The sequence below is a fragment of the Carcharhinus amblyrhynchos genome, chromosome 21 (genome assembly GCF_965287045.1).
Source record: "Carcharhinus amblyrhynchos chromosome 21, sCarAmb.v2.hapA, whole genome shotgun sequence".
NCBI lineage: Eukaryota > Metazoa > Chordata > Chondrichthyes > Carcharhiniformes > Carcharhinidae > Carcharhinus > Carcharhinus amblyrhynchos.
In genome coordinates, this window is record NC_137344.1 from 33820990 (window position 1) to 34109347 (window position 288358).

The 288358-nt window shown below is 41.6% G+C and overlaps 2 protein-coding genes and 1 long non-coding RNA gene across 10 annotated transcripts; 2 read left to right on the plus strand and 1 right to left on the minus strand.

The window, feature by feature from the left end:
* The first annotated feature begins 14913 nt into the window (after positions 1-14913).
* Positions 14914-16373, plus strand: LOC145356417 (uncharacterized). The gene is made up of 3 exons (XR_013889134.1): positions 14914-14999; positions 15129-15178; positions 16201-16373. It is a non-coding gene; the product is annotated as an uncharacterized LOC145356417 (long non-coding RNA).
* A 13060-nt stretch (positions 16374-29433) lies between these two features.
* Positions 29434-193683, plus strand: LOC145356351 (myosin-10). Of its 6 annotated transcripts, XM_080208998.1 has the most exons (44): positions 29434-29510; positions 29612-29670; positions 50425-50795; positions 59332-59488; positions 97480-97507; positions 105351-105453; positions 106774-106806; positions 108917-108937; positions 113307-113399; positions 123962-124025; positions 125603-125701; positions 127324-127467; positions 131107-131202; positions 132501-132619; positions 132703-132855; positions 133650-133823; positions 134891-135064; positions 139008-139122; positions 140554-140747; positions 142048-142169; positions 144138-144207; positions 144519-144679; positions 148943-149051; positions 149368-149499; positions 150155-150361; positions 151013-151150; positions 154555-154678; positions 161977-162148; positions 165193-165405; positions 167106-167250; positions 167739-167945; positions 168960-169064; positions 169748-169900; positions 171296-171544; positions 171999-172211; positions 175308-175520; positions 176890-177051; positions 178049-178177; positions 180504-180592; positions 184490-184613; positions 186216-186424; positions 188185-188293; positions 190088-190260; positions 191728-193683. In XM_080208998.1, exons 3-44 carry the CDS (start codon positions 50451-50453, stop codon positions 191873-191875), a joined length of 5988 nt encoding a protein of 1995 aa, XP_080065124.1. In that variant the 5' UTR covers positions 29434-29510; positions 29612-29670; positions 50425-50450; the 3' UTR covers positions 191876-193683. The 6 variants fall into 6 exon arrangements, with proteins under 6 accessions (XP_080065124.1, XP_080065125.1, XP_080065126.1 ...); XM_080208999.1 differs by lacking the exon at positions 29434-29510 and having other exon boundaries at positions 29524-29670; positions 106777-106806; XM_080209000.1 differs by lacking the exons at positions 29434-29510; positions 108917-108937 and having other exon boundaries at positions 29524-29670.
* An 11779-nt stretch (positions 193684-205462) lies between these two features.
* On the minus strand, positions 205463-256019 carry LOC145356353 (nuclear distribution protein nudE-like 1). 3 transcript variants are annotated; one of them, XM_080209007.1, is made up of 10 exons: positions 255891-256019; positions 239600-239697; positions 228019-228172; positions 223757-223905; positions 222515-222651; positions 220102-220272; positions 217485-217576; positions 212082-212233; positions 208475-208509; positions 206301-206412 (listed from the first exon to the last, which is right to left on the minus strand). In XM_080209007.1, exons 2-10 carry the CDS (start codon positions 239683-239685, stop codon positions 206408-206410), a joined length of 981 nt encoding a protein of 326 aa, XP_080065133.1. In that variant the 5' UTR covers positions 239686-239697; positions 255891-256019; the 3' UTR covers positions 206301-206407. The 3 variants fall into 3 exon arrangements, with proteins under 3 accessions (XP_080065132.1, XP_080065130.1, XP_080065133.1); XM_080209006.1 differs by lacking the exon at positions 208475-208509 and having other exon boundaries at positions 205463-206412; positions 255895-256019; XM_080209004.1 differs by lacking the exon at positions 208475-208509 and having other exon boundaries at positions 205463-206412.
* Between the last annotated feature and the right edge of the window lie 32339 nt (positions 256020-288358).

Here is a 288358-nt window from a genome sequence, read left to right on the forward strand (position 1 = left end):
GAGAAACATCCATTCTTGACATAGATTCTGTGTAATGGTGTCAGGGGAAATATATTATCTTGTAAAATGAAGTGACATTGTTTTAGGTACTTTTAACTCCCAAGGTTTGTATTTGTTTCTCTACTGAAGTTTTCTTTCTTGTTAACAACAGCTAAGGTTCACCTAAAAATCACGGAATAATCAGTATTCCGGCTGATATTTTGCAGGCTTGATCCGTGTAGGTATAATCACTCAACACACTGCAGCAGCATGACGCAGATCCATGGAGAATGAATAAAGCTGAGAAAATGTCTTGTCCCAGGGGATTCGGTGACTCATTGACATCCTGCGTCATTCATTCTTTTATTGAATGAGCTGCTCCATTGCCAACCGCACAGTGACAGGCTGAAATGTTGTAATGCCTTTGGACTGCTTGCTGGACAAAGTTAATGTGGAGCTATTGATGAAATAGCAGGGTACCATGTTCGCACTCCTTGTTGCTCATTTTGGTCAATTTAATTTGATACGAAAATTTTTTTTGTCAGCGTGAAGGTTTGGGAAAACATCTGTGAAAGCACGAGGTTTTCAGTTATGCATGGGTAGCAATCGACAATTAAGCTGGCAGAATTTCCACAAACATAAATGTGTCCGGATGATCTTTTGTAAAACACTGCCACCATCCGAGACAAATGGCTAGTGTGGGCAGGACAGATATTCTGGGCCTTTTTGGAAAGGGTGTAGAAACTGGAAAGGCTGGCAAATTTTGAGGGAAGGCTGCCCGGAGGGAGCCATATTGTCAGCAATGGGGAAGATGATGGATCTGACACCGTCCCCCTCCCCAGCCGCCTGCCCCCTTCCACCCCACCTCCCCCCACTACCTCCGCCACACAACCCCCAATCCCCAAGAGGTCAAGTGAATCACTTAAGTGGCTAATTAAGAACTCACCCAGACCATTTTAAGAGGCCACCGCTGTGTGGGAAGATGCAACAGGCTCCTCCAGTTCAAAGGGCTCACTCCCCAGGTGGTCATTCAGAGGCAATGGCTGCACTCTTGACAACAAAGGCCCTGGTGTTTCACCTCCTCAAGTGCCATGGTCTGACTTCTTTCCCCAAAACCTATCTTAACTCTCTTTGAGGGCGTCCCAGTCATTGAGACACTCTTTCCCTGGAACCATAGCCTCAGCAGTGTCCACAACAGACAGTAGTGCTGTGGAGTTGCTAACTCTCTGATCGGGCCAGCAGCTCTTGAGGGTGGGTCATTGGAATTAATTGATGTTCTTCCACCTCCTGGGTCACTCCCTGCTTTCAGGCCTGGCAGCAGAACTTGGTGGCAATCAACAAAATTCATTTCTTTAAAGTATTTGAATTGGTCTCTACTTTCTCAGAAAGCTATGGAAATTTGGCATGTCCACTAATTTTTACAGATGCACCATAGAAAGCATGCTTTCTGAATGTATCACAGCTTGGTATCACTTCTGCCCTGACCAAGACCGCAAGCCCAGTCCATCACACAAACCAGCCTCGCAAACTTTGATTCCATCAACAATTCCCACTGCTTTGGAGAAGCAGCCAGCATAATCAAAGACCACATGCATTCCAGACATCCTCTCTTCCACCTTCTTCCCTTGGGAAAAAGATACAAAAGTCTGAGGTCACATACCAATTGACTCAAGAACAGCTTCTTTCCTGCTGCCATCAGACTTTTGAATGGACCTACGTTATATTACATTAATCTTTCTCTACACACTAGCTGTGACTATAACATTATATTCTGCATCCTCTCCTTTCCTTATCCCCTATGTACTCTATTGTACAGTATGTTTTGTCCATATAGCATGCAAGAAACAATGCTTTTCACTGTATTCCAATACATGCGACAATAATAAATCAATCCAATTCAATGGGTCAAATTTTACTGTCCCACACGCTATGGGAATCGGAGCGGGCAAGAAGTGGACCATGGAAAGGCTGTTGATTTCAAGTGGGATTTTCAAGTTTCGGAGCAAGCAAGGCCAGAAAATCCCAACAAATATTTCAATTAGCTTAAAATAATAGTTGGTGATAAGTTATAGCTGTTATTCTATCACTTTCAGGCTGTCATAAGCCAAGCTTCTTCTTGACTAATCACTTTTGCTGCCCTTTCTTTCAATCTTTATGTTGTCCTGTACCATCAACCTTGGTTTCTCAAGGAAAATAAATTCCCTTGTTCTTGCATTGTCCTGTTTTTGGAATATTTTGTACAATGCTTGTGTTTGGAAGGGTTCCATACCTACGTGACACAGATACTAGAAACAACAGTACACTTAGCAATTTTTTTATTCATTCAGGGCATGTGGGCATCTCTGGCTGGGTCAGTATTTATTGGCCATCCCTAATTGCCCTTGAACTGAGTGGCTTGTTCAGTTATTTCAGAAGGCAATTAAGAGTCAACAGCATTTCTGTGTGTTTGGAGTCACATGTAGGCCAGACCATATAAGGATGGCAGATTTCCTTCCCTAAACGGCATTAGTGAACCAGATGGTTTCTGATGAAAGTCGTTTAATGGTCATCATTGGTCTCTTAATTCCAGATTTTTATTGAATTCAATTTTCACTATCTGATGGGGTGGGATTCAAACCTGGGTCCCCAGGACAGCACCCAGGGACTCTGCATTACTAGACAATACCACTTCATCACCAACTTCCCTTAATCATATCGTATAATCAACTGGCCCATCAGGAAGCTCTGTACAGATGTTTACAATTGTTAGCCTTATCCTTATTGACATGGCAATACCTCATTTCTCTGCTATCGGCAAACCAGTAAACAGAGAAAATGTACGAAATGGAGCCTTAAAGCTTGACTTTCAAGTTGTCAACCAAATATCATTTGACCTAAAAAGCTGAAAAGGTCACCTTTTCCAATCTTCTGAAGAGACAAGAAACTTTTCTTCTCAGTAAAAACAGAACAAAAAATCTAATTCCATTAGTGAAAGGCAATCATACTCTCAACAATGAACAGGGTAAGAAGGAATGTGAAACAGGGCCTGGTTAACATACTTAAAACATGTGATTAAACTTTTGTCTTTAGCTCTAAATCCTCATCTAATGTTTGTAGTCAGGGTGGTTCCTTCTGTGAGCAAATCCTTGACAAATCAACCTTGATTGTGATCAACCCCATATCAAAATGGATTGCTGCAAATGAACTGCCAGAGGTGAGAAAGAATGATTCTGATGAGCATGAAGGTCAAAGGATAAGGATACCTAAGAAAAAATGAAAACGATCAAAGGAATTAAAATCAAAAGAAGTAATCATTTAATAGAATAGAATTCCTATAATACACAAGGTCACCATTCAGTCCTCGAGCCTGCACCAACAACAATCCCACCCAGCCCTATCCCCATTACCCCAGACATTTACCCTGACAATCTCTCTGATACTGATGGGCAATTTAACATGGCCAATCAACCTAACCTGTACATCTTTGGACTGTGGTGGAAACGCGAACACCCAGAGGAAACCCATTGCATCAATGAAAAAGACAAATACTAAATAGGATGGATGGAACAAGAAGCAAGGCTGTGGACTAATAACAATCCATATTACATAGCCTACAGTTTATTGTCAAAGGGATTATAAACTGCAGTGTGCCTCTTGGAATTAACCGCTGGCATCCATATTGTTCTACGTAGCTGTGCAGAATGTGTTAGTGTCAACAAGCATTTACAAATTCTTGGCAAGGCTTGCTCTTGGCAGCTTTACATTGTGAAAACAGAGAGCAGGAAAAGCTGACAGCTCAATCCAAGTGAAACTCATCGCCAGCCGGATAATCAGTGAGCGATATTAACGATTGTGTTGATAATAAGCTGAATGGTCCAATTGTCAAAAATCTGCAGGGCGTGAAAGATGGGGAACAATATGCATTTAAAAAAATTCACTTCTTGAAATGACAATGCCCCTCCCCATTGCTTTGGTGCCACCCTCTCAACTCATATTTAGGGTGTAATGCTGTGCTGACACTGGGCCTGATTTCAACTGTGTGACCGAATGGGTTTTTGAGTGGGTTAAAATCACCAAGTCTGTCATCAAGACTTCCTTCCTATGCGTTTATCTCTCCACTCACATTCTCTGTACCTTTAAGACTTGATTACCTGTAAAGACTCGCATTTCAACCATTATTTTGCAAATAGAGTTTGTGTCTTTATATGCCCCGTTTGTGAACAGAACTCCCACTTACCTGACGAAGGGGCAGTGCTCCAAAATCTCGTGGCTTTTGCTACCAAATAAACCTGTTGGACTTTAGCCTGGTGTTGTGAGACTTCTTACTGTGTTTACCCCAGTCCAACGTCAGCATCTCCACATCATGACCAAGGCTTCCTGCCATGGAATCATAGAATCTCTACAGAGCAGGAAGAGGCCATTCAGCCCATCGAACCTGTACTGACAACAATCCCACCCAGTCCCTATCCCCATAACCCGATGCATTTACCCTGCTAGTCCCCCAGACACTAATTTAGCATGGCCAATCCATCTAACTCACACATCTTTGGAGAGAAACGAGAGAAAACCCACAGAGACATAGGAAGAACATGCAAAGTCCACACAGCTGGTGAACCTGGGTCCCTGGCACTGTAAGGCAGCCGCGCTAACCACTGTGCCACTGTGCCATCCCAGGAAGCCCTTTGTTGAAACCTGGCTTTGTCTGAGATTGAGTACATGCCATCTGACTTAATTCACTGCCTTCAAGTGCAAAACTCCTTTTATCATAAAGCTGGATCAGATGTAGAATGAGTATCACAGGCATTTGGGCAGCACGGTGGCACAGTGGTTAGCACTGCTGTCTCGCATTGCCAGGGACTTGGGTTCAATTCTGGCCTCGGGTCCCTATCTAAGTGAAGCTTGCACATTCTCTCCGTGTCTGTGTGGGTTTCCTCCAGATGCTCCGGTTTCCTCCCACAATCTAAAGGTGTGCAGGTTAGGCCGATTGGGCATGCTAAGTTGATCTTAGAGTCAGGGGAACTGGCAGAGTAAATACATGGGGTTACGGGGATAGAGCCTGGGTGGGATTGTGGCCGATACAGACTTGATGAGCCAAATGCCCTCCCTCTGTACTGTAAGAATTCTATGATTATTCTATTCTATGACATGTTGGTAAGGAGTTACTCTAAATGAGTTGCGCCTGATCTATACAACATTAAAGCTCTTCAGGCTTGAGGCAGTTTTTCTATTTACTCTCCTGGATTTGTGAGGATCTTACCTTGAGAGACGGCAAAGGAAAGAAAACAAGATGGAAAATGAAAATACTAACTAGATAAAAAAAAGCCTTTCAATGGTCAGCTCTTTTGCCCTCTCCTTTCATATGTTGAAATCTGAGTGAAAGATATTTTATCTGATATCTGGAGTCTGTTAATCCTTGCAACCAGAGTTTATAATATTTTAAGCAGATAAATGAATTTAGCACTGCAGCATTTTGCAGACACTGTGTGGGATGTTAAAAAAGTCAAACGACTTAAGGACTATGACTCATACTTGTCTTGTGGGATTTGTATTACAAAGTCTGAATGCATAGTTAGCTATGTTCATAGATCAAACATTTCATTTTTTTTTTGCTTTGAATTGATTCTTGAGGAAAGAAAGAAAAAGTTCAACTATTACAATTTTATATGGATTGAAATATTTCCCGTGCCATACCGTTTAGTTAACTCGCGAATGAAAATATTGAAGGAAATTGTAAAAGATTCTGCATGACCAGTTCTGGAAGATCTATTTTTGTCTCAATTTAATGGAGTGAGCATGCTGATTTTAATTTGAATTTACCAGCTTCATTATCTATTCCTCTGCAGTGTGGCTATAAATAATCGGTTAGCATTTGATCCAGTGTTGGACAAGTTCCACCAACACTTGTCACTATCAGGTAACAGCACTAATAAACCTCTCACTGGGGCGAGTTTTCCCAACAAATTCCAAAGCATCCTGATGGTGCGATAAATAGGATGATCCTTCCGGTCTCTCAGGTTCATCCTGCGGCACAATCTTCCGACACTCAGTCTCTTTTTGCGCATTGGTACTGGAGGCTGGGGGTGTGGGGGATCCTGGCCTCTTTTAAGGTCAAACCAAATAGTGGGGAGGGCTGGGGCTGGGTGGAGGAGTGCTAACCACACTGAAAACAGGCTGCAGAGAGCTTGGGTGCTATTTCACAAAGGCGCCCTGATCTCTCAGAGCACTGTAGAGACCTTTACAGATATCGGGGCCCTCGCCCCTTCATTGGCAGCATTCTCCTCACAACCCCCCCACCCCCCCGACACAATTCACCCGCATTGAGGCATCAGGGCACTTGCTTGACCCCCGACATGCTCCCCAACACGGTCCCCCTCCGCAATCCAACTCTGTACGACCCCCCCTCACAAAGCCCCCCTCCCCTCCCACTATCATGGCCTCCACCCAGCCCTAACCTCCCAGCACAGCCCTGGGGCACTGGTGGTGCCCAACTGAAGCTGCCAGGGTGCTTGGTGTCCATTGCCAGGGTGCTTGATGCCCATTGCCAGGGTGCTTGATGCCCATTGCCAGGGGTGTCTGATGACCACTGTTGGAGTGTCTGTTGGGCACTGTCAAGTAGGCACTGCCTGGTCATGCCCCCAACCACCTTCATTGGCCTCCAAGCCTCCCCCCACGGTGTGTGTGCTTGTGGAGACCAGCATAGATTCTCGCCATTATGGTGCTGCGCCCAAAGGCCGGAAGATTCCAAGCACTGCTAGCTGAATAGGCGACGCATATTTGAATGCTACCCTAAATATGCTAATCAGCTTTTAGTTGTGAAGCTGTTCAGAGAGGGGATGGGAACGCTGCAAACCATTTGGCGCCGGGCGGTAATCGGATTTTTAGCATCACGTGCTAGTTTCCAGGCTCGCTGCGCTGTTCACCAGTCGCAGTGAGGTGGTGAAATCACATCCAGAGCGCCAGTCTCTGGCTGAAAACCGACATATATGTCCCCAGACGGACAGCTGAGTTTTCAGATCTTGAGCCAGTCTGACAAAAAAACTGGTGGTATGGCTAATGCATTAGATCTGGCTGGGCCTATTAGACCCAGCAGCCACCACCCTCCACCCACCCACTCCTCTCTCGTCACAAGGGTATTGGGGGAGCTCACAAATCCCCACCCCCATCATTGGAGGCTTCCCCCACTTTCCCTCAAAGCCCACTCTCCCATGACCGCAAACTCCCCCCTCAATGCACGCTGCCCTTTCACTGCTAACTTCCCTTCCCCGCCTCAAAGGCCTCGATGCTCCCCCACCTCATAACCAGAACCACCCCCGCCTATTGAAATCCCAAGGGAGCCCACCCCAGCACTGGCCCCTGGCACAGGTTGGCAGGGTGGGGAAGTTGGAAATCTGAAAGATGGTAGGAGATAGATGGTAGGAGGTTGAATTGCAGGGGAAATTCATGGGCCTCCTCTTGGGGGGGGGAGCTGTGTGGGGGAGACAGCAGGCCCAGCGGGTAATCATGGGCCTGAAGGAGGAAACTAGAAGCAGTGAGATGGTATGAAGAATTTCAGGCTTCGTGATGAGGGAGTAGCAGCCTGATGGTGAATGAAGAGATTGGAGATCTCGTGGTGGATTTAGAGTGTTAAGGGAGGTGGGGGGCAGGTGAGAGGTGAAGGAAGGTCATGGAGGCACCTCAGGCAAGCACCTGGAACTAGGAGATGGCTCAAAGACACTCACCTTTTGTATCCATCAAGTCCTTGCCCTGGGGGTAAAAACTAATAAAGCTAACAGACGTCCTGACCAATCACAGTTAAGGTGAAATCCTGAATAGCAATGAGATCACTTCCATAATTAAAGTACTAACTCACCCCCTTGGAGTGGATTTGTCACCCTCCAGTCTCTGTCAGAGTTGGAAATAGAGATGAAGTAGAGGGAAGCTGATTTCTAAACTCTCACCCAAACCAACCTTGGGGATTTTTCTAGGTTAAAATCCCCCCCAGCCCCTCCACCCCATTGTCCAGATGCATTTTCCACTTTGCAAGCTTAAGATCAGCAGTTAAACGGTGTTAAGAAAATGGTGGGAAAGATATGGGAAATATGATCAAGGTGTACTGTTAATATAGTGTTACTGAGTATAATTTCATATCAAAGTCAATCTCAGCTCTAAGAAAATATAGAAAAGATTAGAAAAAGTTAGGAAGTTTATATATTAGTCGTAAGTAGGCTTACGCTAACACAGCAATAGAGTTACTGTGAAAATCCCCTAGTTGCCACACTCCAGCACCTGTTTGGAAACATTGAGGGAGAATTTAACATGGCCAATGCACCTTACCAGCACACCTTTTGGACCATCGGAGAAAACTGGAGCACCCGGAAGAAACCCATGCAGACATGGGGAGAATGTGCAGGCTCTGCACTGACAGTGACCCAAGCCAGGAATCAAACCCGGGTCCATGGTACTGTGAGGCAGCAGTGCTAGCCACTGTGCCACCATGATTATGTAAATTAGATACTGTTGAACCATTATTGCTTGTGCAAGTTTCCCCCTGAACTGTTGGTAAGATTATTAAAGTGTCCTTATCATCAGAAAATGAATACTGCCACCTCCTGCCTATGATGTGAAACTGGTGAACACAATTGGTAAAGTTGTGTTGAGGTTATGATGTTGATTTTCTGTTAGTGTGAATGCTGACCAAATACAGTTTGGGGCAGAACCACCTGAAAAAGAGGGATTTTTGCTATCCCCGATGAGTTTAACAGACCCGTTTTATTAAACCTTCAGTGCTAGTTTGTTACCAAAAGAGAAAATTCTGGTAAATCTCAGCAGATCTGGCAGCATCCGTAAGGAGAGAAAAGAGCTGACATTTTGAGTCTAGATAACCCTTTGTCAACGCACTTTGACAAGGGGTCATCTGCACTCAAAGCATCAGCTGTTTTCTCTCCTTACAAATGCTGCCAAAGCTGCTGAACTTTTCCAGCATTTTCTCTCTTGGTTTCAGATTCCAACATCCACAATAATTTGCTTTTATCCAGTGCTAGTTTGTCCTTGAGTTTTTAAAAAGTTTTAATTCTAATGAAAAGAGGGAGGGAATCTGTTAATGTCTTATTAATTACATTGTTAAGATTTAATGACAATTACATGGTTAAATAGGTGATGGGTATTTGTACACCTATGAATGGGGATAGCTGGAACGCTGGCGGATTGGAGCGGTGCTGTCTGTGAACTAAGTCAACATCTAGAATTGTGTCATTCCACTTTGCAAACATTGATTTATAATGATCGAAGAAGTGTGAAGGATCCACTCTCATCAATCTCATCAAAAAAGTGGACTTGACTTGTAGATTTTACAATACAGCAAGTCCTTAAAGGGTACACCAGATGATAAAGTTTGCTAAGTTAGCTCCTTTAGTTTCTATCTATCCTTGATGTGGAAATTCTGGTGTTGGACTGGGGTGGGCACATTAAGAAGTCTCACAACACCAGGTTAAAGCCCAACAGGTTTACTTGGAATCAAGAGTTTTCAGAGCCTTGCTCCTTCGTCAGGTGAGTCTACATTTCATGATATTGATCCAGGAGAGTAGGAGTGCTTCTCCTGGCCCCACACCTAAACTGTGTGTAGTTACTGACCAGTGCATGCCTCCATTCACTTCCCTCCGCCAACCCCTAACCTCCAACATGCACACACCAACTCACACTCCTGCCCACCATGTTTGCCTCACTCTCCCTTATTGGATTTACCTATATCTCAGCCAGTCAGCATTAGAAAGGCCTGGAGCTGTGAAGAGCCTTTATTATTTGATGACTGAGTTGATGTTCTCCTTTGGCTGCAGGGATCCTATATTGTTCCAAACTAGCTAAAACCCATTTCTATTCAAGTGAATTTTAACAAAACCAGCAATTTGTTGTTTAACCACATTTAACTTATTTTTAACAATAACTAATTTAATTTAAAAATTATGAACACTCAACAGCAGCTGCTTTTTGAACTTGAGATATCAAGAGATCCAGCAGAGGTCTCTATTGAACTATTGTGTTATATTTAACTGTTTCTTTTTTAGAAAGCTCTTACTTTTCATCCTGCTACCCTTCTTGCCTTTGTTAACCGTTGCGAGGCATTCATAGACATGTCCTCTCTCTCTCTCCAGAAATATCTAAATATTCAATGTAGATGTGTTGACCCTTTAACTAAAGGCAGCAAAGGTAAATGGGAAATCTTGTTTGTTTAAACTCTGGCAAATCCTGGTGTAGCCATGTGAATAGTCATGTGACCATCAAGACTGTCCAATTTGTTGCAATCCCAATAGAGGACAATAACTTAAAAAAAGATAAAAATTTCCAACGACCAACAGGAAGAATTGTATAACAAAATCTCACAAAAAACACAAATCAGTATTAATTAAATATTACATAGTAGACTGCTAATGCACTAAAACACAGAAATGGTACTTTCCCTATTAACCAATTAACACAACCAAAAATCTTACACCCTGTTTATACATTGTGCTATACTCTCAGCAGGCATGTAGCCTTGGACAAACCACCCAGAGTATTTATAAAAGTTCCTTCACACAACCTCTTGAGTGTGATCAAACTGACTTACAGCACCAAGGCAACCTCTGCCAACTCCATTCATGGGATGAAGAGTGAATCATGGAGTTCAAAATTGCTATCGTAGTCAAGATAACAATTCCTATTGTAAGTCTAAGTAAGTAAATGTACCGCTGATTCTGCTGTCTCAAAAGTGTTATCATCTATTCATTGCAATTGGACTTTTGCCTTCCCTCTCTCATTTCGAGTTAGGTAGAAAATGTCTAATGTTAAAACATATCTGTATTTTACTTATTTGCTGATTTGTATCTTGGGCAGTGAAATTGCTTGATTCTTGACTTGAAAGTTGGTACTGGATTTTTACATGCCCCTGTTTTCAGTGGGGGTGGGGAGCATGTCAAGTAGGGCAGGTGCCAACCCTATTAACTGGATCCATGATGGTCATGAAATTAAAACTAAGCCACAGCACCTTTCTTTATTGAAGAGAGTTTATTAATCTAGTTCATAGTCAACACCACCCCAACCAGCCAGCGTCCCAGGTATCCCCATTTAAAGATGTACAAATACCCAGTATAACAATGTAATTGCCATTAAACCGTAACAATGTAATTGATTAAACATCCCTCTTTTCTTCAGAATTAAAACTTTTGAAAACTCAAGCACGAATGTTCAAACTGATCGAAAATAAATAAAATTACGGCTGGGATTCTCTGGGCCAGCTAGTCCCAGCTGGGAATCCTGATGGTCCATTGAATCAGATGAGAGAGGAAAATCGGGATCCTGTTGGGCGTCGATCTTGTTCCCAATCTTATGGTCTGCTGCGTCATAAAAAGCAGATTCTCAGCCATTGCAGGCAGAAACCTGATGCCAGCTGATTAAGTAGAGTTACACACCATCAGTAGCTGGAAGTCCAATTTGACCCCCTCCTGTGACATTCCCCCCACCCTCCCACTCTTTGCCAAAGGAAATCCCATGGGTGTCAAGCAAACACAAAACAAAGTACAAAGAAAATTATAGGATAGGAACAGGCTGTTTGGCTCTCCAAGCCTGCATCGACAGTGCTGCCCATCTGAACTAAAACCCCCTGCCCTCCTGGGGACCATATCCCTCTATTCCCATTCTATTCATATATTTGTCCAGACGCCCCTTAAAAGTCACTATCGTATCTAAGCAGTGCAGGTCCTGACAAGAGTCGACCTCATGTTGTGGATTGTGAGCAGTGGTGGTGTCAAAAAGGTAAATAAAGCCTCGACATATGCCCTTGGGCTCCTCTGCCATTGTTAGGCCACAGAGTGGGGTGAGGAGTCCATCAAAGGGCCAGGGGAATGTGGGGTACTCAGGCTGGGAGGAAGGGCTTGACCTCGGGGGTCTCCCACGCCATGGTGGTCTTGTGGCTGGACTTCTCCTTGTTGCCCTGGAAAATGTGGTGATTGCTCTCAGGAAGGTGATTTCAGATACCATTCTAGTAAAATCTTCATTATGTTTTGTGTTCTGTAAAACCTTTGAAGTGGCCTGGTCACTTTAAAATCCATGGCCCCTGGACACCTGGGAGCCTTCAAAATCACAGCAGCACTCTATTCTACAGAAAGGATTGCTATTGGTTCTCTCAAAAGCTCCAGGTGTGACCAAATTGCTTTGAAGTACTTGATTGACAGGAGATGTCAGTTTCACTAGAGGGATTTTCTTTGTAGCTGTAATGAGCCAGAGGTGCTTCCAGACCACATTGAATACTTCAACCTTTCATGCTGGAACAGCATCCTGCACTGGAGGAAGCATTTAGCCACAGAGGAGGCTGGCACCAATCCTTCTGCCACCCTGGCAATGCCCCCAACACTCAGGCACTGTCACCCTGGCAGTTTAGTGTCACTGCCAGCATATCACAGTGACAGTGTCACTGCTAGGGTATCACTGTCACTGCCAGTGTGTCAGTGCCAGGTTGACACCGCCAAGAGGTGGGGCCTGAAGCCGGGAGGTGACTGAAGGGATTGAGACCCTATATCGAGTCTTGTGGAGGGTGATGGGAGGGTGAGACCTCTGACTAGGAAAGGTGGCTCACCATCATGCCTTTGTGGTGTGGAGCAGGAAGGGGCTGGGGGTGCTGGGTGGAGGTGACCTGTATATCTTGTGATGGGGGGTGGGGGGGATGTTGCCACTCGGTGGTAAAGGCTTGAAGGAGGGCATTTGCGGCTGGGGTGCCATTCTGTTGGGTGGGGGTAAAAGAAGGGAGCCTAGTATTGAACTCTAAAATTGGGTCGCCCTTTAAAAATGGTGCCCTAATCTCTGTGAAGCCGAGCTTGCCGGCACATTCTCCATTGGGGAATCTTTTCCCAACTAAGGGTGGTTGAATCCCCTCTGGTTCACACTGCCAGAACCAATGAGAAACACTCTGGTTTTTCTGCTGGTGGCTGTATTTTTTACATCTTCTATGCCTCACACTATATTATAACCGGCCCACATTCTTTTTACATTAAACATTTTTTTCTTCTTTACCATTTATAAATAATTACAAAACAATCAAAGAAGATATTGGTTTTCCATATTTACGTTATGACACAAGGCATACCTCATCCAGTGCATCTAATAATTTCCTGGAGCAAGCACCTCTATTTGTAAAACATTCTGACTATTGGTGATTTGCATTCACCCATTTTATTTTGGAAATCTTTCTTCTTTCTAACATCTCATTTATACTCAATCCTCAACCTTTTTTTAAGTAACATCTTTTGCCGAATGAAGATTGTCCAGAAGAGAATGGGTATGTGCATTTCTCAATTTGGCCTTGTATAGTAGTCCTTCAGTATATTGGATACATATGCTCCTATAGCTATTGCTTCCATAGTGCCAGTTTTTCAGCAGATAAAGTGCTATTAATTACTCGTTTTTTATTTTTATCTCTTCCCAGGCCAGTAGACAAAATTTGTCATTCTTTCCCACCAAGAGTATGATAAACCCTGCTGTACTAGGAGATACTGGAAAACTGGCATGTGAAGCTAAAACTAACAACTCATATCTTCTGGATCACCCAAGGCTGAAAACACAAGTGCACATTTTTCCAAATTTATTTCCTTCAATGTTTCATTTGCCCTCAGGACTCCCTCAGCTGTAACTTGTTTCATCATAATATTCAGGTCCAATAAGTCATAAATAGCATCAGGTGTAGTTTTAGTGCTCAACCAATTCAACTGTCCAATCAAACTTCTTGGAAGCAGGATCCTCCTTTTGTAAAGATCTGATTTATTGAGATGGAATTCACCTTTTCTAACTAAGTCTGTTCATTCAATTCCTGCCTCGGGTGACTGTATCTGTGGAGATTGCATGTTCTTCTCCACGTCTGCATGGATTTCCTCCAGATGCTCCGGTTGCTTCCCACAGTCCAAAGATGTACAAGTTAGGTGGATTAGCCATAGTAAATGTGCAGGGTTACAGGATATGGCAGAGGGAAGGGCTTGAGTTGAGTACTCTTTCAGAGAGTCGGTGCAGACTCAATGGGCCAGATGGCCTCTTTCTGCACTGTGAGGATTCTATAATCCTATGATGCAAAGTCACTCCCAACTTATTCTGCTTAATGTCTAATCCTACATGCCCTGAAGCCTGACTTCCAATCTTAAATTCCTTCTTTATTTTATCTATCACTGATTGCTCAAATTCTATAGAACCTCCCCAAAGAAAATTATCAAAATGCACATAAAAATGCATGCTAGTTTCTCCCTGGCTTACCAATAGAATATTGCTGGGTCTATCTTTAGCTGTGTACAACTGTTTTCAAAAGGACAGACTAAACTGGGAAGTACTGTTCACTTTATGTACCATTCAACCCATTAACACTTATTCCATTTCACAATGCCGCTTCTATATTGCCAAATTCCTTAGGCAGCTTCAAAGATTTCTCACCTTGCAAAAATGTAGCTTTTATATCAATCGATTTCCATTCCCAGGAATATGTTACTGAAAGACTTAAGGAAATCTTCAAGTTCATTTTTCCTACAATGCAGCGTCCACTCTGACATCTTGATCACCAAGACCTTCTTGGATACTCTAAGCTACTAGTCTAGCTTTAACCTTACAGGTGCCACCAGCAGGTACCTTTTCTGTACATATTAACCTATTTGATAAGACTTGCTGTCCCCTATCTGGTATTTCAGTGAGTACACGAAATTCTTTCCAACTTCACAATTCTTTTGTTTGGCATATCTTATCAATTTTGTTCATTGCTACTTCTTGATCATAAGGGCTTCTGCTTCTAGTGGCTTTCCTAACCTCCTCTATGGTCTTTCATCTTGACAAATTATGACCTATTCTTGAACAATTTTTTGCCTTTTATCCAAATTCCTTCTTTTTAAATTTGAAACCATGGCTCTTGTACCAGCTCTGCACGGCCAACTTCTCTTGTTTTTTTTTAACTCTGTATGTTTGTTTTTTAAACCTGGCCAATTTTACAGCTTTGTTTCTCTACGTCTGTCTTTCAGTATCTTGAATGCACTCGGCCTCCTGGACCACACCTAGTCTGCAAGGTGAGTAGAGGCATATTTTTGTGTTTCGCTCATCCTTCTTGTGGATTCTGACCTGGGGGTCTCGCCGTGTTCTCTCTGTTGCTCATCCATCTTGTAACTGTCCATCTTTTCTGATTCTGCATTACTCAGGGTCTGACAATATCTCAAGTGGGTCTATTCATCCAAAGCGAGGCATTCTGGTGAGTATTTTGTTCAGACTTCCATTAAAACAAGGTACTCACAGCTGTTGGTTCTGAACAGTAGCATGATAATTCATCCCTGTCACCAGAGGCAATGATGCACTTTCACAGACTTCATTAGTGACCACAAAAGCTGTTTATTGATACGAATTGTACAGCAGCTTCATGGCTATAGGTAGCTCCCAAAATGTCTGTTTGCCAGGTTTTGAGTTTATTTATTAGTGTCACAAGTAGGCTTACATCAACACTTCAATGAAGTTACTGTGAAAATCCCCTAGCTGTCACACTCTGGCATCTCTTCAGGGAGAATTTAGCATGGCTAATGCACCTAACCAGCATGTGAGAGGAAACCAAAGCACCCAGAGGAAGCTGACACAGACATGGGGAGACGTGCAGACTCCGCACAGACAGTGACCCAAGCTGGGAATTGAACCCACATCCCTGGCGCTGTGAGGCAGCAGTGCTAACCACTGTGGCCATTCCCACAATGAGGTGATTCCACGTTCTGAATCCTGATTGGTCCCTGGGGCCAGGTGACACTTAACCTGCTGTGTTCCTCTTGAAGAGACAGCTGTAACGCCTGGTCTTGTACTGACTTAGCAACTCAAGGACATTGCAGCAGGCCCAGGATTCTCACCTGTGCCTGAACAGCAGTGAGGCCTTTGCTTAGAAGGGGCTCTTTTATCTTGTCATTGCATGTTGTTCCCTGTTTTTCTCCTGCTTTTTCCAATTCAATGATAGCTTTGTGGTGAACATTCTGGCACGGCTGGGCTCAGACAAAGTGTCTATACGAGTGGAGATGTGAATGATTAACTACTCAGGGTCAACAGTGTTTGATTTATCAAGTTGTGTATTCTCTTATTTTAGATTTTGTCCTGAGCTTTAGTCTTGTGCAATCTAAAATCAAACCCATTGATTTGTCTGTTCATTATTTTGACACGTACCCATGCCTCTGAGATATACTTAGACACGGCTATTTCTAATCCTGATCTGTGCTTTTCAAATTGTGATTTACATTCCAGCTCCATCCATGGGATGAAGACAGTGCAATGTCTATTGTGGTCAAGACAACAGTTCATATTGGAGGAAATCCTATCACTGAAATAAGTGAATTATGTCACTGATTCTGCTGCCTTGGAAGGATTGTCATTTATGATGAAGGTATAGAGACCATGGGCCTGATTTTACCATTTTCATTCTAAGTACTGAATCTGGGCTCAATTCAGATCCGACTTGGAAATCAGCTTTTGGGCGCCCCCATACGCACTTAGCTTGAAAAAAAATTGCGAGTCTGAATGGTGTTGTGGGCGGGGCTTAGCACGCCTGAAACGATCAGAGCTCTGAACTACGCTTGCGCAGTGAGGAAAAAAGTTTGAAAATCGTGCCGCTGTCACATCGCTCCTGGGCCGCAAAAAGTGGATAAAGCGGCCCAGGACATAAAGCAGAAGCGATGGCTCCCACAGACATCGTCCCCAGCCCTACACTATAACTTTCCCCCTTATCCACCGCCCCCCAATAACCCAGATCGATCACGACCGTCTGCCCCCTTTCCTCCCCACCGCAGAGTGGCAGTGGATCCCCCTGGCTCCCACCAACCCCCACCCCCCCCCCCCCCCCCCCCGCCCCACTAGAGATCCATCTGGCCTCCCCCACCCCTCCCAAGCATGTTCGGGCTTCCCCCACCTCTCAGAGAATGATCAGCCCCTCCCCCACTCCCGCCAGATGATGATCGGGCCTTCCCCACACCCCCCCCTCAGCAAGAGAAAGTTCGGGCTCTCCCACCCCCACGAGACAATGACCTGGCCTCCCTCCTCCCTCACCCTCACCTCCTCCCCAACCCCCACCCACCACCAGAGATACATCTGACTCTCCCTCCGCCCCACCAGAGAATGATTGGTCCTTCCTTCTCCCATCCTACCCCCCCACCAGAGAATGATCTGGCCCACCCCACCCCGCCCCCCACCCCCCACCCCCTATCTGAGTTAGAGAGCCGCTGGAAGCTCTGAACTTACGGCTTCAGAAGCTGGAGTTCCCAAAACAGATCTGGACACGCGAATGCGATGGTAAAAGGGGAAATGCTGATAAAGTTGGGTGGGCAGTTTATTAATTCAATTTAAACGCATGCAAATGCAATTAAATCACCGTTGTGCCCGTTTCGGGCACGATTCAGATCATGGCCACTCTCGGCCCTTGGTAAAGTGAGCATCTGCTCGGACGTGGGAGCGGATCGCATTAATGGCCCAACTTTACCACATTTCAGGCACGATGCAATGGTAAAATCAGGCCCCATGTGTCCCAGTGATTGTTTTCCCTCTCTCATTTAGAGAGGGAAAAATGTCTGCTGTTAAAACAAATGTGCCTTTTACTTATTTGCTTATTTGCATCCCTTCAAATAAATATGCTTGATATTTAATTTGAAATAACTTGGTAAAATAATTTTCCAGCGCACACTATCTAAAATAATAAATAAAGAATAGTTCCTTTGGCGATGCACCACAGGGGCTAGTGGGTGGGAGTGTCAGTGCTTTCAGGAGAGATTGGAGAACAAATTTGGGGAATCTGAATAGAATCATAGAACCCCTACAGTGTAGCAGAAGGCCATTTGGCCCATTGAGTCTGCGTCAACTCTTACCTAGGCTTACCTGCAACCCCAAGTACTTACCTCGCTAATTCCTCTAACCTATATCTTGGGATGCTGTGGGCAAATTTAACATGGCCAATAAACTTAACCTGCACACCTTTGGACTGTGGGAGGAAACCGGAGCACCCAGAAGAAACCCATGCAGGCACGGGGAGAACATACAAACTCCACACAGTCAGTCACTCGCGGTCGGAATTGAACCCAGGTTCCTGGCTGTGCCGCCATGTAGCCCAATGTAAAGCATATAAAATATAATGAAGGATATTGAAATCATCTAAACTGCCACACCGCCGCCAGAATTCTAACAGCTCTCCCGTCATGGAATCGGAGCAGGCAAGGGGCGGCCAATGGAAATGTCTGTTGACTTTGGGCGGGAATTTCCAGTCTCGCTCAAGTGAGGCTGTAAAATCTCCGGATATTGGTGCTTTCTGATTCTCCTCTTAATTCTCTGCTTGTTGCTTGTGGGCTTGATCAGTCAGGCAGTGGGGGCACAGACCATTGAAATGTTCCTAATTTCACCAGAGAACAACTTCATTTCACCATAGTGGAAGTTGTACATTTATATTTTCTCCAGCTTCTGACTAATCTGCTTCTAACAAAAGGCAACTATGAAATATGTCGAGAAACAGATGGTCTCCTTTCTGATTTATTCTGGATGTAGAACATGTGATCTACATTTGTGCACACATGTGTGAATTTAGAGATTTTTAAAAATATGTGAAGCTGTTATGGAAATGAATGATTTTATGCACAGGAACCAAGGATCAGGGCTAAGGAATCAATCACCTTGCACAATAATTGAGCCATGAACCTACTTTCAGTTTGCACTACATCTGCTTTATGCCACTGTCAATTCAGAATGTATAATCCAAGCATTTAGTAACGACAAGGTCACATTTTAATTCTCTTTGGAAAGAGTCCATGTCCTGTTGCAGCCATTAGGTCAGCTTCAATCTGCCTGAAACTTCCAAGCAGAGGAATGTCTCAATGAAGAAATCCTGCTCCTCCAGCAGAAATAAAACGTCATCTGTTCTCATGATGTTTTGCCACATTACTTTTAAGGTTCCTTTTGATCATCTGTACTCCCCTAATTCTGCTGCCTTATCCATCCTCAGTTTCAATTGCTCCACCATTGACGACCATGCCTTCAGCTGCTGAGGCCCCAAGCTTTGAATTCCCACCTTAAATCTCTTGACCTCTCAACCTTGCTTTGCTTCTTTAGGAACTTATTTCTGTGAAGAAACAACATGAACTCTGGATAAAGGGGAACCGGTGGATGTACTGTACTTTGATTTTCAGGAGGATTTTAATAAGGCGCCTTATCAAAGGGTATTACAGAAAATAAAGCTCATGGTGTAGAGGATAACACATTGGCATGAAAAGTAGACTGGCCAGCTAACTGGAAACAGAGAGTAGGCTAAATTGGATCATTTTATGATTGCCAGGATGTGATGAGTGGGATCAGTGCTGGGCCTCAACTTTTTACAATTTATATAAATAATTTTGATGACAGGACTAATGATATGATTGCTAAATTTGTCACAAAGATATGTAGGAAAGTAAGTTCTGAAGAGGATATCAACCTAACCCACACATCTTTGGACTGTGGGAGGAAACTGGAGCATCTGGAAGAAACCCATGCAGACACAGGAAGAAAGTGCAAACTCCACACAGAAAATGACCCAAGCCAGAAATCAAACCCAGGTCCCTGGTGCTGTGAGGCATCACTGTTAACCACTGTGCTATCATGCTGCTCCATGTTTTGTTTCTGATTTCAATTTGTTGACATATTGCTTCAACTTCCATCTGTGCTTCAGAGATTCTTGATTGTGACTAGGTGCTTGTATTTTTTGTCTTTCAAACACTGTATTCCAAGAAACTTTGAATTTACTCCATTTCTGTTCCTTCATTGTAGGGGGAAGGTGGGAGGCCAATATGTACTCTAAGTTGATTGGGGGCGAGGGACTGGAGCAGGAGAGGACAGGGCTACACATTTGCTCAGAAGAAGGAAATAAATCAAAATGTTGTTCATTGGATGGAGGGTAAAAATCTTGTTTGGATGTGAAAAAAATAAAATTGCTTAGTGCAGGACTGGGAAGAAAGAGTTAGTAGTGGACAAAAATAACACTCAGCAAATGATGATATATGCACACTGACACTTCCACTCACTTAACGGATTTATACCAATTCCACCATTGCCATTCCCCTGGCAATTGACTTCTTTGATTATATTTTTCTTCTGCATATTACTTTCTGTGGTTTTCCACTAGGTCTCCAGCATGTTGAGCTTCCTTCTTGTTTCCATCAGATCAAATTTATATATTTCTTTTTGCGAAATATTCCTTCAAGCATTCATAATTTTATTTCCTGTGGACTTACTTTACTTTTGTTTTTAACTTAAAGAATCAGTACATTTTGATTCATCAGGTGGATTAAATGTGCAATAAGCATCATTTGACATGTTTTTGAGATGGCAGCTCCTGAGTCTTTTCTAGATTATTCTAATTGCTGTGTGATCTCTCACTCTACCCCATTTTGTCATAAACATTACACTGAGAGAAATAGCACCTGGTGCAATACCTTTGGACTCCCGAGAGCACATGCCATTTTCATCTAAGCTAAATAGGGGAGCTGTGTGGTGTGGAGGAGGGATGAAGTGAGAGACTTCTGGCAAATTGAAGACAATAGTACAGGGTAGCAACATGGGTAATGACAACTTGAGTGTGGAAGGAAAGGAGAGCACATACAAATCTAAGTGCTAGCGATAAGGCCAGAGTTTGCAAGCATAGTAAAAAGACAGAACAAATGACCCTGTATCTGAATCCTCATAGTATTCATTTAAAAAAAAAGATGAATTGCAGCTCAAATAGAAACAAATATATATGATCGGATAACCATTTCAGAGACATGATTGCAAGGTGACCAAGACTGGAACCTGAATATTCAAGGGTACATGACATGTGGGAAGGACAGGAAGCTATGAAAACTTGTAGGGTTAATTAGGGACAACATTAGCACATAAGGGAGAATTGACCTTAATTCTCAACATTAAGATGTAGAATCAGTTTGGGTAGAAATGGCAAAGCCACTTGTGGCAGGAATGTATAAGTTCCAGAACAGTAAACAGCATATACAGGAAGGGAAGAAGTAATGGAAGCTTGTAAGAAAGGTACAGCGAGATGCATGGGTGATTTTAATTTACATAATATTTCTATCAGGTTGGAAAATGGCAAATGTAACTCCTCTAGTCAATAAAAGAGGAAGACAGAAAGCAGAAAGCTACAGTCTAGTTAATTTAGTAGCTGTCATCGGGAAAATACTAGAATCTATTACATCAGGACTTAAAATCTGAATGCAATCAGGCAGAGTCAACAAGGTTTTGTGAAAGGGAAATTGTGTTTGGCTAATTTATTGAAGTTCTTGGAGAAGATCAAGCAAAATGTATAAAGGGGAACCTGTAGATGTGGCAGAATGGAGGCCAGCGATTGGGGTGGGTTCAGGGGGGACTGCATTGTGGGGGGGTGGGGGGATTAGTACTGCGTGGGGTGGCTGGAGATTGGGGCAGACTGGGGTGGGTGGAGGGGGTTGTGGTTGGCCCGGGAATGGTTAGGCGGGGCCTAGATTGGGCTGTTGGGTGTTTAGGAGGCAGCACTGTGAGGTGGGGGGGATAATCGAGTTGGTCAGAAAACGGGAAACTGACAGTTCAGGGCCACTGTCCATGTGTAGAGGTCTGCTGGTTTCAGCCTCCTGGGTGGGAATAGAATCCCCGTCCCTTGCCAACATCACAAAAAATAGATTATTTAGTCATTAGCACATTGCTGTTTCTGGAGGTTGTGTACATATTGGCTGCAATGTTTTTTACATTATAACAGTGATAACACTTCAACAAGTGGGGCAGGATGGTGGCACAGAGGTTAGCAGAGCCCCAGGGACCCAGGTTCAATTCCAGCCTCAGGTGAACGTCTCTGTGGAGTTAGCACATTCTCCCTGTGTTTCCTCCCACAGTCCAAAGATATGTGGTTAGGTTGATAAGCCATGCTAAATTAACCTTACTGTCAGGGGGATTAGCGGAGTAAATATGAGGGGTTATGGGAATAGAGGCTGGGTGGGATCATGGTCGGTGCAAACTCAGTGGGCCAAATGGCCTCCTTCTGCACTGTAGGGATTCTATGATTCTGAGTACTTCTGCGGCTATGAAGCGTTTTAATGTTTCTGGAGGCCACAGAAAGTGCTATATGAATGCAAGTGTTTTTTTGACAGTGCATTTAAACATTCATGCTGCAAACAGATTCTCAATGAATTCTCTATCAGCGTATCTTCACATCCACATTTTTTTTTACCCTTTGAGGAATTGTGGTGTATGGCTTGGGGGGGCGCGCAGGGGCAGCTGGAGTTGGGTTGAGTGGTGGAAGGATTCCCAAAGTGATTATTGGCCTGTTGAACCGAATTGAAAGCTGCTTCCATGGCCAACAAGCCCTGGTGTTGGACTCGAATCCAAAGCTTCTGGTCCAGCTGTAGAGATGCTATCACTGTAGGCCTCCTTAATCTCAGTGAATAAGAAAGGTTTACACTTTTATAGTGCCTTTCACAACTATAAGATAACTAAAAGCACTTAGCGGCTAAACATGTACTATTTGAAGTGTAGTCACTGTTGTAATGTGTAGACAAGCAGAGCTCTCACATACAGCAATGTGATGATGACCAGATAATCTATTTTTGTGATGTTGATTGAAGGGTAAGTATTGGACAGGAGACCCAGGATAATCCCCTGCTCTTCAGTGAAATTGTGACACTGAATCTTTTATATCCACCAGAAAGGGCAGATGGGTTTTGGTTCAGTGCCTGATCTGAAAGATGGCACCTCCAACACTGTAGCTTTCCCACAGCACTGTGCTAGAGTGGCTGTCTAAATTACTGAGTTCAAGTCCAGGACTGGAAGTTGAACTGCCAACCTCAGACTCAGGGGCATTTACCCGCAGCTGTACATGACAGCTTTCACAAGATAACTGAGGTCTAAAGCCAGTCATCTCCTTTCACTTCTCTAAGCCTCAAATGATGTGAGAGTTTCTATTTTCCAAACAACACTACCATTAATCTTCATGTTTCTGGAAAATTGCATATCTTAATAGAAACATTTCACATAAATCAGCAGCAACTTTTCGAGTCATTCAGAGCATGAAGCCAAGCAGTAGAAGATAAATAAATAAGTAAAGGACCTCTGTGACATTTTAGTGCAGTCTGTCATTGTTCAGTTCATGAAACATAAGGCATGGAAAGTTAAAGGGTGTTATATAAACAGTCTGTGTATTTATAAGAAAAGTGTAATATACAGATGAAGTCTGATAGTGTGAAAGGTTTATAACTGTACCATCACGGAAGAAATCTGGTAAGCAGCGGGGGCTCTGGAACTGTGTTTTTGTACAGGAGCCTGGTATAATTACATTTTTAAGACAAGAAAAGTTGCTAGAAGAACGTTGTCACAGCTAAAGAAACAAGGAGCCAAGTACTCAGCAAGATAGAAAATTGTTTGAAGAAGTAATGTCTAAACTATTTAGCAGGAAGACTAAAGCAAACGGTAAGACTTCTCACATAGAATATGCAGTCATTGCAAGCGTTCTTATGCCAAGGAGAAATATTTAACGCGGTAAAATGCTGAGACTACTCCAGAACTGTGCAAAATGAGAAGCTGTTTTCTCTCAAGGTTAGTGGCTAATTACACTGGATTATTTGGGATGGTGCCCTGATAGGTTTCAGATTTAATTCTTAGCTTCTAGTGAGCCACTGGCTTGTTACATTGATGGCGAGAGTGCTAAAATTGATGTTAGTATTTTCAGGTTAAGGAAAGGAAAAAAAAACCCATATCCTGCTGGTTGTTCAGTGTTACAAGTGGAAAACGCGTGCCTGTATGTGAGCTGGTGTTGAGTGAAGGCAGGGCTGAGTAAAGCTGTGATGTCCTCATGTTGAATAACATGCTATCTATTGTGTATGAGGGCAAGAGAGGACAGGACAGAGTCTTAGTTGTGATGTTCCATGCTGATCAACATGGTAAGACTCACAGGCTAGACTCACAAAAGAAAGAATGTTATGAATTACAGGAGACTGATTCATCTGAGGGTTATATTTTCCACCCATTAATGCACAAAGTAATCAAACTCTTTCTCATATAAATAATTAAAGTCTTTGCCTAATGATATTTACGTTGCAAGTTATTATTTAGTCATTCCTTTTTTTAAATAACAGATTCAATGCTATAAACCTTTTATGTATGGCTGCATGAATGGTTTACTGAACTCTCTCCAAAATGTTGTCATTTGAGAAATATATGGTTGGCCATAACATTGAAATATAAACAGCAGCGTTAAACAGCAAGCTCATTAAAGTGTCCTGATAAATATCTTGTGCTCTCAACATTCAGCAGCACACAGGGAGTTAGACAAAATGGTTATCCAAAGTTCAAGAGGTGTTCCATGCCAGCTTTGTTATCTCTCCAACACCATTAACTCAAGTATACTGGTTAGGATATTTAAACCACTATCATTTTCATTCGTTCAGACATTTTGTCTCGCGTTTAGAAACATCATACATTACCAACCATGCTGAATTATGACAATTATACAAGGAACGTTGTTATTTCACACCTAAAAATTTGAGTTGATTTATTATTGTTACATGTATCAGGATATAGTGAAAAGTATTAAGTGGAGTTTTTCTGTCCCGCCCACCACAAGAATCATAGTGGGCGGGACCCGGACAATGCAAAGGTACATCGACTTTGGGTGGGATTTCCCGGCTTTGGGGCGAGCGCAGCCAGAAAATCTCACCCATTGTTTTTTGTGCACTATACAGACAAAACATACCATTCATAGAGTACAAAGGGGAGAAAGAGACGGTGTAGAACGTAGTGGTGCAGTTACTGGTAGGGTGAAGAGGAAGATCAGCTTAATATATGTTGACAGCAGGCAAGAAGCCGTCCTTCAGTCGGTTGGTATGTGTTTTCAGACTTTTGTACCTTTTTCCTGACTGAAGAAGGTGGAAGAGAGTATGTCCAGGATGGATGGGACCTTGATTATGCTGGCTCCTTTTCCAAGGCAGTGGGAAGTGTAGATGGAGTCGATGGATAGGAGGCTGGTTTGCGTGATGGATTGGGCTATATTCACAAGCCTTTGTAGTTTCTTGTGGTTTTGGTCAGAGCAGGAGCCATACCAAGCTGTGATACCTCATCCATAAAAATTGGTGAGACTCATAGTGGACAGGCCAAATTTCCTTTGCCTTCTGAGAAAGTTGATGGGCTTTCATAACTATAGCATCGGCGTGGGAAATTGACCAGGTGGTGGGGAGAAAGGAATGAATGGTTGACCTTGAATTGTTGCAAAATTTACTAATTAATGTTCAAGGTAGCTGGTAAAAGAAGCATGGGAGAGGTGAGGAGGAACTTTGTCAGGCAGTTAGTGGTTAAGATCTGGAATGCAGTGTGGTGCAGGAAGCTGGTTCAATGGGTGCATTCAGGAGGGAATTGGATGATTATCTGAAAAGGAAGAATGTGCTGGGATTATAGGAAGCGGGCGGGGATTGGCATGGAAGTGAATTCCTCAATTGGAGAGAGACGTCAAGCCGAATGCCCTCCTTCTCTGTTCTGTAACAATTCTGTGAATTAAAAATTGCCACACAACTACTTCAGCGAGTTTTTTTTTGGATTCAACGATCTCTCGCAATATTTCGACTGCTGGCCTTATGTGATATGTGGCTGTGAAAATGGGCTGCGGATCCCACAAGAGGGTGATGTAATGGCGTGCGTGTGATTTGAACCATGTATCCACACACCTCATTTTGCCTTATATGGTCAAATGAATGGCCTCTCACAGTCTCCCAGCCCAAGTCAATGAAACCAGATGTGGGATGTTAATGATAAGGTAAAGGAGCGCCAGTTAAAATAGCAGGACTTTACTGGGGCATGCAGCGAAATGACTTGATGAATGAGTCGGGAAGTTCTATTTTTTGACTGAAAAGAAATATAAGAAAGCAAGCCACACACATATTAGTCAAAAAAGTGATCTTCAGATGTCTTCGGTGATATTACAAATACAGAGAATTATTCATACTGATTAGTTTAAGACAGTAAACAGTTGGAATATTTAGATACAGCCAATCACATTTTCGCAACATAAAATGTTAATTTAATCACCAATCGATGTTAAAGTTATTTAGAATATGTTGCAAGTTCTCACAGTGCAATCTTCACAGTAAGCGCCCTATTCATCGAAAAGACAGGTTTTTATTCCCTCCAATCGCAGGATTGGGTTTTCCTTGCTGCTATTTCGCAGCTTTTGGTGTGATGCCGTTGAAAGAGACAATCACAGTTCAGAGCCTGTTTGTTCTGCCGCTTTGACAGCGCTGCAAAGCCCGGGCTCTCTGCACTATCCCAACATGAGATCATCCCAAAGCTGGACATTGTTCCTCAAATCCCTTTCTCCACGATCTCGGAGACAACAGCAGCTGCTGCGGGGTTGGGAAATGGGCATTTTCCACATTGTTTGAATCAGACATGGAGAAGGTGGTGGGGGGGGGGGGGAGGGTGCACTCAATATATTCCAATATGCTGCTCCTGTGCGTCCTTGCCCATTCTCAGTCCCCACTGCCCGTCTCCGCTCCCTCTCTCTCTCTCACACACAGCCTGTCTCCCCTCCCTCTCTCTCTCACACACAGCCTGTCTCCCCTCCCTCTCTCTCTCACACACACAGCCTGTCTCCCCTCCCTCTCTCTCTCACACACACACAGCCTGTCTCCCCACCTCTCACACACACACAGCCTGTCTCCCCTCCCTCTCTCTCACACACACAGCCTGTCTCCCCTCCCTCTCTCTCACACACACAGCCTGTCTCCCCTCCCTCTCTCTCACACACACAGCCTGTCTCCCCTCCCTCTCACACACACAGCCTGTCTCCCCTCCCTCTCTCTCTCACACACACAGCCCGTCTCCCCTCCCTCTCTCTCTCACCTACACACCTGTCTCCCCTCCCTCTCTCTCTCTCACACACACACACCTGTCTCCCCTCCCTCCCTCTCTCACACACACACCTGTCTCCCCTCCCTCTCTCTCACACACACAGCCTGTCTCCCCTCCCTCTCTCTCACACACACAGCCTGTCTCCCCTCCCTCTCTCTCACACACACAGCCTGTCTCCCCTCCCTCTCTCACACACACACAGCCTGTCTCCCCTCCCTCTCTCTCACACACACACCTGTCTCCCCTCCCTCTCTCTCACACACACACTTGTCTCCCCTCCCTCTCTCTCACACACACACCTGTCTCCCCTCTCCCTCTCTCTCTCACATATACACGCGCACACAGCCTGTCTCCCCTCTCTCTCCCCCACACACAGACTGTCTCCCCTCCCTCTCTCTTCCTCACACACAGAGCCTGGTTCCTCATCTCTCCCCTCTCACAGACATACCTTGTCTCCCCTCTCTCACACACACACCTCATCTCCCTCCTTGCACACACACCTTATCTCCCCTCTCTCACACGCACACCTTGTCTCCCCTCTCTTTCTCTCTCTCACACACACACACACACACACGGCCTGTCTCCCCTCCCTCTTTCTCGTACAGTAAGAAGTCTCACAACACAAGGTTAAAGTCCAACAGGTTGATTTGGAATCACAAGCTTTTGGAGTGTGCTCCTTCATCAGGTGAGTCCTGACTCAGCTGATGAAGGAGCAGCACTCCTAAAGCTTGTGATTCCAAATAAACCTGTTGGACTTTAAGCTGGTGTTGTGAGATCTCTTACTGTGCCCACCCCAATCCAATACCAGCATCTCCATCATCTCTCTCTCACACACAGCCTGTCTTCCTCCTCCTTTCTCTTTCTTACATACAGCCTGGCTCCCCTCTTTCTCTCAGGTTCTGTGGCTTGGGTGATTTAAAGTGCCTGTTGTTAAACAGGAGACCCTGGGTTCAAATACCGAGCAGAGCCTTTCTCCCTTTCAAGTGATCTATGCAAAATAACACAAGGCGAAATATTCCTTTCTATGGCAGCATGATGGCACAGTGGTCTCGCAGCATCAGGGACCCAGGTTCGATTCCCCGCTTGGGTCACTGTCTGTGTGCAGTTTACACATTCTCCCCGTGTCTGCTTGGATTTCTTCTGGGTGCCACCAACAGTCGAAAGACGTGCTGGTTAGGTGCATTGGTTATGCTAAATTCTGTCAGTGTACCCGAACAGGTGCTGGATTGTGGCGATTAGGACATCTTCACAGTAACTTCATTGCAGTGTTAATGTAAAGCTACTTGTGACACTAATAAACTTTAAACACTGTCTCACACACACTCTCACTCACACACACAGACACACACATAGCCTAGCTCCCCCTCTCTGTCTCACACACAGCCTGGCTCCCCCCGTCTCCCTCTGACACACACACACACCTATGACCAGTCTCCCCTCCTCTCTCTCTCTCACACACACACACATACACACAACTTGTCTCCCCTCTCTCTCAGCAGCGGAAGTTTCGGGGAAAAGGCTGTGGTTAATCACGGAAACACAGTAAAAAGTCTGACAACACCAGGTTTAAGTCCAACCGATTTATTTGATAGAAAACTCACAAGCTTTCGGGGTTTGTCCCTTCGTCAGGTGAATGGAGAGTTCTGGCCTCAGGCAGAGCATATAAAGCACAGACAGTTTACAGATTACTGATTAGAATGCAAATCTTTACACCTAACCTGCTGTTCAAGTCTTAAAGTGGCCAACAATGTGAGTGGAAGGAGCACTGATCACAGGTTAAAAAGATGTGTATTGTCTCCAGACAGTAGAGTAAGTGAGGTTTTGCAAATCCAGGCAAGTCATGGGGGTTAGAGATAGTCTGTGGTATTGAAGTGCACAGTTCCATTCGGCCTCTGACCTTCGGGTAAGCATTCTCCAAGGCGGCCTTCACGACACACGACAGCGCAGAGTCGCTGAGCAGAGGCTGATAGCCAAGTTCCGCACACATGAGGACGGTCTCAACAGGATCAACAGGCAAGTCACGGGGGTCGCACTATCTGTAACCCCCGTGACTTGCCTGGGTTTGCAAAACCTCACTCACTGTACTGTCTGGAGACAATACACATCTCTTTAACCTGTGATCAGTGCTCCTTCCACTCACATTGTCGGCCACTTTAAGACTTGAACAGCAGGTTAGGTGTAAAGATTCACATTCTAATCAGTAATCTGTAAACTGTCTGTGCTTTATATGCTCTGTCTGAGGCCAGAACGCTCCATTCACCTGAAGAAGAGGGAAACCCCGAAAGCTAGTGAGTTTACTATCAAATAAATCGGTTGGACTTAAACCTGGTGTAGTCAGACTTTTTACTGTGCTTACCCCAGTCCAACGCCGGCATATCCACATCGTTAATCAGGGAACCAGCCAATCTGAATTTCAGCAGCGTCTAAAATCGCCCTGGAGATTAGATGATTGACCGCCCGGGGGGGCCAATGGGAATTGGGAGGAGGGGGCAACTCTCAGCGGAAGACCCTCCCGATCCTTGCAGATTGACAAGGAGACTGGCCAATTGGAGAGAGGACGGTGGGGAGCTCCTTATGAATGAGGCTCCAACCAGTGCAGGGAGAGGGTGGGTTCGGCAGTGGGAGAGCTTGAGGTGGCGTACGCGTCCCTCCCTTTGCATTAGGGAGTTTGTGCGTTCAAAGCGAAGGTAGGGGGTGAGAGAGAAAAAAAATCAGCTTCGAGGAGGGAAAGAAAAGGAGGGTGATTGTTTGGGACGTTGCTGAAGGTGGAATTTTTTTTCCCCCCTAGATTCCCCTGGAGGAAGCTTTCTCCCCAGCTTTGCAGAGATACTTTGTTTCCAGCCAGAGGTAAGGGATTTTTGAGTTCTCGCTCACATTGTATCCGAAGGCTGTCTCTTTTCCCAATGTCTCCTCAACTGAAACGTGTAACATTGTTCCCGTTATCTGAGGAATTCCTGAGCTTGGCTCAGCCGCTTGGGTGAGGTCATTGAATTATTGCACTCAGCTCAGCCGCTAATTTCTGACAAGAGTTTAGCTGGAACTGAGTTTCTTTGGGAAGGAGGGAAAAACGGACCTTTTTGTTTTTGTCACAATTTTTTTCTTTTTCAGGGTGCTTTTTTTTTTAGATTTTTGTGTTTTCTGGATTTTTATTTCAAACTTTTTTTTGGCTCATTTTATTTATATTTCCCCCCACTCCGGTGTAATTTTCTGAAGTTGAATTTTATTCAGTGAGGGGGGGCTCTCTCCGGGCTGGAGAGACTGCAGCAAGTAAGGCGCGTTTTTGGAGTGGCTGGGTGGGAGTTGCTCGGTATCTGTGTGGAGGAGCATTCCTGTCTCCTGTTATTCACACTGACAACATTGGGGGCTTTTTTTTTACACTTTTTTGCACTTCGATACCACAGGGCTTCAGTTCTGAAGGGTAAATAGATGGTCATTCTTCCCATTTTAAACTCTGGCAAACTTGTGATTTGTATGCGGAGAGAGGAGACCACGTTTTTTTTTGCTCAAGTCATTGTCCAATATATATGAACATGACTTAACAGCTTTACCGTTTTCCCCTCTCTCGCACCCTACCATATACAGGTATCACACCAGATAAGGTCACCGGTGACTTTGTATGTTTGAACACTTTGTGCCATTTAGTCAAAGACCTTGTTGATCACTGTCTATTTATAAACGTGGTATCAATCTGACAAACAAACTAATCTGTTCCTTGCATCAATGCTGTGGTCATCTAGCTTTTTGAGAATCGTTCAGTGAGGCTTTTCACGTCAAATCCCAATTCGTTTATGATTTTTAGGCAGCTGCAAAATTAATCTCATCTTTTCAACGAGAGTAAAATGTTGCAAACTGTCACTTTCTTCCCACCATGATCTTGCTTATTTGCCAATAGGCAGTATGAATGTTGAAGCAGATCTTTCCGTTTTTGAATGTTGAACACCATAGGAATGCTTCATAAAGGCTGTCATTGTAATAGATCCCATCCTTCTATTTATAAAGATTATGTTCAAATGTTTGCAATTTTGCATATTTTGGAGTTATTTTTAAGTGTATTGAATGGATGTGCCCACATGCTTTATGCTGTCTGGTTCATGTACTCTAACAGTCTGGGTCAGGGGAGGATAAAAATGAATCATTCAGCTGCTAATTTTTCAAGAGTTGTCCTGTGGGCTTTTTTAAAACATGGTTTAAAAACCATAGGTTTACATTTTTACAGTCTATTCTCTTTTATCTAACTTGATTAAACTAAAGGCATGTAGCCATAAAAGTGCAATTAAGCTAATTGTATTTTGTTCAACTCTATTTAAAATTATAGTTCACCAATGTGAACTAGATCAGTGCAAACATGGGAAATCATCATAACAGGAGGAAAGGGGAAAACAGAATAAGAAAGTAAGTGTTCCAAATCTATCACATTGATAGTTCACATTATCTGAACCTATAGTTCATCAATGTGATAGATTTGGAACACTTATTTTCTTATTCTGTTTTCCCCTTTCCTCCTGTTATGATTTCCCATGTTTGCTCTAATCTAAAATAACAAATAAAAAAATGTATAGTCATCCCTAGATATATCAATTCCTCAGTGACCAAATTGACATTTATTGTGACAAATAAACTAAAATCAGCTCTAATTACACATTGCTTGGACTATTACGGCAAAATGCTTAACTACAGAAAAAAGTATTCCTTATTAAGCCAACCTAAACTCACTACTTTTTTTTTTCAGTACATCACACTCAGCAGAAATGTATTTACCAACAACCTCCAATCTTGTCCATAGTTGCCATTACAGTGAACGGAGTTTTGGCTGAGTGCCAAGTTCTCCATTTTCACTGGCAGCATGGCGAGTATGGATGAAATCGGAGAATCACATCCATTTATGTTTAAAATTCCAGGCACCTTGGATCCTGTTAAAAGTTAGATTCTTCCTGCCCCATCCAAGTGAATCTTGATGTCCTTTTTCTCAAAGCCCCTGCACTCAGTTTTATGAGTAGAATTGAATAGGCTTTCACTAGGCAGGCACCCTCTGGCAACTCTTCACACTTTTCAGACTGAGAATCCATCCTCACCAATATTCTGTTTGGTTAATCCCAAAAAAATCCTTTTCTTCTGCTTGGCATTGCAGTAGCAGCTAGGAGTTGTCTTCCCAAATCTATCCCTAAATACAGGGGAGGTATTGGAGGAATTGAGAAATGCAAACACAGTCCCACAGTTAAAGATCAAAAATGCCAAACAATTTATGGTCCAGTTAGTCTTGTCATTGGGCAAATTAGTGAAATCAACCCTGTCAGGTAGAAAAGCATGGACTAATCAGGAATGGACTGTAAGAAGTCTCTCAACACCAGGTTAAAGTCCAACCAGTTTATTTGATAGTAATCTCCCAAGCTTTTGGAAACAGTGTTCCTTTGTCAGGTGCGTGGAAGGTTCTGATCAGAGAAGGGCATATAAAGTCTCACACAGTTTACAGAATACGGATTAGAATGCGAGTCTTTACAGCTAACCTGCCATTCAAATCTTAAAGGTGCCAACAATGTGAGTGGAGATAGCATTAGCATAGGTTAAAGAGATGCATATTGTCACCAGGCAGGACAGGAAGTGAGATTTTACAAGCCCAGGCAAGTCACAGGGTTTACAAATAGTGTGACATGAACCCAAGATCCCGGTTGAGACCGTGCTCATGTGCAGAACTTGGCTATCAGTCTCTGCTCAGCGACTCTGCGCTGTTGTGAAGGCCGCCTTGGACTTCACGACAGTGAACAGTGACCACAACACCACACAACCCTGCCACAGCAACTTCTGCAAGACATGCTGGATCATTGACATGGATGACATCATCTCATGTGAGAACACCAGGTACACGGTGCATACTCTTGCAACTCAGTCAACATTGTCTACCTAATACGCTGCAGGAAAGGAACTCCTGAAGCATGGGGAGACTATGCAGATGCTATGACAACAGATGAATGAACATCGCTTGACAATCACCAGACAAGACTGTTCCCTTCCTGTTGGCGAACACTTCAGTGGTCACGGGCATTCGGTCTCTGATCTTCAGGTAAGCATTCTCCGAGGCGGCCTTCACAGCACACAACAGCGCAGAGTCGCTGAGCAGAGACTGATAGCCAAGTTGTGCACGTGAGCATGGGCTCAACCGGGATCTTGGGTTAATGTCGCACTATTTGTAACCCCTGTGACTTGCCTGGGCTTGTAAAATCTCACTTGCTGTTCTGTCTGGAGACAATATACATCTCTTTAACCTATGCTAATGCTATCTTCACTCATGTTGGCTGCATCTTTAAGACCTGAGTAGCAGGTTAGCTGTAAATACTTGCATTCTAAACAGTATCCTGTAAACTGTGTGTGACTTTATATGCCTTTCTCTGATCAGAGCCTTCCATACACCTGTTGAAGGAACACCGTTTCTGAAAGCTTGAGAGATTACTATCAAATAAACTGGTTGGATTCTAACCTGGTATTGTGAGACTTCTTACCGTGTTTCCCCAGTCCAACGCAGGCATCTCTACATCATGACTAATCAGGAGTGGTTACTGTGGAGTTGTTAAAAGGAGGTTTTGCCCCTTAAATTTGATTGAAGTCCTTTGAGGAAGTGACAAGAAGAGTTGAAGGTAGTGCAGTGGATGTTGTGTACATAAGTTTTAGCAAGGCATTTGACACAGTCCCACAAGATGAAGGCATGTAAAATCACCGGCACGAACACACCTCTCCCTGATGAGCTCAATGCACTCTATGCCTGTTTTGAGCAAGGGGTCAGTCAGCGCACACCCTCCATGCTGGAAGCCTCGGGTGAACCTGTAGCCAAGGTCATCATTGCGGATGTCAGAGCAGCCTTCTCGAAGGTCAACCCATGGAAAGTGGCTATGGTACCTGGATGTGTGTTCAGATCCTGCATGGGCCAGCTGGTGGGGGTATTCACAGACATCTTCAAACTCTCTACAACAGTCTGAGGTGCCTATAAGCTTCAAGATGACCTTCATCCTGGTACCAAAGAAAAGCCAAGCAGCATGCCTTAATTACTATTGTCTGATGGCTCTGACTTCCATCATTTGTGAAGTGTTTCAAAAGGTTAGTCATGGCATGAATCATTCCAGCCTTCTAGATTGCCTGGATCCATTACAGTTCACTGACTGCATCCGGTTCACTGCAGACACCATCTCCCTGGCCTTGCGCTCAACCCTGGAACACCTATGTTAGATTCCTACTTATCAACTACAGTTCAGACTTCAACACCATTATTCCTATCAAACTCTGTGGCCTGGGGCTCAGTTTCTTCCCCTGGCAGAATCTGAACCTACTGACTACAATCAGTAAGGCAACAACACCTCCACAAGCATCCTCAACACCAGCACCTCACAAGGATGTCCTCAGCTCCTTTTATACTCATACACCTATGACTGTGTAGCCAAATTCCCCTCCCAAATCTGTTTTCAAGTTTGCTGATACCACTGTAGTGGGTTGGATCTCAGACAATGACAAGACAGTCCAAGAGAGAGAGAAAATCTGATGCAATGACAATCTCTCCCTCAATTCAACAAAATGGAGATGGTCATCAACTTCAGGGAGCATAGTGGAGGATATGCCCTTGCCCACATCAATGGGGATAAAGTAGAAATTGTCAATCGTCAAGTTTTTTTAGGTGTCCGGGTCACCAACAACCTGGACAGCTCCCTCCATGCTGACACTGTAGTTAAGAAAGCCCACCATGCCTCTCTTTAAGCTAAGAAAATTTAGCATATCTGCTCAAACTGTCCAACATTTTACAGACGCACCATAGAAAGTATCCTCTGACCAAGACCACAAGAAATTGCAAAAGATTTGAACGAAGCTCAGTCAATTACTCAGACCAGCCTCCCATCCATTGACACTAACTACACTTCCTGTTGTCTTGGGAAAAGCAGCCAGCGTAATTAAGGACCCTGCACACTCCAGACATACTCTTCCATTGAGGAAAAAGATACAAAAGTCTGAGGACGTGTATCAACCAACTCATGGACAGCTTCCTGCTGCCATCAGACTTTTGAATGGACCTACCTCATTAAGTTGATCTTTCTCTACACCTTAGCTATGACACGTTTTGCACCCTGTCCTTTTCTTCCTAGTTACAGTATGCTCTGTATATTGCACAAGAAACAATACTTTTACTGTATACTAACACATGACTTACCAAATCAATTGGTCAAAAACATAAAAGCCCAGAGGATACAGGATAATGTAGCAAACTGGATAAAAGGTTGGATAAGTAATAGGAAACAAAAGGTAATGGTCATTGGATGCCCTTGCAAATGAAAATTTTCGTTTCAAGTGGTGTTTCAGTGCTTGGTTTTGGGCTTCTTTATTGTTTGTTATATTAAATAATCTGGATGTGAACATGGTCACAATTGGGAAATTTACAGATTGGCCAAATAGTGGATAGTGTAGAGCATAGCTATAAACTCCCAAACAATATTGATGGAGTGGGCAGTAAAGTGGCAGATGGACTTTAACATAAAGGCATTACCTCTCATTCCTCTAGGGAAGTCAAACTGTTATAGAGAATGTATGATAAATGGAAATGTAGTAAGAGGGGTCAATGAAGTGAGAGATCTTGACGAACAGGTACTCCTCCTTTAAAGGCAGCAGTTCAAGTAGACATGTGGAATGCTTGCCTTTATTGGCAGAGACCCTAAACTAATTTTAAAAATACCTGGATCTGCATCTTAAGCGCTGTAAGTAATGACCCTTTTGCAGGAGGGTGGGATTAGTATAGCTACCTCTGTGTCCTTGGGCTGATGTGGAAAAGATGGGCCAAATGGCCTCTTTCTGTGCTGTATCCTCTGTGGTTCTATCTCAACGTCTGGGCACAGCAAAACCAGTTCTTTAAAGTGATTTCACAGGATGTGGCATCACTGGGTAAAAAAGCCAGCACTTACTGCCTATCCCCTGAAGCTGTCAGCTGTTAAAACTTGCACCTTGCTTTAAATTTTTTTATTTCTGCTGCTGTCTCCATAACAAGCAGATCACGTGGGCTTGTCCCCTACCAGGTTTTATTGGAGGTCACATCCCTTTGCCAAGCTACTCCTTCAATGAGAGGACAGTTTAAAACAGCCACCTAATTATAAAGTCTAACATTCATAACATGCCTCTCAATTTTGTTTCACTGATCTTGGATGCAGTGGGACTTGACTTTATGGCCTTTCTATTCAGTTGCTTTACATCTGTTCTTTGGAACTGGCTTTAGTATTTGAGTTTGTTACGTTCCCAGTGACTTCCCTGATGGCTTTGTTTTGAAGTGTTAGCTGGGTAGCACAAGTATTTGTGATAACCGAAAGCTCTTGATATTTGAACTGACTTGGTTTTTGCCATATTTTCCAAGTCCCAGTGAAAGTTTCAAACAGCCACATAACCATTCCCCAGTATACAGCTTCAGGATTGATGTTGAACTCTCTGCAACAACATCTGGGTTGCATTAATGAATGTTGTTCAAAAACATAGGCCATTCTAATTGCAATAGCAACAAAGCAAAAATGCTTTGAAATGCTAGAATTTTAACGAAAAAATACTTGAAGCTTGCATTACCATTGGACCAAGTATAAAGTTATGTAGAAGTGAATCAATAAATAGACTGGAGATGCAAAGAGAACATAATGCCAGATATTCCAATACTGTAACAATAAATGAAGTGGAAACAAGGGTCAGTTTTCTTTTATCCACAACAGGGAGGGCATAAACACTTGTGTTTAGTTATTGTGTGCACATTTTAGGACATCAACTAATAAAGCAAATGATCTAGCTAATTTATTGAGATGAGGGAAATTTGAGTACTGTAACATTTCCTTTAGGAAATGAGTGACACATGCAATATTTGATCAGTGGGTATTAGAGATCAGTCTTAGACATAAATTAGTAGCTTGATTACAGGCTGCAAGTATCTAGTTGTAGGAGAAGTTTGGCTAGCGAATTGCATTTGAAGTTGCCATGTGATTTTTTGTTTTGCTAGTAGCTGCCTTGTGCCCACAATTGATGATGATCTCCACTTGCATCTTCTCAAAACAGTGAGTGTAGATGCTCTTAACACAAAGTAGCATCCATTTTAATTTCTTGGTGTTGAGGGGAGAGTTGGGGCTCAGATGGGCAGTGTTGGTGGAGGAATGTGTCAATGGGAAAGCTGTCTATTAACTAGAGTCCTGTCATAATCAGGAGTGTGGCTGTTTTATTGGCTGTTGCAATGCTCAGTGTCATTCACAATTACTTTGACGTACAGACATGTGAATTAGGAGCAGTAGTAGGGCATTCGGTCCCTTGAATCTCTTCAGTAAGATCAGGGCTGACCTGATGTGACCTCAATGCTCCTATCTTGTCTACTTCAGCCCTTTGATTCCTTTATTAGTGAAGAATCAATCTACCTCTACCTTTAAAAGTATTCAATGACCCTGCTTTTACTATACTCTTGGAGAATGATGTTCCATACACTTGGCCCTCGGAGATTTCCTAATCCCCCTCTTAAAGTTTCCTTAGTTTAAAACTGTCCTCTTTTCTGGCCCCTCCCATGAGGGGGAATATCCTGTTAGGTCCTCTTGGAATTTTGTGTTTTTAAAAAGATCATCTCTCATCTAAAATCTGATGGATGCAAGCCCAGCTTGTCCAACCGTCTCATGAGAGAACTCCTTCATCCTGAGAATCTTATGCGGAATCTTCCTCTGAACTGCTTCTAATGTAATTGTCATTTTTAGGCAAGGAGACAAAAACTATTCTTGGTACTCCTGATGTGATAAAAGCCAAATATTGGAATCTGAAACAAACTCAATGCTGAAAAATCTCTTTGGGGGAGAGAATAGAGCCAGCGTTTACAGTCTAGATGACCCTTCAACGGAGCTCCAATGCTCAGCTAAGGCATCGACAAAGTGATTATAGGTTAAATGAGTGTACTGTATCTGCCAAAATTCTGTCTAATGTGGGAAAATGTGAACTTGTCAACTTTGGCAGGAAGAATTGAGGGATGAAGGGCCTGTTCTTGTGCTGTAATTTTCTTCTCTAGATGTGCTCTTCACTGTACTGTAAAACTGTAGCAAAATGGAGAGAGACTGCAAAACTCAGTGTTCAGAGGGATATAGGTAGCCTAATACATGAATCACAAGTTTGTGTGCAGGTACAGCAAGTGATTAGGAGGGCAAATGGAATATTGCTCATTGCAACGGCAATGGAATGTAAAACTGTAGCAAAATATTCTTTATACAATGCATTAGTGAAGAGGATGTCTAGAGAACAAAGAAAATAACAGCACAAGAACAGGCCCTTTTGCCCTCCAAGCCTACACTGACCATGCTGCCTATCTGAACTAAATAGGACCTCAGGATTTGTATCAGTGCCACGTGCTAGTCGGTAGGAACGTCAGGACGGCTAAGATGAAAATGTGGCTTGAGGGAGGGATTCAAATTCCTGCCTGCATAGTTTTAATCTCCTTGTCTAAAAAGGCACTGTATTAGAAGCATTTAAAAGAATGGGTGAGTGGACTTTCCTGTGAGGAAATGTTAGTCCTGTATCTATTGGAGTTGAAAGGTTCAAGAAGTGATTTTATAGAAACATACAAGATCCTGAGGGGGTGCAAGGTGGATGCTTAGGATGAAAGAGACTAAAACTAGGGGATGCAGTCCTAAAAAGAAAGGAGAATTGGTTTGAATTGATAACCTATTGAAATCTTGCCCTCCAGAGAGCAGTGTGGCCTGGGTCAGGTAGATGCTTTTCATGGGAGTCTAAGGATAGAGGATGTGGACAGGAAGATGGTGGCCTCAACACTGTCAGATCAACCATGATCTTATCTAATGGCAGAGCAGGTTAGAGGGGTGGAACCCCTGGGAACAAAATCACTAAAAGTTAAAGTCACAGATGGCACCAATCTGCAAAGATGAGCCTTTGCAGAGGGAACATTTGGGGATGTGCTAAAGATGGATATAGGTTAATGCAATATTAAAAATAGGAAGACATTTATCTTCTGTGTCTAACTGATCTTGCTGAAATGGACTTGAAAGAGACCCAGGGGTGTTGAATGGCTCATTGCACAACATGTGCCAATAGTGTTAAATAATAAAAAGCAGCAGGATATTGGATTATATTGCCATAACATGAAAATTCCTGGAAGTTCCCTAAAACTCCAGACAGGTTGTACCTCCATAGTGTATAGTGTTCACATTGCTGGCTGTTCCATTGGTAAGTGATATAAAAGGACCGTTGATGCTCTAGGGATAATGAGAAGGCAGTTCACTGAAAGGACTGGATTATTTCATTTGTCACGAAGTTCACAAAACAGACTTGTATTTTTTTAAACAAAAATTGCAGGTGTTTGCATGGTAAACACTTGAGCATAATTAAAATGGCATATGTTAGCTTTGTTTTGGTAGTAAATTGTACTTGATCATCCCAAGTAAAGACATCTTCAGGTGCCCTACAGAAATTTTCAACTGTTTGGAGTCGAGGCATCACTGAGACTTGAAGATGCATTAAAATCAGTTGGGACATTGCTGTTGTCACTTTATGAATAGGCTGTTAACAGGATATGACCTCTTGTTAAGCCTTTTGGTTATTAATGTGCAGACCAAAAAACAATAACAAAAGCACTTCCTAACTGAAGAACTTACCCAAGTTTAATGGTCTGGACATGGAAGTGTTAGTGAGCGTGCTACACGAATGTCAGGGTTTCCCATTTGCAGGAGTTCTGCCTCTGTACTTTGTGTAGTATTTCATAACTGCCTATATTATTAAACTCTTAATATTTTGTTTGCATGTTACAGGAACCTTGCGCTTAAAACTAATTCGACTGGGTAGTCACTTCTCAGACAACACTGACTCTAAACTACAACTTTGTTAACTGACATTTTCTCCTTTGGTTTCCTCTGAATATTTGTTTCTTAATTAGTGACATCTAGCTGCTTTTGAAATGTCCAAAGTAAACATTGAAATTCCTAGGAGATGTTTTCAAAAAGTTAAAACGTGGCATTCCTATTGTATTAATTCATTAAGGCCACTTGGGATTTGTGGATTTTCACAAGATGTGCAGAATACTGAGTGATGCCAAGTTTCATGCGGAGAATGGCTCAAGTTGAAGATTTTCAAACTTTTAGAAGTTTATTGCCTCGGAACCAGTGCATGCACGTGTATACATTCTTCTAGAGCATTTAGTCCTTATTTTATTGAAAGTTGCCTGCTAAGTCTTGCCATGCTGCAATTGCACCCTTCTACCAGTGATGCTGTGTTGACACTTTCTCGAAGATGGAAGGTGATTTTTACAGTCTGACAAAACTTTGCACGGTAAGAAGTCCAACAGATTTATTTGGTAGCAAAGCCACTAGCTTTCAGAGCGCTTGCTGCTCCTTCATCAGATGAGCGGGACTTCAGTTCACAAAGAGGGCATATAAAGACACAAACTCAAATTACAAAATAATGATTGGAATGCGAATCTTACATTTAATCAAGTCTTAAAGGTACAGACAATGAGTGGAGAAAGGGTTAAGGACAGGTGTATTGCCTCCAGTCAGGACCATTAGTGAGCTTCTGCAAGCCCAGGCAAGTCGTGGTGTTACACAGAGCGTGACATGAATCCAAGATCCTGGTTGAGGCTGTCCTCATGCGCGGAACTTGCCTATCAGTCTCTGCTCAGCGACTCTGCATTGTCATGTGTTGTGAAGGCTGCCTTGGCGAACGGTTACCTGAAGATCAGAGACTGCCTGTTACTGAAGTGTTCCCCAACAGGAAGAGAACAGTCTTGCCTGGTGATTGTCGAGCAGTGTTCATTCATCTGTTGTTGTAGCGTCTGCATGGTCTCCTAATGTACTATGCCTCAGTATCCTTTCCTGCAGCATATCAGGTAGACAACATTGGCCGAGTTGCAGGAGTATGTACCTAGTGGATGGTGTTTTCATGTGAGATGATGGCATCCTTGTTGATCTGGCACATCTAGCAGCGGTTGCTGTGGCAGGGTTGTGTGGTGCTATGGCCACTCCTCCTGAAGGCTGGGTAGTTTGCTGTGGACAATTGTCTTTTTGAGGTTGTGCAGTTTAAAGGCAAGGAGTGGGGGTGGTCTTGGTGACATGTTTGTCTTTAGCAATGATATGTTGAAGGTTCCAGAGAAGATGTTGTAGCTTCTTCATTCCAGGGAAGTACTGGACGATGAAGGGTAGTCTGTCCGCCATATCCCATGTTTTGTCTTCTGAGGAGGTTGGTGCGGGTTTTCTGCTGTGGCACGTCAGAACTGTTGATCAATGGGTCAAGCACCATATCCTGCTCTTATGAGGGACATCTGCACACATGAGGATGGCCTCAACTGGGATCTTGGGTTCACGTCTCACTATCTGTAACCCCCACAACTTGCCTGGGCTTTCAAAATCTCACTAACTGTCCAGGTGGAGACAATACGCCGTGCTTAACCCTCTCTCTCCACTCACATCTGTCTGTCCCTTTTTTTGAAAGACTTGATTAGCTGTAAAGGCTTGCATTCCAGCCATTATTTTGTAAATTGAGATTGTCTTTATATGCCCTGTTTGAATAAAATCCCACTCACCTGATGGAGCAGTGCTGTGAAAGCTTATGGCTTTTGCTACCAAATAAACCTGTTGGACTTTAACCTGGTGTTGTGAAACTTCTTTATTGTGTTTACCCCAGTCCAACAGTCGGTATCTCCACGTTATGGCTACCATAAACTTTTTGCACTGATATGGGCAAGGAAATTTGCGATGCGAAAGTTGACTGGGAGTACTTGTGGAATTGAGATTTAGTTGCTTGCCAGTTACATCCCTTGGTGACAATTGGGGAAAGATCAGATGAAAGTTGGGAAGAAGCTAATGCAGGGGTGGCAGGGCAGGTTGGGGCAGAGGGGAAGAGAGGTGGAGGTAGTTGGTAACTGGATAACCTACAGGATTTTCTGTAAGTAACTGGACAGCTAAGCTGTGGGAGCTCTGTTAATGCATCTAAATGCATGGCGGCAGTAGTTAGCACTTGTGCCTCAGGGACCCCAGTTCAATTCTATTCTTGGGTGACTGTGGAATGTGCATGTTCTCCTCATGTCTGCATGAGTTCCCTTCCTTGCAGAGATGTGCAGGTTAGGTAGATCAGCCATTCTAAACTGTCCCTTTCGTGTCCAGGGAATACATGGAGTTATGGGGATAGGGCATGGGTGGGATTGTTGCAGACTCAATGGGCAGAATGATCTTTATGGGTGGCATAGTGGTTAGCACCAGGTGTCCAGATTCACGTCCAGCCTCTGGTCCCTTTTTGTGGAGTTTGTCGTTCTCCCCATGTGTGCGTGGATTTGCACTTGCTTACTCCCATGCTTGAAAGATGCATGGGTAGGTTGATTGGCCATGGTAAATTGCTCCTTTTTTGTGTCAGGGGCTAGCAGGGTTAAAGAACTGCACTCTCTGTATTGTGTGTACCAAAACCCTTTGGGCCATCAAAATTTATGACTAAAATATTATCTTGCCATTGGATAAAATTACCTTTGAATGCTTACTCCCTCCTAGAAGGAAGTGGGGTATTTTTGAGGTAGGAATAAGTCACAGAATGTTTTGCTTAATAAGTTGATTAGTGGGAGAGCAGTTTTACAGAATTCCTGTTCCATTATCCTGTTGTTGATGTCTGTTGGATTCATTACTGTGCATGCCAGTAGACATAATCTGAAATGAGCAGAGTCATGATGCTGAGAAAGCATTGGGTGTGCTGAAGATAAATCATTTTGAGGTTAATTGAACTTTCAATTCCAGCAATTGGTTGAAACTGTTCATGAAGTAGATTTATGAAGGACAGGACTCTGGAAGTTTAGACAAAATGTAAAGAGCATTGTGGAAAATTGAGGAGGCTTCAACAACTAGCCCAGTTTTTGTCAATATTTTTCTTGACACAGAAGTTAAAGAATCTGTTCTCCGTGATGAAGGGTAAGATACAAAACCAGGATAGGAGAACATGAGCTAAGAATTTCCTAATGCAAGCGCATCATTGTATTCCAAGACTGTAATTTCAGAAGCTTTTGCTGCATTAAGATGCTGAGCTTGGAAGCGCGAATGTATTAACTGCAGTGCAAATGTGGGTTTGAGCAGTACTTTGCCTTAATGCTATTGTAGTAAAACTGTTACTGGATTTAAAAGGGAGAGATAGGCCATTCTTGCATTATGCACTTAAGAAAATCAAGGCATTAATAGTTTTCCAAATATAACCTACAGATGCATTTGATTTTTACTCAAGGGTACAAGTGTGTAATCACTTCTAACATAGGAGGCAATAAAGTGCAGAAACTGCTTTTTTTCGAGACAATCTGGAGATTTCTATGTAAAAGTGGAAAAAAAATTGTTTTAATTACTGGTATATGCATCCTGTTATACACTGGATGAAAAGCTCATTGTTCCTAATGGTCTGTTTAGGATATTGGTGTGGAGATGCTGGTGTTGGACTGGGGTAGGCATAGTGAGAAGTATCACAACACCAGGTTAAAGTCCATCAGATTTATGAAGGGCAGCACTCTGATAGCTCGTGCTACCAAATAAACCTGTTAAAATATTGGCCCATATGTTTTAACTTTAATACTAGTTCAATATTTAACTATGTAGTTAGTTGATCTTGGATACAAGTGTACTCTTGGTCAAGTGGGAAAATTCATATTGAATGCTGCAGACTTAAGTACACTCCAGGATAAAAACAAAAATCAGTTAAACAGATTCCAGTTTTGAAAGAATCATTGGATGTAAAATGTTCACTGTTTCTGTCCCTGGTAGATGCTGCCAGACCTGCTGACTTTTTTTTCATGCCTTTTCAGGTCTCCAACATTTTTGCTTTTAAATGTTGCAACTGGAATTATTTGAGTATTGTCCACTAAAAGAGCAATTTGGTCTTTTGGTTAAGATGCAGCTTGAGATGGGTGCACTGCCTTATCTTGTCAGCTCAGATCTTGAATATTTCTTGTGGGGAATGCACGGAGCTTTGGCTTTCTAACTTTAAGAATAAAGTAAAAATTAAAAGAGCAATTCCACGTTGTAGAATGTAGCATCTACCTTTTTGAGATGTGCAATTAACAACGTGGGGTGTTTGCTCATTTCATAATTGGTATGGATCATCTTAAACTTAAGTTTATTTTTGGAGCCATAAGTGTTGTCAAACTTGACCCTGATCTCTCAGCCAGAACAGTGTGTGTGTCAGCTGTTTCTGTAGTGCAGTGGTTATCACATTTGCTTCACATGCAAAAGGTTCCCTGGCTCAAACGGGCAGAGACATTCCATTATCTTTCCCACGAGTGGGGAAAATTTGTATGAATTCAACTCGTTGCTCAACGTTACCAAATCTTGATGTTACAGCCATATTATAGCTCCAGGTTTGCTAGTTTGGGCCTAATGCATCATTTTTCTGTTTTTGAAGGATATTAACAGTAATCAGGTTTTGCTATGAAACCATTTGAGAAATCTAGAGGTGCATCTACTTTCAAAAGAACCTTCTCAAATGAGATTTATGGTTGAAGTGTCAAGAGTTTTGTGAAAAACGAACTTGCGTCCTTGATACAAAGGCAAATACCAACCACTGTCCGATTCAAAGTTCTTTATTCTTTGCATATGCAAGCTGGCAAGCCTTTGCGATGTCACCTCCACTCAATGCTGGGAGTCAGGTAGCAAAGGCGTCCTGAATAATGGGACAGTCCCTTTATATAGTTTTACAATCCTTTATGGTCATATGCAGTCTGATGCAATATAGCTAATCACAAGACACCCTTTGTTCTGGTCAGATTAACCATATCTAAAGTCGTAATATGGTTAAGTGGGATTAGTTACAGGTATCTTAAGCTTGTCATTTACCCAAACTGCTGGTTTAGCAGGTTTTTGCAAAAGCTCATAGTTGCATGAGATATTAACTTAATATCTCATTCCCTCTATTGTTTCATGATAAATTAAACTTTTTTTAAGAGAGGAGTTAGAACATAAGAACATAAGAAATAGGAGCAGGAGTAGGCCATCTAGCCCTTCGAGCCTGCCCCGCCATTCAGTAAGATCACGGCTGATCTGAAGTGGCTCAGTTCCACTTTCCCGCCTTCTGCCTGTAACCCCTAATCCCCTTGCCTGTCAAAAACCTATCTACCCACGTCTTTAAATATATTTAGCGAGGCAGCCTCCACCACTTCAACAGGCAGAGAATTCCAGAGATTCACCACCCTTTGAGTGAAGAAGTTCCTCCTCAACTCCGTTCTAAACTACACCCCCCCCCCCCCCCCCCCCCACCTTATCTTGAGGCTGTGCCCTTTAGTCCTGCTGTCCTTTCTGAGCGGGAAGAGCCTCTTCACCTCTATCCTATCCATCTCATTCATCATCTTGTACGTCTCAGAGATTTTCCCCTCATCCTCAGAGTTTGGGCTCTGTTATAGGCCAGGCGTTGACAAACACATTGTAGCAAGAACAATAATAAGCAAACCACCAGAATAAGATTCCCCACGCATTATTATTCTTCCCCAGTCCCCAAAGAGGATACCAAAGGGCCACCAGCCAAGGGGATTGTCGTCCTTAAAATTCTGCCTCTCAGTTCTAATTTAGTCTGCTGTCTTTTTAATATGCCCAGCTAAATCATTGATTATTGTTGGAGTCTGGAACGTATGTACAGCACTCAGAGCCTATTAGGGCGCAGGTGCCTCCAGTAGCCACCAACAAGTCATCTAAAGCCATTCAATTCTGAGTGCCAGTGTTCATAAAGCTACGACTTCAGCTGAAATTTCAAAGATAGTGGTGCTCACATCCTCTAATCCATCTGCAGTATCATTAGCTATTATCTCAAGAGCTGATGCCATATTGATCAGCTCTTGAGCTGACTTTGCTGTCCCATTGGCAGGAAAGGCTATCATCCAAAACCGTTCCACTTTGGTGATGGCCCGTTTAGATCTTAACAGGTGTATCTTGGGGTGGAGATGCAGGACGTCATAATGTCGGACATAGGGGGCCTCATACGCTAGATAGCAAGATCCAGACCAGTCCCAGGGAAGCCAAGGATGGGCGTTATCTCCACAGACAAAATAAGTGCCATTGTATGCTACCATGTTGCTCAGTAGAACTGGATCGAGACTGAATGGAGCTCCCACAGTGCTCCAGGTTTGGTTGGCTGCCAGGCAATGGACTTTAGGCCTTAGTTTTGTCAAACTACTACGAGGACAGGTGACATTTAGTCTGCTGAATGCAGTTGCTATAGCCAGTGGATTTGGTTCTGTTTCTTATCAGGCTGATGGATCTCCTTTGTTTACAATGAAGTGGGGTGGAGAGCCTGACCTATTAGAGTTGGGCTAGTAATGTTTCTTAAAGACCAATAAAGTAACCCCTTTTCCCTCATAGTAGAGACATCACTACTGATGTCTACCTGATAACTTCCTCCCGTGGTCTGGGCTCCCTTTCTTCTGTGATCAGTTCCATTTTGATACAAAATCCATTCTATCATTTCCCAGGCTTTGAGCGGAATAGGGAACAAGGGTATTTCCCCTTTGGTATGTGTGAGCAGACCCAACATCCACTTACGTTAAACTTTACAGCAAACTCATATACAAAAAGATGTTAAAGTGAAATTGTCCATTAGTCAATCCATCTTTCAGCCTTCCTTTTCTGTTGATCTGGTTGTCCTGGTGCCTGGAAAATAGGCTGAAGATGAAGATAATCCTCACGATGTATTAGTAGATATTGATGTCCACTGTTTAGTCACTCAGATGTATCCAACGAGGTTGTCCTTGAACCTTGATTGCAGTTGGAGTCTGGAGGAGAACTTGGAAAGATCCTTTCCCCTGTGGCCCAGGTTTGGATTGATCCCAGTTCTTTAGCACGAGGTCTCCTATCTGTGGTCCAAGGAAGTAATCCTTCCCAAGGTGGGTGTCAGAGTGTAGACAGTCAAAGGCAGTGATGCATCCAGAATTCAAACTTGGCCTGCTGGAGTGACCCAGAGGCCTTTTGACCCTGAATATGAACATCCACGTGTCTTCCAAAGATAGTGCTCAGAAGCAGGGGCGCCTCCCTCTAAGCACTGAATAGTGACTATATCTGGCATGTCCAGTGTGTTTGAAGAAGGCAAGTGATTTATCACCTGCTTATTCATGAGCACTGTTTAGGCGGTTGTAGCCTTTTTGGCAGCATAGTCAGTCAGTCCTGGCATTACCGCTGGTCACTGCTGAGTCATTGGCAATGTGGGCAGCACATTTAATAATAACCAGTTGTTTAGGGAGGAGGATGGCTTGGAGAAGATTGCGAACATGAGTTTTGGATGGGAGTCCCCAAAGAGGTAAGAGAACCTCTTTTGGCCCGTAATTGGCCAAAATCGTGGGTGACCCCGAAAGCATAACGGGAGTTGATGTAAACGTTTGTGGATTTGTTTGCAGCGAGGATGCAGGCGTGGGTGAGGGCAAATAGTTCAGCCTTTTGCGTGGAGATGGAAGGTTCAAATGTAGCCGGTTGAAGTAGTGTCCACAATCATAGCCAGAAAGGGGTGTCCCCAAGGGTGAGAGGGAGGAACTGCCATCAACAAACATGGTAAGGTCAGGGGAAGAGAGGGGAAAGTCTAAGCCCGGATGAGGGGAGGTTTGTCTGGAGTGATAGGTTGCCTTCTCCAGTCCTCCTCCTGTTGTTGTTCATTGGTGTCAAACAACAATGGCACGCCAGACACACCAGGAGGTACCTCCGGTTTTTCTGTTTGGCATGTCGCTCTAGCCCTTTTTTCTCCCTTTCCAACCTGTCTTATTCTGCTCTATCAGTCTTTTGTCCTTCTCATGCTTCATCACATTCACTAATCCTCCTCCTACGTGTAGTATCCACCCAGCTCTCCAGCTTTGATTTCTTGGTTAACTCATCGACTTTCTTTCTCCAAGACGACATTAAAACTTTCCATTTGCTTCCCGTATTAGGTTTCCGAATAGCCTCTTCTGCTTTAATACACTTACCCGTATCCCAAATTCCCCCTAATTACTAATTTTCCTTTTTTTTTTGTTTAAGCACCCTGACCAAGCATCCTAAGTTGCTCCTCATCCTTTGGGTTTTCCTGACACATTTTTATATAATGGGGTCCCATCCCTTGACTTGTCCAAAATTTGACCCATTGTTAAGAGATTTTGGGCCACTTGTGCTTCACGATCCTCAGTGCCTTGTTGCCTTTATGCCCACTTCAGGACCCTGACCTTCGCGTGGGGTCTAACGTTTGAGACGGGCACTTCCTGTCCATCGACACAAGTCGTCATGTCTCCAACTTCACCTAATTCCCACTCCTTACTACGTCTTGAGAACTCAAACCTCAAATTCTACTGACCTTGGGACTCGAACCTCCCGGATTTAATATACCAAAACCCGGGGACTCTAACCTCCAGGTACACAGGGTGGGGGTGGACTCAAACCCTCCACCATTTCACTGAACAGACCTGGGGACTCTAACCATCTAATGTCTTAACAAATAAACCTGAGAACTCTCACCACCAGGGCAACTGGGAGACTCGAGCTGCCCAGTGTAGGAATAGTCGGTGTTCAAGGACATAAGCTATCTCCGGGTTCTGTCAATACAGGGACTCGGGATGAGGGATCAACTGACTATTTAGTTTCTTGAGAGAGACCAAGGACCTTGTCACCACCACCCAGATATTTGCTTATTCAGTCTACTTTCGAGGACATCTGTACATGTTGGAACCCTGCTTTACAGCGCCAGTTGTTAAGTTCATTTTTCACGAGACTCTTCGGTCCCTGATACAAAGGCAAACATCTTTATTCTTACATTGGCAAGCCTTTCCCAAGTAACTTCCACTCAGTGCTGAGAGTCAGGTAGCAAAGGCACACTGAATAATTGGGTAGTCTCCCTTTATGTAGTTTATGCACAATCTTTGTGGTCATATGTGGGCTGATGCAATATAGCTAATCGCAAGACAGCCTTTGTTCTAGTCAGGTTAACTGTAGCTAAAGTCATAACATGGTTATGTTGAAAGAAAGAGAACTGTTAATGGGTAAGTGGGATTAGTCACAGGTATTTTAAGCTTGTCATTTACCCAAACTGCTGGTTTAGCAAGCTTTTGTAAAAGCTCGTAGTTGCATGAGATGTTAACCCCTTTAATATCTGTGATGGGGAAAGTCAGAGCGGCTTGCTGTTGAATAATCTTGCGTGGCGTTGGCACAATTCTGGAGAACTGGCCATTTTGTCTATTGCTGGTACCAAATCTAAAGGAGATGGTGGAGTGGATAGTGAAAGGGCTGCTACTTTTTTATTTTAGGCACTTTAGAAATTTTTCTGCTTTTGAGAAAATAAGATTAAAAATTGTCGCTATACAGATTTCTTTCCTGCCTGATTTAAGTACCAGTTCAAAGTATTGGCAAAGCATGTTGGAGGCCTCTGGAGGTGAACAGGCCATATGACTATTCTGTGCACTTGCCTGAACAGATTGTTGTAGCCAAGATCACAGTGACTCATGTCTGCTACCACTGATCTGATGTAACTGATTCTCCTGTTGCATATCAATTTCTGTTGAGTTGTGTGTCAGTAGTCATCTAAATTATTCATCTATTAAACCATTTCCAAGTGAATGGGGGGAAATGCTGTCTTACCCCATGTTAATCACCTGAAAGTATTTGCTACTAACTATCTATTGGCTGCTCCTGTCCTGAATGTGATGACTCATGCTGGAGTTATGTTGATAGCTGTAATTCTGAGCAGTGGAGGGATGCATTTCTTGGACTTTTTTAAAAAAAAATCAGGCCTGTGACAATGCTATGATGAACTTGAACTCAGCACCATCACTGCCCCTTTTTAATTTTGATCAAGAATGACTGACTGAATCATCATTCAAAGGAACTGAGGGAATGTGTTTTTTTGCTTTTATTTACACCAGTTCCTCACCCTTGTATTGTTCCTTCCTTATTTTTAAAATCAAAATCCCAAGTTCCTTAATCACATGGTAACTGCCATTGTTTCAATGTCAGAAGGCTTTTTCCATTTTTACTTTGTGTATTTTCCAGTAATGTGATGCACGCAATAGTGAGTACAGAATATATAGAAGATTTCGTAACCAAATTGTCAGTAATGTTTTATCTTTAGACAGAGTCACAAATCCAACATTTTCTTATCCAAAGTAAAAGTTTTTACAGACATTTGAGGTGAACTTGCTCATAGAATTTTGTTTTTTCTTTATGGAATGTGGGCATCAGTGGCTGGGCTAGCATTTATTGCCCATCTGTCTCTAACTACCCTCTATTTTAGAGGACATTTGAGTCAACCACAGTGTTGTGGATCTGGCATCGCATATAGGCCAGACCAGGTAAGGATGGCAGATTCCTAAAGGACATTAATGAACTAGATGGGTTTTTAAAACAATGGTTTCATGGTTATTATTAGACTTTTAATTCCAAATTTATGAATTCAAATTTTGCCATCTGCCATGAACCCAGGTGCACAGATTTTACCTGGGTCTCTGGATTAATAGTCCAATGACTATGCCAGCCTTCCCTGATTCCACTATGAAATCAAGGCAGTTGTGGCTCCGGCCTTTATTTATTAATCTCACATCCCTCAGACCTTGGGACTATTAAAATTTAATATTGCAGAATTTATGGATGCTAACTTTAATGTGTTTTGCATTTGCTGCAGGTGAAGTTGGCCACTTTTGAATTCCGATGGCTCAGCGGAGTGGCCAAGAAGATCCGGAGAGATATCTCTTTGTGGATAGGGCTCTGGTTTACAACCCTGCTACTCAAGCTGACTGGACAGCTAAGAAACTTGTTTGGGTGCCATCAGATCGCCATGGCTTTGAGGCCGCAAGCATACGAGAGGAGAGAGGTGACGAGGTTGTGGTGGAGCTGATGGAGAATGGCAAGAAGGCTCTAGTCAACAAGGATGACATTCAGAAGATGAATCCACCCAAGTTCTCAAAGGTGGAAGACATGGCTGAGTTAACCTGCTTGAATGAGGCTTCCGTCCTGCACAATTTGAAGGATAGATACTACTCTGGTCTGATTTATGTAAGTTTCAAATGCTTAACATTTGCACAAATTAAAGTGAAAAGTTCCTTCAACTGAAAGCTTTCCTATATGGAAAAAGTTGGAAATCAGTGATCCACCTGTTCTCTCTGAGGGGAGTTGTGCTAAGCAGATAGGCAATGTTTAAGTTGCGAGAAACCAGTTTTTAATCTTCCCCTCAAAGTCCAATAGTTACTTGGAATATTGCCAGTCCCCTCTCCAGAACAGAAGTGTTTATTTGATGCATGGTTAAGAGAAATCAATTCATTCTGTTTTTGTTTGTTTGTATTCGCTAAAAATATTTTATAATTTCAGCAGAATATCCAGGTATACTTAAAGTTGAGTGTGTATTTTTCTTTGTATAATTTCTGCTAAATTAAAGTAAAATACTGCAGATGCTGGAAAGCTGAAACAAACAAAACTGCTGGAAAATCTCAGCAGATCTGGTGGCATCTGTGGAGAGAGAAACAGAGTTAATGTTGAGTCCATTTCATACATAGTCAGAATATTTAATCTTCTTTTCTCTCCACATATATCACATCAGACCTGCTGAGTTTTTCAAGCTGTCTATTTTACTTAAGAACAGAAAAGGCTGGATAAACTCAGCAAGTCTGGCGGCGTATGTGGTGATGAGGTAATTAACTCTAGATGAGCTGAAATTTTTTTATTTCTGGCCTTTATTTAACTAGAAGTTGTAAATTGTTCAGTACCCATTTATTGGTCTCTAATTTGTGTTCTTGTCAGCTTTATCAGAACTCTTAACACATCCGATCACTGCTGGTGAAGTTGCGATTCATCTGGCAATTATTAGATCTCTTAAAGCGTTACAATAGATAGGTGTTTTAAGAATTATTTTCCTGCTTCTGATCTCTGAATTTGAGTTCACTTCAGGTTTATGGAATAAAGGTCCTCAGTTGAATGTCAAGTTTCACCTGAATTTTGATGCCATCAACCCAGTTACTGATGCACGAATTGTCCATAATTTGACACAATTGTCAGTCTTCGAGCAAAAAGTTTGGAGATGGGAGAATGAGGGAAGTCACAGGGGTGTTAATAGCCTTGGTATTCTGATTGCTAGGGTTAACATATTTAGGACGGAGACTTGGAAGCACTTCTCACCAGCTGAGAAAAATAGCAATCCAATTCCAGTACCTAGCGCTGGCGTTGAGCATAAAGACCAAAATTCAGTTGTGTAGGGAGCTTCAATTGCATTGCTAGAGGTGTGTAGGGTATGTTTTCAGGTTTGCCTTTAGTGATTATTGACACATTGTGACCATTTTGAATTATTCCCTTCATTTTTATTTGCGCTGCTGCAAATAAATGTAAAAATATGGGTGGCACAGTACTTGGTACTGCTGCCTCTCAGTGCCAGAGACCAGGGTTCTGTTCCAGCCTTGGGTAACTGTAAAGTTTGCACTTTTTCCCTGTGACTGTGCAGCTTCCTCCCATTGTCCAAACATGTGCTGGTAGGTAGATTGGCTGTGCTAAATTGCCCTTTAATGTCATAAATTAGCAGGGTAAGTATGTGGGATGCAACTTGATGGGCTGAATGGACTCCTGTAGGAATTTTATTATGATCCTATTCCTTGAAATTTGAATAGTAACTTGATAAATTTGATTTAATACAACTTAAAATGGGTTTTCAGAAATTTTAAACACTTTTAATGGTGTCAGTCCATCACTGGCATGTAACTGATTTTGATGCCATCAACCCAGTTACTGATGCACAAATTGTCAGTCTTGTTCGAGCAAAAAGTTTGGAGATGGGAGAATGAATTAATATATATTTTTACTTAATCACTTCAGTATATTTTAAAGAAAATCATTCAAAGCTTTTCAAAAACTTAATCCATACTGGAGGCATGTGGGTGGGGCCTGCTGCTAGTAGGATTTGTGTCCAGTGAGCACAAAGGATTGCAGAAATATGCTGAATGCAGTCTGCTCTTGAAATTCTGATTGTGCACCACTTGCATTGAAGAAAATTATGCAAATGAGTGGAAACTCCAGGTCATTGCTGTTTCCTAAGTGGAGATGGTTAAACAATCACTTTTAAATGTCACTAATACACTTTCTTTCAGCTTCTAAGAATACGTGCTCATGCTACATGCCCAAAAACAATTTGAAAAGCACTGATGTGCAAAGTTCTTGTAATACTGCCTGCATCTCTTCAAAAGTAATGCAATCATTGTGAAATGCTTGTGAACATCCTCTGGCTGTGAAAGGTATAATATAAACACTAGTTAAATCTTGTTTATTCTAAATGACGCCAATGTTTACAAGTCATCCAAATGTTTGAAACCATTTTAGTTTGGTTGCTTTGTGTTCTGCCTCAAGTGTTTCTCAAGCGCATTAGTTGAAAGTATGAGTTGGAAATCTTTGTCCCAGGTTCAGAATTAGTAAGTGGTTTATACATTTCAAGTAGCAATAAATATGATTTTAAATTACTAAAACTCTCCTACTATTCAGTTATGATCTGTTTGGTATCAATAATTCATTTGGTACTAATGGAGTAGGAATCCCAACTGACTCTCGTGTTTTAAGTTTATTGGTGCCATGAGTAAGCTTACATTAACACTGCAATGAGGTTACTGTGAAAATCTACACTGAGGGAGAATTGAACATGGCTAATGCATCCAACCAGTTTTTCAGACAGTGGGAGGAAACCAGAGGAAAGCCACGCAGACTCCACACAGACAGTGACCCCGAGCTGGGAATCTAACCTGGGTCCCTGGCGCTGAGAGGCAGCAGTGCTAATCACTGTGCTGCAGTGTTTTATGAAGCATATCATGTGATAGCAATAAAAGCAAATTTAATGGCTTAGCTTTAAGTTTTCCAGCAGTTGGGAATTGTGGGCTGTTTGTTACTCTGCCTTGAAATTAATTCATGGGTTAGTATTGAATGAAGGACTATTGAGTATATGTAAGGTTGGCCTTTTGCCACATTTAAACTGGTGGTATACAGCAGCTGAACTAGTTGAAACACTTGCCGAATCATTCAGTACTGATTTTTGTCACTGTTCAGTATAAGGACTACAACTGATTTTATGTACTGTCTCCAACATTCTATTTTCCCTCATCTCACTAAGGTATTGCCATAACGTCAGGATAATTAACTGTTTTCACCCAATGCATGTCAAAGGAGGTCAGGAATTTTGGCTTAAAAGTCACCCCTGAAACTAATGAAGAACAACTCATTGAGCAAATGAGTGGCAATGCATTTTACTTGCCAAAGGTGATCCTCTCTTCAGTGGTAGAGAATTGGAGTTCAGCAAACAATCAGTTTATGGATTGATTATTACACTGGAAAATGGAGGATAAACATGAATCCATTTGGCAAGTTTTATTCCTCGTCATTCTCCCCTTTTATTGCAGGAACTGGAGTCTTGTACCTTTTACCCCCAAGTAGTAGTTCATATGCGTTTAGATAATGTTGCCTGAAAATTGGGTGGGGGAGGGGGCGTAACATTGCTATGTCAGATTGTATTCTTGCCATGGTCCATTGTCAGCCAGAGAACAGTAGGTATTATGAATAGGAAGCCTGACATTTCACCCACCTTCCAGCTGAGTGGTTTTAAGGTCAGTTTTAGTGCCCTTGTTGTCATGTGAATTCCCATGTGACTGATGGGAGAGCTGTAAATTATCCTGACCTTAATATTACTATTCAGGATAACAACAAAATAATTACCATGATCCTTGTTTGAGTTCCTTCATTAACTGCATTCAAAGTTCAGCCAGGGCCAGGAACAGAATTCTGTTGTGTTTCTCTCTATAATGTAAACAGTTTTCAGGGCTTTGCATTTATTTAAAATACATTGTGGGCAGCAGCCTGGCAATGCTGGCTTGTTTGCTATTGAATATCCTATTTTTAATCTTTCTATCCTTCTCTTTGCTCCTTCTCTCTTGCTTTTTTTAAAATAACCAGTCTTGAAGATTTTTCATGTTTGTCTGGATGGGTGTGGTACCATGGGCATTCACAGCTTGTTGATTCTTAACTGATGCAAGATGCCAAATATCAGGCCATTTGTATCCAGTGCAGTAGGCTTGTTTGAGTTGGCCAGTTTCGAAATCTTCAGTGCAGGCCAGGAATCATACCTGATCACTCTCTCTGGCTCCTTCTGATGAAATGTTGATGGTGCTGTCATTGCTTTTTACAAAACCAAGTATAAGTTTATTTATCAGTCACAAGTAGGCTTACGTTCACACTGCAATGAAGTTACTGAAAATTCCCTCGTCACCACACTTCTCTTCACTAAGGGAGAATTTAGCATGGTCAATGCGTCTAACCATCCTGTCTTTTGAAACCAAGCAGAATTAGCTTAAAAACGATACTTGTGTTTCGCTCTTGCGGGATAAATATTAAACTGATATCTTGAAGAAGTGAGCTTGTATACCACCCTCACTCAGTGGTCAATGATTGTTTAATGGGACTGGAAGGAAAGGATGTAGATTGTCAAAAGAATGTGTCCTTCCTTCCTTCAGATACTTAGACACTAGTTAATAAATCCAGTAAAGAAGCTTATTCAGGGAGATGTTGAATATGGGACTCTACCACATGAAGTGATGGAAGCCAATAGTACAGATGCATTGGAAGGGGAGAGCCAGATGAATATAGAAGGATGTGCCCTAGGCTGTGGTGGAATAAGGTGGGTAAAGGCTGATGTGATTTCCATAAATAGCAGCCTAGACTTATTGAACTGAAAGGCTTGTTTGTTTACCAACCTTAAGGTACAATGTGTCACTTGAAGCATTTTACTTTAATTGTTTTGAATTTCTGGTGCTGAGGGACATGTGATAAGATAATGCTGCCTGTAGAACTAGTCACTTATCACCAATATTTCTAGCAGTTTCCCATGGAACTAGTTCAACTATAATTGTTGCAGATTTGAGACTTCCCTGCAATATGAGAACATTCTGTGCAATTTAATGTAAAATAACTTGTGGTTTTCACTAAGTTTAGGCCTTGGGAGGTCCAAGGTCAGCCAGCATACCTGTAGCTATGCTCAGTCACAATTGGAAGATGTTTTTTAAATAAAAAATTACCTGCACTTGGCTCCTAGTTGGAGGTTGGGACAGAAGCCTGATTGACTGCAGAAAGGTTTCTGCACTTGCAAATGTTAATGTTTCATGGATGGTCCCAAAGGTTATAAAGAGTAACTTGCCTCCTGATTCCTAAAAGCCTGTTTGGTCACAAGTCAGGTATGTGATGTGTGCACCACTTATTTGGATGAGTGAGCTCCAATAACACTCAAGCTTGACACCATCCAGGTCAAAACAACCCTTATGATCTGACATCCAGTCAGTAGACAAACAAGTCTTTCAGCCCAATAAGTCTCTAGGCTGCTATTTGTGGAAACCACATCAGCCTTATCGTAGCACAGCCTAGGGCACATGCTTCTATATTCCTCTGGCTTCCCCCTTCCAATGCATCTGTACTAAACTTAGACATTCACTGTGTAGGTGCACCAGTCACTCACCAAAACACTTTTGATATGTTCTAAACCCACAACCTCTAACACGGAGAGGAACCAGGGCAGCAGGTAAATGGAAGCACCACATACAAGTTCTCATCCTGATCGTACGCAATTCTGACTTGGTTGGGTTAAAGTCCTGGAACTCTTTCCGTAACAGCACCTTGGATGTACCTATGTTGCATTTGCTGCAGCAGTTCAGAAAGGCAGCTTGCCACCAACTTGAGGGCAATTGGGGATAGGTGATGAATGCTGGTCTAGCTGGTGATGTGTGCTTCTATGGATACAAACCTATATGGAAATCCTATGCAAAATGGGCATCAAAAAAGATGAGATGTTTCTTCTGTCAATGAAAACAAATTATCCTAATCCCATTATTGGGGGAAGTCACCTTTTTAAAAATCTTGCTCTCGGTGCTCCTTTCCACTTAACCCATTTAAAAACCAATTGTTAATTGTGGTCCTTCTCGTAGTGGGTGGGTTAACTCTCAACTAGCTGCTTTTGTAAGTGATTTATATTTTAAAATATTAAGTGGATAGGCAACTTCTACAGAATTGATCCATTGTGGAAATAGGTTTCCTTTTTTAATTGAATTAATGAGTGGAGTTAGTTTTTGAATTCCTGTTAATGAAGATAAATGCACTCTACACTAGCATTGCTGATTAGCCAGATAAACACCACCTTATAAAGAGCAAAATTTATAACTGTCATGGAAACGAGAAGCAGGAGGAAGCCATTCGGCCCTTCAAGCTGGTGTTTTAGTTCACAAAATATAAATTAAACAAGATAACTATCTGCAAAATCTGCTTTCTAAAAAAAAATGCAAACGCAAGCACTTTCCTCCAGTACACTGCTGCTTGGCTGGTGTTAGCACAGATTACAGGGCAGCAGTTGGCAATTATTTTATATTTGACACCAGAATCCCCCCTTGGCGGTTTTAGGAGTCTGGGTATCTGAGTTTAGTTTCAAGGTCCCTAAATTTAATCTTTCACTGATACTTCAGTTGCTGTCTTTTTGTTCTGATTTTGTTTGGCCCCGAAGTTCCACTGTGACAGTAATGTGCTCCAGAATTTCTTTGTTTGCTGATTCTAGGTTTTGAATTACAGCATACAGCTGATGCTACCTTCTCTATCTCGGCTTCCTCATTTCTTCTCACTGAGCTATTTAGCTAGATGTGGTACAAGGGATTTCCTTCGAAGGCAACAGGTTCAATTCTGGGTATGAATGGAGATCAGTGAAGTGAGAAAGCAATGTATTTAAATCTAGACTCACGACCTGGAAGTTTTAATTCATACTTGATGCATTCCACGCAACTGTTGTCATCCATGGTGAATGAGTCATTGCTGAAAAGATTGAATCAATGATTGCAGGTCTTTGTTAAATCATTATTCTCTTCATGCGCTGACCCAAATAAAGGCCATAACTGGGTCTAGCAAAGCAGTGGTCAGGTACTGGTAACAATTACTGAAGCTGCTTAATAAAAGATCGGTTGAATGCTTATGCAATGCTGCCATATGTGCTTGTGTTGAAATAAACTCCTTAGTGCTGTATTAATGGTTTTGATAGTAAGGTAGTTGTGCCACACTCTTTTATAAACAGCATTATCGTTGTTTAGTTTAACTTGGGTAATTAATCTCAATAGAATTGAAGTTCCAAGTCTCTGGAGATGGTGTTTAATCTGAGCATCCAGATTGGCTGCAAACCAGAAACTGGCTGCATGTTGAGTGAGCGAGTAGCGTATTTAAAACCTATTCACATCTTTTCAGTATAGCAGTACACTGGTGTTTTATTTTTTCCCCTCGACCTAACTTTTGGATGTCAGTTCCCTCCGTCCAAGGTATAGGGTATAACACTATTCACAAATTAAGTATATTTTTAAGTGATGCTGCAGTGTAAACTCACTTGGCCATGGTTGATACACACAGGCTTTTCCCACCAAGTTCCAGCAATGTTTTTTTCCTTTCAAATGCCCAGCAAAAAAAAAAGTGACAATACCTAACCAAACAGTGAAATCTGTTATTGTCCAGTGGTATGAATTTGGTGTGGATGTAACATTTTATGGTCCAGCACCAAGGTGACCAGCTGACCCACCATTTAACAGACAATCCCAGGCTATATAATGCCAGATGCTGTTTGTTCTGTATTTTCCAATCAGTTTGTTGGGGACCCACTTCCTGCTTTCTGGACTTTAATTTGCTTATGTGTGAAGTATGCACCTGTATTGTCATGGTAACCATCCCCCATACCCTGCACATCATCCACACCTGCCCCTCCATACCCTGCGCACATCATCTTTCCCCTGCCCCCACACAGCACAGCATCATCCTCTCTCTGTCATTTTTAATTTCCAGCAATGGATTCACATCAGTCGAGTGGAAATAAAGTTGGCTTGTGATGCTTCAGCCTATTTATCTTCAATCAGATGGTGATTTTTTTTTAAATGGAAGATAGTAGACAAGGTTGGACAAATGCATAACCTAGGCCTGCCAAAGAACTTTCCTTTTTCTGGTTAGTGTAACCAACTCATTGACCGACGCAGTTAGAAGGATCACAAGAATTAAAACTCGGGCTGGGAATAAGCAACAAATAACTTGTGTCCCAGCTGGCTGGCTTTTAGAATGGTGGATCGGGCAGGACTACAAGTTCAATAAAGTCGTTGCAAGGAAGGATGGAGCGAATGGCCCAAGTCCATATTCCAACTGTTCCTAAAAATCTCTACCCAGTCCCCAATTACAGCATGTACCAGGATATTCAAAGACATGCAATCACTAATAGTTCCTGGTAGTTACTTGGGTTGTGTGTAATTATCCCTTCTGTATAGGAATGTTTGGCTTCCAGGAATTGCAAGTAATTGAGTACAGAGGGTTCCAAAATGCAGAGTAGTATTCAGTGAGGTTTTCTAGTCTGCTGTTGTCACTGAACAACCAGAGGTTGAAGTAGGGAAGACTTTATGCAGTCTTTAATATAAAAACCTGTTAAATATTTGTTTGGGATTCTGGCTTTGCCCACAACACCAAAAATACCAATTGTTTCTCTCCAAGCTCTTAATGGTGTCTGTTTCTCTTGTTTCAGACCTATTCTGGACTCTTCTGTGTCGTCATAAATCCGTACAAGAATCTGCCCATTTATGCAGAACAAATTATTGAAATGTACAGGGGGAAAAAGCGTCACGAGATGCCGCCACATATCTATGCCATCTCTGAAAGTGCCTACAGGAGCATGTTGCAAGGTAAGATGCAAATCTGTTGCTCAGGTGGGAAGGAAGTTGAGTAACCTGCAATTTTCAATTTTTATCTTTCAGCACGTGGGGACTTTCCCTCAAAGTAAGCAGCGTGTGACCCTTGAATTTGTTTTGACGCACGTAGCAAACACTTGGCATTGACGATATGGTCTGTGTTCATGTGTTGTGGTTTCAAGTATGGAGATCAGTTAATTTGAAATTGAAACAGGGAAGTGGAATCTTCAGATGAGAACCAGTTTTTTTTGATTGCTAGCAGCTGGCTATGCCTCATTTGGCTTTTCATTGAGGGAGGGAGGGGGTTGCTCAGTGCCAGTGGAGAAAATGAAATATCTGCTGCGAGTCCTGACCTGATTTGGTGGTGGTTTTGAGATCAATTTTGCAGTTTGGGCTGCATTAACAACCAGTTAAGTGCCAGGTTGTCAGTAGTTCATGCAATCACCTCGAATGAGATGTAATTTTGAGTATGCATTTCATTAGTGTTAAATCCTGCTGGATGAGGGAGAAGACTATCTGTGTTGGAAAACGTGCTTATAAAAGAGCATCTGACTGGGCTGGGGGCAATTTTTTTAAATCACTGTGATGGGACTTAAATGCAAGCAGAGATATTGGCTACGAATGTTAGCGTGAGAATGGTTATGATTCTGTTACTTCCATTTATACCTGCCACTGAAGCTGCTGATTTGGGTCTAGCACACTGTGCTGTGGAACTCCATCCAGTTGAGATGATTGGCCTGCACCCCCCCCCCCCCCCCCCAAACATGTGATCTCCACTTTCCCAACCCTCCATCCCATCCACTTATCATAGACAGTTACCTTCTCACTGGCCTGTTGGTTTTTTCAATGGGACATTTAAATTTGCTTTATGGCAGCTAGTGGCATAAGAAAGGGGGAGTATTCTCATTCTGTTTCGCTACCTGAATCCCGTCTGCCTGAGTTGAGAGGGTCAGGCAAGATGGGCACTTTAGAATTTTAGTGTGGGTAAGTCTGTACAGAGTGGCAGTCTGACACTGCCACTCCTGAGGAAATGAAGGCCTGATGGAGTTGCTTTAAAAAAAAGCTTCAGTAGGAACAAGAACAGGAAAGTTAAAACCCTTACAAAGGAAAGATTGAAAAACTCTTACTAAATTTGATTGAAGGGTAAATGTGTGAATGCAAATTGCCCTAGAATTTTTCAAAAGCAAAGGTAGTTGAGTATTAGGAAGGTTCAAAGATTTTCTCTTTTTTAGACGCTAATTTTATTTAGTTTCTAGCTAGTGTTAGATTTAAATTTTTATGTCGTCTTTGTCTGATCCCAAAGATTCCATAAGCCTGGCTATTCGGTATCAAATTCCCATTCTTTTTGTGTAAAGTCATGTCTGAAATCCACTTGGTGCAGGAAAAAGAGGCAGACGTGTAAATCATTTTGAAATTTCAAGACTGACATTGGAAGATTTTTGATGGGTAAGGATATCTGGAATGAGGACGATAAATGGGGTTGACATACAGACAAAAAATGTACAGCAGAGGAACGGGCCCTTCGGCTTTCCAGGCCTGTACCGATCATGATGCCCTAACTAAATGGAAAAACAAAACCTTTTGTCCTTATCAGATAGTATCCCCCTTTTTCTCTTCCTAATTCATGTACCCATCCAGATGCCTCTTAAGTGCCTGCTTCCACCATCACCTCTGACAACACATTCCAGGCAGTCACCATAGACTGGGCTGGTGGGGCACAATCAGCCATGATCTAATTAAATGGATCAATCAGGCCCAAGGATTGGTCTGCACCAGTACCCCCCCACTATCTACTGAAAAATGGTACAGCAACAGGGCTCGAACCTAAAAACTTTGTGCACATCTTCAAGAGAAACGGATGAAATTGGATTTGGGAGCAGGAGGTATGGCTGGCTGAGCCCAACCAGCTGGGTCTGAAGTGGAATTCTTTATCTGCTGGCTTGGGAATGACTGACCAACAAGATCCCAGGCAACACGCTTCACTCCGATATTAGTAATAATGCTTTTCTTCCACATTTGGTCTTTGATTTTTGATCTAAATGCAAATGATGCAACAGGTAAATATCAGTTAATGAGTGAAGCGCCCATTCAGAGTGATTAAAACCATCCTTAAAATAGGACAAGCAAGCTGTCAGGTTTGAACATTTTATACGTTGCAGCTGCAATGCATCATATTGGGCCATCTTGGACTGGTTCCATATTAATGGCTGTTCGTGTAAGTTTGAATTGAACTATATAATGGTTGTTTTGTTTGGAGGTTATATCGGAGTGAGTGAGAGCTGACGTGATTACTGGAGTTCCTTTGTTCCCATATGTTTCTAGACACATTGTGCAGAGATAAGCCAGGTGGTCTGGTCAGTTACACTGGCATGAGCTCGGCAAATGGACTTTTAACAGACAGCTACATAGTGGTTGCATTGTTCTGGTTTTATTGCAGGAGGCTAGCTGTTAAGTTTTTAGTTTGATCCGTTTTGTGCAGTTGGGTGACTTTTTTTTTGCTGTCCTTGTTTTTATTTGGTATGCAGCTGTGTAAGTTATCTGTGTCAATATGAGTAGTTGGTATGCAGCTGAATTACTGAGCAGTGAGGGCTCTTGTCCTCGTGCTCCCATTAAGGCCAGGGTTTGAGCACAAGGCTGTTTATCTTTGGCACCTTCCAGAGATTTGGGCGATGAGGGGATGGAGGAGGGGACAAAGCATCACTTCAGTTAAAAAGCTTCCTGTTTACCACTTCATTTACGTAACCTCACCGCTTCTAAGTAGATGCGGTGCAGCAATACATGTTTTAATTTATTCTCTTTTAGAATCTACAGTGCGGGAGGAGGCCATTTGGCCTATCAAGCCTGCACTGATGACAATCCCACCGAGGTACTATCCCCATATATTTACCCTGCTAATTCTTTGACACTAAAGGTTGATTTTAGCATGGCCAATCAACCTAACCAGCATGTTTTTGGACTTGGAGGAAACCCTTGCAGACATGGGGAGAATGTGCAAACTCCACAGTCTGTTCAGTGTGTTTTTGTTAACGAAACCTCTCCCATTTTGAGGCGTCCCACAAATTAAGACCATGAAGCAGGAACTGGAGATTACAAGAACAGGTTAGAGGCTGGGAATCCTGTGGTATGTAGCTCACCATCTCACTCCCCAAAGTCTGTCCACTATCTACAAGGCACAAGTAAGGAGTTCAACGGAGTACACTCCACTGGGCTAGATGAGTGCAGCTTCAATAACATCCAGAACAAAGCAACCTACTTGTTGGTACTCCTTCCCACAGACAATCCATCCCTCCACCACTGACAAATGGTGGCTATAGTCTATGGGATGTACTGCAGGAATTCAGTAAGGCTCCTTCAGCAGCATCTTCCATTCACATGACTGACTGCTGTCATCTAGAAGGACAAGAGCAGCAGGTACATGAGAACGCCACCACTTGGAAGTTCCCCTCCAAGTCACTCACCACCTTGACTTGGAAATATATTCCTTCACTCTCGCTGGTTCAAAATCCTGCAACTCGCTCTCTAACAGCACTGTGGGTCATGATTTGGAGATGCCAGTGTTAGATTGGGATGGGTACAATAAGAAGTCTTAATATCAGGTTAAAGTCCAACAGGCTTATTTGGAATCACAAGCTTGGAGAGTGCAACTGCAACACCTGATGATGGTGCAGTGCTCTGAAAACTCCTTTAACCTGGTGTTGAGACTTCTTCAGACTGCAGCAGCTCAAGAAGCCAGTTTACCATCACCACCTTGAGCAACTAGGAATGGGCAATAAATGTTGACCTTGCCAGTGGCACCCATATCATGTAAATGAATTAAAAATAAATCCCCCATATTAATGCTATGACTGACCTTCTGTCTTGGCTCTGTTTGCTCACTGTACTCCCATCTCTCATTGCCTTTTTTATGTATTCTAGACGTGGTAGTACAGTTTGAGCTCTGAGCATCATTGCCATTTTGGGAGGTCAGAATTGTTATGCTTGATGAAAGACAGCTTCTACAGTATGAGTTGTCCATTTTTTAGGTGCATTAGCTATTTGAAATGATGTAAAAATGAGTTGTTTCTTTGGATGGCAGGGGAAAGTGATCATGATTAAAAATAATTGTTTCCTTGCTATTTTTTCCCTTGAGACACAATAACATTGACAAATTTTAGATGCTGCTGATTTCCTATTGCTTAACACTGAAGTTGAGAAAGTAGAACCATTGTTAACTTGAGGGCATGTTCTAAATAAAATAAATATAATTTCTCCAGATTGCAGTGTGTGCCAGAAAATTGGCATTATTGTGTTGTCAGTAAGTGATGATAAATTAGATGCTTGTCACCAAAAACACAGGGTACGACCAGTTCTATAAAAGAATGCAGGGTGTGTGCTTTACAGTCTGATATGTCTCTCATCCCATTAGTGAATTAAAGAAACTTTTTATATTGCATGTTTGTTTGTGTTAATGGGGGAGTGTGGGGATGCACGGTGTTCAATTGTGGTCAAGCTGCAGGCTGTTTAGTGCCTTTTCAGCCATGAGACAATGTTCAGCAGCTACACACGCACACTCTGGTCTGTCTTGGACATGACGTTTTCCTGGCAAGTGGCTAATTGGCAATATCTAATCAAAAACCCAAAATAATCTGGGCAAGTGAAGTAGTTTTTAACTGTACATGTCTTCCAATTGTCAACTTCTATGAATGCAGCAAAGCCTGGATCAAAGATGCTAAATACTGGAGCAACTGGAAATCTAAAAGTGAAAACGCAGGAACTATCCAGCAGGTTTAACAGCATCTGTGGGGAAAGAGGGAGTGATCTTTTCCAAAAAATATTAAGTGCTGAATGAGCATGACAGCTGGAGAGAATTAAACTTTTTTTTTAGGTAAAAAAACAAGTCCTTTCTTACTCCTTGGGGGGGGGGAGGAGAGATCTGTTCTGTGCTAGCAGGGAGCAGCAAGGCCTAAGCTTGCCTGAAAGTTGGCAGTTTGCAGCCAAGGGTGCCTTTGCGCGTGTTTACAGCCAATTTGGGCTTTGCCCAACAATGTGTACATTGCAGATGATAAAATTTATTCTTTTTCATGGATGTCCTCACCCTGTGCTTGCTGGAGTTGATTCTTTCTACTCCAGTATCTACTGAATAATCCAGTGGTGTAACAGCTACATCCAAGTTGAGCTAAATAAGTGTCTTTTGCTCTTCCAGTCTTTTCAGCAGTGGACAGGGGAAATACTTGGTAAACTGGGTACAAGTCATTGAATTGCTCTGATTTCATAACCAGATGAATTCTTAAGTAGAACTAGTCTTTGTGTAATGGTATCAAATAATTTCCACATCAGTGGGTTGTTACTGGATTTGTACCTCATCGCTTTATGAATTAGCCACTTCAGGCTCCTGAGATTTTGCCTTTTTTATCTTGTTTGAAAAGCTATCAACCGTTTAAGTGGAGTGCTGATTTATTACACATCCAGTACCAGCAAAGTCACAACATAATGACTGTGCCATTTATATTTATTACTGAAGGGTTTGCTAATTTGTTCCTAGTCTTTGGAGAAAATGAGCATTTTTACACTTTTTAAAAACTTGAATGAATGCACTTCGAATGCAACCCTTAAATCTCAGCACGTCTCAGATCTGTAGTATGTTGGTTGATTTTCAAATAGGATGTAGTAAAGGTACAATCACTGGCAGATAGGTGGGGATTGTGTTTTTATTTTAATATTGTTGGTAGATACCCCTGTGTTGGGGACAAAACAATTTGCATGCCTGATAATCATCCAGTGACCCTTCTCATTGTACTTGTCTTATGGGCAAGCTCAGCTGTGGTGTCTTTGTTGTTGAATAGCTTATCAAATGGGTTCACAGGAAAAAGACTACACGGGTGAGGCATGAGAAACATTTTTGGTCACGAATTATCGTTTAGCAAATGCCTTGCCTTCTAATGAGGAGGAAAATTGGACAGATTAAAGGGTTGCCACACTAACATCTTGATTTTGAGCCAAAGTTGGATTTTTAAAGAAATGGATTAAGACTTGTGGATGATGTGAGAAGCATTTGGAATAGTGTTCCATGCCATGTTACTCAGTAAACTATCGTGAGTGGTGAAAGTTCCATTTTCATTATGTTCAGTGATGCAGCTGCTGTAAATTTAGATTTCCTAATGTTTTCCATAGCATTATTCTCCTGCTTTGTAATAGGCCAACATTTGGAAGCATTATCACCAGGAAATGCTAGTGCTGTTTATAAATGGATCCAGCTGTCTCAAACTTGGCTGAAAGTGGGTGAAACTTGTATAATAGTGCATATAAACGTGCAATTAAATGTTTTACTAACTGATCTGGGAGGCAATGCGCCAAGCATGTTTAAATGTTGAAAAATTGTATGTTCCAAATAACAATGGCACAAAGATGAATACTTTTAAAGCCCTAATGTTGCTAAGGCTTCACCAATGGCCTTTAGACTTGGTTCTGATGGTCATCAGCTGAAAGATCAGGCTGTAAGTGCTGAAAATTGGGTGTTATTTTTGGCATTGCTGCAGTGCAATCTGATCCCAATTTAACAAAAGTTGTTTAAGTCCTCTACTTTTTGCAAACTGACCTTTTTGAATCGATATGAAAGATATGCTGCTAGAGTTTATTTGTTCAAGGGATGTGGGCATGGCTACCTAGACCAAAATTTATTGCCCGTCCCCCAATTATTCCTGAGAAGGTGGTGGTGAGTTGCTTTCTTGAACCGCTGCAGTCTGTATGATGTAAGGACACCCACAGTGCTCTGAAAGAGAGTTCCAGGATTTTGTTCCAGCAACAGCAAAAGAATGGGGATATAGTTCCGAGTCAGATGGTGCATGACTTGGAGGGGAATTTGCAGGTGGTGTTCTTGTGCATCTGCTGTAGTAGTCATGGGTTTGGAAGGAGGCTTGGTGAGCTGCTTCAATGCATCTTTTAAATGGTGCACACTACTGCCATTTGAGTTGGTGGAAGAAGGAGTGGATCTTAATGGTGGGTAGGCTATTGTCCCGAACGTTGTCCAGTTTCTTCAGCTATGCTCACCCAGGTAAGTATTCCATTATACTCCTGACTTGTGCCTTGTTGATGTGGACAGACTTTGGGGTGTCAGAAGTGGGTGACTCACCACAGCTCCCTCTAACCAGAAAATGATATGGACTTGCCATATAAATACTGTGGCTACAAAAGCAGGTCAGTGATAAGCGACAGGATGTTAGTGGGGGATTCAGCAATGATGGTGCCTTTTGAATGTTATGGGAAGATGGTTAGATTTTCTCTTGCTGGAAGTGGTCATTGCCTGGCACTTGTTGGGTATGAATGTTTGTCACTTATTATCCCAAATCTGAATATTGTCCAGGTCTTGCTGCACATGAACTGCTTCAGTATCTGAAGAGTTTTGAATTGTGCTGAACACCATGCAATTATCAGCAAACAATACCACTGCTGACCTTATGGGCAAAGGGTAGGGGGTGGAGAGGTGGAAGAAGGTCATTGAGGCAACTGAAGATGTTAGCCATCGGATATTACCCTGAGGGACTCTTGCAGCAGTATTCTGGGGCTGAGATGATTGGCTTCCAACAGTCACAATCATCCTTTTTGTGCTAAATGTGACTCAACCAGCAGAGGGATTGAGTTCTGATGAAGGATTGTCCTGACTCAAGGTTGGGTCTATTGTCTCTCTCAGCAAATGCTGTCAGACCTGCTGAGATTTTACAGCATTCTGTTTCGTATTTCAGCATCTGCAGTATTTTGCTTTTATTTCAGCAGAGGGATTTTCCCAAGGACCTCAGTTTTCGCAGGGCTCCTTGATGTCACACTCTGTCCTTGACGTCAGGGCAGCATTTTACAGTCACCCTAAACCCCATCTCTTGAATTCGGCTCTTCTGTTCATGTTTGGACTGAGGCTGCAATGAGATCAAGGGATGAGTGGTTCTGGCAGAACCAAAACTGAGCATCAGTGAGCAGGTTATTGCTGGAGGGGGTGGATCAGTGCTACCCAGCACTTTGGTGATCAAGAGTAGACTGGGGTGGTAATTGGCCAGGTCAGATTTGTCCTGCTTTTCATGCACAAGATGTTCCTGAGCAATTCCCCATAATTCTGGGGAGATGCCAGTGCTGTAACTGTTCTAGAACAACTTGACTTGGGATGCAGCAACTTCTGGAGCACAGCTCTTCAAAATATTATCGGGGCCTATAGCCTCTGCACTATTCGGTGCCTGCAGCCATTTTTTTGGTCTGTGGAGTAAATTTTAATTGGCTGAAGACTGACATCTGTGATGCCAGGGGCCATCCACTTGGCATTTCTGGCTGAAGGCAATTGCAAGATTCAGCCTTGACTTTTGCACTCGTGCACCTGTCCCCTCTATCATTTAAGGTTGGGGTTATCTGTAGAGCCCCAGCCACTTACTGAAATTTTGCATGGTAGCTTCACTTTTGCATGAAGAAAAATGTGGTGACTTATTGGCCCAGATTTTCCAGCCACGATAGCCAAGGCCATTGGTGTCCCTCAAATGATATAGTGACTTCAGACAAGAGGGAAATGAGGTTAAACATTCCATAACTTGGTGTCAGAATTGCAACGCTATGCTTTCAGTTTCACAAAAAGGCATCTTGCTGTCTCTCTAGTCATTGAACTTCATTTGAGTAATGCTGTAATACTGTATTTGTGCAGTAGAACTGGATTAAACACTCAACAGAAAGCCACGTCTTGTTCATTGCAGTCAAAGTAAATTCACTGCAGTTCATCCATTTTGGCATTGAAAATTAACTGTTACAAGTGTGGAGTGTCATCCCTTCAGTATTTAATTGTTGGAGATTTTAATGTTTATTTTGTCTTTCTGTCTTTCACTCAATCCATTTTTTCCCTTTCTATGTCTGATTTTTTTTGTATTAAATTCACCCATTTTAATTTAATAGTACAAGGGTTGAGCTTAATTTCACAATCTGGATATGGAGTTAACTGGTCTTGATTCCCTTGCTGCAATGTTATTGCCATTTGGGAACATTCCATATCAAAACAACAATCTAGTAGTGCCAGGGTAAATCTAACTGCAGATGTTGGATGACCTACAGTACAATTTGTCCCACTGTGATTTGCATCTACTAACCTTGCTGTGTAAGAAATGAACCTTGGAATTTAATGCATTTACCATATGAGCCAAGAATAATCTGCACTTGGTATGCATCCCTCCTGATAGCATTGCATTGGTCATATATTTTGTCCCAGATCTGACTGACCTCTCTTGATGACCTACAGCATTAGTTAGTGCACAACTGTTTGGCTTCAGAGGTCGTTGCTCTGGATGGCTGTTTCACCAAAGGAGTGCATGTTTTGCTAACAAAAACAATAATGGCCCTCCATTCCTTTACTGTAATATTTGTAGTTTTAGTGTCGCAAGTAGCTTACATTTAACACTGCAGTGAAGTTGCTGTGAACACTCTGGTGCCTGTTCACGTATGCTGAAGGAGAATTAGGTGTAGCCATTGCATCTTGCCAGCCCATCTTCCCAAATGTGGGAGGAAACCCATGCAGACACTAGGAGAATGTACAGACTCCACACTGATTGCAGTCAGTACAAATAGGCATCAACTTCAACACCAGTGCTCCACAAGGTGCTGTCCTCAACCCCTTACTATACTCCTTTATATACCTTTGACTGTGTGGCCAAATTGCCTGCCAGCTCTATTTTCAAGTTTGCTGATGACCCCCATTATAGTGGGTCGGAGCTCAAACAATGAAGAGTAAAGGAAAGAGAATCTGAACAAGTGGGATGATCTTTCTCTCAATGTCAACAAAAACAATTGAAATAGTCATCAACTTCAGAAAGCATAGTAGAGGACATGCTCCTGTTTACATCAATGGGGGCAAAGTAGAAATGATTGAGAGCTTCAGGTTTTTAGATGTCCAAATCATTAACCTGTCCTGGACATCATAATTAAAGCCCACCTGTGCCTCTACATTTTCAGGAGATTAAGGAAATTTGACATGTCTGCTACAACTGTCTCCAACTTCTACAGATGCATGATAGAAAGCACTCTTTCTAGTTGTATCACAGGTTGGTATGGTTCCTGCTCTTCCAAGACTACAAGAAACTGCAAAGGGTCATGACAAAGCCTAGTCCATCATGGAAACCAGTCTTCTATCCATTGACACTATCTACACTTCCCACTCTTGGAAAAGCAGCCAGCATAATCAAGGAGCTCATGCATTCTGGATATGCTCCCTTCCGTTAGGGAAAAACAGACAAAAGTCTGAAGATGCATATCAGCTGAATCAAGAACAGCTTCCCTGATGCCAACAGACATTTGAATTAAATTAAATTAAATTAATCTTTCTCTACACCCTACATTCTGCATTCTTTCCTTTCCCTATTCTTTGTATAGCATGCAAGAAGCAGTACTACTTTTCTTTGTATGCTAATACATGTGACAGTAATGAATCAAATCAAAAGCAATGCCCCAAGCCAGAATCGAACCCAGGGTCTCTGCTGCTGTGAGGCAGCATTTGTGCCACTGTATGGAACAGTAGTACTGAGCTCCCTTAATGTTGAGTGGCTCTGTTCTCAACTTTTTGCCAATTTTATTTCCTATGTTCTGTGGAATATTAGTTAAGGATGTGATGCAGAACATTGCAGGACTCTTTGCAGTTCACTTGTGTTTTACTGCCATGATACTCTGCCATCTGGTGTCCATCAGCATTTTACACTGCTGTTACTGGTTGAAGGCAGTGTTTTGCAGCACTGCATTTTTTGACACATCACTAATTTGAATTTTGAACTCCAAGATATCCTGGAGTTGTCACTGTAGCTTATCTTGTATATAAAGGTGATTAGGACTCATTGGTCCTGATTTCCTTGCCAAAATAATGGTTTAGACTAACACCTACAATCAGTTGTTAATTCCTTTTCTGAAGTCTTGACTAATGGATATCCTTGAGTTGAATATTTCCTCAATGGGTGCTGAATTAATTGCCCACTGATATTCTTGAACTAAATTGTCATTAAGTTACTGAATCCTATATTTCAAATTTGGTAATGGGACAGCCAGCTTTGACTAGGTTCAGCTGTATAGTTGGGCTGAAACATTATTTGACTTGGAATGTGAGTTGGGAAAGTCAACTCTTCTTAGGTTTTCTTTAGCTCTCCGACCTCATGTGGACATACCAATTGGGAGTAGGAGTCAACTGTTCAGCCTCTTGAATCTGCTCTGAGATTTGAGAAGATCCTGGCTGATTTAATCATAGCCTCAACTCACTTTCTTGCCTTTGTCCTTTATAACATTTTGGCACTCTTGCCAATCAAGAATCTATCCAACTCCATCTTAAAAATATTCAATCGTCCTTGCCTCATGCTGTTTTATGGGAAGAGAATTCCACAAACAAATGATCCTCTTAAAGAGATTCTCAGTGCCATTGTAAATGGGAGACCTGTCCTTTTTTCAGTTCTACTCCCTTAGGGTAAACATTCACCCTGTCAAGCCCCCATGGGATTTTGTATGTTTCAATAAAATGACCCTCTTGATCTTTTGAACTCCGATGGATACAGGCCTAACCTGCTCAATCTTTGCTTGTAAGATAACTTCATTGGTGGGATCAGTTTGGTTAACCTTCTCTGAATTATTTTTAATGCAATTATATCCTTGTGTAAGGATATCAAATACACAGTGCACCAAATGTGATCTCATCAAAGCACTGTTCAATTGTAGTAAAACTTCCTTTATATAATTCATTCCTCTTGCAATAAACTGCAATATCCAACTGCCATCCTAATCATTTGTTGTACCTGGGCACTTGATTCATATGTAAGTTCACACAAACCCCTTTGTGCCATAAGTGTGCTGCAATCTCTTTTCATTGAAAATAATATATTGCTTATCTATTCCTGCTAAAGTGGACAAATTTACATTTTCCCATGCTATACTGTCTGTCAAATTTCTGTCCACTTAACCAGCCTCTCTCCCTTTTTTAATATAGTGTTCTCAGGATTTGCTCTCCTAATAACCATTCTGTAATCAGTAAATTTAGCAAGCATAATTCCATCTCTTCATCCAAGTCATTTAGTGTAGATTGTAAGCACAAGCACTAATCTCCATGGTATGCCACTGTTACAGCTTGTCATGACCCATATTTCTACCCTAGTTTCTGTTAACTATCCAGTCCTCTATCCATGCTAATAGGTTACTTTCTACACCATGAACCTTTTTTGTTGCATCCTTTGATGTGGCACCTTAACAAATGCTTTTTGGAAATCCAAATGCACCACGTCTACAGGTTTTCCTTTATCCACTTAAATTAATTTGAGTTCCCTGAGGAAGATATCAAGCAAACACCATTTCTCTTTCACGACTATGTAGCCTCTGAATTGAGATTTTCTAAATGCTGTCATAACCTTCATAACAGCTGTCAGGAAACTGACAAATTGACCTGTAGCTTGCTGCTTTTACATTGCAACTTTAGCATAATTAAAGCATCTCCTAGGCACTTCCAAGAGCTTTTTCCAGATAATATTTGACACCATCTAATATGTAGACATTGGGACTGGTGACTACAACTTGGTCAAAGCCAAACACTTTAAAGAATGAGGTGGAGGTTTCAGGAGAAATTCCAGAGCTTGGGGCCTGCTGTAGCAAATTGCCACAGACAAGTGAGTAGAAGGTTGACAGTAGTGCCCTTGTGGTAGGTATGAACCTGATTTGAAATTGCTTGGCACCAACAGTAACTGTAGCACTTAATTTATGAACAAGCAATTAAGAATTATCAACTTGTATTGGGTTGCTCAAAACTCATGCTTGGAATTTTAAATCTGCAGCATTAAGATGTTGAAGTTTTTTTTACAGTGGGGGTGTAGCCCACGTCAGTTGTTCTAGTATATAAGATCACTTGCTCCTGAAACAAGAATATGTGGAGAAGCAGTAACTTTTTGTTTATATGGTGAGAAGTCTCTACGAATACTGTTTTGACTTTATATGTGTATTTCTAACTGTAAGTGAGTCAAATATAGTTGTGCATTGAAAGAAGAATCTTGCTGTCTAATGTAGGGGTTACTAACTAGTTCAGTTTTCAGTGTGATGATCAGATACAGTGAACTGATGCATGTGTGCATCGGAACTTTTTTGAATCCAGATGCAATTTGGTTTACTACTGTCTAAGTGCTTGTACATGGCATATTCTGTGTATACTAATGACATCTTTGGTTAACATTTTTAAATTGCTTGCAATTTAGAACCTTAATGAATTAATCAGGGACCAAATGCTTTTAAGTATAAAACTATTTTGAATTTAAATGCTTGCCCAGATTTTGTTTAAAGAACAAAACTATTTTACCCCCATTGAACATGAACATAATTTGTCTTGCAACTTTCAATAGTTTTATTGGTAAATTTTGAGCATAAGATGAGACATGTTTGCCTTTATGTAATTGGAAATAAAAAAAAAGTATCAATTTTAATTCAGATAAAATGTAAAATCTTTTCTTGTGGTCCAAACGCATCTCTCCTAGCCTCAGCAGAGCTCCTGCTGCACTGTTCAAATACCCTTTTCCATCTCTTTAATTGAAAAAATTGTGACAATTTACGTTACCAATTTTTAAAATTGAACAATTTGTGGCGGTGGATCTTTTCCTGCTGGGTTCTAGTTTGTGTCTCCCAGGTCTTATCTCTAACCATTAGTTCTTTTCTACTTTGTCCATGCCCCTCGTGCACCTTGATCAGATCACCCCCTTGGTCTTCTCTAGCGAGAAAACACAACCCAAGCCTAACCAACCTTTCCTCATAAACCCCATAAGTCAATAAAACAATTGACAGGGGTTTTGTAAATTAAAAGCGGAGGAATTTAGAGTAGCTAAGAGTAGTGGGCGAGAAGAGGATTGGGAGAGGTTTAAATGTCAACAAAGATTGACAAAGAAGCTGATAAAAGAGGGTAGGAGAAACTATGAAGCTGGGCTAGCGCTTAATATAAAAAAGGATAGCAAGAGTTTTTATAAATATATAAAAAGGAAGACGGTCCTTTAGAGGATGAGAAAGGGGACCTAGTGGTAGGGGATGGGGATATGGCTAAGGTATTGAATAACTTTTTTTTGTTTCTGTCTTCACGGAGGAGGACGTGAATAATTTGCCGGGTGTTAGCGATGGAAAGGTGGTAGGACTGGAGGGTCTTAATGACATTACTGTTACTAGAGAGGCGGTGCTCGACAGACTGGAGGGGCTGATTGGACAAGTCCCCAGGACCGGATGGAATCCGAGGGTTCTGAAAGAAATGGCGGAGGTTATAGTGGATGCATTGGTGGTTATTTTCCAGACGTCGCTGGATTCCAGGGAAGTGCCGGAGGATTGGAAAACGGCTAATGTTACGCCGTTGTTTAAGAAGGGTGCCAGGCAAAAGGCAGGGAATTATAGGCCGGTTAGTTTAACGTCTGTGGTAGGTAAAATGTTAGAATCCGTCATTAAGGAGGAAATTGCGAGGCATCTTGAAGGGAATTGCTTGATAGAGCAGACGCAGCACGGTTTCATTAAAGGGAAGTCGTGTCTGACAAATTTACTGGAGTTCTATGAGGATGTGTCTAGGGCGGTCGATAGAGGAGAGCCGGTGGATGTGGTCTTTCTGGATTTTCAGAAGGCGTTTGACAAAGTACCTCACGAGGTTATTGCAGAAGGTCAGGGGACTTGGAGTTGGGGGTAGGGTGTTAGCGTGGATAGAAGATTGGTTGTCAAATAGGAGGCAGAGAGTGGGGGTCAACGGGTGCTATTTGGATTGGCGGATGGTGACTAGTGGAGTGCCCCAGGGGTCGGTGCTGGGGCCTCAGCTATTTACCATTTATATAGATGATCTGGAGGAGGGAACCGAGTGTAGGGTGTCGAAATTTGCGGATGACACCAAGATTGGGGGAACGGCAAATTGTGCGGAGGGTGTGGAGAGTCTGCAGAAGGATCTAGATAGGCTGGGCGAATGGGCCACGAAATGGCAAATGGAATTTAATGTTGGCAAGTGTGAGGTGGTCCACTTTGGTAGGAAGGACTATTACTTACGGGGCGAAAAACTGCAGCAGGCGACGGTGCAGAGGGACCTCGGGGTCCTTGTGCATGAGTCGCAAAAACCCAGCTTGCAGGTGCAGCAGGTGGTCAGGAAGGCAAATGGGATGCTGGCCTTCATAGCGAAGGGGATTGAATATAAAAGTAGGGAGGTCTGGCTGCAGCTGGAGTACTGTGTGCAGTTTTGGGCGCCGCACCTGCGCAAAGATATTTTGGCCTTGGAGGGAGTGCAGAGGAGGTTTACTAGGCTGATGCTGGAGTTGAGGGGGTTGAGCTATGAGGAGAGGCTGAATAAACTAGGCTTGTACTTGTTGGAGTTTAGAAGAATGAGGGGAGATCTCATTGAGACGTATAAGATGATGAATGGGATGGATAGGATAGAGGTGGAGAGACTCTTCCCGCTCAAAAAAAGACACTAGGACTAGGGGGCACAGCCTCAAGATAAAGGGGGGGCGTTTTAGAACGGAGTTGAGGAGGAACTTCTTCACTCAAAGGGTGGTGAATCTCTGGAATTCTCTACCCGTTGAAGTGGTGGAGGCTGCCTCGCTAAATATTTTCAAGAAGCGGGTTGATGGGTTTTTGATGAGAGGGGATTAAGGGTTATGGGGAGAGGGCCGGAAAGTGGAACTGAGCCACGACAGATCAGCCATGATCTTATTGAATGGCGGGGCAGGCTCGAAGGGCCAGATGGCCTACTCCTGCTCCTATTTCTTATTTCTTATAATGTTAAACAATCTACCTCAGGGCTTGGTGCACAGACTGTACTCTGTACCCTGATGTGGTTCAACTTTTAAATGTTTTCAGTTTTTCTGTGTAAGAATATAAACCAGCAAACAGAGGGAGAGGCAGAAAGAGAATAGTCCCTGTGAATAACTTGCTCTAAAGTTTGATCTGCATTTATTTGCAGACTTTTTGAAGTTTAAGTTTTTGGGACTTGAGTAATTTATCAGGGGTTGGAAAATTGAATAAAATGTTTGATTTCAGCAGTACAAACAGCTGTAAAGGCTGCTTTAATGTAGAAGGGAAGATTCTGTTTCCGGAGTAGATTTCCTGTATAATTTGTACAGGAGTGCATCTTGAGGAAATTGAATGGGAGGTACGTGCACCAACAAACATTGTCTGGAATCAGTGCAAAACAACAAGGAAAGACATGTTTGTTTCAGATTTATCATGAGCTGCTATTTGAGTTTTTATTAAAGCCAACATTATTTCCGCGCTTTAAAATAAGTGACAAACTAAATAGAATAACGTATCAAATCTGCACAAAGTGAACAAGAATCTAATTTTTAACGGCTTGAATTTCTTTTGAAATCCCAGTGGTTGTGCAATTTTTGATCACATCTGTTCTTTTTACCCTCCTACCTCCAATCAGCAGCATCAATTACAAAAGAATGACTTGTGTAAATGGTGACATCCAATTGATCAAATGAAATAAACTTGCTTTGGTCCATCACGCTCTCATCAGTATTAATGTGATGAGGGCAGAGTTCAGGCTACCTACTGGATTTTTTTTTCAGTCATTATGGCAGAGAAAACAATCATTTTGCCCACTTGTGTATTGCCTTTGCCTCAAGAAAATCATGAACTTAGTTGCTTTGAGCAACTGATTTTACATTCGTGTCCAAAATTTCTCAAATTTAAAACTAGAATGGTGGCACAATGGCTAGCGCTGTTGCGCCCCAGTGCCAGGGACCCAGGTTCGAATTCCAGCTCGAGTCAGTACCTGTGTGGAGTCTGTGGATTCCCCGTGTCTGTAGGTTTCCACTTGGTACTCTGGTTTCCTGCCACAGTCCGAAAAGATGCACTAGCGAGGTGCAAGGACCAGGGGATTTTCAGAGTAACATCATTGCAGCATTAACGTAAACCTACTTGAGACACTGATAAATAAACTTGTTTTTAATCAATGCTGGTAGTTTAAAGTTAGTGTTTAAAAATATTTTGAAAAATATTTAAATATTAACTTATAGTCTGGAATATTCTTTGTGCTAGCATGAAGTAAAATAACATGTTACCTACTCCAAATTAAAGTTTAGCCATTTTCTTTGGTAGATTTGCTATCATTGCTGTTCTGAATTGTTTTGCACATGCAGAGCCCCAGGTAACGAGTATCAATTTAATAGCATTGTGACCTCCCTTCTGCATGTATTTAGCTTCAAAATCAAGGCACCAAGTAAATGCCAATCTTGAGAAATGGGCACGAATAGTTTTTTTTCAGGGGTTCCTTTTCTTTTGGGCAGGGGCCTTGTATCTTTCTAACTTTTTTGGGAGGAACTATTCTGCTGTTGTTGAATCTTCAGTTCATTGAATGAAGTCTTGTATATCTCTGCTCAAGAATTTCACAGCTGCTGCACACGTGTAATCTTGACATTCAAACGTGTCCTGTTCTGAGTTGTGCATTTTTGTGTTTGCCTTGAAGATACTATTGTTGGATAGACTGGAATTTTTAAACATTTTTGGGTTTTCTACCGCAGTCATAAATATTCAGACTTTGCATTACTGAGCAAGCGGTATCTACTGTTGTGTTTTTTTTGTCCAAGGCAAAATTTGCCAACAGCTCCTTTTTTTTTGTTTAAAGGATGCCACTTGGGTTGTCTATAGTGGCTGTGAAAGCTTCTGTAGAAAGCAGCCTCAGGTTTTTTTCAAGTTTTCGAACCTATAGCATTCCTTTTGGCAAGTAAGTGTACCTGATTTCTGACTTCTCCATTGGAACAAACCTCTGACCTAGCTTATTAAACAAAGCAAAGATCAAGTTGTCCTTCTGTCTGCTCAGGAGCCTGTCTACCACTTGGCTTTATTTTGCGATATTGCTAGATTGAATTGAGTTTAACATTTTGGTGATGCTGTATTCTTGTGAATGGGAATTTCCTGTTGAGAACTTGCAGGCAGAAACTTTTGTCATCCCAAGTGCCAAACAAAAAATTATCTTGATTGAAGCAGCGCACAAATCAACTCTTCTGGCAATCTTCCTTTTTTTTTTACAAGTTGAACAGAATTTGTTTTACTTTCATCTCTTGCAGCTGCATAGATGGAGCATTCCCAAACCTTAGTGAGAAGTGATCAATGGCATTTAGACTTGTGCAATAAATCTTTTCATTTAATTTATTTAGATTTTGTTTGGCTTGACTGCAACTTCACAAACCTATATATAACATTTTTAAACTGCATTAATCTAGATCAAATTCTCGTGTTGCTGAGGAGCATCGATCTTGATGTCACGAGTACAGTGATTTGTGCTGCTGTTCCTTGGTGATGGCATTTAAATACTTAAAGGCAACTTCTGCCAGAGCCTCCCAATGGCAAAGAGGAGTACTGCTGCAAAAGGGAGAACCTTTGAACCGTATATCTGCGGGTTGAGTCTGGTCAGCAATGCATATGATCTCTTGCTGCTCTGAAGTAATATCCTTGACCATCATGGATCTGACGCACAAAAATCCAAACCACCACATGTTGCATAAGCTCCTGGAAGTTGTGTATCATTTCTCTTGCTTTGATAGTGAAATTTGCCCCAAGTTCAGATATTATCACTGGCAGCCTTGAATTGTAAGACAGATTCCTCTTTGAACACTAACAGATGAATGATTTTCACTTGAGCTAATTCAGACATTTATAGGTTCTTGATTAAAGTAAGTTGGGACACCCTTTTTAAAGCATTGGAATGTTTTATGTTGAAGGCACTTGTATTGAAGTGGATGAAATGGAGTTGTACTATGTACATCTTCAAAATCCCAGGTCTAATTTCTAGTGCAAGCACTCTTATTCAGTGCCTCCTGTAGAATGTTGTCCACAAGTATAACAAAGACTATTCAATGTAGATAGTGTACAGAACAAACATTACTTTCATATTTTAGAGTAAAACAGGGCAGAAGCTCAGCACCTCAAACTGAGTTTGCTGAATATCCTCTATTGAAAATCTGCTTTGCACCCCTTGATTCACGAGTGCCATCTTAATTAGTGAAGCAAGGGTACTATTCAACTTTATTATCTTGTATTAGTAATAAAGCAGCAATTATTTCCTATTAGATATGCTCATTCAGGATGGCAGTCTTGTGCATACTGAGAGAATAGCTTGCTGCTGTTGCTGTCACTCTCTCCCTCAGTATCCGTTCCTCACCTGTCCCCCAGCCCCAGCACATCAAGTTCCATGGGAGACAATCAAATATGTATTGGACTGGTAATTTTTCTCATTGCCCAGCATTGTTAACTTTCTATCCTATGTAGAACTTCTTCCCAATGTAAAGGAACTTGCTGTTGTCAATTCTATGCATGCATGTGTGTGAGAGTCCCCCTGTGAGTGCAGTTTTTCAGTCTGGAATATCCTGGAATGCAAGAGTGAATGTGCCAATATTCCATCTTGATTGGATGAATAATTAGCCCTCTGAATCCCCAAGAGGGGATTTGATGTCCAAGTGGTATAATTGTTAGAAATGCAGTTGGTACCTTTTTACACCAGTGCTGGGGATTCTGATACAAGGAGTCTTTCTATGGTTCACGTTTTTTGAAGTTGAGTGTTTAGACATCTTGCTTTGATCTTTCAAGGAGTCAAGTTACTCTGTATTTATTTTCATGAATGAAATGGATAATTACTGATGTTAGAAATTCTACTGATTACAGGCGCTGTCTGATTGAAACAAATGTTATGGAGGATAGTTAATTTCCAGTTTAACAAGTTGAATCTAATATTCTGAAGTTCTCCCATTTCTCTTATAATTTAAGACATCAGATAAAAGCGCGAGTAGTTTCAAACTCGGCAGTAACTTGATATCTGCAGCCAGATGACCATGCACTCATTATGCTTGTGAATTTGTCACTAGAAGTCTTTACGCAGACAGCTGACTGGGAATCCACACCCACTTGTCTAATATCCCGTGTGTAATCCAACAAAATGGTGAGTGCTGGAGCTGCCAATCAAACTGATGAAAGCTTAATCCTCAGCAGGGTATATCATAGTACAAGGAGAGAAAACTCTTAACACAGTGCCACTTAAGGAGGCTGAGTTAATATTTTGCCAACAGTCAAGTGTTCTAACTTTTTTAGAAATGCCTTGATTGCAAACAGAGATTTAGCAATATGGGAACAGGAATAGACCATACGGCCTTTTTGAACTGCTTCATTCAATTAAATCCTGGCTGGTACCTACCTCAACTCCTATATATTTACCAGCCTTGTTTTTTTTTGTCCTTTTTGGATAGATTTCCTGTCAAAAATATTGATGTTGAACTTGGTAGCCCCATGGGGTGGCATGGTGATGCTGGTTAGCGCTGCTGCCTCAGCGCCAGAGACCTAAGTTCAATTCCAGTCTCGGGTCAGTTTGTGTGGAGTTTGCACATTGTCCCCGTGTCTGTGTGGGTTTCCTCCCACAGATCAAAGATGTGTGCGTTAGGTGGATTGGCCATGCTAAATTGCTCCTTATTGTCAAGGGGAGGGTAATGGGGATAGAGCCTGGGTGGGATTGTGGTCAGTGCAGACTCAATGGGCCGAATGGCTTCTGCACTGTAGGGATTCTGTTTTTTTTCTGTTCCAGCATCCAGACTTAGTGAGAATTTGAATGTGAAAGTTCATAATTCTTTTGCTTGATAGTTTGGGGGAAAAATGGCATCCAGAGCTGTTTCAGCTTTGTTACTGTATGCAGATCATGTGTATTTCTCCACCTCCAACAGTTTACAACACTGGCAGTTCCCTTCAATTCAGTTGATAAGTTGACTACCTGGTGCACTTACCCCAATGGGGGGGGGTGTTACCCCTCTGGTGATGTCTTCTGTTTTAAAGATGCTTGCTTCATCAGTATATGCCTTAAGGAGCTGTGTCAATTAGGAGAATGCCAAGTTTGAAACCTCAGCCAGACAGTAAATGTTCTGATCAGCAAGGAAATGACACCAGATTTGAACATTATTGTTAAATTATATCTCCTACAATTTTAAGTTGTACTGGCTCTCCTTTTTAATAGTAGTTTTGCTGGCTGGGTGATGCCACCGTTACGTTCTTGACAGCATCACCAACGCTGGGAAATGGAAAAGGATTGAAAAGTGCAATGTGAATTTTCTTGGATGACTTTTGTATACTTTTTCAAATATCAGGATTAAAATAGTTACTGTTAGGAAGCAGAGGTGGTTATAAGTAACGTTTGTATTGTTGGATATTAGAAATAAGGTATAGATTTAAGTCAGTTTAATTTAGTGTTTCTGTAACAAGGGGTTAAAAGTTGAGTTAAATTCATTTTAAACAGATTTTTGCATATATGGAGATGCTCAGTTTCATTTCGAACCGTATCCCTACTGTGCTCAATTTGACATGAAAAGCAAACGAGGCTGGAGAAATAAGACTGTTTAGCAACCGGAGACTACCGGGGGGGTAAAAAGACCTTTTTTGGGTTTAGTTAAACTAAACTCAAATGTAGAAGGAGCTTAGCGAGAGAGGAAATAGATCACAGCTTGTCCAGGTGTAATATCAATTGGGATTGTAACGTTACATTTGTACTGAATTAAGTACCATCTTTAGATTATTCAATATGCTGCTAGGACTGATTTTATACAATACAGTGCAGAGGAATTCATTTTCAACTTGACATTTTTTAGCTGTATTTTAGGGAAACATTTCATTAAATGTGGTCACCAGGAGCTCTCCATTTCTAATGACCATGAAGCCAAAATTAGCAAAACAGTAGATATTCTTAATATTTTCATTGTTTACTACAGTTGGGTTTTATCTGGCAGGCGAATCTCATAATAGAGCAAGACCTCACTGTATGGTAGCATAATGGGTCATTTGGTGTCTGTGATGCAAAATAAATAAATGTGGATCACTAACAGTCTCGAGCCTTGTCTGCGAGACTATTTGCATAGATGTCAAATCTATGTAACTTGTGTCAAGAACTTAAAATCTGGCTGGCTTGCTTACTGAAGAAAACTTGAGCATTTGTTGCTACTTACAGCAGGGGACTTTGTTTTCCCTAAATCCTTTAAACCTTTTGGAATTTGCATGCTGCAGTATGTTCAAGTGCTTGTACTTAAAGGAATGTTTATTCCCACAGGATTTTTATGACAAGTTTGATATTCTGCCCCTGTGTGTTACTGGATATCACCTGAGCTAGATGCCTTTGAATTGTCCATTGTGCAGATTAGTTTGTTTTTCAGTTTTTAATAAATTGAATGATTAATTACAAACTTTGTCCTTTTTGAGTTGGCAGCAAGATACTAGAAGCACATAATTAATAATGGTGTCAATAAGGCTGACCTGGCAGTTTTACACTAAAATTTGGGATGAAGATGAGGAAACAGGCATCCTTAGATACAGGGAACAGCAGAATACAACTTGTATTTTTACAGCACCTTTTAATTTCATATGCTAAGGCCTCTTCACCATCGCTGTCGAGCATAACTTGAGGCTGAACCACAAAATGGAATCTTGGGGCGGATGACCAAATGCTTGGTCAAAAAGATGAGTTTTAAGGAGTATCTCAAAGGAGGAAATTGTCAAAGCTTAGGGAAAGCATTTGAGCTTGAATTAGGCCAGAATCGAAAGAGTACAGGCTTCTAGGTTGTAGGACAGGAGGAAATTGGAGATGGGCTGGATAAAGGTCAGGATGAACGTTTCAAAATTGAGACATTGCTACTTTGGATGTTTAGTGAGTACTGGGGTGGTGGGAGCTAAGACACAGGGCAACATTGTTATAAATTGATAAGGTTATTGAAGGTAAAAGTGTAGGGTCTATCAGAAATGCATTAGTATAGAGTATGAATAGTGGACGGGTTTGAAGCTGGAGCAGAAGTGGGTGGACTTGCTGCTTTGGACATGTGGTTGAAACTTATGTTGAGGTCAATTTATAGCATTGAGATTGCAGTAGGATTTTGAATGAGTGCTGATCTCAAACTGGTACCAACGCAAGCATTCTTATAAACTTCCAAATTTTTATCTGGTTTAGTCTGAGTGTGAATATTCAGTGGGTATTTTGGTTAAAAATGCCAGCTGCTGGCCAAATAACTAATTTATTCATTCCTGTAAGAGCTTTTGTTCAAAGTTAATTATTTTCTTTTGAGTTTTACTTCTGGAGTAAATGTTTAATGTGGTGAGCTTTAAAGTTTCTATTCTATTATTTGATGTAGGAGTTGACTCAAAAAGGATTTGTAACTTATTGGATAAATATTAGAATGTGCCAGAAGTAATAGATCCAATTGATATACCTGCAACTGCAAGATTTGAAAATAGCACTCTTTTTAAAAATGAAGAAATGAATTAATGCCAGGTAAACACCCACAACATGCTTGAGCAATAATTAGCATTTACACTGGACATCTGACATACCACTGGGCACAAAGATGTTTGTTCAGTTATACCTGTTCCCTTGGTAACATCACCCACCTGACTTGTGTCTGAATGCCACTGCCACTAAATCACTTCTATTCCTTTTTTTAAACTGACATTCCTGACCGATAAAAGAAATAAAGCTCTAGCCGCCTCACTTTATATGGTCAAGCATTTTCAGGATGATGTCGGGAATGAGTCAAAAGTTTTGTCTGCTGGAGAGAAGGGGCATTAGTAATAGTCTGCAGTTTCTGGACCAGCTGGGTTAACATTAGGGTAAACCTGCGGGAGTGTGAAGATTTAATCACTTAAAAATCCTTTTTGACCAAGGAATTAGGAGCTGTTGGAAGTGATTTGTACTGATGTATAACGGACAGCATTCCACATGGCCAGAATTCAGCAAGGGAATGCATTCTATTTACTGTGATTTAAGAAGCTGAGTTTTAAAACTTGGAGCAGGCAATCAGATGGACCTGGAGTGCTAGCTTATTCAACTAAAAACACAGAATAATTGAGGTGCACAGATCGAGATAAACAAGGCAACAATAAGTACTTTAGTTTAAAACATTAAATGTACTATAGGAACCTTGGACTTGAGGGTAGGAGTAGGCCATTCGCCCTTTGAACTTACTCATCCATTCAATCAGAACACTTATGAACTGGCCATTCTTTCTAGATTAGTATTAGGTTGCTGACTTGATAGTTAGTCATTGACAGTAATGCTTTATATAAAGTGGGTGATTTGCAGTGTGATGGAATACATTCTTTTTTTCAAGGGTTGGGTTAAGTTCTGTACTTCCTGCCAATGTACTTTTGGTGCTGAATTTTTTTACTAATTCCATTTACTGCATAAAGATTGGCAGGTTTCTCACAACCACACCCCTTTTAGTTATTAGGTCATGTTAAATGTTGCTAGTGGGTTACAAAGATAGCATGTGCTCTACAATGAGGAGCCTGAAAGCAAATCACAAATAATAAGGAACTCGGTTTTTTTTAAAATGGAAAGGTCAAAGCCTGAAACATTTCAAGCCCGTGAGAGACTTGCCAGAATATTCTGCTCACGCTGCTGCTCCTTCTTGGAGGTGAGCAGGGCATTTACTTGATGGGGATAATGGCAAACTGATACTCAAGGCAGTGTTACGAGAATTTGGGGTGAGTGAGGAAGCAGGCATTCTTGGATACAGAGGACAGTAGAATACCGCAACTTGCATCTTTAATTTCATATCCCAAGGCCCCTTTACCATCGCTGTTGAGCATAATTTGAAACTCAACCACAAAATGGAATCTTGGGGCAGATGGCCAAAAGCTTGGTCAAAAAGATGAATTTGAAGCTGCTGCCTTCCTGCTCCCACTAGAATAAAGTTCTATGTGGGAAGTCCCATGATTGAACTTCCAATCCCACTGCTTGTTGAGGCCCTTTCGTGACCTATAAACAAGCACTTTGTCTTCTCCTGCCACCAGTGGTATTTACCCCTGTCACACGCACATTGCATACCAAAGTAAAGTTTTAGTCACAAGTAGGCTTGCATTAACATTGCAGTAAGTTACTGTGAAAATCCCCATTTCACAACACTCCAGCGCCTGTTAAACCATAAGAGCAGAATTGGGCTGCTCAGCGGACTGAGTCTGCTCTCCCATTCAATCATGACTGATATTTTTCTCATTCCCATTCTCCTGCCTTTTCCCGTAGTCCCGATCCCCTTTATCAATGAAAAACCTATCTATCTCTGTTTTAAAGACACTCTGACCTGGCCTCCACAGCCCTCTGCAGCAAAGAGTTCCACAGATCCACCACTCTGGCTGAAGAAATTCCTCCTCATCTGTTTTATAGATCATTGCTTTAGCCTGAGGTCGTGCCCTCTGGTTCTAGTTTTTCCTACTAGTGGAAACATCCTCTCCATGTCCACTCTATCCAGGCCTCGCAGTATCCTGTAAGTTTCAATAAGATTCTTCTCTCTCTCTCTCTCTCTCTCTCTCTCTCTCTCTCTCTCTCTCTCTTTTTCTCCCCCCCCCCCCCCCCCCCCCCCCCACACACACACACACACACACACACACACACACACCTCAGAGTACAGACCCATAAGACCACGTACACTTGAGGATTTTAACATGGCCAATCCATCTAACGTGTGCATCTTTGGTTTCCTCCAGATACTCCAGTTTCCTCCCACAGTCCAATGTAGATGTGGGAAGAATGTGCAAATTCCACAGTGATCCAAGTGGGAATCAAATCCAGGCCACTGGTGCTGTAAGGCAGCAGTGTTAACATTGCCATTGTGCTGCCTCACTCTGTGCCACCTGTACCCTGGTTTGCTCTGAGACTTCAGAGTCTTGGGGGGGGGGGGGGGGGCAGTGCCAGCCCCTGGCCCTGCCACTGAATGGATGTGGTTTGTTAGGTCTGCTTGAAAAGAGGCAGCATGAGTTTCTCATTGCTACTCCAGCCTGCAGGTGAGATGCCCAACACGTCATGATTCAACCTTGGGCATTGGATTAAAGACTGAAATGACTATCTCGTACTTGCAGTGTGACTGTCAACTGAGATTCTGCTTCAGACCCAGAGCTTAGTCTTGGTTAGTTTTTAATAACTGAGTGTAACTGACCCTGTGGTCACTGCCTCCCACTCCCAATTTGGATCATTTCTCCATTTCTAAGCCGATTTACTCCCACAGAGGATGGATAGAAGCCACTGCAGCAAATGGAGAAGCTCAGTAACCATACACCACCATCTTTTACGGGGGTGGGGAGGGGGGGTGGAATTGGCTCATGTACCCTTCAAGATTTTGCTATAATGTTAAATTGAACATAAGAGCATTTTGGGGAATGTGTTTCAGATCCAGCAAAACCCAGCAGGAGAAATGTCAGTTTCTTGCCCCACATCAGCCTGGGATGATCTTTGTTAAAGACATTCCCGTAAACATTAAGGTTCTTGGAATAGTGAGGCTCAAGATGTATGTCGCTGTTTAGACTCTCTGCCTTGGGAGGGCAGTAGCAGGTTTAATTAATCAATCTTGATGTATACTGAGCTCAGGGCAGTGTCAGATCACTGCCCTCACGTTCATATGACTGGTGATAAAATATTTCAGATGCTGGAAATTTTGAAATTATAAACAACATCTGGAATTGCTCACCCATTGTAGTGAATGTGCCGGAGTTAACATTTCAGGATACGATATTTGTAAAAAAAAATTTAAAAGCATTGTTTCTTCTCCGATGCTGCCTGACCTGATTGTTTCCAGCATTTTTTGTTTCTATTTAATTGAATTAGACAGAAGCCTCCCTTTCTAAGTTTACTGCCAGTTGGTTTGATAGTGGAGTGTTATGTATTCTGGAGTACTAACCATTCTTATACCAGTTTCTCAGAATTCATTTAACATTTGATACCACTACCAATTACACTCTCTTAAAGCTTTATCACGGAAGCGTTTGTGACTTTCAGACTTTGCATTGTTACGATCCTGGTGGACATTGATAACTTTTAAAGTTTGAATTGCGAGTGACTGACCCTCAGGATCATGTGACAAGATTTCAAGCTGTAAGACTTTTACGTTAACAAACTAAAAGCAACATTAACTAAACATTTAGTGGCATCTACTACACTAAACTATAGAAAAAACATTCCTTGTTAGTCTTATACTCTGGGAAGTCCACGCTGCATTTATATGTCACAGCACACTGCAGGAATGCAGTCTTTTTACACATACCAGTTGAGTTTCTTCCAAATTCCAACAGGCTTGCCTCTGTTTTGCTGGGTTGTAATTTCTAGTGTCCATTGAAGCCATTCATTTCTCCAGGTCTTGAGAGATCATCAACCATTTTCCATCAACACACTTGGTTTGTTCCTTCCAACCAACACAATGGCAAATGATCCAGGTCCTTAAATTTCCATTGGCCAGGTCTCTTAGCCATGATGTGGAGATGCCGGCTGGGGTTGCACTGGGGTAACCACAGCAAGAAGTCTCAACACCAATAGGTGTTGAGATTTCTTAGTCTGTCTATTAGACCAGAGAGCATCATACCTGCATTCTGGGAGTTAACACAAACTGCCCTTCCCCTCTACTGACCACAGTGCTGTGTGCTCTCAAAAGGAAAACTCTGATAGAAAGCAGTGCAATGGATAAACTTTTTTTTCGATGGTAGACCTGACACGCATCTCAGTAACACCACCCCCCCCCCCCCCCCCCCCCCCCCCCAAAAAGGCAGGGGACTTGGGTCAACCAGATCACGAAGTCTGGTCAGAACTTGCAAATTGGTCAGCATTGCACTTTGGATTTTACTGATCATAGGGTTATAAAGTCCTTCAAACTCTCCCTCTTGTGAGAGACTTGAGCTGCTCTCATTTGAGCACTTAGCCTCTGACCTTCCTTCAATTGCAGCTGTAACTCTGCCAAGAGGCCCTTTTGCTTCGACTGCCAGTGAGTTGTCGGGTGACAGGACTGCAGCTCACTGTTGCGACAGCCATGCACATCCCAGCTGCTTATTCACTTTGTCCTGGACTGTGTCCCTTGGTATATGCTAGGCTGCACTTCACATTCTTTACTTGGGCACAGTTGCAGCTTGTCTGCTGCCAATGATTGCCATTAGCCACCACCTACCTGGACTAATGCCCCTCATGGGCCAGGTTTTCTTGCCCCACACCAGGTCACATGGCTGGGTTTTCATGCTGCACTTAAGGTGTGTTGCTGAGTCATGTTCCTTCACAACTGTAAACCATGGTTCAGCTCTGTCTTCAGTTTAACATCCTTCAAGGCAGGAGTCTATCCAAAAATGCGCACATTTCTTTTGTTCTTTAGAGGGATATGGACCGAGTAAGAGCAGAATATTTTTAGCTAAGGCATCATAATCGGCACAGGCTTGGAGGGCCTACAAGCCTGTTCAATGGTGTACTTGTATATATGGAATACAAAGAAGAAAGCAATGAAGATTCCCTTCCACTCTCTATAGGTAAACTCTGAGCATGAGGCACATGGAGTACACTGGTGGAGTCAATAATACCTGAACTGGAGAGAATATCCAGTTCGTTGGCCACCAAGGCTAGTGTTCCAATTAAGCCTAACACTGACATTTGTCTTTTCTATAATGTTGCGTTAGATTTTCTAGCACAACTTTGCCACTTTATTTGTATCATCAGGGACCAGTAAAGTTGAGTTTTAAACTTTAGTCCTGTCCTAACTTTGTACAAAAGTTTTTCCAGTCAACAGGAATAGATTTGAAACTCAAAGTCTAATGTCCAAGATCCTAGGTTTGCTGGTTAAATGGCATTAAACATGTTTGGACAAACGTTTGTGTAGCCTGGTGTCTAATCCAAACCATTCAGTCTGGTTTCTTGCTGACCTTATTCAGGAAACTATTTTTAAATTCCTAAGAAATACTTGGAATGTGTTACGTAAAGATCAAGTATTTCACTCTGCACCAAAAGTAAGGCTTTTTTGGGCATGCGCTATTGGAGCACATCCATTTTATTCATTGCACATCCAGGTGCATGGTTTCAATGTCAATGTGATTAGAGACAAAACTAAGTGGTTTTTAAAAAAAATACCTGATTTTAATGAGGATGTGGTGTCTAAACCAGTATCATAAAGATTCTGCTGCACAGCATTTGTTCTGCTACCACTCCAAGTTTCTTGAAGCAGGACCTTGCTGCAGTGGTGTCACCCCAAGAGCTGGCTGGTGTAGATCATACTCCAAGTGCAAACTGGTGTCTCCACCATCTAGCCCCTCTGGAGGCAGCTGCTAAAGAATGCCCTAAACTTGAAGAACAATTCCTTGCTGAGAGTTCGGTTGCATAGCTATTGGATACCTTGCTGTTCTTTGAACAATGGACCACCATTCATGATGGCACCTTGAAGGTGTGAAGGAATATGGTGCCTTTGAGGGGGCATCAGAACAAAACCCAGTCCTGTTGTTTAATCAGCTCCAATAGGTATAGACTATCCAACAAAGATTGAGCCGTTTTTTCCCTTTTCTACTAAGGCAGATTAAAATGAACTAATGTGACTGGATTCAAATCTGGCTAATACTGCAAAAATTCAGATTTGATTTTATTTAATGTTGTATTCCTTGCATACACTTTATATTTTTTTCCATTTGCAGTTCCTTTTTACAATTGCCTATCATTTGTCATTACTGTGTGCAGTTACATGGTTGTTCTGGTAACTGGGCAATTTTGCTCTCCGGCTTCATCTTTATTTTTATTTTTTCTATCCTTGTTAATTTATTTGATTTTAAATAGTCCAGCTAATGACAAACAATCTTAACTTCTCCCAATCCATTTGTTTAGTTTAGCTATATCCAATTTGAAAACCTTACTCCAGTTCAGTGTCCTCTGCAAAAAGTACTTTTTGGGGGGGGGGGGCTGGAAAATTCCAGACTTTATTTCTGTCCTAGATACAAATCACTTCCATACACTGTAAATAGCAATGATCCTTTTTTTTGCATTAACCTAACTGCTTTCACAACTCCTCTTTCCCTGACCAATTTCAGCCCATTCCAGAAACTTCTCTTCTGGTCCATCCATCCTTTTTGTTTTTTGTGGAATAATCATTTGCACAGCCTCTGGCACGCTACAAGTTTATAGTATAACCATTCCAGAAACTTGGTCTATTCTGTGCCTTCCCCCCTACAACTACAGTACCCACTGTTTTTGTCACCTCAAGCTTTTATGTATAGCAGCCAACAATTCTAACGTAGAAAAACAGTTAGAAATCTCACCTTTCCCTTTCCCATCTGTTCCAGTCCTGCACTGCATGTAGTTACCAGATTGACAACTTTAATGGTGCGTTGCACCAATTCATGTTACTTTCAGTTGGCCATTTCAACGTTTGCAATGAAATATCACCAAGCATGATGACCTTTTTGAAGCATTTCCTGAGGTGGTGTTTTTTGTCAAAGGGGTGGGGGGGAGGGAAAGAACGATGAGGAAAAAATTCTAGTCCACCAAAATGGCACTATTTCATGATTTAACTACTTGCTTTGCGTATATTTTCTAAACTTTAGAGTATACGAGGAACACTTTCACAACAATTTTCAAGTCTTTGAGTCGGGATGGAATTTATTGGGGCCGTTGAAGTGTTCTTCCAGTTTCCTCTGTATAGTTTGTTTTTGTGCGCCATTATCTTGCAGGGAGTTTACGGTTTGAATGATGCTGTATGTAAATGCGCACACAGCCATGTTTTAGTTGTGAAATAGAAAATTTCAATGTTGCCGCTGGCCATTTAGCTTAAAAGTTACATTTTAATCATTCAGTTTTGTGCAGATTGTGGAAGAAAATGTTGATTGCCTCATTACTGCCCTGGTACTGTACAATCTCTGGCCTCAATAGTTTTTCCATTGTGTGGTCCAAATGATTAATTGCTTGAAGTTCAATGGCTAATCAGATGAGTGAATCCTAAATAATCAGGCCATTCCCAGTAGGAGAATCAGCAGCAATTGTGACGAGTTTCTAATCCATCTGAGCTCTGGTTACAATTTGTGCCGCACAATGCGTCATCAGTACGTGCTCCATCTTGCTGTAGCTGCTAAGAGGAATCATGCCTTTGAATCTGATCACATTGTGTCAAAATAGGATTTCTGCCCCCTTGCTCAAGGCAGTTTGAATAGAGGGACTGACTCAGCTAATAAGTTGTAAAGGACTGAATCTCATTATTATTCAGATCACACCACCGTCGTCTGCTTTTCAACACACGTTTAAACTTTGTCCGGAAACTGAGATTTGGAAGTACAGCACGGACCATTAAAACTTGAAATAAAGATGTGAATTACGTGCTGACAAGGGGACAGAATTTTCAAATGGATTTAATTTTTTTTTGTTAGATGTACAACACCAAAAGATGTGCAGGTTAGGTGCATTGGGCATGCTAAAGTGTACCTGAACAGGTGCCAGACTGTGGCAATTAAGGGATTTTCACTAACTACTTTGCAGTGTTAATGTACGTCTACTTGTGACACAAAACAAATCAACTTTAAAATTGTATGAGCAGAAAGTGGTTTTGTCAAGTATACCCATCCAATAAAACAAAAATAAAATACTGGGGATGCTGGAAATCTGTAATAACAGGAAATTCTGGAAATATTCCAATAGATCAGGCAGTTTATGTTGAGGACCTTTTATCTTAGAAAACGTCTATTCTGTTTCTCTTGCCTCTCCTGATCTAGTGAGTGTTTCCAGCATTTCCTGCGTTGATTAGAGCAGAACAATGAATGAGTATTTTGGAGGTCTTTCCAAATTATTTGGATTATCTGCCCTGACCAGCTCCTAGTCCTTTTTCTTTGCCCTGAAAGCTATGAAAACTGACAAATAACTGAGGGGTGCATCAACTGCTGAATAACTTTTTTACGGCTCTTTATATATCCCCCCCCCCCCCCCTTGTGGGAACATGGTGTGAAAGAGGAACTGACAGAGTTGCAGCAGCTCTGAAAGCTTACTGGAGCAAAACACTGATTCTGTAACTGGTTGTTTACAGATGTTGCATTCTGTCTTATCTTTCATTTTAAACATTTGAAAACCATATACTCTGGATAAGGTTCAATCTTTTATAAGCTTGAGGAAACGATTGCTTTAACGATAAAATAATAAGGCACCAATCACTGAAGGGATTGGGTAAACATTTTATGGGTTCATTTATTAAGTCCAGGCACGTGAACAGATAGAGAGCTTAAACATCACAGCTGCCTTCTGCTGAAAGCAAAACTAAACTGGTTTACATGACACGCTTGTTTCCTAGTGATGTCATTCTTATCTCTTTTTAAAGGCACATTACAACATACCCTTTTCTTGGCCTTCCAGCACATGTATTTACAATACATGTCCGTGTTTATTTAACAAGTCTGTGGAACAGATGAGTCTGAGTCACTACAGCATTCAGGTAATCTGCTGGTACACCAGATCCTGTAATAGTGACCATGTCTAGAGGCTTCTTTTAATTGCTCAGTGATCTGTGGGATTGCCATTCTTGGATGTTTGTCCTGGTTTTATTTTGGATCTTGGCCTTGGTTCACTAGGTCTGCGCTGTTTAAGGAGCTGAAATAGGTCTGATTTGTCCTTGTTTATGTTTGACCATTTGTGCCTTTTCATGTAGTGACTTCACAGGACAAATTCTTGTCACCTCTGCTGGTTGCTGCATACCTTCTGTGGGATCCATTTGTCTTTCACATCCTGAAATGGCCTGCCAATAAATTGCAGACTGTTGTCTGGAATAGTGTCTCCAGCACCAAATAAACTGAAGACAGCACCAGGGCTGTGCACAACAGTTGTGTTTGATGTATTACGCAATTGGTGAAAAATGGGACACATAATAAAGTAGCTGACTATGGTGTGAAGTCATTGCCATGGACATGAGAAGTTGGATGCAATATTTGGTCCAGGGATGAGGAGGAACTTCATGTAGAACCAGTGTGCAGACCTGGTGTACGCTCTTGACAACAAGCCTCGCATTTGGGGATCACTTCAGTGTCATTGATAATACTCAGCCAATGGACTGTGTGTCTGTCTGTCTCTCTAAGTCTTTCTGTCCAATCTGTCAAAGTGAGTTGTTGAAGAACATGTTGCACAGATGCTGGTATGATGTGTCTGCCTTACAAAAAAAAGTGACTCCCTGGGAAATGCCCAGCAGTATGTCATGGTAAATCCAAAAAGATCTTGTGTTTGTGGACATGCTGAATTGACTCAGGCCATTCTTCAGTGATGGTTTTCTGCAGTTTGTATAAGGTAGAATTTTTTTGCTTTGTTTTTGTAGCTATGCACAACAAAAATGCCAGTAATGTATCAGATTGTAGGATCCCTACAATGTAGAAGGAAGCCATTCAGCCCATTGAGCCTGCATTGACAACCCAGACCCTATCCTTGTTACCCAACATATTTACCCTGCTAATCCCCCCTGATACTAAGGTTAATTTAATCATAGAAATTATGAAATCATAGAAACCGACCATTCGACCCATCAAGTCTGCACTGACCACAATCCCACCCAGGCCCTATCCCCATATCCCTACATACTTTACCAATTAATCCCTCTAACCTACGCATCTCAGGATACTAAGGGGCAGTTTTATTAGCATGGCCAATCAACCTAACCACCACATCTTTGCCAGTGGGAGGAAACCAGAGCACTAGGAAGAAACCCACACTGACACAGGGAGAGTGTGCAAACACCACAGTCACCCAAGGCTGAAGATGACCCTGGGTCCCTGGTGCTGCAAGGCAGAAGTGCTAACCGCTCTGCTGTCCCAGTTGATGAATGCAGACTTTTAACTTGATTCTAGACCATTCTTCCAATGTAGTCTATATCCTTTGGGGATTATTTCAATCTGCTAATCCTGACTTGTTCAGCCTGTGTAGACTTCCTTGAATGCTAGGCAATTTTTTTTTATGGCTTCCTTGCCTGGTTTAGATGTGACCCATTGCTCTAACTTTTGAATTCAGATAGTAGTTCTGCTGCAACCACTCAAGCTTTGACAATTTGACATTTTGTGTTTGCGTGGGTTTCCTCCAGGTGCTCAGTTTCCTCCCACAAGTCCAAGTTAGGTTAATTGGCCATGCTAAATTGACCCTAGTGTCAGTGGGATTAGCAGGGTAAATGTGTGGGGCTATAGGAATAGGGTCTGGTTGGTATTGCAGTTGGCACGGACTCGATGGACCAGATGGCCTCCTGTGCCGTCAGATTCTATGAACATTCCTGTGACCAACTGATCTCCCTGTATTACCTGGGATGGTGTTGCTCTAGCCACTTCTATGTGCTTTCCTGAAGCTCCAACTCTTATAATTGCAACCTTCTCTGGCCCTTTAAAATTTTTGTTTGACTGTTCCTTACTTGCTATTGATCGGACCCAAACTACCACACACCACATGGTCACTCATTTTTCCCAAATGAACTAGTACACACAGCATACTGTCCCACGAAATGGACTGAGTTGTGCTGTCACTACGTGGGATCCATCCGTTTACCAAATCTTTATGTGAACACTATCTGTGCACTTGTGCATAATATCTATGCACCGTGTCTTCACAGGCTTTTCCTTGTGCAATCACCGCATTGCAATTTGAACACATGCAAATTGTGACTCTGTTCTTGGTCTGACCAGAATATCAAGGGCCATCTCATGCCTTGCGTTCACCATAATATCTGTAAGATTGGGTGGCACAGTGGTTGGCACTTGGGCTGGATTAGTACAGTGCCAGGAACCTGGGTTCAATTCTGGTCTCAGGCACCATGTGGATTTTGCATATTCTCCCCATGTCTGTGTGGGTTTCCTCTGGATGTTCCCGTTTCCTCTCTCAGCCCAAAGATGTGCGGGGTAGGTTGGTTAGCCATGCTAAATTGACCCTGTTGTCAAGGGGGACTAGCAGGGTAATTAGGTGGGATTATGGTCGGTGCAGGCTTGATGGGCCAAATGGCTTCCTTTGCTGGGGGTTTCTATGATACTTGATCATGCTGCCAGTCTGAGCACATGGTTGATTTAGAAGGAACCATTGCTGCACATCGTAGGTGGGATTTTCTGGCTGCACTCTTTTGAAAACCAGAAACCCTGGCTGAGGTCAACAGACCTTTTGCTTGGTCCCCCCCCCACCATGATTCCTGGGTGGGATGAGAAAATTTTCTTGAATTGCTACAATCACATAAAAACACCAATCATAAGGGATCGGGTAAACTCCTTCTGGGTTCATTTATTGATAGGAACGTACTGGGATAGAAAGCTTGTAACCATCAGAGCAGTGTGTTCTGGATCACGTGACACTTCCTTGCTAGTGAGGTTATGCTGCTGTCTCTTGCAGGCATGTTACGAATAACCCCTTAGTCTAGTGATCATTCCTTGGGCTGTATTTTGAACGTCTCTCAAACATGTATTCAGCAATAAACAACAAAAAATTGCCATCCATCTTAAACAATGAGCTGTTGGATAAATACTTCTATTAATTTCAAATAATTCTTGCTTGGAAGACATGCGAAGCACAGCAGCATGTGACCAATGATAATACAGAAAATCATAGTTGATTAGATTTGCCATCTGTATTGGGACACACTGAAAAGTATTGTTTCTTGTGCACTGTATAGACAAAACATTATTGTTCATTGAATACACAAGGGAGAAGGTGCCAAATGTAGTGTTATAATCACGGTGTGGAGAAAGACCAGCTTACTATGAGGTAGGTCCATTCAGAAGTTGGATAGCTGTAGGAAAGAGATTGTTCTTGAGTCAGTTGGTATGTGATCTCAGACTTTGTATCTTTTCCCTGATGGAAGAGTATGTCTGGGGTGTGTGGGATCCTTGATTTGTGCTGTTAGCTTCTCTGAGGCAGTGGGAAATGTAGATGGAATCAGTGGATTGGAGGCTGGTTTGTGTAAACTGGGCTACCTTCACACCCTTTGTAGTTTCTTGCAGTCTTGGTCAGAGCTGGGGCCACACCAAGCTGTGATACATCCAGAAAGGATGCTTTTTATGGTGTATCTGTTCTGCTATGGTTAGTGAAACATTTGTAAATGACCGCAATTGGAATGTGTTCCAAATTGATAAAATGCTGTTTGTTAAGCATTTTGAAGTATTGGAATGCTATTTGGCTGCAATGGGAACGCAAGTGGTTCTGTTGATCAGAACTCCCCCTCCTCCAATTGTCTATAATTATGAAACCAAGCTTCTGTGTTGATTTAAAGACGGATCATGTTGGCGCTCGACCATTCGCGGGTTTGAAATCTTTTGTCATATTAGAGGGATAATCTTTGGCATCTGGAATTGTAAAGCAGGTCTTTAGAAATGGGGAGGAGCTGGAAGAATCAGTAATCCATCTCATACAGAATTTGATCCCAGCACACACACTGCATTTTTGTTATCTTGGTTTAACTGAACAGAGTAAAATGATTTTGTGACAACAGGAAACGTCAAAAACATTTTTGAAAGCAGACGAGCCACTATTCAATGATTAACCTATAGTGAAAGGGCAACTATATATGTACATGGCACTATAGCCATGTCAGCTTTGGCCTTCAAAGGGATTTATGAATGTTGCTATCTTGTACCTATGGGCGTGATAATACTTTCAACAAAACATGAAATGGAAGACAGTAGTTCGCACTACTGCCTCACAGCCCCAGGGACCTGGGTTCAATCCCAGCCTTGGGTCACTGTGTGAAGCTTGCACTTTTTCTCCCCGTGTCTGTGTGGGTTACGTCTGGGTGCTCTGGTTTCCTCCACACTCCGCAGATGTGTGGGTTAGGTTGATTGGCCATGCTAAATTGCCCTTTAGTGTCAGGAGGTTAGCAGGGTAAATACATGGTGCTATGGGGATAGGAGTTGGCTGGAATTGCGGGTTTGTCTCCTTGCAATTGTGGAATGGCCTCCTGCACTGTCAAGGTTCCGTGAAATTTTTTGAGGGAAATAGGTGTAAGATGGAGGTAAGGCTTGTGCAGAACACAGGCCAGTTGTGTTAAATGGGTTACTTCAGCTGTAAGATCACATGCAATTGTTCAAGTGTGAATGACTTAAAGCTTTACTGAAGTTATTTTGCTGCCCTAAAGCATTTAATCACAAAATGCACTTGTTTTCAAATATGCAAAAAATTGTTTAATTGTTCTCATTGGTCATGGCTGCAATCGACATTAAAGGATCGATAAGACCTTTTTAAACTTTAACCATGTTACTGAGGACCTCTCAGACTGAATAAATATATTAGTTGCCTGTGGTGCTGACTCATAGGGACTAGAATGTCCAGGATTTATCCTTGGTCTGTGCTGAATTATCTGAGGTATCTTGGCACAGTCTAATTCTTGAGGAGTTAGATTTTTGGGAAGTATGTCATTTATTCTTCAGAAGGTATTAATCATCTCTCTAGGTTAGCATATACAGTGTAGCGTTTCCAACTGACTTTCTGATGCTCCCCCCTGCTTGCCGGAGAGGAGCCTAGTCTTGCAACATTTGATGGTGAGCTGATTGTCCGGCAATGATATACTGTGATCTGACCTGCCAGAACTCACTTGTAAAAATGTTACCCATATTAGGATATTGAATTTGATCAGCCATGATCATAATGGATGGTGCAGTAGGTTCGAAGGGCTGAATGGCTTGCTCCTACTTCTGTATAAATCTTGAAGTGATCCAAATTTGTTCTTGAATAACAATTTTCATTTTATTCTGCTTAAATATAGTGCTTTTCTTTTGTTTTTGCTTTCTACTTTGAAAAGCCACCAGTATTGTGCAGATGAAAATGTGGGTAATTGATTTGAAGTTTTTAGTGTTTTTCAATCAACTGTACCTTGCTAATTCTATCATGAGTACTCAGTATCTCCAGCTAGAAGGATAGGAGAGAACGCATGATATTACTATTCTTATAAACTGAAGACCATTGAAGATGTCACACTTCCTAGGAAGTCTCTAAGTCTCCTAGGAAGTCAATTTAAAGAGCCTGCTTGAGAATAAGTCTCAAAACACGTGGTTAAAAGGCCAATAGGTTTATTTGGAATCACAAGCTTTTGGAGTGCTGCTCCTTCATTAGGTGAATCTCAATGCTTTGAAAGCTTGTGATTCTAGATAAATCTGTTGGTGTTGGGAGACTTCTTACTGTGCCCACCCTAGTCCAATACCAGCATCTCCACTTTGAGAATAATGAGAAGCACCAAAGATAGACAAAGTTAATGTAACAAATGAATGTGTCAAATATTGCTGAATGTTGGCTTATTTACGTTTTCTTTTTCCAGATCGTGAGGATCAATCAATCCTTTGCACGTAAGTACACATTTTGTTGCATGAGTTTATTTAAATATCAATGGGGGGAAAAAAGTTCATTTTGGATACTTATGTTTGCAATGGTGAGTACTGTTGCTTGTGAAGTTAATGTTTGGTATTAGTCTAGCTTCTAATTGAAATGGTACACAGATTAGAATTTTGTAGAAAGGTTGATTTTGAGATTTCCTGTTAGCTATTTACAACACCATCTTTAAATGGCCTGCTTGGTATCCTAAAGGAGCCATCTTTTAAAAAGCATTTGGACACGTAGATGAGATGGGTATAGAAATGTGGGCAATTGGGACTAGCTTAGTGGTTTAAAAACTGGGCAGCATGGACAAGTTGGGTCGGGGTCTATTTCCATGCCACAAACCTCCTGAATCTATGACTCTCTGAATTGTGTAACTATGTTCAGCTCTGTTTGCCGGTTCCAAATGGGAAAAGTTTGTAGAACTGTGCTACATGCTTTTTACAATGCAGGAAGCTGGCAGCGACCGTAAGTGTTAGAACGTCCATTACTGTACAAACTTTACTGTACATTTTGGCTCAAGGTGCCATTCATGTAGCAAATGACACCAAACCCCCCCCCCCCCCCCCAAGAATATCTCTTGATATCTAGAATTAACAAAGTTGAGGCTTGATGTATTTACAAGTATTGGCTCCTCACTCTGGTACTCAAGCTTTCCACAGCCTGATATAGAACAGACAATGGCAATGCCTTGGTCTCAGTCCTCATGTTGAGGTGTCTGGCTTGTGTTCATTTTTCCTTTTTTGGAAATGTTGTTTAAGGGGATGGTTACTGATCATTCTAACAATGAGTATATGATCATACATGATCAAGGATGTAAATAAAGCCTGCACGTTGTCATTCTCTAATTCCCAATGATTAGTCATTTCTTTGAGTTTAAATTGTAACCATCCTATTGAACACACAATGCTGCTGTAAAGCTAAGCTAGATGACACTCAAAAGTAACAACTTTTAGTTGGCAGAATTTTATAAACTTGTTTAGTCGCTAGATTTTAAAGACCGCTCGTGCTTGATTTTTAGTTAGCTGCTTCCATAAGTTCCAAATTAAGTTTTACCTGATGTTGCATTAGATTTGTTGCTTCTGTTCCTCATTAAATTTATTTTGAATAATAACAAATTCATTAATTGTGAAATATTTATACTTGTCTATAAACAGTCACACAGTCACACAAACAGCTAAACAGCACTCAGCTCCAGTGGTTGTTTGCTGTCAACATAGTGACAATTAAATGCTTTCCATTCACTAATCTGTTGTGAATCACCAGTGCTCACGGACCACGTACTTTTTCATCCTGTGCCTTCAATGCCTGATTTGTGGGTTGGTTAAGCAAATGTGCATGCTTTTGATATCAAGTCAGTGTTAACATTTTATCTCAAAATATCTCAAACCCTGCAGCTAATCCCTAAAGCATCTGCCTAAGTGTTGCTCGTGTCTTACATAATTGTATTAAGCATAGTGTTTTAGTTGTGCTAACAACTCTTGCCAGCATGCTGCACAAACATTATTAAAATGAGAAATTTTTCAAGGTTTGTTCAGTTTTAAGCTCCTTTTTAATTTATGACAAATCCAACATTGAAACTTCACCCATTTTGGCCAGATTGTAAAGGTATGCATGTTACTTTTTTTTTGTTTTTGTAGTTTCCAAATTTAAGCAAGTGATCAAAATAGCTAGCGTGTTCCTGCTAAGGAATGCAATTGGTCTTGGTTTTGATTCAGGAGCAGAGGGGTATTTAAAGATTTATTAGCTTACAAGGATATGGTGACCTAAACTGACCTTTAGTGAATTAAAATCCTAAATTGAGGTTTTGAATGCCAACAGCAACAGAGCACATTTTTGTACAGCTAATTCTGGTCTGATTCCAGGTTCCTACAATGTAGATATCTGCATGGAATTGTTTTCCAAACAGCATAAGAAGCCACCTTAATGGAAAGAATGTGACCTGGTGTTCAGTCATGTCTAACAATACAAGCCAACTTTGAGAACGAGTTATCTGTTATAGTTGGCTTGACTAAGCTAGTAAATAAATGCCAATACATATCACTGTAGTCTTGACAACTGCCATGGTTATCTATTGATGATGCAGTCTTCCTACCAAACGCCATCAAGTCTGTCTGTCTTTCCAGTTGTAATAAGAAGTCTCACGACACCAGGTTAAATTCCAACAGGTTTACTTGAGAGTAAATGCCACAACCTTTTGGAATGCTGTTCCTTGGTCAGGTGAGTGGAGATTTCTTCACTATCTTTACTAGTTACTATCAAATAAACCTGTTGGACTTTAACCTGGTATCGTGAGACTTATTACTGTGTTTACCCCAGTCCAATGCTGCCACCTCCACATCATGACTTCCAGTTGCAAAGCAGAATGGTCATTACCTGCAAGTAAAGTATTCAATGAGTTTTTCTGTAGAACGTTTGAGTTACAACTCGTGGAAACACTATTGAATATCAACTCAATGTTTCTGGAATTTATTATGAGGAGTTTAGTCATGAGAAATTTGAAATTGACTGTATATTAATGGAACATCTGTCTTTACTTCAACCTGGTTTATGGCCTTTATCACGAGGGGGATAGAATATAAAAGCAGGGAGGTCTTGCTGCGACTGTACAAGGCACTGGTGAGACCGCAACTGGAGTACCGTGTGCAGATTTGGTCCCCTTCCTTGTGTAAGGATATATTGGCCTTGGAGGGAGTACAGAGAAGGTTCACCAGGCTGATACCAGAAATGAGGGGGTTAGCTTATGAGGAGAGATTGAATAGACTGGGTCTGTACTCGTTGACATTTAGAGGCTGAGGGGGGAATCTTATACAGACTTACAAGATAATAAAGAGGCTAGATAGGGTAGAGGTAGAGAGATTCTTTCCGCTTAGAAAGGAAAACAGAACTAGAGGGCACAGCCTCAAAATAAGGGGGGGCGGGGGGGGGTGCAGTTTAGAACAGTTGAGGAGGAACTGATCTACTTCAGATCAGCCATGATTTTATTGAATGGCAGGGCAGGCTTGAAGGGCTAGATGGCCTACTCCTCCTATTTCTAATGTTTTATGTTCTTAATGTACAGCTTGATATTCCTGTCAGTTAATTTTCTGTCCGTGAAGGAAACAGACTGCAACGAGCTTTGCACATATTTTCAGTTTGTAGCCTAAAGTGTTTATTGCTTACACCCACACTGTGGTGTAGTTTGCATGTCAGATCACACCTCTTTTTTGAGGAGGGACATGTCTTTGGAAACTGTCCTCCTGCAGTGAGACTTTCAGCCCATTTAAGTCTGCACAGGCTGTAAAGAACATTCTACCCAGTCCCACTCCCTTGTCTTAATACTGTAATCTTGCATGTTTGTTGTTCCTGGATAGTGATCCAATTCCCTTTTTTATGAATACCTTAATCAAACCTGCTGCCACTATCTTCTGAAAAAGTCACTCCAGACTCCAAGTGCACAACTTTTTTTTCCTCATCACTTTGACTCCTTTTGACAATTATTTTGAACCTGTCCTCTGGTTCCTGTTGCTTTAGAGGGAAAGTTTTGTCACCTATCTACTGTTTCCATACCCTTCTTGAATATCTCAATCAAATCTCCTCTCAGCCACCTTTTCTCCAAGGAAAACAGTCCCAACCCCTCCAATCTATAATGAGACCATAAGACATGGGAGCAGAATTAGGCCACCTGAGCCCATCAAGTTTGCTCTGCCCCAAATCCTTCTAAACCCCAACAAATACAGGCCCAGAGTCCTCATGTGACAATCTCTTCATTCCAGGGAATGATCATGTGAACCTCCTGGACCCTTGCCAAGGCCAGTACATCCATCCTTGGATACAAGGCCCAAAACTGTTTACAATACTCCAAATGGGGTCCATCTTCCTTGGTCTGTAGTTAAAGCCCAAAATACTATATGCTTTAACTGTTTCTCACAACATTCTCTGCTATCTTTAATGACTTATGTACACTGAGGTCCCTGTAATCGTGCACCTCCTTTGTCGTTTCTCCCTTTTAATATGTACTGTCTCTCCAAATTCTTCCTGCCAAAATGAATTACCTCACATTGAGCTTTGTCTGCCGATTCACCAACATGTCCATGTCTTCCCGAAATTCAAGATTATTCACAGCATAGTTGACAATGTTTCCAATCTTATCATCTGCACATTTTGAAATCATGCCCTGAACACCACAGTCCAGATCACTAGTATCAGGAAAAGCAAAGGTCCCAACATTGACTCTTGGGGAAATCTGTTACAAACTTTCCTTCAAACTGAAAAACAGCTATTATCACTTCACTGTTTACTGCCAGTCGGCTAATTCCTTATTCAAATGCTTATTTTCCCTGTATTCCATGAGCTAGATTTTCATCTGTTGTGACGCTATCAAATATCTTTTGAAAATCTGTATATAGCACAGGGTTAATTGTCCTTATCAGTCTTCTCTTTCTTTCTCAAAAAAAACTCAAGTTAGTTAGCTTTTTCTCAATGAATCCATGTTGGTTTTCCTTAATTATCCTGCATTTGTCTAAGAGACTACAGATTTGGTCCTGAACTACCCTTTCCAGAAGTTTCCCTACAAGTCAAACTGACTGCTCTGGAATTGTTGGTTTTGTCCTTGCACCCATTTTTAACAAGGGATTTAACACGTGCAATTCTCCAGTTGTCTGGCACTGCCCCATGTCTAAGGAAGATTAGAATATTGTCACTAGTGCCTCTGCTTTCCACTCTCCCTTCCTCCAGTACCCTTTGATGCATCTCATCCCAACACCTTATCAATTATAAGTGAAAGCTTTTCTACTACCACCACCTCCAATTGTAACTTTTTCTAGTGTGCAGTTACCTCTGATCTCACCTCAGCCAGGGTAGCATCATCTTCCTTTGTAAAGACCGATACAAATTATTTAATACCTAATATTTTTCCTGCATAGATGTGCAAGTCCCTGTCTTTATCCGTAACCAATCCTACTCTTAACTCATTATTATTTTATGTTGATCAAAGACCTTGGGATTTCCTTTGCTATTAGCTGCCAGTCTTTGTTCTTGACAGGAGCGAAAGGGTGGTTTTTCAAGCTGGAGGCCTGTGACCAGTGGTGTGCCTCAGGGATCAGTGCTGGGTCCACTATTTGTCATTTTATATTAATGATTTGGATGACAATATAGGAGGCATGGTTAGTAAGTTTGCAGATGACAAAGATTGGTGGCATAGTGGACAGTGAAGAGAGTTATCTCCAATTGCAATGAGATCTTAATCAATTGCATCAGTGGGCTGATGAATAGCAGATGGAGTTTAATTTAAACAAATGAGGTGATGCATTTTGGTAGATTGAACCAGGGCAGGACTTGGTTAATAGTAGGGTGTTGGGGAGTTACAGAACAGAGAACTAGGGGTACATGTTCATAGCACCTTGACAGTGGAGTTACAGGTGAATAGAGTGGTCAAGCAGGCATTCGGCATGCTTAGTTTCATCAGTCAGAACGTTGAACACAGGAGTTGGAATGGCTTGAAGTTGTACAACTTGGAATACTGTGTACAGTTCTAATAGGTCACCCTATTATAGAAAGAATATTACTAAATTAGAGTGCAGAAAAGATTTACTAGGATGCTGCCAGGACTTGATGGATTGAGTTATGAGGGGAGGCTGGATAGACTGGGACTCTTTTCTCTGGAGCGTAGGAGGCTGAGGGGTAATCTTATAGAGGTCTATAAATTAATGAAGCATAGATCAGCTAGGTAGTCAATATCTTTTCCCAAAGGCAGAGGAATTTAAAACTAGAGGGCATAGGTTTAAGGGGAGAGATACAAGTGTCCAGCAGGGCAATTTTTTCAGAGGGTGGTGAGTCTGGAACAAGCTGCCAGAGGTGGTGGTAGAGGCAGGTACAATTTTGTCTTTTTAAAAGCGTTTGGATAGTTACATGGGTAAGGGCATAAAGGGATATGGGCCAAATGCATGCAATTAGGATTAGATTACGGGTTTTAAAAAAAAAAGTGGCATGGACAAGTTGGGTCAAAGGGCCTGTTTCCATACTGTAGATCTCTGACTCCATGCTCTCTCCTTTTCTTAGATTTTTCACTACTTGTTTGGTCCCTCCTATGTTCAACCTAATTTTCTGATTGTGTTTTCTACCTGACATTGATTTATACTCTCATTTGTTCCTTTTCATCTTCATCTCCATCTTGCTGTTCATCCAGGCTGCTGTTGATGTTAGTCCTACCTTCCCCTTCAAGGGAATAGATCTTCAGCATTGCATGCAATATGATTTATTTGAAGGTGGCCCATTATTGAGACATGCTTTTTTAAAAAATGCTAACATTTAATTCCAACTCACTCCACTCGGATGCATTCTGATCCCATTGAACAAAAACAGGTCATGCTGGAAAATTTCAGCAGATCTGACAGCATCTGAGGAGAGAGAATAGAGCCAGTGTTTTGCATCTGAATGGTCCTTTGTCAGAGCTCTCAAAGTGGAGAGCAGAACTTCAGGGTAGGCATTTCTGAAAGAAGTGGCAATGAGTCAAATATCTGAGTTAAAGCAAAATACTGCAGATGTTGGAATCTGAAACAAAATTTGTTTGTTTTAGTGTCACAAGTAGACTTGCGTTAACACTAATGAAGTTACTATGAAAATCTCTAGGGAAAGAAAACAAAATGAAAATCTCAGCAGCTCTGGTTAAATATTCTAGCCACCCATTCCCTCCCTGTCTACTTAGCTGCATTTTGATCAACTCTCAACGTTCTATCCACATAATCCTCAGCCTTGCAAATGCACCACCATGGTTTCAGCCTCTGCTCAAGTTTACAACCTGGAACCCCAGTTTCTACAGCTGATGATACTTGCTGCAAATATTGTCATTGAGGGCACTTTGTCTCTGAATTTCCACAGAATGCACCCTCCATGTGGCTAAACTGCATTGACACACTTTTTTTAAAATTTTGTTTCCAACTGTATGGTATAAAATAGTAACTCCTCTGATACTTGTCAATTGTCATCTCTACGCTGATTCCAGAAAAGCTAAAGGAAAACTGGTGACTACTTGTATTGTAAAAAGCCTGCTGAAATGTTCACTGCTCAATAACGGTTCACTGTCCAATGTGCTGAGCTGCTACTGTTAATCATTGCCTAATTGGAACAAAGTGAGATTGGGAGTTTGTGGGAAGAGTAGAAATCTCCTCCTGTCTCCCCAGCTCTCAAGCATCAGTGAATGGTGTACTAAATTCTACGTGACATGAAATTAGATACAATACTCTTATTTCAAACATGCAAGTATTTATGTATTTTAGTATTTAGCAGTAATTTTCAAAATTAAAACAATTTCAGTCTGCCCTTGAGTAGAGCACATGACCCAGCTGCCTCTTTTGGTGCATCCTTATGTGATACTTTTGTGTCCAGCCTTATCAGACAATATCTAATATCTGGTTGGTTTCTTGATCAAGTTAACCTTGTTTTTTTTTCCCCCAGTACACAATGTGTGGTCTCGTTCCCAGTTGAGATGTTTTTCTGTAATTGAATGTTGCATGTTTATTAGTTCTATTTTCTACACTGTTCTGGGTAGTGACAGAAATTGATTACCTGATGTGCAAGTTCCCATATTCTTCAAAGCACTCTAATGCTTTGTCATTAGTTTTTGGGTTTAAACTAGGCTTATTTGATTTTGCGACACATGATGGTTAAAGTAAACTGCAAAGAAGTCAATTTCTGTTTCGTTACACCAGGCAGGAGCTGCTGATAACTTGGACTAGTTGACCATTTGAAATCTTGCCTGTGGTTAGAACCTGGCATGGGAAAGGCAAAAAACTTCACCAAAAATCAACTTCTTCCCCAAATTCTTTTTCAATATAGAGGAGAATCTGGTGCTGGCAAAACAGAAAACACTAAGAAAGTTATTCAATATCTGGCCCATGTTGCTTCCTCCCACAAAGGACGAAAGGATCACAATATTCCAGTAAGTTACATTTTCCATAAACTGGGATGAATTTTGTCACAGTTTTATTACATAATGTGGATATCTTTCCTTTAAAATTTGATGCAGTGCATCTAATGCTGGTGTGTGGCTTATGATAAATGCATAATACAACTAATTAATTGCTGTAAGGTGCTACCATATATTCAATGCAGTTGTCTTATTTGGTCTTCACAGCATGGCCTATGAATATTTATCATGCTTACAGCTGGAAAATAGTCCTAATGTAACTTGGCATTAATGCTGATGGAATAAGCGGTATTGTGAAATAATTTGGTGTGCTATGCTGAGATGAGTATGTTTTGTCTCATGGAATTTAAAATGAGAGATTTTTCAGATACTGAACATATTTCTTGCATTAAGACAACCACTATGAAATTCTTTGACACCCAGGAGTCTACTCTAACCATGAACCAACCATTTCTTGCACCGCAGACTGTTAGTGGTTAAATAGCTCATGCGAACTGTGCTCCATAGTCCTGAGGTGGTAAATAATTTTTCGTTATGCGAACTCTTGTTTTGGAGCTTTGTGACCTTTCTCGTGAGAGTATTTCATCTTTGCAAAGTATTAGCACTGTTATGGCCCCTCCCCTTCTACATTTCAGTCATAGCATGTCTCCCAGCAGACATTCCAAGGATAATGGCAGCAAATATTTGAAATTGCTGTTGTAACAATGCAGTCATGAAGCCACCCCAGGGAATTCTAATGACTTGAAACAATTTTGTTGCTGCCTTTGCAAGGCTTCTCCGGACCTTCTATCTATAATGTATTAAACCGTGTGTCTGTATGCACTTTGTGGTAGCCCTTTTTTCCCCATTCTAAATTTCTGTCCACTTAGTAATGCAAATACATCATTGTGTTTTACACATTCTGATCAGTAATGGATCAAACATCTCCCAGTCCCAGCCTGTTCTACAGAGAAACCATGTTCTAGTCAACTGTGCTTTTCTGCTTCTCAAACTGGAACAACTGTCACTATTTACCTATAATATTTCACCCTGTCCTATCTTTTAGAGTATTGAATATGCAAAAAATGCCTAAGGTGAAGAGTTGTAAGTGACAATTCAGCATCTGAAGCAGTACCATTTTAAAAAGCCACAACTCAAATCAGTACTTAACAGTGGATAAATATTTCAGTTCACCAAAATCATTGTTTAATTCCATGAGCAAAAACTGATACCTTTTGTGCTTCAGTGGAATGCTTGCTCTACGGAACTTGGGGTCATGTAGCTCGCTGTGTTAATGCATATTTGAAATGAATGTGGATTTCCTAATATTGCTATTTATTTGTTTGCAACAAGCAGCCCATATCGCCTAAACCAGTGAAACACCAGGCAAGTGTTAATGCAATTTAGTTTAATTCTTTGCAGCATGTGATTGATACTTCTCTTCCATTTTATTGATTTTGCTTCTATTAATTTTGAATTTTCTTTCCACTTTGTCTTTTTTTTGTAATTGCTTCATGAGTTCTTTAAAGGAATCACTCGGCAACTTTTCACAAGTTCATGAACATCTACTTGCTGCCTGGTCTTTTTCTATAATGTACATTCTGAAGTAAAATGATCAATTCTATATTATTTCAGCTGCCTGCCACACACTGTAATTGAAGACTTGTTTTTCCAATGCACTACTTTCAAAAGTGCTACTTTGAAGATTGTGTGCATACTCAAACATTGTGTGTAATTTCTACTCAAACTTTTGGTGACGATATTTATTGTTGAGGCTGACATTTCCTTATTAGTGACTTTCGAATGAGATTTCCTGCAGGAAATGGCACAATATAATCTCCGGCTGTATAAGTTAAAGGCTGTTGCTTGAATTTAGCTGGGGTTTACTTTTGATGTGATGCATCGCAATATTTCTTCAGAGGCAAATGATATGAGAGATATAATTTTCTTTTGAAAAAAAAGTCTTTTGGAGTGGGGGAGGGAATTATCTGGCCCGTTTGTGAAATCACTCTTGAATATGTTGCCTTTTCTCTAATGCTAAGCCCAATTCTTTTATATCTTTGTTTCTCTAGAAATCAGAGCTTCCTGTTGGATCTTGGCCTGTATTGTTAAGCTGAAAACTGTAAATTCTGTAATCCATTTCCTTTTTTTTGAAAATTAAATGCAATAGGAGTAGCTCTCTCCATTTCCTTTCCCCAAATAAGCTTGCTGTCGTTTAATATCTGACTTTTTCAGGGGAAAAAAGAATATACTCTGGAAATACAAACAAGTTGCTAACTAGAGTATTTTGATGTTCCTTTGGTGCTTCTCCATCTTGTCCCTGTAGCCTCACCTTATCAGTGTGATTCTAATTCAGACCACTAACTTTATTTTGTAGTGTAAGAGCTTACCTGCTGCTGAAGCTCTCATCCACATTCTTGTTACCTGATTATTCTATTCCAGTCTTCCCCTCCCCTCCCCACTCATACCACTCCACCCTCCAAATCTGAGCTGATTCTAAACTCTCTGCACCAACTTCTGTTCACCCGGCACCCGTGCACATGCTGAGCTACACTGACTCTTGTCCCAACATCTTGATTTTAGAGTTCTTGTACTGACATTTGGATCCCTCCACATCTGTCACCACCTCAATTTCCTTGGCCTTCAAGAATTCTGCATCCCTCCAGCTCTGTCCTCTTGTCTTCGTTCCTCATCCACCCAAATTTCCTTTAGCTCATGCCTTCAACCAAATTGGTCCCAAAGTCTGGAATTTCGTAAGACTGTCCATATCTATCTCCTTTTCAAGACTACCCCTAAAACCTGTGTCTCATCAATCTTTTGGATCAATCGTGATTTTTCACTCCTTGCACCTTTTGGATGCAAGCAGAGAAGTTCAAGACATCACTATTTTGGGAATGTGGTACCCAAATTTTGTATTTAAACACCAAACCTATTATGAAAGAATAAGACTGGAAAGTTGCTTGGAGGGGGACTGATGAAGCAAGGGAGGGATCTTCCAAAAAAAAAGCTATAGTTCTGACCCAAAACCTACTTTCACTGGGAGAGGATGCGGGTGAATAGAAAATTAATATATTTAGTGAAGAGTAAAGAATTACAAATGCTTCCAAAATGTACAATTTTGGAATTGTTGGCATTGTTGCTGCATTAGTTTTAAGCCCATAAACCCATCAGAATCTGTTTCAGTTTTTAACTTCACAATGTGATCAACAACGTTGACCTCTTTGAAGGTTGGTTAGATTTATTTTTGGACTTGCTTTCATCTGTCTTACTGAATTATAGGAAGGGAAGCTTTTTCTAAAAAATGAAAAGCTTTTGAGATATTGAAATTATATCTACCTTTTCATTTTATTAAATCCTGTGTATATCTCTCCTCTTCACTATCGGTTTTAATGGGCTTCTGATTTCTGATGCAAATTGGAAGTAATAAGTAAACTGTGTTGCTGTGTCACTAACATTTTATTTTGGTATGCTGTTTGTTTCTGCCCATTGACTACAGAGTGGAACTTCACTTTTATATGTGAGTAGCATGTTGTTTTAAGTCCCTGCTGTTTGGACTCTGGTAACAATTTCATGGTATATCTCACACTGGGCACATGGAACAGGATGCTATTGTTCATGTATGCAACAGATGGGACCTTTTCTCCCTGAGTTTAATAAACTTGCAGCAAACAATAGCATCAATTCTTAATTATGCCTTTCCTGTTTTGCATTGCTTTGCATGATTTTGCTGCTTACTTGCTAAAACCAGAGCAATCCTTTTCTTTGTTACAGAAGTGCTGGTCTGTACTCCAGAAAGCACTTGCAACATATTTGCATCAAGTGGAAAAAGTATCTTGTACTTTCCTGTTTATGCAATGTCAAATTATTGAAAGAGATGTAAACGTAGATGGTTATAAAACTGTCCTTTTTAGATTTGAGGCACAGCACTTGAGACTTTGAAGTTTCTAAGATGGTGGTACTCTGCCTACTCAAAAGAATCCAATTTACTTTGAGTTGATCAGCACCAGCTGCACTTTTTTGAATCTGCATCAGTCTGCTCACTGAACCATGATGCAGTTGCATTGTTCTAGTAATTGCTTTCATTGCTCTGAAAATTGTGCAAAGATTTTGAAAATAACTTTTTTTACTATAGCAATTCATAAGCTGCTTCAGTTGGGCAAGGAAATTCTTAATCTAAACAATTTTATTGAAGGATTCAGTGAAAGTCTTGAGACTTGTTACTGTAAAATAACTTGACCTTTTTCCATAGTGTATTTTTCCATTACTGTGGCAGGGAGGGAGGAGGGGAAGGAGGAAGAAGAGTTGGAGGAGCCCCTAGTGCAATATATCAAGAATTTGTTGGTTTTATCTAACATTTGTAACTTTACTCCACACTCTCCAAATCTTGTACCTTTGTTACAGGAACTTCCTTCTAAAATTTGAGTACCGATCTGTTTTATCTGCCATTTAAAAATGCAAACCTCCAATGTGCCAAAGCAGGCTAAAATTGTAGAGTGGAGGATACTAATTACTTCTGCAATATTTATCCTAAATGTTTACTTGGAAATTCCTTGCCTACTTTCACAAATTGATTTAACTTTCAGGTATCATGTTCATGATTAGTTTCTGTACATCTAAGTTTTGTTCTATAATAAAGAAAGCTGCTGTGCTCTGCTATGTCTGTCTGATCTGAGACTAACTGGTAATGCATTCTTTTTTTTTCTCCCCTTCTCAGATGTTTGCGGTTTATTAAATAACGCAGTCTGTCTGTGTATTGAGAATAATGAATATGCACAGTTTATGCTTGGATATTATCCATTTCACATTGTTGATGTATTGGCTCCTGTTGTGCTAGAAAAACCAGCCATGGTGGGCATATGTGGCCAATAAATATAACATCACAACCCAAATATCCTCAGTCTGTAAGACTGGGTTTTGTTTTTCATCACCTTGATTGAAATGTAGAAATTTACTTGATAAATTTATTACCCTTTGCTTGCAGCACATTGGATTGTACATTTCAGCATGTAAATTACTAAGATTTATACATTAAGGTTTTAAATCCAAGTCCAAGGGTTTTATGAACTTTAATATTTGATTTCAATATATTATAGCACAAGTGATACCATCAAATGGAACACTGCAAATAAGGCCAGAGTAGACTTTGCATGCTGTAATGTGCTCCAAATGGTTTTAGATACAAGATCTAGATTCTAGATACAATTGTAGATTGAAGGTTTTTGTTCAATAAATATAATGATCCAGCTCAAGAATCCCAAATATAGAAATCATTGACTTTTTCAATCTCCCTTCTTGAATTATCATGAGCGACGTGTATTATCAATTAAGCCGATTGGAAATTGGTTTCCTCCTGCTGTCCAAACATGTGCAGTTTAGGTGGACTGGCCTTGCTAAATTGCCTCTAGTGTCCCAAGATGTGGAGGTTAGGGGGATTAGTGAGGTAAATGTGTGGGGTTAGTGTTAGGGCAGGGGACCTGGGTAAGCTGCCCTCTGAGTTGGTGCAGACTCGAACTAAATGGCCTCCTGCACTGTATGGATTGTGATAGTTTTTCAGAAGCATACATCTAAACAAGCTATAAGTTGGGCAGCTTATTGGTTTGTAACTGCTCATAGTTGTCTTGATAGCAAATAAGTCATCAGTAGCGAGTTGTGATGTGGGTCAATCACTGGCTTGGTTAGGATCAGCAGAGTGTGTAGTCTTGGGAATCGACCAAGCTCTGGAAATTAAGTGCATTAATGTAGTGTGTGACATAGCTGGACTTAATGGACTTTTTTTTCTTCATGTTGCCCTGTATAAGCCCTGAACTGTGCATCTTCACTATTCTTTCATTTAACAAATGTTAGTGATATTCTATTAGATGATTAACTGGGTACTATGTACTACAGTTAACCTTTTGAATGCTTTAAGTTTTAGTCATTTAAAAATGCCTTTGCAATCCATTGATGACTGAAAAATAGCTCAATTTCTGGCCCTTTTAGAAGAGTGGTTACAGCAAATTAATTTCAAAGACTCCATAGTAATTCTAAAATGTCTGATTTTAATTAAAATATCAAGCTCCAGTTTTTCATATGATATATGGTGCAAAGTTGACTTGCTTACTTTTGGAATTGTTTAAAATGACATGAATGTGATAGAGTAGGCTGTCCCTGGATGGGAATAATGATTCTAAACCTAAGCAAGGGACAAGTTCAGAAGGTAAACTAATCATCATTTCCATAATGGAAGTTAATTTTTTAGTCTGATCTGCTGGAAGTGGAACTTCAGCTGGGAAAAGCTACAGGACAGAAAAGAATAGCAGGAAAATGAAAATGCAAAAATACCCCCTTTAAGTGCTTTAGTAGGTTCTTGTAACTGACCCTCACCTTTAGTCAGTGTTATTGAAATGCTTCTTGTTAAAACCTTTTAATTCTGGTTTGTATGTTCATGAGTCTGTCTAAAATATCTTTACAAGAAGTCAAAGATGTGGGCTTTCCACTTTTTGTTGGGGTGGGTGGGAAGAGTGAGATGATTATTACTGAGGTCTGTTTATGTAAAGTGTCCTTGACAACTAGTGTTTCAAGTGCTTAGTTATGGGAACGTACTTGGTCTCAACTAATTATGCTGGGGTCCAAATACTAACTTGCATTCTCAGTTTTTGAATGCATCCTTGGAATAAGAAAACAATATTCCATTATCTGAACGGGGAGGGAGGTGGGGGCAAATTCAGCCCTCCCTGTTGATCTCTGGGATAAGTACTGCTTATCAAAGAAGAACAAGGCACAAGGAGGCCATTTGGCACATCGAGTCTACTCCAGATTTCTGACAGAGCATCTCACCTAGACACCACCTCCCCTGCCCCAATCTACATATCTTGAGACACTAAAGGGCAATTTAGCATGGCCAATCTAACTAACCTACATATCTTTAGACCTTAGGAAGAAACCGGCTCATCCTGCGGAAACCCACACAGACATGGGGAGAGCTCCACACAGACCGCTATGGTGGTTGTTAAGACAACATGCAACAAACATTAATAAAATATTGTGGAATAACTTGACTGATTATAAAGGCAACAAAACCTACTGATGCTTTAAAAGATAACCTTAGTTAGAATCCATGAGAATGTGGTAATCTTGAAATATATATTTTACTTCTGGAATTATTCTCATTAGCGTGTATTCAAAAATCACTTTTTGTTCGCATTACCTGCGACAATAGTTGCCTTTTTGAATCCAAGTCTGAAAGTTAATACTCTAGCTGGCCGATGCTAGATCTCATTGTTTCCAGGTAATCCTGGAGTATTTGCTCTTGAAGTTTGGATATACCTGGCAGGTGAGGTTAGCTTGGTCAGAGGTAAATCAAGAGGTTGGATCTATTTTGATACTTCACAAACCCTCAATCTTCATTGTTGCCATCTTTTACTTTTAGCCTTACCAGCTATTTAAAGAAATGTTTCCATCGGTTCAGGCAATACATTCTTGTGAAGTCACCAGTATTAAATGTATCTGGCCAATGCAAGAGCAGCTGTGGGTTATGGCCATTGCCTGGTTTGTATTAATTATGCAATGAGTACAAAGTCACTATTTAAAATAGTTCATTTAATCTAGCCTGTCTTTTCTTGGCATTCAAATATGATTGAAATCTAAATGTTGACAAGCACACATGGACTGTATTTAATTTTCCCCAGTAGTGGGTATAAATAGCCATCGGGTGTTGGATTGGAAACTATTTCTTCAATAGCATTACTGATCAAAAACCTGCAAACTTCATAAAATCCCCAAAGCACCCACTTGGCATTCTTCCACAAATTGAAGAGTAGATGGGTAGTGATTTGGGCTGCCATGTTTATATGGTTATGGAGGTGGTCTTTTTCATTACTGTAATGAGTTCTTTTGCCTTTATTTAGGGTGAACTGGAACAGCAGCTTTTGCAGGCAAACCCTATACTAGAATCATTCGGTAATGCCAAAACCGTGAAAAATGACAACTCTTCACGTTTTGTAAGTAAGCCACACTAAATTTTGATGGTAATATTCATGTTACAGCTGTATCTTTATGCATTTTGTTGGATCAAGAACCATTCCAGTGTTATGATCGTCGCCATGCAAACTCTATTCCAAAGAGAGCTTGATCCATGAATCGCAATCTATCTTGTATTCTGACCAATAAGAGAAAATGTATTCTGAACTTGGAAGCCACAAAATTCCAGTAACACCTTTTTTGGATTTTAATGATTGATTAAAACATTCATTAACAAAAAAAAGAGTATTTAAGCACACCAGATTTCAATTATGCAGTATAAAAAATTTGATTCATTGAACTTTCCTCCATCTAATTCACTGGTTAATCACACATGAACATCCTCAAGGCACCTTCCCTTTATAGATGTTTAACTATAAAATTCCATTAATACCACAAGGCAAACCCATTGTTGCTGTAGGAAAAGTATATTATAGAACCCTGAACTTTAAAAACAAAAGCGCTGCTTTCTGGAATCGGACACTTTTCTGGCTTAGTTGGAACGGCTGCTTAAAACTCTGAACCTTCACAGCTCTTTTCCCAACACGAAGCTATATCCTAGGAGATCTTGCATAGTAGCCCCGGAACAACTGTATCTCCTTAAATATCCTTTTACTCCATCTTCAATTCTGTTGCCCTAGTGCTGCTTTGTACAATACTTTCTCAAAATATAAAAATCTTAAATGTCCTCATTTCCTTCATTTTAAATGTAATAACCTTTTCAAAGTTGTAAAACCATTTGTTCATTTTTAACAGCTGAAAATTTAAACCCTTACTTATCCCCTGATGCTAATTTCTACCCACTGTGCACCTGGCCATATCTACTTCAAATGCATGTCTTTAACACCATTAGACAGACTTATTAAATTTTTTTCTCACCCACAAGTCGTCTTCACAGAATAAGATACAAATGCATGTTTCAGGAATTAGCTGTGTCATTACATTCAATAATCAATCAATGTCACAAAAGCAGATTATCTGGTCAGTCATTGTTCCCATGTATGACCTTGCACACACGTGGCTGCCATTTTCACCTGCAAAATAATTACTTGTAGAACACTTTACAGGTGTTTTGAGAATGTGGAAAATGTTATAAGTCTCCGGTTGTGACAGAAATGGAAGGTTTTGTCCAACCAATCTTCCAAAATCACCATTCTGAATGTGAGATTCTCAACTATCAAATGAAGCGCAAAAGTTATTTTGCCATTTAGGATGTTGATTGATCTGTGAAGTTCCAACAAAATACTTGGCCAAATTTAAAATGTATATGGGTTAACTTTTTTTTTTACTTATGGGATATGGGCATTGCTGGCTAGATCCAGCATTTATTGCCCATCCTTAACTGCCCTCCATTTCAGAGGGCACTTGAGTCCACTACAGTGCTGTGGATCTGGAGTCTCATGTAGGCCAGGTAAGGACAGCAGGTTCCTTCCCTCAGATCATTAGTGAATCAGATGTGTTTTTGCAAACAACTATGGTTTCACGGTCATCGTTAGATCCTCTTTGTGAATTCAATAATATGCAATTAATGTCTCCATCTACTGTGGTGGGATTGCTAGTCCAGTGACAGTACCACTACACACTATCTCCCCTGGCAGCATGTACTACAATCTAATATATTTGTAGACTTCCAAGATGGCCTAGAATCACAATTGATTAAAACAAAATGTTTTGCTTACTTTTTGAAACTAAAAGAACTTTATAATTTTAAAACTAGCATGGAAAATAAACTTGAATCTGCATGACCACTCGTACAATTCTAAATCAGTGATATTGCTACTTGATCTTTGCTCGTGTGTGTTTTGTATTTCAGCAAGACGCTGAAATTTATATAAACATGGTGGTTCTGGACTTTTTTCCTAACAGCTTCCACATGTCTGCCATTAATATCTAGTCTGAAAGGATAATAGAATATCACAAAATTATACGTGCCAATGATGTATGACTGCTGCAGGCTTGTTATGTTTGCTGTATGTCTGTTCTGTTTGAATGAATTTCTGGTTGAGGAAAAACCTTTTTTAACTAGTCAGTCGTTCAAAGTAAAGCTAGTTCAGGAAGAGGTGTATAATTTCACTGTTTTCTCCATTCACTTGTTTTTAAATTCCTAATTTGGTATCTCTGCATATAGATATACTGTAATAAAAACTTTAACTTTAAAGTATCCTTGTTTACACTCCTGGGCTATCCTGCTGTGATGTAAAATTTATCTTGGGGCATTTTGAGGAAAAACTAAAGCTACAATTGAGTGAGATATCACATGCCTAATTTCAATTCTGTTCCTTGGCATAATTGACACTGCACTCAAGTTCTGGAATTGGTCAGGTTTTAGTTACCCACTTAGCTTTTATAAAGCAAATCAAACTGTTCTCCTGGCCGTGTGGCCTGTGAAAAGCTGAAGTTTCTGGCCCCATTTGTTAAATTATTTTGCAGGGTTGAGAAACAAATGCCAGAAACTAGTCATGTGGAGATGGGGCGTTGAGTTTATACAGAAGCTGCGTCTACGTTGAGACTTATTTGGAAGGAGAATTGCTCCTGTTTGAACTCATCTGCAGAAACTCTCCCTGCTGCTTGTAGACTCCCTCTGGACTCTGATTCCAACACACTCCTAGCTGGTTGACCCACCTTGTACCCATGGTAAACTTCAAATTTAGTAAAAAGTCTAACACCAGGTTTAAGTCCAACCGATTTGTTTGATAGTAAACTCCCAAGCTTTCGGGGTTTGTCCCTTCGTCAGGTGAACGGAGAGTTCTGCCCTCAGAGCATATAAAGCACAGACAGTTTACAGATTACTGATTAGAATGCAAATCCACATCAAAACTTCAAATTTACCAAAGGTTGTAGTTTACTTGCTACCTGTATTTTAACTCATTTCAGGTCCTGTTCACTGATCACTCTGTGTTCACTAACCTATGCTGGCTGCTGGTTAATTTGCCTGTGACCTCCTTACTCCTGTGATCTCCTCCAACCCCCCCTTGATATATTGGCAGTCCTCTAATTCTCACCTCCTTTGCATTCTGTTATATTCACCCCACCGTTGGCCATGCCTTCAGTTGTCCAGTCTCCAAGCTCTGGAATTCTTCCCTACCTTTCCTTCCTCCCCCCCTCCTCCTCCCCCCCCCCCCCCCCCCTTGGGCACTCAGTTTTACAGATACTTTGGTCATCTGACCTAATATCCCCTCTTGTGGCTCAGTCATACATTGTTTTGTCATGGCCCTGTGTAGAGCTGCTGTACAAGTATGTTGTTGAACTGTTGATGTTACCCATGTTGGGTGTGTTGGGGCAGGCTCCCAGCCTGGTTTGGAGCATTGTGGGTTGTCTGTCAGGGGAGGAAGACTGAGTGCCTCCCTCCCAGAGGATTCCTACACTGCCTATCACCTTCTTTAATAATATGCCATGTAACATACCTGAGCCACGAGTATAATTAGTTTTGTAAAATGTTTTGGATGACATCCTAGAGCTTGTGATGCCAGTTGAGTTCTTTGTAGATTAAGGTCTTGAAATCCCCAGGTAGCTTGAAAGAGCACACCCTCCCTGCAGGCAGCAATTTTGTTTTGCAGCTTCCCTCCTTTCGTTTTGAGTTTTCATGGTTCTGCCCTTATTTATTATTGGGCAGAGAAACTAAGATCTGACTTGAGAACCTCCCCTGGCTTAACAAGAAGACCCAAATCTTTGCTGGGGAAAGATAATTAATCCCAAACCAATTTGACTGCATTCTCCCTGAGGTCCATTTACTGGCAGCAGCAGCCCCACTTTTTAATTTGGTACTGTGTACAATTTGCATCGTAATTTCTAGGTCAATCTTGAGGGGTGGTGGTGGGGAGAGAAAATACGCATTTTTATTTGGAACATTATGGTCATCTGGATTGCAGGCGGTGAATTTTAATGTGTAGCATCTTTGCCATATTTGGAGTTTTGACTTTCAAAAGGATTTTTATTTCAAAAAAATTTGAGGCTAACTTGATGGTTCCAGCATAATTTGAAGCAATAGTTTTAGAAGTGTGAAATGTTGAGGGAAAGTTGTAGCCAACTCTCAGTCTCTGGTCTGAAGCAATACATCTGCAAGTTATTTAATGTTTTCAAACTGATGTGGTCTAATCCCCATGGTATTTTTGTTCCGTAATCTGATATATATTGTAGAAGCTTTAAAAATGGAAGTGTCTGCTATGCCAGCTACAATTCCTTGGATTTTAACGTTTCTATCATCATATAAATCAAAGACTTGAACATTGTGTGGAGTTTGTGAGATGACCTGGCGCATAAATTTCCAAATAGCAAGTGATGGGGAGAAGCTGGGGAAAGATGGAATGAGCAGTAAAGAGAATTTCTTGACAGGTAGACATTTTCAGTGCGGAATCGGAATGTTTTGAATGCTAAACATCAGTGCAGCTTGTGGATGAAAGTAAAATGTTTTAAATCTCAATGTGATGAAATCTGAAAGGCAGAAAGTTAAATGTTACGCAGCAGTCCTGGCTGTCTTCTCTAATCAATTTGCACAGAACAGAAAAATGGGATCCAGCATGTTCATGAGCTGAACCTGGTCAGTGACACGCAGCTGAACTTAATTGGAATTAATTGACTCCCATGTTCACAAACCAATATACAGATAAGAAAATAAAATTTTCTGTCCTCTGAGTGAATTTTTGCTTTTCAAGGTGACATCATTTATTCCCCAAGTAAATTTTTAAGAGCAAAAGATATTTTGGGGCACATATGAATGCTAGAGCCTTCCATTTTGTGATTTGCTGTGTCCCACATCCTTATCTGTTCTGTGGCATGATTAGTGGACTCAAAATACTTACTACAGTTTACTGTGAGCATCTTCCATGATACCGATCATTCAGATGCATTTTTAAGGATCTGGGGGCAAGTTGACTGTTTGCAACAAATGGCCAATATAAATTTGGTTTTCTGTGGAGCAAGATTGTTGTCATTAATCGCCCTTTGTGGGGTGAGCTACCATTCTCCAATACCTCAACTGTTGACCAATACTGATGTGTAACTTTATTTTAAAACATGAAAGATAACTTGAACAGAGAATGCCAGGAACACTACAGCATGTCATTCAGCCTTATGTCAAATCGCTTCAAATAAAAATCTTCTGGCCTTGATTCTTGAGTACAATAACTTGTAATGTCAATAGTATAGCATAAGATTTCATTAGTGTGAAGGCAGGGAAGAAGTTCAGGTGTAAAGTTTTGTGCTGAGAATGAACATTTGTAAAATCTGCAGTGAAATGATTCTTAATTTAACTGCAGTCATGGCAAACTCCTGACTTCCATAAGAGACTGGGTTCTGTGGTTTGTCATGTGGATCACAGTTGGCCCACATATGGATATTAAGAATGAAAAGCAGATTTTTTTCCATTGTCATTAACTAAAACATCCCTGTAATTTTGGTTATCAGTAGTTCAGCTTGATGGCATCCATCCAACAGTTGAGATTGTCTCCATCTCATTGACATTGAAGTAATGCATTCGCAAATGGTTTAACTATTTGCAAGCAGCAACTTGAGCTGTAAGGGTTCTGAGTGACTTCTGGCTCCGTCACAACAAGCGTTAAAATTCTGCAGAGTAACTCACTTCTTGACGCCCTGAAGCCTGGCCACCATCCACAGAGCACAAGTCAGGATCTCGCTCTTAATATCCATATGTGGGCCAACTGTGATCCAAATGACAAACCGCAGAACCCAGTCTCTGGAATTCAGGAGGTTGCCATGAACGTGGTTATATCAAGAATCAGTTCACTGCAGAACACCATGGTTGATTATACAGATGTTCACTCCCAGCACAGAACGCTCCACGCCTAGAAAGACAAGGTAAGAAGTCTCTCAACACTAGGTTAAAGTCCAACCAGTTTATTTGATAGTAAACCCACAAGCTTTTGGGAAACACTGTTCCTTCGTCAGGTGTGTGGAAAGTTCTGATCAGAGAAGGGCATATAAAGGCGCACACAATTTTACAGAATAGTGATTTAGCATGCAAGTCTTTACAGCTAACCTGCTGTTCAAGTCTTAACGATGGAGGCAATGAGTGGAGATAGCATTAAGCATAGTTTAAAGAGATGTGTATTGTCACCAGACAGGACAGTAATTGAGATGTTGCAAGTTCAAGCGTGTCGTAGGGGGTTATAGAGTGTGACATGAACCCAAGATCCCAGTTGAGGTCGTCCTCGTGTGCGGAACTTGGCTGTCAGTCTCTGCTCGGTGACTGCACTGTCGTATGTCATACAGATAGTATGACATGAACCCAGGTTTCTGCTCAGCAGAGACTGATAGCCAAGTGCTGCCTCAACCAGGATCTTGGGTTCATGTCACACTATCTGTAACCCCCTGACTTGCAACATCTCACTTACTGTCCTGTCTGGAGACAATACACATCTAGCCTAATGCTATCTCCACTCTCACTGTCTGCATCTTTAAGACTTGAATAGCAGAGTTAGCTGTAAAGACTCGTATTCTGTAAACTGTGCCTTTATATGCCCTTCTCTGATCAGAGCTTTCCACACGTCTGACAAAGAAACTGTTTCTGAAAGCTTGTGAGTTTATCAAATAAACTGGTTGGACTTTAACCTGGTGTTGTGAGACTTCTTACTGTGTTTACCCTAGTCCAACGCTGGCATCTCCATCATAGACAAGGACAGCAAGCACATGGAAAGCAATCAGTGGCCAATTCCACTTCAAGTCACTCACCATCTTGGCTTGGAAATACATTGACCCAGCGACAGTGATGAACAACAAAATTTAGCTCAACAGCACCTGCACCACACGCAGTTCTCTTACCAATCCCATTCTTGACCGTTGAGAGCCTTGTCAGTTGGAATTTCAGCACTACTTTGGTCTTGATAGCAAAGCAAAATGCATAGGCCCATAACTTCTGAGTTGTGGAACATGGTAACTGGGGTGGGGCTACCCAAAGTTGGAACTGCAGACCAGGATTGCAGAGTAGTGACCTGGGAAGTGCAAACATTCACTGGGCAATTGCCCTGCAATGGAAACCACCCAAAAATATTAGATTAAATTGCAAACTTCAGATAGTTGTGACTATCGTGCAGTAATGGTTACCCAGAAAAATTGTGAATTAAAACCACTTCTAACTTCTAGGTAACTATAATACTGATCAGACCCCCTTCATGGGACTTGACTCCCATGTGACCTATTGACCCTCATCCACCTCCCAGTTGTACCAACTTATCATACAAACTTGGCTTCACACTGGCTTTTTATGGTAGCTGGTGCTGTTAAAAAGGAAAAGGAGCATGGTTTCCTTGCTGCCTGACTCTCCAGCCTTCAATGCATAGCCTCTGGTACCTTGTACATTGCAGAATCAGGCTGGCTGGGAATTGTGAAGGTCAGACAAGAAATGAGTGGCTGAATATCAATGAGTGCCAGTCTGACTCTAGTTGCCACTCCATGGAGGTTACAGGCCATATTCATTTACAGGTCCTCAGTCTGTTCCTCTGTGGGAAAACCAAATGCAGTAAGCAAAAAGGAAAGTTTCAACTTCAGAGGTCACTATACACTTAGACCTTTTTATGTTAAAATCACTTTGTGCTGCATTTGTCATAAATTTAAAATGATGCACTGAAATGCAGGGTAGAGGGCTGTGGGGAGCAAAGTAGAGTTGAGTCCAGGATAAGGTTGCCATGGTCATGTTAAACGGTAGATGGACTCCAAGGGCTGAATTGCCTACTCTTGCTCCTAGTTCTGATGAAATGGTCCTTAATCATATTTTTCAGCCCAATAATGAGGTGGGAAGGTTGCACAGAGCACCTGGTTTATGGTAGGCTATTAGAGATTGACTGACTTTCAGAGCTTGAGAAAAGCTAAGACACTTGAGTTTGAATATTTGAGCTTTGTTGGTGTTCATTGCCCCAGTGTACTTGCAAAATGGGTATTGCCCAGGTGTGGGACTCCCATGAATAAAGCACTTGGTTTGTTTAGTCTGATACATTGGTGCATACACCACAATTCATGCATGATATAGAACAGAAAGCTAGTATTAAATTGAACATTCTTGTATGTAATCATATCCAGGCATTATATGGCCTAGATCTGACTGCTATTCAGAAGGTACCCTTCACGGAAGTATGAGTTCAGAGGTTAAATTGGAACTAAAAAATGCCATCTTAATGTATTAAGTTTTATTTGAGTTTTTTGAAGCTGTGCCTTGCGTGGCTAATGTACATAGCTGGGGTTTGCATTAGATCATCACTTGGTACTTTTGAGACTGACCATGGAGCCTGTTTGCAAAAACAATGATGCTCGGAAGAAGATTGAAGGGTTGTTATTTATCTTCTGTCTATGGAATGGAACAAAATGTTTCCAACATTTGTGACACATTACAGTTCAGACAACTTGAAGAAATGTTTTTCCAGTGAGTGAATTTCATTCTTTGTGGACTTATTATTCAATACTTATGAGCAATTAAAATAATGTGTGCTCAATCACAACTAACTGGAAATGGCTTTCTGAAATGTTAGAGAATTTTGTGCCAAGTTGGAGTCCAATTTGGTCTTTACACTCCTTCACTCTTTGCATAGATTTTTGTTCTCTTTCCCTTGCTCCCTCTCTCCATTATCCAGTTTCCCTAGTCCTCCCCTTTTTTCCTTTTTTATACTAAGTTTTCTGGTATGTTCAGTAAACGGCACTGCTTTAGCCAGAAGCCCTCTGGGAGCTTGACCAGAATTACTTTTGATTTATGTTGTTTCAAATAAAAACAATCCATTTTACAGTGCAGAAATATGATTGCAATCCTCCAAAGATTTTATGGGGGTAACGGATGGGTTCAAACGCTGCACTGACATAGTATTGGCAGTATTTTGTGGAAGGTTTTTGCAATGCTTGTGGTTCTCATAGGGAATGTAGACTTGTAGAAGGCCACATTTGAGCATTTTTTTTAAAATAAATAAATCACAGGGCCAAGTCAATAGTGAGTTTTGGCAGCCCTGTGATTTTGATAAGAATAATCTGCTTGTCATAATTTCACTCTAGTTTATAGAATACCTACAGTTCAGAAAGACAGTGTGATCCACAGTATTGCATTTAGCTCAATATCTCCTCCAGATTTGTGAACCAGCTTCAAATATTAAACAGTTCAGGCTGATTTTATCATTTATTTCTCTCTGGATCTTCCTTTCTCTTCCTTTCCACTGTTGCAAACTATTGCTCAGTATCTAGATCTGCCTAGATATCTTCTCTTTGCCAATATTGACTTTCAATTGTAGACATAAGTCACCATGTCAGCTTCTGATAATTGAACACAACAGTGAAATGTATAATTGTAGGCAGGACTTGTTTCTCTTTAGCGACTCTACCTGGGAATCTGTGAAGTTTATTGAGCTGCTTGGAGGCCATTTAGTTTTGGAATATTTGGAAATGTTAAACTTTTGTGTTCAAGTATCATGCGATTATTAAATCAGAATGTAATACAGGGTGTGTATACTTGACTTTTGTGACGCTGACTGATGTTGAACAAGTCAGCTCACAGATTGAAATCCATCTCGCCTTGATTTACAATCTTTTCTTTTGTTGAAATAAGGAGGAAAAGCTGCTGACAACACAAACACAGGACTCCAATGATAACTTTTAAAACTTGCAGAATTAAAATCTTTAAGAGAAAGGAAAAAAAGATAAAACTTAAATTCACCACAAAGGATGCTCTGTTAGATAAATGTTACAAAATAATCACCAAAGTACTTAATGGTATGTAAAGCTATATTTTTGGTGACAGGTCTTGCAGATCCTAAACCATAAAGTCCAGGAAATATTACCCAAACCAAGAAATTGATTTAATTTTAAATAGAAATACAATTAACAACTTCCCAGAGCAACTCCATGCTGGTGTGATTTTTTTATATAAGGAGGTTCCAAATGAGCTGTTTTCCAGACCCCAAAAAACTGGCCAGAATGGAAATCTTTTTTCCAATTACGTTTTCACAGCACCTTTCAAACACACAGGAGATGGCTTTCAGCAGGATTCTGTCTCTTGCGTACACGCGGCTACTCATTACAGCTGAAGCCCTGTTTCATAGATACTTCTCCAACCCTTTTGTCTTGTCTCTCCTTCCATTTGTCTTAAATTATCTCCAGTATTAAATCTTGTTCCTGTTTCGGGTGAATAAATTTTGTCTGCCTACACTTACTCAATCTCCTGTAAAACATGAATGTTATTTTTGAGATTCCTTTTGAAATGCAACATCAATTTCAACACTTATCCCCAAATGCAAATTTTAAACCTCTGTTTACTTACACATTAAGGCCTCATTACAAAATTGCAAAAAGATAACACCTTTAATCTTTATCCTTTGAATTTCACAGACAACCTTACTCCAACGACCTCTCCCTCCAGTTATTCCTGGATGCCTGCAGATGCAGATTTCACCCTTACCTGTACAGAATAGATACATAAACCATGCTCCTTTTCTTCTTTGAACAGCACCAGCTACCATAAAAATATACGCATGTCATTGCATTTAGTACCTAGTTTTACTTTTGTAAATATAATGTCTGAGCTCATGCTTAAACAGTGTTTGTTTTCCTTTTGCAGGGAAAATTTATCCGAATCAACTTTGATGTCACTGGCTACATTGTGGGAGCCAACATTGAAACCTGTATCCTGTTCACTGTTGTATTTGAATGGGATGGGTGAGGCTACATTGTGCACAATATAAACAAAATGCCTGAGTTTATTAATCTGGATTAAGTTTAGCAATTTGGTTTTTACTTGGATTTTGACGAATGCACGGAACTAAGTGCTAGGTGCTTTTGAAGGTGACTGATACAAGAAAGTGGAGTTGAGGAGGAAGGTGACCCTAATTGATTGGAGTAGACTTGAAGGGCTGAATGGCTGGCACCACCTTGGATTTCTTAGATTCTGGAACTAGATCCAAACAGCTGGAATCACTTATTTATTTAGTGCTCTCAATCAGCCCAGTTTAATTTGGAAACCAAACAACTGAAGGTGATAGAAGATGGAAGGAGATGTGCCAAAGTTGAGTCGGTTGTTTAAAAAGGCATACTGTGTCCTCTATTATAAATGAAGTACAAGAGCAAGGGAGTTAGCCTAAACCTTTATAAAACACTGGTTAGGGCCCCGCTGGAGTATTGTAGCCAGTTCTGGGCAGCCTGCTTAATGAAGGATGTCAAGGCTATAAGGGAGGTTTATTTACTGGGATGGTAAATTTCAGTCACTCAGGTTAAAAAAATTGGCATTTTCCTTTTGAACAGGGACAGTTAAGAGAGATGTTTAAAATTGAATGATTTTGCTTTGAGTAAATAAGGAGAGATAGTTTATGGTAACAGAAGGGTTGGCTGCTAAGGAACAAAGAATTTAGGTAGTTGTCGAAAGAATGAGAGAAGAAGAGTTCTGATTGAGTGCTCTGTTTAAAAGGATGGTTGAAGATTTTTTGTTGTTTGAAGTGAAACCCTTACTTAAAATTGGCAGACTGGTATCTTGTTCTATCTCAAGATATGACATTGTGGGTGGGAGGGGAATGCGATTAAAAAATTCAAGGTAATTTATTTCAAGATTGAGAGGAATAGACTATTGGATTTAAATTTTGCAATATTTAGTTTAATTGCTTTTAGCCATTTAAGAAGTTTTGAGTGGTCTTTAACTCATTGAGGTGGTTTGTGTTGTCATTGCATCTGTCAAAAGCTGTTTTCTGCACTGTTTGCAATTTGTAATGGAGAAATAATTCCAGTAGCAATACCATGATTAGAAATGGTTTAGGCTGAGGACACCTGAGTAGTTTAATCTCATTTACTAGGTGAAGTGAGCAGAAAATCTGGCTAAATGTTTGAGTGAGCTTTAGCTCAAGTAATGCTGTCGTGTGGTGATGAATTTGCAATTGCAGGTTTTTAATCACCTGATACAAAACTGTGTTATAAAATTGCAGGTGGGCATAAATTTATTTATTTTAAAACTTGAGAAATCGTGAATCCCTCTCCCAACCACATGACAAGTTTAATTAAATCTGACCAAACCCACAGAGCCCATCATTAAAAGTTTGGTTTTGCAACCGCTGTTTCTTTTGATAGTCAAAAGAAGTATCATGTACTCAGCTCTATATAAGGCAAAGTTTCATAATTGCAATCATTTGTGTTAATTGTAACAAAAATCTATGCATTTGACAATGCTATAGTTTGATAAATGAAATGTTTCAAGATTATCCTTGACTTTGAAAAGATCTCCTGGAAAAATCCCGCGCAATCCGTCAGGCCAAGGAAGAGAGAACATTCCACATTTTCTATCAGATGCTTTGTGGAGCAGGAGAACATCTTAAATGTAAATCAGTTCTGGAATGAATAAAGTTGAAGGGAATGTTACTGTGCTCACCTTGCAAAACTAGTCAAACGAGTTTAGGTTGGATACCACAGTGTGGTGAATACCATCGTCTTTCCTCCTCCAGGAGTGTTAGACTGGAAATTCTAAGTTCAGACATGGTTCAAGAAAAGTATAAAGCAGCACTTCTTTCCAAATTTCATTGGAAATGAGACATCTGGGATTGATTTTTGACTTCAGTTAAGGCTCAAGTCTCTGAAGTGGTTGCAAAATACACAAGTTGGAATTTTTTCAATTTATGTTAAAATTGAAGCTGATGTTATCCGTTGTTGACTTGCACATAATTTGCTCAAATAATGTGGAAAACATCAACGCTGCTTAATTTTTAGATTGCATATATTTTGGCATTCAGACAAGAACTGAAATGATTTATTTTTGACCTATTGTCTAAATGTCCAACTGAGTTTGTAGTTTTGGCAAGGATTTTTTTCTTCATATTTCTTTAATCATTTCCTATCGGAATTCATGGATGGGGTAGAATTATACTTTGCATGATGCACAATTTTAGTATACCATTTTGACCCCTAATTGGCCAATGCTTTTACCCAATAACCAATGTTCCACCAGACCATACAGGCCAGAGGAGTTACAATCCCGCCAATTAATCTCAGCAATTTAGAACTGGAAGAGAAGGAACGGTAGCCAAGGTTCCTTCTCAATCACAATCTAGTGATTTTTTTTTTGGAATGTGTTTGTTGGCTAAGAACAGGAATTGATTGAATTATGACAGCTTCTATGGTCAAATAAGTTGTTAATGCTCACTTGGATAGAGAACCACTTGGCTGAGGTATTGTAAACTTTGATTGTGTTTGTGCAACCAGTCAGCAAGGATGACCCGGCAGGAATCTGCTTGGTTATATTATGTCTCCCATGGAGACCATGAATTGGATTCAATTTGAATTGGTTTTTGGAGCAAAGAAGGAGCTGGATGAATGGACTCTTTATCCATCCTGTGCAATGGTTTTGTAACCCTGAGAAACTTTTTTTAAAATTCCAGACTGGTGGTTGAAAAGTAAGGGTTGAGGGAGAGGCTAAAATTTATTTTGTTAGTGTCACAAGTAGGCTTACATTAACATGGCAATGAAGTTAGTGTGAAAATCCCTAAGTGGTGCCACACTGGTGCATGTTTGGGTACATTGAGGGAGAAATTAGCATGGCAGTGCATCTAACCTGCATGCCTTTTGGACTGTGGGAGGAAACCCATGCAGACTTCAGACAGACAGTGACCCAAGCCAGGAATTGAACCTGGGTCCCTGGCACTGAGGCTGCAGTGCTAACCACTGTGCCACAGTGGCAAGCTTTTTGGGGTGGGGGAATGGAAAATGTAATTGAGATTTCCCTTCATTATCAAACTTCAATCCATTTTGCACAGTTCATTCTGTTTTGATGTTTCTAATCCTCCCTTGGTTTGCCAATGGATTTCACCTGTTTAGAATAATCTCTTAGTAGGATCCTGGACCTTACTTTCTGTGGTGTGATTTTGTCGTCTGTCAGCAAATCTGTTTCTGGTATGAAAACAATGACAGAACCACTTCAAAATGTTTTACTTTTTTTAAACAATACAGCTGATTTGTTGCTCGAAGGATTTAATAATTACCGTTTCCTGTCCAATGGCTACGTTCCCATCCCTGGACAGCAGGAAAAAGATAACTTTCAAGAAACCATGGAGGCGATGCACATCATGGGTTTCTCCCATGAGGAGATTTTGTGTAAGTTGCTGTGTTATTTATAACCAACCCGTAGGGTTTTATTCTCAAAGGTGAGAGAAGTTAAACCTTTGAGTTACTAACTGGACTTGATCAGAAAATGCAACAGTGCAAGTGGGAAGGTTAAAATAAAACGGGTGGACAGTTCACAAATATGGAAAGCTTCCATAAAGAAAACTTGTTAATTTTTGAACCCATTTTAGAGAAATGATAGGGCTCTGATGTGGCAATGGTAATGATGGTCAAAATATCAACATTCGCTACTACAGAAATACACATGCACAAAGTGTGTAAATCCAGAATTTGCTGTCAGTGATACATTTCTTCTAGAAAGGATGCACTGTTTAGGCTTCCCCCAGAGTGCAACAACCAGAAGCCACCAAACTGATGACAGCTTCCATTTTTGCACAAATTGTCTGTGTAAAAACCCTTAAAGGTGAATCTTGCTGAGCAAGGTATTTTAAGGGTGTACTAAGTTGGTAATTTAATGCTGAGAAACATCTGGCTCTCGAGTACTTTCTTAATTTAAAAATCTTCACTAATTTTTTTTTTAATGTACAAATAACAAACTCAAGTGGTAAAGTACTACAAGATCACTTTGTACAAAGTACATGTAGGAAGGGAAAAAGGAAAAAACCAACATCGTTTGTTTGGTTCAGACTGTTCATTATATCCAGTACCTCCCACCACAGGGGGGCGGGGGGCAGTTATCCAGATACAGCCACAAATGGCTCAGCAGTGCACAACCAAGCTCACAGGATAACAGCAACAGAATTAGTGGAAAATTCTGAAGAAGCTAGACAATGCGGAGCCCAGAACTTTTAAGATAAGAGTCCCATACTTCATGAAATATACCCAATTTAGCTCAAAGTAAACAAATCAAGAATTCCCATTGGTATACATTCCAGAATGATTTTAAACCAGTTCCAAATAGGAGGTTCCTTATCATTCATCCACTAGCAAATGCCATTCTGTGTTACAAATGTTAGGGTATTGTTTGGCCTTTCACATTCACACTACAGTTTTTGTCTGGGAGAGCCAGTCCCAGATGCAAGGGATCGAATTCTAAGGCCATACAAAAGATTTTCTCAAGCTCCTCAAGAACATTGAACCAATAGGTTTCAGTCTTGATACTGAGCCAAGAGCAATGCAGATAATGTCCTGAATTCACCTTGCATTTCTGACACAGTGAGGGCATGGTGCAGTCAAATCTGTGCTGTTGGCTTGGAGTAATATGTAGATGTTTCAATATCTGAAGCTGGGTTTGCTTTATTCTATTATGTACCAAAATTTTATTAGCACATTCCCAAATATCACCATGTCTCTTCATTAATATTTATTGCAAGATCCCTCTCCCAAGACCGCAACATATCCAATGTATTATCACCAAGGCCTAGAGCACAGTGTTGTAAGATTTAGTAACTGAGTACCTGGGCTCCACAAATAGCAGGAGTTTTTCCACCAGGGAAATCGTAACATCAAAAAGAATTTTATTAAGGATGAAATCCCTAAATTACCAGCCTCTAAAAGAGGAGTGTTTCGGAATATCAGACTGACACAGCTGATCAAAGACTAATAGGATAGCACCATCAAGCATGTCCTCTAGTTCACAGAATTTTTCCATCCTGCCTGCCAGGGAAATGTAGTGGGCAAATGTAGTGGACCACACAAACGTTCATTGACTATTTGGGTGGATATTTCTGGTTTTGGGGCAAGCATGGTTGGGAAATCGCATCCATGGTCCATACAACCTGGTGGGAAATCTGGATTACCCTAAATTGGAAAAAGATTGTAATTTAAATTAGTCACCCTGCCAACTTTCAGATGTCCTCCAAGCCTTTTGATAATGAATTTCATATTTGTCAACTTTCAATTTCTCCAGTGTGCTAATTCCACATTTTAATATTGAAGTTTTTACTTGAAACCACGTTTTGCTTTGCTTTGCTGTCTGTAAAATGCTATTTAAAAAGGTGAGAATGATTGGTGTATCTTACTTTCCAATCTGCAAATTCTTCAATCTGGCTGCTTACTGTGCTTTGATAACATTACTGCTACTGACACCTGGAGATCCCCTTAACTTGGCACTGGATTCAAACTAGTATCACAGGAGGTGAAAGTCACACCATAGAGCCAGCATTATTTGTGGGTAGCTTTCTTCATGCTATACGCTGAAATCAGAGCCAGTATTAGTAACACCTTGCTGCTGAAATCTCCACCAGTTATTCAGTGGTTCAGAAATAAGATGATTCATCAACAGGTAGGTTCACATTTTAAGATTTATATTTTAATGCATTTTGTTACTTAGTTCTTTGCATTTATTTTTCAAATCTTTCCCAGTTGGTTTAAAAACTAATTTTAGCACAATATTCTGATCCTGTTGATTTTAGAATCCATTAGCTAAGATCAAATATTTGATTAAATAAAGCAAACAAATCAAATTTGAACATCAGATGATGCTCCTACTTGTTCATAAGCACATCAAGAAAATCTATAAGAAATGTCAAAGTCTGAATTTCTATCGCTATTTCTGCTCCTGATTCTCACCGTAAATTGACCATCACTATCACTCTGAATTGATTTTTGGCAGGCAATTAACATGTAAACAAAGTTCTGATGGTCATAATCCTCAGCTAAGCATACTTGGAGAATTTGTCTCTACTTCCACTGAGTCTCAAAGTTCACATTCAGAAGTAATATCCATTGTTTTGGAAAATAGATTTTTTTCATTGGTGATACTTGTGCTCTATAAACCTCATCCAATATCAAACTGTTGAAAGCCAATTGAAAATGGAATTCAATATCTTAACCTCAAAACTAAAAATACTAGGACTAAATGGCATCACTTTTTTTTAAAGCGCACCAAACAGCTTTTTCACCTGTAGCTGATTTTGACCATGTTAAGAATTAACCAATGTTACAAGTTCATCCAGAAGCTATTTTTCACACTTGTTTAATTTTCAAAAATCCAAATCTAGCGTGAAATGTTGTAATCCTGTAAAATGTGGAAGGGATGTTACATTATCTTTAGATTGTTATACACTTCTGAGTTGTATAGAACTGAAAAGTTGTGCTTTACTGCTCCAGTTGCTGCTTCCAAGTTGCATCTGACTACAGACATGATGAAATATTGTCAACTTTTGAGGAGGTTTAGGATGGAGTTTACATTTCCAAATTACAACATTTTCTTTCCAATATTGTACTGTTTAGTTAAAGATGCCTTGAATAAGACTGTGGCATCAGTGTAACATTGATTTGTATTACTGCAATTGCTGTAATTGCGATCTGCGTTGACATCAAAGAAAGGAGCAGACAGTCTTGCTCCACTGCCTTTCAGAGAAGGTTTTGGCCTTGGCACCCAATTTGCGCACTCCACTTTCGGTGCAGATAGAAAACTGCTCTGCTCAACCATAAAGCTGTCATTTGGTGGCACTAGATTAATTTATATCACAGCCAGATTACTGGTTAAAGGAGACATAATTGGTTTGTGAAAATCGATCCAAGAACTTAATGGGGAAGATTTAAGGCCAGGCAACTCCGAAACCAGGCACTCATCCACAAAAAAAACCCAGCATGATACTTTGGATGTTTGGAGAAGTTCTTTCCTGATTTTCCTTAATTTTTCTGATTTGTGTTCATCTCCAGCAATGCTGAAAGTGGCTTCATCAGTACTGCAGTTTGGCAATATAGTCTTTAAGAAGGAGAGAAATACAGACCAAGCATCTATGCCAGATAACACTGGTAAGCTATTTAATGAACTTGTAGTGTTGTTTTTAGTTGTCATCTATTCCAATGCAAGTAACTTCGTTAGTGTTAATGTAAGCCTACTGGTGACACTAATTTAGAAAAAACTTCTTTAAAAAGTCAACATTATACCATTTGCCATTGTTTTAATACACAGACAAAATCTTTCATTCAGGCAGATGTAAGTAATTGGCAGGAGGCATGAAGTTGTTGTGGCTAGCCTGTGCACTGTCAAAGACAATATGTAATCTCTTCACACATCAATCTAAGCTAATGTTCTGAGGTTGATTGTAGTTCCTGTGCTACTGTGCTGGCTGACACAAATAAATTAGTTCAATTTAGGGATTAAACTAATGAGCTTGGTTTTTTTTTCTTAAGGAAACTTTAGAATATACAAAATCCATTGGTTAGAATAGAATATAAAATACCTGTTGGTTTGTACTTTTTTAATGCAGAAATTTGTGAACAGCAACATAATCTAGTTGTGAATTTGAATCAAAATTGGATTCAGCCCAATATCCAGGTAGCACATATTCATTCAATTTCCCCTGGCTTCTGGAATATCAAATGCGGCCTAGCATTGGTCGTCAGATTTGTCCTTCCTTTTAATTTTAAAATTGAATTCACCACGGACATCTGAAACTGCGCCGCCACCACCACCACAAGGCACACCATCCTTTCTGAACTTCCCAGGTAAGGGCTTACCTGGTTGTCCAGAAGCACTAACTTCCACTGGACAATTGCTCTGGACTGGGAACCACAAATCATACTTAACTTCAGACGGTATTGCACTCTTAGTTACTGTAAAGTTAAAAGGAAAAACAGAACTTCTTGAGTAACTATTTCCCAGACAATATACCCTTCACTGATGTCTGGACCCCTCTTACAGTAGCTTGTGCCATAAAAAGGGATGTGACCTTCTCTGCTCCACTCCACTCCTAGTGCACTTCCAGGCTGGAGCCTGGGCACACTTCACTACTTCAATCTCACCCAGCCTGAGTCAGGAAGTTCGGGTGAGACAGGCGTTGTACAAATTGAGCGCAGCTAAATTGGTATGGAGTGGCAATCTGCCACTGATTGCAACTTCCACAGAATAGCAGGCCATTAAGTCATTCATTCAGTCATCAAATGCACAATCGTACAGCACACTGGAGTATGCAAATGCTGCATAAAATTGTACATTGTGTATTTTTACTGCATGTCTGTTTGAAAAGGGATTTGTATTTTGACTTGCATGAAGTGCAATGAAACCACTTGTTTAAACAATGTTCACTAATCTACAATGTTCTCTAAAGCTGCTCAGAAACTCTGTCACCTGCTGGGAATGAATGTAATGGAGTTCACTCGTGCTATACTCACACCACGCATCAAAGTTGGCCGAGACTATGTTCAGAAAGCACAGACCAAAGAGCAGGTATGGCTGTGGCTTGCAAAGATGTAAATGAATTTAAATTGCATCTTTACAGTCGTGTTATAGAATTAATGTGTTTGTTCCAGGCCGACTTTGCGATTGAAGCATTAGCAAAGGCTACTTATGAACGCCTCTTCCGTTGGCTTGTTCACCGTATCAACAAAGCTTTGGACAGGACCAAACGACAAGGAGCTTCTTTCATTGGCATTTTGGATATTGCTGGTTTTGAAATATTTGAAGTAAGTCCTTTATTATTCTGTAAAATCCTGTCTGCCTTAGCTTGCATGTTTCTTGGTAGAGTCATTAGTCATCAGCAGTGGAAAACCTAATTAGTTTTCAGATGGAGGCAATCCACTTGATTTGGCTATCAGCTGAAATGGCTGGTAAGAAAGGTAGTAATTGGTCATGGTATGGGGGAGGGAGGGGATGGTGGTAACTCTAGCAGTGGTTATTTGGACCTAGGTTGAGAGCAATATTTCTTGGAAACTCTGTACACCCATGACCATTAGCAACCTTGAAGATACAGTGCAGGCAGCGCCTGAACTGTCCCATTCAAGATTACCCATGTGCGCGTGAGTTGGCAAATAGTGTACAGAGAATAGAATTGGTTGATTGGAGTTCCAGCCCCAGAAGCAGGAAATGGTTGAGTTGGAAAGGAGGGGGAGGGAGGGGAATTTGTGACAGGAGGAGAGAATGAAAAATAGTTCAAAACTGATAAAAACCGTTGCCAAAATTCAATTGTTTCTTTTGGAATTAATTTTCCACATGACTGGTTTCAGCTAGCCAATGAATGAAGCTATATGAATAACATGGTCCAGTAAGCACAATAGTGTCAGAGTTTTACTGAGGTCCCTCAATCCACAATCTTTGACATTTCGGTCTACATCCTTTAATACAACTCTCTCGGTTTCCAACTTATTTGCATAAGATTTTTTAAGTATTGTTTCTAATTAATATGAAATGTTCTCACGAATTTTTATTGTGCAAGTTCCATAGTCTGATTTAGTGACGACTTGTGTCTCTGTCATTGCAGCTAAACTCATTTGAGCAGCTGTGCATCAACTACACCAATGAGAAGTTGCAGCAACTCTTTAACCACACCATGTTTATCCTGGAGCAAGAGGAATACCAGCGAGAAGGCATTGAGTGGAATTTCATTGACTTTGGCCTGGACCTGCAGCCTTGCATTGACCTCATTGAGAGACCTGTAAGAATAAAAGGGTTCTGTATTTCGATTGGGTAACAATTTACCAACAGGTGTCAGCACTTTACAACATGTTGGCTTTGCTGATGTAACAACTTGCGTTTAAATTAGCCTTGAAATAAAATACTGCAGACTGCTTCACATGGAATAACTGGATTGAATGATGGGCCTGAGGGGGATGTCCAACGGGTTAGGTAGAAAAAAAATGATGCAGGACATTTTAATGGCTGAGAGTAAGCTTAAGGAGGAATTTCCAAACAATAAGACCCAGGCAATGGGCAAGAAGCTGGAGTCTGAGGTCCATAATTTGGGAGTTTGTGTATCCCTCCTTCCCCTGCCCCACTTATTTAAAAAAAAATCTGTAAATAGTGCTTCCATATAACACGTTCCTTTTTCTAAGACGACTTCAAGCTATTGCATCTCTATTGCAGCAAAATGGGATGATGGTTAGCACTGCTGCCTCAAGCACCAGGGAGCTGGGTTTGATTCCCAGCTTGGGTGACTAATTGTGTAGATTTTGCGCATTCTCCCTGTATCCACGTGGGTCTCCTCTGGGTGCTCCAGTTTCCTCCCACACTCCAGAGATGTGTGGATTAGGTTGATTGGCTATGCTAAATTGCCCAGTAATGTTGGGGGACTAGTAGGGTACATATGAGGATAGAGCCTGGGCGAGTTTGTTGTCTGGGCAGGATCAGTGGTGCGAATGGCAGCCTCCTGTACCATAGGGATTCTAAGAACCACCTTTGAACTAAATAAGACTAGTCTTGTTTAGTTCATTTGTTGCAATCACAGCTCACTTTTTGACATTGCATCTATTCGTGAATGCTCCCAGGATATGGTACTCCATTTTTAAGACCATAGTTGTAGGAAAATTCCCCTTTGTTTCCAATTCTGCAGTAGATTTTGGAGGCATGTGCAGACTAGAAAGTTCAAAGTGCTTCAAAAAATGAGCATCCACAGAGTCAGTGGAAAACAATGTTTGGCACAAGTTGAAGTATCAACAGATTAATCGATTTGAGACTTTTTGGACATGAAACACACTTCAATCCATGAATTTCTTATTGTACCAGGCAAACCCTCCAGGCGTGTTGGCTTTATTGGATGAAGAATGTTGGTTTCCTAAGGCTACTGATAAGACATTTGTGGAGAAACTGAGCCAAGAACAGGGCACACATTCGAAATTCCAAAAACCAAGACAGCTCAAAGATAAGGCTGACTTCTGTATTATTCACTATGCTGGCAAGGTATGTCTGTTAAATGGAATGTTAAGTATTTGAAACAGACCTTATAACTTTTCTTTTGTTTCACCACTTTTTTTAAAAAGCATATTGGTTTACATAGCTTCAAGCCAATCTATATAGTTATTTAAACTGATGGTTTCTTAAATGTCCTAAGGTCCTTGGCCTTGACAGCAACTTGATCATCTTCAAGGATCAACCGAGTCTTGGCACATTCTATTTTGAACAATTGTCGTAGAGAAATAAACAGTTATTCACTTTCCTTTAGATAAGAGAAGCATTTTTTTAAAATCTATTTTGTTCCCACCTGGCTCTGACCAATGGTGATGGAAATTTTAAGTTCTTTAAGGCTCTAGTCATTCAGTCATTATTTGCCAGGAATTGCTTTATAGTTTCTGAACTAATCTGTAGATCATTGTTCTATTTATCATACACAAAATATATGGGCCTTAGTTTTTCCAAATCTGTATGAGTGATGAGATGAGACGGTGAAGTGTAATGCATCCAACTTCGATGGCGATACGAAGCTGGGTGGGAAAATAAATGGTGAGGAAGTAGGGAAGATGCATCGTAAGAACTCGCCAATGGTCCTTGGGCTGCACCTTCCAAACCCACGGCTGCTACCATCCAGAAGGACAAGAGGAACTGCTTTCTGGGAATGCCATCTCCTGAAGGTTTCCCTCCAAGCCACTCCACTATCCTTACTTGGAAATATATCGCCATTCCTCCACTGTCATGGGGTCAAAATCTGAAACTGCCTCGCTAACAGCACTGTGTGTACTTGCAGCTCTGGGACTGCAGTGGTTCAAAAAGGCAGTTCACCACCATTTTGAGTGGGCAATAAATTCTGGCCTAGCCAGCAATGCCCACGTCTAAGTGAATTTAAAAAAAAATACACCTTAAGTGAAAGGGCAAGAACATGGAAGAAGGAATTTTCCAGGCTACAGATGCTCATATCCCAGAGCACCATAACCTGCTGTCTCTTTTGAGAAGGAGCTGACTGATGATGATTTAACCTGAGACTTGCTCCTCAGACAAGGGGCCAGGTTGAGAAGGTGGAGCTTTGTGAATAACCTCAGGCAGTATTGAAATTGAACCCCCACTGTCAGCATCGTTTTGCGACACAAATCAGCTGTCCAGCTAACGGTAAAGATCAAGATTTCTAGAAGCTTGAGATCTAGGAAAATGGAATTGAAGTAGATCAGCTTTGCTCTTGATGAATGGGAGATTAGGCTCTGATCTGAATGGCCAGATGTGGCCCTGTTTCCTATCGTCTGTGCGCTATCTTTTTATCTGGGAAACTACTGACCCTTTAATCAGGAATCTTTGCTTAAAGAAGACCAGTCCTTGTTGAAAAAGTTTACCCTGAAGGATTTTGGAAGTGAAAAATATATTTTTAATTATTACACAAGTCAGCAAGTGAAAATAAAGCAAAACCTTGAGCACAGCATTAAACCTAACCCTGTGTATGTATGTACATCGGGTAACTTGTGGTTACCGTTCCTGCCTCGTTACTGAGCTAACCTTGCCTAATGTCCAGGCATTGTAAACAAAAGTCATCCTTTTGACAGAGTTTGGAGGCATTCTATCTTGTTTGTCATTCTGTTTTGTAGTTTGAAATGAAGGCACCAGTGACATATCTTGAAAGCTTTTGCTTAAGAATTTTATTATGCAATGTTAGAAGCAATTGATGAGGGGCTATAGCACAGGCACTGGAAAGCTGCTATTAAATCACCTGTTTGCTCAGTCTGATTTGGCCATCATGAATGGGATATGTTATTAAATAAATTTCCTTGTTTCATTCTCTGTCAAGCTACGCAAGATATATTCATTTTCTGTGTCTGTGGAGTTACACATTGCTATTTTGTGAATACGTCTTGGTGATAGAGATCTTTAATGCAATTTCTGTTTAGTGTCTGTTGACTTAAGAGTCTAACTGTGGGCATTAAGACAAATGGAATGCTTACTTTCAGAGCCGTCAGTGTGCAGATTGCTGTCATTAGTTTCAGGACAAATGGTCAAAGGTTTTTGCCTTGAGAAAAGACACACCATTGGAAGTCGAATGCCCGCTTTTTACATGCAGTTCAAAGTAGAAAGTTTGAGTTAAGAAAATGTTAGAGGTTTCCAAGAATCCTTTTGAAAGAAGTTGAAACGTTTTCTTTGATTACTTTTATTCGATCAGATTTCATTTTGCATCTTAAGTGCTCACTTCCTGCATGTGTTACATTTGTGATGACTTTAATCAGATAATTGAGGTTTGCCTGCTTGAGTAGGATATCCTAACTGGGCCAATCAGGGAGTCCCATGTCCTGTATTTAAACTGTATTTGTCAGTCCTGATGCAGACAGCACTCTGTATGGTATAGTGGGATATTGCAAATAAAGGAACTTTGACAGGATTTTCGCTTCTGTGGATTATTATACATTAGTTCCCGAAACCTTTTCTGTGCTACACTGCATTAATAATGCCGTGGTTATTACGAAGATGTATCCTCTAGTCGCGGGGTGTGCTTATAATCTGTGACATTGTAATACCTTTGTCGTTTGGCCTGGCACTGTTTTCTGTAAGCAAATCTGAAGAAACTTTAGTCCGTGTGCCATGATCCAGCAGCGTGTGACTGAGCCACATTTTTGAAGAACCAGGAAAACGTTCTGGCCCTGACAAAAGTTACGTACCATGATGTGGGTCAATTATCAAGTTGGATATGATGGAATGTAAAGGTGTTTGTTTCTACTGGAATATTTTGTTTTGGGGATGGGGAGGGGGCAGAAATAGGAAGTATTGTGGGGTAGAGTCAACTGTACTTGGAATGTATTTATACTGAAGTTTAAAAAATTGCATTTATGTAGCACCTTTTCACAACCACCAGACGTCTCCACAGTCCTTTTTGCAGCTAATTAAATACGTGTGGAGTTTAGTCCTTATTCTAGTGTAGGAAACAAGGCAGCCTGTATGTGCACAGCAAGATCCCACAAACAGACGTGATAGTGACAAGCTAATCTGTTTTTGTAATGTTGATTGAGGATGAATATTAGCCAAATCACCTGGGATAAATGCTATGCTCTTTGAAAGAATTGTGGGTTCTTTTCCCTCTGCATCTGTGGAGGCAGGGCCTTGTTTCAGCCAAATGTAGGCTTCTCTAACAGCTCCCTCAGTACTGCACTGACATGTCAGCCTTGTGCAAGTTCTGCATTGGTACTTGGATCCACAGTCTCTCAGATGCTACAAACCTAGCTATGGCTGACACTATGCAAGCCTTTCAAAGCCTCTGGCAGAATGCTTCAAATGAGAATTGTTCCTGCCGGATTATTTCCATTGACCGGTAGACCAGACAGTTGGGTCTAAAGATGAGCAGAAGCCTAAAATGGCTGTCTGCACTGAAATTCTATAGTCATAAATTTTACACAAGGGCTGAAGAAATTAGAAACTTAAACATGACCTGATTTATAATCTAGTATTAGACCGTGATCATGGCTCTTATCCTTTGGCGGCAGGGGGCGGGACATACTGGGGACTGGGACTGGTTGTGGTGCTCCAGCGACTAAATGGGGTTGAGCTTGATTATGGCATGGTCCAAAGGACCAAACTTCCTACCAAAGCTCAAGTCAAAATTAGCTATGCATATATCTGCAGTAGTTTGCACCAAAAAGGGGGAAAAAAATTTCCACTCGAACTCCAGTATTCATTGGAAGAACGGTATGTAGTATATTGTGATGATCATTAATTAGAGTTCAAACGTACTCTCTAATTTTTATTTGGAAACTCTTGCATTCTGTCTTATCAGAATTGTTAATGTAGTTGATGTATAAAATACAACTGAATTGCAGATGAAAGTGTGTGTATCTGATGTGTGGTCACCTTATTGATTGCTGTAGAAACGTGCATGATATTGAGTTTTTAAACTTGCTGCAAGTACTCCCAGGTAACCTTTAAACCTTAATATTATTAGGTGGATTACAAGGCAGATGAATGGCTTCTGAAAAACATGGACCCACTCAATGACAATGTTGCAACGCTCCTGCATCAATCATTGGACAAATTTGTGGCAGAGTTGTGGAAAGATGGTTTGTAAATTACATTTTATTGTTGCGTTTTGCAAAAATAGTGAGCTTGCTCAGTGACAGTGAAGAGCTGTCGAAACGTATAACTTTAGTTTCAGCAACATTGTCAGTAATTTCAGGGTCCCAAGCTGCTTATAATTTTTAGAAAATGTAAATATCCCTTGATTTCCAGTTACTGCACTCTTTTGGATTTTAAGTACAGAGAACATTTTTGAGAAACCACCTTTTACATAAAAGATGTTATGTAAGTGAAGTTTTGTTTCTATATGAATTACTTTCCTGACTGGGGAACAACAGTCTGAATAACCGTTTCTTGGGATGAGGGAGCAGGAGCAGAGCAATAATGGCCACAGTTTATCAATTCTACTAAGGCTGTCAGTGTGGCTTGGTTCCTGTTTGGTACCTGTGGCATTTCACTAATTTATCCAAAATCATAGCTGAGCTGAATAATCAAACTACTAATACTTTACACAATGATCCGCATTCTGAGTGGAGGGAAACTGCCTTTAATTCCCGTTGTGTATCAATATTTTGGATGAAAAGCTAGAAGAAGCATTGCCCAAATTTTCAAGAGATCCCAAATTGAGGCATTCTGAGCAGAAAAGAACTTTTGAGGCGATATTGACTATAGTGAAATATCCAGAAGAAATGCCAAATGATATTGAGCAGTTGAAAATACATGATGGTATATTTTGATTCAAACAGTGGATTGTTTCCATGTTATGTCTGTCTCCCCATCCCAATTCCATTTGTTTGAGCAAAGTTGCACTTTTTTTACACATCCTCACCTTTTTCATCTCTCTATATAAATCGTATGTGTGATTGTTAAGTATTTTTAAGCAAACTAGGTGTGTGATTGAATCTCTCTATTTTTGGAGAGTCTTTGGTGTTAGGTTAAAAACAGCCCCGTAGGTTGTCCTTAATGCAACTTCAAAATTTTGCTAATGTATTGAATTTTTATACAGTAATAACCAAAACCCATTTTGAGTGCTAAGCTTCCAACTTTTTCTTGGTGTTTTGTAGTAACCCTTCACCATTTTATGGTTTGATTTTTATCAGTTGGACATCAAAATGGTGTATAATGCTACATTTAACATTCTTAATATTGAAGAATGACTTTTGCATGTTTGGAGAAGAACATGGGAAAGGGAAGGGTGGCCTTTACTCATTAATGTGTGCAACAAATATGTTAGTTCTGTGTCTTTGGACAAACCCTTTTAGAGATTACAGCAGTTTCATAACATGATGTGGTACAGCTGAATTATTGTATGCATCATTGTATGATCACTAAATTTCACTTTGGGTTAGTGCTGCAGCTTGTTTACCTTGAGTTACAAAAGCAATATCCCTTATTTTGTTACTGCAATTCATGCAGTCAAGTTGCAGAGTGAAAGTATAATAAATTAAAGTGCTTATCAAATATATTGTTTGCAGTTGACCGTATTGTGGGATTGGACCAAGTTGCTGGCATGAATGAGACTGCCTTTGGCTCCTCTTACAAAACGAAGAAGGGCATGTTCCGTACGGTGGGGCAACTGTACAAAGAGTCCTTGGCCAAACTAATGGCAACTCTCCGCAACACCAACCCAAATTTTGTCCGCTGCATTATTCCAAACCATGAGAAAAGGGTGCGTATATTTCCACGGTGGAAGTGGTGGCTTCTACTGTTCTGTTAATGCAAGATTTGAGTAAAAGCTCGTTATGAAATTATGCAGCTGCCTTGTGTTACTTCAACAGTTTACACATCCTTAAGTTTACCTTGTAATTTTATCTAATTACTTAAATTTTACCTAATGTATTCCATTTCAGATGTTCATGTCTGTTGCTTGTACCAAACTGCAAAGTGGCAATTTTGTAAGGATTTGTAAAGCTTATTTCTAAATTGAGGCAAATAGCCTATTCTATAACTTAATTGAAGTTTGGGGGCTGGATGCTGTTATAGGGCAATGTTTTATTAATCTTCACTTTTAGTGACATTTCTCAGCACTGGGTGTATGCATACATAGATCATAGGGAGGATAGCATGCAATCTACAAATTTAGCTTAATGTATTTGTAGTGTCAGGTTGTGGGGCATTTTGATGCATGGAAATGGTTACATCTCCTCTACCTCATTTCATGCCTTTGACTTCACGGGCCAAGATAAAGTATTCGTTTGTGGTGTTGTTTTGGCCTCAGTCCTACTTTCATGAGCGAGTCCTTGAGGCCGTCATCGTGGGGAGTCAACATGTTAATCTGTTAGTAAAGTTGCGGAAAGATTCTGTGCAAAGAGATGCTACATTTTATTCCTGCCCCATGCCCAAACGATGTGGTATTTTAGTACAGTTCAAAGACTTGGAAACGTGGAGGACTCATTGAAGTAATTAGCAGCAACATTTGAGGCTCGACTGAGACTTTTCATCCTGTAAAGTATGATTTTAAATTGTGTCTAATTTTAAGATGCAGGGAAATCTTTTGAAATTAGTAACATATCGAGACAATCAACTTGGTGTTTGCTTTTGTTTAATCTCGGAACTATCAGCAAATATAAAGGATCCTGATCCAAGTTTTTAAAGCTTTGAGCTCCCATTCTGAAGTTGAAGCAAACTTTGTTTACAATTGAAACTAAAATGTATGTTTTAGTTTTTTGGCCATTCTAACTTTGATGCAAGTTTGTCTTACCTTCTGTTTTTAAAACGTGTAGGTGCTATTTCTTTTAAAATATCTTCACTTTATTCCTAAAAAAAAAACCTTTTGGTTTAATGTTTCATGCTGCTCTTCCTCTTAAGAAAATGTCATCTTGAACATAAGCTTTTTTACTGGCTTCTGTCATCTACCTTGATATGATGCCCCCAGTACAGGAAATGTGACTTGCAGTTTGAGCATTTAGAGGGAATTCGACCAATCTGTTGTGTATTACGAAAATGATGAGTGGCCTTCTATTTTGCAGGCTGGAAAACTGGATCCCCACTTGGTACTTGACCAGTTGCGCTGTAACGGTGTATTGGAGGGTATTCGCATTTGCCGTCAAGGTTTCCCCAATAGGATCGTCTTCCAGGAGTTCAGACAGAGGTAGTGTTAAAAGCTTTTGCTCACATAAATGTTTCTTTATAAGTAAGTGCTCCACATGTTTTTACGGAATTCTGCATGTAGTATCCAGTTGCAGTGAGGATAAACTAAGGAATTAACAGCTGAACTTGATTAATACTATGTTTTTTTTTAAGTTTTGTAATCTCAGCAGATTCAGAGCATACGTGTAACTGTCAGTTATAAGGGTCATTTTGTTGTTTAATTAAAGGGTGATTCTTCATCTTAAGTTAAATTATTCTAAATTTCTCCAATATGCTGCCCCCTTCCGCATTGCGATCGATCTTTCGGCAGAATTGGCTTCATAAATGTCCATCATATTTCTGTATTTTTATATCTTGTATGATAGGCAAGGATTGAGCTCGGAAAAGCAAATTACTATAAGGTTAAGAAATTGAGTGAAGTTGTATTTGTAGTTACTGCTGGTTGAAGTATGAATGGGGATATGGCTCGGTGCCTATGTCAGGACCTAGTAAATCAATCCAGTTTGATTCTAAACCAACTCATTTGGATCAGTCAAACCAATAGTCTATCGAAGTAGGAAAAAAACACATTTTGGCTCCTGTAGAGAGCATGGAATTGATGTCTGTATGTAGTAGAAAGTCATTGTACAGCATAATGAGCTTTGAAGAACTGCAGTCCCTAATTTTGTTTTTTTTTGATGCAATGTAATTTTCTTTGAAGTGGAAAACCCCTGCATAAATACTTCTGGACTTTGGTTGCAGCATGCATAAATTAGTTGTGAATGCAAAAGTTATTCTGATTAAAGCCAAAGCTGTCCCGTTAAAACAAGTGTGTGTGCAACTGTCAGCCTGAATTCTCCAAATGTGGGTGTGGAATGGGGAAATGTTCTGTACCCAGGTTCCATCCTGCTCCATGGCAACTGGCTGAGGCTGGATCAAGCTGTGAGACTTGGTGACATATTTAATTCCTCATGAGTTTAGAATCTCACATCTGTGCCATCATTAGACTGCCTATTTTCAGCTTGTCTGCTATTGAAACCCTCATCCATTTATCATAGAATCACTACAGTGCAGGAGGAGGCCATTTGGCCCATCAAGATGCACCAACCACAATCCCACCCAGGCCCTATTCCCAAACCCCCCTCATTTACCCTGCTAATCCCCTGACACTAGGGTCAATGTAGCATGGCCAATCAACTAACCCGCATGTCTTTGCACTGAGGGGAAACCAGAGCACCTGAAGAAAATCCACGTGCACGTGGAGAATGTCTGTGGAGTTTGCACTGTGACTTAAGACCAGAATTGAACCCGAATCCCTGTTATTGTGAGGCAGCTGTGCTAACCACTATGCCATCATGCCGCCCCTGATCTTGCCTAATGCAACACATGCTTAACTGCCTCCTGAGCGCTATCCTCCCTGAACTTGAGGTAATTGAAAACCATCCTAATACTTGTACCATGTCGTCTTCACCCATCAGTCCTGTACTCACTGTTCTATTTGGCTCCCAGTTGATAACACATCAATTGAAACTGTTTTCATCCTTGTTTTGGATCCCTCCATGGATTTTCCCTGTCTCTGTAATCTCCTCCTGTCCTGAGATATCTGCGCTCCATTGATTTCTGACCTCCTGAGCATCCCAGTTTCTAATAACTGCACCATTGGTGACCATGTCTTCAGCTGCTAAGGCCTGAAGCATTGGAATTCCTGCTGTAAGCCTCCCTGCCTGTCATCTTTTTGTTTTAAGAAGTTTCTTAAAACCTACCTGACTAACCCTGTACCCTAATATGTGATGGGTTATTAGCTAAAACTTAATACCAATCTGAGTGCCTTGGGCAATTTTAACTATGTTTAAGGTGTTAAATAAATGTTGAAGTGAAGAAAATGGTTTTTAAATGAGGGTGTTGAAAAGATGTTCAGAGGTTGATTCTGGAAGTTAATTATTTTCTAAGCTGATAGATACCTGAATGTGTATTGTTTCCACACCTCTAGGTACGAGATCCTAACTCCCAATTCAATTCCTAAAGGTTTCATGGACGGGAAGCAAGCCTGTGAACGAATGGTAGACACCTATTTTTATCTCTTGTAAATTGTCTTTATTTTGTAGAATTTCAGGACAAAATTTGTGCTTTAGTGCAAATATATACTTAACCATTCAAAATAGCAAAATTTATATCTGCATCTCTGTTTAAAATAAAAGATCATTAACAATAATGAATCACTATTTAGTTTTAAATTCAATTTTTATAATGACGGCTAATTTTGAGAACTGTTTGGAGACTTTGGGAATGAATAGCCATGTCCAGATGATTCCTCCTTGAAAATGGATATTTATTGTCCTCTTGTCTGTCTACCCTCCCCTCTTACAATCAGATTCATGCCCTGGAACTGGACCCCAATTTATTCCGTATCGGTCAGAGCAAAATCTTCTTTCGTGCTGGGGTTCTGGCACATTTGGAGGAAGAAAGGGATCTGAAGATCACTGATATTATCATCCTGTTCCAAGCCATCTGCCGTGGATACCTGGCTAGGAAGTAAGTTCTACCCTTGTTGCTCAGTTGCCTTTCCTTGCCCCTCTTGGATGTCACTTTGAACTATAAGGTGGACTTGGCATAAGGTGCTGTGTTTCCCATTGAAGAGAATGAAATAAATGTCTTGGCCCTCAGCATTGTAACTTTCCAGAAATGAATAGGTAACAAACATTGGAACATATTGACATTGGACATGATCTCTTGAACTAATAAGCATGATGAAGAATTCCTAGTACCTAATGAAGTTTCATTTGACTATCACTCACACTGCATCTTTGATTCATGACAGCATGGTAAAAATCATATCCTTTCATCAGGGAAAAACCTGACGCACAGTAAATTCTCTGCTTGCGTAAAATGATCTCCTCATTTTCCCTGACAAATAACCTATTAATACGTCTACTCCACTAATGCTCAACTGATGGCATTCGCTCCAAGGCAAAAGTGTGCAAGGTCCCAGAAGAAGAGTAAGGTTTGTTGGTAAAAATAATTTGGCCCCTATCCAATTTTATACCAGAAACTGGGTTCAGAATAGGGAGATATTTTGAACTATAGGTGAATTATATTTTCTGCTATTTAACTCGCCCTTAAGTTGAGCTAATGTCCACTGCATAAATGTCAGTTGTTTTCACCATGAGCAAGGGCGTTGCAAGTTTTGTGGATTTGTTTGTTCTTCAAAAATCTGGGTGCAAACTGATTTGAAACTGACCAAGCTCATTTTTTTGCAGGTTTTTAAGGTAATAGGAGCAGGCCATTCAGCCTGTTGAGCTTCCTCTGCTATCCAGATCATGGCTGATTATTCTTTGTGCGATTATACATGTGAAATGGGTATCATGGGAGTAGTTGGTGGATAGGTAGAGTAAATCAGAAAAAAGTCACCTTTTTTAAGTACAAATATCTGCTTCTGGGGCTTGAGGAATATGACTTTATTTCCATAAGTGCAAAGTCAAAAGATATTGGCCCAGAGTTTGCTTGGGAAATAACATTTTTGTTGTGCATGCCATTAGTAATTATTGTGAAGAGCAGATCTGTCATGAATCGCACATTCATGCAAATTTTTGCATGATTTCTGTCACTCCACCATCTGCGTTCCAAACTGAGTTTACCATTAATTCCAGCTTTCAGAACGTTGCTGGATTTGCTCCTTAAACAAGCATCAAATTCCTCACTGAACACTGGAGCTGATATTTAACAAATGTAATGACCCAAATTTGCTTCTGTACTTCACCTTGGCGGCCCCAAAAAGGGCACTATTGGAAAGGTGGTTTCATTCCTGTAAGTAGTGAATTGTCAAGGTTTTTGTTCTGATGCTTGCCTCTTTTTCTCAATTCAGTCTTTCTTTCCCCCTCTCCCCTTGATATCTACTTTTAATTCTAGTTTGTTCTTCCTTCTCTGCTCTTCCTGTTTCTTTTATTAACTTAACTTTAAGGGGATATATTGATGCTTCTTTAAGTATCTGCCCCACCAGCCTGACTGTGTTGTTATTAACAGTTCCAGCAATGTGAGACACAAGCTTTCAAATTGATGGGTGAAGCATAAAGACCTGACGGTCAAATGTCCACTCCTGGAAAATCTGGTCTGTACAGATCTTTATTCAAGAATGATATATACCTTTTACCCCCAAACATTGGTATTGGGTCCAACTATGTTGAACACTCTAATTTTTCATTATTTTTCATTCCTTTCCTTCCTGAAACTAGCTCTTTCTCTGTTATCCAGTTATAAGTGCACCTCAAGTTCTTTTTTTAACATTCATTTGTGAATGTGTACGTCTGGCAAAGCCAACATTTTATTACTCTAATTACCCTTTAGAAAGTGGTGGTGACTTTTCTCACGACTAATCTGTGGTGAAGGTTCTTTTGAGGAAGGTGTTCCTGGATTTTGGTCCATTTGTTGAGCTACATTCCTCCATGCAAGTGGAGGGTGTTCCATTACCCTCCTGGCTTGTAGTCAGTAAAAAGACTTGGGGAGTGGGTGGGTAAGTGAAGGAATTCCCAACCTCTGGTCATATGTTATAGCCACCATATTACATGACTTGTCCAGTTAAGTTTGAGGTTAACTGTGATCTAATAGGATGTTGATGGTGATACCATTGAACATTTTAAGGCTAAGTAAACTCTTGGTTTGGAGCTGGTCATTGACTAGCATTTATATGGTACAAAAATTACTTTCCACTTGTCAGCCCAAGTCTGGTGTCCAGGTCTTGTATGAGGACATGGACTGTTTCATTATCTGAAGATCTCTGAATGGAAATTAACATTGCAATCACTGATGAGCATCCTCCTTCTGACCTGACCTTGCTTGGAGGAACTTGGGATGGGATGATTGCCTTCTGACAACTGCACCCATATTTGTGTGCTCGGTATAGTGCTAGCCAGTGGAGAGTTTCCCTGATTTCAGTTTACTAGGGTTCCTTGATGCTTTACTCGGTTAAACACTGCCTTGTTACTAAGGCCCATAACTGTCACTTCATATCTGGAGTTCAGCTTTTTTACCCATGTTTGGACCAAAGCTTTAATGAGATCTGAGGCCAAATGCTCCTGACTGAACACAAATTGAGAGCCAGTTAGTAGGTTATTGGTAGGTTGATATTGATGTCAACAACAATTTCCATTGCTTTAATTGCGAGTAATCTGATGGAGCAGAAAGTAGTTTGATAGTAAGGGTAAAGTAAGATGTGGCAGGCCATAAGATTACAGAAAGTGGTGCAATTTTGTTCTGGCTTTGGTTGACAGCTCTTCCTGAATGTCCAACCTTGAGTTGTTAAATCTGTTCTGAATCACACCATTGTGTGGCAGTGCCACACAACACACTAGGGTATCTTTAATATGAAGATGGGACTTTTTTTTCAAGAGCTATGCAGTGGCCACTCTTACCAATACTGTCATGGACAGTATCTGTGAAAGGTAGTTGGTGAGGACAAGGTGAGTTGGTTTTTCCCCTCATATGATGTTCTTAGTCATCACTGTCCCAGTCTCAGATGTGTCCTTTGGGACTTGGTCAGTAGTTGTGCTACCTGAGCCATTCTTGGTGATAGATGTTGAAGACCCCATCCAGAATACCTTCTGCACTTTGTTTTTGCATCTGGTGTTTAACGTGGAGAAATACTCATTCATCAGCTGAGACGGGGTTGTAGTTGTTAATCAGCAGGAAGATTCCTTGCTCATGTTTGACATGATGCCACGATACTTCATGTCTGACATCGATATTGAGGAATCCCAGGTCCGGTCCCTTCCAACTGTAAACCCTTGAGTCACCATCTCTCGTGGCTCTGTCCTCTGTGGGACAGAACCTACCCAGTTCCAGTGACTGAGTCTGAGATACTGGCTGAAAGGCGCAGTTGAGTAAGACAATGTTGCTGGGTTGTCTGTTGGATAGCAAACCACTGTAGCCGCTTGCCAAGCGTTTAACCATGGACCAATCCAATGGAAGTCCATGATTGCCATATCTTAGGATATGGAACCTGAAGGAGAAGGAGGCTATTGGACAACCCTGCTCGGTTTTGGCCAAAAAAAGAAGTTCGACAAACATTGCTGTGTATACTGGACTGGATGTGTTTTTGCGAGTAAATCTAATGCCTTCAGGAATGATTACCTGAGTTTAGGTATGAGTGGTGTTGGCAGATGACTAACCAAGGAGAAATTACAGATTATTCTGATCCCGTTCTCTTGCCCTTCAGAAACACTGACTTTTATTTTAACTGCTTCCTAGTTGGAATGCTGTATGCCACTCTGAGCTGAATCCTGCCAACTCGGACAAGAGAATGAAGCTGCAAGTTGTGATTAACCCTTGAAGCCACTAGGAGAATTGTCTTTTCTTTTGGCCATCTCTGCCTGGCCAGCATTTATTGCCCATCCCTAATTGCCCTTTTTCAGGGGGCAGTTGAGAATTGACTAATATTGCTGTGGCTCTGGAGTTGCATGTAGACCAGACTGGGGAAGTATGACAGATTTCCTTTCCTAAAGGATATTGGTGAACCGAAAGGGTGTTTTCCAACAATGATTGCATTGCCATCAGTAAATTCTTAATTCCAGATATTTTGTATTGAATTCATATTCCACCATCTGCTGTGGTGGGATTCAAATCTGGGTCCCCAGAACATTAGTTGAGTTTCTGGATTAATTGTCCAGCAAAATACCACTAAGTCATTGCCTCACCATTGGCTGTGATCCAATGTTAAGACTCAACAGTAGTATAATCTGGTGTAAGTGAACACTGTCAGCTAAGTGATTTCTAAATTTGTGCCCCTCGTCTCTTTTTCCTCAGAGCATTTTCAAGGAAACAGCAACAGTTGAGTGCGCTGAAGGTTCTGCAGAGGAACTGTGCTGCTTACCTGAAGCTCAGACACTGGCAGTGGTGGCGGCTCTTCACTAAGGTTGGACTTGCTTTCTTCCCATTATGTTTCCACAAAGAAAGACCAACGCGAGTTACAATTAGGAGATCATCTTTTCAAGATTACGATGCAGACGTGTAGATGTTTGCAGTTGGCTAGAAGATTACTGACATTTTTCTCCAAGTGTATTTCATGACTGACATCTTCAAAACAATCTTGGCCAGATATTCAAGATGGATTTGAAGCGTTTGGTTTTTGTTTGAAAAGGAATGTCGGCAGTGATTGTCACACTTTCTATATGCAATGAGATGCATGTGGGTAAGCCACCATTTGCCATTTTTCAAATTCTCCTTTTCAGGTGAAGCCGTTGCTGCAGGTGACTCGGCAGGAGGAGGAGTTGTTATCTAAAGAGGATGAGTTGACTAAAGTGAAAGAGAAGCACGTAAAGGTGGAGGCCGATCTTACCGCAATGGCGAGAAAGCATCAGCAGGTTTGTGGAGCCTTTATAAGACAGTATGAATAAGATTATTGCACAGGGATTTGTCTCTCTATCCCCTTAGAATCTAATTGAGATTGAGGAAATAACAAAGTGGGAAGAAAATGGGTGGAAGGCAACATAAGTAAGTTAATCACACAATTCCTACAGTGCAGGAGGAGGCCCATCAGGCTTGCACCGACTCTCAGAGAATCCCCATGTATTTACCCCGCTAACCTGCACGGCTTTGGATTGTGGGAAGAAACTAGAGCACCCGGAAGAACCCATGCAGACATGGAGAATGTGCAAACCCCGCAGTCACCCTAGCCTGGAATTGAACCCTGGTCTCTGGCGCTAAGGCAGCAGTGCTAACCACTGTCACTGTGCTGTTAATGGGAAACAAAGTGGCTGTTTTTATTTGATGGTTTTCCCGTTGCTTGGGTTCAGACAATCCACAATGGGTTTATATGCCAATTTATATCTGGTATATAACTACTTTGAATGTCTATGGGTTTTTGGTCCCAATAATAAATACTGATTAAGCATTAACTTAAGAGCTGTGTTGAGTGCTACTTGCGTCTATGTTGCATCTTTTCCGTTTGAGCTGCCCATTTTGGGGCACCATACAGGTTTTAACATGTAACTAAATGTAGTGAATGCTCTTGTGTAGCTAATTGAAGAGAAGAACATTCTGGCTGAACAGCTCCAAGCTGAGACAGAACTCTTTGCAGAAGCTGAGGAAATGCGAGCGCGCTTGGCCAACAAGAAGCAAGAACTGGAAGAAATCCTGCATGATTTGGAAGCAAGAGTGGAGGAAGAGGAGGAAAGAAACCAACAGATGCAGAACGAAAAAAAGAAAATGCAACAACACGTTCAGGTGCATGCATTAGGGTGATAAGATGGCAATTTGGGGACAGGAGGGGCAGTAAGAGGTTTTGGTGGTGGAACCTAGGTGCATATCCCAACTAGACTGAAACAAAAGGTTCCTTGCATCTGAAGCTCCTAATATAATTGGATAATTCCAGTCCAGACCTCTAATTATGGCAATAAAATGGCTATTTCATCATTGATGTGTAACCCACAACCATGTTTTGCAGTTGAGGGGAAAGTTGCTGGAAAAACTTCTATTTCCACTAGATATTCAAAAATTAGACTAGTATGATTCAAAAGATCAAATGCAAATAACATTGTACTTTGACATGACTGCAAGTTTGTTCTTTCTTTCTCCCTCCTGCAGACCCCCACCATCTTATTTTTTCCTCCCTCCAATCTATCTATCATAAATGTTTTGCCATGCCAAAACACTTCACAAATATACCTCTTCAGTGTCATTTTGAATATCAATTTAATGTAAAAGTCTTTAGACTGGGAATCTTATGCCAGCGTGATACTTGTTAGCTGGCTGTGATGTTCTTAAGCAAGGTTGCTTAACCAATTCCGATCTAACTTCGTGTTTTTAAAAAAAAGCAGTCAAGGGCACAAACCTGTAATCATTAGTTGACTGATGTTTTCTCTGCATCGTAACCAGGATCTGGAGGAGCAGCTTGATGAAGAGGAAGGAGCTCGACAGAAGCTCCAGCTTGAGAAAGTAACAGCTGAAGCTAAAATTAAGAAAATGGAAGAGGATGTCTTGCTGTTAGAAGACCAGAATTCAAAGTTGGCCAAAGTGAGTTGCAGTATATATAATTACAGTTGCAAAACTGTGTTTTCCAAAATTTGTAGCAATTTCTAATGTACCATTATAAGATAAACAGAAATCAGTGGTTCAAGTCAAAGATGTTTTCTCCATCTTCATTTTAATTAACAGTAATGATATTGCCTGGATATTCTGGTGGTTGAATTGTGCTGCTCAGTTACTATTTTCCGAACCTCCATTTAGGGCATCCTATTCCCCCTGTCCCTTTCAATATTCAATTGCTCTTTATTTATTTGGAGGGGTTTTTGTCCACCGAACAATCATCCCAACATTTGGTAAATTATTTTGCGTTTGGCTTACAAATAAGGGGTAGAAGTACTTCTAACCAACCAGAGATCACATTAAAGATTACCATTTTACTCCATTCTGATTTGAATTCTAGCTAACAGGATTAACGGGAATGGTTACTTGAGTGGTGACGCTACTGGATTAGTAACCCAGAGGCCTGGACTTGTGACAGATCTCACCGTGGCAGTTGGCGAATTCGGGGTAGGAGTAGACCTGCTCAGCCAGTCAGTATGATCATAGCTGATCTGGTTTTGGCCTTGACTCCACATTCCAGTCCAGTTACTAAATCTGGAGCAAAAAGCTAGGTCTGAATTGTGCAGGCCACTCAAGTTGGGATAACAGGCAGCTGGACTTATAAACTAGGGCATTATGCCATCAGCAGTGTGCATATTGCCAGCCTGCCTGCTCCCACCATGACTTTACAAGTACCATCAGATGGGTCACCCATTCAGGAGCCAGTTGAGGCCATTAGTTGGCCATTAATTGATTTGATGGGTGCTGGGAGAGATCAGCGCACAACGTGCAACCTGGCAAGTTTAACCCTGCTAGCTGGTTAGTGTGGCTAGGACGTGTGCCTCATGCTAACCTCTCTCCACAGATTTACCTCCAACTGCATCCCACCTCCAGTCACTGCCCAATAAATTAGGCCCCTAAACAAGACACTGGCTCACCTCCAGTATTTATGGTGCTGGGAGCCTTCCCTCAGTGTATAACCTGAAAGAATGTTCTCCATGGTGGCAGAGTCTGGAACTGGAGATCATGGTTTACCCCATATCCTCAAACTTTTTAGGATTAAGGTGTAGGAAAAATTTCTTCACACTCAATGGAATCTGCAGAATTCACCACCACAGAAAATAATTAAGGCTAAAATGTTGTGATATCAAGTAGAAATTGGAAATAGATCTTGGGGCTTAAGGGATCAAAGGATATGGGGGAAGGTGACATCAGGATATTGAATTTGAATGGTGGAGCAGGCTTGAAGGACCGAATGGCGGTCTCCTGCTTTTATTTTCTGTTTCTATAATCCAACTCTTGGTCTCAGTGCAGGTGACTGTATAGCTACCCATTTTCATTAAGATCAGTCTGGTTCACAGATTTCCTTCAGGGAAAGAAACCTGCCATCTTTACCTGGTCTGGCCTACACGTGGCTCCAGAGCCACAGCAATGTGGTTGACTCTTAACTGTCCTTTGAAATGGCCGAACAAGCTACTCAGTTCAAGAGCAATAGGAGACAGGCAACAAATGCTGGCCTTGTTGGTGACACCACATCTCAAAAGTTGTTTTCCTACTTAGAGTCGCTTTGGATTTTATTGGTTTAGGAATAGTTAGGAATTTCACAGGAAGACGTGAATAATTTGCTGGGTGTTAGCGATGGAAAGGTGGTAGGAGTGGAGGGTCTCAATGACGTTGTTGTTACTAGAGAGGTGGTGCTCGACAGACTGGAGGGACTGATTGTAGACAAGTCCCCAGGACCGGATGGAATGCATCCGAGGGTTCTGAAAGAAATGGCGGAGGTGATAGTGGATGCCTTGGTGGTTATTTTCCAGACATTGCTGGATTCCGGGGAAGTGCCGGAAGATTGGAAAGCGGCTAATGTTACGCCGTTGTTTAAGAAGGGTGCCAGGCAAAAGGCAGGGAATTATAGGCCAGTTAGTTTAACGTCTGTAGGTAAAATGTTAGAATCTGTCATCAAGGAGGAAATAGCGAGGCATCTTGAGGGGAATTGCTTGATAGAGCAGACGCAGCACGGTTTCGTTAAGGGGAAGTCGTGTCTGACAAATTTATTGGAGTTCTATGAGGATGTGTCTAGGGCGGTGGATAGAGGAGAGCCGGTGGATGTGGTCTGTCTTGATTTTCAGAAGGCGTTTGACAAGGTACCTCAAGAGGTTATTGCAGAAGGTAAAGGGGCATGGAGTTGAGGGTAGGGTGTTAGCGTGGATAGAGGATTGGTTGTCAAATAGGCAGAGAGTGGGGGTCAATGGGTGCTATTCAGATTGGCGGTTGGTGACTAGTGGATTGCCCCAGGGATTGGTGCTGGGGCCTCAGCTATTTACCGTTTATATAGTTGATCTGGAGGAGGGAACCGAGTGTGTGGTGTCGAAATTTGCTGATGACACCAAGATTGGGGGAACGGCAAATTGCGCGGAGGGTGTGGCGAGTTTGCAGAAGGATCTAGATAGGCTGGGCAAATGGGCCAGGAAATGGCAAATGGAATTTAATGTTGGCAAGTGCGAGGTGGTCCACTTTGGTAGGAAGGACTATTTCTTACGTGGCGAAAAACTGCAGCAGGTGACGGTGCAGAGGGACCTCGGGGTCCTTGTGCATGAGTCGCAAAAACCCAGCCTGCAGGTGCAGCAGGTAGTCAGGAAGGCTAATGGGATGCTGGCCTTCATAGCGAGGGGGATTGAATATAAAAGTAGGGAGGTCTTGCTGCAGCTGTATAGAGCATTGGTGAGGCCGCAGCTGGAGTACTGTGTGCAGTTTTGGTCGCCGTACTTACGCAAGGATATTTTGGCCTTGGAGGGAGTGCAGAGGAGGTTTACTAGGCTGATGCTGGAGTTGAGGGGGTTGAGCTATGAGGAGAGGCTGAATAAATTAGGCTTGTACTCGTTAGAGTTTAGAAGAATGAGGGGAGATCTCATTGAGACGTATAAGATGATGAATGGGATGGATAGGATAGAGGTGGAGAGACTCTTCTCGCTTAGAAAGGACAGTAGGACTAGGGGGCACAGTCTCAAGATAAAGGGGGAGGCGGTTTAGAACGGAGTTGAGGAGGAACTTCTTCACTCAAAGGGTGGTGAATCTCTGGAATTCTCTGCCCGTTGAGGTGGTGGAGGCTGCCTCGCTAAATATTTTCAAGACGTGGGTTGATGGGTTTTTGATAAGAGAGGGGATTAAGGGTTATGGGGAGAGGGCGGGAATGTGGAACTGAACCACTTCAGATCAGCCATGATCTTATTGAATGGCGGGGCAGGCTCGAGGGGCTAGATGGCCTACTCCTGCTCCTATTTCTTATGTTCTTAATATGAAAATCACTTGTAGTGTTAAGTATTAACTTCATTCGAAATATTGCTTTCCTAAAATAGGAGAAGAAATTGTTTGAAGACCGGATTTCTGAATTTACCTCTCAACTGGCGGAGGAGGAGGAAAAGGCCAAGAATTTGGGTAAAATCAAGAACAAGCAGGAAATGATGATTACAGATTTAGAAGGTGAGAAGACCTCAGTGGGAAATTCATTCCAACGTGGTGACCAAAATTTCTATATTGAACAGAAAATAACCAGTGTAACCAAAACACACGATTGATCCTCGGAATGCGCTGGATCTGAATTTAGATGCAGCTGGTGCACTGCTTCATAAAGTCGACTTTATAAACAGAAAATGCAGCCAAGTTAACCTCATGAAGGAAGGGTGTTAGTATTTGCAGTCTAAATTATTGTCTGATTTCGGTAATCAGCAGTGGTAATGGTGCTGGTGCAAAAGGAAAGGAACGTTAAATTAATCGTACATGGCTTTCAGATGGCGTTGGCTTGCAGAGCATAATGGTCTTTTGATGCAGTGAACTAACTATGTCTTTGATCCTTTGGTGATGGCTTTTTAAGATTTTGTATTCCTGTTCTGTCATTAGGTTGCTGAATTACACTTGGCAATATAGTTCTTGGCATGGCTTCAAGCCTGTAGCTTTGTGCAAGTAACCACCTCTTCTGTATGAATGTTGGTGGTATGTTTGACACGGGGGTGGGGCATCATTCCAAAGATGTGGGGGTTAGGTGGACTGGCCATGCTAAATTGCCACTTTGTGTTGGGGGACTAGCAGTTTGAGTTAATGTATTAGTGTCATAAGTAGGCTTGCGTTAACACTGCTATGAAGTTACTGTGAAAATCCCCTCTGGTAAATACTTGGGGTTAAGGGGATAGAGCCTGGGTGGGATTGTTGTCAAAGAAAACTCAATTGGCCAGCTGGCCTACTTCTGTCCTGTAGAGATTCAATGATTCTATGATCGTTGTCAAATGCTGGGGCATTGAGTTTAAAAACTGACAGGTTATGTTGCAGCTTTATAGAATCTTATTTAGACCACACTCTGAATATAGTGTTCAATTCTGGTCACCACACTACCAGAAGGATATGGAGGCTTTGGAGAGGATAAAGAAAAGATTTACCAGGATGTTGCCTGGTATGGAGGGCATTAGCTATGAGGAGAGGTTGGTTTGTTGTCTGAATGGTGGGGATTGAGGGGTGAGCCGATAGACGTCTGCAAGATTGAGGGCCGTGGATAGTCAGAAGCTTTTTCCCAGGGTGAAAGAATTGATACTAGAGGGCTTGGATTTAAGGGGCAAGGTTTAAAGGAGATGTATGAGGCATGGTTTTTTTATATAGAGGAGAGTGGGTGCATAGAGCTCGCTGCTAGGGGAAGTAGTGGAAGCAGATACGATAGTGACTTTTAAGGGATGTCTTGATAAAATATGTGAATAGAATGGGAATATGTTTCTATAATCCAATTCTTGGTCTCAATGCAGGTGACTGTATAGCTACCCATTTTCATTTAAGATCAGTCTAATTCATTCATTTCCTTCTTTACCTGGTCTGACCTATATGTGACTCCAGAGCCACAGCAATGAGGTTGACTTTTAACTGTCCTTTTGAAATGGCTGAACAAGCTACTCAGTTCAAGAGCACTAGGAGACAGGCAACAAGACAGGGATACGGATGCACAGGATTGAGGGTGATTTTGCGGTTTGGATCAGGAATTGGCTAGCTGATAGACAGAGGGTGGTGGTTGATTGGAAATATTCAACCTGGAGTGTAGTTACTAGCGGTGTACTGCAGGGATCTGTTCTGGGGCCACTGCTGTTTGTCATTTATAAAAATGATAAACGATGAGGGTGTAGAAGGATGGGTTAGTAAATATGCGGATGACACTAAGTCGGAGTTGTAGACAGAGGATGGATGTTACAGTTTGCAGAGGGACGTAGATAAGCTGCAGAGCTGGGCTGAGAGGTGGCAATTGGAGTTTAATGCAGAAAAGTGAGGTAATTCACTTTGGAAGGAGTAACAGGATTACGGAGTATTGGGCTAATGGAAAGACTCTTGGTAGTGTGGATGAGCAGAGAGATCTTGGTGTACATGTGCATAGACCCCTGAAAGTTGGCACCCAGGTTGATAAGGTTGTTAAGAAGGCGTACGGTGTGTTAGCTTTTATTGGTAGAGGGTTTAAATTTCGGAGCCGAGGGATCATGTTGCAGCTGTACAAAACTCTGGTGCGGCCACACTTGGAGTTTTGCATACAGTTCTGGTCACCGCATTGTAAGAAAGATGTGGAAGCATTGGAAAGGGTGCAGAGGAGATTTACCAGGATGTTGCCTGGTATGGTGGGAAGGTCTTATGAGGAAAGGCTGAGGGACTTGAGGTTGTTTTCGTTAGAAGATTAAGAGGTGACCTAATTGAAGCATACAGGATGATCGGAGGATTAGGGTGGACAGTGAGAGCCTTTTTCCTCAGGTGGTGATGGCTAACACGAGGGGACGTGGCTTTAAATTTGAGGGGTGATAAGTATAGGACGTGTCAGAGGTAGGTTCTTTACTCAGGATGTGGAATGCCCTGCCTGCAGCAGTAGTGGACTTGCCAACTTTAAGGGTATTTAAATGGTCATTGGATAGGCAAATGGATAATATTGGAATAGTAGGGTCATTTAGATTGCAGCACCGACCAGTGGCACCATTGAGGGCTGAAGGGCCTGTACTGCGTTGTAATGTTCTGTGGTCCCCAGAAGGTTAGGTGGTATTAGTTCAGATGGGCAGCATAGTCAGTGCAGACTTGGAGGGCTGAAGGGTGTGTTCCTGTGCTGTAATTTTCTTTTGTTCTTTATATTCTTGTCCTAATGCAAGTATTCTAATGTGCCCCTTTTCCATCAAAGCTTGTTGGAAATGAGAATTGCCTGTTTCAAATTGAATTTCTTCCCTCCAGATTAAGTTGTTTGCTGGAGCAGAGAGACAGATAAGAAATTACCTGTTTAAAAACCTGTTTAAATAAGTTTAAAGCACTTTCGTAGTTAGAACTGTTTAAATCATTTAAAAGCATTTTTGCGGGCTTTTTGTATCTACCGCTTTAAGAATTCTAAGGAAGTGGATAGCAGGGAGTTGTGGGGGAACAGGCTTTAAAACAGCGCCAGGTTTAAAAGGAGGCCTGGTGTAGACAGCGGGCAGTGTCGGAGCAGGAAGCAGAGTGAGCTATTAGGGCTTAGGAGCAAAAGGGCTGGGGAGAAAAAGGGCCAGGTAAGTCCGTGTTGAAATTTTCAATATTACTACAGTGAATAATGGAGGGGCATGTGATGTGTTGTTTCTGTATGATGTGGGAGCTGGTGGACCCCAGGGTCCTTCCCAGTGACCATGTCTGCAGTTAGTGCAGGTTGCTGGAGGAGCTCCAGCTCAAGGTAGATGAGCTGGCCTCTGAGCTACAGACACTGAGGCTCATCAGGGGGAGAGAGGGTGCTATTGTCAATGGGGTGCAAGTGACATCCACCCCCCCTTAGACTGGCTAACTCTAAGGGTCAGAAACAAGAGGGGGCTGCTGAGCGGAGGAAGGAGGGTGGGGAGTGGATGCCTCAGCCTCTCAATCTGCATAACAGGTTTGAGGTTCTTGTTTCAAGTCTGGACGAGAACGAGGGAGGTGAGGTTGGTGAGCAAACTGCACACAGTACAGTGATGCAGACGCAGGACGTAGGCAAAGAGAAGGTGAAAAGGAACGTAGTAGTAATTGGGGACAGTGGGGTGAAGGGTATTGACACTGTCCTTTGTCACAATGACAAAGTGCACAGAAGGGTGTGTTGTCTGCCTGGCGCTCGGGTCCGCGATGTCGCATCTGGGCTGCAGAGGAACCTGGAGTGGGAGGGTGAGAATCTGGTCGTTGTAGTACATGTGGGTGCCAACGACATAGGCAAAATGCGAACTGAGGATCTGGGGAGGGAGTATGAAAAGCTGGGAATGGAATTAAAAAGTAGAACTGACAAGGTGGTTATCTCTGGGCTACTGCCTGAACTGAGTGCGGACGGGTGTAAGGTTAATGAGATTAAGGAAGTGAATGGGTGGCTCAGGGATTGGTGTGGGAGGAATGGGTTTGAATTTATGGGGCATTGGCATCAGTATTGGGGTAGGTGGGACCTGTTCAGGTGGGATGGGGTTGGTCTGAACCATGCTGGGACCAGAGTCCTGGCGAATCGTGTAAATAGGACTGTAGACAGGGCTTTAAACTAATTAAGGGGGGGGGGGGAAGGGTACGAGGGTAGGTGACATTACAGGGTCGAAAGTTAAGGAGGGTACAGGTGAGGGAAGAGGCCGAGGATGTCCCAATAATAAAGGGAGTGGGGGGCGTGAGTATGGTTGGTGGCGTTCTGGCAAATAGGGTCCAGGTGAAGGCTGGGATGAAGGCACTTTATCTGAATGCACAAAGCATTCGGAATAAAGTGGATGAGTTGGTGGCGCAGATCGACACAAATGGATATGATCTGGTGGCCATTACAGAGACGTGGCTGCAAGGTGACAGGGACTAGGAGCTGAATGTCCAGGGGTATCAAGTGTTTAGGAAGGATAGGCAGGAGGGAAAAGGGGGGGGCGTAGCTCTGCTGATTAAGGATAGCATCACGGTGGTAGCAAGGGATGATATAGGAACCAAAGAGCAGAACGTGGAATCGTTGTGGGTGGAGATTAGGAACAGCAAAGGGAGGAAGACGCTGGTGGGTGTCGTCTATAGGCCCCCGAATAATGATCTGGAGGTGGGGCGGGCTGTTAAAGTGCAAGTAAGTGTGGCGTGCAGGAATGGGACGGCCGTAGTTACGGGGGATTTCAATCTACATATTGATTGGTCGACCCATGTTGGACGTGGTGGGCTCGGAGGAGTTCTTGGAATGCTGCCGGGATAGTTTCCTTGAACAGTGTGTTGGAGCCGACAAGGGAGCGAGCTATCTTGGATCTGGTGTTATGTAATGAGGCGGGTAGAATTAGGGACCTTGTGGTGAAGGATCCTCTTGGGGAGAGTGATCATTGTATGGTGGAATTTCTGGTGCAGATGGAGGAGGAGAAAGTGGGTTCCCGGACACGCGTCCTTTGTTTGAACAGAGGGAAGTATGGTAGGATGAGAGAAGAATTGGCGAATGTTGACTGGGGGAGCGCGTTGGAGGGTAGGTCTGCTGAGGAGCAGTGGAGGATCTTTAAGGAGATCTTTCTTGGTGCTCAGCAGAAATTATTCCGATGGTTAAAAAGGACCATAGGAGGAGAGGTAATAAGCTGTGGATAACGAAGGAGGTGAAGGAAAGTGTTAAATTAAAAGCGGAGGCGTTTAGAGTAGCTAAGAGTAGTGGGCGAGAAGAGGATTGGGAGAGGTTTAAATGTCAACAAAGATTGACAAAGAAGTTGATAAAGAAGGGTAGGAGAAACTGAAGCTGGGCTAGCGCTTGCTATAAAAAGGATAGCAAGAGTTTTTATATAAAAAGGAAGAGGCTGGCTAGGGTGAATGTTGGACCCTTAGAGGATGAGAGGGGGGACTTAGTGGTAGGGGATGGGGAAATGGCTGAGGTCTTGAATAACTTTTTTGGTTTGGTCTTCATGGAGGAAGACGTGAATAATTTGCCGGGTGTTAGAGATGGAAAGGTGGTAGGACTGGAGGGTCTCAATGACATTACTGTTACTAGAGAGGTGGTGCTCGACAGACTGGAGGGACTGATTGTGGACAAGTCCCCAGGACCGGATGGAATGCATCCGAGGGTTCCGAAAGACATGGTGGAGGTGATAGTGGATGCCTTGGTGGTTATTTTCCAAATGGCGCTGGATTCCGGGGAAGTGCCGGAAGATTGGAAAACGGCTAATGTTATGCCGTTGTTTAAGAAGGGTGGCAGGCAAAGGGCAGGGAATTATAGGCCGGTTAGTTTAACATCTGTTGTAGGTAAAATGTTAGAATCCGTCATCAAGGAGGAAATAGCGAGGCATCTTGAAGGGAATTGCTTGATAGAGCAGACGCAGCACGGTTTCGTTAAGGGGAAGTCGTGTCTGACAAATTTACTGGAGTTCTATGAGGATGTGTCTAGGGCAGTGGATAGAGGAGAGCCGGTGGATGTGGTCTGTCTTGATTTTCAGAAGGTGTTTGACAAGGTACCTCAAGAGGTTATTGCAGAAGGTAAGGGGGCATGGAGTTGAGGGTAGGGTGTTAGCGTGGATAGAGGATTGGTTGTCAAATAGGAGGCAGAGAGTGGGGGTTAATGGATGCTATTCGGATTGGCGGATGGTGACTAGTGGAGTGCCCCAGGGGTCGGTGCTGGGGCCTCAGCTATTTACCATTTATATAGATGATCTGGAGGAGGGAACCGAGTGTATGGTGTCGAAATTTGCTGATGACACCAAGGTTGGTGGAACGGCAAATTGTGCGGAGGGTGTGGAGAGTCTGCAGAAGGATCTAGATAGGCTGGGCGAATGGGCCAGGAAATGGCAAATGGAATTTAATGTTGGCAAGTGCGAGGTGGTCCACTTTGGTAGGAAGGACTATTTCTTACGTGGTGAAAAACTGCAGCAGGCGACGGTGCAGAGGGACCTCGGGGTCCTTGTGCATGAGTCACAAGAACCCGCCTGCAGGTGCAGCAGGTGGTCAGGAAGGCTAATGGGATGCTGGCTTTCATAGCGAGGGGGATTGAATATAAAAGTAGGGAGGTCTTGCTGCAGCTGTATAGGGCATTGGTGAGGCTGCAGCTGGAGTACTGTGTGCAGTTTTGGTCGCCGTACTTACGCAAGGATATTTTGGCCTTGGAGGGAGTGCAGAGGAGGTTTACTAGGCTGATACCGGAGTTGAGGGGGTTGAGCTATGAGGAGAGGCTGAATAAACTAGGCTTGTACTCGTTAGAGTTTAGAAGAATGAGGGGAGTTCTCATTGAGACATATAAGGTGATGAATGGGATGGATAGGATAGAGGTGGAGAGACTCTTCCCACTCAAAGGACAGTAGGACTAGGGGGCACAGCCTCAAGATAAAGGGGTGTGTGGTTTAGAACAGAGTTGAGGAGGAACTTCTTCACTCAAAGGGTGGTGAATCTCTGGAATTCTCTGCCCGTTGAAGTGGTGGAGGCTGCCTCGCTAAATATTTTTAAGACGCGGGTTGATGGATTTTTGATAAGTAAGGGGATTAAGGGTTATGGGAGAGGACGGGAATGTGGAACTGAGCCACGACAGATCACCCATGATCTTATTGAATGGTGGGGCAGGCTCGAAGGGCTAGATGGCCTACTCCTCCTATTTCTTATGTTCTTAAGTTGAATTCAGAGAAATTCCCTCATTTCTTCACTAAAGCACTCATTATGAAAATTTAATTTGTACATCTTGAATGGGTTTTTTACGGCTTGTGTTTTGTTGAGAGGTTTAAACCTAAATTATATATAGTTCAAATCTAACAAATTTGTAATTACAGGAGAGTAGAATGAAATAATTGATGGATGTATTTTCCAGCCACTTACACTGCTATTATTTTGTGCAGAACGTTTGAAGAAGGAAGAAAAAACTCGTCAAGAGCTAGAAAAATCGAAGAGGAAGCTGGATGGTGAGACTACTGATCTGCAAGATCAGATTGCTGAGCTACAACAGCAGATTGAAGAACTAAAGATTCAGCTGGCAAAGAAGGAAGAGGAGTTGCAGGCTGCACTTGCCAGGTCAGACCTTAAAACCAATCTCCTACCGACAGGTTCATTCTACACGTGAAAGATACATTTGTTACTGCCCCATTTCCCCCAGAACAAAATATTGGAATTCTAAATGCTCAGGATTGACTTGAGCGTTCGAATGTGTAGGAGTTCCTAAATGGTAGGAAGCTGGAAATAAAGGAAATCCAAAAGAGACTGAGTGGCAGGCGGAGGGAGATTAGCATGTAGACAAATCATTAAAATGTCATGGATGGCTACAGAAAATCAGGTTGGCTTATGGAATGCTGGTGTTTATACCTGGGGAGCTAAAATACTAGGAGATGGAAGTTATGTTGCTGCTGTTGTACAAAGCCCTTATTAGACCAGAATCCTGAGAACAATTCTGGGCACCACACCTTTTGGAAGAGCTCTGACAAAGGGTCATCCAGACCCAAAGTTGGCTATCTTCTCTCTCCTCAGATGCTGTCAGATCAGCTGATGTTTTCCAGCATTTTCTGTTTTTGTTTGGAAGTGTGCTGTCCATGGGAGTAGTAGTGTAGATTTATCAGAATGAAACCTAGACCCCCAAACATTAAAGTGCAAAGATACATACTGGCTTCATATTTCCTGAAATTTAGCAACTGAGGGATGACTTCAAGATATAAATGAAACTGATCAAGTAGATAAAATGTTTTTAGCTGATTGGAAAATCTCAGAAGGGGACATAGCCTAAAAGTTTGGTCTTTCAAGAGTGAAGTTCAGAAACACTTCAAACCACAGTGGTAGATGTTTGGAACTCTTTCACAAACAGTGAGTAAAACTATCTAAACTTATCTTAAGATTGGATTTTTGTTAACCAGATGTGTTACAGGATATGGGGAAAAGTAGGTCACAAGTTCTGTATCAGTGCAGTTTGAGGGGGCTCAATGGTTTCTCCAATTTTCATCTTCCTATATATGCATCATTGGGTTTTTTCCAATGCAGTGTTTGCGATGTTTTAAATTGCAAATGAGGATATAATCCATAGATCAAAAATGTCCTGTTGATCTCTGCTTCAAATGACTGTGTGACTGATAGTCTGGCTTGGATTTGAACTCAGCCAATTTGTGTGTCTTTGTCTGGACTATTCATGATTGGAGGATTTGATATTTTTGAGGGCATGAAGGGAAAAGGGAAGGTCAAATGGACAAAAACTGCCACAAATGTTTACCATTTGGCCAATTTATTTTCCCAAATCTGTAGTTTGTTTATAGCATCTTAGAGTCATAAGAGTTTTACAGCACAAAAAGAGACCCTTTTGGCCCATTGTGTCCACTGGCTGGCTATCCTAATCCTATTTTTCAACATTTTGGTTCATAGCCTTGTATGCTATGGTACTTAAGTGCTCATTTAAACACTACAATGTTGAGGGTTCCCACCTCCAACTTAGAGTTCCAGATTCCCACCACCCTCTAGGTGAAAATGTTTTCCCTCAAATCCCTGTCCTTTAGCTTAAATCTATGACACCTGGTTATTGACCCATTTAAGGAGAAAAGCCCCTTCCCATCTACCATACCTATGTAGCTTGTAATTTAGTATACCTCAATCAAGTCCCCCTCCTTTCTAAGGAAAACAACCCCAGCCTAACCAGCCTCCCTTCATAGCTGAAATACTCCAGTCCAAGCAACATCCTAGTAACCCTAACCCTTTCTAATTCAATCACAGCTTTCCTACAGTGTGGTAACCAGACATGCACACAGTACTTTTAGCTGTGGCCTAATGAGTGTTTAATACAGCTCCATTGTAACCTCCCTGCTCTTCTTTTTCAATGCCTCGGCTAATAAAGGCAAGTATCCCATATGCATTTTTAACCACCTTACATCTATCATGATCGTTCAGCTGAGAGAGAGGCAACATCCTAGAAGGAGGTAACGATCAAAGAATTCAGAAGGGCAAAAGGTCTTTTTAAGTCATGTTTTTCCATTCCAATAGCGCAGCAAAATTACTTTCCATTTATAGTAAGGTGCACTGGCTACAGACCATTATCCAAGCAATGCATGGATTTAGTTGATGTGCAGCCATGCTCGGTAGTGGTTTTAGTAATTGGAAACCATGCTCCAGTGTGCACATCTCATCTCAATGGGGGCAATAAGCTCTCTTGTCAGGAGAGGACATATATATTCCTCCGTTTTTTAAAAAAAGGCAGTGAAGCCAAACGAAGCATTGCCAGTCCACTGGTTACTTGATGAAAAGAAGTGATGAGCATAAAATTTATATATTACACCAAAAAAAATAAATTTGAGAAGCTTGGATGTAGTTCCATTTTCTTGGGAAGATGTTTAGAGCTGATCTATATATAAATATTCAACCTGGCTATGATAGTCGAGCGAGTGAAAGGGTCTTGTTGTGGCAAGGCGTGTGTTAGTTTATATTAATTTCAGGGAGTCCATGAAAAGGAAACTGCAGAAAGTAGTGTTTTGGTAAGGTTTTCTCCAATCTGGCTTTCTTGCTAAATATATAGAGGTAGAGACAGATACATCTGCCAGTGTTTATATCATTGGCTGTTAATATGCCGAGCACGTTTTTAAATAGCTGAATGTAAATCTATAATTTTGTATAATATTGTACAGAACTTTACAATGTTGAATGTACAACTTCAAAGTTGATAGGTTTGTGTGGAGCAGTATTGCACAAGTTCTCTAAGCAATTGTTGTACTTGTTCCTTTAGAGAATTACAATTTTATTCATCTCAGCACTTCAGAGCAGCAGCAGTATTGCTCTTTGTTAGAATTTATTAGTCTTTATTATAATGTTGTTCACTCAACCATTTTCGTATTAACCAATTCATAAATTTTGCCAGAATCAATTTTGTGCATTGAATCATTGTCTTTAAGCTGTGTATGATCCTCCACTGCATGACTATCAAACCTTCAATACAATGTTTTCAATTCTGCAATTGGTGGCGCTCAAATGACAGTACTTGAACTTGACCTGAAATATTTACCTGCTAATATTGACTTGTTAGTGATATTTACGTGGCTAATGATGAGCTCACAGATCTGTGCTGTATTCTTTAATCTGTTTGTTTTACTTAGAGGGGATGAAGAAGGTGTTCAGAAGAATAATGCTCTAAAACTAATACGTGAGCTGCAGGTCCAGATTTCGGAGTTGCAGGAAGATCTGGAATCGGAGAAGGGTGCCCGCAACAAAGCTGACAAGCAGAAGAGAGATCTGAGTGAAGAGCTGGAGGCTTTGAAAACTGAATTGGAGGATACTTTGGATACCACAGCAGCCCAGCAGGAACTGAGGTGAAGACTGCTATTTAACTGGGGAAAAGTAGCTAACTCGAAACTTGCTTGGGGTTGTACAAAATGATTTATGTCAAGTTTTGTAGCAGTGCTTATTTTTGCTGTCTGACTTGTTACAGTCTCATCAGTTCACAGATGAGGGTTAGGTTGATTGGCCATGCTAAATTGACCCTAGGGTCGGAGGGATTAGCAGGGTAAATATGTGGGGTTACAAGAGTACAGCCTGGGTGGGATTGTGCTTGGTGCAGACGTGATGGGCCGAATGGTCTCCTTCTGCACTGTAGGGATTCTATGAACAGCTATTTAAAACTAAATAGGAAACTTTGATCTGACTATTTTACAGATGGCCCTGATCAGGTTGGCATCTTTTGAAACAATAATTCACACTTGCATTCCATTCATGTAAGATATAAAGAATTCAATTGAATTTAGCAAAACGTAACTTGTGTATTACATTTAAAAAAAAAATTCCACTTGGAAGGTACCATCAGCGCTTCAATGATTTACACATAACAAAAATATGAAATTTTAAATAAATATATCAACCCCACCTCAGTGCCAGGTATGGTCCAATAGTGGGAAAGTTACAGAAGTTAATATATGCTTCGATTCTAATAGCTGTTACTTGTATTTTACATCAATCATAAAATCCCTGCAGTGAAGATGATCATTTGGCCTATTGAATCTGTACCAACTTTCTGACCGAGGTCCCCTCCCTGTGCTATCCCCATAAACCCATATGTTTACCATGGCTAATCCATCTAACCTATACATCTTGAGACATTAAGGGGCAATTTACCATGGCCAATCTACCTAACCTGCACATCTTTGAACTGTGGGAGGAAACTGGAGCAATTCAAGAAACCCACGTGAACATGGGTAGAATGTACAAATTCCACACAGTCACTCAAGGTCAGAATCATAGAACCATACAGTGCAGAAAGAGGCCCTTCGGCCCATCGAGTCTACACCGAACACGATCCCACTCGGGCCCTAGCCCCATATCCCTACGTATTATACTTACTAATTCCTCTAACCTATGCATCCCTGGACACCTAAGGGGCAATATCTTAGCATGGCCAGTCCACCTAACTCGCACATCTTTGGACTGGGAGGAAACTGGAGCGCCCCGAGGAAACCCACACAGACACGAGAATGTGCAAACTCCACACAGTCACCCGAGCTGGGAATCGAACCCAGGATCCTGGAGCTGTGAAGCAGCAGTGCTAATCGCTATGCTACCTTGCCGCCCTTGTACCTTGTTGACTATGTTGGAATAGATTGTGAGCAGAGTACTACATAAACCCTGTTATGCCCTAACATTTTGTCAGTTGCGTGATGCGGTCAAGCAAGTTTCTTTGCACCCAATCCTTTCTTCCTCTTGAATAATGAGGGATAAGCACTGGAATATGATTTTGTGGACACTGGCAGCTTCCTAGAATCTCATGCAAGTGGCTAATTGCCCTATTTTAACTCTGGACAAAATGGAAAATGGCATATGTGATGACATGGGGGTTAGCACAGCTAAGCTTGATAACATACGCCTTCAAAGCTGGAAGCATCACTTCTGAGCTCAGTTTAATGTTAGATTTTCAACTAGGTTAACAGATATGTGCTTTGAAATTGATAACTTTGAGTAAAACGAGTCAATATTTTTGGAATAATTGAATCACTGAAGTGCACCCTGGGGTTAATTACAGGAACAAACGTGAGCAGGAGGTGGCTGAGCTGAAGAAGGCTATTGAAGAAGAGACCAAGGCTCATGAGGTTCAAATCCAGGACATCCGCCAGCGACATGGCACTGCCCTCGAGGAAGTTTCAGAGCAACTGGAACAAGCCAAGAGAGTCAGTAGCAGGAGACATTTTCTTTTTTTAACAAAAGTTTGCTTTTTGGATTTGAATCTCTGTATACTGCAGCACTGAAAGAAGCCATTTGGCCCAATTATACAAAGATGATCTTTGCACAATCTCTGCATGCCACCAAACATTTGATTTAGATTTAAACTTGCAGAAGCGAGAAGTTGGAGAAGATAGCAGTGATTAAATTTACTGTGTTTCCACATCAGCTACTGTTTGTGTCGGAGCATAAGTGCCAATAAAAGCAGCATTAAACTGAGGAAAAGTGTGCCATAAAATGGTTTTGGGAGATGTCCAGTATTATTTCTGCATAAACCTTTTTGTTCTTTCCTGCAGAAAGTTGCATTATTTGCATTGTTTTAATCCTAGCTGTTAATTGTTCCTGTAGCACTTAAAAACCTGGGTGCATGTCCGTACTAGTAGTCCAGTGTGACCTTTTTTTGATGTCAACTCTTCTGTTTCCATTTTACAAACAGCACAAAGCCAACTTGGAGAAGAGCAAACAGAGTTTGGAAAATGAGAACAAAGAGCTGGCCAGTGAGGTGAAGAGCTTGCAGCACACAAAGGCTGAGTCTGAACATAAAAGGAAGAAGCTTGAATCCCATCTGCAGGAGTTTCAGGTCAAGTTTGCAGAAAGTGAGAAGGCCAAATCTGAACTTGCTGATAAAACTCACAAGCTTCAGGTAAGAGAAAACTTAATTTTATTCATACAAGTAACGCTTAAAGGTCTGTCCTAGTTCGACCACGGTAATTATCTTAGCTTCGGAATGCGTTGGGTTCTTGTCATTATCTCAAACATCTTACGCAGTTTTGTTAACGTTCCCTAGAAGCACTCGTGAATGGGTTTGCTTCTCAATGTTAATTTTGACTATCTTTAGTACATGAATAGCAATGTCCTGAAAGGTGGGGGTGGTGTAGTCACATTGTCACTGAACTGACTAGTAATCCAGAGACTTGGTGTAATGCCCTGCAACCTGGATTCAAATCCCACCATGGCAGACAATGAAATTTCAATTTAATAAAAATCTGGAATTAAAGATCTAATTATCACGAAACCATTGTCAATTTTGTTGTTTTTTAAAAATCTGGTTCACTAATGTCCTTACCTGCTCTGGCCTACATATGACTCCAGAAAGACAGTACTGTGGATGACTCTTAAATGCCCTCTGAAATGACCTAGTAGTCATTTAATTTAAAGGCTATTGGGAACCGGCAATAAAAGCTGGCCTAGCCAGTGACACCCACATATCGTGAATCTGATTTTTCGGTTAACTATTCTGCACCAGATTGAGAACCAATTTTGTTATTGGTGCTGTGACCTTTAACTTCACTCTTAAAACACTGACCTATCTAAAAGTGATGGACATATAGAAGGTAATTTAACAAAAGAAAGCAGCCTAAGACTGGATAGTTTGGTTATTTGAGGAATGAAGCTGTACTTGTATTTTTATTTGGTGAGAATGAATCCAATTATTTACTGATTTTTGGTTAACCTCATAATCTTGATTACTTATAGAAGATACTAAAATAGCAATAGCGTTTTCTAAAATTTGCATCTGTTTTACTGATTACTGGGGGTGGAGGGGGCTTATAGAATTAAGTTTGGGATCAAGTAGAGTTACTTCAAAAAAAAAAATCTGATGTGAAGTTTGTTTTGTGAAGAGGTGTAGTGTGAATTTAACCCTCTCCATTCTTAGAATGAATTGGACAATGTCTCTGGGCTTTTAGAAGAAGCGGAGAAGAAAGCAATTAAACTAACCAAAGATACTGCTAGTTTGGAATCTGCACTCCAAGATACGCAGGTATGTGAACTATCACCATTGAATGTAAAGCCTGTTCAGAAAGCTCAACGTTACTACTCTATAGTTCAATTGATACACTTTGGGAGGGGACTAAACATATCAATTAATATTGGGGATTGATAATGTGTGAAGGAAGGGGTGCTTGAACTAAAGGTTAAAACGGTCCCCTTCTTTGCAAATGAGTGGGTGAGATTTGCCTGATCAAAATCATGGCAGTCCAATTCTTAATGTGACATCCTACATAAAATAAAACATTGAATCTTATTGGTGCCTGATTGTGTCGCGCTCAGTTTCGGTCGAGATAAGATTGAACGTTTGCCCACTGTTGGAATATACTTTATTTGTTTCCCTATTAAAACTGGTTCTTGCAGCCTGGGGAAGGGCTGTGTGGTAACTTAAAAAAAAATGATAGCTTTACAAAATGGGAATGGGGGGGGAGATGAATGGGACTTTGAAGAGATGACGAGGGAGGTATTATGAAATAGGATTGGAATTTCACTGTTTTGACATGTTGATTGAACTAGCTAACTTGAGGCCATTTAACAGCTTGAAGAGTTTGTTTGCAGCAACTGACTTGCAACATTTCACCTTCAAATGTATTTTGTTCGTCACTAATAAAGATCGTTCCTTAATTTAGCTACATGACGACCTAAGTATACTTAAATATGTACATCTGTTGATAGGAACTGCTTCAGGAGGAGACACGGCAGAAATTGAATCTCAGCAGCCGCATTCGACAACTGGAAGAAGAGAAGAACAATCTCCAAGAGCAACAGGAGGAAGAGGAAGAAGCAAAGAAGAATCTTGAGAAACAGCTAGCTACACTCCATATGCAGGTCTGCTGTTGGACAACGCAGAACTTGGTTGTAGTTATTGGGCCTGAATATTACTTTCTATATCGATGACCAAATGTATTGCTGACAAGTACTAGGAGTAGCCATTCAGTCCCTTGAGGCCCCCCCCCCCCCCCCCGACTTTTGTGGCCAATTACAATGCAAGTTGAAAACGTATTCAAAATACTTTAGTCCTGAATTAGAGTAAATTGCTATAAAAAGAATGGTCTTTAAATGGTATTGGCCAACTTTCTCTTGCTATTTCGCAGACTGGTATCCACTAAACAAATTTGTCCAAAATAAATTTTTGCCTATGCTTCATATTAGGAAAATAAGAAAGTAGCAAAAATGTAAAGTCTCCAGTGTTATGACCACAGCAGATGTTTATTACAAACCAAATGCTGAAGGGAAATAGAAAGTATGAGCCATAATTTTTTGTATTCTGAAAAGAAGAAAAGTACTTATCTCAACAATAAGAAGTCTAATAACACTTTTGGGATTTTAAGAATTAAAGGTAAAAGGTTTATTAACAAGAGAGTACTACTTGAACACAGTACAGTTACACAGTTAAAATTAGTCTGACAAAACACTCCCCAAAAGAGTCCCTATTTGATCAGATCCAGTAATACCCAAGGCTAAAACTGCTGTCGCTTTAATAAAATCTACTACATGCTTCTCCAGCTCACTTCACTCTGGGGGGGGGGGAAACCCAAGAACATCAAAACAAGATTTCTTTAAAATACCCAAGACTTTACAGGTTTAACTGGACGGCTGATTCAAACGTCATCTTGGGTTCCATTGTTCTCGTGCCTAAATTGCCCATTTAGTGTCAGGGGGATTAGTAGGGTAAATGCATGAGGTTATGGGGACCTGGGTGGGATTGTGGTTGGTGCAGACTTGATGGGCTGAATGGCTGTCTCCTGCACAGTAGCGATTCTGTTTTACCTCTTTGAAACTCAAATCCTTCCAAACGTCAATTCTTTCTTCATATCATGTTTCTGCTTTTGGGCCAATAAAGTGTCACATCCTGTTCTGTTCACCCATGGAACTCTTGAGACGCAAAATACCTCTTGTCACCTCTGACTTCCCATTTCCCATTGATATTTAAACATACTCTCAACTTGCCTAAAAATGCAACTGTTGGATCCAGCCTACCTACTTACAGCTGTATCCATTCATGACTTAACTCTTCCAGACAAATGGTCTCCATTAGCATTTTTGCCCAAAGTAATTAAATCCATTACACACGTGCGCGTATGTCACAATATTCACCCAAAATATCACATAGTATTTCATTTTTAGAATTTTATTTGTACTCTGGTGTATGTTTAAGTCAATGGCATGAGAATTTTGTGTTGAATTCTGAAATAAAAACATGGTCTGATTTTTGTAACTCAGTTGGTTGATGCAAAGAAGAAAGTGGATGAGGATGTGGGGACCATTGATGGCCTGGAAGAGGCTAAAAGAAAACTTCAGAAGGACGTGGAGGCCCTCAATCAGCGCCTTGAGGAGAAGGGTGTGGCTTACGATAAAATGGAGAAAACCAAGAATCGTCTTCAGCAGGAGCTGGATGATCTCCTGGTGGATCTGGACCATCAGCGCCAAATAGTTTCCAATCTCGAAAAAAAACAGAAGAAATTTGATCAGGTATGTGCCTCTTTGCTTTATTATTGCTTTGCTTACTCAAGTGCATTGCTGACAAATGGGTGCTAACTGCAAAATTATTGCAAATATCCAATGGCTCAAAAGTCCTGAATAATGCTTTAAGATTTTTATGTTGAATGGACATTTCCATTAGTACTGGAGGAGGACTAGGTCATTTAGTGGTTTTCCATACTTTGAAAGTGTTTTTTTTTTGAGAAGAGTTAATCAATTGAAATATTCTGATGTCCTTTTGATTGTCAAATTGAAGTATTACTCATGGAATTCTGAATTGGTTTTTAACAAGCTTTCATATATTGAAGTGGATATGTTGCAGATGGCCATCTTTCTGCACTTTAGAAACTAAAGTGGTTACAGCACAGGAGATGGCCATTGGGCCTGTCGTCTCTCTGCCAGCTTGTTCTCTACTAGAAAACAACCTTTTGCTCTGTTTTGATAGATGCTGGCTGAGGAAAAGAACATCTCTGCTCGATATGCCGAGGAAAGGGACCGGGCCGAGGCTGAAGCCAGGGAAAAGGAGACAAAGACTCTGTCGTTAACCCGAGCTCTGGATGAAGCTCTTGAAGGTAAAGAAGAGCTAGAAAGACAAAACAAGCAACTCCGTGCTGAGATGGAAGACCTAATGAGCTCCAAGGATGATGTGGGCAAGAATGTAAGTTGACTTTAAAATACTTTATTGAATATTGTGTGATCCTGGGCTTACCGTTGCACCCTTTACAATTCTCCAGCCCTCTGACATACCCCTGAAATTGAGTGAAAAATTCTGACCAGTCCTTCAAAGCTGCCCCACTCTTTCATCTGCTTCCCCTCCCTCCCAAGTGTCTGAATTACCTTATCTTTCCACCACCTTTCATGAAAACAGATAAAGTATGAATTTTAATATCTCAGCCATGTCCCCTGCCTCCATATATAAATACTCTTTTGTTTCTAACGGGTTCTACTCCTCCTTCAATCACGGTGCCATGATAAGTATTGCTGCTTCACAGCACTAGGGACCTGGGTTTGATTCCTGGCTTGGGTCACTCTGTGTAGAGTTTGCAGGTTCACCCCCATATCTGTATTTCCTCTGGGTTCTCTGGTTTTCTCCCACAATCCAAAGATGTGCGGGTTATATGGATTGGCCATGCTATATTGCCCCTTTTAATAATCATGGTGAATACACAGGGTTACAGGGTGGGATCATTGGTGCAGCCTCAATGGGCTGAATAGCCTCTTTCTGCACTGTAGGGATTCTATGAATCTTTTACTGTCTAGTCTGTAGAAGACTTTGGGATTCCTTTTCATGTTCACTGCCAGTCTTGTTTCATGCTCCCTCTTCGCTTCTCTCATCTGCTTTCTCCCCCTCTCCTCTGAACCTTCTATATCCAGACTGGTTCTCAGTTCTATTTTCTACCTGACATCTGTCATAAGCACATTTTGTAGTTCTTAACTTCTATCTCTATAATTCAGGGAACTCTATTTGTTCCCCCTCACTTTCTCTTTCAAAGAAATATACCTTGACTGTGGTTGAACTACTGCCCCTTTAAAGGGAGCTCATTGTTCTACAGTTTTTCTTGCCAGCCATCAACTTATTCAGTCCAGATCCATTCTCACCACTTATTGAAGTTGGCTTTTCCCAGTTCTTACTGCGGATTGTTCATTGTTCATTTCCATAGTTGGCCTAAACCTTGTGATACAATGATCACTGTCTGCTAACTGTCTCCTGTTGACTCTGAATCTACTTGGCCCATCTCATTTCCAAGAACCAAGTCTAGCAATGCCCCCTTCCTCATTGGACTGGGAACATACTGCTGTACAAATGTCCTGAACACACTCAAGGAATTCTTGTCCCCCTCTGCCCTTTACAGACCTACTGCCTATTCGATATTCAGATAAGTAGTCGTCCCATTATTGTTGGTTTATAATTGTTGATTCTCTCTAATCTTGCAAAATTGCTCCTCTGCATCCTTCCCACTTGGTGGGAAGTTGGTGCCCTATAGACTACACTGAGCAACGTAATCGCTCATTTTTTCTCCTTGGCTCTAGCTAAATAAGTTCTGTCTTTGGCCTCTCTGGGACATCCTCTTTCTCCAACACTGTCGTGGTCTCCTTTATCAACACTGCCATCCCTTTCCTTTCCTCAATTCCCTGAACATCTATAGCCAGGAATATTTAACACCCAGCCCTGCCTTTCTTTCAGTCAGGTCTCTGTTATAGTCACAGTGTTGTAATTCCACATGATTGTGGGGATTAACCTGGTTAATCTCCTTTTTGTGTGGAGTATGGTGCACAGTTTTTTGATTCCTTTTTTCCAAGGGGGGATATACTTGTCATAGGACTCATTGAACTTGTCATAGGACTCATTGAAGCTTTATGTAACTGCAGCAAGTCACCCTTATCCCTAGACTCAATTTCCTTCACGATTTAAGGCCACCATTCCATTTGTTTACCTAATTGCTTGCTGCACCTGCATGCCAGCTTTGTGACTCATGAACAAGGACACTCATTTCCCAACCTCTCACCGTTTTAAAAAAAATTCTGCCTTTGTTTTTTTTCTACCAAAGTGAATAACTCCACATTTAGAATATAGTATGACTATCTGCCATGCTCTAGCCCATTCACTCAGCCATGCCCCCCACCCCCCTCTCCTCATTGTGCAAGACCCCTTCAAATTTCCTTGCTGCATCCTCACAATTTGCATTCCTACCCAGTGTGGTAGGTATTAGCAAATTTGCAAATGTTACAATTGGTCCCCACATTCAAATCATTTATATAGATTGTGAACAGCTGTGGAATTAGCACTGATCCTTGCGGTGCCTCACTAGGAACAGCCTGCCATCCTGAGAATGATCTATTTTTTCCTATTCTGCTTTGTCTGGTAACGAATTGTTAATCCATACTGATGTATTATTCCTCCCCAGCCCAAAATCCCTTGTGCTCTAATTTCAATTACTAATCTAGTATTTCTCTCTCTGTTCTGATAATCCTGCCAAGTTATTTAAACTCTCCCTGACAGCACCAGCAAATCCTCTCGATAGGAACTCAGCCCTGGTTCTGTTTTGGTGCAACGCATCCCTTCTGTACGTATCTCATCTCTCCCAGAACCCAAGATCCTGAAGTCCTCCCTCCTGCGTCATCTGCTTTATTTTCTTTACGTTGTACTCATTGCTCTTTAATCCAGTGATGATTACTTTAGCAGTCCTCCTTACTAATTCCTTACCTGGTTCTCTTCCTAGCACAGCCATGTTCTCTTTCTTCCCATGTCACTTGTACCAAAATGGACCACGACTGCTGGATGTTTATGCCCCTCAGCACTCTACTGTCACTCGGTGACAAAAACATATAGGTGTTTGCTTTGATATGCCAGAGAACTGACCTGGAGATATTTCTTTTGATGGGCAAGACTTGCCTCCACTTCAGTAAAAGTGACTCTGAGCTGTCCAGTTATTGCAACATCAACCTGGGACACTGCCTGTTGTGGCGGTAAAGTAGATTAGCATTTCATTCATCAATAAGGAAGAATGTCTTCATCCAGGGACTGGTGAATCTGTGGAACACTTTGCTGCAAAAAGCTGTGGAGGCCATGTCAGAGTGCCTTTAAGACAGGGATAGATAGGTTCTTGATAAGGGGATCAGAGGTTATGGGGATGAGAAAAATATCAACTGTGATTGAATGGCAGGCTGACTTGATGGGCTGAGTGATCAAATTCTGCTTCTGTGTCTTATGGTCTTAATAGAAGTATCTGATTGCTGTTGTCCCTAATGGTAGGTGCACGAGCTGGAGAAGTCCAAACGAGCCCTGGAGCAGCAAGTGGAGGAGATGCGGACTCAGCTGGAAGAACTGGAGGATGAGCTACAGGCCACTGAAGATGCCAAACTTCGTTTGGAAGTTAACATGCAGGCCATGAAGGCCCAGTTTGAGCGAGACCTACAGGCCAGAGATGAGCAGAATGAAGAAAAGAAGAGAATGTTGGTTAAACAGGTAAATTGCTACGCACTTTCACCTTCACCTTCCAAAACCTGGAATGACCAGAGTAGTAGACACATGGGAACGCTCCATGGTTTGTCCTCCAAGTCACTCACCATCCTGACTTGGAAATATATTACCATTCCTTCACTGTCACTGGGTCAAAATCCTAGAACTCCTTCCCTAACAGCACTATGGGTGTACCTACACCTCAGGGACCGTAGCGGTTCAAGAAAGCAGCTCCCCATGTTCTCAAGGGCAGTTAAGGATGTGCAATAGATGTTGGTCTAGCCAAATGACTCCCACATTCCATAACTTTTTTAAAAAAACTCCAACTTCTAGCTTGACACTTCTAATATTATCCTGTATGTCATTACAAGGTTAATTGGGTAGCAGCTGTCATATCCTTGTGTCCAAAATACAAGGTAAGAGGTAGGGACCATCTGCAGCCTTTTGGGTGCATTCCTGTCACAAATTCAATGAGAGTGAACAAGAATGGCTGTAAACTTGCTTGTGGATCATACACCAGGTGCCAAGCTTGAGAGAGAGACACCCCCCCCCCCCCCCCCCCCTGGTTTCCTGCACTGGTCTGTGTCCATAAAGCTACTGTACAAAGGCACAATCCTTGTTGGTCCCAGGATGGTGCACATTGATCTGGGACCTGCCTTTGAACCTGGGCCTCCACTGGCCATGGATACAGTCAACTTACTTTATGCAAGTGACACCTAAGGATGCCCCTGATTTCTTCCTGCAACGCTGGGGGTGTGAGGAAGCCAGCACGTCCTCCCCATTAACTTTGCACGCTCCCAACTCACTGAAGGCCTCTGCTCTCCACATTGATCCTGAAAATATTGGAAGGTGAGTAGCAGAAGCTTTGGGTGGGCAATTTTTTAGTTGCTGTGTTGGGATCCGCTGTCCTTCCTCTACCCCCAGCTCCCAATAGATTTTTCCTGACGATCTTTGCAGCTGTTAACCACAAGTCAGTTAGAGCTTTTATAATCAAACCGATTTGAGATTCAGACTTGGGAGTTGAGCCCAATTACTTCATGTGAACTCAAGTTTTCGGTGCAATTGATATAGGGCAAGGTTCTCTGGCCTCCCAGCCACATGCTTCCTGCTGAAGGTGATGTGTTTGCTAAAAGTAGGATTCTCTGGTCCCTGTGCTGTTGATGGGAATTCCCATCACCTCCGTGCCAGTGGGAAACCCGTGGGCAGGCGTACACTGCTGGTGGGACTGGAGAAACCCACCAGCGTGAACGGCCAGAGAATTCCGCCCATAATGTCTCTCCTGACCTTGATGTCCCAAAACGCTCGGCCGCCAGGGATTACTTCTGAAGTGTGGTCGCTGTTGTAATATAGGGAACTCGGTTTGTTCACCCCGTAGGTGCGTGAACTTGAGGCTGAACTCGAAGATGAACGAAAGCAGCGAGCACAAGCAGTTGCTGCAAGGAAGAAACTAGAGATGGACCTGAAAGATTTGGAGGCCCAGATTGAAGCGGCTAACAAGAGTCGGGATGAGGCAATTAAGCAGCTCCGCAGACTTCAGGTAACGCGTTGGTTTTAAAAGATTTTTACCTTTTTTATTTGATTCGCCTCTGAACAAATATATATTTTTGCTTCCAACAAAGGTAAACGTTTCATTATTAATGAAGGCTGCAACATTTATTACTTGTCAAAGTAGTCACCGTTGTGTAGCTAGAAGCAACGACCAGTTGAGCATTAAGAACCTGCATGAGAAAATTTGTCATAGTTTTACAGCACGAAAAGAGGCTTTTTGGCGCATGTCTGCACTGGCCATCAAGCACCTACTATTCCAATCCCACTTTCCAACACGTGATCTGTAGCTTTGTAAACTGTGGTCTTGAGGGTTGCTGCCTCCCCCCCCCCGCCTCTCCCTTTCAGGCGGAGAGTTTGATTCCCACCACCCTCTTGCGTTAAAAAGCTTCCCCTCAAATCCTCTCTCCTGCTCCTGACCTTAAATCTGCGGCCCCTCTTTTCTAAGGGGAAAAGTTCCTTCTTATCTACCTTCTGTGTTCCTCATAATGAACAGGTAAGTTTTTTTTCGTATGGTGCTGAAGAGGAATGTTACACAGGACACCACGGAAATCTCTTGCCCCTCTCCCAGGCTTTCTTAATGCCCAATGCAAGTAAACAAAAGATGTTTCAGTGCCTCATCTGAAAGGTGGCATCTTAATGCAGCAGCCCCTCAGAACTGCACAGAAATATCAGCCCAGATTACATGCCCAGAATCCATAATGATTCTTTCTGCACTTGCACTACCTTCTACCTGAGTAGAATGGAGCTTTGTCGTTCATTGTGCTTTTGTGACTCTCAAAGCCCAGGTGGATTTGGTAGAATCGTTATATTCTATCTAATGTCACTAAAAAATAACAAAACCAGAAGTATTTACGGGTAAGATACAAGGCATGTTTTGAAGGATAGCTCCAAGAAACGTTGTTCATTGATAGCTATTCTTTTCAGCTATAATGGCTGTTCACAGTATACACTCTGGGGATAAACTCCTTTGCTTTAAACCTTTTCAGGCACAGATGAAAGATTACCAACGTGAGCTGGAAGAGGCTCGAGTTTCCAGGGATGAAATCTTCACTCAGTCAAAGGAAAATGAGAAGAAACTGAAGAGCCTGGAGGCAGAAATTCTCCAACTTCATGAGGTTTGTCCTGTTGGAGATAACTCCCAGTCCCAGCAGGTTACCTAAGCAGATGGTGTTTCTAGGAGCGTTAATGCAGATGTAAATCTCTAATGCTCACAATTCCAATGTAATAATAAGCATCATATTGTGCATAGAAATTAGCTATACAAGGAGATGAGCTGAGGTCCTGATAACTTGGCTTACAACTTTTAATTCACCTGAATCAACAGAAATCTTTGGGCCTGACTTTCAAACAGGCTATTTGTTTGGGCAGTTTTTGTTACTTAGGGGTGTGTGGATCTGATGAATGGGAACAAAACTCTGCCCATATCAGACTTGAGCTTCCAAATATACAGCTATCTTGAGCTCCCTTGGCTGCTGAAGTAGTATTTTTATGGACAGAAATTTCCTGTCTGTATAAACCTTTTATGCAGCAGTTTAGCTGACAAACATCTCCCTTCAAAGGATTTTTGAGTGCTTTTTTAAAAAAAAAATGGCAGTGGTTAGCTCTGCTGCCTCAGTGCCAGGGGCCTGGGTTCCATTCCTGGCTTGGGTCACTGTCTGTGCAGAGTTTGCATGTTCTCTCCATAACCACGTGGGTTTCCTCCTGGAAGCTCTAGCTTTCCCCCCTCAGTCTGAAAGACGTGCTGGTTAGGTGCACTGGCCGTGCTAAATTCTCCCTCTGTGTACCCGAACAGATGCCAGAGTGTGCGAACTAGGGGATTTTCACAGTAACTTCGTTGTAGTGTTAACATAAACCTACTTGTGACAGTAATAATAAACTTTAAATAATTTGCTGCTAAATGAGCAATGTGTCCAAGCTTATTGAAAAATCAAAGATTGGCAGATTGAGCATTGTAGATGGGACCATAACAGTACAAAAATGTTGAGTAAATGAAACTCTAGCAGATGGAGTTCAAGGCAGGCAAGTGTGAGGTCACCTATTTTGGACTTGTAGACAAGAATTAATGGATGGAAAAATTAGAGTAATAGAAGGTCCAGTGATTTGGAGTTCAATGTACAGGTATCAGTTAAGTACAAAAAATAATCAGGCTTAGTGCAATTTCGGCCTTTATATCTAGAGGCTGAAATATAATGAGGATGTTTTGTCACACTTATGTAAAGTGCTGTGCAGACCTTGATGTTGAACCTTGAAGAGGTTCCCTGACAACTCAACATATTGACAGGAATCTGAGGTTACATTACAGGAAGAGATTACATAAAAACTTGGCTTGTATTCATCCCACATCCAGAATATATAGTTTAGAGAGTTGTTTGAGGTTTTCAGGATTTTGACATATTAATATAGTAGGTAGTGAGCTATTTGTGCTATAGGCATAACCTTAAAAAATCAGAGCTACGCAATTCAAGAGAGATGTGTCAAAGTACTTCATAACATTAAGGATCGTATGGGAATTCTCTTCCACAAAGCAATAAATACTAGTTCAATTCATTTTAATTCTGGGATGGATAAAATCTGTTTGGTAAACTATTTAGGAACATAAAGCCATGGTGGGTGGATTTTGTTTAAAGATCATTAATGGTCTTATTGAATGGTGGTATAGCCTCAAGAGATTGAATGGTTGTCTCCTATTCCTCTGTTCCTATATTTATAAAAAACTAATCTTAGATAAAACTTTGAGTCCTTTTCATATGTAGTGTATCTTATAAATTGACCACAGCATTGTATTGCTCTCAGTAAGAGGAATCGTTGGCTGCACTTTTAGGAACACGGGACAAAGGAGCAGAAGGCTGTTGGTCCTTCGAGCTTGCTCTGCTGTTTGATAAGAACGTGACTGATCTGGTTGTGGTTTCAACGTCACTTGTTGCCTGTCCCCTCCCCAGTAATCCCCAACTGCCTTGCCTATCAAAAATCTATCCAGCTGTGACTTGAATGAGTTCAGTGATCCAGCCTTCACTGCTTCCTGAGGAAGAGAATTCAACAGACCGCAACCCTTTAAAGAGAAGAAAAATTCTCCATCTCCATCTTAAAATTCTTTTTTTATTTTTAGACGGTGTCCCCTAGTTTGAATCTTCCCCACAAGAGGCAACATCCTCCCCAATATCCACCCTGCCAAGAGGCCTCAGGGTCTTGTGTGTTTCAATAAGGTCACTGCTCACTCTTTTTAACTCTGGGTAAAGGCTTAACCTGCTCAACCTTTTGCTGAGAATGTATCCCAGGATTAAGTTTGAGTGAACCTTTTCTGAACCGCTTTAACCGGGTCGCACCATGATACGACTGTACTTGGGAGGAAGGAATAGCTGTTGCAATTTTTTTTCATTCGGTTTAGTGACTGGTTTGCGCAAACAGGCTCTGCGATATACTGACCCTATTTAATTTTTGAAGGAACTAGCTGCCTCGGAGCGAGCACGTCGGCATGCGGAGCAGGAGCGTGACGAGCTGGCAGATGAAATCGCAAACAGCACATCTGGAAAGTAAGGAAGCATGATGCAGGCTCATAGCTCCACTACCTAATACTGAGATGTTTATTTAAAGCCCTTATCAAATTAAACCCCAAGTTCAAATCTAAATGAAATTTGTGTATTGCCAAAAGCAATACAGACGGGATTTGATTCCATCTTGGGAGTTTATAATTGGTTAAAATTAATACCCAGATGTAAGATGTTTATAAAGAACTAAGCAGTTCGAGGTTTTGTAATTTTTGTAAGATATGTATGTTTTAATGCCCAAAAATCTAGTTTCCAGTTTATTTTTTAATTTTAAAATTCACTTGATTTGATTTTTACTTAACCAGTTGGGTGACATGGTGGCACAGTGGTTGGCACTGCTGCCTCTCAGCACCAGGGACCCAGGTTCAGTTCCGTCACTGTTGCTTGGGTCACTGTCTGAGTAGAGTTTGCACGTTGCACTGTGGGAGGAAACCAGAGCACCTCGGGAAACCCATACAGACAAAGATGTGCGGGTTAGATTGATTGGCCAATTGGCTAAATTGCCCCCTAATGTCAGAGGGGCTAGCTAGGGCAAAAGCACGGGGTCATGGGGATGGAGCCTGGGTGGGTTTGTGGTTGGTGTAGACTCGATGGGCTGAATGGCTGCCTCCTCCACTGTGGGATTCTGTGATTCTACCTGAAGTGATTTGACCTTTCCTATGCAGCCTGCCATCTCGATGGGTAACAGTACCTTCCAATTAGCTTTCAGATTCTGCTGCCAAGATCAGTCTTCCCCTCCAGATTTTCCTCTTTCCTTCGATGCTTTTCCCCACAGGTACCAGTACTGCTCCTTCCCCCAATCTTTATCCTTGCTAGTGTAGGTAATGATTGCAAGTCCCAGCAGCCTATTTGACTTGGCATTGCTGCAAAGTTTGACTTTCTCCTTGATCCGTGTTTATACACAAACACTTTCCAATCAAGGTCATGAAACTTTTAATCAGCAGTAAAAGTCCTGGACACCGAATCTACTGCATAAATCACACGCAAATATAACTCTTGGGAGAGGAGGGAAAACATTCTGCGCACAACATTGGCATGTGTCCTAATTTAATAGTGCTGGCAAGGCATTGTGCTTGGAAATGACATGGGCAGTGGTGCGGAGAGTTTCCTATCCTCTAGCTGTATAAGCTTCACACCCTGCATTACTGTCATTTCCTCTTCTTAGCGATGTTGCAAGCTATAATAAGCTGGCACAGTGGTTAGCACGGCTGCCTCAGCGCCAGGGACCAGGTTCAATTCCCGGGTTGGGTCACTGTGGAGCCTGCACGCACTCCCCGCGACTGCATGGGTTACCTCTGGGTACTCTGGTTTCCTCCCACCGTCTGAAGATGTGCAGGATGGCTATCCTGAATTGCCCATTAGTGTCGGGGAGTCTAGCTAGGGTAGATACATGAGGTAATGGGGATAGGCCTGCGTGGGATTGTGGTCAGTGCAGACTCAATGGGCCAAATGTCCTCCTTCTGCATTGCAGAATTCTATAATAACAGCACCAGCAACCAATTATATACTCCCTGACACCCCTTATATAAACCAGTCAGGCAGGTGCCTACTGGAAGTGGAATGACTCGCTACATGGGGCGGTTCCTTTGAAGGTTGGCAGCAGAGAAAGTGGGTGAAAGGAGTTTCCCATCTATTCTGAAGTTACCCTTCTGTGCGTTTCTCAATCAGACTGTACAATGGCTGATGCAGGGCTTCCACAAGAGGGAGTGCTTATTTATGAAACATTCCTGTCAGGGTTTAGCTGCAGCGTGTACACCAGTTACATTTTACTCTTGTGATTTGGTTGTGATGTTTTTATCTGTCCTAAAAGCGGTAGGAAAATACATTTAGGTTGCACTTTGTGGAGGGACGCCCCATCTAATTTATTTGATTTGGTAAACTGTTTGAAATTGAAATGAATAAAATGAAGTACCTTGCTTTGGGTTTTCATTCATATTCCATATATCACATTTGTCTAATGGGGAACTGGAGCAGATATTGCTGTAAATGCATTGGGCGGGTGAAGGATCAGTGTACTATGGATAACTAACTTTGTCACAGGAGGCTGTGGAGGCCAGGTCATTGAGTGTTTTTAAGACAGGCTCTTAAGAGGGTCAGGGGTTATGGGGAAAAGGCAGGAGAACGGGGATGAGAAAAATATCAGCCATGATTGAATGGCGGAGCAGACTCGATGGGCCGAGTGGCCTATTTCTGCTCCTATGTCTTATGAGTGACCTGAGTAAGCCATTAAATAGCCGATTGGCATCAAATCCAAATAAGCTGGCTCCTGCTGCTGTGGTTTTGATTTCAGTAGGATATCATAGAATCCCTACAGGGCAGGAGGAGGCCATGCTGCCCATCAAGTCTGCACCAACCACAATCCCAGCTAGGTGCTATCCCCATAACCCCACTTGTTTACCCTGCTAACTCCTTGACACTAAGGGGCAATTTAACTTAACCCGCACATCTTTGGAGTGAGAGAGGAAGCCAATGCACCCATAGGAAACCTACGCAGGCACGAGGAGAATGTGTAAACTCCACAAGGCTGGAATTGAACATAAGAACATAAGAACATAAGAAATAGGAGCAGGAGTAGGCCATCTAGCCCTTCGAGCCTGCCCCGCCATTCAATAAGATCATGGCTGATCTGTCGTGGCTCAGTTCCACTTTCCCGCCCTCTCCCCATAACCCTTAATCCCCTCTCTTATCAAGAACCCATCAACCCGCTTCTTAAAAATATTTAGCGAGGCAGCCTCCACCACTTCAACGGGCAGAGAATTCCAGAGATTCACCACCCTTTGAGTGAAGAAGTTCCTCCTCAACTCCGTTCTAAACCGCCTCCCCTTTATCTTGAGGCTGTGCCCCCTAGTCCTACTGTCTTTTTTGAGCGGGAAGAGTCTCTCCACCTCTATCCTATCCATCCCATTCATCATCTTATACGTCTCAATGAGATCTCCCCTCATTCTTCTAAACTCTAACGAGTACAAGCCTAGTTTATTCAGCCTCTCCTCATAGCTCAACCCCCTCAACTCCGGTATCAGCCTAGTAAACCTCCTCTGCACTCCCTCCAGGGCCAAAATATCCTTGCGCAGGTGCGGCGCCCAAAACTGCACACAGTACTCCAGCTGCGGCCTCACCAATGCCCTATACAGCTGCAGCAAGACCTCCCTACTTTTATATTCAATCCCCCTCGCTATGAAGGCCAGCATCCCATTCGCCTTCCTGACCACCTGCTGCACCTGCAAGCTGGGTTTTTGCGACTCATGCACAAGGACCCCAAGGTCCCTCTGCACCGTCGCCTGCTGCAGTTTTTCGCCACGTAAGTAATAGTCCTTCCTACCATTCTTCCTACCAAAGTGGACCACCTCACACTTGCCAACATTAAATTCCATTTGCCATTTCCTGGCCCATTCGCCCAGCCTATCTAGATCCTTCTGCAGACTCTCCACACCCTCCGCACAATTTGCCTTTCCCCCAATCTTGGTGTCATCAGCAAACCCAGATGCTTGGTGCTGTGAGGCAGCAATGCTAATCACTTTGCCACGATGTACCAACTACTTTTAAATATGGTGTTTGGGACCTATGCTATTACATTGTGGTATAGATAAATAGCTCACCTTATAAACAAATATCCCCTCTAATTTGTTTTCTGTTGTGTGTGATCTGTCATTCCAATGCTCAGTCCCTGTTATTTCATGCACGCGTGATATCTTAAAAGGACAACTTGAAAGTGGCTTGCAATGTACAACCTTGGTTGCAGCAGAGCCCCACACAAGTTAGAAGGGACATTAAGTCAAGACTAAAATTTGAGGTCTGTAAGCAGTCGGATCTATTTGGCTTTAATAAAGATTGGAGCTTGTAGTTGATCTGCATTCCTCCTTTTTAACACCCTGATTTCTCCAGATCTGCTTTATTGGATGAGAAACGGCGTCTAGAAGCTCGTATCGCCCAATTGGAGGAAGAACTCGAAGAAGAACAGAGCAACATGGAGCTCCTCAATGACAGATTCCGAAAAACCAACATGCAGGTTTGAAGTGTCTCTGTTTTAACTTGTTCTCACTGTGCTTATCTTCCCATTGGACACGAGGGTAATGGAATTCCTGTCCTAGTTTTGTGTATGTTGGCACTTGGCATTTTATTGTTCATTATTTCTTGTGGTGAGTCTGTAGAATAGTTAAGAAACTTGCATGTAATGTCAATTATAAATCAGCAATTACTTAAAGCGGCAAGTGAAGTAGCTGTAATTTCTCAGACTAGTCTTTTCTAACATTGATCCCTGAAAGTTTTTTCTCGCATTTTGCTGCTGCTGCTGTGGTCCTGGACACAATTACCTGCAGTGCAGCCATCAACGAACACAACTCTTCAGTAGCTGCGTTTTATATCCAGTTTAGTGGGATAATGTGGCTGCTGACTTCTGCTTGGAACAGTTTAAACACCTAACTTCAAGATTGTTCACTTTTCTTTCTTTTACCAGCATGGGGGTGTGTCTAATTTTCTTTTTCAAATCTCCACTAAAGCAATAATCTTGTCAGAATTGTACTTTGCAAGGTCAGATGTGCAAATGAAGCCCTGACTTTCAGTGCCTTGCAGGAGTCTAGTTGTGATGCTGTAATCTCTCTGTACATAAGCTGTATATAGACACTAGGTTTTCAGAATGTTGTTTTTGAAATCCTTCACAGCAGTTGGCATTCTGAAGTGTTTCATTTGGATTATAATATCCATTTAGTCAATCATTAGCCATTGATAATGAACAGATGTAATACTGCTTTGTTTCATAAGCTGCTTTTTATAACTTAAAAATTTCAGAGTGACATGTAAAATGTCAGTAAAAAATGTGTAGTCCTTCTCCAAGGATTGCCTCAATACAAGGCACTTTGTCAGTTCAGCAGTCTAATATTAAACCTGGTGTTGCAAAATTACAAACATATATGAGAAAAGAGAAGAATTAGGCCATTGTGCTCCTCGAGCCTGTGGTGCCATTTACTATGGTGATGGCTGATTGGTTTGTGTTTCAACTTCTATATTTTTGTCTACCCCTGATAAGAGTCTTGTTAGGCAAGGGAATCAATCTACCTCCTCCTCAAAAATATTCAGTGCCTCCACTTCCTCTGCCTTCTGAGGCAGAGAGAATTCCAAAGTGTCTCAGCCCTCGGCGGGGGGGGGGGGAGGAAATTCCATGTCCCGGTCCTAAAGGGGCAACAACTGATGTTAAAACAGTACCCCCTTAGTTCTGGACTGGCCCACAAAAGGAAAGGCCCTTTCCACATCCAACTTGTGAAGACCACTCAATCTTATATACTTAAATCAAGCCTCTCCTCACTCTTCTTCTAAACTCTCTAGTGGAGGCAAGTCCAGCTCCTCCCATCCATCCTCGTAAGACAACTCGCTCATTTCAGGTATCAACCCAGTAAATATCGTGCACTATAGTTTTTTAGCTTCAATGCCTGGCATCATTTTTTTTTTAAATACATTCTAAAGAGTTAATAAACCAACATTAGCCAAGGAAGTAGTATCTAATTACACTGGAGGTCATTAGTTAAAGCCAAAATATTAGAGGAGCATTTGGCAGAGTGCTGGATTTCTGATTCTAAACCTATTTGTTCTGCTTTAACTTTGTTCTTCTTGCCAGGTGGAAACTCTGAACTCCGAGCTCGCCAGCGAGCGCAGTGCGGGACAGAAGAGTGAAAATGCACGGCAGCAGCTTGAGCGACAGAATAAGGAGCTCAAAGCCAAGCTCCAGGAGCTGGAGGGTTCAGTCAAGTCCAAATTCAAGTCAACAATTTCTGCACTGGAGGCCAAGATAGCGCAGCTGGAGGAGCAACTTGAACAGGAAGCAAAGTAAAACTATGTGTATTTAAATGTATATGAAGCAGTTTATAGTTGGTCCCTGCCTGTTTCATTTTAATTATCGTTTTAGTAACATAAGGAACTTGGCCCACCCAGCTCCAGAAAATTGTGCGTTTCTTGAATCTTGCAACACAAATCGATTTGCAAAGATCCGTCCAAGGGCCTTTCCCCAAAGGCCTGTGGTTATTTTATAAGCTGCCCTCTAATTGCTTCAGTCATTTTTAGGTTCTGATCTATTCTCTGGTGGCCTTGTTAAAGGTGCCTCAATTCACCGTTTTTGAAAAGGGGAAATTGTCCCCTTTATCCGTAGGGAAATGACTTTAATTTTGTCTTTTCAGTAATAAATGCTAGTTGGAGGAGCCATCAGGACTTCCCTAATGTTTGCAGTGCTCATTAGTTAAAGCAGTGCGGCAGGCATCGCAAATAAAACTTCAATCGAAAGGATTAAATACTCAGGATTATAATGCAGAATGATCTCTTGCACCTTCTCAATCTTGCTGCTAATTTCGATGCATCTCTTCAATCCTAACTGCTAACAAAATGTGACAAGTGAATATTGTCTTTATTGAATACAGCTTCATGTCAAGTAGTCAGTGCCAGAGTTGCCACTTTAATTTTAATCCCTTGGTTTCAGTATTAAGTAAATAAGATCACGTCAGTGCACTTTTCCATGCATCGTAATTTTGGAAGTTGTACGTATGCAACTGTAAAATTAAATGTGACAGAAGATGGATGATTTGTCAATCAATCCTATTCCTGCATCTTGCACTGTCTAGTTCACATTTCTTTTCATTTTAGTGCAGTAAATATTTTATTCAGAAAATTGAAAGCATTTTGGAAGTTTATTTTTCTGGGCCACGTTTATACTATTTAGTATCATGTCTATTTGAATTGGAATGCAGAGTGGTATTGCCATTGTTAAAAGTTTGACATTTGCTTTCAAATTATTCATCAATTTAATTTGAAAGATTATTGAAGTTTTATCTTGAGAATTTTTTTTAACTTTACCATTGTAAATCCGTCCCCTTGACCAGGCCTGATTTGCTGATGATTATCCTCCTGCCCCCTAGTGGAGGTGTGACAATGCAGCAAAAAGTTAAATATTTTCTCATTCCTAACCTTTGTTCTGACCAAATGCTATAAGCTGTGGGCTCTGATATGAAGCTGCAATATATGCCACTGAACATGTTGTACAAATTTGCTAGTTTTGTTGAATATCTTTAATTGTAATTGAGTTATGCATTTCATATTGGCATCAGGATCTGACTAAAATCATAGAATCCCTACAGTGCAGGAGGAGAGCATTCAGCCCTTCAAACCTGCAGCCAGAACAATCCTAATCAGCCCCTATCATCGTAATGCCCATGTATTTACCCTGCTGATCTCCTGACGCTAAATGGTAATTTAGCATGACCAATCTACCTAACCCGCGCACCTTTTGTATTGTGGGAGGAAACTGGAGCGCCTGGAGGAAACCCACACAAACGTTGGGAGAATGTGCAGATTCCACAGTGATACAAGGTTGGAACTGAATCTAGGTCCCTGGTGCTGTGAGGCAGCAGTGCTAACCACTGCTACTGTGCTGCATATGATGTGGCATGTCTGATGTAAATATGTGCCAGCACTGCTTCAATCAGACACTGCTTATTGCAAATATTTATGTAAATTGAGTAGTTCTTTGGGTAAATGTCTAAGTCTCAGTTCTTCATCTTGCTTTCATTGCTAATCGACTGATTACTTCATTCTTACAGGGAGCGAGCAGCTGCCAACAAGCTGGTGCGTCGCACAGAGAAGAAGCTAAAGGAGGTCTACATGCAGGTTGAAGATGAACGTAGACATGCAGATCAGTACAAAGAACAGGTAGCTTCTCGTTATACACCCATCACCTACGATTTAAAATGACTATCATTTAGCCCTGCGAGAAATAGGACAGAGCAGCCCAGCCCAATCTGATGCTGCGACATTGGGGGGCAGGGGTGGGGGCAAACCTGAGGGGAAAAGTCTTGGGGTAGCCTGCAGTGGTCGTCTTTAATGACTGCTGGTTAAGCTGCATGACAGCAGGCTACAGGTAAATGGCACACAACTCCCAATAATATTGTGAACGTAAGAACATAAGAAATAGGAGCAGGAGTAGGCCATCTAGCCCCTCAGGCCTGCCCCGCCGTTCAATAAGATTATGGCTGATCTGAAGTGGCTCAGTTCCACTTTCCCACTTTCTCCCCATAACCCTTAATTCCCTTGTCTATCAAAAACGTATCTACCCGTGACATAAATACATTTAGCGAGGTAGCCTCCACCACTTCAATGGGCAGAGAATTCCAGAGATTCACCACCCTTTTGAGTGAAGAAGTTCCTCCTCAACTCTGATCTAAACTGCTGCCGCCGCCGCCCCCCCCCCCCCCCTTTATCTTGAGGCTGTGCCCTGTAGTCCTGCTAGCCTTTTTAAGCGGGAAGAATCTCTCTACCTCTAGCCTATCCATCCCCTTCATTATCTTGTATGTCTCTATAAGATCCCCCCTCATCCTTCTAAACTCCGAATACAGACCCAGTCTATTTAGTCTCTCTTCATAGTCCAACCCCCTCATCTCTGGTATCAGCCTAGTGAACCTCCTCTGCACTCCCTCCAAGGCCAATATATCCTTCCGCAAGTGCGGTGACCAAAACTGCACACATACTCCAGCTGCGGCCTCACCAGTGCCCTGTACAGTTGCAGCAACACCCCCCTACTTTTATATTCTATCCCCCTTGCTATAAAGGCCAACATTCTATTCGCCTTCTTGATCACCTGCTGCACCTGCAGACTGGGTTTTTGTGACTCATGCACAAGGACCCCCAGGTCCCTCTGCACCATAGCATGCTGCAGCTTTTCGCCTTTTAAATAATAATCCCTCCTACTATTATTTCTGCCAAAGTGGATAACCTCACTTGCTAACATAATATTCCATCTGCCAGGTCCTTGCCCACTTGCTCAGCCTATCCAGATCTCTCTGCAGACTTTCCACACCCTCCATGCAATTTGCTTTTCCACTCATCTTCGTGTCATCAGCAAATTTCGTCACCCTACACTCAGCCCCCTCCTCCAGATCATCTATATAAATATATAAATGGTAAACAGTTGAGGCTCCAGCACCGATCCCTGCAGCACTCCACTAGTCACCAGCCGCCAACCAGAGTAGCACCCATTGATACCAACTCTCTGCTTCCTATTAGCCAGCCAATCCCCTATCCACGCTAACACCTTACCCCCAACTCTGTGCACCCTAACCTTCTGTAGCAACCTTTTGTGGCACCTTACCAAACACCTTCTGGAAATCAAACGCATTCTGGAAATGAAGAGGGTCCAAACTCTGTTACCAAAAATATGATTTGTAAACCATGTCTTACAGACAGGCGCCCCTAGGAGAGCTTTTGGCTGAAGGACTGGTAAGCTTGCAAACTCTGTTTTGGGTCTGCTACTGTCCATTAATGTTGGGTTCAGCTTAAGGGTGCTGCTATCAAGTTCACATCCTTCTGCTTGTCACACATGACACCATGAAGAGCAATTGGACTGTGCACGCTTGAGGATTATTAAACAACCTCTGCAACAGAACAATGTCACTGCAATATTTATCTTAAAGGAAAAAGACATTAGTTGATGCCAAACAATTTCCCCAGGTCGAGAAGTCGAACTCGCGCATGAAACAACTGAAGCGGCAGCTGGAGGAGGCAGAGGAGGAGGCAACCCGAGCTAATGCAGCCCGTCGGAAACTACAGCGGGAATTGGATGATACCACCGAAACTGCAGAGGCCATGAATCGTGAGGTCAACACTTTGAAGAGCAGGCTGAGGTAGTATGGGTTTTATTCAGAGTTTGATATTCAAAAAGAAAACATTGCTAGTGTTTTTAAAAAGGACTTAAGTTTCATAGTAAGTTAGGGTCACGCTGCTTTAACCACTTTGTTCATGTTGAGCCTGTGGTTTTGGGCTATATCAGGCAGTTAATGTATTGTTGACTTGCTAAATATCTTTTTTAGCTTGTACACCGGTCCTGGATCATCAAATTTATCATTCTTTATATAAATGTAAGCTAGATTCAAATTTTTATTTGAAGTCTCTTTCAAATCAATCTGGAGTGATTCACTTGCTAAGTAGGGCCAGATACTATCAATACTGCAACCAGAGTATCACTGCCTGTTGGGGAATAAGTCTACGTGCATTATAGGGTCCATTCATTCCTTTGAAAAGGTGAGGACAGCACTAGTAGAGGTTAAATTAATTTCTTTTATTGAATAGAACTTAAAGAAAATTAAATCATTACAAAAACAAAGAAAAGCTCAAGACTGGCTCAAGCCAGTCCCTGTACAGTACCAGACAGGCTCTCAAGCTGCCAGCTGAACATACAGTTCCAAACTATGTTTTAACTATTATCTCATTATTGTGAATGTTTTCCACAAACTCTGTCTGGAGAAACATGGGTCTCCAGCTATGTTATCAAAGCTTGTTTTGCTTGCTGTGTACATTTTCAGGAATGCAGTCAATTTTTAGCTAACCCAGCATGCCTTCTGAGTTTAAAAATGTTAATTTTTTAGGCTGAGCAGAATTAGTTGATGCAGTAGAAATATCTTTAGAAGTCTCTTCATACATGAAGCAAACTGAGCTAAGCACTGGATCCTTCCTGCAGCATAATTTTATACATTTGGATTCTTTTCTGCCATCCTTCTCCAACATTTGATGCCTTGGGTCAGATTGACACATTGCACTATTTTATTGTGATATTTATGGTCAAGATGTAAAATAATCAACAGGCACAAAAAAGTTTCCTTAACTTGAACCTATTGTGGGCAAACGTAGCACTTTTACCACAGCAGCTGTTTCATTACACTAGGGTGAGGTTGCCGATTTGGTGTTAGATATTTTAGCAATCTTGTGCTGCGAATCCGTGGCCACTGGAATTGGCCGAACTCTCCAGAAGATACTTAATGCAATCAGGTGGGAAGAAGCAGAGGATGGTGTCTTGTCCAAATTCCACTGAGAAATCCCAGTACCAGCTCTGTTGTGTTTTAACACAGAACAAACCTATTATTTGACTTGCTTAGCCAAATTTCTCGGCCAGGCTTTATTTCATTTTTGCTGGACTCTGATGTAGCACATAATGGCTGAGTACGGAACTCTAATCTCTACCATTGTCAATCTCTTGGTACCTGTGCATTTAGTTGGTTTATGGTTTAGTCCAGCAGAAAAAGGATACTGTCATGGTGCGCTGTTGACCTGCGATATTTAGCACCATATTTACAACTTCCATTCCGTTCCTGTAGGAGAGGTGGCAGTGGCCTGACCTTTACAACTAGCCGAACAGGAAGGCGGGCGCTGCAGCTGGAGGGCACCGCACTTGAACTCTCGGATGATGACGTTGAAAATAAAGGGGGTGACCTCAATGAAACGCAGACAAACCAGGGGGACTAGAGCCATTTCACGGTCAGCACAGCTCTTCTGATTTCAGATAGCCTCTGGGCAAAAGAAGTGCTTTCGGAACTGCTGACTTTGGATTCTCTTGTCTTTTTTTATTTTTAAACTGGCAAGTTATAAATCATATAAGCCGTTGTCCTCTTGCGTCTTAATTTTCTATTGTCTCAACCTACTGCACCTTGCATATTGTATTCACAAAATTGCTTTCCCTAAATTTGTCTTTGATAATCAAGTACTAATTTGAGCACATATTGACTGTTGAGACAACATCTGAATTTGGTTTTCTTTGGGAACCGGATTTGAATTCCAGACGACATTAAGATGGGATTGGGAGGAGTCTAGTGTATTACTATGCATGCTACATGTACAAATCAACATGTATTTCCATATATAATTCTGAGGGAAGTTAATCAACTTATTAGTCTGCAGCTGATTGCTGCATGAAGACCAAACTGTGACCATTGCTGGAACTGTGTAAGCAAGTTTTTATCATGCGGAAGGAAACTGAAGCGAGTCTGTTAAGATTGCAAAATCTGGTTAGCTTGAGTATGTTAAAAATGCAAGGACTGACCCAGACTGTTAGTGCCAACATATTTCGAGTAATCTGTGATTACAGATCATGTATAGGGTAGTAAATAACACAAATTTAGCTGCACTTAAGTACCCTTGAGATACAATCCGTCACAAGATGCAATTTCAATTCACTTGCGTGGAAGATGATTGATAATATGCATTCACTCGTGTCACCCATTAAACTTGTTAGGAACTTCAAACTATTTTTTTTCTTCAGATTGCTAGAGGGGACTTAAAGGTAGGAATGGCCATTGGTGTTCAGATAATTTGCACAAATCATTTTTGAAGTAAGTACAACTTTTTAATTGTTCAATAGCTATACTGGAAATTGTTGTAACAAGTGTGTTATGGTGTTTGAAGTATTTGTGTGTCTCGTTTTTCTTTTACCTCCTTTCATTGCCATACACAGTGGAAATCAGTATTTCAGACACTTCTTCTCGGGTGATATTAAATCCCTTTGGTAACAATTTTCTATCCTTTATATGTGGATGAAGACTGACTTCTATAGGACAGACCCAGCTGTAGAATGATCAATGTTGTCCTTTTTTAAAAAAAATTGTATCACTGCACACTAATGAACAGTATTCTGTAATGTTCTGGTTAACCACAACCCCCCCCGCCCCGCCGACAATCTGATCTTGCATTCCAAAAGACTGTTTGGATATGAGGTGACACACACACTTGGTCTTTGGAAATCCATAAAATAAATATTTGCAACAGTCCGCACAAGCTACCAGATGCTGTGTGATTCAAAATTGTGCAAATAAATTCACATCTATCTTTTGTTCTAACCAGAGTTACATCTGGAATCGTACAAACAGATTTCAGAAAGTGCCTTAGACGTGGCGTATAATTTGATTACAAGAGCAAGTGTCACAGTTGAAACCAATATAGTACATTATGCTGAATATGTAACCACTGAAATGGTTTTATATTTTACATGCTTCATGCCTTTGTGCAACCCTTGTGATCAGAATATTGTCCAGGGGTTTAACTCCGTGTTATTGAATATGTACCCTTGAGCCTTCTGTACCAAGCAGGAATTTCTCAATTTCTTCTGGTTTAAAGCTTTAACATCCTTTTGAAGTATTTTTACTGTACTGGCTGTTGACCACCAGGCCCTATTGTTCTCATACCTTTGTATACCTGTGTTTCTAGACAGTTACACCGTTCAATAAAAAAATCCTTTGGAAACAATTTTTTTAATAAAACCAATAAACTTATTAAATGCACATGTTGTTTTGTGTTCTACTTTTAGATCTGATTCATTTTAAATTTTACATTCTTTATTCATGCATTCAAATATTTTAATGAATTGAGAATTCTCTCCACTCAAATGTTTGTAATAGTTGGCAGCCTGTAGAAAAGAGAGCTTTCGTTCTTGTGCAGGATAGAAATGGAAAAGGGGAAAAATAGCTGCCGTATGTAAAATCATAAATATGGCAGCAGAATTAGGCCATTCAGCCCATCAAATCTGTTCCACCATTCAATCATGGCTGATAAATTGCTAAATTCTATTCTGCTTTTTCCCTGTAACCTTTTTGATCCCTTTACCAGTTAAGAACCTATCAATTTGTGTCATAAATACACCCAATGACCTGGTCTCCCCAAGGTTCTGTGGCAATGAATTTCATAGATCCGCACCCTCTGGCTAAAGAAATTCCTTCTTGTCTTGGTTCTAAAGGATTGTCCCTTTTCACTCTGAGGCTATGTCCTTTGATCCTAGTGTGTCTCACCAATGGAAATATCTTTGCCGTGCCCAATCTAAACAAGCAATTCAGTATTCTAAGTTTCATTCCCCTCCCCCAAGATAAAGTGCTTAGATAGCAATTGTTTGTTTACCCATATACATTAAAAAAGCCCTTTTTTCATTTGCCTGATATTTTATTAATATTGCTGAAATTGGGTTTATCACAAACAATAAACATTAAGAATGTCTAACTCACCATTTGTGAGTAACCTCATTTTAAATCACCATAAAGGATTTAAACCCATGCAACCAGTTGCAACCTTTATTAATATAGTCAGTTTCTTAAACTGAATATTTTTTGAATTTTTAAAAACTATTAACTCTGCTTCTAGTGCCTTTGTGCCTCAAGCACTTTGCATTTGTCAGTTTTTAATTGAATTTGATATTTGGTCTAGTCCTTTCTCCAAATTATGAACTCACTGTTCCCCTCATGATTTTCTTGTCTGCTTGGAATTGCTTATTGCATCCATGTCTTTCATGCTTAGCCCCTCGAGCACTAACCCCTGCAGTAGAAACAGAAAATTGCTGGAAAAACTCAGCAGGTCAGGTAGAACCCATGGAGAGAGAAACAGAGTTAATTGCTTTGAGTCCACATAACTCTTCAGAGCTCTGAAGTAACTGATTTTTTTTTTTTGTTGGGGCTCCATCATTAGAATGAGTAATTAAACTGCAAACCTTCGGTTACAAGTCAAGAATACTATGATCAGAATTGATAAGCTCCAATAATTCTTTGTAGATATTTATTTGCTAAAGGTAAATGTGTGCAATCTCCAAGTTTGTGTGTGTGTGCGTGCGTGCACACGTGGAGCTCAGTATTGCTGTTGTCATTAGTGGTTACCACATACGTGGTCACACCAAAAAGACTAATCGTACATGTATTCAGGTGAATCTAATGCCTGAAGCTACTGTGCTTTGTTAATTGTGGCCTGCTCTAGGGGAATGGAGCCTGTAGCCTTATTTTCAACAGTCTGATAACAGGATGAAAGGAGGTCTGGCAGTGAATATGGCTCATGTGTTAAAGCAGTCCCTGGAAACACTCTCACCCTCCAGGCTGATGCATCGAGGTTCAGTATCACCAACAGCTGTGGTGACATGGACACAACATTTGCGTCAGCTTTTGGTTATTCTTGAGCAAAACCCCAGTCCCGCTCTGAGAGCCCCATTGGAACGAGAATCTGTAGAGTGACTGCAGTTTCTGATAATCACACGTTAATTTGGTTAGAAGGTGGGAATCAGCATCCTTTATAGAATCATTGAGTGACCTTCAAACTGAGGTAAAAGTAGACACTTTGAGTGCACTTAACTTCCTTTCTAACAATGTCACAAATCGAGAAATGATCCAGGACGATGTTCACCAGCTCTGTGAACTGGTTAGCACAGCCACTATAGATTCAGAATTAGTTAGCTGCTTTAAGGCTGCTCAGTAACTTACCGTGAGAACCAACTGCAGATGAGAAGGTCCATCCCCAAATTTGTTGAACCCTTGCAAAAAGGGTCAACCCAAACCAAGGCCCAAGTGTTAAAAATTCTCATCAGTTTATCCACAAACCAAGAGCTCAGCTTTGACATTCTGAACACTGGAGTTGCACCTTGCTTCCTTTCGTTGTTTTAATATGTGCACACTGCCAGATATTCTAAAGGCTCAGCTAACATTGGTGGCTAATTTAAATGAAAGCAGAAGTCCTCACTGTGAACCTGCCCACCATGAATATAGTGAAGAGTCTCTTTCTGCACTGTTATTTTGGGGGGAGTCACAATTTTCGAATTTAAAAAAAAACTCATGACACACCCAGACAATGGGGTGTTCTTCCTGACTACGCAGGTCTTAACGACCTTATGGTGATCTGCTTGCAAGCAAGAGTTAAATAACTGTTAATAGAATAAATTGAAATTTCACGATTTCAAGAGCTGTTTAAGTTGCAGTGGCTGGTTCAAAGATCTGTGCATGGGGATGAAGTACTTTAATTTTATTGGACATTAGTCCTTAGTGTTAATTCTTAGTGAAAGAATATGGAAACGTAAGCAGAAACACATCCTTAAGCTTACTTAAGGATGTAACGCCCCTCATAATGTAACTGAGAATCTTGATTATTTATTATGCTTTTGGAGTATGTTGCAACAAGCGATGAATCCAGAGTTTAAAGTAGATAATTCCACAAATAAAGAATGATTGCTCCCTGATGGTTTATGTTATTCAAGCCACAGAACACTTTGAACGACATCATGAATTGTAAAACATGAGAGAATATCGTTCACTTTGTAAATAATAACATAGCCGATACACTCTTTAAACAAATATTTGGGTTGGAAGAGAATTTCTGCAACAGCATTTCCCAATTTTATAATGTGCCTTACCGCACATAAATCCCATGCACAAATTTTTGTTGTTCCTTCCAATCTCAGCATTCTCTAGTGTGAAGCACATACCAGAGGCTGTATTAGATAAAAAAGCATTAAAACACTTCATCGCAATTAGAAAGAGTGGGATTGGAATTTAGGGGGAAAGAATACGATGCATGAACCATGCTAACATCATAGAATCCTGCAGTGCAGGAGGTGGCCATTTGGCCCATTGAGTCTGCACTGACCACAATCCCACCCAGGCCTTAACCCCATGCATTTATCCCAACTAGAGTCCCTGACCCTAAGGGGCAATTCCCATGCAGGCATGGGGAGAAGGTGCAAACTCCGCACAGACAGTGACCCAAGCTGGGAATTGAACCGGGATCCCTGATGCTGTGAGGCAGCAGTGCTAACCACTGTGCTACTGTACTGCTCCTAAAATTAGACCATCGTATTCACAATCCTTCAGCTGATCCTTTCACTAACAGCCGAATGCAGCAAAATCAGTTTCAGAAGCTGATTCATCTACACCTAAAAATGTTGTTTCTTTCTCTTTGTGTTAAAGAGGCTGATAGACCAGCTGTGTGTTCCAGCACTTGCTATTTTATTGAGCTTTTATAATCTAACGCAGCCCTCTGTTTGACTGTACAGAGTAACAGAATGAGTGCTGCCTTAAGGGCAGCTAGCCTCCTGCTAAACAAAGCATGTTTTTTCCTTTGAACCAAGTTTATAAATTTACTTTGTCCAAAATTTGATAAAAATCTTTGTTTCAGAAAGTGCTGATCCTAGTCCTCTGGAAGACTGAAAAGAAGCTGAATTAAAGCAGGGGATCCAGGAGGGCCCAGCTGCTTCTTGTTACTTTGTTCATTTCCTGTTCTTCAGTTCGGGAAGGTAACTGTGCATATATATATCGCCTTTCTATTTTTATATTTCCTTTATATCCAAGGAAAAGCAATTGGAGATGCTGTCTACTGGTATTGACCTTGTGATGTCCTTTTGTTTTCAGCACACAGTATTGCCCTGCGAGCTCCACCTTCCATGTACTGTGGAATTCAGGTTTCAATGTTAGTACATAACAACACTGGTGAGCGTGTTTAAACACGTCCAACCAAACCAGCTTGGTCATAGAATCCCTACAGTGCAGAAGAGGCCACTTGGCCCATCAGTGAGACCCCAGTGGTTAGTACTGCTGCTTCACAGCACCAGGGACCCAGGTTCAATTCCCCGGTTGGGTCACTGCCTGTGTGGAGTTTGCACATTCTCCCTGTGTCTGCTTGGGTTTTCTCTGGGTGCTCCAGTTTCCTTCCACTGTCCAAGAATGTGTGTGTTAGGTGGATTGGCCATGCTAAGTTGCCTCTTCGTGTCAGGGGGATTAGCAGGGTACGTACATGGAGTCGCAGGGATAGGGCTTGGGTGGGATTGTCATCAGTGTAGGCTCGATGAGCCGAACAGCCGCCTCCTGCACTGTGAGCTTTCTGTGATTAACATTAATTAATTAACAAACACATTAACCATTGATAATCCATTCAACCTACACATCTTGAGTCACTGAAGTACAATTTAGCACTCACCTAACCAGCACATCTTTTGGACTGTGGGAGGAAACCGGAGCACCCAGAGGAAACCCACGCAGACACAGGGAATGTGCAAACTCCACACAGCTAGTGACCCAAGGAATCAAACCTGGGTCCCTGGTGCTGTGAGCATTGCTATCATGACAATTGTCCTCCTTGTAATGCCCAATGTTTGAATGCATTCTCACCATTCAGAAATGCGTTTAAAAAAATCCAAAAATGATTCATAATCTTTTTCCAAACAAATACAGATGCACCTTTGCATTTTCAGCATGGGCAGAGATTTTTCTTAGAATCCCTACAGTGCAGAAGGAGGCCATTCAGCCCATCAAGTCTGCACCAACCACAATCCCATCCAGAGCCTATTCCCGTAACCCAACATATTTACCCTGCTAATCTCCCTGACGCTAGGGTCAATTTAGCATAGCCAGTCAACCTGGACTGTGGGAGGAAACCAGAGCACCCAGAGGAAACCCATGCAGACATGGGGAGATCGTGCAAACATGTTTTACGTGCTAATGAGTGCTATCTGATTACACTGAGCTCACAGCATTATGTTGGTGGGTCCATATTGGTGCAAGTTTAATGGTATCATTTCTTAAGAATGTCAATTATGCTCAACAACGATCTCCAGATGGAAGCTGAGGTTTTCCAAATTTTAAGCCAGATGAAGCTCATCCAAGGCTGGCTATGAGAACAGCATCGGACACCAGAGAGACAATCAGGGGATTAGAAAGTGGTGATGAAGTAGGTGTTAGTGTGTGTGTGCTAGTTGGCACAACTTAAGACGCATGAAGTCACTGAAGACAACTTGTAGATGGGAAGAGGATGAGCCCAAGATGTCATTCCTGGAGGCCTCACAATGGGTGAGTGAAGCTGCTCTGGTCACCCCTGGGAAGGGAGGAGTAACCAGGGGAAGATTAGTTTCACAATTCTGCTGCTGTACCTATCCCACTGGACAAAGCTTAAACCAATAGTGATATTCAGGACAAAATCCCTTCCAAGACAGCAATTCCCAAAAGAAGTAATCAGCCCGCATTCCCGATAAAGGATAGTGGATGTAGGTGCTTTGAGGAAACTTTGGAGCTTCCAGAATAAACATTACATGAAGAACAACATCTTCTCATTTGGGACATGCTCACATCACACCTTGGCAAGAGATAGATCACAAAACGGAGATACTTCAGCGATTCCCAGTGGTCTAACGAGGTTTTTTCAAGCACTGGATGTCTCTCTGAAGATGCCCTTCAAGGATAGCAGGAGAAAAAAATTGGAATGATTGGAGGAGAGAGGCAATCCTGCATGAACAGGTTGTAAAATCCTTGGGGTGGCATGGTGGCACAGTGGTTAGTGATGCTGCCTCCCATGCCAGGGACCTGGGTCAATTCCCAGCTTGGCTCATGGTGCGGAGTTTGCGCTTTCTCCCCATATCTGCATGAGTTTCCTTCATGGGGTCTGGTTTCCTCCCACAGTCCAAAGATTAGCCATGCTAAATTGCCTCTCAGTGTCAATGAGACTAGCTAGAGTCATTCATGGGGGTTAAGGGGATTGGGATTGTGGTCGGTGTATACACGATGGGCCGAATGGCCACCTTCTGCACCGTAGGGATTCTCTGATTCTATGAAACCAGAACAGAGATTGCCGACAAAACATTTAAGAAATGTGGAATATTGCATGCATTTGGTAGCAGATGATTGTTTGTGGAATGATTTGACCACTGATGAAGTGGTTGCTGATGGAGGTGATGTTGCTGATCCATACGATGACGCCCATTTGAGAAGTAGGTTGGGACACAGTTTGGTTCTGAGGACCAGGCTCTGTATTAGTAACAGTCTGTTCCATGGTGTGAAATAAGCTGCCTGAAATTGTATACATCTGAATCTGGATTCTGTTTTTGATGAATTTGTGTACACTAAATTCATCAAATTTATGTCCATCGTCATATAAGTTATTTTATAAATAAAAATTCAATAATAAAAATCCTTTGACTCCTTTTGGGGATATGGTTGGCTGGAACAGTCGCCAACCTGGTAACTGATAGCGAGGTAATGGGAGATGGTGGACTTCAACCACTCAAAAATATTTCTTGTGTAAAAGGCTGTGTCTTATGTTTTGGCTAAAAACGCTTAGTCTCAGAAACTCAATATTTCAAGTATATATGGCATTGCCTAGATTTACAAACCAAAAGTAAATTTATTCTAACAAGTGATCTAAAAATCACACAAATTGTAACAGTAAAATTACTGCACACGTGTATAACATGGTATGTCTTTGGGTAAGGAATAAAGTCTTGGTGATGAAACTTATTCAAGGAAGGACATAATTGCCCTAAAGGATGTGAAAGAAAGGCTCAGACTGGTTTCTGGGATGAGGACAGATGGGTCTTATGAGGAGAGATTGCGTAGACTGAACCTATAATTCCCTTAAATTCAGAAAAATGAGAGGTGACCTCATTGAGATGTATATATTTCTTAATGGGATTGACCGGGTAGATGTTGGGAAAGTGCTTTTCCTAGTTAGGGAAGAAGGCAGCTAGTCAGGCCCAAGATGAAGAGAAATTACTTCACTTAAAGAATTGTGAATCTTTTGAATTGTTTGCTCCCAAGGATCATTAATCACATTCAAGGTGAAGGTTGGTAGGTTATTGGGTATTAAAGGAAAGTGGGATAGTGGCAGTTGGTGGAGGTGAGGTAGGGAATGAGCCATGATCTTGTTGAATAGTGGACTATGCTCAAAGGGCTGAATGGCCTTCTCCTTCTCCAATTTTTTTTGCATTCCAACATGGTAAATAAATATGATTTAAATCATTTTGTGAATCAATAATTTGTATTTAGTGCATCTTCAAACATGGATGAAATAATGCCTTTTATCTGACCACCAGAAAGTGCATTTTAAAATGAAGTGCTCAGTTTGATACAAGATTTGTGGTGTTTTGGAATATCTTTCTCCCAGGGCAGCACGGTGGCATAGTGATTAGTGCTGCTGCCTCACAGGGCCGGAGACCTGTCTGCGTGGAGTTTGCACATTTTCCCCGTGTCACCGTGGATTTCCTCTGGCTGCTCTGGTTTCCTCCCACAGCCCAAAGATGGGCAGGTTAGGTGCATTGGCTGTGGTAAATTGACCCTTAGTGTCAGGGAGATTAGCAGGGTAAATATGTGGGGGTTACAGGGATAGGGCTGGGTGGGATTGTTGTCAGTGCAGGCTTGATGGGCACTACAGGGATTTTATGATTTACTATAGTAATGAATCCTGAACAGTATTGCTCAGAGTTAGTGGCAATATCATGAATTATAGGCTGAGAGATTACAATGTCAATTTGGAGCAAAGCAAATGCTTTGATTCCCAAGTAGTAACAGCACCATCTTCTGGCTGAAATAGGAATGATGTGGAGATGTCAGTAAGTCTCACAACACCAGGTTAAAGTCTAACAGGTTTATTTGGTAGCACAAGCCACCAAATAAACTTGTGCTACCAAATAAACCTGTTAGACTTTAACCTGGTGTTGTAAGACTACTTACTGAAATAGGAATAGCAAGCATTTACCATTACTGTATTACTCATTTCAGTGAACTGGCCACATTGTGACAAACCAAAAATAAAGAATGTTTTTATTATGATAGGAATAGATATCCTTCACAATGTCAAGAGCAAGAGGCTGGACAGGAAGTGGATTTGAAAGAAAAGCACCAGGATTTATGCAGAAAGGAAAAGGAACAGTGTTTCAGAGGGACCTCGGGGTCCTTGTGCATGAGTCGCAAAAACCCAGCTTGCAGGTGCAGCAGGTGGTCAGGAAGGCGAATGGGATGCTGGCCTTCATAGCGAGGGCGATTGAATATAAAAGTAGGGAGGTCTTGCTGCAGCTGTATAGGGCACTGGTGAGGCCGCAGCTGGAGTACTGTGTGCAGTTTTGGGCGCCGCACCTGCGCAAGGATATTTTGGCCCTGGAGGGAGTGCAGAGGAGGTTTACTAGGCTGATACCGGAGTTGAGAGGATTGAGCTATGAGGAGAGGCTGAATAAACTAGGCTTGTACTCGTTAGAGTTTAGAAGAATGAGGGGAGATCTCATTGAGACGTATAAGATGATGAATGGGATGGATAGGATAGAGGTGGAGAGACTCTTCCCGCTCAAAAAAGACAGTAGGACTAGGGGGCACAGCCTCAAGATAAAGGGGAGGCGGTTTAGAACGGAGTTGAGGAGGAACTTCTTCACTCAAAGGGTGGTGAATCTCTGGAATTCTCTGCCCGTTGAAGTGGTGGAGGCTGCCTCGCTAAATATTTTTAAGAAGCGGGTTGATGGGTTTTTGATAAGAGAGGGGATTAAGGGTTATGGGGAGAGGGCGGGAAAGTGGAACTGAGCCACCACAGATCAGCCATGATCTTATTGAATGGTGGGGCAGGCTCGAAGGGCTAGATGGCCTACTCCTGCTCCTATTTCTTATGTTCTTATGTTCTTAATCTTAATAGATACATAAATTTATATAGCACTGAGAAATATACAAAAAATCCAAAAGGATTAAACTGTGTTTGAGTTCGGAGACAAAGTGTGGCGGGGATGAAGCAACAGGACAACAATAGCAGCATGGTGCACAGTGGTTAACACTGCTGAATCCAGCACTAGGACCCCAGGTTCGATTTTGGCCTTGGGTGATTGTGTGGCGTTTGTACATTCTCCCTGTGTCTGTGTGGGTTTCCTCTGGGTGCTCCAGTTTTCTCCCATAGTCTGGACAATGTGCAGATTAGGTGGATTGGCCTTGCTAAGTTGCCCCTTAGTTTCCCAAGATGTGTAGAGAAACTGTGTAGGGCTTTCCCAAGATGTTCAGGGATTAACCAAGGTAAATGTGTGGGGTGCCAGGGATAGGGTGGGGTGATGGGCCTGGATGAGATACTCTGTCCAAAGATGTGTAGGTTAGGTGGATTAGCATGGTAAATGTGTGGAGTTATGGGGACAGCACAGAGGGGAGGTCCTTTGTGGGATGCTCTTTAGGGCAGATTAGCCTCTTTCTGAACAGCAGGGATTCTATGAATTTATGAAATGGGGAATAAAGAGCTGAAAAGGGAGAGGGGAATTAGTTGGAACATCAGATGGAAAAGACAAACTAATTAAGTGCAGCTACAGAGTAAACATATAGAAAAAAAAAGGAAGTTAAAACAACAACAGAAGAATAAAGAGAGATGGATTAAGAGCTGGTAATTGCAAGTTTGGCACTATTTCATAGCTGTAGGCATAACATGTTTTGTATCCATTCACTATAGATAATAATTGAAACTTCTGCTCTATTTTAAAATGGAAGTAAATTGTTTTTAGACAGTATTTAAATATGAGGCAAACTTTCACTCCCACCTAGTGAAATCACAAAGTCATTAACAATCCCAATAATCAACTACTCTTCAACATTGGTAGTTCCATGTCATATTTCTTGACATGCCAGTGTCACCTCTGAGTTCATATACAGATATCACATCTCCATTGATCTGCAGTGTACTTTTAACTGTCCAATATCTAGGTAAATGATAATGAGACCAAGAGATCACACCAGAGACCTCATACTTCTGATGTATCACCTACTGGAACAGATCAGCTCTTTGTCAGTTTTCCACAGAGAAGAATAACTCAATGTAAATGCCACTAACAACTTGCACCTAGATAGTGCCCGTAATATGGAAATCAAAATGTCTTGCATCACTTCAGAGACATAAGGAAAAAAGTGGCTGTCAAGTGAAAGGAGATAATATTGACAGTACTTACCAAAACTTGGTTGAAGAGGTGGATTGAAAGATCAAAAGGAGAGCAGATTGAGTATGGCCTGGAGACATTATACAGGTTGGAAGGATTGAGGCCATGAGCGTATTAAAACACTGGGGTGAGAAGATTCAATCTGTTACATTGGAATACTGGGAATGGGTTTGGGTCAGGATGGCTGGAAAAGGACACATGGCCCTATGGGGCAGTTTATCACTTTAAAGACACTAAAAATGCAAGTACTGTTGTCAAGCAGTGTGAAATCTGTGGTCATTTTAACCCAACTGACACTTCACGCTTCCTATTATGCTATCAATTCAGTCTGTGTGGTTACCCAGTCTGCCTACCATCACAGCTTGCAATTTCTTCCTTTGAGAACTTTGTGCCATTCCCTTCTCATATTGTTGGAAGCAGCAAGTTAAATATTCATGCAACAAACAATCATTTTTCAGTGCAGTCCATGATTAGAGTGTTAGCCAGTAGTGCGGCAGATTTAATGTTGACAATTCATCATTAAAATTCTCATTAAAGATGCCAGAATCCTCATTCAGTGATAAATCATCCTAACCCCAACATGGGCAGTAAGTCATTGTAGAAATTAACAAGGTTTCTCCATGTTTGCTTTTTGATATTTTTGCTTCATGTAAACTGGTAAACATCATGTGGTCTGTGCCATATTAACACAAGCTCAGGGTCACCCTATTATAGAAAGGATATGATTAAACTAGAAAGCCTGCAGAAAAGATTTACTAGGATGCTACAGGGCCTTGATGGTTTGAGTTATATGGCTGGATAAACTGGGACTTTTCCCCTGGAGTGATCTTAGAAGTCTACAAAATAATGAGGGGTGTAGATCAGCTAAATAGTCAACATCTTTTCCCAAAGATAGAGGAGTTTAAGGTGAGCGATACAAAAGGGTCTACAGGGCAATTTTTCACACAGAGGGTGGAGTGTCCGGAATAAGCTGCCAGAGGTAGTAGTAGAGGCAGGTACAATTTTGTCTTTTAAAAAGCATTTAGACAGTTAAATAGGTAAGATTGGTATAGAGGAATATGGGCCAAATGCAGGCAATTGGGATTTGCTTGATGGTTAAAAAAAGGACAGCGTGGACAAGTTCGGCTGAAGGGCCTATATCCGTGCTATAAACCTCTAATGACTATAAGATGAACTGATTAAAATATAATGAAAGTTTATATGCTGATACACTTTCAACAAAGTCTTACCCAAGACTTTGGGCAGCACGGTGGCATAGTGGTTAGCACTGCTGCCTCACAGCGCCAAGGACCCAGGTTCAATTATGGACTCAGGTCATTGTCTGTGCAGAGTTTGCACATTCTCCATGTCTGCATGGGTTTCCTCCAGATGCTCCAGTTTCCTCCCACACTCCAAAGATGTGCAGGTTAGGTAGATTCGCTGTGCTAAATTGCCCCTTAGCGTCAGGGGGATTTAGCCGGGTAAATGCTTGGGGTTACGGGCATAGGGCCTGGGTGGGATTGTCATTGGTGCAGGTTCAACGGGCCAAATGGCCTCCTTCTGTACTATAAGGATTTTAAGAGTTACTCCAGCCCACATCTGATCTTGCTACAATGGACTCTGCACACAGATTGTTTAAAGAACAATTTTATTTTTGGAAGATTAGACTGCAAGTTCTACATAATGATATCATATGATTTGTTACAACTGTGTATGGTAAACTTCCTCATTTATTAAACATGCCATATAGAATCTGAATAAATAATGCTACAAAGCCCAAGCTATGTACAAATATCTTGGGCAAAGTTATGTTTACAAACTTATATACAGTAACAAGAAACAAACAGCCAACGTAATGATCTGAATTATGCAACAAAATGTAAAAGTGATCGAATTGATGCATTGAAACAAAAATTAAAGTGTGTAAGTTTGTTGTACAACTTGTTTTTTTAAAAAAACAAACCAATTTACACTTAAACAATGTTTAAATATATCTTAATAAATCTGACATTAGAAACCAAGCAAAAATTGTACAGTACAACATAAAAATTACAGGAATTGGTGTTTTAAAATATCACCAAGTCCAGGCACATAACCGAGAAACCCAGACCAACTATCTGGAGAGTCACACATTGTACAAGTGGCTTGAACAAATACCATTTACACCATTGTTAGCTTTAAATATGTAGACTTTTCCAAGACTGCTTAGGATTTCAATTTTTAAATTCCCCATGTACAAATCTGTTGTTGCTGTAATGTATAACCAAAAAAGCATCAAATTCCTCATGAATGGTAAAGTAACGGGACATTAACTCCACTACCGTGACAGCATAGCAGAGATTAAAGGGAGACTGTTTAACAATCTGAAAATCTTATGCAGAACGAGCAAGATAAAAATTCAGAAGTTCCGACATGCCGCAGTGCAGTCAGGGTAGAATGGTTATTCTGTTGTTTGAAGTAGATGGTTTAAAATAAAAGATGCAGTATGGCTATTCAGACACTGAGCGGCAGCAAGCCTGGTGGTGAAGCAGGCGGCCCTGATCCGATTCCAGCAGGTCCTTGGTCTAGACCATTTACTACCCTAAATTCAACATAAAAACAAGGTTACATTCAAATATTGGATGCTAGGTTGCTACAGCAGCTGGCCATTCATAGATATGGCACAAGTTTGACAACATTCGTAATAGAAACAGTAATTATTAGGTTGAGAAACACTTCAAGAGAATTATCAAGTCCATTCTTAGTTCTGGGTTCAGGATAAATTTTAAGTTATACAGACTAATCAATTCACTTGCTTGGATTTCTTGCTGGATCTATTTCTGGAGAGTTAGCTTCATTCAAAACTGTTTTTACTTCCTGGCACTACCTGGCCTTGAAACTTAAGATCTGCATTAGCTATGCTACCGCAATAATAGACTATAGGTAAAAGGTAAAGACACCATAGTCCCAGATGATCAGGGACTGCTCTCCCCTTTGAAGGGGAGAGGCGACTGCTGGTGATTTAACCTGACTAGCCTATATGGCACAATTAAGAACATTGTCTTGGTTGATTTTATATAGTTATGAATTACTATCAAGGGGATTTTCACATCAACTGCATTACAGTGTGAATGTAAGCCTACTTGTGACTAATAAATAAACTTTACTTCAAATTTTACTTAATTACAAAGGAGAGCAACATTTAGTTGTATGTAATTATTATGCAAGACATATTGGATAGGTGATTTTTCAACCTTGGCAGTTTCACTACAATATTGTGATTTGTGTCAATGTCATAAAGTACAAGCTGAAAATATTTCTAAAAGGAAAATCAATCCAAGACAGCTGGAATTCCTTTAATTGCCTGCAGTTTAAGGGTTGATAGAGAGTTTGGTTTTGATGCGAAATAAATAAGTTAAACCACTGATTTTAATTTTAGCATTACAATGAATCATGAATGAAATTTTTCCAAATGCAGCTGATCCTATGTACAATTAGAAAACCTACTCTGCATTAGTTACTTCTAGGCATAATGGTATACAGTGCTTTTATTTTCAAAAAATTGAAGATGTGCAATACAGAAAACTTTAGCAAATGCATATCTTATATGCATTTTTCATGTGCAGTTGTTAGTATTGGCTTCTCATTCAGCCATGCCCCAGCTTTTAACGTACAGGAGACAAAATGCAATCTGTTAATATTTTTATGCTTAAAACATTGTGCCTTGGTAGAAACCACTCTCAAGTTTACTGTTGTATCTGATTTAAATTGCTTTTAAAAATTGTTCAGTCTTATTCAGATTTAATATAGAATTCCATTTTAGTGAAACCAGTTGTTCAACTGTTTCAGACTTGAGCCCAAAGCACAAAGTTTTGGCTGAGTATTTTCACACACATCTTCGGAATAATGCTACTTTGATTTAATTATTTGGTACAAGATTTGGCCACACAGGCTCTGTCAGAATACAGCATGCCACTGCATCGCTTATCCCCATTTCATGCAGATTTGAGAGAAAGGTTTAGGATTTGCAAAGAAAACCTACTCAATCTAAATATGTTTCAGCACATTTGTCACCGCATTCCTTGCGAAGAAACTCATTGGCAGAACACTTGGAAAATGCTGTCATCTGTCTGGGACTTATGGTTGAAACAGAATTGAATGATTATAATGGAGTCAGAATTTTGGCAATAAAGTTGGACCTCTGGCACTGAGTCCTAAAATATAACTCAGGCACAGCCATTTTTCACATTCTACGGTGCCTCATTCAGCTTCTGAAAAGGTATTATACTTAATGCAGTTTTGTACAGCACAAACTGCATTTTTAATATCTTATCTGCAATGGTAAAGATGATTCTTTGTCAACCAAAGGGGATTTTTCATCTGAGCTGAAGGTGATCTTTCCACAGGTAATGGGATACACCGATTATGAAATTGTAGGGTAACATTTTTCAAAGAGCCACCAAGAACTGTACTTTGAGCAACCATACTACACAAGATCTGGCATTTTAAATTTAGGTTCTTACAATTTGGCATAGAACACCAAAATCCCCATGCAGTTAGTAAATATTCAGCCTAAATCTAGTTGTTAATCCTGCTTTGATTTACGTCACCGCTGTGCTTGCATGCAGGTGATTACTTCAAAGTAATACAATAAAATTAATTACCCAGGATATACTCGGTGAAAAAGACTCTCTCTTTTCTGATAAAAGAAAACACATACTGAATCAAACTTAAACACTCATGTTGGCCACATGTTGAAATCTACACCAGTTTAAGATGGTTGAAATAATTAAATCACAATTTATAATGAAAATTAAATTCTTTTGGTTCAATTTACTCCACCTAACAGTTCTTATGATCAGTATTGGGACATGTTGTATTGAGGAACTCAAATCTGTGGATCAATCCAAAGTGCTGCATTATCTGTATTCCAACATTAATGGAAACAGCAGTAATATTGTGTCAGAAACTCAATACAACAAATAAACAAAGAATGCCAGATTACATCAAAATTATGGCATGATTGGATTTAATACTAGCTTACTACTTTTTCCTTCAAAACCTAAGGGTTTAATTTAATCTCTGAATTGGGCTGTTGATTTACTGTGCTGCCAGTTTTCTCCCTCTAAAAGACTTTGGTTGAAGTGAAATTTCATGCGTTAACAGTTTGCCAACACCTCTCTAAAAGATTGATTATGTCTGAGCCCAAATGCCAAGTATGGACTGGATATTTCTCATGCAGCATACATACTAAACTGAGTTGCTTCTCATCAAGTCTACACATTGAATTCAGGCATGAATCATTAGATAGGAATCAGGAGAGGAATGCTAGGAGCCTTTTCACTTCCTAACTCAGGAAAGTTACTAACAATTTTAACAGCCCCGCTCAGGTCAACTCACTTCACACAAGCCGAGAACCAAACCCCAGACTTTCCTGTCCAAATGGCAAAGGCCCACAGGAGGAGGAGGCTATTTGGTCCATCAAGCCTGGCCTACTAATTAAACAAGTCATGGTTGATAATCTACCTTTACTCCATTTTTGCCCACCAATCCCATTTCCCATCATAGCATTACAGCTGGACATACCATATTTACTGAGTCATTAATTACAGGCGGCACAGTGGTTAGCACTACTGCCTCACAGTGCCAGAGACCCAGGTTCAATTCCGGTCCTGGATCACTGTGTGGAATTTGCATGATCTCCCCATATCTGCATGGGTTTTCTCCAAGTACTCCGGTTTCCTTCCACACTCCAGATGTGTGGATTAGGTGGATTGGCCATGCTAAATTGCCCTGTGTCAGGGGGACTAGCTAGGGGAAATGCATGGGGATTATGGTCGGTGCAGATGTGCTGGGCCGAATGGCCTCCTTCTGCACTATAGGGATTCCATGATTAGGAGGGCTAAATAAACTTTAACAGAACTTAAAATATTTTGTTACGAAGTGGCTGTGCTACATGAATATGGCAACTTAGAAATTAGGATAAAATAATTTTAAACATACAATAATATACAAACCATACAATTAATATTGAAGTCAACTGGTATTGAGTTAATATACAGCTGGTTATTCAACTATACTTCCAAAATAAATTCTCAATTTGGAATAGCTTTTCATCCGATTTGTTTAATTATTAAACTTTTTGCTTAGCTGATCAAAAACCCACTGCCCACCGATTAGTTAAATTTGCTTGTGGAAATGTGCTAAAGTTAAATTGGCCACCGAAAGCAACACAAAGCAAAGTGGGTGGTCTTCATATGTCCGGACATCTTCCCAAAAGTGGGATGGCACCCAGTGCCACTGGAGACAAAGGCAACCAGAAAAAGCAGGTGGTCTGGCAGGTTGAGCAAAATAGTGGTCATTTATAACCTTAAAATAACTACAGTTTAAAATAGATTTGCTGCTAAAGAACTGATTCTGCAATATATATGGGCTGATTTTCAGCACTGGGGGTACCAGTAGATATTGGAGAACCACTTCACAAAGAAATTCTCCATTGCAAGTTATACTCAAACAAATTGGTAAAAATGTAGCATAATATTCCACCCAACAACATTTTAGCAATGTTTCATTATTTCATCTCTAGAGAAATTGTAGACCCCGTTCAATTCAACTTTGCAAACAAAATAGGACTTGGAGTTTTCCCCAAATCTTGTCACGTGGAAGTATTCTTCAAACTCTTCACAAGGTTTAAGTATTTCCTTTGATACCTATTAACATTTGGAAAGAAACTCTGCATCTTAACAACCAATCTTTATGGTTCTGTTCAGTCTTAGAAGTCAAAGGCGTTTCAGGTAGTATTAATTAACTCTGACTCTGGAAAGCCAGAAAGATTGGTATGGGAATGGGGAAGTAGCAGGGAGTTCCTGAATAACACAATGAATTAGTGGACTGTCTATCTGGGAAGGAAAAGTTCCTATTGCTAATTGGACGCAGGTGGAATGAACACTGACTGGTTTAAACAAAATAGATTGAGAGCTTTTCTCTGCTATAATTGTCCCATACAATACTTGAAAGTACCACGTTCCATTACTTGGCACTAACATTTCTCCAAACAATTCCTCAACATTTACTCAAGAAATAGAAAAGGAAAATGCATTCCAATTTAAACTTAAGCTCGTATATTTGGAGCTCAGACTTGTGTATATTATGAAGAAAGATCAAAGTTGGAACCAAAGCAAATCTTTTCTTGGAGGGAAGTGGGGTGAATAAGAAAGCAATCATGAAATGCACTTACTGGCCTAATTTGAAGTGTGTGCTATTTTAACTACAGTGTGTTTATCAACATGCTAATCAGCTGCCAGCCTGAAAGTTTGGTAGGTAGGTGGGAGAAGAGCTTTGGGTTAGCAAATACCATGGGCTGGCAGTAAAGGAAGGCTTGTTGGTGAACAGATTAAGTTCAAAGTTTATTCATTGGTGTCACAGGTAGGCTTACATTAACACTGCAATGACATTACTGTGAAAGATTAGTCACATGAAAGAAGTTTCAGGAAGGGCTCAACAAAGGGCAAGGGAGTAGCAGCTCACAACTTTAAACATTCACTCACTCCACCACGATTCGCAGTGAGCAGCAGTGTGTACCTTTAGAAGATTCACTGCAGCAACTCACCAAGGCTCTTTTAACCCACGATCTCTATCACCTAGAAGGACAAGGTCAGCAGATGCATAGTGACACCACTACCTACAGGTTCCCCTCCAAATCACACACCATCCTGACCTGGAAATATGTTTCCATTCCTTCACTGTCACTGGTCAAAATACAAAATCCTGGAACTCCATCCCTAACAGCACTGTGTCACTGTATTGCAGACCTACATGAATATATTTCAGAAAGGAGTGGGAAAGGGGTTAAAAGGACAAGGGATTGAGGAAAGATCTAAATCCAGAAGAGAGAAGTTCACTAAGGTATACAGCACTAAGAAGCTTTTCAGTCCAATGATTCTCACAGTCGGCTCTTTGAGAGAGCTATGTAACTAATTCCACTCCCTGCTCTTTCCCCACAGCCTACACAGTTTTTCCTTCGTGTACATATCGAATCTACCTTTGAAAGTTACAAGTGAATCTGTTTCCACCACCCTTTCAGGCATGCCTTCCAGATTCAAGTAACTTTCTGCAGAAGAAAATGTCTTCTCATTTTATCTCCAATTCTTTTTGACAATACTCTATAAAAGCAAATATATCTAAGAGCTTCCCAGTTCAAGAAAAGTTTAAATAACAGCTGATTTTTCCAACAAGAATGGTTAGTTTTATTTGTTAATATGTATTACTTACCCTTTGTCAAAATATGTTGCAAGACCTGAATTAGAAAACTTAGCATTGTTGACCATAGCAGAGGTGCCATTGCCATTCCCTGAACTGTAACTTTTTCGTGATGCTTGATCCTTTGCAAAATTTCTGCACGCTGCTAACTTTGATTCTAAGGCCTGAAAAGATGCAAGTGTTAGCAGGCAATAACCAATTTCTGCACAATGATTTGGAACACTGTCGAAAGGAATTCTTATTTTTCATTATACAGTTCAAACAAAGAGAACTTGTAACCTTTTCCCTCCCACCTCACCAAAAAAATAGCACCATTGATTCTTTTTGAATGAACAAATCATTTCAAACTTACAAACAAAACGGAAACTAGGAAAGGATACAATGCCTGATCTGTCAAGGTTTAGTCTTCAAACAAACGCAGATAGAAACCATAGAAACCCCACAGTGCATAAAGAGGCCATTTGGCCCATCGAATCTGCACCGACAACAATCCCAGCTAGGCCCTATCCCCGTATTTACCTGCTAATCCCTCTAACCTACGCATCCCGGGACACTAAGGGACAATTTAGTTTGGCCAATCTACCTAACCCTAACATCTTTGGACAGATGCTGCAAATCTCAACGGTAAGAGAAGAACATACGATTGTGCCACTTTGTCCTCAGATTCTGTTCTACCATTCGATGAGATTAAGGGTAATCTATGACCCACCTCCATATACCTGCCTTTACTCAGTCAAATTAACTGTTGACCGAGCCTCAATTGCCTTTTTGGAATATATATGGAATGTATAGACATATACATTTGAGGAAGAGTTTTCAAACTTTTTGCTTCAATCCTGGAAAACCTGGCTCTAAATTTCTGACTATGAGCAGGTTCTCTGGCTGTTCCCTGGTGGCAGGATTCTCTCTCCCACTGACAGCGCACCTCCACCCGCAGGTTTTCTGGTGGCTTGGGGTGGCTTCAATAGGAAATCCTACTGACAACAGTGGGACCAGAGAATCCTGCACCAGCGAACGGCATGCCACCTCCCATCACTGAGAAACATACGGCTGGGAGGCTGGACAAATCCTGTTTTATGTCCCTGAACTCCAAGTTCAGGGTGTGGTCTAATCACAACTCCTAATCTCATGTATTCTAGATTATTTCTTACATTGCAACAGTGATTACACTTCAGAACTACTTCACTGGCTGTAAAGCATTGAGATAATGGCCATGTAAAGCACTATATAAAGTTAACTGTTTCTTCCCAAATTTCTAGGTATAAATTCCATAAATTTCATTAGTTTTTGAGATTAATTGCATTTTAGTTATCCATGTACATGAGTTTGGATCCCTGCTGCTTCTAGCATTTCAATTTTAAAAAAGGCATCTGATCTAACCTTTTCCAATCCAAAGTGGATGCCCATATGCCAGTTTTGTCTACTCAATTTATCCAATTTATAATGTTATGTTTCCCTCTAAGAAGGGAAGGATCCTGGAGATCTCAAAGTTTATTTTAAGATTCTGAATGCGCACATGCTCCTTCCTTGCCTGTAAATTATAAAGTGCCTTATCCTTCCCTTACCCCCTTTTCCTAATGATGACCCGTTCTGCAGTGTGGGTTGTAACACCCCTGGACAATTTTATACAAGGCATCCTTAACCACTGAACTCTGAATGATGGCAGGCTGTTCAACTTGGAGGTCATTATATCCTTTACATCCACAGGTACGCAGAGGCTGATGAGCTGGAACCCTTTCGCTTTCTCCTATCCAGGTTATTGTAATGCTCTCTCCCTTATCAAAATATATACACTCCTAAATACTGAAACCATTCCATACTTTTAATGAAAAATGCATATAATCTTTCACGAAGTTGGTCAGTCCATGGTTTCAAGAAGCAAAAATACTTACATTTATACAACACTTCAAGTAGCTGAAAATCTTAAAATTAACTATCTAGAGCTCCTTGCAAGCAAACTCATATACAACATACATATTAATCAGAGAACAGCTTGTTTTACAGGCAATGGATTTTAAGTTTAATCACTGCTGCAATTCAGACAAACATTTTAGCCAATTTGGGAACAATAATATAATGAAAGCAGCAATAGAATGAATGACCAATCAATCTGCTTTTAATGATGCTGAATGAGGGATAAATATTGGTCATGTGATAGAGTAGTCTCTGGAATAAGCACTCAAGTCCAAGGCAAGAGGCTATGAACAAGGCATGATCAACACTTCGTAGCATAGGGAATGTTGTATAAGTAAATGTAACAGTGATGTTTTTAAAATTCATTAATAAGATGTGAGCATCACTGGCTGGCCAGCATTTATTGCCCATCCCTAGTTGCCCTTGAGAGGTGGTGAGCTGCCTCTTGAACTATTGCATCAGAAATGTAGGTACAGCCTCAGTGGTGTTGGGGGAGCTCCAGGATTTTGACCCAGTGATCAGTGAAGGAACAGTAATATAACAGTAACAAGTCACGATGGAGAGTAACTCCCAGGTGGTGGTGGTCCAGGTATCCACTGTTCTTGTCCTTCTAGATGGGAGTGTTTGTGGGTTTCGAAAGTGATGTCTAAGGAACCTTCATGAGTTCCTGCAGTTTATCTTATAGATAGTACACACAGCTATCATTACTCGTTGGTGGTGGAGGGATTGAATGTTTGTGGAAGGGGTAGCAGTGAAATTGGCTGCATTGTCCTGGATGGTGTTGAGTTTCTTGAGAGTTGATGGAACTGTACTCAGCCAAGCAAGTGCAGAATATCCCATTAGACTCCTGACTAGCGACTGATAAATGGTGGACAGATTTTGAAGAGTTTGGTGGCTAGTTACTCGCTGCAGGGTTCCTAGCCTTTGGTCTGCTCTGGTAGTCACAGTATTTATATGTCTACTCCAGTTCAGTTTCTGGTCAATGGTAACCTCCAGGATGTTGATAGTGGGGCATTCAGCCATGATAATGCCATTGAATGTCAAGGGGCGAATGTTAGATCCTCTCTTGTTGGAGATGGTCGCTGCCTGGCACTTGTGTGACATGAATTTTACTTGCTATTTGTCAGCTCAAACCTAAACATTTTTCAGATCTTCCTGCATTTGGACATGAACTGCTTCAGTATCTGAATCACCATGAATGGTGCTGAACATTATGCAGTCATCAGCAAACATCCCCATTTCTGATCTTATGATGGAAGAAAGGTTATTCATGAAGCAGCTGAAAATGGTTGGGTCACCACCCTGAGGAACACCTGCAGTGATTATAAAACCATAAGATCTCAGAGCAGCATCAGGCCGTTTGGCCTATCAAATTTGCCCCAATCCTGTGAGGTCCTTCCTGTCACTTTATTGATCACTGAGGTGGGATGGTAATTGGCCGGTTTGGATTTGTCTAGCTGCTTGTGTACAGGACATTCCTGGGCAGTTTTCCACTTTTGTCCAGTAGGTGCCAGTGTTGTAGCTGTACACAAACAGCTTGGCTAGAGGCACAGCAAGTTCTGGAGCACAGGTCTTCATACTATTGCCAGAATATTGTCAGGTCCCATAGTCTTTGCAGTATCCAGTGCCTTCAGCCATTTCTTGATGTCACGTGGGGCGAATCAAATTGGTTGAACACTGGCATCTGTGATGCTGAGGACCTCAGGAGAAAGTCAAGAAGAATCATCCACTCAGCACTTTTGGCTGTAGGCTGTTGTGAATGCCTTCAGCCTTATTTTTTTGTACTGATGTGCCGGGTTCCTCCATCACTGAGGATGGGATATTTGTGGAGCCTCCTCTTCCACTGAGTTGTTTAATTATCACCACCATTCATGACTGAATGTGGCAGGACTGCAGAACTTAGATCTGAACCATAGGTTATGGGACTGCTTAGCTCTATTATTTGCTGCTTATGCTGTTTGGCACACAAGTAGTCCCAATGTTTAACTTCACCAGACTGACATCTCATTTTTACGAATGCCTGGTGTTGTCCCTGGCATGCCCTCCTACACTCTTCATTGAATCAGTATTGATGGTAATGGTAGAGTGGGGGATACCCGGGCCCTGAAATTACATTGTGAATCAATACAATTCTGCCTCATGGACGCCCAGTTTTAAGTTGCTAGATCTGTTCCAAATCTATCCCATTTAATGCAGTGGTAGCACCACAAAACATGAAAGAGCGCATCTTCAATATGAAGATGGGACTTTGCCTCACAAGGATTGTGTGGTAGTCACTTCTACTGACACTGTCATAGATAGATGCATCTGTGGCAGGCAGCTTGGTGATGATGAGGTCAAATATGTTTGCCCCTTTTGTTGGTTCACTCATAACTTGTCACAGTCCCAGGCTAGCAGCTCGGGACCTTTAGGGCCCGGCCAGCTTGGTTTGTGATGGAACTACTGAGCCACATTTGGTGATTGAAGTCCCCCACCCAGAGTACATTTTGTGGAATTCAACATGGAGGCATACTGATTCATTTACTGAGGATGTAATCAACAGGAGATCTTCTTGTCCATGTTTGAGCATGAGGCTTCATGGGGTCCAGAGTCAACGTTCAAGACTTCCAGGGCAACTCCCTCCCAAATGTGCTGCCACCTCTGTTGGGTCTGTTATGCCAGAGGCAGAACATATCCAGGAATGCTGGAGGTGGAATCTGGCATGTCATCTGTAAGGTGTGACTTTGAGAGCATGATTACGTGAGGATGTGAGACAGCTCTTCCAATTTAGGCACAATCCCCAAATGTGAGGACGACTTTGCAGTGTTGACAGGGCTGGATATGCCATTGTCATTTCCGGTGCCTAGGTCAATGCTAGATAGTCCGTCTGGTTTCATTCCTTTAGTTCCATTTGTAGCGGCTGAATACAACTGAGTGATTTGCTAGGCTATTTCAGAATGCATTTAAGAGTCAAATTGCTGTGGGTCTGGAGTCACAGATTTCCGTTCCTAAAGGAAATTAGTGGACCAGATGGGTTTTTATGAAAAACAACAATTGTTTCATGGTCACCTTTAGATTTTTAATTCCAGATATTTTGAGTTTTTAAAAATTCCACCATCCGCTGTGCTGGGATTTGAACCTGGATCCCCAGAGCATTATCTGGGTCTCTGGATTACTAGTCAAGAGACAGTTCCATTGTGCTGCTGGCTCCCCCTGGACGATACACCAATATCATCCCATAACAAATAATGAACTACCCAATTTGGGGATTGGTCAAGAAAGGGAGGCTTTCTGGGACATCTTCTTTAAATACTGGTATGGAATTAAATGTTTCTTGAACAGGCAGTTTATCCAAATAATAACTTATCAAAAGGATGACATTTAATAAAAATATACTACCCAAGAAAGGTTAAATGAAATTTACAGAAATAAAGGTTGTACATAACATTGCAAGCATTGTGTCCTCTGGCCAATAGATAAGTTACCAATATTAAAAGAATGTTAATTAAAGCTGGTACTTACCCCTACTTTTCGTAAAAGATCACCAACAATATTTAGTGCAGATATTCTTGCTGATGGAGTTAATGGAGTAGTGCCATAGCCATTTGGTATAGCTGAAAAACAGTAAACATTACAGTTTTCACACACTTATACATAATAGATATATAATATAATCACATACAAATACACAAACTGCACAAATGGCTAAATTTGATAGCTCACAAACTGTACATGTGATTAGCCTGCATTAGTTGACTACAATGCAGAAGCTGTGTGAACTTTTGAGTTGCCTGCTTTTTCAAACATTTTCATTTACCAGTTAGCGCCAACCATGCTGTTGAGCATGGAGCAAATATCATGAGTGGCTGGCATTATTTAAAGGCAGCATGAACCTCTTACAGGGCATTGACGCTGGAGCTGGCATTGGCAGGCACATGAGTGCTAAATCTGACCGAGGAAACACAAATGCAAGACAGAGGTCTCCAAGTTTTTTAGACCTCACGTTCCTTGATGGAGCAGACACAAAGGAGGACAGATGTTCTCTGTCCGCAGTGAATTAAATCAAAGGGTTTTCCCCTGGTCTTGGGTCTCTTATCACCTGCTGAAAGAGGGTATTAATCTTCTGCTGAGCTTCAAAAAAGCACCACTGCCATCAAATCAGCTTTGCCCTCACCAACATGACACCCAAAAGCTACGTGTGTGTACCACAGACATCATCTTGGACACACTTTAATGTTCAAATCAATATTCCATTAACACACTCCAATACAAGCTGTACTCCCAAGTCAATTTTCAAAAGCAAAATAATGAAGAAATAAAGCTGACATGAAAATACTGCATACTTTATAGGACTACGTATCTGCTCTTGTGGGGGACGGTTCTGAACCTAATTCTGAACTTAATTCTGAACTTAGGTTATGACTCAAACCCAAGTTCAATCAGGCTGTAATGAAATGTCCATACCATTGCTTCTCAGTGATCTCATAGAATACTAAAAAGTGTGTCAGTACAAAATCTTTGTATGTTGATATGAATATATGCACCATACAATCTATTTGGGTACAAGGTTTGAATCCTGGTTGCCAAAGTTATTTGAGCTATGGATTGCTAGAACGGTCAGTGCTGGCAGGGACTTTGAACAGCTGAACAAATGCTTTCCTCTTATTACTCAAGTGCCAGAATAAAACAGAGTAAAAGGCTACTCAGCACCAATAGAAAATGTCATCACCTGAGCAGTATTTTTACACAATAACTAACATTTGAGATGCACTTTTATCGGAACTTTTCCGCTCAATGTATACTGAAATCAACCGGCTCCTTTATCATTCTTTGCTTTTCTGAGCACCCACTTTCCTCTTTCCGCTAGGTCAGTCTGCTGTTCATTCAAATCTTATAACGTCTGCTCCCAGTTTTCATTCTCGACCATGTAATGGACTGACAAGGTCTTAGAAACAGAAATGGAGAAGGTATCCACAATTATGATTCTTGGTGAGCTAATTTCCCCAGTTATTCAGCTTTGAATGCTTAAACTTTGTTTCAATGCGATAATGGCATTTTGTATCTGCTTTGCTTTCATACCTTTTACTTTCACAGGAGAGATGATTATATATTAAAATACTGTACATTCCAGTATAAACCATGTTCACATGCATATCGAAGGAACTTGATACACCATAAGCACACACTCCCACCAACAGTGACGATGAGAGGCCTCAGTTTCACATCCCCTAGATCCTCAATTCATAAAGCATGAAAAGAAATCCCAGGTTCCAAACAACTCTTGCTCAGGCTTTAAAATTGTTCCACGTTTTGCTATTTAACAATAGTACATCAAAGCTTTATCTAAAATAATGATAAGGTCCAGACTTTCCACTTGGTTTCAAAGCAATTTTAGTATCTCGAGTAAGTATTAAATGCTTATCTAACAAGCTACATTTTGCTGCTGATTACTAAGCCCAGGGTACACATTTTGGACTCTGATGATGTTAATGTTACAGATTTGTACTGAACATGTTGGTATTTGAACACATTTAAGGCACTAAATTAGTACTTTAACACTGCCAAATCCAAGAGATCCATTTAAAATCTGGCACTGAAGCTCACTTGAACATTAGCACGGTATGTCTGTGAAACTACTCACCTGTGTATCAACATTAATTCAACCTCTCTTTCTGTCAGAAGGATTAAAATGTGTTTGGCCAAGTGAAGTAAGATGCATGTAATAAGCACTCTGGTTTGTTAGAATATTCTGATTAGCATGAAGAATGAGTCCACACACTGGATCCTCACTGCATTTATATATATGTGTGTGTGCACAATGGCAACTTCAAGATTAAAGTGAAATGAAAGCACAAGCGCTTGGTTTGTGGAAGCATGCCAAATTATTTAACACATCTTATTAATGCACACATCCCATCTCTAACATAGCTGTCTGACTTTAACAGTCAAACTTGGGAGGATTTTAGATTCTGTACCAACTTGATGGCTGGCTGAAAAATGTTAATTTTTCCCAAACTCTGACTGAATCAAGGTGGTAGCCGCCCCAGTTGACTGGAAACATATCAAGGAGGCCATACTTTTAAATGTACAAAATCAGAATCAATATTCCAGCAATGCTTGAAAAACTTATGTCACATACCTTTGGGTGAAGCAAACCCATTGCCTGCAGTCCGTCCTACAGGTGTAGCTGGTAGAGAAAGGGATGCTTGCACTGCTGTATCCATTTTCTCACACTCCAGCGTTGGTGAACTAGGGGCAGATTTTCTTGTTACTTCCTGCCTTTCCCTTACTGCTAACTCTTGGCGGAGATCTGCAGAAACATTCACAAGATTGCAGTTCAACAAGAATTTAGTGTTGTGGTACAGAGTAAAGGTTATGAACTTTAATTTTATATCATCAATTTAATAGCTAAGCACAACTCTGATAGTAACATCATAAGGCTCCAAGAACACAGTCAACTCATCTGCACTACTGCAAACGAAACACCCAATGGTCCGTACATAATGAGACCTCAAATCTCAAAATGCTGAATTTCTAAACATTCCCATATAATGTAACAAATGTACTGTTCAGAGATTGGGTGCAGGTATTGATACCTTATGTGCACTATCGCTAAGAATGGTTATGCAGATGGAGAAAGCACATTTATTTTCTTTGGGCTTGGTCCCACTAACATATCTTTTCTGGACTCTTGAACAATATCTCTGGTTCCTAACTTTGCACTAACTCAATGTGCTGGTGTTTCACAATGTTAGTGCATAGACCTCAAATGTCACTGTAGCTCCTAGAGTGAGAAATTTGATTTTAACATGGGTATTCATCAACTGGGCTGGCAAGTAACCAGCCAGGCAACAGATACAGGAAACAAAAGTGCATTTGTTTTTATACTGTACTTCATCACGTTAATGATGGAAGCAATTGTGCAGAATTTTTTTTTAAATTATTCGTGGTACACAAGATTGGGGGAACGGCAAATTGTGCGGAGGGTGTGGAGAGTCTGCAGAAGGATCTAGATAGGCTGGGCGAATGGGCCAGGAAATGGCAAATGGAATTTAATGTTGGCAAATGTGAGGTGGTCCACTTTGGTAGGAAGAATGGTAGGAAGGACTATTACTTATGGGGCGAAAAACTGCAGCAGGCGACGGTGCAGAGGGACCTCGGGGTCCTTGTGCATGAGTCGCAAAAACCCAGCTTGCAGGTGCAGCAGGTGGTCAGGAAGGCGAATGGGATGCTGGCCTTCATAGCGAGGGGGATTGAATATAAAAGTAGGGAGGTCTTGCTGCAGCTGTATAGGGCATTGGTGAGGCCGCAGCTGGAGTACTGTGTGCAGTTTTGGGCGCCGCACCTGCGCAAAGATATTTTGGCCTTGGAGGGAGTGCAGAGGAGGTTTACTAGGCTGATACCGGAGTTGAGGGGGTTGAGCTATGAGGAGAGGCTGAATAAACTGGGCTTGTACTCGTTAGAGTTTAGAAGAATGAGGGGAGATCTCATTGAGACGTATAAGATGATGAATGGGATGGATAGGATAGAGGTGGAGAGACTCTTCCCGCTCAAAAAAGACAGTAGGACTAGGGGGCACAGCCTCAAGATAAAAGGGGGGCGGTTTAGAACAGAGTTGAGGAGGAACTTCTTCACTCAAAGTGTGGTGAATCTCTGGAATTATCTGCCCGTTGAAGTGGTGGAGGCTGCCTCGCTAAATATTTTTAAGACGCGGGTTGATGGGTTTTTGATAGGAGAGGGGATTAAGGGTTATGGGGAGAGGGCGGGAAAGTGGAACTGAGCAGCGACAGATCAGCCATGATCTTATTGAATGGCGGGGCAGGCTCGAAGGGCTGGATGGCCTACTCCTGCTCCTATTTATGTTCTTATGTTGCCCATCCCTAGTTATCCAAGAGCAAGTAATAGTCAACCACATTGCTGTGGCTCTGAAGTCACATGTAGGCCAGACCAGGTAAGGAGGGCAGATTTTCTTCCCTAAAGGACAGTAGTGGACCAGAAGGGTTTTTTCTAACAATTAACAATGATTTTATGTTCATCAGTAGATTCTTACTTGCAATTTTTTTTTATTGAATTCAAACTCCACCATCTGCAGTGTTGGGATTTGAACTCAGGTTCCCAGAACATTAGCTGAGTATCTGGATTAATAGTCTACCCATAATACTATAAGGCCATTGACATCCCTGAAATCACTAATTCAGCATTTTGATTTTGCACTTAATATAAAGAAAAGGGCTGGAATTTATATAGAGCTTTTCATGATCAACAGACCTTTGAAGTATTTTCAAAAATACCTTTGAAGTGTAGTTATTGTAGGACATTCGTGACAAAAAGCAAATTTTGTATTTGAGGTATGAAAAAAAGAGAGAAACTGAAACATTGGAATAGCAATGTAATTCAGATAATTTAGTTAACTTCACCCCTTTGCAAGAACAGCAAGAATAGAAAAGCCTTCTTAATCATGTGTATATTGGTTCTATTATTTAAAGTTTGTATGCGTCCAGTTCGCACTATAGCAATGCTGTCTTAAAAAGAAACTCTCAAATTCAACACACCTCGGGCTTCATCTTTTAACCTCTGAACAGAAACAAGAAGTGATTCCTTCTCATCAAGTTCACTTTCTAAAAATGCATTTCTTTCAATTGCTTGATTCAGCCGCTGTTCGAAGTCTTCTAGTGATACTATGGTAGCCCTAAACACAAATATGAAAAAGACTTATTAATACATGACAAGGCCGTGATACTATGATCGATTATTTCCTTCGAAAATACTGCAATGGAAGGTAGAAGTTACTAGAACCAATCTCTTGTCTATGACTTAAAACTAAAAACATTTTTGGACCATATTAACGTTGCATTTAACAAATACAAAATTAACAATTTTGATCATTTGTAATTTAATCAATTTTGCTTCAATAGATAAGTGATCAAAATGTAGCTAATATTCATACTTCAATTTTCAACTAGATTTAACAAAAGAGAAGTTATGTTTAACATAGATTGTATCAAAGCAGCATCTTTAAATGTAGGAAACTGTTCCAAAGCACTTAACAGGAGCATAACAAGACAAAAGAAATTGACATCAAGATAATGGGAAGACATTAGGACAGGTCCAAGAGGCAGCTTTTAAAGGCACGGAGGGAAAAAAAAAGTAGAGATGTTCAGAGAGAGAATTCCAGAGGTTATGGCTCAGGTGGCCAAGCCATGATCCCAAATGATGGAGAAAATGCACAAGGCCCAGGTTGTAAGGCTGGATGAAATTAAAGAGATAAAGAGGAGTTAGGTCACAGAAGGCTTTTAATAGAACAATGAAAATGTTAAAATCAAGGCACTGGAAAATTGGAAACTGCTTTACATCAATGAATAGAGCAATGATGTGAATTTGTCTTGGTTTGGATAAAGATACAGGCAGCAGAATTTTGGCTGAGTCCAAGTTTATGAAGTGTGCAAGATGGGAGGCTGGCTAAGAAAGCACTGGAATAGTCAAACCTGCAATTTACATGCGATCTGAATGATAAAGACAATGTCCAATTAACATTGCTTGCTGCAACAATGCAGCAATTTCCAGTCAATATCTTTTCACGTAATCAAATAAAAGGCAACATTTGGCATTATTTCTAGAATATAACACAACAATGCTCCTTTAATCCTCAAAATAGGTTCTCCTGATGCACTTCCAGAATCATAGACTTAAGAGGACATCCATGGAATTTCAGCAGTACCATAACCAAATGATCTAAACTAAACAAATAAAAGTTTCTTTGTCTAAAATAATGCCATACAAAACTAAATTCTTACCTTTTGGCTCTTTCTAAATCATCATTTGCCTGCTCCAATTCTCTTACATATTTGTGCAGTTGATCTTTGATACCTCTCGTTTGACCCAAGTCATCTTCTAGCATAGATATCTGTTTATAACTCTGTGCATACTGTTGTTCAAGTTTTTCCTGAAAGTAAATAGGAAAAAAGAAGAAAATCCCAAGATCTGATTTATCATCATTTTACATTTTTAAAATCCGGGCCCCAATTTTTAAACCCACAATGTACGATTTCCATAAAAATGTTGCATTATCTCCCCACAGCTCTTCTGTGCAAAACAATTTAAATTAATTCCTGTTTGTGTATCATTAATTGAATTTAATCAAGTTGCAGTATTCATAATTAAATAATCAACCAGGTCCTTGGCCTTTCTAAGCCATGTGATTTTGATTCCAAAACATTGATTAATTCCTGGGAATATCTCTAAAATAATTATCTTGGTCAGCACACAAGTTCAAACTTGAAATGATCAAATTACTTCATTGCAATAATCAGCCAACTGCATAATTGAATACGCAGATCTACGACTATACATTACTACCATTCACTTAACAGAAGACTGGGTTAGAACATAGGCTTTTTTGACATGTGGGACAAGAATTTAGATCCAGCCAGACTGTTTGCTATCTTTTCCAGCTACAAGAATTCAAAACAAAATGAGTTTGGTTTCAACTTCTATTCTTAGTAGCACACATGACAATGTCCAGCATTGGCAGTCTCAAGGCATGTTGTGGGGATGTCTGAAGGAAGTTTTAATGAAATGTTGCAGAACAAAATGTTACATTCTCTTTTAATGTTATTCCTCAACTTTGAAAGTAAAATTTGCCAAAATTGAAATAAATTGTTAGCAAAGTTAGCACAAAGTCTGTGCAAGATTGGCTAAGAAAGTGGAGGGTAGTGGTGAATGCTAGATACACAGTGCTACTCCCCAGGGGTCAGTGCAAGGACCACTTCTCTTTTTATCTGTGCTTGAATATACCGCACATCATTTCAAAGTTTGAAGATGACACAAACAATTGAAATTGTACTAAACAATGAGACACACAACAACAAACATTCAGGAGGATAGAGTGCTGAAATGGGCAAACATGCGTCAGATAAAATTTGAATTAGATAAACTTAAGACTTTCATTGTGAATATTGAAACTTTATAAAATTCAATTAATGATGCATAGTCAGGACTTAATTTAGATTGCCTTGCACAGAACAGATGTGGGGAGATAACACAACATTCTTAAGAAAGTGTTAAGATCCAGCTGAAGTATTTTGTTCAATTCTGGGACACCAAACTTTTAGCAAGGAGGTCAAGGCCTTGGAGATGACACAGAGTTACTAGACTGACTGCATGAATGAGGCACTCCAATTATGTGGAGAGATTGGGAAGTCTGGGGGTTGTTCTCCTAGCAGCAGAGCAAGTTAAAATGAGATTTCTTTGAGATGTTCAAAATCATGACTAGCTCTGATAGAGAAAATAAAGAGAGACTGTTTTCCAACAGCAGTTGGACCAGTAACCAGAGGAGAAATTTAAGGTGATTGGCAAGATAACTAGAGGTGACATCGGGGGCAGGCAGAATGTGGAGCTGAGGCCACGATCAGATCAGCTGAGATCTTATTGAATAATACGTCATTTGGCCCCTTGGGGCCAAATGACGTATTCCTGCCCATAATTCAGGTGTTTATCTAACAAGAGAAAACGTATTCTTTTTGGTTATACAGTGAGCTGCTGCAGAACGCACAGAGTGATGGAAGCAGATTCAGGATTATCATTCAAAAATGAATTCAATAAATATTTAAAATGGAAAAACAAACATTTAACAAAAGCTTAACAGTAGCAGGTGGTGGGATGAATCAGGTAGCTCTAGAAAGGGCCAGTACAAGCACAAAGAGCTGAACACTCTTCTTTCCTGTTGAGTCTTCTATGATTCCAATTACAATCACTGAAATAAACAGAGTTTTGTAATTACTGAGAGCAATTGTTTCTTTAGTGCAGTCGGTGTATAAAACTCGCAAAACTAGTAGGGGCAAATTAACACAATGAGCAGGAAGAACACTCGTCACTGACTACATAGTAAGTTTTGCCCAGAGGTCTAAAGATCCCTATAGCATCATACAGTAGTATAGTAACTGACTGCAGCATTCTTTACTGGGGAATTCCCGGCGCGGAGCTGCAGTGATGTTATTGTGTTGTCCAAGCAGCTAATCTTATTAAAGGATTTTCATCACCACCCAAACAGGGAAAAAATAAAATCACTTCCTTTTCCAAAGAACAAATTATAGATTAGAACACGCAGATGAGGTGAATTAGAAGTTAAAAGATTCTGAAGAACATGTAAAAAAATTAAAAAGAATTAGATTCAAAAATCTACTAATTAATAATTTAACAATAGCATCGTGCGATTAGTACTTCTTTGGCCCACATGCGATTTTCCCGGCCCAACTCACTAAAAAATTAGCGCATCGGGATGAGAGAATCACCCCCCCCAACTCTGGTCTAGTATTGTCCACTTACTAAGTGAGGTTGCAGAATCACATACCTATAAGAACAACCTTAATTTAAAACATTTAATTAGAATCGGCATATATAAATCTATTTGCACGTTTTAGCACAAACTTAGATCGAGCAAATTACAACATCAAAACAAATACAGATTTGTTTTGTTAATTTCGTTATTTGGAGTATAATCCTGAAGCTTGCAAGACCTCAGTTTGCATTGAAGATTTCACAAGAAAGCTTTCTAGGTTGTCCATGTTAATAAGGCGAGATGTAAAGTGGAACCTGGATAACTGTCTGTATGGAGGGACTCTACTCACAAAACCTCGTGAGCCTCCTGGCAGGCAATTCAAAACAGAGCGATAGGGATCCACAAACAGCTTGTACAAGGATAGTGCAAAGTATAGTGACAGGACAATGTTTGTGGTTAGTCAGCAAGCATACATATGGAACAAGTTGCTCTTTCCTTTATCAATCAGATTATCTATCTGTGCTGGAGCTCTCTCTTCCATCACCTTCACCATTGGATAAGCTGTCACTAGCCTGGCCTGCAGTGGGTTTTGCTGATTCCACAGCATCAACACCATCATGTTTTTCATAAAGAAACGGCCTGGGAAGTGATATCCAGTAAGGACCGTGATCACGCAAAGCAGCATGACTGCACAAAAAACAGACAGCAATCGCAGCTCAAGTACTATCAACCACCGCCATATGCCTAGGTGAAGCTTAGTAGAACCATACACCACACAGGAGAAAAGGTCAACAAAAAGGTGAAAGGAAATCTCTCAAAAAAGTCTTTTGGCGAGGAGAGAATCAGTGCAACTGATCATGTCAAGGGCAGAAAACAATAAAAGGGGAGTCTGAAAAACAAGAAAGCAATTTTGTGCATCACCTGCAATAACAAAAAAGTACCACAGGGAGATTAATGGCAGCACGGTGGCACAGTGGTTAGTACTGCTGCCTCTCAGTGCCAAGGACCCCGGTTCAATTCTGGCCTTGGGTGACTGCCTGTGTGGAGTTTGCATGTTCTCCCCGTGTCTGCATGGGTTTCCTCCGGATGCTCTGATTTCTTCCCACAGTCCAAAGATGGGCAGATAAGATGGATTGGCCTTGGTAAGTGCATGTGATCACACAGGTAGGGTTGGAGGGTGTTGGGACAGGATAAGATGTTCCTTTGGAGAGTCGGCGCAGACTCGATGAGCTGAATGGCCTCCTGCACTGTGGGGTTTGGACAGCATGATGGCATTGTTGTTACCTCATAGCACCAGGGACCTAGGTTCAATTTTGGCCTTGGATCACTGTCTGTGTGGAGTTTGCGTGGTCTCTGTGTCTGTGGGTTTCCTCCGGGTGCTCCGGTTTCCTCCCACCCTCCAAAGTTGAGAGAGTTAGGTGGATTGCCATGCTAAATTGCCACTTATAAATGTCAGGGGGATTAGCAGGGTAAGTACATGGGGTTACAGGCATAGGGCCTGAGTGGGATTGCTGTCAGTACAGATTCGATGGACTGAATGGCCTCCTTCTGCACTATAGGGATTCTCTGATTCTAAGTACAATGCTTTGAATGGTACTGACTGGAGCCACTTCTTATGCCATTAGTGGTCCTCCTGTTCTCAAATGGAGACCTGAAAAACTATTTATGTTTTACAATCATTCTGCATGCAATGCTCAGTTATTATGTTTGTACAAATGATAATATAGAGACCATCCTTTTATTAAATTATTGACAAAAAAAGGTTTTCAGTCCTCTTACCTTTAATAATTCCAAATCCAGTTTTAGTCTTTGGTTGTCGGATACTAAATCTCTATTTCTGTGTTCTGCCTGCTCCAATTGTGCTTCTAACTCGGCTTCAAGTTCCCTGCTTCCCTCCTGGAACTCTTCCAGCTCTTCACGGGTTTCCTGAAAACTAAATAAGAGGATCAACTGGGTCACAAAAATGTTTCTGCTGTCTCATTTTTAGCAGTAAAAAAAGACTAAAACAAAAAATTTTTGAATGCAACACAATATATTGTGGCAAATAATTAATGACACAAATGGCCGCTCACTGGACAAATAAACTTCTGATGGGTACCTAAAGCCTGGTGTGGACCAAGCCATCGAACTGACATCTTAGATGTAATTCCCAGTCTGTGTCCAAGGCAAGTGACAGCAGCAAGGATAGCAGATCGGCACCACTTGTTCTACAAGATATACTGCAGCAACATGACAGGACTCCTTCAAACTTGCAGCTTCTACTGCCCAGAAGAACAAAAGACAGCAGGCAAACACCAACACCATCGCTTCACAGATATTTCTGACTTGGAATTTGTTCCTTCACCGTCACAGGGCCAAAATCCTGACATTTCCTAACAGGACTGTGGGTGTGCCACAGATTGACCCCAGTGTAAACATATTGGAGGTGTCAGCACGTTCTGACAGCCTGATGACATAGACAGCTGGAATATCAACAATTCAGTGACCTCTAAACAGTATGCAATAAATACCAGAACTGTCCGTTTTGCAGTCTTGTGTGACAAAGCCTTTAGATGACATATAATGATTTAATTATGCCTGCTGGTTTCACATGGATATTTTGAGGGTAGTGGAAGCCAGTAGCCTGGGTTAATCTAAGATGTGGAGATGCTGGCGTTGGACTGGGGCAAACACAGTAAGAAGTCTCAACACCAGCTTAAAGTCCAACAAGTTTATTTGATAGTAAACCCACAAGCTTTCAGAATGCTGTTCCTTCGTCAGGTGAGCGGAAAGTTCTGATCAGAGAAGGGCATATAAAGGCACACACAGTTCAAAATACTGATTAGAATGTGAGTCTTCTCTGATCAGAACTTGCCACTCACCTGACAAAGGAGCAGCGTTCCGAAAGCTTGTGGGTTTACTATCAAATAAACTTGTTGGACTTTAACCTGGTGTTGTGAGACTTCTTACTTAATCTGCTATGGCACATTAAGCAGAGGTATCTTTTGCCCCCAACCTCCATCTTGCTACTTTAGCTCTAGATCGCCTTATTATGCAGTGAAATCATCCTTCCAAGCGTTAAATAGAAGTCTGCCAAGTTTTTATTATCCACATGATCCACTTGAAGTATCGAGGAGTATGGGGAGTGGGCTGGAGTATGGTCTTGAGACAGAGGATCATGTTGAATGGCAGAGCAGGCTTGAAGGGCTGAATGGCCTACTCCTACTCCCATTTTCAATGTTTCCCATAAAATCAGTTCATTTTGAAAACGAAAGAAGGTTTTGCTAGCCAATAACTCCCAAATCACTCAAACAAAAACATAAAATGGAATGGCAAACACATCACCATTTTTTACATTATTCTGGCAGTAAATGATACCATTGGTCTGAATGCAGTCTTCAGTTAGTTAACAATGCACACAGAGAAAAATTGCATCTCATGATGACATTCTAACAAGAATTGATTTGAAAATATGTTACCTACATGGGTAAAAAAAAGGCATCTATTAATTAACATTTTAAACCTATGCAGCACAAGCTGGGAAGTGAATTCTGAACTATGTTCTCTTGATTGGCACTCTCCTCATTTCCACCCTACGTACCATCCTGAAGTCATCATCACTATCTTCACTTAGGCAAAACATTCCAAGGGGCATACCAAGAGCAAAATCAAGGAAAATATATCTGACATGAAGCCACAGGAGGAGACATTAGGACAGATGACCAGAAGCTTGGTCAGAGAGGCAGATCTGAAGCGTGGAGAATAGGGTAGATTAGAACAGTTGTATAGCGACAAAGAGATTTCAGGAAGGAATCCCAGAGGCGGTGCCACCAAAGCTACAAATCGGCAGCTGCCAATCCTGGGGTGATTAAAATCCAGGATGCAAAAGAGACCAGATTTGGGGGGAGAGAGCTTGAAGGATTGCATGGCTAGGAGAGTTTGGATACTGGGTCAGACGAGGCCATGAAGAGATTCAAAAACAAGGACGAGGATTTTGAAAAGGAGGCCTCAGCGGATCAGAAAGCAGCGTAGGACAGAAAGAACAGATGGGATAATGCATCAACGGAACTTGAGAGTGAATCAAGGTACAAGCAGCAGAATTTTAGGTGATTACAAGTTTATGAAGGATGGAATGTTGGCCAGGAAATAATTGGAATAATCTAGAGGTAACAGTGACACAGATGAGGGTCTTAGCAGGTGAGTGGGGGGGTAGAGTCAGAATCATGTGATACTGCAGATGCTGAATCAGGTGGTCTTGGTGAAGTGGACATGGAGTTGTAAGCTCATCTAATAGCACTGAGGTTGCAAACAGTCTGCGTCAGCTTTGGTTAATTTCCAGTGACTAAAATAGTGGCCAGGACACAGTTTGTGGTGAGGAGCAACAACAATGGCTTCAGTTTTCCCAATACATACAAAGAAGGAAATTTCTGCTCATCCAGAATTGGATTTTAGACAGTGTGACAATCAGAACAGTAAATAATGGCTCCTAACAAATGTGATATTATAGTCTGCCCTCAGCACACTGTTACATTAACATCTAGCAGACAAGTGAACAATTTAAACTGACTACTGCAATTTTGTTCTTTTAATACACTGCATATTTTACATCTGATGAAAACAGACTTTAAAACCTCTCTTCACAGGTCTCATGATCATCATGGAGATAAATCAGGAAGTAGATGCATCCAATACTTTATTCAGTAATGTTCCACATCAGAAACTAAACAATTCAGAGCTGAAATATTTTTGCTGCAGGCTTACAGTTGTACTTAGAGCTGAGTAATCATCATCTGTAGTTTGCTGTAATCATGGAATTGGTAGTACAAAAGCTCATTATACACAGTCAAAGTGGAAAAACTCTACAGTCACGAATGCTTAACTGAACTGTGCTGTGTTAGCTTGTTGAACTCGGTTAAACAAAATAGTACCAAATTTGATTGCACAAATCATGTCTGTTATCGCATGATTCAAGTGACTGCCTGACAGCTAAAGCCACAGAAAAGTGTAACATCAAGTGACTTGGAAAAAAAGGATAGAAAGTAAGGAACTGTGACTAATGCGAATTTAAAATATAAAAAAAATTCAAATGAAAAAGGACAGCAGGCTAAGTTATGAATTATAGTAGTCCAGATAATTGTAATTACTGAAAATAAAAAGTAGTGCGCTTTAAAAATGACCCATAATATATATTTTCCAATTGGAAAATTGGTAATTTGCAGTGAAAACATAGCCCTCATCCGAAGCATTGTACAACTTTGCTCAAATGGATTTAAACTTAAAATAAGGAGGCATCGTTCTCTGCACAAATACAAGATGCTTGGACCAATTTCATTCATAGAATCCCTACAGTGCAGAAGGAGGCCATTTGGCCCATCAAGTCTGCACCAACACTCTGACAGAACATCTTACCCAGGCCCTCTTCCCCCCACTATCCCTGTAATCCTTTTTTAAAACATTTACCAGGGCTAACCTACACGTCTTGAGACACTAAGGGGCAATTTACCATATCCAATCCACCTAACCTGCACATCTTTGGACTGTGGGAGGAAACTGGAGTACCCAGAGGACAGACATGGGGAAAACGTGCAAATTCCACACAGACAGTTGCCCAAGACTGGGATTGAACCCGGCTCTCTGTGCTGTGAGGCAGCAGTGCTAACCTCTTCGCTACCCATGGTGGTTGAATTATTGATTGAATAATTACTTTGAATTGGCACAAGATTTTCTTGAATTACCTTCAAGTGTTTAAAACATTCCATGCATCACAGGGCACCCAGTTTAAGAATATGAGGTCTGCTATTTCAGGGAGAGAACAGGAGGATTTTCTTCTCTCAAAGGAGCATAAATACATGGAATTCTCTTCTCCAGAAAGCAGTGGAGGCTGGATCATTGTATTTATTCAAGACAAAGTTGGACAGATTTCTGATAGACAAGGGAGCCACAGGATATGGGCAGGTGGGGCAGACAAAGTGGGGCTGAGATACAACCAGATAAGCCATGATCTTACTAAATGGTGCAGAAAGCTCTAAGGGCTGAATGGCTTAATCCTTTGTTCCTTAAAGAGAGCATTTGTCAATTAGTAAGTAACAGAGGGTACATGAGAAACAACTGCAAGTAAGGTTAAAAATATTTTAAGTTTTTCAAAATCAGGATGGAGGGTAAGGCGACTGTATTTAAGAAAAAGTTTTGTAAATTATAACTGAAGGGTCTTCCATCGATACAGCAGCTGCAGTAGACCAGAGCATAGAGGGGGCATAAGGAACTTGGACTCAGACACTGCAGAGGTAGAGTCAGAGCAGGGCCATTAGACAAACTGCTTAATTAAACTATAAAGTTAACTGTTAATTTTCAGAAAGCAAACCATCTTATTTGAAAATGTTGTGATGACTTCACATGCAGAACCAGGAAGAATACATCATGCAATTCTGAAGTAGAATATTTTGACTCGATGGCGTATGTTCTATAACTATTTCTCACACATGCACACCCACCCCTATTTGCATCAATTAATTACATGGATCACTTACAGCCACTAATAAAGTTGCCTGTGTTCAGATCTATAAGCAAACAGCAAGAGCTACAAAGAAATATTTTAATATTTTTTGAACTGTTTACCTCATAGCTTCTTACATTAAGTTCTTGAGGGCACATTATGCTATCTTTCAATTTGTGCTGACTTTAAGAGAACACTTGTGGCCCAGGTCTACTGTATATTTTCACAAAAATGCTTCAGCATCACCTGACGAATCAATGGATCTACAGTGTTATTATAGACTCGATGGACTGCTCTTGTACAGATCATGGGCTCAAAGGATTATATGGCTCTTTCAGTTCTGTAACCATTATAATTTCATGATAGTTTAATGTGGACTTCTGTGGAAATCATTTTGAGGTTGTCTGTCTATTGTGTCTGAAGAAACACTTGTAATTCTCTAAAAATAGATCTTCTGGCACCTGATCTTAAAGAGTGCAGCAACTTTACATTTGCTTGCAGCTGGCTGAGAGCTCCAAGGTTCAGATTTTAGAGGTATTAACTAGGTCTCGCTCAATGTACAATTAGCCTGATACCAATTACAATGGTGGTGAGATCATTGCCACCATTGAGTTTTTTTTTAAATAAGCAGCAAAATGGGTCAAAGCAGTCAGGAAACAGGCACAAAGAAACAACAAGGATGGCCCAACTATATGTGACAGCACCAGCGCTTCTGGCACTGACTAAAAATAGGACACTCTAAAGCAAATCATTTGTATCATAATTTTGTCAGTTCAATAGCAAACATCTTGCACTTAGGAAGAGCAGCTTTAGAATTTTGAACACTTTTTGCCCAAATGCACTTTGGCTCAACACAACAAAATATACCATTTCCTCATGATGGGCAGTAAAACAACATCTGATATTGTTCCAATCCAAATCATGTGATTTGATCACAAGGGGTTTCATGCGCCACTAAGCAGAAAAAAAACAAGTCACCTTTCCAGAAATAGAATCAAAAGCTAAACTCTACCAGTACATTTTCTATGAAACACTGCAGATCAGAATGTGGTTCACAGACAAGATAGAGATAAAGATCATATTAGGGAAGCCATTCAAAGTTATCTCCACATTTTTGTCTTGTAGATATACTCAGACAGGTCAACCTAAAAAACGCATTAAAAAACCTGACAATTCAAAACAAAAGTACAGTAGAGTATTGCTAAAGAAGAGAGGCATGTTTGGCTGAAGCTTTTTGTCTTGAACTCATCAGGACAATTGCAAGAATGCCAAATTTCAAGCTATCACAACAATTTATACTGCAAGAGAAAAGTGTGCTGGTTGATTGGCTGAGACGTTGTCATGGAGAAGCAGAGGCTCTCTAAGCTCAATTCAAACTGTAATTCAAACAAAGGCAAGGGTCTAAACATATAGCTATTGCTTGCAGAGAACAGGTCCCTGCATATGAATGTTACTTCTAGTGAGTTTAACGATCCACATTATAAGCTTGACTGATTATAATGAATTGGTAGTATAAATATTATCACACTTAGGAATATCCAGCAAGTGGTGCCCAATTTTGGAATCACATCTAACATTGGATGTTTTGGTTTGGGTTTTGCAAGCATGAACTAGTTGTGTACAGTCCTGTTTTGAACAGCCAAAGGGATATGCTGTTTGATTCAATCAGCCAATCACTGGGATTTAAGCACCTGGCGTCACACCAGCACTGAAATTCATGAATGAAATTGCCCAATTGTGTGATAGGCAGAACATCATTTTGGGCTGAAGCATCATCCTGTTATTGGAACATATCACTTAAGTAAACACTGCTCAGTCAGTAGCAGCACGAAACTGCTTCTTTAACATGTTTGAGATATTTTCTCCTGATATGGCAAAATAAGTGTAGGCTGGGCCCTCACCTGGTTCAAAATTGGCAGCCTTTGGCCCATATAGGTTTTTGTACGATACACTGTGATGATCTACTCAGTGTTCACCTTATCGTGCAAGGTTGCTTTGCTGTGCTGTGTTTCTGGGCCTAGCCTGCACAGTGAGCAAGTGGCTAAGATGCAGTTTTAATGATATTCTGCACGTACAAATGGGTGGTGTAACCACGAATTCCCTCAAGTCCATTGTTCACTAACATTTGTGTCGGTGCCTGTCAGATTGTTCCGTTTTTGATGGAATGAGCCCCAATTTTCTGTTCCATGCGTATTTCAAATATGTACATCTATGCTCAAATTCACGTTTGAAATGGAGCAGACTTATGGATTCGCTGAGAAATCCACAAATGTGTTCTCCCCTATTGTCTCTTGTATGTCTGCCTAAACTGGTCAATATACACCTTGGGATTCATATAGTTTCATGCACTATATATGAACATATGAATTAGGAGCAGGAGTTGCTACTCGGCCCTTGAACTTGCTCCACGATTCAATAAGATGTGTGTTAACCAGGGTTCAGGGTAAACACATTCCTCTTAGAGTGAAGGGCAAGGCTGGCAAAAGTAGGGAACCCTGGATGACTTGGGATATTGAGGCCCTGGTCAATAAGAAGAAAGGGCCTGTTTCCATACTGCAAACCTCTATGACTCTAATAAGATCATGGCTGATCTAATTTTAACCTCAACTTCGCATTCCTGCTGAGTGATAACATTTCACCTTCTTGCTACCAAGAAGGCGTCAAACAGGGCTGTGCGCTCGTACCCACACTGTTCAGCATGATGTTTACTGCCATGCTGAATAATGCCTTCCAGGACAGTGTTGCTGGAACCAGCTTAAGTACAGAGTGGATGGGAAGCTCTTCAACCTGAGGAGACTTTAAGCTATTACCAAAGTGAAGGAGACTGTTTTGAGAGACTTCCTCTTTGCTGATGACTGTGCCCTGTATACTGGCTCACAGCCAGAGATGCAAGCCAGCATGGACAAATCTTCCACAGCTTGTTACAACTTTGGACTCACCATCAATATTAAAAAGACCAAAGTCATGCACCGGCCTGCTCCTCATGCACTGTACACAGAACCCATAATCACAATCAAAGGGCAGAAACTACAGGCAGCGGAGCAGTTTACTTATCTTGGCAGCACCCTCTCCCAAGCAGTGACTATTGATACAGAAGTTAGCTGCAGAATAGCAAAGGCTAGTTGTGCTTTCCGTAGACTGCGCTCCAATGTATGAGAGCATCGAGGAATCAGCCCAGCAACAAAACTGAAGGTCTACAGTGCCGCGGTACTCACTATCCTTTTGTATGCCTGTGAAACGTGAACTGTGTATCCAAGGCATGCAAGACAGCTCAATCATTTCCACATGACTTGTCCCCACTGAATATTATGCATCAAATGGCAAGAAAAAGTACCAGACACTGAAGTTCTCTCTAGAGCAAGTCTACCATCAGTCCACACACTGAGCGCAGACCCGGTGGACAGGTCATGTCATCCGAGTGCATACCCAAGCAGCTCCTTTTTGGGGAACTCACTGCTGGAAGGCGCTCGCATGGAGGGCAGAAGAAAAGTTTCAAAGACACACCCAAGGCCTCCCTGAAGTCACTTGACATTGACAGGACCACCTGGGAAACACTGGCGCTGCCTCATCTACAAAGGCTGTCAAGCTTGTGAAGCAAGGTGTATTGCTGAAGCACAACTTAAGCGCAAGCTGTGCAAGTCCACAGCCACCAGTGCAACAATTACAGTGCCTACACAAGTCTGTCGAATGTGTGCCAGGACATTCCGTGCCCGAATTGGTCTGATCAGTCGTCTTCAGACATGGTGCAACCAGCCTCAAAATGATTAATGGTGTCGAGGTCCTCATTGATGACAATGGATGAACAACATCTGCTTCTGCCTTCAAGATATTGAAAGTCTTTTGAAGAAAATGATACTAAACTGTCTCAACATTCATTTTTTTTCCTTCATTTGTCTTAAATGGACGATCCTTTATTTTTCCTACTGTAGACCTAAGTTCTAAATTCCTCCTCAAACGAAATATTCATTCCACATCCACAATGTCAGGACCACTCAGGATCTTGCATGTTTCAATCAAGCCATCTCTTCCCCGTTCTAAACTCCAGCGAATACAAGCCCAGTCTGTCCAATCTTTCCTCATAAATCAATCCACTCAATCCAGATACTAATCTAATAAATCTTCTCTGAACTGGTTACAATGCATTTATATCTTCTCTTACATGAAACAAATACTATGCATGTTACTCCAGATGTGGTCTCACCAATGCCTTGTATATCTGGAGCATAACCTCACTGTTTGTATTCAATTTCTCTTGCAATAAATGATGACATTTTATTTGCTGCGCCCGCGTATTAATTTTTCGTGAATCATGCACTAAGACACACAGATCCCTCTGCACCTCAGAATTTTCCAATCTCTCATCATTAGGATAACATGTTTCTTTTTTATTTGTCCTGCCAAAATGGACAACCTCACCTTTTCCCGACATAATACTCCTTATGTTGAATCTATTCCCACTCACCTAACCTATCTATATCCTTTTAAAGCCTCCTTAGGCCCTCTTCCCAGAGCTTACTTTCCTACCTACCAGTATCATATCAGAAAGCTGTAAATTGATCCTAGCTATTTGTTCACCTTGCAAGGTTGATGTAGAGATAAAGCCCAAAACTAAGCTGTGGGACAGTGACGACCCTGATCAGATCACTGTCTGCTATGCATCATGCAAACTCAAATGGGTCAAAGGCTGTTTGGCTTTGGAACTAAAGTGTTTGGTCAACCTCAAATTACACTAGAAGGGAAAAGTATCTTAAGAATTTGAAGAACAAGAATCAAGTCATTGCAGGCTGATGCAATGCAGTGGCTACTTAAGTGATATTTTCGACAAACAGGATGCTGCTGTCAGTCCAAAAGGATGCTCTGCTTACCACACATTTGAGCAAATTCATGCTATGAATTTCAGTGCCAATGTGATGCCAAGTAAGTACATCATACGTCCCAGTGATTGATTGAATCAAATAGCATGTTTCTTCGGCTATTCATAACAGAGTATAGAGGTATTCAAACAGCCTGCACTTGCAAAAGCCAAAACAAAACATCCATTGTTAAGTGTGATTTTGCAATTGTGCAGCACTTGTTGAAAAATCCTGAGTGTGCCAACGGCTGCAGTTTAAGATAATTAGTCCAGCTTGTGACATTGTTCATTTAGGCTTGAAGTGCCATATGCAGGGACCTGTTCTCTGCAAACAAAAGGAATACGTTCAAGCCTTGCATCTTTACGCATTACCATGGAGTCCCTGTTGTTTTCCCCATGGCATCCGGTTGGCCAAAGTTAGCACTCCAATCAATCATCACCCTTTTCCTCTGTACTACAAACTGTGTTCAGTTGAAATTTGACATTCTTGCATTTGTTCTGATGAGTGCAAGATGAAAAGTTTCAGCAACATGTCTCACTTTTCAGCAATATGCAGGTTCTGTACTACTAAACAATTGACTACAAAATGCACTTAACTGCAACCACGTGGGACAAATTCATAAATTGTGATCAATTGGGAATTTCTAAAAAGTTGGAAGGAGCAAGAGTCAAAGTACGTTCGTTTCACAACCTTCATTTGCCTATCTTTCATAGCACACCTTACACAAAGGGAAAAGAACAGCCTTACCTTCCTCTCTTACCAACACAATGCTATCAGGTGAAAAACAAATCAAACTGGTCCTGATGACAAATTGGCTACTGAACACAATTTGAATGATAGCCTCAGGCTCAACAGTGACTATTCTGATTAAAGTGTGATTTCTCCAAGCTACACAAGCAGGAGTTTTATTTTATTATATAAAATTTTTTTTTCACAATTAAATTCGGAAAGTCAAAGAACTTTGATCAAAAATGCATTGAACGTGCCATATCCACTTAAGTGGCCCTCAGGCCGTGTAAAAATCGATCCTCCAAGTGACCAGTCCCAGGTGAATCTCGCCATGAAATCTCACTATGAAGGCAGCAAGGAATGTTTCCATGCATATTTAAACTCCAAATGTATCACCACTTCCACCACAAATCATACAGCAGTATCAGGACTACCATGCAATTTGTATACTTGTTCCATAACGGGATCACAAAATACCAAGTAAACCAGATTAAAAAAATTAAACTTTCGCCTTCAGATGTCGCAGGCAGCAATACACCTGCTGATGAAACATGCTAGCAAATGAGCATGTACCATTAACTTAAACCTAAACACCAAGTAAAGATTGCACTTCAGTCTTTGCTGCTCATTCTACAGGACTCCAGTCTCAGAGGTCAGCAATTTCAGCACAGATCCTACAGCCAAACGCCTTTTTGCCATTTTTCTTGTGAACATACTAACTTCAAATACATGCCTACTCTTCACTGAAAACTGCAACTCCGAGTCTGCCAATAGTTTTTCCAACTCTTTTCCTTCAACCCAGATCTCTATCTAGTTTTTACTCCTAGGCCAATCATCAACCAACTAGATTTTAACCATCCCCAAATCTGTTGTTTTGCACCTACCCAAGCAAACTGCATAGACTAGACTCAAAACTAGTGCCTACTGCAAATGAGATGTAACAATGGACTATGGTAAATAGGAAAATTAGAAACCTATCAATTATATTAGATTTTGATCTTTGCTTTCTCTGAGATAGAGACTTTAGGAACATCATAAAACAGATACATGTATACGTGACACATGCACACCTAAGTATGCAAACACCCAGTTGAACCTCAAGTATCTCCACAGACACACACACTAAGCCATACACATATACCTGAATAAACACACTCAAACACACACACACACACAATGCACCGCAGCTTACCTATTGCACACTTGAGAAGATACTAGCCAGCAAAGAAGAATCATTTCACTGTACAATGCAACAATCAAGGAGTGTAAAATTTGATGAAAGTTAATACGTGCAAGCAGTACCAACCTTTTCTTATACTTCAGAGCCAGTTCTTTCCAATACACAACTTTTTCTTCTGCAGTTGCTGGTTCTGGGCTTTCCTCACTATCCATGATGAAATGGACCTAGGAGGAGCAAGAATATATTGTCATCAATATCTGTTTGTAGTAGTTGCCAAGGCAAAGATTAAGAACACAACGGCTCACATAGCATTAACCAGCAGAAGCTAACAATAAAATCAAATTTAAAACCAAATCAATTCTCACGATTCTGGAAGTAAAACCTATACACCAGTTGTTTAATGTAAATAGACAAGACAATTACTTTCTGAAGATAGTAGATAGCAATGTTGTATCCACCGTTAGTGGGCTAAAACACTTCAGAATTGAAATAACAATTTCAACTACCTTTGTGGTATTAACTCACATCTTCCTAAATCACTCATGCTCCTGCAGCGATACATTTTTAAAAAAATCTATATTTGTTCTTCATTTTAATGCCATACCTTTATGAACAAATCTGTGCCTCATCCAAAGTCTATTTACTAACTCCAGTATGAGTTGCCAGATAATGGGAGAACATTGTTTGCTATTTTTCCACCACCTTAATCGAAGGGCATACTGGCTAATTGTAGCTCTTTTACCAGTGACGACACTAATAACTCAACTTAGATGACGGTTCTAATTAGGGTCGTTCTGGTATATACGGCTCACTTAATCACTGAATAAGCTTTCAGAACTGTCACAGGTAACTTGTCTAGTACAGTATTAATATAAAATGGTATGCAATCAACATGGTTCTAAGAAACAATGTTAGATATTAAACATTTCTCTGCAAACCCATTGCCAGTATTCAAAATAGTAGCTCTAATTAAACTTGAAACCACCACTCAGTGTAGCGTGGGTTGGATACTGCTGGCAGATTTAAAAATATATGTTCTTCTATTTTTAAAAGCGGAACGAAAGTGACATTTTTGAGAATAGTCACATTTGCACTCCACCCCTTCTACTTGCTAAGATGTTTGAACTTAGGCCGTCACACAAGATCCTAGCATCAAGTTGGATCAAGCCGGCTTCGAAGGAATATTGTTTTGTAAATGCACAAGTTAACTTGCAAATTACACAAAGTGAAATCCGATGTTATCAACTGGTTTCAAACCAGCAGCATTATGAAACACCATTTATGCAGTAACACATTTCAAATAGAATGGTTAAAAAAAAGCGCCAATGCTTTACATTGGATCATGAAACAAAGACAAAGCAATTTGTGTTTGCTGTCACAAGATATGGAACAAAACAAACGTTCAGGTTACTACACAACAGTAAAAGGAAAAGCTTAGACTCTCAAAATGGTGCAAGACATTCCTTTGTATATTCAACTGCTCTTAAAAAAAATCAAGTCACCAAGACTGTTAATGTGGCATACTGGGGTTTTAGATACAGAGGGAGCTTTTTTATAGTAGTAAAAATTAAGTACTAAGTAACTAAGCACAGAAGGATGGAAGAAAGAGTGATCCTCTGCAATCCCTTGGGAGTGTGAAGATTCTTCATTTTTGACTGGAGTAACATAATTACTGTTTAATATTCCTACTTTGTATTTTGGTGTCCCAGCTTTAATGTCAAATTCTGATCAAATCTCAGTGTCTTTATTAACTTCATTCCCCAAATACCTATCAACATAGGTGACACACAAGGTACCTCACAAGAGGTTACTGCAGAAGGTCAGGGGACATGGAGTTGGGGGTAGGGTGTTAGCGTGGATAGAGGATTGGTTGTCAAATAGGAGGCAGAGAGTGGGGGTCAATGGGTGCTATTCGGATTGGCGGTTGGTGACTAGTGGGGTGCCCCAGGGGTCGGTGCTGGGGCCTCAGCTATTTACCATTTATATAGATGATCTGGAGGAGGGAACCGAGTGCAGGGTGTCGAAATTTGCCGATGACACCAAGATTGGGGGAAAGGCAAATTGTGCGGAGGGTGTGGAGAGTCTGCAGAAGGATCTAGATAGGCTGGGTGAATGGGCCAGGAAATGGCAAATGGAATTTAATGTTGGCAAGTGTGAGGTGGTCCACTTTGGTAGGAAGAATGGTAGGAAGGACTATTACTTACGTGGCGAAAAACTGCAGCAGGCGACGGTGCAGAGGGACCTCGGGGTCCTTGTGCATGAGTCGCAAAAACACAGCTTGCAGGTGCAGCAGGTGGTCAGGAAGGCGAATGGGATGCTGGCCTTCATAGCGAGGGGGATTGAATATAAAAGTAGGGAGGTCTTGCTGCAGCTGTATAGGGCATTGGTGAGGCCGCAGCTGGAGTACTGTGTGCAGTTTTGGGCGCCGCACCTGCGCAAGGATATTTTGGCCCTGGAGGGAGTGCAGAGGAGGTTTACTAGGCTGATACCAGAGTTGAGGGGATTGAGCTATGAGGAGAGGCTGAATAAACTAGGCTTGTACTCGTTAGAGTTTAGAAGAATGAGGGGAGATCTCATTGAGACGTATAAGATGATGAATGGGATGGATAGGATAGAGGTGGAGAGACTCTTCCCGCTCAAAAAAGACAGTAGGACTAGGGGGCACAGCCTCAAGATAAAGGGGAGGCGGTTTAGAACGGAGTTGAGGAGGAACTTCTTCACTCAGAGGGTGGTGAATCTCTGGAATTCTCTGCCCGTTGAAGTGGTGGAGGCTGCCTCGCTAAATATTTTTAAGAAGCGGGTTGATGGGTTCTTGATAAGAGAGGGGATTAAGGGTTATGGGGAAAGGGCGGGAAAGTGGAACTGAGCCACGACAGATCAGCCATGATCTTATTGAATGGCGGGGCAGGCTCGAAGGGCTAGATGGCCTACTCCTGCTCCTATTTCTTATGTTCTTATGTTATGTTCTTATGTTGCTGCAAGTTGCTAATAAAGGACCTCATTCACAAAGTGAGATAGATTAGAAAGGCTTGCAATTAAAGACTCACACTTATATGGCACCTTTCATCATCAAACTACCTTACAACAAAAGTACTTTGGAAATGTAGTCAATTTGTGCACAGTAAGCTTCTAGAAACATCAATGCGGTAGTGCACGTAAAATCCATTTTTGTAATGTCAGAGAATGCCAAGTAGAACAGATTGAAGACTTTTTATAACTGTGCCAAAGTTCTGGAGCAGTGCTTAAAACTACAAATATGCCATCGGGGTGAGAATATTACCAAACTGATGCCAGTGGATTACCAAAAGGAAACTCAAATGCCTTAAATTATCTTAATCAAAAACTGACATTAAGTGTATCATGTAGACCAAGATCACAAGAAGGTGGAGTTCAATTCGATCATGGCTGATCTTCGACTTTAACTCCACTTTCCTATACTCCATAACATTGTGTCATTAGTCTTCAGAAATCGATTGATTTAGGTTTTGAACACGAATAATAATTGAGCTTCCACAGCCCTCTGGGGCAAAGAATACAAAGATTCACCACCTGCTGAGTGAAGAAATTTCTCCTCATCTCAGTCTTAAATGGCTCACTCCTTTTCCTCAGATTATACTTCTTGGTTCTAAACTCAGTAGTCAAGGGAAACACTGACATCCACCCTGTCATGCCTGTTAGAATTTCACAAGTATCAATGAGGTCACCCCTTAGTCCTCAAAATTCTAAGGAATACAGGCCCAATATCCTCAATCTCTCCTAAATCAATCCCACCATCCTAGAGATTAATCTGGTGAACATCTGTCCCACTGCTTCTCTGACAAATATATCCTTCCTTTGATAAGGGGACCAGAACTGTGCACAACACTTAACAGCTGAGGTCTTACCAAGGCTCTATATAACCAAGGCAGCAAGACATCCTTAACCTTGGACTCAAATTCCTTCACAGTGAATGCTAACATACCATTTGCTTACCCAATTACTTGCTGCATCTGCATGCCAGCTTTCAATGACTCATGAACAAGGACGCTCAGGTTCCTTTGGACACCCACACTTCCCAACCTTTAACCATTTAAAAAATATTCTGCCTGCTTGTTTTTTTGACCAGAGTGAATAACGTCACACTTATTCACATTATATTCCATCAGCCAGCCCATTTACTCCACCTGTCTAAGTCACCCTGAAGCCACCTTGTACTTTCCTCACAACTTATACTTCCACTCACTTTGTCTACTCAGCAAATCTGGAAATATCATAAATGGCTCCCACGTCCAAATCATTACAGATTGTGACCAGCTGTGGACCTATCACTGATCCTTGTGGTACCCTACTAGTAACAGCCTGCCAGCCCAAGATTTTTTAAAATTATTTCATGAGATGTGGGTGTTTCTGCCTAAGTCAGTATTTATTGCCCATCCCTAATTGCCCTTGAGAAGGTGGTGGTGAAATGCTTCTTGAATTGATGCTGTCCAATCCATGAGGTGCAGGCACACTCACAGCTTAGGTGGGGAGGGAGTCCCAGGATTTTGACTCAGTGACAGTGAAGGAATGACAATATATTCCCAAGTCAAGTTAGTGAGTGGCTTGTAGGGGAACAGGTGGGGGTATTCCCACATGTCTGCTGCCCTTGTCCTTCTGGATGGTAGTGTAATGAGTTTGGAAAAAGATGTCTAACGATCCATTTATTTCTACTCTGTCTGATAACGAATTCTCAAATCGATACAAGTATATTTTCCCCAATCCCCTGTGCTCTAATTTTATTTGCTAAGCTCCTGTCTAAGACTTTTTAAAAGCCTTCTGAAAATCCAAATACACCACATCCAAGTCTTCCTGTACATTGTTACAGTCCATCTCTGCATTAATCAAACCTCTCACTTTGGTGTCCAGGTCAAATGTTGAAATTATACTTCAGATTACCAAGTTCAAACCAATACCCAAATGGTGAAAAGTACTGGACATGCCTGCTCTGGCAATATCACAACTTCATTAAAAGTTCAACTTGATCAAGGCTCAACTATTCACGAGCTGTCCCAAAGAAAGCCCCGTTGCACATCAAACCAATCCTATTAACATACCTTATTTTCACAGCATCACAGTTCAATGCAAATTGAATTATTCAGTGGTGGAAGCCACACTTGAAAGCTGTTATGGTAAACTGTTTGTTCAGGAGAGACTGCACTATCCTGCTTAATTTTACAAATTGTATGCCATGTAAATTAAATGACAGAAGGGCAACTGGTTTTACACTGACAGTTCCAAACACAACAGCAGCATTTCCAGGCACTGGTATTGTATCTGGAATCTCACTACACCAGTTTTTACAACTCTACATAAAACCTTATAATACCCTTCTAATATAGCATAATTTTTAATCATTTACCATGCAATGCAGAAACATCTTTCTTAATTTAGGTATTGTGTTGCAACCAGTTGAATGAACTAAAGACTTGTGCACAATTTAAGCTTTTGCATGCATCTGCAAAAACAAATAGCAGCTCAGCTAAAACTTACTACTACATGCCAATGACAGTATAATACCAATTTATCTTAATCTAATTAAAGCAACACACATTCACACACTCCCCCCTCCCTCCCCCGACAAGTGACCAAATGCTTCACAATTTGTTAAAGTTACAAACAGAAGCAACTACTTAAACTAAGAATATGCCAAGACATAAAGACAAATTGCATCATAAACTGAAAAATATAACACTAAGTGTTGGCAAGATTTGCACTGAAGGACACTGACCATGGTTATTGCTTCTGTGCTCACCAGCCAGTAAGTAATGTGGCTTTCATTAAAGTGGATAGGCTGAAAACTGGAGTCAGAGAAGGGGAAACGCCTATATCATTATTTCTAGTTTTTAATAACTTCTGGCGTAAGTTAGAAGTTAAAATGAGTAACTTTATATGTTCCATAGCTGCGCCACCACAAACTCTCATCCTCCACTGAAGGAAAAAGATAATAAAAAAAGAAGGAAAATGTAGCTCATGGGAAACTGCACTCAGAATTATATACTAACGAAGGTTTTAGTGTTTTCAAGTTTCATATGTTCAACATCTGTACATAATCTTATTGATATATTTACTTGAAGGCTTCAGTGCTGTGGAGGATAAATAAGTCAAGTGATGTGATCCCCTGGATCTTGGCTATTGATATTTTCTAAGACGACCACTTGGCCCACTGAGAATGCATTGACCACAATCCATTCTGCAGAGAGAGAAGTGCATATTATCTGACCACCTGGACTCACATCAGGGGGGTGGGGGGGAGCTGTGATGCTGCATCTTTTATGTTCACCATCACCTTGTCAAATAAATCAATTTTAATTTTCCAAGCTGTGCAACATTCTTCCCAATTCAGCTTTCACCAGACTGCAGCATATCAATGTCACTATTTGCTCAGATGTAATGCAACCTCAGGTTTGCTCACACACAAACTGTTTGGTTTCACACACCACAACAAACTCCTTTTAATCACTTTAATTGAAGTTGTAATGAGACCATGCTTGATTGCTATGCATATGCCTTATCCTCCAGCTGTAAGTTGCAACTGCAATAAATTGAACAATTCAAGTGACTTGCTCAATTCACAATGTCTTTAATTTAAATATAATCAACCAATTTGAAACAGCGCACCTTCATCCTACTCAAGCCAATTTAAAGTTTATGTCAAAAATCTTGATAAGAAACTGTAATTAAATTGATTACAACAAGTTAAAGCTTGTATAGGCATAATGCTTATTGCCCTAATTCACATTTAGTACATCCATTTTAATAAGACGTTATAAAGGTTAAATGTCTAGTTATATATTAGATTATAAAGATGATTTCTCGTTGCTGGATCCAAAAGGGCCACAGCTTTCATTCCAAGCAAATAACAATGGTTAACGCTTCAAGACAATGACCTTTCATCAAAATTGGGGGAAGTTAGAGATGTCATGTAGTCTACTAGTTGCTTGGATTTGGGCTAAACCATTTAGGACAGAGGTGAGTAGACATTTCTTCATCCAAAGAGTGGTGAGCCTGTGGAATTCATTCTCACAGGAAGTAGTTAGTTGATGCCAAAACACTGAATGTATTCAAGACGCAGCTGGATATAGCACCTGGGGCGAATGGGATTAAAGCTTATGGGGAGAAAAACAGGATTACGCTATTGAGTTGGACAATCAACCATGATTGTGATGAATGGCGAAGCAGGTTCGAAGAGCCAAATGGCCTCCTGCTATCTTTTATGTTTCCACATTTACTACGTTTCTAATTTTACCCAGTTCTGATGAAAGGTTGTTGACCCAAAACCTTAACTCTGTTTCACTCTTCTCAGCTCCCATACGGTCTGCTGAGTGCGTCCAGCATTTCTGTTTTTAGTTCAGATTGCAGCATCTGCAGCATTCTATTTTTCTGCTAGAAACTGTTTGCATTAGTTCTTTTCATGATCCTGGGGTCACCATTGGCAGAAATTTAACAGGACGAGTCACATAAATATTGTGGCAACAAAAGCAGGTCAGAGGTCGATCAATAACTCACATCAGAACTCCTCAACTTTTTCACTATTTACAAGTCAGGAGAGTGATGAACACTCTTCACCTGCCTGGAGAAATACCTGTGAAGCCTCACAACAATGTGGACAAAGTTTCCTGCTTGATCAGCACTCCACCCACCATCTTAAATATTTCTCTCTGCCTTAGTGCACTGTAAGGCATGTAAAAATACCACCACCTCAAACCTCCTTCCAAGTCATCCATCATCCTAACTTGGATGTATGTTGAATAGCTCCACAAAGAGTTGACAGGCTCGATGGGCTAAATGCTCTCCTTCTGTTTTATATCATTTGAGATTCTATAAAAAGTACAAAAATTAAGTCTTGATATGCATACTAAAACTTTAACATTAAACACCTTTGAAGTCTTACCTTCAGTAAAATAGGCCAGGGCATTTTAGGCAATTTTTCACTAAGAATCAAAGCAATGCCGATTCTAAGTATCACTGCATATGAAATGACTGTCATGAGAACATAAACAGGTCAACCCCATTAGTGTCTAACACTATCCAGCAGGATTATAGCTGATCTGTAATCCAACTCCAAAGATCTGACTTTGCCCCATATCCCTTAATATCTTTGGTTAACAAAAATCTATGCACCTTAGACTTAAATTAGCAAGTGATCAAGTAGCAACTGCCATTTGCAGCAGAGTTCCAAACTTCTACCTGTGTGTTTGTACATGCACACGTGTGTGTGCACTTTCTAAATATAAAAGTAGGGAGGTCTTGCTGCAGCTGTATAGGGCGCTGGTGAGGCCGCAGCTGGAGTACTGTGTGCAGTTTTGGTCGCCGCACTTACGCAAGGATATTTTGGCCTTGGAGGGAGTGCAGAGGAGGTTTACTAGGCTGATTCCAGAGTTGAGGGGGTTGAACTACGAGGAGAGGCTGAATAAACTAGGCTTGTACTCGTTAGAGTTTAGAAGAATGAGGGGAGATCTCATTGAGACGTATAAGATGTTGAATGGGATGGATAGGATAGAGGTGGAGAGACTCTTCCCGCTCAGAAAGGACAATAGGACTAGAGGGCACAGCCTCAGGATAAAGGGGGGGGCGGTTTAGAACAGAGTTGAGGAGGAACTTCTTCACTCAAAGGGTGGTGAATCTCTGGAATTCTCTGCCTGTTGAAGTGGTGGAGGCTGCCTCGCTCAATATTTTTAAGACGCGGGTTGATAGGTTTTTGATAGGCAAGGGGATTAAGGCTTATGGGGAGAGGGCGGGAATGTGGAACTGAGCCACGACAGATCAGCCATGATCTTATTGAATGGCGGGGCAGGCTCGAGGGGCTAGATGGCCTACTCCTGCTCCTATTTCTTATGTTCTTATGTAATGTCACTCCTGAAAAATCTAGCTCTAATTTTAATGCTGTGCCTCTGAGTACTAGATTCCTGACTGAAGAGAGTTTCTATCGATCCTATCTCTGTCCCTTGCTGCCTTAAACTTTTATCAAACCATCCCTTACTTTTTTTTAGATCTTAGGGGACATAACCTTATGTAATCTCTCCTTGGTACCCAGATTTCATTCTGCTCAATTGGTTAACTTTAATCAGTTCATTCTGTTAAAATTGAAAATACTATGTAGGCAAATCAAGAATGATCAGTTTGCCATCCTTAGATAAGTGAATAAAATATATATTTATATATATTTTGTTAATATTATATATATTTTATATATATTAATGGATTAATCCATTAATCCCATTGGTCAGAAACGAGGCAAAAGTGAAGTTCCAGTCTTGGCTCTGTGTTAGCCTTCTTGTTTGAGTCAGAAAGTCAAAGCCCATTTGAGAAACATTTTCACGTAAACTAGTCTGATACTTCAGTGGGGTGGTAATGGAGTAATACATTTTTCCTTTTTGAAAAAATGTCAAACCGAGGTCTCACCTGCTCTCCCAGTGGATATGAAAAATCACATGGCACTAACTGAAGATGAGCAGGGATCTCTAAGTGTCTTGGCCAATATTTATCTTTTAACTAACTACTGTTTGAGAGACTTTAAGCAAATTAGCTGCTGTGTTTCCTTATATTACAGTGTATACATTTCAAATGTACCATGTTGTCTAGAAAACGACAATGTCCCGAGGCCATAGAAGGCATTATATAAATACAAACTCTTGCTTCAATAGAAGAAAAATAAATCATTAGACTACCTCCAATTATAGTCCCTTTAATAGTACTGACCTGTTCTGCTAACGGTATGTGAACAGCTAAAAGAAACGGCCAAATATATCCATGGGAGAAATATTCTACAATAATGGGTCCTTTTGCTCCGAATCTTTACATTTAAATGAGTCTTAGCTTGTCATGCTTTATTTAAAAAAGATTTAGGATATATCATAAATAAGTCACTTCTCAAATACCTTGGTTTATTTACCACCACAGGTAGAATGTCTCAAACTGGCAATCTCTGGACTGTGCCTATCGGAAAAGCAGCCAGCATAATCAAGGACCCCACGCACCCTGGACATACTCGCTTCCACCTACTTTGTTTGGAATAAGATACAAGGTCTGAGATCATGTACCAATCAACTCAAGAACTTCTTCCCTGCTGCCAGTTAGGCATTTTCAGCTGGGTGTGACGTGCTGGTAGCTTTACCCTATCTTCTAGTGCTATTAGATCACTGAGACTGCCCGGGTTTGCTTTGGGTTCTTGTTGCTGATTTTATTACAACATACCTTTGGTAGGATAGCAAGAAAGCCTGTGGTATCCTGGCTTGATGGAAGACATCTGAAGGCATTTTGTTTTTCAGCACGTTCCATTGTTTGACTGGAAGCAGGTTCTGAGTAAACTAATGTCAGAACCTTCTATACTCGTAGACTGGCATTACCTCAATATAGTCAGCCTTTCAGCACAGAGTGGAGAGTTTATGAATTGCTGACACAGTTAAAACAAGTCCACTTTCTCTTGTTTGTAGGTCGAGCAATCCTGAAGACCAGTCCTTCACTTTTTTTTGCAGTAATTAGGTTTATTGATGGGTTTAGAAATCATGCTGCTGGAATGAGTTGGGTCGGGCTGAAACGAGTGGCATCAAAGGTCATTGGGGCCACCCAGAGCATGCAAAAAAACTGAAAATGAGGCTAATAGCAAGACACCTAGCCAAACAAGCTGGTATTTTACACATTTAATAATTCAAATTTATGCATTACGGCTTATAAGTGTCTGGTTTTCTGATAGCTGCATTTGAAACACTGCATCTATATCAAAGTATACTGTAAAAGAAAACAAAACATTTACATCACTGATTAAGGTTTTTCAGTCTACAACCTATATTAATCTTCACAATGCCATTCACTCAACTTCAATATTTTCAGTTATCTATTCAATATAAACAACTGAAATCCTCTTCAGCAGCTGTGCTCCTTTCATCTATACCCCGCAGCAGTGACAGATAAGACACTAAAGTAGATAGAAAATAGCTTCAATAAAACATACATTACAATGAAACATAAGTACATTATCAGTAATGTAATAAGATGACCTCTGATCACTTTCTTGTATCAATTGTCACCCCCAACATCACCTCCTTCTGTGTTGACCCCACTAAAGATGATCCCCTAATTTGCTTAAAACTACACTTTCCAAATGCACACTATCTGGCCTCTGTCCCTCCATTTGCCACATCATTTTTACAGCTGCTGATTTGCTCTCCTCCACCTTTGATGCTCTAATCCCCCAATAAAACCATTACTCTCTCTCTCTAGCCTTTTCCCCAGTCCTGCCCTCTGCTTCCTTAAGTACAAGGACAACAGGTTTATTCACTTGCTGCCAGATCAAGCAAGGCAACAGAAAGCACTATCAGATGTCTGTTAAACATTTTTTTTCTCTATTACACACTGTATTTAAACCCACCTCCCTCACTTATAACAAGTTTACTAAGATTAAGACAATCCGACCAGCTCTCCCTGCTGCTTTCTTCCTTTCCATTAGCTCAGTGGGCCAAACTTCCTCTAAAGATTTCTTGCCCAGCCCTGAACTCGCATCTTTAGTTTCACTGTTACCTCTTCTCATGCTTACCTTGTCTACAAGATCAACTGGTTTCTACTAAACTGCTGACCACACGATTTCCCTTCCTATGTTAGCTCATATTGTTAACAGTATTCCCGTTTCAGGTGCTGTCATTCTATCTTTTAAATCTGCAATCACTACGCCCTCTTCAAAAATAACACAATCCATAACCTCATCACTCATGCAAGTTACCATCCCATCTCTAACTTTTCTTTCCTCTCCAGACTCCTCCAATATTTTGTCATCTCCCAGATCCATTCCAATCTTTCCCAGAACTCCCATATTTGGCACACTTGACTTGTCTCCTTCATGTTACTGATCGGTAAACTTTGCCTCCTCATCCCACGGCTTTTTGATCTAGTTGCCCGCACTACCTTCCTCCAACACCTCTCCACTCTCATCCAGCTGGTGGTAATACACCCACTTGGTTCCATCCTTATATATCTAATCACAGCCAAAATATCACTTGCAAAGATTTCCCTTCCACTTTCTCATTGTTATCTCTGATGTCCCCAAGAATCTAGCCTTTGCCCCTTCATAGTTTTCATCTCAGTGCCTCTAATGTTGCCCAGAAACGCAACACTTTTTTCACATATACACTGACACCCGGCTCTGCCTCACCACTGCCTCTCTCAATTCCTCCACTGTTTCTAAATTGTCAAAGCTATTTACCCAACATCAAGTACTAGGTAAGCAGAAATGTTCTCCACTTGGAATACTGGGAAGGTTGAAACTATTGTCTTTGATCCCTGCTCCCATCCCCTTTCCTGCCAACTGCCTGAGACTAAATGAAACAAAACTTTGTTGTATCATTTGGCCTTGAGATGAGCTTCTGGTCATATACCCATGCCATCACTAAACTAATCCCACCTCTGTAACATCACCTGACCATTCCTAGTCTCAGTTTGTCTCATTCATCCATACCTTTTGTTACCTCCAGACTTGACTACCTGCAGCACACGTCTGGCCAGCCAACCTTGCAATTCTACCCTTCTTAAACTTGAGAACATCAAAAACTCTCCTGCCTGTACTCGTCCTCACACCAAGTGCTGTTCACTGACCATCCATCCATGTGTTCACTGACCTACGTTGGCATAATTTTAAAATTCTCTCCCGTGTTTTCAAATCTCTCCCCAACCTCTCTAACTCTATAATCTCAGGCCCCAGATGTCTGTGCTCACCTCATTCTGATCTCATCCCCAATTTTCACTGCTGCATCACTGATAGCTGTGCTTTTAGCTGACAATGTCCTAAGCTCCAGAATTCCTTTTCCTCTCTACCCCCTTTCCCCATGTCTTAAAACCAACGTCTGCCATGAGCTCAAATATCACCTTATGTAGCTTGGTATCAAATTTTGTTGCATAATGCTTCTGTGAATTGCCTTGGGTGTGTTAGTGTAATAAAAGTGCTATATAACTCTAGGCTATTGTTAATAAACTGAAAAATGAAACCTACCGAAAACAAAACTACTCCACAGCTGATAAGTTAAATACGATTTACGGAAAATATATTCAGAGCCTTTTAAATCCTCAGCACTCTTATTTACTTAAGATTACTTTTAGTGAGTTCAGATAGTGGCAAGGCTTAAACTTCAGGACACACTCTGGATTCAGTTTGCTCTCCTGGCAAGCTGCAAGGATTTTCATAAGTTTGTTTATTAGTTCCTTGTGGGTATAGAATAAAACTATAGACGTGCTAGCATAAAACAATAGCTGATAACAATACCAAGTGTAAGAAATGGAAATATTCAGCCAACCTGACTGTAAGATACACACTGATATGATTGCATAATGTTGGTATACAGTTTTTACCTTACACTTGCCAATATTATCCCACATAGAAACATCCAAAACTAGGACTTGAAGTCCAAAATTGGAAAAATGATTGATTCTTTACTTTCATAATATAAATTTAAAAAACAAGGTTATTCAAACAGCTCTAGAGGAGGGTGGTGACTCCTGTACTCAACTCCCAATCTTCAAAAAAGGTACAGATTGGATGGAAGATGTATTAATTAGGTGAAGTGTTCTTTCTGAATCACAAATGAACTGAGTAAGAGAATCTACGTGCTGCCAACTCAGTACTGCTGTCAGCAATCGAAAGATGGAAAATATTAACAATATACCTTAGTAATAGAGAAAAACCACTCACTTTCTTCAACAGGAGGCATTTTGCTTTCCTGAAACAAACTGATACTTCTGCTCAAAATACCAATGATGTCACAACATGTTTCATATGAGTTGTCATTTTATAAGTATAACATTGCAAAAGTATAGCATGAAACAAGTATGGCAAATATCTCAATGCCAAGTCCAATTTCACTGCATTTCAACAAAGGCATACTTAGGACAGCTACTGTCAACAATCCAATTCCAACTTCAAGTGGGGTAACAAATGAAATACAGTGCAGCTTCCATTATTCACACTTAATTTCTTTGCCTTTCTAACAGCCATCAGAACTTTTACAGAACAAAGTCTGGTTTGAGGAGTCATCCTGATACACACCCAACAGTTGTTTTTCTTACTTGTGCTGCATTTCGCTTCAATGAATAAAGCAGCAGGTTTATTAGTGTATACAAATCAGTTGCTAAAGGAACATATTTAGAAAGTTGAAATGGAGAGACAATCTGCTGCATTCAAATCAGACACAATACTCCAGCTGAGGCCGCACCAGTGTTTTGTACACATTTACCGTATAAGCCCAGGATCCAATATGCTTTAAACCACTTTTTCAACCTGTCCTGCCATCCTCAATGATTTATGCAAATATACCCCCAAAACATACTTTCTGCATCCCTACTTTTTGATGCCTCTCTTTCTTTGAGCAAACTGTTTCACTTCACACTACTCTGCATTACAGTTCATCTGTCACGCATCTGCCCATTCCACAAGCCTGTCTGTATTGTCTTGAAGGCAACCACCATCACATTTACTATTCACAATATTTCCAAGTCTTCAGCTTTTGTGCCCTGTACACCAGTTATTAATATACATCAAGAAAAGCTGTGCTCCTTACAGCAGCCCCTGGAGAACTCCCACTATATACCTTCCCGTAATAAACATGCTTCAGTTTATTTATTCATGTACAGTAAAAAAGGTTAAAGAACTATGAAAAACATCTGACTGAAACTGGCCACAAAAGATGGGAGTGAACGGGAAATGACTTGGTACATTGGAATTTCTATTCCAGTTTTATTTTTTGGTCACCAAGAAATTGAAGTTATAACATGACAAACATTTGTGGCTTTGTGGTGGTTTCCGATGGAATCACGTATTGCTTGAGAATCAGCTCCCATAGCCAACTTCAGGAAGTTCATGACAACTCAACGCTATCAAATATCAATATAACTTTTCATAATGTTACTGCTCTATAGTCAGACCAAACAGCCAGGGAAAGAGAATACTCCAACTGGAAACAGATCAACTCACGAGCGCCTTCACCAAAAATAAGCCAGCAAAGCAGTGTTTACACCTTTATCTGCAGAGTTTAAATGTATCTAACGCTTTGATGACAAGCATTAATGCAACTGACTCTTGCAGAGGGGAACAGAATTCCCTCCGCCGCGGGGAAGGCTGGCTGACGCACTCACCCTGGGTTTGTCACCACCCAGCGGCTGAGTTTCTGTCCCACTTCAAAAATTTTTTTACAGTACAGGAGGCCACCATTCAGCCCATCAAGTCTGTACTGGCTCTGACAGAGCATTCTACCTAGTCCCACTCCCCTGCCTTATCACTGTAAACTTGCACATTCTTTTAGATAAAAATCCAATTCCCTCTTAAATACCTCAATTGAACCTGGCTCTAATGCTCTCTCAGGAAGTGTGTTTTAGACTCCAGACATCCTCTAGATGATTTTGTTTCTCATTACTTTTACTCCTTTTGCCCTTTAATTCTTGATGTTCTCTTTAGTGGAAACAGTTTTCACTATTTCCCCTACTCATGCCTCTCAGGATATTGAGCATTGCTTTCAAGTCTTGTCTCAGCTTTCTTTTCTCCATGGAAAACGGTCCCAATCGTAACTACAGTTCTTTATTCCCAAAATCACTCTTCTAAATCTCATCTGTACTTTTTTCAGTGCCTTCACATTCTTCAAGTGTGGCACCCACAATTGAATGCAGTACTCCAGATGAGGCTAAAGATGGGAGTCACTGCCTGTGATTCAAATTCAACATGATCTCCTTACTCTTGCATGCCCCTAATAACAAAGCCCAAGATACCATATACTTTATTAATTGCCCTCTCTCAACATGCCCTGCCTTCTTCAATGGCTTATATACATATACTCCTAGTCTTTCTGTTCCACACATCTTTCAGAGTTTCTCCCTTTGTTTTATACTGTCTCCCCACAATCTGCCTGCCGAAATGGATCACTTCACACTTCCGAGCTGCCATCTCTAAGGGGTTGATTGTCCCATTCCCCTTGGTCTGTCCCCACCCAGGGGCTGTCTATCTGTCTCATTCCCTCGGGTCTGTCCCCAACCTGGGGATGTCTATCAGTCCCATTCCCCTGGGTCTGTCCCCACCCAGGGGCTGTCTGTCTCATTCTGTCCCCGGGTCTGTGACAGTCTCCTCGCTAACAGCCAATCAGGAGGTAGAATGGAGCCGGCAGCCAATCAGCTGTTGCTCAAAGGCTGATTCCAACCCCAGTACCGGCAGTTTTAGGCTGGATTTTTACCCCAGGGACAGTGGGTGCCCCCCCGGGGCCGGCTGGAAGGGCCAAGCTGGAGCTCTATCCGCTCCACAGCCCGCCTCCGGGTGAAGGCCGGCAGTCAGAGACAAGGCGCCGGCCGCTGACAGAGTACGTGGCAGCTCCAGGCAGCGGGAGTCACTGCGGGTTCACACAGGGGTGGGGAGAGTAAGTGATCCGGCTCCTACCTACACATTGCCGACACGAAACCGCTGCTGCTACCGCCGTTAGCCGCTCCGCACCGTCACCATCATCCTCACCGCCCCTCACGACCACTCAGCCTAGCGAACAGCACCACTTCCGGCCCGCGTCTCACTTCCGGTCCGAGCTTCATTGGCCTGCAAAGCGGTGCGCGCAGGCGCAGAGACGGACCACGCCGTCTCTGACATCACCGCTCATCAACGTCACCCGCACCGCCCCACCGCCGCCGGACCATCCCCTCTGACGACACCCCATCTGTGTCGGTCGTCACGCCCCCTCACGCCAGCGGCGTGATGCGCGCAGGCGCAGAGGCGGACCACGGCCTTTCTGACATCACTGCTCACCCGTCCCGCCCCCTCACTGTGCCAAAGCACACCCCTCTGACGTCACTACCAATCTGTGTGAGTAGCCATGCTCCCTTACCCCTGCGGAGCGGTGCGCGCAGGCGCAGAGGCGGGCCGCGCCCTCTGAAGTCGCCACCACGGCGTCTTCCGCCCCGCCCCCTCATAGTGCCACAGCATCGGCACCCGTACTAGTGTACGTTCCCAGATCAGTGGTTGTGTCAGTGTGTTTGACGTGCCCTAAGTGTTCAATAATAAATCATTATTCATGAAACATTAATCATTCTGAGGCTGACCAGTCTTTTCCATTGAATAACCGGCCAAAGCACCCTGCTTACTGTCACCTCATTCACCCGACGAAGGGGCAGTGCTCTGAAAGCTAGAGGCGTTTGCTACCAAATAAACCCATTGGACTTTAACCTGGTGTTGTGAGATTTCTTACTGTGCTTGCCCCAGTCCAACACTGGCATCTCCACATCATGATTGCATGTTGGTACAGCTCTTCCAGGAAAAAGAGATTTGCATTGCATTTATATATTGCCCTCCACAACCTCAGGGGTTCCAAAGTGCTTCACTGACAATTACATCCCGTTGAAATATTGGAAACACCTATGCACAGCAAGATCCAAGAGATAATAACCTGGCAGTTTTTAGTGATGTTAGCTGGGGTCTCTTTGCTCAGGATATTTTACATCCATCTATAAGAGCAGCAGAGGACTTGCCTTAACGTCTCATTTGAAAGATGACAGCTCTGACAGTGTGGCACTGTCTCAGTGCTGCACCAAAGTGTCAGACTATATTATTGGGCAACTCCGAAGTGGGGCATCATCTGTGAATCAAGTGAGAATTCTACAACTGATATTGCTGACAATGGAGGTTGTTTTCATTTTGGGGATTGGGAACTCAATATCAGGACAATATCAGGTCCCAATTCTGCAACAAGTTACATTAACTGCCTGACAAGATTTTTCAGTGTCAAGCTATGCATGACCAGAGGGCATGCTCACTGTTCAGTTAAGGATGATGGATGGGCTCCTGGGATTGGGGGGTCAATAGCATGTCCTTCAGCAAAGACACCTAAACACACCCACCATCTGAGGTTTGAGCTGCCATTGTATGTAAAGATAAGAGAGAACACTTCCATCTTGAGGCACATCCTGAACATTTAAAAATATGGAAATAGAAAGAGGTCGCAGAAGCCGAACTGTTTTCATAGAGGGGGAACTTGTAGACCGGGTTGCCTCATGACTATGTAACATCTAGTGTCACGTGGCGGAGGTGCACCAGATTTCTCCAAGACCTTGGACAGAGCACAAGTGTTTTCTTACACCTGCAGATTTAGTTGAATAAATTTATTGTCACTACAGTCCTTGTTGCAGTCTGCACATGATGTTAAAGTTACAGTGCTGTAATATCAGCCTGGTTTGCCTGCCCACTGCTGTCCTGCACATTCCTGACCTTGCTGCTTGACTACCCAGGGGAAACTTGCCTTTTGGCAGGAAGAGGTTGGAATTCAACTCCAATGAGTTCCCCTGCCATTTTACCACCTCTAAGCCCATCGCCATGGAGCTGGTAAAACTCTGCCCATCACGTTTAATCAATGTAAATGGAGAATTTGTTTGAAGTTACTGAGCTATTTTTAATCAAAAAGAAAGCCTCTACTCAACATAAGAAATGTATTGGCATATTTGTTGCTTTATGTAATTATAACTCGCTGTTCTCTGTATATAAATGAAGCAGGAAGCAGGGGAATTATACCCCTGCAAAGAGCTAACAGAAAATTTGAATGTGTGTTCTTTTTTGTTTGCTCAGTAGGTTGCTAAGCTATTGGGATTGTCATATTACCTTCATTAAAACACTAACTTGGGCAAAAGTATCTCATTTCAGATGTGCAGAGGATTCAAATTTTCTTTGCACAATTGAGAAGACAATGGGCAGGATTTTACAGCCTTGCTCGAGTGGAAACAGAAATTCTCACTTGAATTCAACGAAGATTTCTGTTGTTAGACCCTCGCCCGCTCCAATTAAGTGGCAGGCGAGGTGATTGCATTCATGTAGCACCTTTAGATTTGTAAAACACCCCAAGGTGCTTCATAGGAGAGGTAATCAACACAATTTCCCACTGAGCTACGTAAAGAAATTTCAGGAAATGTTATGAACATTTTGAAAGAGGTTGGTTTTGAGAAACATCGTTGATGAGGTACGGGGCAGAATGGTAAGAGGCAGGGAGGAGGGGGCAGTTCCAGAACAGAGACCTGATGGAACTGAGGGCAAGATGCAATGATTAAAATCAGGGCTTAAGAGAGGTTGGACTTGGAGCAACATCAAGACCCTCGGACAGTTGTGTGGCTGGAGGATGTCAAAAACGAAGGTGAGGCCAAAGAGAAATGTAAGAAAACCAGGAAGAATTTTCAAATCGAGGTTTTGCTGGACCAGTACGAATGGATAACAGCAAATGTGCAAGGGTGATGGAAGAATGGGAATTAATCAGCAAATTAGGAAAGATTTTGATTTGGCTGGGCTCAACTTAGCAGAGTGCAAGGTAGATGGCAAGTAAATGAGCTTTGAAATGATCCAGAGATAACAAAAGTATGGGTGAGAATTTCAGTAGCAGATGAGCTAAGGTGGTACAATGATGAACAATGATACACCAGTGAAATTAGGCCATCTTGGTGATGGAATGGATATTAGCTTGAAGCACATTTCAGTCAGGATACAAAGGTGATGAATAGTTTAGTTCTGCTTCAGATACTGGCTGAAAGTTAAATAAATAAATACTAATAGTCCATGAAGATGAATAATTTTGACACAGAATATAGAATCATTGGGAAAGATAAAGGAAATGCTATGGCCAAAATCTCACTGGCGTTTACGCTGGTGGGATCTTATGACCCCGCTAACAGTTTCTTGACAGCAAGGAGTGTGTTTAATAGGTAACCCTATTGACTACAGCGGGACTGTAAGATTCCACCCCCAGCGAGTGCCACTGGGAAAGGGGAGGAAAATCCCACCCATGATCTCAATGTAAAAATGTAGGTAGTAATTTAGGTTGATTATCATTCAACATGCCATGCCTCCTCATACCACAGGGTTTCTAAGACTCGCTAGTCTTCCCTTCCTTCCTTCATTTTCTTTTCATGCCTCACGAAAGCTAATGGTCTAATTGTTTTCGAAGTGTGATAAGCCAATGACCTGCCAGTTATTGCAGCCCACACTGATGATAGAGTTACCTGGCCGCAAGCTGGTTGCACTGCACACAACTATCTCCTTAAGTAGTGTATGAAGCTTCCCACCGGGACACCTTACAGATTCTTTGTCCCCCCCTTCCTATCCTGCAAGTTTATCACCTTTGGCACAAAGTATTGCAGTGCTCGTTTTGCCCTGTTGAAGACGATCCCTGTCCCATGTACCATAGCGCCTGCCCCCCCCACCCCATCCCCCAGCCCCCACATGATTTTGCAAAGGAACACGGGGGAAAAAAGTTCTCAAGCCCTTTCTGTCACCCAATCAGATGATGGACACCACATACTGTGACTTCAATTACCTGCCTTTGATCCAGACTCTTTGAGACTCTGACCCTCGGTGCTGAAAATTTGAATTGACCCACACCCTTTTGGGGAGAGAGTTCCAGATTTTCATTATACGCTTTGTGACCACGGTTCCAGATTTGGCACAGTGGTCAGCACTGCTGCCTCACAGTGCCAGGGACCCAGGTTTGATTCCCGGCTTGGGTCACTGTCTATGTGGAGTCTGTGTGCTCTCCCTGTGTCTGTGTGGGTTTCCTCTGGGTGCTCCATTTTCCTCCCACAGTCCAAACGACATGCTAGTCCGGTGCACTGGCCGTGCTAAATTTTCCCTCAGTGTACCCGAACAGGCACCGGAGTGTGGTGACTAGGGGATTTTAACAATAACTTTGTTGCAGTGTTAATGTAAACCTACATGTATCTAATAAATAAACTACTTTTTAATGGCCTCGCTCTGATCTGGATTCTTCCACCAAAGGAAATATAAGCCCAGGTCTTCCGAGCAATGTAATGAGTGTCAGAATGTCACTTTGCCACAAAAATTCTCCAACTTGTTGCTGCTGTGTATTTCTAGTGACACCTTCTGAGTCTGACTTTTGCACGGTGACACGGTGGTTAGCATTGTTGCCTCAAAGTATCACAGATCCAGGTTCAATTCCCAGCTTGGGTCACTATCTGTGTGCAGTCTGCAATTTTCCGCCGGTCTGTGTAAGTTTCCTCCGGGTGTTTCGGTTTCCTCCCACATTCTGAAAGACATGCTGGTTAGGGCATTGGCCATGCTAAATTCTTCTTCAGTGCACCCGAACAGGCGGCGGAGTGTGGCGACTAGGGGATTTTCACAATAACTTCATTGCAGCGTTAATGTAAGCATTACTTGTGATACTAATAAACAAATTATAAAACTTTAACCTTTAAATAAAATCAACCTGAGGGAATTCCATCAGAGAGGAGTAAGTTCGGAGGAAGGTCAGACACATCCCATTTTTATGGCACTAGCTGCCATGTCAGTTCAAGTCTATGAATGGATAGTGAATGGATAAGTGGATGAATGACTGAATGCCTGGCTGGGTAGATAGAGTCATAGAGGTTTACACCATGGAAACAGGCCCTTCGGCCCAACTTGACCATGCTGCCCTTTTTTTTAAAACCCCTAATCTAATCCCAATTGCCCGCATTTGGCCCATATCTCTATATACCCATCGTACCCATGTAACTATCTAAATTCTTTTTAAAAGATAAAATTGTACCCGCCTCTATCACTACCACTGGCAGCTTATTCCAGACACTCACCACACTGTGTGGAAAGAATTGCCCCTCTGGACACTTTTGTAAGTCTCCCCTTTCTTCTTAAACCTATGCCCTTTATTTTTAGACTCCCATACCTTTGGAAAAAGATAACGACTATCTGCACTGTCTGTGCCCCTCATTATTTTATAGACCTCAGTAACATCACCCCTCAGCCTCCTACGCTCCAGAGAAAAAAGTCCCAGTCTATTCAGCCATTCCTTATAACCCAATCCATCAAGTCCCAATAGCATCCTAGTAAATCTTTTCTGCACTCTTTCTAGCTTAATAATGTCCTTCATATAATAGGGTGACCAGAATCGCACACAGCATTCTAAGTGTGGCCTTACCAATGTCTTGAACAACTTTAACAAGACATCCCAACTCCTGTATTCAATGTTCTGACCGATGAAACCAAGCATGCCGAAGACTTTCTTCGCCACTCTGTCCATCTGTGCTCCACTTTCAAGGAGCTATGAATGTGTACCCCTAGATATTTTTGTTCTGTAAATCTCCCCAGTGCTCTACCATTAACTGAGTAAGTCCTGCCCTGGTTCAATCTACCAAAATGCATCACTTCGCATTTGTCTAAATTATACTCCATCTGCCATTTGTCAGCCCACTGGCCCAATTGATCAAGATCCCATTGCAATTGGAGATAGCTTTCTTCACTGTCCACTACGCCACCAATCTTGGTGTCATCTGCAAACCATGCCCCCTGATTGTTGAGGTGAGCAAGATAGGTAAGTTGGGTAACATGGGTGATGTGGCTGATATGTGTTAGGAGGGTGAGGTGGTTGGGAGGATGAGGTAGGAAAGGTGGGTGAGATGGCAGGGATGTTGCTGGTAGTCAGTTCTGATCTGGGGGGCTAGTTGGGTGGTCAGGGGTAGTCAGGTCACATCAGGAGGGTAATCAGGTTGAAGGAGATAATTTGGGGGGTTATTTCTTTAGTTATCCAGGTATTACACTAGCATTTTTCTGAAATTTCCTGGGTTATTATCCAGATTATTGCTGTGGAACTGTCCAAAGTCTCTGAATCTAGCTCAGAATCAGGGATATTTGCAGAGAGGCCTAAGGAGCAGGGGAAATATTTATCGGAAGTTGAAACCTCCCAGGCAATTCCAATGTAGGTTCTCACATCAAGGCATCTGCAGAGTCCCAATGCGCAACTTCAATCATACATCCAGTCTCAGACCATTTGGAGACCGGAAAGATTTGGTCCAATATGTAGCCTATTGAATCTGTTTAATATTTAATTACATTGCTGCTCAACCCTTTAAGCATAAGCAAATGCAAGTGTGTTACTGCAAGTTTTCTCATAATTTAACTCTTTAAGCCTTGATAAATCTGTGTTGTGTCCAGTTCAAGGACAATGCATCATTCCTCATGTCGGTGCCCAAAATTGAACATGGTTCTTCAGGTGGGGTCTGACCAAGGTCCAGAAAACTGAAACGAACTTCCACCCAATCACCTTCCAACCTGGTTGCGATAAAGAGCAGCATTCCATTGACTAAGATTATTTTCTGTAACTATATGCTAATTTTTAGTGAGTGTGGTGTTCCCGTGGACCCAAATCACTTTGCTTCCTTTATTTCCTTGTCTCCTGCATTAAAAAAAATTCCAATTTGTTTTTACATAGAAACATATATAGAAGATAGGGACAGGAGGAGGCCATTTGGCCCTCCGAGTCTGCTTCGCCATTCACCACGATCATGGTTGATCATCCAACTCAATACCTATTCCTACCTTTTCCCCTTAATCTTTGACCCCATTCACCCCAATTAGATTGAAAACACCATTTGTGCAAAAGGGCCCTGATTCAGATATGGAACCTTTATCAACATCGATAAATGCTGCCGGCTTTAACTCCTTCTGTTGAATGAAGTCAGACTCGAACACAATATGATGCTGGGCAAAATTCTGATAAGGATGCTTGTACTGCAGAATTGAACTCTATGGCACCTGTTGCGAAACCAGAAAACTTGCAAAGTTCATACCAATTTCTATTCAAATAAACTAAATAAGCTGATTGGTACAAATGTTATTAGTTTATCAGAAATTCACATCAAAATATTGGAATTGAATTTAATGCACACTTGATTTGATTTGATTTATTATTGTCACATATACTGGGATACAATGAAAAGTATTGTCTCTAGCACACTATACAGACAAAACATACCATTCATAAAGTACATAGGGGAGAAGGAAAGAAGAGAGTGCAGAATGTCGTGTTACAGTCATAGTTAGAGTGTAGAAAAACATCATTTAATGTAAGGTAGGTCCATTCATGGCAACAGGGAAGAAGCTGTCCTTGAGTCAGTTGGTACATGACCTCAGACTTTTGTATCCTTTTTCCAATGGAAGAAGGCGGAAGACAGTCTGTCCCGGGTGTGTGGGGTCCTTGATTACACTGGCTGCTTTTCTGAGGCAGCGGCAAGTGTAGACAGAGTCAATGAATGGGAGGCTTGGGAACATTACGAGTTATTTCATACCAGTTACATTTCCAATTCAGTTTGGTTAACACTGTAAATTGACATTGTCAGGTAAATGTGATGAAAAATCAGAAATATCATTCACTTAACAACACAACAGCAGTTATTGTTTATAGGCACATAAAATATTGAAGCTTAATTTTTAATCTCTATTCAATTAGTATCAATATTTTAAGATAAAACAACTTTTATAAAATATAAAATTGTATTTTGTGCAAAATTACTATTAATTGACTATGTTAAAAAGCAAAAGTATTTACATTTGGTAACAGAAATTAAAAATGAAATTGTCTATGACAAGCCATTACTGTCCTAACCTGTTTTACCTGCAGATGGCAAACACGTACCACATTTTAATGGTGGCTGTTTCATATTAAAATGATTATCGTAGAAGTGTAACAAATTATTTTTAAAATCTGGCATACAGTTATTAATCTGGTGTGTGACTGGACCTCCAAATACTGGTCCTCACCTTGTGCTCTCTGTGACCCTTCAGGCTTGGTAAACTGGGGACAGAAAGCAGACATCTAAGCACATACTAAATGAGTTCTAGTGCCAACATGTGCTGAAAATACGACTTGTATTTCACAAGATTGTAAAATTGTAATGTGGTTGCAAATCACATGCACAGTCTAAAAGTGTAAACTGCTGACATTATTGTTGTTGTTATGAATGAATTAAGTGACCTCCCCTAGCGTGGGACCACATTATGACAACTGACAACGGACACATTTCATTTGGGCAATAATATACAATGAGTGATGGCGAAATGGGCAGCAGGATTTATCTCGCTCCATCTATTTATTCCAATTGAATGCTAATTCACTTTGGATATGCTACACCATCACAAAAAAACAATACCTACCCCCATTTAGTTCAGAAAAGCTCCGCGCATGAGCAACATTTTATTAAAATTCTGTGTGGAAGGTTTCAAAAGCAAAGGTGTTGGAAAAGATGTTAAAGGCATTAAAGCTGCGAGAGAAGTGAATGTAAACATGTAAGCAAATGCTACCGAAAATAATTTGGCCTGAACGGTGAAATTAAGTTTTAGCAAACGATCCTGTGTGCTACTTTGAGGTTTATATGTAAGGTTTGAAATATGTACTTGGATTCTGCAAAAATCTTGGCTACTTTTCACACGCCAGAAACATAGCTTAATGTTAGTCAGATCAGTTGGAATTGAATGTAGCTATAAAGAGAAGATTCCACCGCATTCATTTTATTACCATTTCTGGTATTTAATAAAAATGCAAAAGTTGATTTCAAAATCTGGGTAAAATGCCTAATTTAATCTCTTGATCTATCCAATCACGGCAGACGCTTTGGCTTCTTTCCTATTCAAGGTGCACCTCACTTGGATCAAGTGAGTTCAATAATGTTCGAGACACTGACTAGAATTCTCCGACCTCACCCACAGCTGAGATTCTCCAGTCCTGCTGCTGTAAATGGAGATTTGGCTGAGCACCGGATTCTCTGTCCTTGCTGGCAGCAGTAGCAGGGCATACAAAATGGGAGAATTCCAGCCAATACTGTTTGCCAGGGAATGAATGAATGGGGCAGCACAGTGGCACACTGGTTAGCACTGCCACCTCACAGCACCAGGGACCCAGGTTCAATTCCTGGCTTGGAACATTGTTTGTGTGGAGCTTTCATGTTCTCCCCGTGTCTGCATGGGTTTCCTCCAGGTGCTCTAGTTTCCTCCCACAGTCCAAAGATGTGTGGGTTAGGTGGATTGGCCATGCTAAATTCCCCCTTAGTGTCCGGGGGACTAGCTAAGATAAATTCATGGGGTTATGGGGATAGGGCCTGGGTGGGATTGCGGTCGCTGTAGATTCAATGGGCTGAATGGCCTCCTTCTGCACTGTAGGATTCTGTGATTCTATGGACTCCAAGTATAGGCATGGCACTTCAGTCAAGACTGATATTAGAATCAGACACCGAAGTTTCCATCTTCATGTTTCGAAGGGAACTTTCCATGCGAGCAACTTCCATTGGAATTTCATGATCTCACTCCTCACAATTTTTCACCCATTCGTCTCAACAGCCTCCAGTGTGAATATGTAAAATACCTTGTGAGGTGTCATGAGGTTTGTAGGAAATAAACCATCCATAATTAAGCAAGAAGCAGAGTTTTCGGCTGGTTTTCCATGCATTGGAGTTCTTGAGTTGCAATCTCAATGAATCCCAATGAATCGAACACTATCTCTTGGATGCATTGCATGATATAAATCTTCCGCCAGCATGGGGTGAACTCAACACCTTCAACCAAGGAAAATAATTTAGAGCTAAACAGATCTTGGCCCTTAGGGAAGGCAGTGCCGTAGTGGCATTGTCGCTGGACTAGTGATCCAGAGACCCCGGGGTAAAGCTCTGGGGACCTGGGTTTGAATCCCACCATGGCAAATGGTGGAATTTCAATTCAATAAATTTCTGCAATTAAAACTTGAAAGGTACCCATGTCATAAAAACCCATCTGGTTCACTAATGTTCTTTAGGGGAGGAAATCTGCCACCCTTATAAGGTCTGGACTACCTGTGACCCCTGACCCACAGTGATGTAGTTGACTCTTAAATGCCTCTGAAACAGCCTAGCTCAAGAACAATTAGTGGTGGACAACAAATGCTGGCCTTGCTGGCAGTGATTATGTCACATGAAAGATTAAAAGGAAATTTGCCAGTTGCAAAGCTCCTGATCTAATTTGCATCACCAAGGAACTGAACTGGTTTGGTGATTTTCTACAAACAGGTATAACAGGTTTGTCCTTGCCTGAGAACCTTCCACGGCACAAGCTTAAACTAAAAACGGGAGGAGAAGCTCTTTGAGATTACTGAATATGTCTGTAAGTGGTTTATTTCATGGTTACCCCTGGGGTGGATTTTGTATGTTTAACAAATTCAAAAATTCAAGTTATGTAAATGGCAATGCGGGCAGCAAATCAATAGTTGCTAAAATGTCTCAAGAGCCAAAAATAATATTGCCAGACTGATGGGATAGAAGTTTACTTTAGCTGACATTTAAGGTTCCATGCCTATTATATTTGAATTTGGAGAAGTAAAGCATTCTATTTCTGTTGCTATTACATTAAAATGGCTGGCATATGAATTCACTTAGGACAGGGGGAGGTGCTTTTCTAAACATGGGGTTAGAGCACAATTTTGAGACGGACAATAGGAGGTTTATTCAGTACCTACGTTAAAAGTTAAAGTTAATGCATTAGTCACAAGTAAGGCTTATATTAACACTGCAATGAACTTACTGTAAAAAAATCCCCTAGTCGCCACACTCTGGTGCTTGCTTGGGTACACTGAGGGAGAACTTAGCATGGCCAATGCACCTAACCAGCACATCTTTCGGTCTGTGACAGGAAATCGGAGCACCCGGAGGAAACCCAGGCAGACACAGGGAGAACGTTCAGACTCTGCACAGACAGTAATCCAAAGCGAGAATCGAACCCGGATCTCAGGTGCTGTGAGGCAGAAGTGCTAACCACTGCCCTCGTTATACTTCAACTCGCTCTTTGCTTTCCAATTGCACTGTTTGATGTCGGTAGGACATCTTAGACCATTGGCCAATTCCTGTCTTTGTTAAGTGGACAGCTCTTAGCAAGGCTGCAAGCATCAAATCAAAGGTGACTGTCAAGAGGCTGACAGCTCCTGTGCTATAAGCGATTGGGCCAAGGCATTCAGTCACAAATGGTTTATTTGTGACCACATAGTTTCGGCTTGTTCCGTATGACTACCACTAGATTACCTTCAACTGCACATAATGTGGGTAAAAAATTCCACGTTTCAATAGCTGAAGTCATGTGTAACTGAACTTTTTTATTCATTCATGGGATGTGGGCATTGCTGATTAGGCCAGCATTTACTGCCCATCGCTAATTGAGAAGGTGGTGCTGAATTGACTTCTTGAGCCACTGCAGTCCATGTAAAGTAGGTGCACCCTCAGTGCTGTTAGGGAGGAAGCTCCTGGATTTTGATCCAGCGACAGTGAAGGAATGGCGATGTATTTCCAAATCAGGATGGTGAGTGAATTGGAGGGAATCTTCCAGGTGGTGATGTTCCCAGGTATCTGCTGCCCTTCTCCTTGTAGTGGGTTTGGAAGGTGCTGTCAAAGGAGCGTTGAGGAGTTGAATCTTGTAGATGGTACACTGCTGCCACTGGGTGTCAGAGGTGGAGAGAGTGCATGTTTGTAGAAAGGGTAGCAATCAAACAGGCTGCTTTGTCCGGGTGTTGTTGAAGCTGCACTCATGTGGACAAGTGAAGAGTATTCCCTTATATTCCTGAATTGTGCCTTGTAGATGATGAACAGGCTTTGGGAATCAGTTGGTGAGTTACTCAGCATAGAATTCCTAGCTTCTGATCTGTCTTGTTGCCAGAGTATTTATATGAGCAGTCCGGTTTACTTTCTGGTCAATCCCCTGGATTTGACTACTTGTACCTCATTTATTAAAGCCCCCAGCTAAAGTGAGAACAAAGGGCAAAAGGTCAACATAGCAGCAAAGTAAAGAGGCTGGTGGAAAAAAACTAGTTTGTCTGTAACTTCCTGACAGTGACAGCAAAAATGGTGAATCATTGCATGAAAATCCCTGCGTGAGTTCATACAAAATGGAATGTTTACACATTCATTAAAAGATTGGATTTTCAACATTATTATTGTTAGTGAGGAAGGAAAAATGATTCAGCTGGAGATGGGTGAGGACGTTTTGATCAGTTAATAATAACACCCAAGATAACTTACATAATCTTAAAGTTGAAAGTTTTAACTGGTAATGGAGGTAAAATAATTTATTTATTTGCATGCCCACAGCCGTATAAATGTTAAAGAATGAGAATGGTTAATGTGAATAAAATCTTTTCAGGGAAACAATGAGCACGTTTCTCATCAATTGATTTGGCACTGGAAAATTTTGCATTTGCTGGTCTCAAGTTGCAGAACATGTGTTGAAGCTATAGTTTATCAGTGTGAGCAGTCCCAGTGAGAATCGGTTTGCTCACTCAGCCTGCTTCCCTCTGACGAGAGAGTGAACGCAGTGTATTGAACTCTCTTGGTATATAAAATGGTGCTGGAGTGAGGCGACTTCTTGCAAGGTATCCCCAGCAGTACACCCTCTAATTCTATCTTTTACTTTCATTCTATACTTTTAAAACTTTACGCTAACTCCTTAAAACTTTCTAATAATGTTATATTAAGCTGATCTTTCTTTACACCTTAGCTATGACTATGATACTATAATCTGCACCTTCTCCCTTCCTTCTCCTCTATACTATGGTATGGTTTGTCTGTATAGCATGCAAGAAACACCAGTTTTCACTGTATCCCAATACATATGACAATAGTAAATGAAATGAAATCAAAACAAATCAAATCAGTGATCTCTCTAATGCAACAGCAGACAGTGAACAGAGAAATGTTGCAACTATCCAGTCCAGAAGGAACAAGATGCTTAAAAGTTCCAGATTACTGTCACTATCACATCCGTTTGTAACATTATCCTTGCCCTGCTCTGACACTGCAATCTTCAGCTGGGGGCAGGTGAGGACCACTCAGTGAAGCAGACATCTAATACACTGATTCAGGCTTTACAGAGGTGCCCATCCACTGTCTGGAATTAATTAATTTAATTTATTTATTAGTGTCACAAGTAGGCTTATATTAACACTGCAGTGAAGTTACTGTGAAAATCCCCTTGTTGCCACACTCCGTGTCTGTTTGGGTACACTGAGGGAGAATTTAGCATGGCCAAAGCACCTAACCAGCACATCTTTCAGACTATGTAAGGAAACCACAGCACCTGGAGGAAACCCACACAGACACGGGGAGAACGTGCAGACTCCACACAGACAGTGACCCAAGCCAGAATCGAACCCAGGTCCCTGGCGCTGTGAGGCAGCAGTGCTAACCACTGTGCCGTGAGAATGATGAGGGCAACCCTATTTCAACTGGTTAGGGAGGCCCCATCTGAATTTAATGATTCTCAGGCAATCTAAGGGAGGAGGTCCCATTTCCAAGAGCCTCTGATCAATCGGTAAGAGGAATGGTAGCTCTCCAATCCCAGCTGCACCAATGGGAGTGGTAGTCACTGATGGAACTGCAGCAGGCCCAGACCAAGTACCATGGAAGATGCCCAGAATTAAATAAAGTGGTGCCACTAAACAGCCTCAATTGGTCTCTGGGCAGATAGGCAGTCTGCCAACTTCCCTCCCATTGGTAAAGTGCCAGGGATGGTGAGAGGGTGACAGGCACACAACCGCCCCCCCTGCCATCCCTCCTGATTTTACAACCTGTCCACCATCCAGCCTGAGTCCAAAATGTCCCTTTTTGGTAAACTGGAACCTTCGACCCTAACACAGAACAGCGTGGACTGTATGCCAACCACCTACGTGATTTCTTTAAGAATAATTAAACTGGGCGGACGGGAATAAAAACAGCCTGTGGGGCTCTAACTTGTAACTTGATAAGGAGTCTGACTTCCCCTTTTGCCCTCGACTCCAAAACCTATGAGGAGCGTGTGCAATTAGCTAAGGGACATTATCATCTGAAGTCCTCAGAGATAATACAATGATACAAATTGAATTCAGTAACAAGAGGCTGAATAAACTAGGCTTGTACTCGTTAGAGTTTAGAAGAATGAGGGGAGATCTCATTGAGACGTATAAGATGATGAATGGGATGGATAGGATAGAGGTGGAGAGACTCTTCCCGCTCAGAAAGGACAGTAGGACTAGGGGGCACAACCTCAAGATAAAGGGGGCGCGGTTTAGAATGGAGTTGAGGAAGAACTTCTTCACTCAAAGGGTGGTGAATCTCTGGAATTCTCTGCCCGTTGAAGTGGTGGAGGCTACCTCGCTAAATATTTTTAAGACGCAGGTTGATGGGTTTTTGATAAGAGAGGGGATTAAGGGTTATGGGGAGAGGGCGGGAATGTGGAACTGAGCCACGACAGATCAGCCATGATCTTATTGAATGGCGGGGCAGGCTCGAAGGGCTAGATGGCCTACTCCTGCTCCTATTTCTTATGTTCTTATGTAAGAGCCCCAGGGATGCCAATACTGGCATTTGTAGCAGACCTAAGACAAACAGTTGAGCAGTGCAAGTTTGGGCCTGCACGCAACGACATGTTGACAGATAGGCTACTGTGCGTTGTTAACAATACGGCCATTGCAGTGTTAATATAAGCCTATTTGTGGCAGCAAAAAATAAACTTTAAAATCCAAATTCTCATCTCTAGTACCGCTAGTTACGACCGCACCATCAGCATAAAGGTGGGCGATATGAGCCAAAACGATTGTTGGAACATTAACACAAACTTCCACCCGGCAAGACACAGTTAAAATTGACCGTCATGACTTTCTTTTCCACAATTATCTTTCAGGCCAGCACTGCACCAACATTTCATTCCAAAATGTCAGACCAGTCAAGTTACACATATTGTTCTGCACTTGCACTCCTGACAATGATATGCCCTTCAGGAGTGTTACAAATGAATGGTATGAAAATGAGGCCTTAACCTCAACATAGCTCAACCCACAGCCTGACAAAAGAATAAAATTGGACACATGCCACCTCTCCATCCATTTTCTGCTACATTGATTCCAAGTTGTTCAAACCTGCTGTCAGAAGGTTTTTATTCTACTTCAGTGTAACTCTGTGTCACCCGAGGCAAAATATCACGTATACTCTTCCATGTTTAATTTAACCACTTTTTACATGTTTAGTTCAATTAACACAGGTTGAGCTTGCTGGGCTTTGTTCATATTCCATTGGTTTATCCAGTGCATGGTGACACAGAAGTTAACACTGCTGCCTCACAGCGCTAGGGACCCAGGTTCAATTCCCGGCTTGGGTCACTGTCTGCAGAGTCTGCAAGTTTTTCCCGTGTCAGTGTGGGTTTCCTCCGGGTGTTCCGGTTTCCTCCCACTGTACGAAAGGTGTCCTGGTTAGGTGCATTGGCCATGCTAAATTCTCCCTCAGTGTACCTGAACAGGCAACTAGGAGATTTTCACAGTAGCTTCATTGCAGTGTTAATGTAAGCCTACTTGTGACACTAATAAATAAACTAAACTAATTTCATTCAGTGAAAGTAAAATGCACATAGCTTACTTTCTTCAGGGCTCCCAGAATTGGAGATGGATTGTCTTCTCCTTTATTAGAACAGTATAGAGGCATAAAATGGGACATTTCATCATACTGTTGAATCTCTTCAACCACCATCCTAATACAGAATTCCGATGCCCAAATCTTGCATGCTCTGTTCTCTTTAAATGATGGAGGAGAAAAGGGCATAGAAAACTGTCTGATATTCCTACCTTAAGCCTAAAGCACCAGCAACACCAACCCTTGGCAGGAGAAGGGTGTGATAGGGCAATGGTGGATAGTCCATTAATTGCATAGTGGGAGGAATAGAGTCTAGCAGTGAGGGTTTGTCAATCACTTTTGCTCCCAAGCAAGTTCCAAGAAAGCCTAAGGCTCATGGAGATCCTTCCTTGTAAAATTTTGGAACATGTTAGTGGATCCTCCTACTCTCCCTGCATTGCTGCCGAGATGTTTCCTTGTGATGTAGCAGATTCCTTGTGGTGTCCTTCATTCCAGTTGTTTTCCTAATCTGAAGGCACAAGGCAGAAGCAGTAAATGATCTAAACTGGTTTGCTTTTTTACTACCTGGACGTGATACAAATTTTACCTAGGTACTTGGGCAGCGTTTAAACACCCTAGGGCATAGGAACCCGGGACCCTTTTGAGAGCAGTTTTGAAACATATCTAGTCTGGAATATCTTGATCTTAAAGCAAGTAAAGGTGATAACAAATGGAAACATCTCTCCCCCAATGCTTTGCTGAAAATGCTGGTAAAGTTAAATTGATTTAGTTGCACTTTTTATTTCAGAGTACAAATATCCTTTTGCACGATGGTGTCTTGGTTAAAATGTTGAGCATCATTGTGGATGGAAAAGAAATGACTACAACAATGATTTTAACAACAAAACTGTCAATATTGGCTTTAAAGACAATTCTGACTGAAAGTTAAGCATGCTGGGTTTTTAGGTCAATTTATGATTAAAAACAGATGCAAGTCATAAAGTTGCTGCACACTGTGATCTAGTCTGTGGACTATGACCTGACACTTCCTGTGTTGGTCACACATGGGAGAATGTTTGGATAACGCTACACTTTGCGGTGCCAAGAATTCCTCCCATGTCCATATATGGGTTAAGGCAATGTGACCTACATGACATTTGAACCAAGTGTGATGGAGTTGTTTGTGAGTAACTCCATTGGCCTGGTCAAGCAATGTGTTCAGTTTCTGGTTATACCAATGGCTGTGCATAACAGAACTTTCTGGAAGGGTAGGACAGTATGTGAATAAGAACACACGTTCCAGCCCTTTGTTTCCAGTGATAACTCAGTGACCCACCATTGCAAGAGTGCCCTGAAAAACATCTTCAGAGAAAGACCATGATGGAAGGTTCTACATCAGGAATGGACCTGGCCATTTCATTCCAAATGGGGTAGTATCTGTTTTCAGTAGAAGAATTAGACTTAATGTTCAGTTAAAGGGATAATGTTCAGTGATGAGTTAATGTTCTGGTAAGAGTTAAAGTTCAGTAAAAGAGTCCAAGTGTTGTAGCTATTGTAAGATTGAGTTTGGTACCTAAAGTGTTAAATAAAGGGAAGATTGTTAAAAGAATTCGATTTGACTCCTGTCCTTGGTTCGTGAATAACAACCTGCATGAAGACAACATTTTTTAACCACTGTATGATGAACAATTTTAGGAACTTGATTTCATGGCCTATAAACAGCTTGGGTCGTTTGATCTTAATTGCAGACATTTTTGACAGTGAGCCAACAAATAACATGTTTTTCTTTAATATATTCTTCTAGTCAAATGAATAATTCACACTCGCTGAAGTATTCTCTGTGATTCGAGATGCTTGGAGTCTTTCATTTGTCTGGGGAACATGAAAACCTATTTACACGGATCAAGTCATTTATTTGAAAAGGCGCTATATAAATGCCAATTCTTTTATCATTTTCAGGCCCTTCCGTCCGTCCAAAGGCATTGGGATTGCTGAGTCTAGGGAAGTTAATACTTGCTGGAGAAATAAATTAGATTATTAGAAGAAATGAATAGATAATGCCAATGGATCAGCAATCCTCCTTTTCTTCAAGTAATGTTCCATATTGCTGTTAGTTATTAATCAGATCATCTTAGAACTTTGACAATTTTAGGGGAGATGCTTCTAGGTCCACTTTTTAAAAAAAATTATCAATCCTTTCTTGGAGTTACAAAGCCAATGTGCAGAGTGGGCAGGGCAAACCCCTAATCCATCTCCTTTCTTGCTCTGAAAAAACAATTCAAATTCAAATTGAATCATGGTCCCCACAAGAGAGGCATAAAGTTCCAAACTGACAAGAATGGGCATTACACCTGTTCTTGTGTCTGATTCTATACTTCATCTTAGCTAAAAGGCTGGGTCTGCGTTTGGGTGTAATGAATATCATCTTCAAAAGTTAAATAAAAAGTAAAATATATTTATTAGTCACAAGTAAGGCTTACATTAACACTGTATTGAAGTTATTGTGAAATTCCCCAAGTTGCCACACTGTTCAGGCCAATGCACCTAACGATTACGTCTTTCAAACTGTGGGAGGAAACCGGAGCACCCAGAAGTGATGCCCACAGCCCATGAAAATAAAATTATCAATTCTAACTAAAGTGTGTTTTTGCAGAAATATTCAATATGTATACCCTGAACACCATTTATCCTAATCTGGTCCTGTATCTTGATGGATAAAAATACTGGAGCATTATCAAATGTATGGGTTACATTATCAGGATCTGTATCCAGGAACAATGCAGTTAACAAAATTATAACCCATTCAGTGGTTGATTTAAACCTGCCCAAATCAATGCTGATGACTTCTAGATGGTGGCCATGAACCATTAGCCCACTGTAAACTTGCCAGTTTTGGGGCATTCAAAGTGCCTGCATTAATATACAAATCATGGTTCTATTGTGTACCAAGCACGATGATTATTATTTCAAGACAGAACTGGTCGGAGCATGTGCCGTGTACTCTCCAACTAATTCCACTGGCATTAGAACTGAAGAGGTTTTGGAAAGGTAACTGTTCCACTGGGCCAAGACATTCCATTCTTTTTATACATGCAGTACTTCACCATATCATTAAAAAGATGCAGTTCAAATACTTTGATAGATGAGTTGGAACAAAACTGCTTCAATCGGAAGTAAACACAAATAAATATTTCTAACATTCATTTCATTAAGTCAACTAATGAGGAACTTAAACCTCACTGAGATAAATGTAATGGAATATAAACTAATTACTCCTAGGTGGGGTAGTGGACACAGTACAAACTGGGTTAATCTATTCCAGTGAAGAGTTCGAGCAAGTTGCATTGAGTAGTCATTATGGTCAGGCAGATATGAACATTGCAGCCTGGGACACTGACATGTATAGTTCAGCAACTGTACATGCGTGGTTTGTTTGTTGCAATTTTTCTTGGATTGCGAGCTATCTGAAAGGTCATTCAAAATGTTTAGCCCAAATCAAAGAGACAAGGCATTCATTGATTTGAAAAGAGGAACACAGCGACGTATGAATAGGCATGGGCCATTTAGCCCATCCAGTCTGCTCTACTATTCAAGACAGTCATGGCTGATTATCTACTTCAATGCCTTTTTCCCCAAATTAAGTTCTCCCTGTGTCTGCACGGGTTTCCTGCGGGTGCTCTGGTGTTCTCCCACAGTTCAAAGATGTGCAGGTTAGGTTGATTAGCCATTCTAAATTGCCCCTTTCCAAAGATTTATAGATTAGGTGGATTAGCCATGCTAAATGAGCAGGGTTACAGAGATAGGGCCTGGACAGAATGCTTTTTCAGAAAGTTAGTACAGACTCAGTGGGCCAGATGGCCTCTTTCTGCTCTGTGGGATTCTATGGTAAAGTGTAATTGCCTCCCCTCATACTACACCACCAATATCTTATCTGTGCCTACGCTGTCTATTCCTTTCAGTATTTTGGAGATATCAATGAGATTACCTTTCATTCTTTGAAACACTAGGGAATAAGGAACCAGTTCCACCAATCTGTTTTCATAGGACAGTCCCGCCATCCCCAAAATAAGTCTGGTGAATCTTCATTTCACTCTCTGTATGCTTTCTGAGGTAAGGGGACCAAAACTGCACACAGTACTCCATGCGAGGTCTAATCAAGCTCCTGCACAATTGAAGCAAGACTTTGCTACTCTTGTACTCAAATTCTCTCGCGATAATGACTAACATATCACTGACCTTGCTGCACCTGCATGTTAGCCTTCAGTAAATGAGGACATCCAGGTCCCTTTGTGCTCCTACCCTTTCTAATCCCTTACCATTTAAGAAGTTCTCTCCATTTCTGCTCCTCCTACCAAAGTGGATAACCTCACATTTTTCCACATCATATTCCATCAGCCATGTTCTTGCCCATTTATTTTACATGGCTGGAAGGGGCATATGTCCGACACACTAGGGATCCTGCAGCTGGTGTGGTTTGCTCATCTGTGGAAGCACAAAATCAGTAAATTCAAACTTTACAAGCTAGGTGGCCTGCAGAGACAATGGAGAGACGCTGCATGCTGTCATCTGCATTGGAGCTTCATTAACCACTTTGACTGGGACTGCCCGCCAGTGAACTCTTCTGTACCCATGGCACCTGGGACCTATACACCTAGCTTCATCCTAGGCCTCTGTCTCACCCCTGCCAGAGGAGTGAGCTGGCTGCTGATATGCCAACTCCAGAGCAAAACCCACATCCTAGTCAGGACCAGCAGACTGCAGATGCCCTCATTGGTTCAGTGGTTCCCTGCAGAATTGTGACTTGTCTTCTCCTGATAGGAAACAATAGAAAGGTTCATTAATATTCCATCTTGCTTGAGGATGAGCCTAGATACCACCCCCCCCCCCAACCCCCACATGGCCATTTAACAGATCACTTCACTGTGGCACACCTCTCCCTGCAATGCATTGTGGCCCACTGGGCTGATATTCCAGCCTTGGCAGGGCAAGCTACTGTGCCAGTTTGCAGACACACTCAGATCGCTGAGCACACAACGGAACGGACGCCCAACTACACTTCCCCGCACAGGTCCATGCTATCTCTACACTCACCCTTGCTGACCACAGAGGATCTCATTGAAGCAAATAGAATTCTTAAGGGGCTTGACAGGGTAAATGCTGAGAGGATGATTCCCCTCTTGGGAGGATCTAGGACCAGAGGTCATAGTTTCAAAATAGAGGCGAGGCTGTGATGAAGAGGAATTTCTTCTCTGAGTGTTGTGAGTCTTTGGAACTCCTTGCAGGGAGCTGTGGGAGCAGAGTCCTTGTGTATATTTAAGAACATAAGAACATAAGAAATAGGAGCAGGAGTAGGCCATCCAGCCCCTCGAGCCTGCCCCTCCATTCAATAAGATCATGGCTGATCTGTCGTGGCTCAGTTCCACATTCCCGCCCTCTCCCCATAACCCTTAATCCCCTCGCTTATCAAAAACCCATCAACCCGCGTCTTAAAAATATTGAGCGAGGCAGCCTCCACCACTTCAACGGGCAGAGAATTCCAGAGATTCACCACCCTTTGAGTGAAGAAGTTCCTCCTCAACTCCGTTCTAAACTGCCCCCCCTTTATCTTGAGGCTGTGCCCTCTAGTCCTACTGTCCTTTCTGAGCGGGAAGAGTCTCTCCACCTCTATCCTATCCATCCCATTCATCATCTTATACGTCTCAATGAGATCTCCCCTCATTCTTCTAAACTCTAACGAGTACAAGCCTAGTTTATTCAGCCTCTCCTCATAGTTCAACCCCCTCAACTCCGGTATCAGCCTAGTAAACCTCCTCTGCACTCCCTCCAAGGCCAGAGTTTTTATAAATATATAAAAAGGAAGAGGCTGGCTAGGGTGAATGTTGGTCCTTTAGAGGATGAGAAAGGGGACCTAGTGGTAGGGGATGAGGATATGGCTAAGGTATTGAATAACTTTTTTGTTTCTGTCTTCACGGAGGAGGACGTGAATAATTTGCCGGGTGTTAGCGATGGAAAGGTGGTAGGACTGGAGGGTCTTAATGACATTACTGTTACTAGAGAGGCGGTGCTCGACAGACTGGAGGGGCTGATTGTGGACAAGTCCCCAGGACCGGATGGAATGCATCCGAGGGTTCTGAAAGAAATGGCGGAGGTGCTAGTGGATGCCTTGGTGGTTATTTTCCAGATGTCGCTGGATTCCGGGGAAGTGCCGGAGGATTGGAAAACGGCTAATGTTACGCCGTTGTTTAAGAAGGGTGCCAGGCAAAAGGCGGGGAATTATAGGCCGGTTAGTTTAACGTCTGTGGTAGGTAAAATGTTAGAATCTGTCATTAAGGAGGAAATTGCGAGGCAACTTGAAGGGAATTGCTTGATAGAGCAGACGCAGCACGGTTTCATTAAAGGGAAGTCGTGTCTGACAAATTTACTGGAGTTCTATGAGGATGTGTCTAGGGCGGTGGATAGAGGAGAGCCGGTGGATGTGGTCTTTCTAGATTTTCAGAAGGCGTTTGACAAAGTACCTCACAAGAGGTTATTGCAGAAGGTCAGGGGACATGGAGTTGGGGGTAGGGTGTTAGCGTGGATAGAGGATTGGTTGTCAAATAGGAGGCAGACAGTGGGGGGTCAACGGGTGCTATTCGGATTGGTGGATGGTGACTAGTGGAGTGCCCCAGGGGTCGGTGCTGGGGCCTCAGCTTTTTACCATTTATATAGATGATCTGGAGGAGGGAACTGAGTGTAGGGTGTCGAAATTTGCTGATGACACCAAGATTGGGGGAACGGCAAATTGTGCGGAGGGTGTGGAGAGTCTGCAGAAGGATCTAGATAGGCTGGGCAAATGGGCCAGGAAATGGCAAATGGAATTTAATGTTGGCAAGTGTGAGGTGGTCCACTTTGGCAGGAAGAATGGTAGGAAGGACTATTACTTACGGGGCGAAAAACTGCAGCAGGCGACGGTGCAGAGGGACCTCGGGGTCCTTGTGCATGAGTCGCAAAAACCCAGCTTGCGGGTGCAGCAGGTGGTCAGGAAGGCGAATGGGATGCTGGCCTTCATAGCGAGGGGGATTGAATATAAAAGTAGGGAGGTCTTGCTGCAGCTGTATAGGGCATTGGTGAGGCCGCAGCTGGAGTACTGTGTGCAGTTTTGGGCGCTGCACCTGCGCAAAGATATTTTGGCCTTGGAGGGAGTGCAGAGGAGGTTTACTAGGCTGATACCGGAGTTGAGGGGGTTGAGCTATGAGGAGAGGCTGAATAAACTGGGCTTGTACTCGTTAGAATTTAGAAGAATGAGGGGAGATCTCATTGAGACGTATAAGATGATGAATGGGATGGATAGGATAGAGGTGGAGAGGCTCTTCCCGCTCAAAAAAGACAGTAGGACTAGGGGGCACAGCCTCAAGATAAAAGGGGGGTGGTTTAGAACGGAGTTGAGGAGGAACTTCTTCACTCAAAGGGTGGTGAATCTCTGGAATTCTCTGCCCATTGAAGTGGTGGAGGCTGCCTCGCTAAATATTTTTAAGACGCGGGTTGATGGGTTTTTGATAGGCAAGGGGATTAAGGGTTATGGGGAGAAAGCGGGAAAGTGGAACTGAGCAGCGACAGATCAGCCATGATCTTATTGAATGGCGGGGCAGGCTCGAAGGGCTAGATGGCCTACTCCTGCTCCTATTTCTTATGTTCTTATGTTCTTATAAAATATCCTTGCGTAAGTGCGGCGACCAAAACTGCACACAGTACTCCAGCTGCAGCAAGACCTCCCTACTTTTATATTCAATCCCCCTCGCTATGAAGGCCAGCATCCCATTAGCCTTCCTGACCGCCTGCTGCACCTGCAGGCTGGGTTTTTGCGACTCATGCACAAGGACCCCGAGGTCCCTCTGCACCGTCGCATGCTGCAGTTTTTTGCCACGTAAGTAATAGTCCTTCCTACCATTCTTCCTACCAAAGTGGACAACCTCACATTTACCAACATTAAATTCCATTTGCCATTTCCTGGCCCATTTGCCCAGCCTATCTAGATCCTTCTGCAGACTCTCCACACCCTCCGCACAATTTGCCGTTCCGCCAATCTTGGTGTCATCAGCAAATTAATAAAGCTGAATTAGAGAGATTTTTGAACAGTAAGGGAGTCAAGGGTTATGGGGAAAGGGCTAAAAGTGAACATGAGCAATGTTGGATCAGCCGTGACCCCATTGAAAGGGGGAGCAGGCTCAAGGGGCTGAACAGGCTACATCTATTCCTATTTCCTATGGTCTTATTGAACTACCTCACTTCCAAACAGAATGTAAAATGTTATAATATGATCACTTATCTCTACAAGTTCTTTTACAACAAGATTATTAATTAATCTTTCTTCATGACAGAATACTAGATCTAAAATAGTTCTCTCATATTGCTCTAGAAAACCATTCCTAACACACTACAACAGCAGCAGCAGCTCTAACACCAGCAGCAGCTCTAACAGCAGCAGCAGCTCCAATACCAACAGCTCCAACATCAGCAGCTCCAACACCAGCAGCTCCAACACCAGCAGCAGCTTCAACACCAGCAGCAGCTCCAACACCAGCAGCTCCAACACCAGCAGCAGCTCCAACACCAGCAGCAGCTCCAACACCAGCAGCTCCAACACCAACAGCTCCAACATCAGTAGCAGCTCCAACACCAGCAGCAGCACCGACACCAGCAGCAGCTTCAACACCAGCAGCTCCAACACCAGCAGCAACTCCAACACCAGCAGCAGCTCCAACACCAACAACTCCCACATCAGTAGCAGCTCCAACACCAGCAGCAGCTCCAACACCAGCAGCAGCTCCAACACCAGCAGCAGCTTCAACACCAGCAGCTCCAACACCAGCAGCAGCTCCAACACCAGCAGCAGCTTCAACACCAGCAGCTCCAACACCAGCAGCTCCAACACCAGTAGCAGTTCCAACATCATAATCTCCAACTCCGGCAGTTCATATAGAAGCAGCAGCTCCAACACCAGCAGCTCCAACACCAGCAGTTCCAACACCAGCAGCTCCAACACCAGCAGCTCCAACACCAGTAGCAGTTCCAACATCATAATCTCCAACTCCGGCAGTTCATATAGAAGCAGCAGCTCCAACACCAGCAGCTCCAACACCAGCAGCTCCAACACCAGCAGTTCCAACACCAGCAGTTCCAACACCAGCAGCTCCAACACCAGCAGCAACTCCAACACGAACAGCTTCCACATCAGTAGCAGCTCCAACACCAGCGGCAGCACCAACATCAGCAGCAGCTCCAACACCAGCAGCAGCTCCAACAGTGGCAGCTCCAACAGAAGCAGTAGCTCCAACACAAGTGGCAACTGCAACACTGGCAGCTGCAACAGAAGCAGCAGCTCCAACACCAGCAGCTTCAACACCACCAGCTGCTCCAACACCAGCAACTCCAACACCAGCAGCAGCCCCAACACCAGCAGCAGTTCCAACACCAGCAGCTCTAACACCAGCAACAGCTCCAACACTAACAGCAACCCCAACACCAGCTGCTCCAACACCAGCAGCAGCTCCAACACCAGTAGTAGCTCCAACACCAGCAGCAGCCCCAACACCAGCAGCAGTTCCAACACCAGCAGCTCTAACACCAGCAACAGCTCCAACACTAACAGCAACCCCAACACCAGCAGCTCCAACACCAGCAGTAGCTCCAACACCAGCAGCAGCTCCAACATCACCAGCTGCTCCAAAAGCAGCTGCTCCAACACTGGTAGCAGCTCCAACACCAGCAGCAGCTCCAACAGCAACAGCTCTAACACCAGTAGCAGCTCCAACTCTAGCAGAAGCTTCAACATCACCAGCTGCTCCAACATCACCAGCTCCAACACCAGCAGCAGCTTCAACACAAGCAGCAGCTTCAACACAAGCAGCAGCTTCAACACAAGCAGCGCCAACATCAGAAGCTCCAACACCCGAAACAGCTCGAACACCAGCAGCGCCAACACCAGCAACTCCAACATCAGCAGTTGCTCCAATGCCAGCAGCTCCATCAGGAGCAGCACAGCTACAACAACACCAGCAGCAGCTTCAACACCAGCAGCAGCCCCAACACCAGCAGCAGCTTCAACACCAGCAGCAGCTCCAACACCAGCAGCAGCCCCAACACCAGCAGCAGCTTCAACACAAGCAGTGCCAACATCAGAAGCTCCAACATCCGAAACAGCTCGAACACCAGCAGCTCCAACATCAGCAGTTGCTCCAATGCCAGCAGCTCCATCAGGAGCAGCACAGCTACAACAACACCAGCAGCAGCAGCCAGTTCTCGACAGGTGAACTGGATGAGCACAGAGCTCCAGCTTTCAGGAGGTGAGCTTCCTAACTCAGGCTTTACAGAGGATTAGCTTCCTGGACATGAACAAGCAGCTGTGCATCAGCCTTTCCTATTTGGTAATCTCAAGCATTTGCAACCTCTAGAATAAGACTTCTTGCCAAACGTACCAAGGTGGGCACATACTGCTAGTGGCACCAAAGACACTGCATCACTTAACCTTTCTGCCTCTGACTCCTTCCTGGGATCTTCTGGGGGATATTTGCAAAATACCACAATCTGCTGCTCATGGATGACCAATGACATGACTGTCAGGACTGGGGACAAGCTGCGTTTCTCAGCGAGACAGAATGAGCTGCCTTCCACCTGGGGATCAAGGTGACCCAGATCAGCCCGGTGTCATTTTTAACAGGAAGGGATTCCACTTCCATCAATATTCAGCTCATTTGTAATCCCTGAACGATCATCATGAATGTACGTGGATCGTTTGGGAGCTGCGATGCTTTCATCCCCCCAGCGTCAGTCATGCCTCCCTGAGATAACACACTTCTAAGCAGACTGAGTGAATGCAGAAGGTGCAGCTCAGTTGGCTGGACAGCTGGTGCATGATGCCAACAGCGTGAGTTCAATCCCTGTACCAGTTGAGGGCATTTATGAAGACCCCACCTTTGCAACCTTGCCCCTTGCCTGAGCTGTTGTGATCCTCAGGTTAAATGACTGCCAGTCAGCTCTTCCCCTCAAAGGGCACAGTAGCCTTTGGCTACCTGGGACTATGGAGACTTTACCTTACTACTGTGATTAGTAGGCAATGAAAGGATTTGTAAAATAAGTGCATTTATTTAGTGCTTCACATGATATCAGGATGTCATGATATCATGATACCAGGGACCTGGGTTTGATTCCCAACTTGGCCCACTGTCTGTGTGCAGTTTGCACATTCTCCCTATGTCTGCGTGTTTCCTCTGGGTTTCCTCCCACAGTCCAAAAATGTGTGGGTTAGGTGGATTGGCTGTGCTAAATTGCCCCTTAGTGTCAGGGGGGCTAGCTAGGGTAAATGCATGTGATTATGGGGGTAGGGGCCTGGGTGGGATTGTGGTCGGTGCAGACTCGATGGGCCAAATGGCCTCCTTCTGCACTGTAGGATTCTATGAATGTGTCCAAGCACATGGCCAATAAAGGACTTTTGAAGTCACCTTACATTGTAAGGAAACATAGCAGCCAACAAGTGCATGGTCAGAGTTCACAAACAGCAAATGAAATAATGAACTGATCGATACCTGGCCATTTTGGTGGAGGGATAAATAATGACACCGGGAGATCGCTTCTGCTCTTTCTTAATGTGATGAGATTTTTACATTCATCTAGAAGGTGCAGCAATTTAACATGTCACCCAGGAGTCAGCATTTCCAACAGTGCGGCAATGCTTTGGTACCGCACTGAGGATTAAGTGCACAATTCCCCAGAGTGGGGCTTGATTGTGTGACCTCTTGGCTCTGAGACAAGAGTGCTAGCACTGAGCCAATTAATGTCGACACCAGGCACAAAAGCCAAGATTATCCACACTGCCGTCTAATAATGAATGTGTTTCACAGAAAACATCACATATACAAGGGGTTTGCTTTCAATTATAACACTGAGCTCTGTTCCCCACTCCCACTACCCCCCACGATGGCCTCTCCCCCAAAAGAAAAGGTTTCCAATGGAGAATTGCTGCAGCTGGGACCAGAATAAGGCTTGCCCACAGTCGAAGACAGTCAGGACAAGAATACAAGTACACTTTTTCAGTTTGTGCTTTTTTTTGGCAAAGGTTGTCGAATTTAGTGGCGTGCATGCAAATTGCCCCGCAGAAAATAACGACATTATGATGTGATGAATGCACCATTCACTTGTGGCCAAAAAGGGAGCACATTGTGTAAGCTGGAGCACATATCCAAAGAAACCCAATTATTTGGTCCCCGAATGAACACTCAGTATGATCAGATTTCAGAAATAAGCTCTCTCGATAGAAACTGAAGTGTTGATCTGCTGAAATACAAAAAAAAGTTGAAAGATCTCCAGGGTGCAGCAAAAGGCTGAATTCTCACCAAAATCCTGCACTGAGAGAAATATTGATGACAGCGAATAAACACAATTTGTAGGCAGCACGGTGGCACAGTGGTTGGCAGTGCTACCTCACAGCACCAGGGACCTGGGGGTCAATTCCCGGCTTGGGTCACTGTCTGTGCAGAGTTTGCACGTTCTCCTCACGTCTTTGTGGGTTTCCCCGGGGTGCTCTGGTTTCCTCTCACAAAGAGGATGTGCTCCCTCATTCAATGATCTGTTTACCCACAGGACAGAAACTGATGCTTGATATTGTGTGTGCAATGATGTGGAGTTGCCAGTGTTGGACTGGGGTAGGTACAGTAAGTAGTCTCACAATACCAAGGTAAATTCCAACAAGTTTAATTGGCAGCACAAGTTTTTGGAGTGCTGCTCCTTCATTAGGTGAGTTACCAAATAAACCTGTTGGATTTTAACCTGGTGTTGTGCATGCAAGTGAGGGAAGGTGGAGTCCATGGAGAGATACTAAAATTTTATCTGGCATTTTTGCAATCTATAGACAATCAATGTTGTTGAAATAAATATCACCTGTCCAACTTTGGTCAATGTTTCTAAATGTTATGATCAAAATGAAAAGCTCCTTGAAAGTTATTAAGATTATTAGAACATAAGAACATATAAACTAGGAGCAGGAGGAGGCAGTTCACCCTTCCTGATCTTGTTATGACTTCAAATCCACTTTCCTTCCCATTCTCCATAACCCTTCAACCCATTACTAATTAAAAATCTATCTCCTCCTTAACTTTACTCAGTGTCCCGATATCCACCGTACTCTGAAGTAATGAATTCCACAGATTCATGACCCTTTGAGAGAAATCATTTCTCCTCATCTCTGTCCTAAATCTGCTGCCTGTTATCCTAAAACCATGACCTTTTGTTCCAGATTTCCCCACAAGAGGAAACATCCTCTCTGCGTCAACCCTGCCAATTTCCTTTAGTATCTTATATACCTTAATTAGATCTCATGTCGTCATTTTAAACTCTGTGGGGCGAATTTTCCCTTTCCGCCAGCCATGAGAATCGTAGTGGGCAAGGAGCGGACCATGGAAAGATCCGTTGACCTCGGGCGAGATTTTCCTATTTTGGGGTAAGTGCAGAAAATCCCACCCAATAGAGTATAGGCTTAACTGCTCAATCTCTCTTTATAAAACAAGCCCCTCACTCTGGGTTCAATGTAGTGAGTGTCCTCTGAGCTGCCTCCAAGGCAACTACATATTGATAATTTTTTTCTATCAAACTTGAGCTGTTTATAACTACAAATGTATTAGACAGGGACAATGCAGAGCCACAGAAGTAGCCAAGAATCCATAAACCAACTGGGATTTTATTGTCTATTTGAGGAGATACTACAGTCTGCTACCATTCAGTTGCAGCATTCTTATCAAATTCAACTCAATGTAGTCTATCCTGCAGACTGTACAAATTTCAACATTCCCACAGAATTTCTAACTTGCACTTCCAAACACCTAAGTAGAACAAGTTTTGTGACAAAGATCTACTTTCTTAAAAATAATAACTGTAGGATAGGCACTACTTTTCCTTATTTGTGTAAGGTGAAAGAAAAACATCAAAATAAGCAGAAGCAGTTGGAAGAATAATAATCTCAACAACCTCTTCATCTCCTCTGATTACAATGGGGAACCTAAATTTCAGGGACTTGATTACCTCCATCACTGAAAGTGGGCAGAAGTAATGTTTTTGCTTCTGTTAGCCTGTTTGACAATGTATTTCAAAAACCAGTGGATGGAGTTCAACAAGACTCAGCACACAGATGGGATACGGCCCAAGGAAGAGCTGATTGGTTTGTGGCAAAGACGTGGATCTGGATCCAGATTGTGATCTTTTCAACCTCCTGGCCACAACTGCGTGCAAATTTTAAAAAATCCATTCTCGCTCCATGGACAACAATATCAACTCATTGCTTTGAACCCTCTTTCAATGTGCCATCAGTTTCACTTAACTCACACACTCATACTATTTACCTGCCTAAATTTGAACAGAAAGGTGGCACATTGCTGCTTCATATTGCCAGGGTTATGGGTTTGATTCCAGCCTTGGTTGGCTGTCTGTGTGGAGTCTGTGCATTCTCCCTGTTTCCTCCCAAAGATGTGGAGATAAGGTTGATTGGCCATGCTAAACTGCCCCTTAGAGTCCTATGATGTGTAGGTTAGGGGGATTAGCAAGGTAAATATGAGGGGTTACAAGGACAGGAACTGGTAAGATGTTCTGTTAGAGAGCCAGTGCAGACTTAATAGGCCAAATGGCCTCCTTCTGCACTGTAAGGTTCCATGATTCTATGAAATTGCTATTAAAGAGGCAAATGCATAAAGCAGAGAGATATTGATTAATGTACAAAGAGTTCAGACACAAAGTTCACCTGCCAATCTCGCCATCCCGATTCTCCTGAGGTTTTAATGTTTTATTTTAATACACAATTTCTTTCATATTGTACAATACACATTTTCATTTTCTCCTTTCTGAAAGCTTTTAAAATGTAAACCAGACAACGAGTCTGATTTTAAATACAGGATGGATTTTATTTTTCTTATCTACCACATGTTTTACAGTAATGAGGTATTAATATTTATACTGGAGTTATGAGTCAAATTTGGAAATGAGCTGATGATTCCAGGGATGGGAGGATACAGTGTACTCCACAGGGTCCAATAAACTGAATTAAATGATCATCATTTCAGATTCTGATCAAGGACATTGATCTTGAAAGCGGGGTTTTATCCCTCTGACCCTTCTTATTCCATCAGAGTTGGTGTTTCTCCTTTTTAATTAGTGCAAAGCCTCTTCAATCGCAAATTATGTTTTCTTCTTTCCTTCCATTCCGTGCAGTCCATCCAGTTGAGAATATATTAGAAGGTACACATGACAGCTTCAGAGTGATGCTCCCTCCAAATAGGGTGGCATGGTGACACAGTGGTTGAACTGCTGTGTCACAGTGCTAGGGACCCAGTTCCATTCCCAGCTTGGGTCACTGGGTGTGCAAAGTCTGCACGTTCTCCCCATGTCTGCGTGGGTTCACCCTGGGTGCTCTGGTTTCCTCCCACAGTCTGAAAGACATGCTGGTTAGGCGATTTAGCCATGCTAAACTCTCCCTCATTGTACCCGAACAGGTGCCAGAGTGTGGCCACTGGGGATTTTCACAGTAATTTCATTGCAGTGTTAATGTGAGCTTATTTGTGACACTAATAAATTAACTTTTTAAATCAGCAAAATGTATCTGGTTTCTGCTGGATAGCTCTCAATGACGATTTCACTGAGAACAGAAATCTGTGTCTTCTTTGTTGTCAAGTTGCTGAAAGTGTGAGGTTCTAATGGCTCATTGAGGGATACCAGGGATCTGACCAGGGATCTGACTGAACCAAATGAACAACTAGGTATCTCCTCAAACAATCAGGTTGATGGACTGTGACAGTAATGTCACAGAGACCAAGAAGGAGATGTAACTTGGAGTTGGTGAATACGGTGTCAAATCATAGAATCCGTATAGTGTAGAAAGAAGCCATTCAGCCCATCAAGCCTACACTGACAATGATCCCACACAGGTATTTACCCTTCTAATCTCCCTGACATTAAGGGGCAATTGACCAAGCCCAATCAACCTAATCCGCACATCTTTGAACTGTGGCAGAAAACCAGAGCACCCGGAGGAAACCAATGCAGGCAGGAGGAGAACGTGCAAACCCCACCCAGTCAGAAAGGTACAAAAAGAGAAAGAGACAGAGATTGGATTAAGAAAGAATAAAAGACAGAAAGGCAAAGAACAAATGTTAATTTTAAATCTGGCATTCTTAAAACCTCTTGACACTAATTAAAACCTGAGGCATGATACTCCACACTTGTAATAATTAATTTTCAGCAAGAGAGAAGTTGATTGGCAGTAATTAACACGGTCACATCATTAAAAGAGTTCTTAGATTAGAATGAACAATACTTATCTTTCTGTGGTAGTTCAGTTTATACCTCTCAAGCAATCACAACAACTTCACACCATTCACTGTGTTTCAGTGATGTGGCAGGCAATGAGACGCCATTTTCATGAAGCCAGCAATATTGCAAAATACTTGGGGCAGTGACATTTGAATATTTAAGTTGACTTAATAGTCACAAGTAAGCTTACATTAACACCACGATGAAACTACCATGAAAATCCCCTAGTTACCATACTCTGGCACCTGTTAGAGTACACTGAGGGAAAATTTAGCATGGCCAATGTGCCTATCCAGCATGTCATTAGGACTGTGGGAGGAAACCGGAACACCTGGAGGAAGCCCACACAGACATGGGAAGAATGTGCAGAATCCACACAGACAGTGACCCATGTTGGGAATCAAACCT

Coding starts and splice junctions, on each gene's coding strand:
- LOC145356351 (XM_080208998.1), top strand. CDS start 50,451: ATGGCTCAGCGGAGTGGCCAAGAAGATCCGGAGAGATATCTCTTTGTG. Junction 131,203..132,500: donor ATCTATGCCAGATAACACTG/GTAAGCTATTTA, acceptor TGTTCTCTAAAG/CTGCTCAGAAACTCTGTCAC. Junction 133,824..134,890: donor TTGACCTCATTGAGAGACCT/GTAAGAATAAAA, acceptor TTATTGTACCAG/GCAAACCCTCCAGGCGTGTT.
- LOC145356353 (XM_080209006.1), bottom strand. CDS start 239,685: ATGGATAGTGAGGAAAGCCCAGAACCAGCAACTGCAGAAGAAAAAGTT. Junction 220,273..222,514: donor GTTAAAAGATGAAGCCCGAG/GTGTGTTGAATT, acceptor ATGTTTCTGCAG/ATCTCCGCCAAGAGTTAGCA. Junction 217,577..220,101: donor TGGGTTTGCTTCACCCAAAG/GTATGTGACATA, acceptor ACTGTTTTTCAG/CTATACCAAATGGCTATGGC.